General features: G+C 42.3%; 3 protein-coding genes across 10 annotated transcripts; 1 reads left to right on the forward strand and 2 right to left on the reverse strand.

Moving 5' to 3' along the window:
* Window positions 1-11,623: 11,623 nt before the first annotated feature.
* Window positions 11,624-156,699, reverse strand: nrg1 (neuregulin 1). Of its 5 annotated transcripts, XM_061262466.1 has the most exons (11): window positions 156,114-156,699; window positions 76,888-77,062; window positions 76,276-76,397; window positions 31,824-31,962; window positions 25,679-25,737; window positions 21,660-21,683; window positions 19,918-20,020; window positions 19,482-19,608; window positions 18,819-18,949; window positions 17,590-17,796; window positions 11,624-15,360 (listed from the first exon to the last, which is right to left on the reverse strand). In XM_061262466.1, exons 1-11 carry the CDS (start codon window positions 156,697-156,699, stop codon window positions 14,685-14,687), a joined length of 2,349 nt encoding a protein of 782 aa, XP_061118450.1. In that variant the 3' UTR covers window positions 11,624-14,684. The 5 variants fall into 5 exon arrangements, with proteins under 5 accessions (XP_061118450.1, XP_061118453.1, XP_061118452.1 ...); XM_061262469.1 differs by lacking the exons at window positions 21,660-21,683; window positions 156,114-156,699 and adding an exon at window positions 86,983-87,212; XM_061262468.1 differs by lacking the exons at window positions 21,660-21,683; window positions 25,679-25,737; window positions 156,114-156,699 and adding exons at window positions 26,334-26,404; window positions 86,983-87,212 and having other exon boundaries at window positions 19,918-20,017.
* A 14,142-nt stretch (window positions 156,700-170,841) lies between these two features.
* wrn (WRN RecQ like helicase) lies at window positions 170,842-207,169 on the reverse strand. Of its 4 annotated transcripts, none has more exons than XM_061263703.1 (37): window positions 207,156-207,169; window positions 205,873-205,959; window positions 204,207-204,328; window positions 203,256-203,401; window positions 202,517-202,665; window positions 201,858-202,007; window positions 200,081-200,123; window positions 199,850-199,955; window positions 199,308-199,725; window positions 197,591-197,671; window positions 196,532-196,643; window positions 195,405-195,480; window positions 194,413-194,480; window positions 193,212-193,320; window positions 192,251-192,319; window positions 191,773-191,855; window positions 191,275-191,381; window positions 190,970-191,157; window positions 190,551-190,725; window positions 190,092-190,273; window positions 189,516-189,617; window positions 189,290-189,382; window positions 189,054-189,195; window positions 188,239-188,409; window positions 187,642-187,736; window positions 186,573-186,639; window positions 186,175-186,248; window positions 185,765-185,846; window positions 184,970-185,082; window positions 184,564-184,678; window positions 183,891-184,019; window positions 183,043-183,205; window positions 179,905-180,080; window positions 177,880-177,993; window positions 177,409-177,561; window positions 177,102-177,245; window positions 170,842-171,402 (listed from the first exon to the last, which is right to left on the reverse strand). In XM_061263703.1, the coding sequence occupies exons 2-37, from the start codon at window positions 205,936-205,938 to the stop codon at window positions 171,286-171,288; spliced, it is 4,500 nt and encodes a 1,499-aa protein (XP_061119687.1). In that variant the 5' UTR covers window positions 205,939-205,959; window positions 207,156-207,169; the 3' UTR covers window positions 170,842-171,285. The 4 variants fall into 4 exon arrangements, with proteins under 4 accessions (XP_061119687.1, XP_061119688.1, XP_061119685.1 ...); XM_061263704.1 differs by lacking the exon at window positions 207,156-207,169 and adding an exon at window positions 206,832-206,968 and having other exon boundaries at window positions 199,850-199,952; XM_061263701.1 differs by lacking the exon at window positions 207,156-207,169 and adding an exon at window positions 206,832-206,968.
* Window positions 207,170-207,326: 157 nt separating this feature from the next.
* On the forward strand, window positions 207,327-208,991 carry purg (purine-rich element binding protein G). The gene has a single exon (XM_061263597.1). It carries the CDS (start codon window positions 207,602-207,604, stop codon window positions 208,613-208,615), a length of 1,014 nt encoding a protein of 337 aa, XP_061119581.1. The 5' UTR covers window positions 207,327-207,601; the 3' UTR covers window positions 208,616-208,991.
* Window positions 208,992-217,933: the final 8,942 nt, after the last annotated feature.

Consider the following 217,933-nt stretch of genomic DNA (forward strand, 5'->3'; position numbering starts at 1 on the left):
AGAGTACAGGAAAGGTAAATTTACTGGTCCAATGGTTTTATTAATTAACATTAAATACTGTATTTAGCACAATATGTTGTTGAAATATTCTGTGTGTTTCAGGCTGTGTGATTACTGTGTAATACTGTCTCTCTTAGCAATAAAATATCATGAAATAAAGATGGAAAGAATGAAATGGTTAATTGTACAGTGTGGTTGTTCCATTTAGTTTAAGTGAAGGGAGGGGGTCAGTCTATTGGACATTTGATTAAAAAAAATGATTTATTTGGTGACTCTCATGAAATGGCAGTTGAGAGAAAATCCCAGAAAACTGTCACATTGAATAAAAACAGTGAAAACACTGACAAGTGAAAGCTTATGTTGACTTAATAAATCCTGAATTTCTTGGGTGGCTTGAGGAATGGTAACTTATTTGAGGCTGCCGGTATTGTGCCTCTTATTTAAAAGTGTTGGGGGGCTTGGGGGATTGAGGGTGAGGGCGTCCTACATGGATCTGGTGAGATGGGATCAGTGCTTTTCTTATACTGCTGAATCCATTTATTTTTAATGTATTTATTTGTTTTTGTATTGTTCTCTTCACAATTGGTTTGTTGCTCTGAGTTTCAGCAGGAAACAAGGCCAAAACAAAGACTTCATTAGTGTCTCGGAAAAAGCAAGAGGTGTATACGTCTTTGTTTTCCTTCTCACTTATCTATATGATGTAATTACAGCGAACCTTTCTTGAAACAGCATACAAATAATCCTGCTCTGTTTAATTTCCCAGGAACATCAAAAAGCATCCCATGATTCCCAGGGGTGGCACACCGTGTACTATTGATATCACTGCAGTTCTAGAGCCTTCCATGATAACTCCATTGAGAGCACTATCTGCACTGATTGATGGTTATGTAATTACCAGAAACCAGGGGAAATTGTCAGAGATTGGAAAAAATATGCTGGGTGTGAATTATACATTCTAATCAATATGGCTGCGAATGAACATTTCAAATATTTCTCAGTTGGCACGGATGCTGTGATGGAATCATACATTTAGGATGATTCATTTTCCAAAATGAAATCTTTACTGCATGCAGATATTTTTCGACCCAGAAAATCTGAATTAAATTAAAGTATCTATGTATGGATGCATTAATGTGAGTAGATATTTTATTATTCTCAAAGAAAGGCATGATGTAAAAGCATGTCATTTCATGTGCCATTGGGGGTAGGAGTATGTTAATGGTGGATATTACTGGAAAAAATTGTTACTTTGTATGTTTGGAGTGAGTATAATCCTGTTTTGTGAAATCCTAATCCTAATCTGACAAAATATGTCTTTTTCTCCTGTAGCAAGTACTGTTGACTTTCTGCTTCCTCCTGCATGGCTCAGTCAGTAAAGGCACTCACTCTCGTGCATTACAGTACAAGTTATACACCATATACACTAAATTGGCTTGGCCATGCCACGTCTTATAAACTTATAACTGGGACTTTTTTAGTTTTGGTTGGGTTTTGCGTTTAGAATATGGTATTTATATGAAACATTCAATTGTTTGGATACTTAAATATTCAGGTTAAATTTTTCACATTAGTGTGCTTGTAGATGTAGTCACTGACTCAAGAGTGACTTACCAAGCCAAGGGGACAAAGTATTTTGTCAGTTCTGAATATTTTCACAATCAGCTGCGAGGCCTGTTTTCTTATTTTCTTGAAATTGTATGCATGTTATTTGCAGGTATGCCTCTGTTATACGCGTATGTGTTGGCTTCATTAAGGTGATGCATATACAAAAAAAAATGCTTTTCTCTATTCTCAAATTCTATAGTATTGACAGTCGTTAAATTGTAACATTGCAGATTTTCCGGTCACTGCACTTTTTGGGTTGTTAATATCAGATTCTCTTACTTACTGTACATCCAGCATTGTGTGTCATTATACAGAAAGTTGATATGGTGTGTATTGATTAATATTTACCAAGGAACATTTCACCATTAACTCCTGATTCAATGTTAAAATACCAGGTTTTCCCAAATTTGAAAACCTCACAGTGATAGATTTTCACAGCTTTACTTTCTGTAACAACTCCATATGCTGTGTGACCATGACACCCAAAAGAATTTTCTTCCTTTGCATTTCCTTCTGTAATTGCCACAGAGTGAACACGCTCTGAAATTGCACAAAAGGCACATTTGTCAATATAACTGCATAACAGCACAGAGACTCATAATACACACATTAGTCATCTGCTCCATTGTTGGGTAATCAAGCACAAATGTTTTATTGGCAAGCACAATTTGTCTTGTGGACAAATACAGTACCCAACTAAAGAACTTCCGAACAAGGCAAAGCAAGGTTGAGCTCCAAGTTCCTGAATGCTTGATCTACGTATATGAAGTATATCAAACACTTGGCACATGCGCACTCTTGTTTTGCATTTGTAAATGTCTTCAGTGGCTGTTTGCAGATGCTATTACCTACAGTGACATAGTGCAAGCGTGCCTGCAAAGATCCGGGGATGACGTGCAGTCGTTCCCCAGTATGGGAAAAGCATAGTCCCGACTGAGGCAGCAAATGCAAGAAATGCAGTTCTTGATCCGTAGATACTGTATTGCTGAAGTTAGTGCTACTTGAAATCCTAATCTTTACTCATCAAATCATCACATGTGATGGAGAAACAATAATTAAATAAATAATCATATTTGAAATGATCAAATTAAGAACCAAAAGGTGCAGGCGGGTCCCCCGGGTGGCATAATGTGAAGAACCCCCCTGGTTGCCTTGTGCGCAGTGTCCCCCCAACCACAACCCCATCCCTCGTCTGTTGGCCTCCAGGAAATAAGTATACCTAGGCTGACCAGGGGAGCGACATACCAAAACAATGCAGTATAAACGTATCAGATGTGGTGAACAGAGAACTCCCCCCTCTTTTCTGTCATAATGTAAAGGTGCATAACTGTTTCTTTTTGTTTTATTAGATGAAGCATGCCTCTTTATCATGCCAGGATTTGTTATATTTGGCGTGAAATAATCCATGAAAGCCAGTGTCAGTCAGGTTTACTTAATCTACTTTGTCCTGCTTGTTTATTTATGTATAGAAAAGCAGAAATGTGATGTTCTGCATTGTGATTTTCTTATTTTCAGTTAGGCCTATTTCTCTTATATTTATGTCTATGTTTGGAAGCTTTCCTTATGCCATGTTTCTCATCCTTACAGATAAGAATATTTCCCTCTACAACTGAGAATAGTTCCCATAAAGATTCCCATTTAGACAAACTATGGTTGGACTGCTATATTTCATTGAAAAAACTATTGAACACAAAATGTGGAGAATGAGTAAGCTATGCCTCATTTTGAAATATATATGTTCAAAGCTTTCATAAGAACATATTATGTTCACTGTGGTGCCCCTGCATCCCCACTTTGGGCACGGAGTGGCTGATGTTTGCATTTCCGTAATGTCCGCGCTTTCATGCGTGATGAATGCGACGCCCTGAAATCGATGTGGGCTGAGAGCGGTAATTCTGCTGAACGTCTCCATTCATCTATGAAGGCATGACAGTTGGGAATGAGAGATTCGATGGAGTGAAAAGAAAATTCCCTGTTTCCTTTTTAAAATATTCAGGAACGTGGGCAAGTTTATTTTTATTTTTTTCTGAAAGTTTGCATGCATGGCTAGACAGGACAACTAGTGGCACTAGAGTGTGGTTAATCAGGAACACATCTGATTTCCTCCTTCCACATATAAATTCTACCCTCAACCCACTCACTAACAAACACTCACTGCCATATTTACAGTAAAGTATGCTGCTGTGTGCTGACTCCTCTGTTGCAGTTAGCTTATACTTTTCCATTCGATATTTTATATTTTATATTTCTGTTCTCAACCTTTTTAAATGACAGTTATGAGAGCTGAAATTCATGAGAAAAAACAGGAATATACCAGGTTTTTTTTCTTTCTTTTGTAGGCCTTTTGTAGGCATGTACTAAATTCCTTGTTTCTTTGTGTCTTTTGTTTCAGCTAGGGTTAGAATTATGGTTAGGTTTAGAAAAAGATTTCTGGGTGAGGTTAGCTTTAGGTTAGGCATTAACCGTCTTTTCTAAGTTGCCTTGTGTGTGGGTCATTTGGGAAAGAAAAGTTTAGTCATTTAGTCTACTGCAGCCTTAATTGGAAGAATTTGGACCCTGTGGTGATCTGTTTCTCATGGGTGTCAGTTGCATATGTTCAGTTTAGGAAACTTTGTTTGTTTTCTGCTCTGTGTCTCATATTCTGGTACCTAATTTGTGTTTGTCAATATCTCTAGTGCCATGGTTCGGGAAGTGAGCAGATGGAACATGACAGACAGAATATTTCAGACAGGCAGGGATGAAGCATGCAATTCTAAAGTTTTTAGTCCAGGACGATTACACTTTTTAACCCACTATGACACTCCTGGAGACAAATAGTAGATAAATGTAAATGTAAATTAACATCACATTTTTAAAGACATACATTTACCACAACAGGGCAGTCATATCCAACACACTCACACTTTTGAATTATGGGAAGTCTTGCATTTATGAACATGTCGCTGTTTGAAAGCTTAAAACCCATTTATTCAAATAAGACACTGAAAAGGCGATTGATTGCTTGACAAAAGATTTTACCTCTAGAGATTCTCTCCAGCATGAAACAATACTCAGCTTGGCCACTCAGAAAAGGCCCAATAAAAAGGCACAGAGATTACTGGAGGCACTTAAATTTAAGGAGCTACAGACCAAGCATAATCTCTGTCTGCAGTAGTGGCCTACTTATTCATTTGGTAATTATAATAAATATTAAACTTCTGAATGATGAAAAGGCACAAAAAAAACAAGGTAATGCAGAGGAGGGGTTGAATAACATGAAATGTTTCTGGAATTATGGTGCTATTTGCACATAGCAATTGAAAAGTGAAAATGAACTCCTGTAAGGACAAAACCTGTGATTCCACAGCAGGTGTGCGTGTGGAATGGAGATCCCCTTAAGTGTGTAGAGGGTAGCAGAGGATAGCATAGAGGATAGGTTAGAGCTATTTTTAGAAGCCATGTGGCAATGTTAAGTATTTACTCAGGCTTTGAGACTTCCATACCCATGTACAGTACAGGGACCTGTTCCAGAAAGCAGGAGTACTGAGTTAGACCTGGATAACTGCACAGAGAAACACCTGGAACAGCACGTTTACTTCAGTCCATGTTCCAGATTTGGGTGGTCCGGGTTTTACTTGGGGCACTTATCCAGCTAACTAGTAATCCTGCTTTGTGGAATAGGCCCAAAGTCTGTTTTCATATTAGGGTTGTGCATATTGAAAACACACACAAACACACATACACACACAGTACACATATGCTGAAAGATAATATTACTATTCTGTGTATTCTTATAAAAATATTTTTTTATATGTTTCATCTATGAGTTTCTCAGCTCAGATATTTGGTTTCTTCCAAGAAACTCTATGAGCTCCTGAAAGGATTCTTCTCACTTTCAAGACCACTCCTTCAGGTCCAGTTACAGTAATCCAAGAGACACTGTGCTTTTCTCAACATTCCACCTGTGATGTGAAATCCAGGGCAAATAACTGTAACCAGTTATCAGCAACTATGATCAGGTCTGGAGAGGGAACATTGGCATATCTGTCACTCTTAGATAACATCCTGTCCTGTTTGGATGACCTCATTCAACACAGTATCTGTGAGGCAGTTATTCTTCAAATTACAACCATCTTACATCAGTCAGCCGTTTCCTCATCAGAATGCGCCAGAGACACGTGATACAGGGTATGTGCTGGTGCTGATTGCATCAGTGGGAAAGTATGAATATAATGTGGTTTGTCTGACTGGAGCTTAGGTTGGGGAACATGCCCGGACAGGTACCAGCGAAACTCTTTTCTGTGCCGACAAATATTTTCCAACCTTTGACCGGCAGGTGCTGCCATTCTAACTGAAAAACAGTGATACACTTTAATCAAAGAAGTCTATGCAACTTATACGTTGTGTGTGTGTATAGATATATACACACAGATACACGTGGTGTATGTATAGATATACAGTATACACACACAACATAAGCACGTGCACACATCTTCAGCAATTCAATGTATGGGGTAAGCTTTGCAGTACAAACTCTTAATATATTCCATTTGACTGTTCTGGTTATCACATCTATTTACAAAGAGGAGCATCTTATGCTGTGGATGGCCATATGGGAGCTGGATAAGAATGATTGACTGCTGTTAGGATTAAATGAAGCCAAATCTGCACAGGAGAACCGGCTTTGTAGGGAAAGCTAAAACAAAAGAAAGGCCATTTACTGCTCATGAAAATGTAAGATCTTATCTAGCATGGAAATGTTAACACATCAAATGCTGCATATCAAAATGTCAAGAGAGACTTGTTTCAATAGTTGTGGAATCTGGCAGATACATTCCACAAAATCTGAAGTGTTGACAGACTTGGGATTTCCCAACATTGTAAACATATTGCGCAAACTGTTCTTTTCAAAAGAACAATCATACATTTTGATCCAAAAATGCACCACAAATATACACCCAGTGAGCAATTTATTAGGCAGACCAGACAGAAATGTGATCTAAGTGACTTTGACCACGGAATAATTGCTGGTGCAAGACCGGGTGGTTTGAGCAGCTCAGAAACTGCTGATCCCCTGTGATTTTCATGCACAACAGTCTCTAGAGTTTGCAGAGAATGGTGCGAAAAACAAAAAGCATCCAGTGAGCATCGGTTCTGCGGGCAAAAACACGCTGTTAATGAGAGAGGTCAGAGGAGAATGGCCAGACTGGTCAAAGTTGACAGGAAGGTGACAGTAATGCACCACACATTACAACAGTGCAATGCAGAAGATCATCTCTGAACACACAACGCATCAAACCTCTAAGTGGATAGGCTACAGCAACAGAATATCAATAAGTCTAAAAAAATAAGTCTAATAAATACCTAATGAAGTGTTCACTGAGTGTACATCAAAAACAAAGATAAATAATGTGTACCCAATGACTGAAACAAATTAATTACTCACAAAGGTTAGTTGCATTAAAAATTAAAGGCATGGAATGGCACTGAAATCAAATGACCTATTCTTGTCAGGGACCAGGAGTTTTGTTTTTGTCAAATATCAAAACTGGCTACAGGGTTATGTTTTAGCCAAGTTCTCAGTTAAGTATAAACAGAGTAATGTTAGATCACTAAGTCACTTAAGATGCTGCCATTCTAACTGAAAAACAGTGATACACTTTAATCAAAGAAGTCTATGCAAGTTATACGTTGTGTGTGTGTATAGATATATACACACAGATACACGTGGTGTATGTATAGATATACAGTATACACACACAACATAAGCACGTGCACACATCTTCAGCAATTCAATGTATGGGGTAAGCTTTGCAGTACAAACTCTTAATATATTCCATTTGACTGTTCTGGTTATCACATCTATTTACAAAGAGGAGCATCTTATGCTGTGGATGGCCATATGTTTTGTTTTTGTCAAATATCAAAACTGGCTACAGGGTTATGTTTAAGCCAAGTTCTCAGTTAAGTATAGACAGAGTAATGTTAGATCACTAAGTGAAAACTATGGGTAATGAACGAAAATACCAATGGAACACTAACATAAAGTCACTTAAGATGATGTTGGGCACCACACTCTGTTTCCGCTACCTCTGGACACATGGTGCCTCCCCCCCGGTCATGACTGCTGTCTGTTCTGGTCCCATGATGGTGGAATGACCTTCCTGTGGATGTCTTTTCTACTGAAAACTCACCATTTCAGGCTGTACCTTTCCCTCCCTACCTCACTGTAATAATTAGCCATGTATGCTATGTGTATGTCATATGTAATAGTTGCACTTGCATTTAATTACTTTACTATTCAGAGTGTTCTAGCTGCACTTTATTGTACGTCGTTCTGGATAAGAGTGCCTGCTAAATTACTATAATGTAATGTAATGTTATGTCATGTCATGTAATGTAACATATAGTCTATGTTTTGGCATGGAATCTACCAACACTTATCCAAGGCAGTCAGTTAATTTACAGAAAATCTATCTCGCTCAAGCTTGAGCAGAACACAGAATAATGACACAAAAATTCTGCCAATATTGAAATGAATGAAAAATCCAAACAACATGGCCCCTTTAATGAAATGATTCACAAGAAATCATTGTGTTAAAACCAATTGGCAAGAAAAGAAGATGAGGCAATAAAAGGCTGTGTTGCCATTGATGCCATAGAGCTCAGCAGCTTGTTAGCTCTGTTTAGCAAACTGGTGTTAATGGAATTCAGCCAAATAAAAGTTAATGATACAAACAAGGAATAATGAAAGCACTTGCCACAGGATTGACTTACTGTTCTTTCTCATTTTTCAGCTCTAATGAAAAGATATTAGTGGGCGAAATGACAAAAATAATGCCAGTCCATCCATGTGTATAATGAACTACAGTATATTCCAGTACAAAAAAAGTCACAGAAGCACAGCCATAATTTATATAAGCAATTACACACACACACACACACACACACACCAAGTAAAATGGATTCAAAAGTAAATTTGGTTTTTGGTTCTGTGTGTCCAGACTAAACATTTAAACTGATTCTAAACTGCAGAGAGGAGAGGGAAAAACCAACTGAAGAATTGACAGGAGCATAAAAAAGCAACTGTAAGGGCCTGAAGGCTTATTGTAGTGTGTGAGTTCTATGGACTCTTAGGGCCTCAGATCATGGTTAAAAGCAGTTATGTCAGACTTTTCTGTGAAAACAAAAGAAAATGGGGTATAAATCTTAAAATATGGCATCATCCTTCACTGCAGCAGCAGGGCAGCAGTGTGGTATGATGAGGGAGCTGAGTGGGTTTGATTCTTACCACTGTGAGCAACATACTCAACTCAAATTGTTTTACTAAATATCCAGCTGTGTAAAAGGACCGCAAAAATGTTTAGATTAGAGTATCTCATAACATAATGCCCTGTTTCTGTTTCAGCCCCTAACTCCATACCCTGCTGGCATGACTTGCCTCAAGAAAATAAGTGGGGCTTCATTTTGCAAGACTTTCAGATTGTATGTCCCTTAACTCTGGATAAGAGAGTCTGCCAAATGCCAATAATGTAATGTAATGTAACTTATGTTCCCATTTATGAGGTCAATGTTGGTTTAGGGGGTGACTATGTTATTGGCTAATATTGTCCTTTTTTAATACTACAGTATATAACGTTACCATGTGTAACTACATAGTACATACAGTAGGATTTCCCTGATTTGACAGCTGTTATGAATAATCTAGTATATGTAAACCTTCTGAAAACAAAAACCATAAATATTTATTATTTGAAGTACTTATAAATACTTATTTGAAAAGTATTTATAATTAAAAATTAAATTGTGTGGAAAAATTTAGTTACTTTAATACTTTAATCCTTTTTTTGAGTAATGACCACACATTTTTTGGCCATTCATCTTGAATGAGTGCTGTCAAACTGAAGACCAAGTGGGTTGCAGTGTCTGTGGGTATTTTCAATCAGTAATCAATTAAGGGCCTTGACCTAATTTCATAAAGATTATGAAAGCAACCATTTTCCTGAAATAAAGGACAGTGGGACAACTCTTTAGTTAAGTCAATGGCTGAATCAGTGGTGCTGTAACCATACGTAGGCAGCCTGTAGAGTAGTGGTTAAGGTACATGACTGGCACCCGCAAGGTCAGTGGTTTGATACCTGCTGTAGCCACAATAAGATCCACATAGCCCTTGAGCAAGGCCCTTAACCCTGCATTGCTCCAGGTGAGGATTGTCTCCTGCTTAGTCTAATAAACTATGTCTACGTCGCTCTGGATAAGAGCATCTGCCAAATGCCATTAATGTAATGTAATACAACTTTATGACCTCATTTGTTTTCCAAATTTTCCCAAATTTCAATTTCAGGGACTTTGCTTCTGACATTCTGGTGATTTTTTAAGTTGGAAAATAACGAAATAATAAGCACAATACAACTGCATGTTTAAGTTAAACACCTTTCAATTTAAGAATATCCATTCAATTTGTACAATCCATGTTAATATATAATTAAAATACACATGAATAATCAGTGTTGAGGAAGCTACCTTGAAAATGTAGTCAAATGAGCTACCAATTATGGGACACTGGAAGGAGTTAATCTACCAATAAGGCAAGAGACTAGAGCAATCTTTAATAAGTAAATACTAAATTAGGTAACTTACGTCCGTGCATTGCCAGACATTGCCTAATGCTACTGTTTTTGCTTGGACTCTCTTTAAATAACATACAAATGAATAAATAATGTTAACAAAATAAGTTCATTTAGCAAAATGTTTTTTGTAAGTTGTTTTCAGGGAATAATGTACAAGATGAGTTCTCAAACTTTGTTGTTCAAACAAATTACCTAAGGTTAGCTAACCAGAAACATTACTGACACTTGTACATTCAAAATGTCATAAATCCAAAGCTAAATCAACCAGCTAAAACTTAAAATAGTCCAATCATTCCTTTGTCTAATCTGTGCTGAGAATCACACTCCCCAAATGACATAGTGCATTTATTAAAATGAAGAAAAGGTGCCTTGCATTACTTACTAACTTACTATAGCAGTCACCTACCTTCATCTCACTGATTCCCCATCCATGACATGGACAAAGAAGAGGAGAAGCACTGATGGGTTTTACCGGACCTCACTTCCCTGCCAAGTGCCCAGGGCCAGTGGTACATGCAAACTCAGGACAGTTGCATGGACCTAATCCAATGTCTATTTTGGATTGTTTTTTAAAAACCAGTCTTGCTGCCTATCTGGCACTGTCATGTAGTTGTATGATTACCAGGGAAGAATAGTCATAGGGCCTACACACTGCAGTCTGTGACAATAACAGAAAAAAAGTGATTTCTCCCTAAAATGATTTTCAATGTGCAATATGATGTACAATTCTAAGTTTGTCAGTCCGGTAAACATTGGCAATCTTTTCTGTTTTTTTACTAAGCGACTGTATGTCCAAGTATTTATATCTAAATTTGATATTTATTCACTAAATTTATTACCAGTACCCCCTCCTATTCAACTAAATGTAGAGGGGAGGACAAGCCATCCAGAACAAGTATGTGATTCATGCGTTTCTGAATTTACACTCACATTTGATGAAGGGGAAGTGGCATTTTTATAGCCCAGGAGGAAGAGTCATTAAAAATGTATTGCATATTGGACATTTGAATAAAACATCCTACGTTTTAAATTACCTAATTGCTTTCCCCATGTCTACATTAGTAATAATTAAGTCATAGCTCACAAGCTTATCTTGTCATTCCATATCAGCTTAATGGTAACCGGGTCCCTAAACCACTATGTGAAAAGATGTTTTTCCTTACTGGTTATATACAGTAAATCACTAAAAGCAGGTGTAGACTCAGATTCAAATGTTTTCATCTCATTAGATTGTCCCCACTGCCTTGACACTATACTCAGTAACTCAGTCTATAAAAAGGATAGCATTCATTCTGTGCTATGGGCTGAACTAAGTTCAGTAAGGTGAATATGAATGAGTCGAGCATGGACGAGCCTGATAAGGGCCTGTTCAGGACGTGTTTGTATTGGTGAATTAAGGGTCTGAAAAGGAAGAGGCTTTGCTTTATTTTAATTGAATAGTGAAATAGTGCCAGTTTCTGCACAATGCACTGCCAGCCATCTCAGGCAATACGGTGGTTGATATTTCACAGATTTCACACAGACCCTTGAGCATTAGATGTGGCGATGTCCTACGCAGTACAGGATATTCCACACAACAGAAGCTGGAATTAGCACATTTTAATGGGAATCCATTGCGAGATTTTTAAAATGAAATGGGGAAAATAAAAAGTAGTTCCAGAAGCCCTGTTTGTACAATTGTAGCCGTTAGTCATCACTGTGCATCATTTTGTCATCTCAAATCATGCACATTTTCCCCTTTGCGCAATGCATGCATGCATTAGGCACAGCATGGTCATGCATGTGTCGCTCGCAATAACACCTCTCATTTCTGCATTTCCCTGTAGGCTGTTATATTTGCTCTGATGTTAGTGATGTAATATATACTATTAGCAATGTTGCCAAACCCAGTACCCAATTAGAATGCATAATTACATTTCAGTGGCAAGAACAGGTACAGAACAACTGCAGCTAAAGATCCAAAAAATAAAAAATATATAACAATGTAATTGCATCAGTGCCATGTATGACAGTATTGAAGGGAGAAAGAGTCAGTTATGGAGTGAATGAGAACTGATAAACACTAGACACAGTGTTTAATATATCTATTCAGATCCAAGATGGTCAATGTTCTAATGGTGTATTTACATTAATGGACACATCGTGGGTTTAAAGTAATGCATCATGGGGTATGCCTCCTCAACTGGAGAAAAAAGATTATAGACTATACAAATTTATATATGATAAAATTGGGAAGTTTAAATCCACAGGTATGCAAATTATTTCCTATGATTCACATTTTATGCAGTTACAATCAAAAGCATTGTGTAGGTAACCCCAAAAAGTTTAAAGAAAAAAAATAGAAAATAGAAAAAATTAAATCATCTTGTGCATTTTAATTTGATTTTATTATGTACACGAACAGAAGTAAAAATGTGGACAGTGGCAAAAAAGAAAAAACAACCAAAATAACGCTTAAATCCCATTCTGTAGAAAGGGCTTTAAGGGTCATCAAAACACAAAGTAAATAAACAAACAAACAAAAAATATATATAAATCTTCAGTTTTTTCATATACCAACTTAATGTATAAAACACTTCAGGTTAAAATATAGAATCTATAATTGATTATATAAGGCCCAAAAATAAATAAATAAATAAATACATAAATAAGATAAATATAAAAGTATCTTCGGTGGGCCTTTTTTGAGAAAAGTACAGTTTATGTACTGTCTTGTAAGGTACATAATTATTTCTTTGGGTAGCATATGTTTTTGCGTATGGTTTTCGAATCAAGACCATGAGCATACAGTTCTTCTCAGAACTGTCATAGACTGAAGGGAACAAACATTATTCTTAAATCCAATACTGTTGTGTCACAGCATACACAGGTCCTGGACATGACATATTTACTGTACCTTGCGGTTTTGTTTCTCTAGGTCATGAATGTTGTTCCTTTTTAAATATGGATTTTACAAACATCAGTTTTAGGGGAAGGGGTGGGGGTGTTGCCATCCCTTAAACTGGAGGATTAATATATGTCCATGACATAGCTGTAGAATATAACAAAAATACTACATGAATAGGAACGTAAAGGGTAAATGTTTATGTTAAATACAAATCATTTTTTTACATAAACACATAAAACAAAGTGCACAGAGGGAAGAAGAAACAAAAACACTTGGGATAATGTAACATTTCACATGGGTGTAAGGACACAGAAGCGCAGGAGTAAAGCTTGTGGCAAATACTTTTAATACAGTCAAGCAAATAAAGAGGCTTTTGATGTCTACAGATTTACTACTAATAACTGGTGCTATAATACCCCCCACAATGCATTACTTAAGAACCGATGTATGTGTGGAAACACTCTGAAGTAATGAGCCATATATTCAAGAGTTCACATATACAGTAACTGACATGGATAATGCTGCTACTTCATACACCTCAGAACATGGACGACCCAGGAAAGCGCAAACACATACACACATGCACACAGGCACACCTGCACGGACACACTATGCCGAAAGAAAGAAATACTGTCAGGGCATATCACGGAAATAGCGGTGACCAGATTATTTTTTTGAAAATCACTTTGTCCCCATAACGCTGGAGATTTCATTCGAAGTTGTAATCAAAGAAGTCAGACATGAGGCATCATTCCATTCAGCAGGTGGAACTGTTGGACACGTACAGGTCCATGTGATCTCACATTATTCTTCAATCCTACATCCAAAAATACCAAATCTAACCGTACCCAATATCCAATACAAAAATATGCCTGCATATAATTACCAAATAGCAAGTATTTTTTTATATCTAGAAGCTTGGGAAAAAAGCTTATAAGCATACATACCTGGCAATTTAAAAGGCAATATCTTTAGAGCAGACCTTTTTGATTATGTAAGTGTTGCTGTATTCGTTTATTCGTCCTCTACCCAAATATATTTATCACTACGGTTTCCTACAATTTTACCTGTAAAAATAATTTTCAAAGCACAAATCTATGCATTGTACTTGCATGAATATTTGTATGGATATTAGTTAGGAATGAGTCATGGCATCATTAAATACACACTGCTGGTGGAATTTGTCTCAACTTAAAAAAGCAAGAAAGCAAATATTTGGCGACATGAAGCTCTTGAATATATGGCCCAGCATCGTAATGCATTTCTCTTCTGCTCACAAAACTGAAAATAAAGGCACCATTGATAATCTTTTCCATTGAAATACTGTGACCTATGCTACATACTAGTGTATGGCACTTCCATGACACGAACACATTTGCACACATTTAATTTATAAAAGACTTTATTCACTACTTCGCTAAAATAAAAGTTTTATTTTTTAAAATTATTTCCCTCAAATACTTAATTTATATAAAATAAAGGTTTAGTGGTGACTGTACAATTTTTTAAATTTTATTTATTCTTTTTTTTTTTCTTTTTTTTTAACTTTATGTCTGACAAGTAACGCATTGCTATCTCCCGCTCTATACAGCGATGGGATCTTGATTTGCTATGACACTGGATAACCTGGCCTGTAAATCGTCCTGCGGGGAGAGCCGGAGTCCTGGGTTAGTCCTGCTGCTGTCGGCGGACCTGAAGCTGGCTGCCGACTCCAGGCTGGCAGCCAGCGGGTTCTGTATGCTGAGGAAGGGCGTGTCCTCGCCCACGCGCTCATCTTCTGTTTCGCTCTCCGAGCTGCCACTCTCCGAGCTGCTGTCGCTGTTGGACTCGGCCGGCGCCCCCGGCCCGTTCGCCTTTGTTCTTTTGGCCCTGCGTCCGTCGGGCACTTTTCGGGGGGGCTGGGGGGCGGGGGCCTCGTACTCCTGCGTGGTCTCGTACTCGTCGTCCTCCACGATGCGGAGCGGGCTGGGCGGGGCGCTGCGGGTGTCCTGGCCGTGGTTGTAGTGGGCGGAGTTGCGCTGATATTGGCCGCTGTGGGAGTGGGCGTGGTCTGGGCGCTGCTTGTCGCGTGGGCGGGGCGGAGTGGCGAACAGCAGGGGGCGCTCCTCCTCGCCCAGCGGGCTGACGGCCACCGACGGCACGGACGTGGCCAGGCTGGAGAGGGGCGGGGACGTCTCGGTGGGAGGGGACTGGGGCGACACCGGGGACTGCAGGTCCACGGGAGACAGCCGGCTCGGGGTCGTCATGGCCGACACATACCTTCAGGAGAAAACAAACCGCATAAACCCCAAACCACAAACAACCTAACCTTATTTTATTACAAAAAATATACATTTGTACTTTCAAACAGTCAATACATATGAATTATCTTCCTAATTACTTGTTCTAATAACAACATAAGGCACATTAAAAATAAAATGTAATCTTCATATTTGGCTCTCAATGCTTCGAATGAAAAACTGTATACAGTATATAAATATCACATGCACAATATAGTCTGTGAATCTTAATTTCCACTGCACTGAGGGCGCAGGATGTGAGTGATGTGTACAGATGGGAGGATCTGTTCCTCATCCTCTCAGCCTGCGGGGGAGGGCGGGGGCTGCGATCTGCAGTCCCTGTGACAGGTGTGCTACCTGCTGGGCTGTCAGCAGCTGACATTAAACAGCTCGCCCACACCTGCACAGCCTGGCCCAGCACGGTTAAACAAGCGGATGCAGCTCTGCGTACTCCAAGGGCTATACAAACAGGTATTATTATCATTATTATGGCTGCCTCCACCTTCTCTCACTCGGTCCCATCACACTGAGACACACGCCATATTCCAGCAACCACATCCACAAAGAGAGGAGGGATAAACAGTGCTGAGCTAGACAAATGGAGAAATGCGCAGTCAAACTAAAACTTTCAGAGGTGACAGACCGTCTATTTCAACTGAACTGCGAAACACCCCAAAATAAATCAGGCTAAGATTCACACGTGGTTTGCACTTTAGCTAAATGACGAATAGAATAGTGTGCAATAAAAAATAATGAGAGCAAAATTCAAATTCAGCTTGAACTCAGAACAACACTGGAATCATCGGCTGCCACGTCTTTCTGAGAGTTTGTTTTACAGAAATGATTTGAAATAAGTGAATATTAATGACTTTTTAAAGGGAAATGACATAAGTGAGAGGCACGTCAGAAAAAAAAAGGATTAAAAATATTTCATGCACTGTGATGAAATCACAGCAGATATGTACTACCTGATGCTGCAGGCATGGCAGAGGAGCTGAAAAAAGTGCTCAGAAAAACATGGTTGCTAAACTTTGAATCGCCATGACATCCGTGAATCCCTTACCCATATTTTTTATGCGATAAACTTGGTTATCAGTGCATTTCCTTACCTCAGATCTCATTTGGAAGGTTTCAGAGATTCTGCCAGAATCTGACCATGAAAAACCCTCCAAATAAGTTCTGATGGTAAGAAACGCTCGAAAAGCCCAGTTTATTCATCCATTACAAGGTCAGTGAACAACAACATAACACTAAATGTTATGAACACAATTATCAAAAGAGTGTGACAACTGTTTGTTGTGCTTGTTGACTATTGCTCGACCCAAAAGCCATTTTGTCAATGAACACTCGGCCTATTGTAATGTAATTAATTTATTTGAAATTGGGGGGCTTAACCTCCCCAAGCCTATTACACACGGCACCTCATTTCCTGAAATAAAATGAGGAAATTAAATTCCCCTCCATATGTTAACTAATGTATGGGGGATGACAGTGAAAACCTACTCAATGAAACTCTGCATCTTTCTTTGCATTAGGTCCAAGTCAAATTAAAGCAAAAAAAATCCATTAAATTCTGTATTATTGTCCTTTAATCAATCTCTATTTCCAGCAAAAACTTGCTTTCTCCTTCAGAAATCTCATTCTTTTGTGTTAGTTAGATATTAGTTTATGTATGCAAAATGAAGAAAAATGTCTTTCAAGTGCAATTTTCAACATTTATTGGGAGTCACGAACCAGGGACTGAAATTATATGCAAAATCCAGGCTCTTTAATATAGAGATGTACAACTTGCCATAAAATTTGAGACCGTCATGGTCAAGCAGATGTGATTTAATGCAAGATATGCTTTAATGCAAATTGAGACACAGATGTTTGATAAACATGCATAATATAGCCACTCAATTTAATGTAATTTATTTTTTAATTAGCAATGAAGAGGGCACTGATTTCATATCCAATTAAACTGAAAGGAAAAAAGAAAGAAAAAACCATTTGATTACCATTTATAATCTTTTATATACCTACAAGAACAAAGAACAATGTTTTCAATGGAACAATAAATTAGGGAGAAATAAAAAAAAAAGAATATCCCTAATGGCTTCTGCACCACTTCTATTAAAATAGAATCCGACAGATTGTGTGCTATGATGTCAACAGAGCAGAGAGGGGAGGGGTTTAATTATGGAAGCCTGCAAGGGATAAACCGTACCTCTCGCTATAGGGGGAATCCTTGTAAGAGTCTGGCGTGTCTCTGGGGTCCTTCAGGAAGGCGTTGGCATTGGGCACACCCCCTGTGGCGTTGAGACGCCCCCGGCGACTGGAGGGCGTTGTGTGCTTGCTGTTCTCCACGGACGATGACATCACCAGCACCGAGCGGCTGTTGGAGAGCAGGCTCTCGCTCCGCCCATTTCCCCGGCTGGGAAAAGAGGAGCCGCACGCATTTACTCAAACAGAAGGGTCACAGAGGGGTCACAACGCAAGCGCTGCAAATCTGACCAGGGCAGTCACAGACTGCACACCTTTGCCTCTATGATTCAGCCTTCATATGGACTCATTACTGTGCCGCTCTTTGAGAGGCAGTTGATGAACAAGTAGACAGAGAGATAAGCACCTGGGGATTTGAACCTCAGGAGACCTGAAGCTTAATAGAGTACTGCTACCGTTGCCCACGGTTACTTACCTACTTACTCTCAGCTGAACTGACTATTCGTTGGAAAACTAATGTTTTGCATTTGTTTGCTTTACATTTGGGGTTCCATATTAGTAAAGCAGAATAAAGAAGGAACCCAAGTGATTCAGCGAATACTAAAATTAAGTCACTTGTTCAGTCAGTACTGAAGAATCAATTGTTCTTGTCCTCACACAGTGTGAGTAATTTTGTTTAAAAAAAAAAAGGATCCATTCAGCACCTAACCATTCATGGCATGTGCTCCTAGCAGCTGCACAAGTAAGGAATGAACTGTTTGCCTTATGAGACATTTGCAGCTGAGGTTAGCACCGTTTCTTTTGTAAGCCTAGTGGCAAATATTAGAGTGGAGACACACACCGGAACAATTATTTTCATATTAAAGACATGATATCGCCATTGTAAAACAATAAGGGAAAGCGAGCCATAAGGGAAAACAGCCTCCTGTCCTCTTGGCTCAGTAAGGGAGACTGCTTTCCTCACCCGGTATGCAAATGAACAGGACTCGCAGGGACTGACGAAAATTAGTATGAAATATATGACCTTTAAAATAACGACAAAAAAAGCATACAGCAACACCTTCTGACAGCTACCACATTCCAAAGGCGCTGAGAGAATGCACTCCATTACAGAAACTGCTCATCTGAAATGGGAGCGCTCAGCGTTTCCAATGGAGTGGGCAGCACAGTGACCCATAAAGATGCAGCGATAATAAAAAAAAATACAGATTGACCCGGCACAGTGGACTTTACCTCTGGCTGGAAGTGTGGGTGACTGTTGTAGATTGATGGGCTGACGAAGTGTATTGGCTTGCAGAGAATGACGTTTCAGTTTCCTTCTCGATTACATGTTCGGCAGGGACAGCATTTTTCGACACATATTGCTGCAATAAGCAGAACAAAAATAAACCGTCAGGAAGACATTGATAAATACAGTTGCATGAGAATGGTGTGACATGGGTCACAGCTCGCCGAGTCCGAACCCAAGAGAACGGCTCAACAATATCTGACGCATTTTTCATGGGTTTCTTTGCTGAGCATTCTCAGCAAAGATAATGGGAACTGTTTTCCAACCTTGTGGACTTTGCACATTTTATTTTGTATGTTTCTTCATTACAAATTTCAAGCTGCGAAGGAGGACTTGACTGCAATTCACTAACCCTGATATGCAAAGCGAACATTTTGAACAACTTCTCTGAATCCTACAGTGGGGACCGGTCGATTTCTACAGCTGACAGGAAGTATGAGCAAACTCATACCTCAAATCCCAAAGTAGTTACTTTTATATTTGTAAACTATGGCAAAACTCTAAGGCAAGGCAGAGAAACGCAATCAAACTTGCGCTGGCAAAAGCAACAAAGCACATCTGTGAGACGAAGGGGTGGATCGGCCACATAGCTTGGGAACGGGACTCACGTTGACGAGCTGGACGTTCTCAGAGGGGGGCTGGGGCGTCTGCGGGCCGTTGGCCATGGCCGCCATGGCATTGCGCTCACTCCTCAGGCTCTGCCTCAGTCGATCGTGAAGTTTTTTCCTCTGTTTTCTGAATGGGGCAAGGAGCCACCGTTACCACACTGAACTGCCAGTATGTGACACAAACATACAGACATCAAGCATGTAGTACAACATGAAAAACTGAATAACTCCAGCAATGATGCGCCGATTGGTTTACATGTGTATGACAAGAGCACAAACAGCCATCCCTCTGGAAGAAGCTGAGATGCTGTAGAAGAGCTTGGGCATGCTCTTCACCTCCAGAGCTTGATGAATGCAAGCTTAAAGTTATCTGTCCAAACATTAAACAAGGAAAAAAACGCAACATAAATCCCATTGACAGTCAAAGATGAATTACTTTGTTTTGCAGTAGGCGACAACACACATGATGCCAACAACCAGGAGTGCAATGCAGATTCCCGTTATGGTAAGCACACGTTTCTGATACAGCTCCTCAGCTTCTGGAAAAGAAGACAAATTATTCTTACACTTCAAAAACACAGATATCTCATTTCTACTATGAATTAGTGTCAATGGGGATAATGGGCACAGCAACAAGAATTTAATGAGGCAATTTTGTTGAAAAAGGATCAAACTTCATGTTAGTGGAATAAATTAATCTTTTTAGTGGAAATTTGCTATGAAAATTTTCAGTTCGTGTGTAAATCAATATTTATAGAAATGATGCATACCCAGGCAGAGAACACTGGATATTTACTTAATAGTAAAAATTACAACTAGATTTAAATTATAATGTCCATATGTGCTGCTATGTGTTTTCAAGTACAATCTCAACCTCTACATATTATAACGATATAGATCTGTACTTCAATCAAACTATACAATGTTCATGTAGTGAGTTCACATTTTCTAAACTATATAGCAAACTTGTTCACAGGAATTTTCATTGGAAGTAATTAGGGGAAAAACTGTCGTCCTAACGTCATTGCAGTTTAAAGGTCATTGGATCAAAGAAATTGGAAATGGTCTCAGGCATCAACCAGGTCAGGAATTGGAAATTAATGTCCAATTAACTGCACATAGATGTATTCGCCATAATGAGTCTTATGGAGCCCATGGCAGTTCTTTTCTATTTTTCTTTTTTTTTAAGCGTTAATTGAAGAGGTCTCCTGCCTTATTATGGGCCTGTACATTTCCTGTGAGCAAGCTCTGCTGTCAACACATTTCTAAAATTAAAACATCGTTAATTAATCGTTAAGAGGAAGCTGATGTCATCTTAAAGAAACACACACAGAACAACTGCCGTGAATGTGTACAGAAATGGAGGAAATGGAGAAGAAACGAAGGAACACGGACCGCCAACGACAAAACAAGGACACACTATGGGAAGAAAGTACAAAAAAGGGGGAAGGAGGGAAAAGAAAGCAAAGAGTTCATGTATAATGGATGGGGGGGGTCACCTGCACAACTGGCACAGCATGCTGCAGACTTGATGAAACAGAGCGAGAAGGAAGAGGATGAGGAAGAGGAGGAATGCATGGGCACAGGGGCGAAAGCAAAGATTGAAGGGATGGTTCCATACAGCATAACCACTACAGCCTCTCTGGTTTTAACGCAGCCCTATCCATTACGGGCGGCAGCGTCTGAACTGGGGAACGGGATGGTCGAATGCAGCCAATGCATGTGCTAAGAGACCTCACCGTTTCATGTATTTTATTTTTCTGGAGTGTTTTCCCAAAAAAAATATAAGAAAGAAGAAGAAAATTGGGGGTGGGACGAAGACTCATTTAAGGGTCCTCGTTGACGCATGCCGAGGTTTACAGGCCACTCCAGCAGTGACTGCACCGCTCGCCCCGTTAGCGTTTAACCTGTCACTAGCAGTGTGTTGTGAGAACCAGTCAAAATAAGCAGCAGCTGGGTTCCTCGGGGAGGGGGCTCCTCGTAAAAGAATTGGCATGAGGCAGAGTGAGAGAGAGAGTGAGAGAGACAGACGAGTTTGGTAGTCATCGCACATTTGTAAGATGAGTGTTATGGCTGTATGATCCCTTCATTAGCAAGGAAACTGGCTGGAAGAGGAGGACAGGCTGAAGCTTCTAAGAGTTCTACATCTGAAGACTAGGAGGAGTGAGCGATCCATACCCATAAATTCAATCCCAAGATGCTCTGCCAATGCAGAAAGTTGACGAAAAGAAAGAAAAAAGAACAGTTTGTGAAGTATTACCCAAGGTTCATGATATAATCAATACATGTACATAAATCACTGAATCAGTGTTTCCACAGATGATTTGTGCTAACATGTTCAAACAGAATTCAACTGCCTTTTATAAGTACTATAGCAATGCTGCACTTGACTACTAACAAGGCACACAACTCTCAGGGCCCGTACCGTATGCTACGTACTGTAATATAATCCTTCATTTGAAAACACTACATGCGAATAAAAAGACTTGGTACACTGTTTGTCTTGCACAGGGGCAGATAAAATTTAGACTGCCAACTGTTCTATACCGTATGCATTTACACAGCCGATCAGACATCTACTGCAAGACTTTAAATATTCAGTGCAGCAATCATGTAATATTACGGCAGAGACTGGATTCATTAAAGATGAAGTCACATTCATTGTCGAGTCAAAATCCATCGCATGCCCATGCAAACATCCCGGCATCTCATAACATCAAAATTTGAGATGAAGAATGACTGCAAACACAGCTATCGTTTATATCAGCTTTTAGTACTTATCTTCAACAGTTAGAAGCAGAATGTCATATCTGGTTATTTCGCAGTTACTCAGGTAAGCATGCTGTGAGGGTCATGCGCTACTCATTCTCGACACAGACTTCCTGTATATCGTTCATCTCATTTCTGGTTATGTGTACCACACAGCCATGCCCGTTACACACATTTGGAAACGAACAAACACAACTACGTTTAGCATGCCATTGCCTTGGTGCCATTTCCCTGCTTAGATGTCCACATTTAAGCGGCACTCGAAATAAAACGGGCTTTCAATATTCAGTAGGTGTTTGTCACAGCCTTCTGTTTTAGCTTCGGCCTCCTGCTTGTAAATAATACTGTCATTCCACAATAGCCTCCCGCCCCCCTTTCCCCGATGAAGGTCACAGACCTTTTGACAGGGCAGAACATGACAATGGGTCCCGGAGCTCTGATGTAGCTATACATGAGGGTGACCTAGACCTTGCCCAGGCTTTGCACCATGCAGAATTGACAGTTTTTCATATCTACCACCCAACTGGATTTTTGAATCAATTGTAAAACTAATGGGAGGGGGTGAGGTGGTGTCATAGCAGCTATACAATACGTGTGGTCTGGGTACTTATATGGACCACTTTACTTGAGTTTACAGCAGCATTCACATGCTGTACTTTACTATATTTATAGTGATATGGTGAACTACAGCCAGTTGGCAAAATGCTAACAGATCTACATATCTTACAACTTTAATTTCATGCCTGCCCTTGACTTTCCTTATCATTATGCCAAAGGAAATTTAAGGTAATCTGGCTGCTTAGATTGCTTCTAAAACAATCTTCTCCTCCTAAACTTTAACATCAATTTTCAGATAAGAAGCCAGAAACCTCATTGCCTTCCGTGACAGGATGAGGCTTTGATTTACTCTCTTATGACTAGGCGCTCAATTATCTCTCCCACATTATAACTGGGAGGTTGTTGGCGGCTGCAGTGTGTCTCAATAATACCTGCCACAAATCACCAACATCACACTACCGGGAATAAGTTCAGCCTACTTATAAAACAAACTACACAACATGAACGACTCTCTTTTTACTGTAACTTATTGCAACACTAGGTTTGGTTGGATTGTCATATGTGATTACAAAAAAAGATCAATTAAGAAAAGTCAAACGAAGTGCTAGTGTTGCAATAAACAAATCATACTACCTAGCCTCATGGGATATACGTGGACATTTCATTTTAAAACTGCATTTTATCTAAAACTGTGTCTGTAAGAAAGTAATTGAGGTTCTGCAAAAAGGTACATATGTGCTCAGAGTCCATGAGACTAGGCTGAAAAAATAGGTAAAAGAGGTCATTCAAGCCCTAAACATAACCTTTTTTGAGAATTTGGAAGAGCACCGAGATACCATGGAACATTTCATTTCCTCAGAAGTAACCTTTAAAAATGTCGAATCACACCAGCAGATAACCTTAAAGCGAGTCATATCATTCTAACTGCTGCCTTTCGAACCAAAACATCAGCGAGGAGTTGAAAACAAGCAAAACGCACAAAAATGAAAGAAACGCAAAAGACGGCTGAAAGCTTACGGAGAGCGGTGCCTTTTCCTGTCAGGTCCGCTCTACAGACCACTATCCATCAAGTACCTGCACCATGGGAAGCTGTGCTTTATCTGCCAAATCTGCTGAAAATGGACTTGGCTTAAATAATAAATGCCTTTGTTTCTATTACAGAAACAATTTGGAGGGCTTTAATGGCCACTTTCTCTCCTGCACACAGACAAGCAGCTACCGAAGAGATTAGGCTGAATAGCTCTGAGGAAATTACATGGTTGCCCAAAGTTTAGTGAGTAACATGGAACATTCTGGATCTGTATACAGCATATTTCCACAGAGATTACATTAGTTTTTTCCTAGTTCAGCTCAGGCTCCCATGCCTGAATATCATTGACTTGTTTGTCTTTTTGACAGACCTCATAATCCTCAGCAAACGGCCATCGAACAAACCCCTCGCTCGCTGTGAGGGAAGGCCAGGCACCACGTCCTGAGGAAATCCATCTCAGCCGCTGGCCGCGCCGATGCCAGTCAATTTCCCACGCAATGCGTCAATGAGGGGGACGTGTAATCCATCACGGCGGACAGCCGCAACATCGCAGGAGGAGTTCAATATGAGCCCTCCCCACACTAAAACCCACAGCGAGTGCGACTTGGGCAGTGGCAGGGGACCGGGGCGATTAGGGGTAATGGGTGTGATCACCTTAATCGCGGGCCTTTGATGTCTGTTTCTCCTTGACCCATGCGCGGGACGCGGGGGCACAGATGGGCTCTCTCAGCACAGCCCTGGTGCTGCTGACGCACCGCTGCGGCTGTCTTTACAGCCGTCCTCTATGACCCAGCCTGCGTCCCTGCAGCGGGGGACCTGTTGTGTCTCTGGCAGCAGGAACCCGAGGCATTAAGGTATTAATGTCCTAGCAGCCCTGCCCCCGCGGTGATGTACGGCTCCCTGATTACCAAGGACACTGCCGCTGTCCTTCCCCGCGCCCCGCCGGCTCCCGCCGCACCGCTGGCCGGGCTCCATCCCTGAGGCGCACGTGTGCGACCGAAACAGGGCGGGGCCATCCGCCAGGGCCTCTCTAACCAGCCCCTTCCAATATGGACGCCACCAGGACACAGTAGGCAAAGCAGTTTCCTGTGTTTGACGCTTATGCCGCTACGAGCACTGCTTCGCTTTCATTTCCTTAATGAAAATGGCGTCTCTGCTCGCGTGCCGATCGGCCGATAGAGAGCTGAGACAGCCAGGGCAGCACGGTTACTGTAAGCACGTCATGGAGCTGCCATTCATCTGGGCCTGGGCCACGGTCTGTGACGGTAGAGCAGGCAGCGTGGAATAGGCCTGCTCAGGTCTTCACAGCACCTCCAGTAATTTGTAACGACTCTGGCCTCTCAGATGAGTTATTGTTCTGAGTGGGAGGTGAGAGCGGGGCTGGGGAGGCAGCTGGTGCTAAAGAGACACCCACAGAAGCGTAAGTCTTTCCTGCCCTGTCAGGTGTCTCGCTCTGTACTCCGCCGTGTACCTAATCTACTTTATCACCCATCCATTTTTCAAATTACCAAATGGCCAAACCGGGAGCAGCCATGTTATTAGCATTCATAATGAGTCAAGTCTGCCCCACGCAGCCTAAAAGGATGTTAGCGATATGCGCTACAGTTTGTGTTACCTAACGCACCTAATTGAACTTCAGCATCAAGGCAAAAAACTCTGAACATGCGAGGAGCAGGTATGGAGGAACGACATACAACACAACATAATTACAACAACGCAAAACAATTAAAAACAAAAACCTCATCCGCCTAGAGTCTGAGAAGAAAATGAAGCAACAGGAAGAAGCGCCAACTGAGCATGCTCCGATTCAAGCACAGACAGGAAGAGGAAACAGACGTACTGTAAAAGCTGGCCATTACGTAGTTTTGGCAGCGATCACCAGTAAATTCATTTGGGCACCTGAGAGGAAACAAAAAAGGCAGGAGAGAAGAGAGAAGAGAGAAGAAGTGAGTTTATACCAGAGCTGTGAGGGACACACGTGCACCGCTGGTGTTGTCACACTGCTGAGGAACTGCTCTCGCAAACATCACGCTCCCCATCATCGTTAAAACATACTTACTTGAAAGAAGTCCCAATCAATGCCTTAATTGAATGCCTCTGAATATCAGCATCAGCATTTTTAATCCAAGCTCGTTTTTTTAGAGTGGCAAAACAGAAGTGATTTAGGGAGATTAAATGGGTTAGGTTCGTGCTGCATACCATGCGCCGACCTTTGAACGATCATCAATCTCTCTTGACCCTTTTTTTTTTTTTCCAACTACAGCAGCAGCACGCTAGGGTGTGTGAAGTAGGGTCATCCAATCAAAATTAAGAGCGTGTGCGCCGATTAATTCTAACAGACAGCCCCTTCTCAACACCCTCCACACACACCAGACCAGAGCAGAGTGCGGGAGGGCCAGGCCTGTCTGTCTGGGGACAGTGATTGGAACTTTCCGGAAGAGGGATTAAACACCAGAGATGACACGTGCGGGCTTGGTTTCAGCAAATGCACATACGTTTCATGTTTATGACTTTACGGCTGGGCACAAGGTCTTGGCATCGCTCCCCAAAGTAATCCTCTTTGCACCTGAGGGGCAAAAATGGAATGAGATGCAGAAGACTGACAACAAACACAGTGAGACAAGACACTCAAAAGGGCAAACTGAGGCACCGTGGTCCCGGCTGGTGCTACGCATTTGCTACACCACAGGACACAAGGGCTTAACTTTGATCACTTATAGAAGGAAAAAGAACCAGGCATGGAAAACTCAGCACACAGTAAGACCCAGGCTAAATCAGAGGCACAGTCTCCATCTGCTGAAAACAGATGAAGTTTTGTTGACATACTCTTTGACGGAAGCGCCCCCCCCTCCCCTCCACCACCCAACATAATCAGTTTTGTGGAGGTTTTCCGTGGCCCTCATTATCGCCACAGTGGCCCGCAATGCACCGCCTTGTCAGCCGGTCTGTTTGACTGGCTAATTGCAGCCTTGCCCTTTCGCTGTGCACAAAGGTAGATTGACGTTTTGGTGCGGCGACGATAAAATCCAGCGGGGTCTCTCGAATCCTCCCCGGGCTCCGTCAGCCACAAAGCAGGAATATCGACGGTCGCGCAAACACATCAAAGATCCCTATTGAGCTTTTCTGTCATTCATCTTTTTTTTTTTTTACTTTTGTTGCTGCCGTTGCTCGCCTAATCCTGTAAATGTTTGCCGCAGTGCAGACCCAACCCTTTTTCTTCTCCACTGAAGCACACCCGCCCTTTTAACAACGTCTCCCTCGTGGTGTCTGGCCAGCAAATCACTCTTCTCTCAAAGGCCTACCTGAGACCTGCAGTGCCACAGAGGGAGGCCTGCTGTGTGGTGCACAATGAGGAGACGGGCATGAGGGCTCATGGGCTTGCTTTCCCAATATAAACCCATTTGGCAGGTTCACTGCTCCCAGCTCCACAGGAGACAGACTATTGACCATCCGCATTACAATAGCCGCTCGGCCGGCCACTGCTATGGGGACTTTAACACGGATCTCAGCACCTGAAGTGGCTTCAAGATTGCACAAGACCTTTCTGTAATAAAGAACACATACAAGGACTAAGGCCCCCACACACCGCCCTATTCCAATCCTAAGCTTCAACAGGCCATATGGAGCCTGATGACAGAGGAGGGCTAAAGCCATCCTCAAGTGTGAGTGTGTGAGTGTGTGTGTGTGTGTGTGTGCCTGTGGGTGGGGTGGGGTGGGGGTGTGCTCACCAGCAGGCAAACAGGGAAGACTGAACCAGAGAGAGAAAAACAGTAAAAAAACGGATCTGAGAAGAGAGGGATGAGTGGGGGAGAGAGAAAAGAGAGGAGGGTAGAGAAGAAGAGAGGCCGAGGCAGAATGAGGGATGGGGAGAGAGAAGGTTTAAGAGATGGAAAAAGAGGAGAAGAGTGTAAGACAGCAAGAGACAGAGAAAATCCAGTGAAGCTGGACTGGGCAGTGTAGGAGCCCTGTCAATCATGCTCTTACTCCAGGTCTGATGTTAGACCGCAGTAATCCCCAGTCCCAGAGCGGCCATCACCTGAGGATAGGCTCAGAGCTATTTTTTGGGATTTTGGAAAAGAGAAGGTAGAGACGCTGGTTTTTTGACCAGACAGCTCAGGGAGACTTGTTTAATGGAATGTGTGTTTTACAGCTGATGCTGTAGTATAGACCATAGGCTAAAGTTAAAGTCTGACCAGGCCTTCTAGGCACTAAACACTACAGTACTGTGCTCCAATTATTTAAAAAAGGCATAGCGAGCATAGGCCTTTGCCATGAACTGGCAATTTATCTCACAGCCCACTCCCCCAACCAGAAAATGTTAGTTAATTGGATACAATATTATTCCAATATCTATGAGAAAGTATGTTAAGATCTGTATGTGTGTGGTAAAAACTGGTTAGTTTTCTCCATCTGTCTAGCCAGATTGGGTCTAAAAATGGAGATCTCAGCAGGGCCTGACCTCTGAAATCCTCTCCCAGATGACTTATATCCAAAGATAAAAATACAGTACATTCCTCCCAATCTATAATGGGAGGTTTTGTTTTACTGCGTTTACAGCACATACAGCAGCTCTACCCCAGGGCCTGCGCCGGTTATGAAATGGCAACAACACCCTCGGAGACAGCAGCTTTTTTCTGCTTAGTCACTGAAGAATTAGAGGAGAAACTTGATTCCTCTGCAGACAGCAAGAGTCCATCCCTCTTATGCATCGGATGGACGGAGGCCAAAGTGTATTAGAATTATCCTTGGCGATGTCAATTCCTGTGTCAAGTGCTTACGGGATCAGAGAGCGCTGCTTGGCCCTGCAGCCCAGTGGCGCATTGCCGAAAAGCCCAGGAGAGGGGGCGCGCTACAGCCCTCCCGAGTGTAGGCTTCAGACCAGCCTCCACCTCACCGCGTACGAAGAGCCCCTTTAATCCCCGCTTCGCTTCTCTGGAGACGGGGGGCAGAGGCCAGGAACACAGATAGGGGGCACGTGAATATCTACATTCTCATTTTCCATGATTGTCAAATAAGACGTTGTAGAGTTCTGTTTTTTTGTCACGGGAGTAAAAAACCGAAAGCTCTCAAAGGCGTCGCTTTTCACATATTCAACTCTATGTAAATGAATTAAAAGACAATGGACGTAATTTTAGAATTTTTTTTTGATCTAGTGTGGATAATATGAAATATGCATGACAATTCTGCCCACTGCAGCGTCTTTGCCTGATGCATTGGTGGTGACTGAAGATTAATGCTGTGGGTTTCTTTTCTCTCAGAACGGAGAGAATTGTTGCTCTGGTTGTGAAAACCCTCATTTATCACTTTATTTAAATATCACTTAAGTTCACTTAACTTCCATTTTCCTTGAACGAGTCGTTCATTCAAAAGCGGAATTTTTTCCCCCTGAGTTATGGCGCTCACTAAGAATTCTGGCAGGAGGGTTTAGCTTAGGTACTGCAGGTTTGTTCTGGGGCTTTGTCTGCAGTGGTGAGACAACTGGCTTCATCCAGCCAGGAGTAGGATGGGTCTGTGTCTAGGATTGGGTCTGTGTCCAGGGTTCCTTGGGTTACTGCTGCATTAGTTCCTGCAAAATGACCAACTGTACGCGATGTGTGACTCTCTAAACTAAGCTAGCTCTCTTGCAGTGGTCTGTAGACTGTAGCATGGATGCTAACTACGGGATTGTGGCTAATGTATCAGAGGGGTGATACATTAGCCCACCCTTGCACAAGTGCAGATTCCACAGCTGGGCGTTTAAGGGCACATTTTGCCTTATTGTATTATTAGTTTACCCTATAAATGTGTTTTGTTTACTTTCAATCAAAGCCAAGAGTAACAAAAAGGAAAAAAAAGCAAACAAGGAAAGGCACTGATGCTTGCGAGCTTTGTGCTTTTCAAACTTTAATTATGGCACGACTGTGTGCCGCATAAAACTGGCTTGTTTGCTGCTTACAGCGGCAGAACTCTGTGAGTTGGAAGGAGACACTAATTTGTTTAAGTACATGCTCAATTCCGGAAAGAGGTTCCCTGCTTCTTCAAGCCCGTGGTCTCCAGTGAGCGGAGGCAGAGGAAGCTGTCTTTCAGCAGTGGAGCAGGATGTTAACCCTGTGGAGTCCAGCACGTCATCAGCTCATTAGATTTACATTCCCCGGGTTGTGCTTCATCCTCCCCGGTGACAGTTAACCCACGCTCGCCCTCTCTCTATTCCTCTCCCTCTCCTTCCTATCAAAATGATTCATCAGCTCTGCTGCTCAACACTACGATCCCAGGCTGAAAAAAATCGAGGGGTTAATTTAGCTGGAAATAATAAGGGCATTACTTAAGACTTTGAAGTATGCGCAGTGTATTACACAGGAAGTGGCGAATGGGAGGACGGATTATGCGCTGTTTGTGCGTGCCTTGCTGGGGTTTGCAGGAGGGGATGGATGTAAGGGTTGCCTGTGTGATGGGGCGAGCATTTATTATGAGCTGCAGCAGCATGGTGGTGCAGTCACAGAGGGTGGAGAATGCGGCCATTAATAATGCATGTCCCCCACAGGACCGTGGAGAGGGGATTTCCACCTGTTCCATCTCCGTCTCCGTCTCCCTCTCCACCCACCCCCCCCTCTCTCAATGCAGAGGCATTATCAGCACACGCAAACATTCATCAGAGCCTATCCCCCGGCATTCTCTGCACATAGTCACAGTGTGGCCCTTGCGACCCATGCCATGATATGGCTTTGGCCACAGCACTCCTGGTTGTGTAACAGTCTATGCCCCAACCGGAAAAAAACGAGACAATTAGGCTGACACTTGATCACCTCGAAACCCGATCATCAATGCCATTTCTGACTTCCAGACAAAAGCAAAAGCAAACGCAAACTTTGTACCAGAGTAGGATTACATTGGAAAGTCTTGTTCACATAAAATACTTTGCATGCAGAACACAAACCATCCCATTATGACAGCTCTAAAGGTTTTAAATCAATAGAGTATCAATACTTGGGATTAATAAAGAATGCTTATACTTACAAACTATGATAATTAGCTTTGTGTCATTGTTTTCACTGGACATTTAAATTATGATATATATTATTGAAATTATATGTCAATGTTTCAGCACTGCATAACAAAGAGTAAAAGTTGTGCAATGGATCATATTCTGATTATGAGTGAAAGTGAAGCCCATAACACAAGCATTCACACTAACCAGCCAATCAGTTACTTAGCTGGCTCACCTGCATGTACTGTATACCTCCATCTTGACCGCTGTCCTTACTGGAACTAGCATGTAGCATGATTGATCCTAGACTCCCTTCAACTCAACTGATTTGATCTCAGTTGGGTATAATTCTTTCAGATTTGTTCAGGTTTTAAATATTAACATGTTATGGTTTCAAATTCAGATGCTGTCAGCCGGTCTGACTGAGATTTAAATTGTGGATATATGCAGTATGGGGAAATATATTGGGGATATATTTTCTGTGTGCAGTTTTTCTCCTTCTTTGTGGGGTGTGACACCCAGTCAGGAAACCCCTCATTTAAGTCCGATCAAAGTTCAGGACAGCTGGTCATGGATTTGAAAATAATTGTTCAGCAGGCTTCTCTGTATAACTGAATAAATGTTCAGGACTAGCGACCAATGGTAATACTGAAAAAGCAACCATTAGAAAAACAGATAAAAGAGAAAATAAAATGTTAAAATGACCTTGTTTGCGGTAAAATGCATGTGTGTGTGTTTGGTGTATGGAGTGGTGTGTGGTGTGTGTGCTCGTGCACAGGTATGGGTGGCCTGTAGCATAGTGGTTAAGGTCCATGACTGGGACCCGCAAGGTGGTTCAATCCCCGATGTAGCCACAATAAGATCCCCACAGCCGTTGGGCCCTTGAGCAAGGCCTGTAACCCTGCATTGCTCCAGGGGACGATTGTCTCCTGCTTAGTCTAACTGTATGTTGCTCTGGATAAGAGAGTCTGGCAAATGCCAGTAATTTAATGTAATGTATGTTTGCGTAACTGTGTCTTACCTGCAGAGGTTCTTGAGCTCTCCTGGTTTGATCTCCAGAGTGAAGCACTCTCCACCGTTCACACAGTACTTTTTCTCACGCTCACTGCATGGCATCACATGGCTGGAGGTCTTTACGGAGGGAGTGGTGCTGGTGGCCGCTGCAAGAGAAGACAAGGGAGGGTAAGTTTACCGTTCGCTCTCAGTGCGCTTCCAGGAAAAAGGAGCTTTCAGCATCAATGACAGAGCAGCATTGACTGACACAGCCAACCCCTGGAAACAGCTTGGATGAAAAATCACCCTCGAAGATCGGCCACAACGGCAAACACCAAGGACATTGCCCCATTTGCTGATAAAGACAATAACAACGCAATAACTCAACTGTGGCACTAGAAATAGACTCAATGGTAATAGAAAATACAACAACAAAAAAAACCTTGAGAAAAAGAAACATTTCTTGTCTTAACAGGAGGCAGTGAGTATTGATGAGGAATATTATATCCAATGCCACTAAAATATGCCTAGAATTTTTCCCTGATACGAAGATTCGGCCACAATGAATGCATGGACTGTAGTGAATATAATGCTGGCAAATGCAGTATTAAACTGGGAATACAGTACAATATGCTTTTGAAATGAAATAGACTTACTCTACGCTTTCATAACATCAAAAAACAATGACAAAAAGCACTTATTCATTGACAGTACATATTCAAGTTCTTCAATCTGAAAGTCCATGTATGAATTAAAATATAGCTGTAGTAGAAACTATATTTTCTTCAAAACAAATGTATTCAAACTTAATTTAACATGAATTGTGGAGCAATTATGGCAGTGAGAAATATTCCAATTACTGCACAAAAATGCACAAAGAAGTATGACTGGTAAAACTGACCACCAACTCAGCTACAACACAAAGTATAGACTGCAAAGTTATTCACTTTGACAAGCGCAGGACATATAGAGAGCAGCAACGTAATAAAAACCTATTAAGAGCTATTACTAAATTATACGAAACCTACTAATACCTCTTAGCAACAACCACATTTTAAAATCTTTTTTTTAAATAACTGTAATAAAGTAACAGGGTTGAAGTTTCCCCTGGTCAATGCTAAAGCCGAAGGCACATCGCCCTCTCCGGCAGCTCACCTGTGATGTTTCGAGACTGTCTGGATTTCTGCAGATGCATTTCCCCTCTCCTGCCCATCGGAACAGAGACAGATTTTCCCGAAGGATGGAGACCTCCTGCTCTTAGTACTTTGAGTGAGCCTCTAATGCCTTCCTCCTCAATACCTGCCTACCCCAGTCTGCAGTGAGGATGCTCATAAACATTTTAAATAAGCACTTTTCCTGACACCCCCCCCCCCCCCCACCCCATCCCCATCCCCACCCCCACCCCCAGACGTCACCCCTGGCATTAGAGGCTTTCCGCATCGGAAATGCAGCTGCAGGAGGGGAGACGTCACGATTCGGACGTGCCGCTGACCCTGCGGCTTCGTCATATCGGGGAAACGCAGACGGCAATCAAGCCAACCTGTCGGGGGATGATTGCGTACGTGACAAACAAGCGCGAATCCTCGATTCAAAAAACGCCCATGGCCTCGCCACGTTCCCATTAGCCCCGGGCTGATTAAGGGTTGGAAACGAGTGCGGGGAAAATGCGTGCCGACTAATCAATACAGCCACCGCAAACCCCTTGACGCAGTTCTCTCAAATAACCGCCAGAGCGGGCAGGCTGTGATTACACATACTAATTGTCTTATTAACGATGTACTTTACCAAAAGCTAATTTCGCCAGGAAGAGGCGAGCATTGCCGTCCATCTTTTCTCTGCTATTAAGACGACCCCTAAAACTCTACTCTCCCAGATCGGCACGGAGGCCTTCACCGCTCCTGCTACATTTGCAATCATAAAGCCCGAGCCGAACACGGATGAATTCAAAGACCAGGGAGAAGACATCGCTACGGCATCCTATGTGGACAGACCACGACCGTCTCCTCTGTGACAGACAATTGATTTAACTTACAGATTATTGTTTGAATTATGCAATGATTTCATAGGTCAGAGACCCCATCAGGTGGCCTCGGCGCGGTGACGCATCGAGTTTTCAGCGAAACGCAATTCCATCTCCTGCGCTTGAACCGCTGCTCTCACATACGACGGGAATCATCACAGTAATTGACAGTGTAATAGATTGCTTTTGTTTTCCAAATCTGATTATTTGCTCTCTCCCTTAATATCGGCAGAGCGAAAAAAATAACACAGAGCATACGTCAAGACCTGAGGTTTTCGAAAACCGGGCAAAAAGATGAGTGTCATTCAAGTAGAATACATTCTGTTAAGCAACAGACATTTTGTGTGTGAGTGATTTCTGCCGCACCAATATTTTAAAAAACCACCAACGGTGTTCATTCAAGGCTTGCTGTGAATGAAGGAACCATTTTAATGAGAGGATACCTAGCTGAACCCAGCAGAACCTAGCAGACCAGTTGTTGCCTACTAGGTCTTTCACTGTTCAGGCAAAGCGTTTTCCCACAAATCCCAGCTCTGGGGCTTGGGGGGTTAGAGGAGTGGAGAGGGGCATGATGGCTCAGAGAGCAGAAAGAGAAACCATTTAAAAAGTGTCCACAGCTGTTTCCAAACACCATTCACTCCTTATGCCTCAGTCATCTCACTGATACACATGCCAGACTCAAACCATTCACTCCTTAAGCCTCACTCTCCTCAATGATACACATGCCAGACTCAAACCATTCACTCCTTAAGCCTCACTCTCCTCAATGATACACATGCCAGACTCAAACCATTCACTCCTTAAGCCTCACTCTCCTCAATGATACACATGCCAGACTCAAACCATTCACTCTCCTCACTAACATACTAGATAAGGTGGGTATCATTAGACATGGGTAATTCCTGTCTGTGTGAGAGAAGACATCAGATTTCAGATCTCTGTCCAGCCCCTTTAGAATTTCACATCCTGTGGTTATTACTGCTATGAATCCATAAATGCAGCCATTGCATGGTGCCTGAATGACATCTCTCTGACATACTTAAGATAATTCAATGAGCACTTTACTAGGAAAACCTGAACACCTACTTATTCATGCGATTATCTAATCAGCCAATTGCGGGGCAGCAGTGCAATGCAGATATGAGTCAGGAGTTTCATTTAATGTTCACATCAACCATCAGAATGGAGAGAAAATCTGATCTGAGTGACTTTGACCGTGGAATGGTTGTTTGTGTCAGACACGGTGGTTTGAGTATAAGAAACTGCTGATCTCCTGGGATTTTCATGTACAACATTCTCTAGAGTTTGCAGAGAATGGTGTGAAAAACAAAAAACCTCCAGTAAGCAGCAGTTCTGCAGGACGGAACATCGTGTTATTGAGAGAGGTCTGAGGAGAATGGCCAGACTGGTCAAAGCCGACAGGAAGGTGACAGTAACGCAAATAACCACACATTACAACAGTGCAATGCAGAAGAGCATCTCTGAACACACAACGCATCAGACCTTTAAGTGGATAGGCTACAGCAGCAGAAGACTTAATACATCTAAAGAAATAATAAAAAGCTGAAAAAAATTACCAAAGTGATTATTTATTCCCAGTCAAGGCCAAAAAAGAGAGTGTAAGGTTTTCGTTTTAAGGACGTTTGGTTTTTGGTTTCAATGCAGCAGAGCCGCCCCCCACCCCCTCTCCCCGGCCATGGCTGCTGGAAGCAAGGCTTAGGGATCGATCCTGTTCCATTTCATTTTTCCTTTTTTGCTTGCGAAAAAGAAACCCAAAACCTGACTGCAGAGAGGATATAGCGCTGGTGCAGAGGCGGCGGGACCGTCTCCTCCTCTACCGTCTCTCCCCTCCCCCCGTCTCTCTCTCTTTTGCACACTCACTCTCTCGCCTGCCGTTTTTGCTGCTCTTGCACATTGTCATGTTGAGGCATGACGCCCCCTCGGCGGCATGGTCAAGGGCAAACAGAGCTCCGCTCCCTCCGGACCACACCGGGGCCACCTATGTGCCCACACCATGACAAAGCTGCTCGCTATCAGTGATGGGCGACTGCGTCAGCCATATTAGCCAGGAGGTCCTCAGTCTCTCTAGACAAGGGTGTCTGCTAAGCAAGTGAATATCATACAGTACATACCGTAACCTTCAGTTACAATGTACATTCTTTAGCTTTCACAGACGTGCCTCCAACTCCAATGGTATGGTATTACATGGTAACAGGAAGTACCTGAAAATGGTGGCATTTATGCTATTTTCATTTATTCAACATCTTGAATTAGGCAACTCCTCCAAAAAAAAAGAATATTTTGAGGTGGTGTCTTTGATGAGCTTCAACAAAAATGTTTTTCAGGGAGCACATACTGTATGTAAAAATATTCACATAAATATGCTATTTAATGTAATGGGTTTCTATTTTGTTGAATAACCTTACGTGACACTTTTTTATTTGCCTTTAAAGTATGTAGAATATATTCATAATGGTTGTGTGGACTACATTAGGAATGATATTAGCTCAGCAATACAGCAACAAAATCTTGTCAGTTTGTAATACTGCGGCAATGTCAAAATTTCAATGCAGATGTCGCCTACAGTTATCTTAAGAGCACAGAGCCAACATTGACAGAAGGGAATTACAGTTTTCTGGGAAAATGAAAAACATTCAACTAATCAGACAGAGTGACACTGTTATGCAGCAGAATCTCATGGGTCCCAACCGCAGTGCATTTTGGGATAGTAATGTGAGTTTTAGTCTTCTGTATCATTGTTGCAAGCACCTTTTTTGTCTGAAGCCAACAGCAATAAATGGCATGGATACTTCAAAATATTTCTAATCAGAGCATGACAAGGTCAATGAGCACATGATGCTCTGTAGGCCAAGCTTTTTTTCACAGCACCGCTATCGTCTCCTCTAGTGGTAATGTAGCTGGTACTGTAGTTATGGTACTGTAGCTGGTACTGTAGCTGGTACTGTAGTCATGGTACCGTAGCTGCTACTGTAGTCATGGTACTGTAGCTGGTACTGTAGTCATGGTACTGTAGCTGGTACTGTAGTCATGGTACCGTAGCTGGTACTGTAGTCATGGTACTGTAGCTGGTACTGTAGTCATGGTACTGTAGCTGGTACTGTAGTCATGGTACTGTAGCTGGTACTGTAGTCATGGTACTGTAGCTGGCAGAGGGATTATTCTGTTACTGGAGCTGGCAGAGGGATTGTTCTGTTACTGGAGCTGGCAGAGGGATTGTTCTGTTACTGTAGCTTAGCTGGCAGAGGGGTCTGATTCCTGAAGAGGAGAAGAGGAGGAACCAGGGCCACACCAGGTGTTTCTCAAAACGGTGAGAAGCTGCAAATGAGCCCTTGAGCTGGGCGCCAGCCCGGCCCTGTCATATGATTAATTTCACACCACAATGGCCAATGTCCGCAGGGGAGCCCACAACGTCTGCTCTCCCCAGTCTCGTCTGGACCCGCTCAAATTTAAGACGCGACAGGGAGACCTTTGGGCACGACTGATGCACAGATGGCCTTGATTGGCAGTTGAATTTGAGGTGTGAATTAGAAATTAAACCATTGCGAAACAATTTCAGAACTGCCCCTCCAAACACACACACTGACACACACAGACACACACATGCAAAACTAAGTCTCTAAACACTGTGATCAGATTGTGACTATATCCTGTTGCTCCGTGGAGCAGATGCCTACGTGTGCCCTATCCATAAGGTGAAGAGTTCGGTTGATTATCAAATAAGGAAACGCTTCCTGTCAGACAAGTAGCCTGGAGGCTACATTTTCCCGTTCAGTAAATCGCTGATAAGTGGCATGTTTAAACTCTGGTTTGGCCCGCATTATTCATGTAGCCTATAGCACTGAGCAGTCACTAGTGACTGTTTAGTCAGGAAAGCCCAGTGGCAATGTCTTTGTGAAGCTATGGATATAGTTTCTGGGTTAATTTACTGATATTGTGCTTTTGTGTTCCTCAGAGCATAAGAGGTCATAAATCAATAATATGGGCAAGGGGACTGGTGCCTTGTATATACCTGTATATAACAGTTCAAACAACAAGTCCACGTTTTTCCCCCAAATATCATATTAACCCTGCAACCTGGTAATGAGTTCCATTTGGGGTCAGGCTACAGAATCGTGACCTTTAAATGAGATTATTAACCCCCCCCCCTCCCCCCCCCCCCAACCCACGCACTCCACTGCCAGGAGATGGTTTTGATTTTTGTTTTTTCAAGAATGCAAAGCACTGTACTGCTTCCATGCAGAAACAGCAGTTACTTAAAAGTGGCTTGTTGAGAGGCAGACAAGGAGGAATCATTCCCCGGTCAAATTAGAAATGAATAATAGATCACTTCATAAAGAGGATACTGTCAATGACTGGTGCAGGCTGAATTACTGATATTCATTTCACAAAGCTATACCTGCAGCACGCTGCCTTCTGTGAAACGTGATTCATTATGTACAGGACTGCAGAGAATCTGCACCCACTTGGTGCAACTCTCCTGATTCTCACAACTGCAACGTTCAAAGGACATTAAGCTTAAGTACAGCATGTATACTGAAAAAAACATCAATAAAATACATGAAAAGAGAAGTGCTCTCTCCCCTCCAAGGCAACCTATTTTCAACCTGTTATTTTCTTTGTAATCCTGGTCGGAAATGTGAATTACATTTGAATAGGATACAGTGAAAATTGAATGTCTTACAGTTGAGTAGCACTATAACACTGTCACTCAGAAACAAACTAGATACAAATGCAAATATAGTTTTAAGCAGCTTGTGCTGTTACAAAACCTAGGGTACAAAACCTGGCACAACATTTGATACACATGACCTACATGGGCCCCTCTTCAATTTCCAGACTTTGAATAGAGTCTGGATTTAAAGTCAACTGGTCGAATATCTTCATATATACATATTTTATGCATATTCACGTGTAATTATCTTCAAGAATCTGGGACTGAGCACAATGTGCTTCTCAGGACTGTTGGAGGGAAGCATTCCGAGAGTTCCGTATGGCGCCTATGCAAATTGGTATTTAGCAGAAATTGCCGCCTAAAAAAATGCAGTAATTGGGTACCACAGTGACATGCTGTAGATCTTGCATGCTGAATTTGGTGAGAATCAGGCAAACATTGCAGGAGAAGATATAGTGAGTTATTGCTATTGTTACACTTAAAAACATGATTTGACATATTGTGCAGCCCTAATATCAATGTTTGTCGTGGTTAGGAATGGAGCTTATGAATGTAGGCTTATGATGGAGCAATCAAAAGGCCACAGGTTCAAATAATGGGTGGGGTAGTGCCATTCTTCCCCTGAGCCTCACACTGGGCTGAATTTATTTAGTACTGTATGTGTCCAGCTGTGTAAATGCGCAATACAGACACCGTGATGACTGTTCACAGCTCAACCGCCATTCGTTATATTTAAGCAAACAAGCAAATCATGACAGGGCAAAAAAAATTGTCATCACAGAGTTACAGTCCTGCACATTTCCTCAAATGTAAAGTCAAACACAGCATATTCCTGGGACGATGCTGGATGACAGAATAACGATTTCTTTACATTGTTGCAGGAGCTGCTTGCAGACAACGTCACAGTGCACACCATCACCCACCCTGACACGGTGTACGATTACAAAGAACTGTCCTTTTACCATTCAGGAAAAAGAAAAATAAACATGATCCTGCCTGTCATACCAAAAACGGGGTATAGCCCGACTTTAATTTACACAGTATGTATGTGTATATATGAGTGAATATGATATTTTGAAAACATTGACATATGAAGATAACACATTACCAAACTAGGAGTCTCAGTAGGAGTCATATTAGCTGTGAAAAACAACACCACTTCACCGATAACGATGTAGAGTGCCCAGAAATGCACTGTATGTTCACAGACGTGGTTATCGCTCACTCCATGAGCAGACAAACACTAATTACACGGTTATTAGTGCGCTTCAGGAGAACTGTGGAAAGGCCTACTTCCTGACAGAGGATACTCTGGGCTATAGGTTAAAACACAGGGGGTGCCAGACAGTGGAAGAACGGCATCTGTTTTAATCAAGAGCGTCATACGATCTGTTAATTACCCTCATGTTGCCTTCCATCAATTTCCAGTCATGCTGTCTGGGCAGAGATGGATACCTTCAAAGGATAGCAGCTGTTAAGGGAAATGCAGATTTTCTTCTCACTCGCACTCTCTCACTCGTTTTCTCTCTTGCTCTCGCTCCTTCGCGCTCCTTTCATTCTCTTTCTGTTGCGCTTTCTCTTTCTCAGTAGCTCTCTCTTTCTCTCTTGCTCGCTCTCTCACTCTCTCACCACGCAAACACCTGATATGTTTGTTTGTACTGAAATGGCCAATGGATGCCATTTAGCTAAAAGCTAAAGCAGGCATTATTTTGTGTAGCAGTAGTTCTGACCCAGTATCTAATCACAAACTATAGCACTTTGTACAGTTGAAGCTTAAGTACAGCTGATAGATAAAGTAAAATGTAAATATCCATTTAAATTAATTGTTGCTAAAGCTGATGAAAATACATTCTCATCCTCAGTAAAACTGTAAGCAATAATAACCACCTTAAAGGCACAAACTGTCCTGACATCCCCTTCCCAGCACCAAAAAAAAGCTCATCACAAATCCCGGCAGACACAGACCGACTCCATCTCGTTTATTAATCCTGGCGTAGGGGGAGACCTGGTGGAGAGGAACGCCATGGCAACGCTGAGGCAGGCGGAGCCGGTGCAGGGGCCCCGGGGCCGCTCTCTCCTTGCGAATCTGTCGAGTCATTAGTGGGAACGGCCAACCCGACTGCTCCCTTAACTCCCCCCAGGCCCTGCGCGGCCGGCATACGGAGGCCTCCTCCGCAGCGACAGAGAGCCTCCATCTGAGACTGCAGTGCACACGGGAGGCTGGGGGGCTGGGGGGCTGGGGGGCTGAGGACGGAGCCAGCCAGCAGCCCTGAGCTCCACCCCCCACCCCCACGCACACACACACACACACACACACACACACACAAACACGCACACACACAAACACACACACACACACACACACACAGCAGTCCCCTAACCTTTCACTGCAGGATCTATTACGCAGATAGCTGCAACACGCTCCATCAGAATCAGGTTTGTCTCCACACCTCGTCAATAGCAGACAGTTAAAAAACCATGTACAGAGCAATATTTCAATTATTAGCGTTGCCATGTACTGTAAAGGGAAAAGCAGTTATCACTGTCATACTGTATTTCAGTCTTTACATTACAGTACTTTCCTCCCAGAGGCATAGCAAACCAATCTTGATTGAGACACACAATTGGGGCATACAATTCAACCCCAGAAACACAATTTATTTGTGCTGTGGTGTATAAGTGTGATTTCATACCCTCACAGTTGTCCCACTGCCAGCCATTCTACTTACTGGACTGGGAAAACGATGTGATATGCTGCCGCCATTGCAACCGAGTGTCCTTTCTTCCCTAAAATGAACAGTGATGTATTTAAATGATGTGTTATTGAGGATCTATGACTACGATGTTGTTCATTTTACTCACAGCCTGAAGGCCATAGTGGTCTGGCGGGTCTGAGTTCATCTGAAAAGAGCACTGAATGGCACTTAATTTCTGCTCTAGACTTATTTTCCCCTTTGGCCCAATACTGTAATTACTTTCTGACGTAAATTCACAGTCAAATAGTAAAAAGGCACTTTAAATCACTTGAAACGCTACCAGAAAAAAAAGAAGAATCTCTGAAGCAAAATTTATGATAATTAGAGATCGTAATGCAGAATGCAAGCATCTGAAGCATATTGATTCTTCTTAAAAGTACTCCAGGACCCTGATTAGGTAGGCAACTTTGTTGTAGGAATAAATCAAATCTGTCTCAACAGTGAAATTGCCCACTGCAAGGAGCCTTTTAATGGCCTTTAAATGGTAATCCATACCTTCACTGCACAAACGCGTCTCAGAGGTAAAGTCAAACCTTCATAAAATACTGTTGGTGTCTGTCCCCCCGCCCGATATCTCAGCATTCGTGACTAACAGTAACTGAGCAGTCTCAAAGAGCAGGCTTTTTAAGTGCTCTGTTAGTGGGAATTATAGTCTGCCTCTGTGACACTACTGTGACCGCAGCAGGGGCTGGATGAGACAGCACAAACCGTACACTCACTTTCTTAAACTGCTTTTGTGTAAAGCACATTTCTTTGGCCACTGGCACTTTTTCTAATGGGTGTCAGATTTATTGTGCTACCAAAATACTGACTGCTAAAGGAATCAATCAGTGGATAGACCCATTGGGAAAACTACACTGCCCATTGAATGGCACCGCTGACCAACAAGCACAATTAACCCTAAACAACCGGAAAATGGAACAGCAGTTTTTTCCTAATGACCCATGAAATTCAGTGAGGAGTCGAGGTTACCAAAGCTGTTATTTGGCCTACAGCAAATCATTTGTGCAGAGTGATAGTCATTGATTTTGAGTCAATTGCTTGATTTCAAGTGTACTGCCTCACAAAGACAGCCTGGTAGGCCTGTGACCAGGTTATCATTATAATTTACTTTAATTGAAGGAGAGGCAATCCAGTGAAATGGAATAAAGATCTGAAGGCCAGTCTCAAAACTAAGCATAATGTAGTTTGCATCTTCCAGAATTAATCTGCAATACTACGCTTCTTATAACGTGGTGTCAGTGAAAAAAACAAGCACCACTTGAGCTAGTAGCTTGAGCTTCCACGTGACAGCAGATTGGGTCCCCTTTTTACGACATGCAGAACGATTTAAACACATCAAAGCCCCTCAAACAGACCGCAGAACCGCTTGCGCCGTGTCCGTTCTCCTCTGGCGCTCTGGAAACAAATCCATTCGCTTGGCCCCTCTCTGCAGCCGCTGCAAGCCCCCCAGACCCACTGGTCCTCTTTCGGGATATTATTTATTCATTTCTGGAAAGTATGTTTTCCCCCTGCTGTCCAGGGCGACCAGGACACACGCTCCACCAGACACCAGGGCAGCCTCTTCACTCTCCCCTGCCCCTGGATTAGAGATGAGATCCTGCCTGATCGATGACCGGAGCTAACCTGGATGGTTTCGCTGTGCCTCACGTAGACAGACACAACCCCTGTTACTTTCCTTTTGATTTGTTCCACAGATCAAACAAAGGCAGTATTGGGGCACAGTGCTGAGCAGGACTGCCTGTTGCGTGATTTCAGGACAGCCTGAGGCCAACTTCAAAGGTTTCGATAGACCTTTTTTACTACAGGGTTCAAAAGAATAGGAGGGCCTCCACCCTGGTTCTCAAAAATAACAGGGAATCAGGGCTACCATAAAAACACTACTTCTACAATCAACTGTTGCTGTAGTGTCTGTCTACATGTCCTTCAGGGTATGTAAATGTGGTAAACGTTTTTGGAACAAAAGAAGAGGGAGTAGAGTACCGGAACGTGACCGATTCTTACTGCACGGTTCCATCTTCCTGTTGGAGTCCCTAGATACCTCCCGCTACAAACGGAGCGAGAGGTTCTCAAGGGACGCGAACGCATTTCAAAAGAAAAAAAATTAATTTAATAATTTTCAATGCTACTGTTTTACCCTCAAAAGGTTGTTGTGACTCAGAACCAGTTATTTTAAATCAACAAACACAAGCATACAGCAGGTTCTCTTGGACAACATCACAGAAATAATCAGGGCTTCGGAGAAAGCAGCTCAGCCACTTCCAGCAGGGAGCAGTGAAACCATAAAAGCCTTGTTAATCCACAAAGTGGAGGGGTTTATTGCAGGACTCCATCTTAAAGCAGACTGATGCCATTAAACCATATTTACAGCTTAAAACTAAAACTTCAGCTGATTTCAGCTCCTGGGGTTTGTGATCAAGGGGTCCATCCTGCACAGGACCTGACAGGCAGAGTGCTGAGGGAACAATAATCTGTCACCTGCAGGTGAACACGGAGCCACATCCACACCTGTGTGGCCCAGAGCGCTTTTCCCCTTCAGACAGAACGTGAGAGGATATATCGACCCCGAAACCAACGATCTGTCCTCCTGAAATTCCCACACGACAGGCAAATTGCATTACTTTTGGTGCTACCGAGCAAGTCAATACCACCAATCAATAGCATTGAGGAGATGCCTGAGGAATGCACGATCAGCCACCAAGAGGTTAAGAATCTACCCAACACCCACAAACTGAACACGGACGACAAGGCTTACTGTTCTCTTCCTGGCAACAACATAAAAGATTAGGTGCTACATTCAATGTAAAATTTTACAGAAGCTAACACACTAAATCTTAATAAATATATTGTCTGTGAGGAAATATTTTGGCATAACTTGTCACAAACTCATTGCATATAAAAGAAAAGAAAGGTTTTGTTAATAAAGATAATACTCATCAATTACATTTTTTTGCTTTTCCTAAATTAAAAGGCTCATAACAGAATAACAAGACAGTGATACGCCTTAGCCTTGCTAAGGACAGTTAGCACCTGGGTAACAGGCAAAAAGGCAGCTAAGAACTTGTGGGGGAGGAAAGGAGGAATATTCCAGGCATATCCAAGCTGATTAGTAAGGGAACCAGGACAGGAGTGGGAGAGAAGAGAAAAGGTTTGCCCTTCTCAGTTGTCTCTGTCGATGTACAGCACGCATTTCCGAGAAGGACACAGAAGCACTAGGGGATTTCTGAAGCCCATTTTCAATGCCGAAATCCACAAGGAAGCCATGAGCTTTTTATAGTCATGTCCCTGAGTCTAATGTCATTAGTTCCTTGCGCTATTGTAAGCAGACACAGAGATTCAATAAGCGAACCATGACAATGGAAAAATGCTAATGCCCAATAATAATTGTTGCTCAGCAATAGATCAGAGGAAGTAAAGCTGGTTTCTTATCATTAGGACCATTATTAATATAATAATGCAGTTAATGATACAATACAATGCTAAGACACTGCACAATATTTTACATACTGCCATTTGAATATGGAGCTGGCTCACATATTTGCGAACCCTGTGGGGTTGTATTGCTGTATGGGAAATCCCATCATTCCATGGGAAGGCTTCATACAGAGGACAATAAGAAAGGAAAGACATATGCAGTGAGAAGCCCTCACACAGCAACCGATTACCTTTCACCTTATAAGAGTAAGTATAGATAAAATATGCAAAAATATACATTTTTTTTACAAACTTTCAAAACATGAAACTTTTTCCCAATATCTGCAGTATACCAGAGTAAACCTGGTACCTGAGAGTCATTACTGAAAGCTCAACCTACCGAAGCACAAGAAAGGAAATGGCCGATCGTTTTAATGCCCACCCATATTGATTGTGTGCCAAAATGAAAATTGTACCATTTTCAACATGAAATGTAATGCAGATTAAATACAGCATGTATTAACTATAAAGGAATGCTTCATCTTGAATCATTATGTGTTAAAAATTCGGTTTGGTTTGAATATAGGGTCCTCATCACACTTGTCCCAGTGTTCTGCACTTCGTCGTACATCGCTCTGGATAAGAGTGTCTGCTAAATGCCTGTAATGTAAATGTAATGGTTTAGAGCATATTTATGTATTAAGAGTATTGGGCTTTCTGTGAAATAAAATTAAAATCGTCCATTGCGGTCTGGTCAGAGAAAGCCAAATTGTCAATAAAAAACTACCTGCATCATCATACGTGAATATAGGGAATTAATTATTTTGTGAATTGGCTAATACAGTAACTACGACAGATTTCTTAAAGGCATCTTTTGTAAATTGGTTTTGTAGGAAAAACACCTGTTTATTCTGTATCTTACAGTATAGGTGAAAGCTGTAATTAGCATCTCTGGGTGTGTAATATGCAGGAATCGCATAGTAAGATGAAGGAGCAGCATGTGATTTAATAATGCAGAGACTGACAGGAACAGACATGGCAGATTAGGTAGCACGCATGAATAATTTTCCGCTCCAGGCAATCGTAAACAGCTTTTACCTTGAGACAAGACAGAGGACAACACCTCCAGGACTACAGTGACGGGCAAAATACAGACTTGACAGATACAAAAAATAATAATTTATTCTAGTTTATCTAAGGTAGGAAAAATTACCATAATCCTGCAAAAGTGCATCCAATCAAACTCACCGAGTGTGACTAGAAATCAGAATCTACTTCCCCGTAAGTGATCTCATTTAACAACCCGGTTCATTTTAGTGATCGCTGCTCTGGGTGTCAATGTCATCTGCCACACGGAAGGAAATGTACTCGTGTCAGTTTTCAATTATTGATGAATCGAGCACAGTACACACCCCCCTCTCTAAATTAATCAGCACCGTGGATCATCATTAAAAACATAATTAAAAACAGGGCACTGCACCCATCAGTCTAAACAGATTCCATACCCTGGCCTAAAATGAACATTGACCCAATTCACATGAGCCAATTATGCACACCGTAACAAACTGATTTTTGATGTGCAAAAACCAAGAGCAAGATCATTTTAATATAAATGAAATAGCATGTTAAATCCCATGAGGATAGGCAGATGAAGGCAATAAGGACTTGTACAATGAAAAACACGTTGAACTTGAGCATGACAACAGGAAGGATGGCACAGATACCCATCACTAAACATACATTTGGCCTTTCCATTCATTATAGTGTCAATTAACCCAAAAACAGGGCTTTTCAAATGCAAGACACTTAATTCTTAATTCCTTTACTTTGTAATTGCTTGCCAACAGAGTAACCTGGGATTTCACACACATTCACATCAACCCAAAAGTCAAATACAAGTTATGGAAATTCGTTTATAAGTTAGTCTTTGAGGCCAGCAATATGCTGAGTTGAACACCGTATAGTCAAAAAAAAGTTTCAGTCAGGTAAACAAACAAACAAATACATAATTTAGCAACATGCAATGCAAACACAGCAAAATCTGTATTTTATGTATGGTAAATCAGGTGAAAATGTGATATTTTATGCATACAGTATTCTCATAAGTGGGTACTTTTTGTGATCACAGACTGGCCTACAGATAATGTTGGGTCCCATGCTGCACCCTTCCACTCGAGAAATTTAAACATGAAACACAAACTTCAAAGAGGGAGCAAGAGGCTTTATTAATTATTAAATTCGGATTAAATGGCAGGATTTGGACAAAATTGTATTCCCTTCTACTACTGCCCCAATCTACGAGGAACACAAGATAATAAACAAGCAAGATAACGAGCGAACACCCAGTGTCTCAGATCGCTGGGGGTTACCAAGGAGACTTCTAATTCCATCTGCATTTTCACCACAGGTGTCCGGAGTGCTGAGACAGCACACACTGGGGATTCAGCACAGGCGCCAACAACGCCAAGAACCAAGACCCAGGCCCTGTTCACCGCCCTGCTCACCACACAGCACCACACTACACTGCTCACCACACTGTTCACTACACTGCTCACTACACTGCTCACCACACTGCTCACTACACTGCTCACTACACTGCTCACCACACAGCACCACACTACACCCTGTTCACCACACTGTTCACTACACAGCACCACACTACACCCTGCTCACCACACTGTTCACCACACTCCTCACCACACTGCTCACCACACTGTTCACCACACTGTTCACTACACAGCACCACACTACACCCTGCTCACCACACTGTTCACCACACTGTTCACTACACAGCACCACACTACACCCTGCTCACCACACTGTTCACCACACTGTTCACTACACAGCACCACACTACACCCTGCTCACCACACTGTTCACTACACTGCTCACCACACTGCTCACCACACTGCTCACTACACTGCACACTGCTCACCACTCTGCTCACTACACTGCTCACTACACTGCACACTGCTCACCACACTGCTCACTACACTGCTCACTACACTGCACACTGCTCACCACTCTGCTCACTACACTGCTCACTACACTGCACACTGCTCACTACACTGCACACTGCTCATCACTCTGCTCACTACACTGCTCACTACACTGCACACTGCTCACTACACTGCACACTGCTCACCACTCTGCTCACCACACTGCTCACCACACTGCACCACACTCTGCACCACACTGCTCACTACACTGCACACTGCTTACTACACTGCACACCACACTGCTCACCACTCTGCACCACACTGCACACTGCTCACCACACTGCACTCTGCTCAACACACTGTTCACCACACTGCTCACCACACTGCACCACACTGCACATTGCTCACCACACTGCGCCCTGCTCAACACACTGTTCACCACACTGCACTCTGCTCAACACACTGTTCACCACACTGCACCCTGCTCAACACACTGTTCACCACACTGCACCCTGCTCAACACACTGTTCACCACACTGCGCCCTGCACACTACACTGCACCACACGAGAAACAACGCCCAGAACCAAGACCCAGGCCCTGCTCACCACACTGCGCCACACTGCACCATACGTGAAAACAACTTGCAGAAGGAGCCTTAAGTGCCTGTCCTCCTCCTCGGTCCGTGTGTACGAATCTGCTGCCGAGTACAGAATTCACATCCCCACCCCCCCCCACTGCAGCAAGAGGCCCTTTTATACAGCACTCCAAACAAGAAAAACAAAACAACACTCAAGTGGTCTTTTAGAGGTTGCGACAATGTATTTCACGGTCTCACGTCTTCACAGGTCCTACTGAGCGCATCAAGTGATGGCTTTGCTTCCACTAAACTGGCCTGCCTATAACAAGTATGATGCTTTACATTTTTTTTGTGGTTTTAATTGAGATGGGACTGGTTGAGCCGGCCAGGAGGACTCTTCCTCCACCTATAGGTGCGGTGATGGAGGCCCTGGGAGCCGTGCTTACAGAGTTTCTGTAATTCACTCTCTGAACCTCCTGGTGGGTTTTACTGCCGCGCTATAATTACTGATAATGTTACCTCTTATGGCAGACCTGACCATGCATACTTATTGATATTTTAACATCTTTTTTTTTAACGGCGGAGCTGCCCATGCATACATATTGATATTTCAGCAGCATCCTTTTTTTTTTTTTTTTACCAGGGAGAGCTTTTTCACAACCCTGGGGGGGTTGATTGTGCAGCAGTCACCCCCACCTCTCAGTCGCTGAATGTTTTATAACTGGCCAAACACTGAGCCGCGGACGGAGCGCTCGCTGAGAAACGCGCGGCCGCCCGACGGAGAGCCCCGCCGGACGGGAACACGGCGGACACACCGGATGCGTTCTGACTTTGCTGAGAGCTGTAATGAAACTGACATGATCCATTATGCCTCTGGCCAGAGTCCCAGCACAATAAATGTGTACAGAGTGATACAGGAAGAAAATGTGCGCGCGTATCACTCCACGTCAGGACCACACCAGAGCGCGGCGCGGCGCGGCTAGGCTCGGCAGGGAAAACCCCAGAAGGCACTGCAAAAAACCACAGCCTCCGAAGGAGACTGCTTACTCAGGCACTTTCACACCCGATTCGAAAACCGGGGAGGAAGAAAGGCAGAAACGTATGCTGTGAAAAGTGGCAGATGCTAAATGCCATAGAAACCCTGTTTCTGCTTAAACCACTGCATATTTTATGCATTATTTTAGCCTTTATTTTCCCTCACATACGTCCTTTTAATAATCCACATTTATTTGCAGGACATGCACCCGGCTGATCGGCACTCATGAGAGGTCAGCATGAACTAACGTATAGATTATTCATTTCCTGGGAGGAAATGATAGTGATTAAACTGTGTGTGTGTGTGTGTGTGTGTGTGTGTGTCTGCATTGGTCCGTCTGTGTGTCCGTCTGTGTGTCTGTCTCTGTCTGCATCGTTCTGTCTGTGTGTCCATCTATGTGTATGTGTGTGTGTGTGTGTGTGTCTGTCTGTCTGTGCGTGTGTGTGTCTGCATCGCTCCGTCTGTGTGTCCATCTGTGTGTGTGTCTCTGTCTGCATCGTTCTGTCTGTGTGTCCATCTATGTGTATGTGTGTGTATGTGTGTGTGTGTGTGTGTGTGTGGGTGTTCTGTGTAACTCCTCCAGCCAATACATCTCCATTACTAAATGGTCTTAGGAATAGGTCCTAAAACCAATCCATTATCAATTTACAAGGCATGAGCAGAGGAGGTGAGCACCAGGGACTGTGTGTGCCTCATCCATCTCCACAGTAACGGTGTGAACTCTCACAGGGGCCTCCAAGCCGCATGCATCTCTATCATAATCCCCCTCTATATGGAAAAAACAGGGAAAGGCAACAAGCTCGGGGATCCTGGGAGATCATACTGTGCTATGATCGATGCCTCATACACTTGTGCCACACTGTCTCAGTCTGGTTCAGGCATGGCTGACGACCGTCTAGTACTGCACCAGCCTGTTTAATAATAAGTTAATGAGGATTTCCGGAAACATAATTTCATACCATGTGTTCATAAGACTTAAAGACTCACAAAGTCTGAGATCTTAGAATCAAGTAAAAAAAAATACTGGCAGTCCCACGTTTGCAGAATTCTTACTCTCTAATGCCAAACTGGAGTGTAATGATAAATAAAAATGTACCGTCACAAAGAGATTTGAAGAGATCTCTGAAATACAGCAGGTTTCCTGCTAAAGCAGGTGGATTTCTATAATTTATGCAGGTCCGCATCATTCACTGAGGCTAGACGCCTCCCATTACCCATGCTGCATCTCTGACAAGGTCCCCCTGAGTGCGGCCGGGAGCCCGACATCGCCGCGAGAGGAGGAGGGAAAAAAGCACTCGATTTCATAGCACCAATTTATGTGGTAACCTCAGGTTCAATGGAGAAGACTGCCGTCTGAAGGCACATCATTAGGTAATGGACTAGATCTGAGAAACAGCATGCAGGGAGGGTGCACTTTACACTGCATAAAGATGTCCTGTTAGTCCATCCATAAAACTCACCCCCCCCTCCCTTTCAATGATTGTGCCATTTTTCAATGAAAGAACACTGCTTATGAGGGACTTTCTATTGTAACCCGATCTTCTGGAAGAGCCCTTTTCTGTCAGCTTGTCTTTCCGAGACAGCACTGAGAAATGCTAAGGCATGTCAATTCTTACAAATGGACAAGATGTTCAGCACAGCAGGATAAGCAGACGTCAGAGCAAAGGCAAAGAGATGAGGCGATTCCAGATTCGCAGAGTCACGCAAGAGGGATAGAAGCACAGGCACTGGGGCACCATTACCGTAATCCACTTTCGATAGAGAAGGAAAAAAAGCCAAGGCGCAGCTTCCTTCATCAATAGCTTAACTGCCAGATGTCGCTTCGGTTTACCCTAATTAAATTAGGGAACGTCGCCTCAGCTGGCCTATAGCTATAATGATAATTAATTAATTAACCTCTTGCCCTCTATTTTTTATTTTATTTTGGGGGGGAGTGCAGTTTGTTCCTGGTGTAAGGCTAACTGCTTGTGTTGTGTATTTACACAATAGTGCGATAGTGTTTAGCACATACCCTCATAAATCACGCTCATTTGGTCAAATGGCAGTGTCAAATTTGTTTGTACAGATGATAAGCTACAGCGCTCTCTAATAGTTAATTCTAGATTATTAAAACTGAATATATTCAAACGCATAGAATAGGGATAAATGGTTAAAGTGGTACAGTATTTTGTCCAATGATATGCAGTCAACCCTGAGATCTCTGTCACCCAAACTTTGGTATTCCAGCATCTCCCCATTAAGGCAGATGTGGATTGATTTAATTTCTGACATGCCCAAATCTAAATTGAGCAGGAAATGGGATGTGATTATTCTTTGTGGTAAATGATTAGCTTTGACTCCTGTAATGCTAGAGATGGAAGAATTATATCTGCCCATTGATTTGGATGGTTAATTCATTCACAAACAGACATCTACTGACAAATTCAATTTGCCAATTCGATTGCAATTGATGGCACTCCACAGTTTCCCAAAGAAAGGAACCCTTGCTTTGGCTAATCCTGAGACTAACAGGCCGGGGTGTTTGGATGATAAATAGGATCTAACGTGCAGTGGAGGTGGGGGGGGGAGATGTGAACTAGAAGCTCTTTGATCTGATTTTTCAATATCATTACGAAGTAGAAGTCATAAAGTGATTACTTCATTCTCTTTGCCTGCCGATTTGCATAGCCTTGTGGGCCGTATGTGGAGGCGGGGGAGGTACTTGTCCGGATGCAGGGGGGAAGATTTATTTATTCTTGTTTCATGTGCAAATATATCACACCTTCCTCCCATGATGTAATGGAGGAGTGTGCAGGAAGGGGGGGTTGGGGGGGGGGGAGGTCAGGAGGGGGGGGGGGGCACTTTACCCAGACCCAGACGTCTATTCATAATGCATTCACCGCCCATCCCACAAGACAATATACGTCCTGGCTGTGACATCTAATTAGGCCTGCAGATGGGGAGCCACGGCAGTGTTGCCACCGAGCATCGGCAGAAATACTGAGCAGCGACGGCCGCAGCAGGACCACACATCCGGGCCGAATCTTTATAAGGCCGTAAAAACGACCCGAGAATCACCGTTGCCTCTTAGCCGGCGATGAGCCATCGTCAGGTTCCTCTGCCACTGGGAAGGGTCGTAAAAAATGATCTACATTCACAATTTCTCCATGCATGCCATTAAACTGCATATTCTCTCTCTCCGGCAAATAGCCAAGCCCCCAGTATCAAGCAGTGGCTTTCGATGTGCGCAGGGCCATTGTGTGTGTGAAAACAGGGTTTCGATGCGCATGTTAACGGATGTTTTCCCTTGCTACTGTGGGAGATTTATTTGAAAGCCATTACATACACACTATAGACCCTGGCTAAGATGAAACGGCAAAATGGTCTATTTGACAAATCTGAAAAACAGTATTATAGATCGCAGATGCTGTTTGTGGAACTGTAATACGACTTTCAATTTAGAACTATTTACTGCACTTAAAAATACATTTAGGATTATAGTTGCCTGTATGGGGAAAATCTTGTATCCCCACATACACTCACTGAGCACTTTATTAGGTAAACCTATACACCAGCTTGTTAATGCAAATATATAATCAGCCAATCATGTGGCAGTAACTAAAGCATGCAGACATGGTCAAGAGGTTAAGCTGTTTTTCAGACCAAATTTCAGAATGGGGAAGAAATGAGATATCAGTGACATTGACCATGGAATGATTATTAGTGCCAGACAGGGTGGTTTGAGTACTCAGAAACTGCTTATCTCCTGGGATTTTCACACACAACTCTCTAGAGTTTGCAGAGAATGGTGTGGAAAATGAAAAAAATCCAGTGAGCAGCAGTTTTGTGGACAAAAATGCATTGTTAATGAGAGACGTGAGAGGAGAATGGTCAACGCTGACAGGAAGATGACTGTACAGTGACAACAGTGGTATGCAGAAGAGTATATCTGAACACACGTGTCCATCCACAAAGTGGATAGACTTCAACAGCAGAAGACTAGAAAAGTCTATAAAATAAGTCTAATAAATATGTAAGTGTGTTTATACAAATCCAGGCTTTTAAAATAGTGAATAACACCTTATTCTGGTAGCAACTGGAAGTTCTGGAACTGGAAATTTGTAGTTTAGAATGTGTTTGGAGGAGTCATATTGCAAGGCAGAAATTTAGCCAGTGCCTCTCTTTCTCTCTCCCTCTCTGAGAGTACAGGTATAAGAGTCTGGAAATTTTGCTGGAAATGTGGGGATTATCCTATTTCATAGGAGAAAACGACTTATCTCCTCAAAGTAGATTATACTAATGAATACCAAGACTGGTGCTATAGAACACTTTCAGTTTGGGAAGACAGATACAGGAAAAGTTCTGTGACCCACATAGGCCGGTGCTATTGAACAGTCAGTCTGGAGCCTAATTATCCTGACTTTCCAAATCTCATTTTTCTGTGTATTAGCAAAAAGGAGGGCAAGGTGAAGTTAAGAGAATGAAACGCTGAAAAGAGCAGGAACTACTTCTTAGAATCATAATTAATCAAAACATGGGGAATTAGATAACAACTTCTGAAAATACTGAGAGACATTGACAATTTTATGGAACTGTTGCCTGCCATTTGATTGACACTGGCTCTGAGTGAAGGAGAGAACACCGTCATCCCTAAAAACTGCAATTATCCCAGAATGATGTGAAGCAAATAGAATTTACGCTGGTAGAAAAAGCCTGAATATTCTGCAACATGTATTTTAATGGAGAAGACTTGGACCGAGATATAAAATTAGATATAAAATGATTTTCCTTCCGGATAAAACAAAGTGTGCATCTTTTTATAAGTGATAAACACTGTGGAAGAGGATTGTCTTGGAATTTCATTCAAGTACCATTATCTTAAAGAATCATCTACCGAAAACATGCTCACACATGGATATAGAGCTGCAGTTGATGATGCATAGTTGCACCACCTGATTATCATCGGGGTCTTGAACATGTGGGTCAAAACAAAGACCAAATGAACTGATGAAGCAACAGAGCCAAGTGAAGGACAGCTCATATGAGCAAGACCACGTTGTCAGGAATGCAGTACAGCCAGGAGAAACTTGGATACACTGGATATTCTGGAATCTAGGACATGAGCACAACAGCCGTTCTGGGCCCTTAACACCATTTGGTTTGCCCTTTAAAAAAGGGCACTTGCAAAATCACAGGTATTTATTATTTTTAAAAAAGAATCCTGTTCTAATATACATTAACGTTACAAATTTTTAAACCATACAAAGGTCAGCCTACATGTTTTGCAAATATTTGAAAGAAGATAAAAACCTTTGAAAGGGATAGGTTTCCTCAAAATGTCAATTTGAACATACAAAGTTCCCTCTTCCCCCGAGAGCAGCTCTCAGACCACAGCCTGTCTGTCACAGTCCATTAGTTTAACTACACAATGAATGGGTCCATCACAACCAGAGCATTCCATCACTGAGTGTGGACAACTGGGTAAATACTCAAGATAGGCACCAGCCCGATACTGGACCGGGAAACACGGGTATGATATACATAAAAAACCGTACAGCTGGAGGCGTATGCACAGCAGAGGCGCAATACATAAATTATAACTTTCAAGGTCAAATGGAAAGCGGGAGAGACAGCCTGAGCAGCGGTGATGGAATGGGGTCAGCGACGTGCAAACGGTTCTGTCAGGACATAGGTTCACAGGAAACCTCTCCCCACAGACACAATAACATCTTACAAGCCAGCTCAAGACAGAGCCGGTGTTCCAGTGAGCATAACTCACCTCCGACTCAGAGGTGGCGTCCCCTGGATTCTCTTTCCCAATCTCAACAGGAAAACTTAGTGAAACCCAGCAGGCCTGAGGGCAGTACCTGGCGTGCAGCAGCCGGGAGTATTAAAACTGGGGACTAAAACATGAACTAAAATTCTGTTGCCTGGAACTGCGGGTGGGGAGAGAAACCCTGTAGGACACTATTGAGAAGTAAAAATGCTTTAGGGTGAAAAGCCCAGTCTCTGCAGCTTGCCCACATATAAAAACCAATACAGAAAAGGTTTCTGTTCATCTGTGGTTTCTACTGAAATGGACAGCTTCTTATGGTCAACATATTTTGCTGTGGAAGAGTCTGAATCTTTGTATATCTATTTATTGAATATTTGGCACAAAAATGCACAAAAATATCTGGATAGAGTGGGTCTGGATGCACTCAAGGATGTGGCATTTAGCTGCACTCATAATTAATCACTGCCGCTGCGGTGCTGTAGTTCTGCGGTTTCTGGATGAGTCTTTGTTGATGGCAGCGTTTCTCTGGGGGCCCCAACCTGAGCAGAAACATTTTCCACATCCCAGAAAAAGTCTTCTGCGCGCGGTATCCGTCAACATGCCCCAGAGGCAAACTGCTCTGTGAATGTGCTTCCCTAGATTAGTTTTGCTGTGACAAGGCAAAATGCAATGCACTATAACTTAATTAGATAAAAGATTTTGAATGATGAAGTTAAATATTTCATGGCCATTAGCAAGGAGATATTTTTCATTAAGAAAAAATAAAGGGGGAATTACTTGATTTTTATATGAAATAAATATATAAATAAATCTGAAACAGAAAATAAGGGATGATAATAAGAAATAAAAGTCATAAATAAATATGTGGCTAGATACACACAACTTTACCCAATTAAACAATTAACATCAATAATATATGGCTTATTCTACTCTTTACCACTTCCAGGTGTGAATTCAGCGCACATTTCACCAACAAAGGTTAGCTGTAAAATTGAAGCTGTGCGTTTTCATACAGTAAATGGAGTCTTTAGCAGTCAGCTGAAAGGACAGCAGGCCATGCAGAGCACCCCCTGGTCCTCCACACACAGGACCTGCCCCAGAGTCCACTCACTAATTCCACATAATGCTTCATTCGGCCAGTCTGGGGACAGCGCTGCTATCACTTTCACACGCGGCTTCCTGGCGAGGCAGCGGAACTGCTGGCGGGGTATTGATTTAGACTGAGATTACCACAGCAACCCATAGCGTTTCCATTTCTGGGGCTGCTCCATTGATCAGACCGTTTAAAAAAGAAGGGAGGGCTTTTAGCTTTACAGTAGGCCTTGATGCATCTAATAAATATACAGTAATACTGGCTTCCCGTAATGCACGATCACTGTAGGACTAGTACGTCAAAAATACATTGAGAACAAGCCTTTTCTCTGCATTATAGCAGAATGCGTACGGCATTGCAATGACAGGTCAGTAATCGTTAAGAAGACACTGAATATGCAGAAGAAGATAGGTTTACGGGGTCGCCCGCAGAACCCATTCATAATGGTGCTCTAAGAGGACGTGCCTTGAGAGTTGAAATTAATGTGATGTTTCCTGCCGATAACGTGAGTAGAAACTGCACAGCTGTCATTCTGGAGAAAAGTGTTATAAATTTAGCCATTAATGATCATATGATCAACTTGTGGGGACTATAAGGGTTGTGTCGCAGAAGCAGAGAAACCATTTTCTTGCTGCTTGGCCACCACACCAACCATTAACATCAAAGTCATGCCTTGAGTAGCAATGCGCATGAAACAATGCGCAAAAAAATGGTCTCACCCAGTGGTGGACACCAAACATGACCAAACAAATGTAGCTTCTTTGCAAAAAACGACAAAAACCCCAGACGGCGAAAGGCTATGGTGTAAGACACTGGCTCCAGAAAGAAAACATCGGGCTAGTGCAACGGGATTGCAGGTCAAAATGACCCGCAGTTTCACCTCTCTAAAAGCAATGCAGGTGAAAAATGTATGGGGGGGAGGGGGGTTGCAGGACCAGCATAGTGCTGGTGGACTTTGGCAGCCGTCCAGATGTAATAATTCTCCTGGCTTTCAAAGTCATGGTGGATAGCAGTTAGTGGGCAGATAGCATTACTGGGATTGTCTTTCTTTGTGGCTTAGGGATGGAGAGGGAATCAATTAGCACACAGCAGACCGACCTTGAAATGGACCCGCCTCCACCCCACCCCCCACCAGGAGGAAGTCTCAATGCACCACTGCATTTACTTTTAGGAAGTCATGCTGCATTTCATGGGGATATGACTGGAAAGATCCAGAGGTACCATGCGCTCTCCACCCTGAATAACGATTACGGTTTGTTATTAACAACCGGCAGCGCAACTACCTTTATGTTTTTATGGTTAAGGTGCCTGGCAGCCGGCGGTGACTTGCGTTTGCCTTGTTATTAAGTGGCAGTTGGCTGAGGGGGGATGGACGAAAGGGGAGGGAGTTTCTGTCACAATGGCAGAGAAACACCCAGGTAAGATAATGATGCTTTCGAGGCTTAGTCACAGGCACTTACGTTACAACTGACAAGACCCAACACGTCTGTGTTCAGACAGAGGGCTGAGCAACAGACATTTTTTCACCCTCAGTACGTCAAGAAAACCACTTCCTTTCCAAAACAACAACGGCTTTCATACGCATGTGTATTTTTACAAATGTACACATTTTTATAAATGGCTCAATGCCTTTCAAGTCCATTCCCAGTATTTGAATGAAAATATGTAATTTTGAAAAAAGGAATGCTTTGGTCCTCTAAAACAACACACGCATTCCATTCATACAGCAAGAACTGCATAAACTGCAACAGCAATAGCTGCTACGCTGACCACAGTCTTACCACAAACACCTAGTCTTAAACACTTAAAAGCAAACAGCCAAACTGTGCTTCTAGGAGAATTAAGACTACCTCCAGCAAACTGCTCGCTAAAAGGACACTACAGGGGGATACGAGAAGGTGAGCTGAGAATATCTCAATCTGCACAATAAAAGTTGCAACAGGGAGTACTTACAGTATTTGGGAATATAAATGTCATTAGATTCCAGAGTGGGCTCGGGGGGCACTGTTGAAGGCTCCTTCTTCTTAGGTTGGGGGGGGGTGGGGGTACCAGGCGGCGCTGGGGGGTCGGTGCGGAACGTCAGCGCTGAGGTGGGACTGTGCGGGGTCCCTCTCGGGGACGGGGGCTCAAAGGGGCCCGTGGTGGGGTCCCCCCCCTCCACAAACACCTCCGGCCGCTTGGTGGTGAGCGACGGAGTGTAGGGGGCGGAGGGGCGCGGGAGAAAGTCGGGGAGCCCCGGGGTGGGGTCCGCCACGATGACGGGGTCCTGGCCCATGCGCTTGGGGTCCAGGTGGGTGGGGGGCTCGTACTCGAAGATCTTGTCCACGAACACCCACTTGAGGCCGGCGGTGCAGAGCGCCAGGCTGAGCAGGCAGGCCAGGATGGGCAGGATGCAGATCTTCTCGGAGCGCAGGCAGCTGCGTACCTGCTCCCTCTCCAGACACACGCAGCAGGCCCCCGCCAGCGCCGCCAGTCCCAGAGGACACCCCCCTCCCCCGGCCTCGCCGTCGCCCGCCCCGCTCTCCTCGTCTCCGCCCGCGGTCGCCGGCTCCTCCTCGAGGGCCCGCTCGGTCCCCGCGGGCGACGCCAAGCCCGGAGGGGCGCACAGCCCCGCCGTCGAGTCCTCCACTCCCTCCGACATCCTCTCTCTCGCTCCCTCTCTCCCTCTCCGGCTGGCTGGCTCCCTCGCTCGGACGCGGGTCTCTGGACGCCTGGGCTCTAGCTGGGAGTGTTGTGCGGAGCTGGGGAGCGGGAGGGATGAAGCGCCGTTTCCATTCTCAGACCAGGCTGCTGCGAGGGGGGGGGGGGGTGTTGCGTAGAGACAGAGGATGCTCTTCGGCAGCAGGGGGGGGTGGTAACCTTATTACGCTTAGGGGAAGAGTGCCGTCGGGCTCACAGACGAGAGGAGAGTTCTTCTTTCGGGACCGGGCTCAAGGCATTCCGTCCGAGCAGGGCTCACGCACACGCCAAACAAGTCTACAAGCCGACGCATAAATTCAAACTGGACTCGCAGTAAAAGTACCTAACGGTAGAGGAGCGAGTCTTTTTTTTTTCCTCCACTTGTCTCTCCTCCACTTCTTCTTGTTCCTCCTCTCTGGTGTTGTTGTTGCGCTCCGCGCGCGGACGGGGTGATGGCGGGACGCTCACCTGAGGGCTGAGCGCGGGGAGGCTCGGTGTGCGCGGGGAGCAGCTCGCGGGAGCAGCAGCCGGACCGGGAGCAGCAGTGGAGGAGCAGTGAACGGCATGCTGTTGTGCTCACGCCGAGGCTGAAACGGGCTGAATCATCAAGGAGCAGCAGGTGCCCGTCCTCCCGGCTACGCAGGAGAGACGTCTCATTAGTGAAGAGAGAGAGAGGGAGAGAGAGAGAGAGAGAGAGGGAGGGAGGGAGGAGGAGGCTCGCAGGAAGATGGAAGGACAGAGTCTGGCTACTCCCCCTTTTCTCTTTCCCCTCCTTCTTTTGAATTGCTCACCTCCTCTTTCACTCTAGAGTGTAGCCCTCTCCGTTTCCTCTCTGAGCTCTCACTCACTCCCCTCTCGCTCCCACTATGTCTCTCTCTCTTTCACTCACTCACTCACTACCCTCTCTCTCACATATGCCTCTACTCCCTCCCCTTGCCTGAGCACAGAGCATACAGCTAAGCAAGTTCATACTTGATCTAATTAAGACAACTGGCAGCGAATCAAAGGCAAGCAGACAGCCCTGTTTTTTTATTTATTTGTTTTTGTTTTTTTTGCTTTACGCTCTCTCTTTCCCCTCTCTCTACGCTCTCTTGCTAGTCATTGATTATGCTAATGTTTTTTCCTTTTTCCTCTTTATTGCTGAAGGGTACAGCCGAACCGGTGAAACTGACACATGATGCTTCCCAAGAGAGCAGGGCTGTTGTTTTAATATTGGTGGCTCTCTCCCTCCCCGCAGAGATTTTCATTTTTTCCGAGCCGTGAAAAGAGGAACAAAGAGTGAAATGAGATGCTGATGATGAGGATGAAGCTCAAAGGGCAGCTCTGGGATGGAGCGTCTCGCGTGCATATATAAAAGCGGCCTCATTAGGTATATCACGAGGTGCACGTTTTGTTTCGTTTTTTAATATCGCTAACCCGATTTACTGCGGATAAAATTCAATTTATTTTGATTTGGCTCCATGTTGTTGCAGGCAGATAACAATTCATACTTGTAAACTTGCTCCTTGGCTTCATAATCGCATTTACAGCTACACTGCCATGCAGCGCTGACTCAGGGGATGAAAGAGACAGTCAAGAGTGTCCGGAAACGGCATCGACTGGCCATAAATATTGGATGAGGAACAGACTGCTTGAGGTGTATCAGTGTGAAAGGAAATCTCTGCAGTTGACTTGGGGAAAAAAAAAAGTAAGCACATAGCTTGATCTCTGCCTCCATGTTAGTAATGACCGTATGTGAAAGTGCTATTTTTCTGGATTGGGCTGGCAGTGATGCCAAAAGGCTGAAATGAATACCTTGCATGCTGCATATTTCAGAGAGAATTAGCTTAAACCGACAATGTGGGAGGGGAACTGTCTTTCATTAACTTCACGTAAAGGACCGTTGGCAGGTCAAAGCCTTCACTGTCTGTTACAATACTGTGTTGTAACAGATTAATATTGCAAATGATCTGAGCAGGCATGGCATGTTTCCCTAAGCGTGCAGCATGATCCTCTGCATAGTTCCCTTCAAACTAATATTAAACAATAAGTTGTGACATCTAAAGTCTGCCCGAGGAGTTTGTACTTCATCATAAAGGACGTACAGCTTGTAAAGGAAGCCGATTTCAATATGTCAGAGAACAAAACACTACAACCATCTGACGGGATGGTATTACCACACTTGAATACTTGGATCCTTAATCCTAATTGATTAGCACTAAAAACTGTGCCTTCCCATGGGGACACCTAGCCCTGTAGCCAATGGGGACTGGCTAAAATCCACTAGATGTGGCTTCTGGTTATGAGATTAGACCATTTGGTTTTAGAAACGCACCTCTCCAGACCATGAAAACCATTCACCCATTTCCTCACAAACGCATTCAATCCAACATCAAGCTCTCGTCTAGCCTGACCTCACTCAATTACAATTAAAAGGGATACATGCACAACCGTAATTATGCCCACTGTACAGTAATCTAAGCCCTGGTAACACTAAACATGAACTGTGAACCAGCATTTTACAGTGGTCAAAAGTTGAAACCAATAAAGTCCCATACAGGAGAGCAGAAGTGTTCAGGTGAGTGTGTTTGTTTTGCTGTGAGAATAGCCGAATCCTGAGCCCAGCGCATTTGCCATGGTCTCAGATCTGCATGTCACAGCGCTGGAAGGAAGAGGCCGGGATTAACGCTCACACAATCCAGCTTGCACGGCTGGGTTTAAGCGCAATCTCCTAACGATGCAGGGCTGCACAAAATCCCCCCCCTGAGCTGTTAATCTTCTCCCTCTGTGCTAATAGTCTGTGAGGCCCTTCCCCGGCACCGGCGTCTGAGTGGGGATGGCTTTAACAGAAAGAGCGCGGTTTAAAGGTCAGGTCATTGCCTCTGACCCATTTAGACTTGAACGAGCCGGCAGACTCCCAAACACCTTGTGCGGGATCGACTTTGTTTCAATCACTATCCGGATCGTTTAAGATCTCTCCTGTTCTTCTGCTAGGCTCCTCAACCTGTCCATTTTTTCCCTTTCGATAAAACTTTTATTTACTTGCCTCTCGTGAACAGAGGGAGAAGTAACCGAGAGGCAAGCATGTCAATGACTTCACATGCTCGTGTAATCAACACGCTCGATTGCCCTAAAACCCTGACTGAGGAATAAAGGCCCCGAGCTTGTGAAAAGCATGTAAAGAAGCAGAAACGCACCCCTCGAGTGCTGACTGAGCTCTCCTCCATCAGAAGAGCAGGGGGCCCAGGGTGCAGCCCTTGAATAAACATGTGCGTTTCCGTGCAGATGCAGGGCTCGCACTTGCCCCCACGTGGCATTAAAGTGGCAGCCAGGTTATCAGAGAGCGCAAGCTGAATGCATGAGGAGACACAAATAAATTACTCCTGTGCAAATCCACCTCACAGAGACCAGCCTTAAAAAAGCCTCTGGATCCCAGAGAAATGAAAAGCGACAGCCACTGTTTGTGAGAGCGCAAGCTTTTTAAAAAGCAGGGATAGAGGGAACAAAATGTTCCACGCACAGATGAGAATATTAAATGCGATAGCCCATCAACTATTCAGCACAAGCCTGCATTCCTAGTCGAGGATACGGCTAAACACTCTCTAAAGTGCTCGAAATAAACATTACAATTATAAAGCATTGGTGCTCGCCTTACCCGAAAAGTGTCTTGTCATACAGTATACAGAAAACAGGATTTCCCTGTTTTCTCTCAGCACAATACAGCCACAGAATGGAAACTTACAAAAAGAAATATACAAATAAAATTGTGTAATTAATATGTTAGACCACTGATATGCGATGTACAATCACCAATCACCAGTTGTTGTGGCGTTGCCGCAAGCCAGCACAGCCTGTGTGCAGCATTACCAAGCACGGCAGTTAATACTGCACTTATTGTGATTACTCTGGACACAGGCCCTGACAGTGACAACTGAACTGTAGCTCATCACAAACAGCCAGCCAGCCAGCCAGCCAGCCAGCCACAATGTTCTCCGTTTGGGCAAAAGTGCCATTAATGAAGTGCTCGTGATGTGCTGGGACAACCTGCAAGTACAATGAAGGCTGTACAGTTTGGCCAGCTGTGTACACACCCAGTTGTGTACAAACACTGATATTCATCCTCAGATTCATACCAACACCTACATAGCTGTTATTTTAGAACACATTTAAAATGATACTAATGCACATATTGTTGTGGAGATAGAACGTAAAGAACTGGGCATCCAGATAGGTTAAATGGACATTATTTTTGGACGACTAATTGGACAAAGCCGGTCCATTACAGTAAAACCATTCAAGGTCAGTGGTTTGATAGTCAGGAAAAAGCTGCCAGCTGTGACTCTGCCAGGAACCTGTCCCTCATCTTTCGATGGAGATATTTTGGATCAGAAGTTCAGGTATTTTTACTAGCTATTAACACAAACACACACACACACACACACACACACTGATGCACACACACGTTATTTGTATAAATTCCAAATTTTTCAATTTCAGTGCCTTAATAAAATTGTCAAATGCACTTTATTGCAATTTCATGGCTTTTGGTTAAAAGACATACTGTATCATTTTTAAATTATTAACAGAATTAATGGAGCAGGAGCAGATAAGTGGAATTTGTGGGTTGGAATCAGAATAAAGCTCTTTTATGTTTGAATCCTCAGGTTAAAGCCAAGTGAACTCACACTTCTCAAGCTTAATCAGTCTTGCATAGAACATGGCCCATTGGAGATTTGCAGCCCTCCTCAATTATCACAAGAAGCAGGGGTAAGCGCTAAAACGAAATACATTAAAACTATCCCGCAGTAATGAACAACTAGTATCACTGCTGTCGTTTAAATGAAGGAAAATATTGCTAATAGGTAAAGGGGTGTCAGAATCAAAGATGAAAAGGTAGGTCCTTGCCCATGGTAATTATTCAGCTGCTGTAGCTAAACAGGAATAAATTAATTTCCCCTTTACATGCACCCGTTTACAGTAAGTTCACTGCATTATTTATGCTGAAAGAGGGAGACAGTGGGACCTGACCTAGAAAATTCCCAGTGTGCAGCTGAAAGCAGGCAGGGACCATCTGATTATTGGCATGCTGAAGGCTGAAGGCCGTACATTAGGAGATGAGAGCAGATTCCTGCCAAAAACAGCCAAGCACAACTTTTATTAACAAATACAGGACAAGGTCTTGGAAGCAGGCTCAAATTCAATAATGCGGCCCTGTCTGCTGACGCACAGACAAAGAGCTTTTAAAGCAATAGAAGAGCCGATTCTGGCCCGCTTAAGCAGGGTTATCATAGGCAGGGCAAGGCCCGTCACATTTGGGGGTTGCAGGCCGTGTATCCCGTACACTTGACCTGTGGTGCTATCGGAGGAGTGTAAGTGTATGGACCGTTTCGGAGTCGTAGTGGAATCGAAACCCGACACCGCCACCCATCCCACAGACGAGATGGGCGCAGTCATTTGCGGGAAGACGAAATGGTGGAGGTGGGTGTGCCGCATTAGTCGCCCTCTTCCTTCCACCCCTCCTGTCCGCCAGCCTGGGGCCTGAGGGCACGGCTCCTTCATCTCCTGTCAGAGACCTCTGGGCCCACACACACACATATATACACACACACACATACACCTAACCACACGTACACACACACACACACATACACACATAACCACACACACACACACACACACACAACCACACACGCCTAACCACACATAACCACACACACACACACACACACACACACATAACCACACACACACACACACACACATAACCACACACACACACACACACACACATACACACATAACCACACACACATACACACACACATAACCACACACACACACACACACACATACACACACACACACACATAACCACACACACACACAAACAGTCACACACACAGACAGACACACACACATACACACACACACACACATAACCACACACACACACAAACAGTCACACACACAGACAGACACACACACACACACATAACCACACACACACACAAACAGTCACACACACAGACAGACACACACACACAATGCAATCTGCAATCCCAGCTGTGTGTAATGGAGCTGCGGGCAGGAAGTAAGTCATTCAATTGAAGAGGGAGAAAAAAAGAGGATGACCTCCATTAGCATTATCGCCGCTCGGCGCCCGCGATCACATTCCTCACACGGGCCCTGGAGGACTGAGAGAGGAAGAGCGGCTGGGGGTGAGGGGTCAGGAGGGGTCAGGGGGGTCGAGTGGGGCAGTCAGGGGCCGGGTTCAGCACTGCTCCAACGGACAGCTCCAGGCTGGGGTCGGATTCTCCTAACCATCTAATTAATCTGTGAGAATGAGCGCTGTCACAAGGTCTTGCTTTTTTGTTTTCCCTTTCTTAATATTGTTTTACTGCGTGATAAATGTGAGGAAACCAGGAAATGAAGCAAAAAAAAAAACACTTGACTGGGCAGCTGGCAGGTGCTATTTTAAGCAGTCAATACATTATGTTTACATGGCAGTCATTTAGCAGATGGTCTTACACAGGGCATCTGGTTACATTAAAAATAAGCGTGTTCAGTAAAAGTAAGCGTGACAATAAAAACACTTTTACGGTTCAGAACTTCCAGGGGGACGGAGCGTGGAAAACATGGTGCGGAGACCAGGGCCGGGGGCTCCCACAGAGAGACAGGAAACAGCACTGCCTTAGAGACTCTCACTTCCTGTTCACATCTCCACAGGGAAGCCACAGCAGGTCGTCCATTTCCTGACCTTCACAGCGTTGCCCCAAAAACACACAGTAATTACACGGAGAGTTCCACCTGTCCCCACAGCGCTGGGGGATCAGGAGGTAGCGTAGCCGCAGCTGGCTGTGAGCGTAAGGAGGTGCCGGCACATCGTCAATAAAGGTGCAAGTCGCTGGAATTGAACTTGCCGCCGGGACAGTCATCCCCACGCGTTGCCGCTACAAAGGCATCTGACAGCCGTACGAAAGACGGGCGCTTTACTCAGACACCTCCGTAAGCAGCGAGGCCACCAATTCACTGTGGCCGTGAACCACCGCGCTCGATAACCAGCGCAAACTCAGAGGACAACGTCACGGCACGGAGAACAAAGACTCATTTTATATTTGGTGATACATTTATTTCATGGCTTATGGCTGAAACGGGTGGAATTGGCCAGACCTCCTTGTGTCAGAGCCGGAGGAAACGTGACTGCAGCACAGACCTAAACCCCACACGATCCCCAGCCCGTCTGAATAATGCATCACCCTCGCGAAAGTCTCAAAAACAAATCCACAAATTCAACTCAGCGGGTCTACTTCCAGGGGGAAAAAAAGCTGGAAAGTTTCAAATGAAGCAGTCAAACTAAGAGAAATGTGTAGTAAAATCTAGCACAGTGCGCTAAATGAATGGGGATGCCTGTGCCAGTAGCCTGCATGTGACTTGGTGTTGATATGCTGATTTCACATCATGCATTATTGAATGGAGCGTCATTAAGCTGATGAGACCGCCTCTCTTTATTCTTAATGCTGGGGTTCATGCCAGTGTCACCTTTTCATCTTCAGACAAATTAGCCCAGCTGACAACCCCCCACAACAAGGGGGTAACTACAGAGAAATATATGACACGCAATGAAAAAAATCATAAAACCTTTCACAGTGTCATAAAAAACTCGAAGCTTTTTTTTTCCTTTGTGCATCAGAAAGATGAAGAAAAACAAATAAAAGCTGTCATGAAGACAGAGCTACTGATCTTAAAATCTGCAGTTTCCTCCGAGGTGTGGAACTTTGGGTCTGTTGGGTCCTGTTGGGTCCTGCTAAAGACACAACACGCCTCATAATGTAGAATCACAGCGTGACTGGAATAGTGTTAGGGTCTACTCAGGCCAGCAGTACCACAGGGTAGGGATCAGACCAGCGCGCTACTGGCCAGAGAGAGGGAGAGGATCAGTGGACACAGCACCAGAGCGCCTCCCCTTGTTCAAGGGGAAACCTACAGTCTGCCTGTGCTAGAATGCAGCCACTGCAGTCCTCCAGGGAGAATGACTGGTGCCATTTAAAACAATTACTGGCTAGCTATGCAAATTAGAGAATATGCGTGCCAGGCTGCACTCTCACAAATTAGTAGATGGTGTTGCAGCAATGCAATGGGCATGTGATCGGTGATTTGAACTCCAAATTGAGAGCAAAAAATAGGACCGATAAGAAATACATCTGTACCAGTGGCCTCTTTTTGATCAGTAGAACACCAATCTGAACCTTTGTTTCACACACTGAAATCTGAAAAGACTCCTTTGCCAATAAGTCTGAAAAATAAGTCTAATATATACCTAATAAAGGGCTCACTGAGTGTATAGGCACTTTTTAAAATGTGTACAGTGTATGTGGTATGTACTGCAGAAAAGCATTCCTTAATTATAAGGCATCTTAGGATCAGAGGCTCGTATAAACATGATACGCTTGTCAAATTTGGCATATGGAAGAATCCGGAAGGGCAAGTCACATAAACGGAACAGTGAACAGAAGTTTACAAAAGGAAAAAGGCATGAAAATTGCATCAGCGACATTAAAAGCGGGAGGCTCACGAGCAGCAGGCCGGCTCCATATGAAAGTGCGGCGCTGAAAGCACAGCGCTTCCTTTGAGCCAGCTCCAAACGCTTTCATTCATTATGCACTCCTGCAGGCATTACGAGCGCTCTGGCGTGGAGCGCTCTCCCAAATCGCCCTGGATCAGAGGCGTTATGGTGTGACTGAGAGAGGGCCGGTGACTGCAGCCCGGGCGGAGCAGGGCTGAGGGCTCGTGTGCGTCTCAGCCACACATCACACCTGGGGGAACAGTAAACCCCCCTCCCCCCAGTCCTCCGACAGCCACACCCAGATTCAGCCACAACAACCAAGAAAAGCCTTTTTTCAATACGTAAGGCCTTCCTGAATCGTTGCATCACGAGAAAATGATTTTCGCCTAAACAGTTCTGGGGCCAAATCGATCGTGGGTTTTTTTTCCCAGCAGTCGCTCAATTGACTGGTCCTATTGGGTGCTGATTGAGATGGAATTTAGCGTTGCATCCACGTTGTGAAATGAATAAATGACAGTGAAATGTGCTCACACAAAAAAGAAACGCAGAGCTCACAGTGTGAAGTGCTGCACCAGCACAGGCCCTGCTGTTTCAGAGGAGGCTGAGCTGACAGCAGCGAGCCCAATCCGCACCAGGAGTCGCAAAACAGCCCGTTCGAAACCTGTCTTTCTGTACCGTAGCAGAACCCTATCCGCACCAGGAGTCACAAAACAACCCGTTCAAAACCTGTCTTTCTGTTCCGCAGCAGAACCCTATCCACACCAGGAGTCATAAAACAGCCCGTTCAAAACCTGTCTTTCTGTACCGCAGCAGAACCCTATCCGCACCAGGAGTCGCAAAACAGCCCGTTCAAAACCTGTCTTTCTGTACCGCAACAGAAGCCCAATCCACACCAGGAGTCGCAAAACAGCCCGTTCAAAACCTGTCTTTCTGTTCCGCAGCAGAAGCCCAAAGGTTCTGCAAACCCAGATTGGGAAATCCCTGGTTACACACTACACTGTTTGTCATACGGCAAAAAAATGCAGAAAAAGCAAAAATAGGCCAAAAGAAAATTCTCTACATAATTGTACATATTGTACAATAATTTATACATAATTAAGGCACTGAGGCGCCGAGGATCTGTGTCAGCCTAATGATTTAGTGAAAATCTAGATAAAAGAAGAAAAATAAAACTGATCCTCCCCTGCCTTAGTGGGGCATGCACAGCAATAGATGCCAATGCATGAAAAGATAAAAATGAGAACAGGAGATAAGCCACAGAAATGTGGCGCGGATGGACAGAGCTGGAGAAACAAATGAAGAGACAATGAGATGTGCTCAGTGCCAGTTGGGGAAGCTAGGCTTCAAAGCTTTACTCATCTAGTTTATATTCAGAGCCACTGATCTAGAAAATACAGTGTAGACCGAAAACAAGTGGCTGGATGCATTATACTTGGTTGGTTCGTTTTGTAATCATGAAACTACATTCTGTTTTTTGTACCGGTTTCCTACTGCCACCAAGACTTCCTTTATTTATTAAAATCATAAGACATAACATTTTTCAGCAGTCATAACAGCATTACTAATGGCAACATTAGGCTTTGACAAGCGTACACCTGAACTTAATGCGGGCACATTACAATATCCATGTAGTCATCAATATCTGTCATAGTGCCTCCTTGTCAAAACTGTAAACCCAAGGTGAAAATGTCTCAAATTAATGTGGAGCCAAATTAAATTAGATTTAGATTAGATTAGATTTAAAACTTTTAAAATGGAAATGGTATCCAAATTCTCTTGCCAGGACAGTCTAATGTATTTCTGTTCACTTTACGACACAGCACATATATAAAAGAGGCCTACAACTACAAAATTCTGTTGGGATGCAATTAAATCTTCCAAACATTACAAAAACAACAGGATTTTCATCAAGTTAAAATGGGTTTGTAATGAAGACCAGTAATGCGAGTTCAGAAACCTATGTACTTTGGAATTTGTACCACAGCACTGTTTTCAGACTTTTCTCAAGACTTATGAATCTGACACAAATGATGCAATCCATTTTACAGATACCAGATAATAATGAACAATGTTCAAAACCTGAAGGCATTCCGAAAAAAGTTTCAAAAGTTATCTTCTCTTTGGGAATCTTCCAAAGCTATCCCCATCTGCATTCATTAATATCGCTAATGTATGCAAGTTTGCCTTCGAGGTCTTTTAACCTACCAGGTTATGGGAATTCCTGAGCTGATTAGATGTGTAGACAGTACAGTACAAGAATAAGATAACAATGTGAACACTGCAATGTCAAAAGACTTCATTCTTGGGTGGATTCATCTGTTCGACAACCTTTCCATTAAGGGCCAGTTCCTAATCCCCAATGGAAATCAATTTGAGGAACCCACAACATTCCCATCATCATTTGCCCATTTGTTATTTTTCCTTTATCTGCCAGCTGGAACACTATAAACAATGCTCTAATGACACAATGGCATGATCTATGCTTTAAGGACAGGAAATGCAAGCCATGCAATAGAGTCAGGGAAGCACCTTGGGTTGGACATACAGTACACCAGATCCTGAATACCTCCAATTCATGCACTCTGCTTTTATTAGGTTTTATTAATGCATCTGTGATTCATTTTGGAAAAGAGCCCGTTTAGATAAAAACCTTGCAAAAACAATATATCATATGGTATCTAAGTTTAGTGAGGGCACTAAAAATAGACTAATGCTAAAACGGGGTATCTGAGCAGTGACTGAAATATGGGTCGAATGAACATTTGCCTTGTGAAGTAATTCAAATGTTAAACCCATTGCCACCGCACATGATTTGAGAACTATAATGCTTTAATTCTAAATAATTTGACACTGAAGGTCTTGAAACAGATTTGTAACTACCTACATTTCTTAGTGATAGTTACCTTCAAATGTCTCTTCATACTTTGTTTCTACCATTTAAATATTAAGGAGATGCAACATTTAAAAAAAGGTTATAGTATGCATTATTGTGGATACCATGTCAATGCAGCCAATAAGTTTAGCAAGAATCACAATATTGTTGTTATTGCCCATGCAAACAAAGAGCTAATGAGCTATAATGATTTTGCTAGGAAGAGCTTGGTTGTAATGCATTTCTGTTTCCAAGAAACAAACCATCATATCATAATTAACCAATATGACGCACAAATATGAAAGCTGTCACCTCCAATTTTCACCAGTGGCAATTTCTACAGCACAAAATGTCCATTGCAGTGAACAGTGACAATGGTGAGGATGATATAGTGGATTATTACAGGCAGAACATTTATCCAGGAGAACACCTGAAGAGGAGTCGGTTGTATTCTGTGAGATAACAGCAGTGGATGGCTCTATCTGTGTGGTTGTGATTTCAATGTTCGCTTTTGAAAATGTATCTACATCTACACAGATGTACAGTGTAGGCAGAGTGGTTATCCTTATGTGACGCACTATGAGGAGAACATTCTCAACTGGTTGAAAATAGGACGATAAATGTAAAACACTTAAACTTAAAAACTGAAGAATGGGCATATTTCATACTTTCATTGTGTTTCTTCAATGCCCTCTAGCATATCAAATTGCATATGAAAACCAAGAAAGTGTGATCAAGCACCATGTTACTCCTTTGAATATTTGAGGGAATTACACCTCATTTCAAAAAAGCAAAGAGAGAATGAGGTACAATTGAGGAACTCATTCAAGCCAGCATACTTCATACAGCAGATTGCACTGTGTAATAATGCAGTCTCATTTACGTTTTACTCAAGTATCAATATGGCCTCTCCATTCCAATTTCAATTACAGGTAGATATGTGCATGCAGAAATTGCATTCTTGTTTTGACAATTCATTCACAAGAATCAATTTTACTGCTGAATGAGATGAACTTTGAACAAGATAAAATGAAGCAAGCAGTCAATCCTGCAGACAGCATAAACAAAACAATTGTTAGATTACAAAGGCTGTACTGTACATGGTTTTGTCACTTCCCTGAGCAAAGTGTGTTAAATCAGTGTACAGTACTCATGAATTTGCAATAATCTTTTTTTCCATCTATTCCCATTTTCAATTGTTCAGGCATTGTACAGCCATACATTTGAGAAAGAACAGAACAGAAATAGCAGTTTCAACTGAATAAGATTCCACCCCTTATTATTTAAATACATGATTCATAAACAGGATGGTGATTTTTATATTATTCCATGTTGTTAAACTGGAATTCTGCCATTATGGAATTCCAGTTGGGTTTCAGACATTTTATTGTTCCATCCAGACTGCCAATTCGTTTTTTGTTGTTTACTTAATATCATCTTTAATATACTGTTGACACAGATACACAAATTAAAAACATGGCATAATGCTAACATTGGCTCTGTATTAGCTTCAATGCTGCTGTATGAGATATTATACATACCATGCATATATGCTTTTGTCCATCTACCCTGTTTTTTGTTTTGCATGTGTATGTGCGTGTGCATGTGTGTTTGTGTGTGTGTGTGTGTGTGTGCGTGTGCACATGTGCATTGGCTGGAAGGCTATTTGGCCGTAAGGAATTTTTAGCAAAAATTAACTCAGCAGTGAAGTATTACCAGATAAACCTTCACCTTTCATGTTCTTGGTAGCTAGCACACTTTTGTGAATATAGTGAATAATATCAACCTAAGGAGGTGCACTGTTGCCTTCAGTAAACAAATCACACAGCAGTGAGTCAGCCTGTCAGGAAAGGCCAGGATCGTTTCTTCACATGGTCATAGAAAGAGCGGGGCATGAATAACATTAAACATTTATGCGCACAGAAATAATTAAAACATATTTACGGAATGAACATTCTGTTGCTTACAGTGGTTGTATGAAATACAATCATGAGAGAAACAGCATCATCTGATTGCTGAGATGGTAGAAAAAAACAGATTCATTCGAAGTCTTAAATATGCAAATAGTTGAAGCTAATGATCTTTCAAACTGTTTAGTTCTGCCAGCTGTATTTAAGCTTTATAAACTGGACTATCCATTTTCCTCCAACTGCAATGTCAGCTCAATCCCCATCACTCTCTTTTCTCAACCCCTCTGGCAAGATTAAAGCGCGGCTTTAAGAAAAAAAACTTGAATCAATACCCATCAATTTTGTACATGTTAGAAACGCTCAGCACTTAGACATGGTTTTTCTTAGGCTTGGTGCACTTTGGGTCACCTGCACAGTGCACCTGAAAGAAAGACAGGGAACCTGACTAAGAAATAAAATTAACTTATCATAGTGAAATGTGAGAACAAACCAAAGCACACTAATAAATACAATACGTGATCCATGCAGTGATCTAAATGATACATGTAATAATGGCTAAAAAAGTCAACATCACTATACAGTACATCAATGGCCATCTCTCCTTAAAAGGTGCAATGGTATTTTAGCCTCATTCTGGGTTCCATTTCCTCTGCATGGACATGAAAACCCTGTTTGCACTGAACAAGAAAAATTAATCTGCCATCTTAAAATGGCTTGATAAATCCTTGTCTGATACAACGGACAAACACAAGTCATGATATCTCAGCAAAGACTGAGAAATGACTTCCTTTTCTCGGAAGACAAATGAAAAGCTCAGATAAACGCACAGAATGAGGGTCTGGCCTGTCTGGGCTAATGATTGCTCAAAGTTTCAAGTTGCAAGGCAAAGATGTATACATTGGTAACCCTTGAGTATAGCCTGCTCAGAGAACAACAGCACAAATCAATAGTGGGTTGAAATGAAACCCCATTTCAACACGGCAAACAGATCCAAGATGGCTACACGTTCATTAATCCATTGGGTACAGCATAGGCGAGCAGCCAATTCAGCTGACGATATTGTGATGGTCTTTCTGGAAAGGTATGTGTCCGGCAATTGCACAACATAGGCCCCTTTTTGTACAATTTCCTTTGAGCAGGTGCAGTTTCAGAGCAAGACTCTTCTCGAAAGTTCTTTTCAAAAAACTTCAAAAAGTTCCTGAGAACTGCAGAGGGAAGTTAGAGGCCATTTATTTTAAGATAATAAGCAGTTACCTGACATGATTACAGATAAGTGTTGAACAAAACATCATATGAAAGGGGGATACACCTTATGTAAACTGTGTTTCTGCCAAGACCACATTTTCTCAACTAACCTGCTCAGAAGGCTGCTTTGTCTCAAACAAGAGGAAATGACTGGTGTTTGAAAACATACATACACACAGACACAGACACAGACACAGACACACACACACACATATAGGCCTCAGAACAAGCAAATGTACAAATAAAGTCTCTGCCACAGCAGTCCAAAGCAACATTTCAAGGTTATCCACACTCACGATCAAAGCCAGTGGGAGATTGGCCACAACCCACGGTCCCAGTAGGCAATTTCATTATTTCACCTAGCAGTATAGGAATTGCAGTCGCTTTGGTGGCCAAAAACGCCCCCCTCTGAAACAGTAGGGGTCCATGAATGATGAGAAAACTGGCTCTTGATTTACATCACACCTTCTGGTGACAACAGAGTCAAGGTGGGTTTTGGGCAACATCAACCACCACCACCAACAGCAGCAACCCACCACAACAAAGTCAGGAAAGTGCTGTCGCGAAGCTCTGTAGTTTACGAAAACCTTTCAGCCAGTCACAAAACCATTTCCACTATTTTACACAGCTATTTTCTTGGGTGCTCCTTCTATAGCCCTTTGGGCATCTGTCAAAACTTTGGGTTTTATTCCACTTATTTGTGGCCGAGTCTCGCTGGCCTCCTTTTTGAGGGACGGGGGAGTGTTCTCATTGCCGCCCCCGAGGGCTGAGCGCCGGAAGCTGACAGACATCCCGGTGTGAAAATGCGGAGCCTAGTCACGCTCCACTGCAGAGGCCCGGTCTCACGTCTGAGAAGCACACCCTGGAATCCGGGCAACGGCGGCTCTGAAGTGCCATCGAATCCGCAGTTGCGGACGCTGACGAGCAAGCCTGCAATCCCGAAACCCTGCACTGCTCCCCCTGCGCCGCCCTGAGGAGCACGCTCTCTCCCTCAGGCTGTAACTCACACACAAAACGCTCCATTAAAATGCCCACCCACTGTCACTCTGTGAGGAGCCCCAAATTTAACTCCGCGTCGGAATCACCGCACCATCGCTTTTCCCCTGCTCACCCACTTCCTCACTTTTCTAAAAGTGAGAAACACATACAAAGCAAAACAGGCTGCTCTATTCAATTAATAATAATTTCAATGAAATAATAAAGACCTTTGTGATTGCAAGGTAAATGCCTGAAAACCTTACGTGATGTGATGCAAAGACGATAACATTTCATTAAAGATACATCAAAAGAACATATAAATATATTAAATATCAGAATGAACACAAGCACTTATAACTAGAGGCATTTTCAGGCATTCAATATGAATGTGCAAATTGTTGCCTTCTACTTTTCAGCTTGAATTCAACCTCTTGCTGATGCAACACTGCACTGTGATAAGTGATCATGTTCAGTGGCTTAGAATTTACTTACTTTTTAAATTAGTTTAGAAACTAAAAAACCAATGCAAACTTTGAGCAAAAGACGAAAACCTGACCATAGAGCAAACAGTCAGCATAGCAACATATGCCTGGGGAGACAATGACAGTAGGAATAAAAAGATACATAGATCAAATGAAAATGTGCTCATTTCACCCCGAAGCGGGTGGGAAAGGACCTGACTTTGCTCTGAGCTCAAGCTGTATGATGATGTCCCACACGGTGACAGGCTGGTCCCCATTCACTGGGGAGAGGACCGTGGCTGGTCCCCATTCAGAGCAGAGGACCGTGGCTGGTCCCCATTCACTGCAGAGAGGACCGCGGCTGGTCCCCATTCACTGCAGAGAGGACCGTGGCTGGTCCCCATTCACTGCAGAGAGGACCGCGGCTGGTCCCCATTCACTGCAGAGAGGACCGTGGCTGGCATACTGTTGCTTCATTAACATTTTGGCTTGTCCTTCCTACACTAATGCTTCAGAAAAGAGAAGAATGAAACAGCGACTTTTCCCCCCACCTCCTTGGCAGCCGTTCAGATGAGTACTACTTGCTAATTGAAAAAAGTGATTAAGTGGCCAGACTAAACTGGCCCTGCATGGTAATCACTCTTTCAGTGTTTCTGAATTCCGACAGGACGATGAAGACCAGGCCGTGCAGATACAGAGCATTTACCTGTCCAGGATATTAATGGTCCCAAGGCTTTACTCTATCAGCCTTAAGTTTATCAACATCTGATTTTTCGCTGAGACGTGACCAGCAAGCAAGGAAAAGGGGGCGGGGGGGGGCGGGGGGGGACTTGCAAGATAATGAGGTGTCCAAGGGCAAAAACAACCGCTCGGACATGAGGCGCTTCACACGCAGGAGCAGAGTGGAGTAAACAGAAATGCGCTTTACATGGCATGCAGGAACCTATCGGCTAATGAAGTAATGAGCCGGCATTGCGTCACAAGTGGTTACGGAAAGAGAATGCCTGCATTTCTTTCCCTTTCACTTCTACTGTATTTTCCATCAATTCTACATCTCTCTGTCGTAGCCACGCAGTTATTTAATAATTGTGATTTTGTGATTCATCGCATTGCCCTGCCGGAGTACGAGTCCATCTGCAGCTCTGGAAAAGTACCCACAGGACTTTCATACAAAACAATACAGCAATCCTGACTAGCAGCACACCATTCATAAACAAACCGCAGGCAAACTTTCATCTGGGAAACATGACACCTTTGTCCATGAGAGCTTTGCGCTCATATTTTGCCATTCCCATCATACACTTTGCCCCTCATCACATAGGCAATGAATGAGTTCAGATGTCACCGATACAAGAAAGAGGGACCAAAATGTCTTACAGCATGAGCTACATTGAAATATCAGGAAAGGTTACAACGTTTCATGCAAAATTCCTGGTTTGAGAATTTCACGAGCTGTGGGATTTTACAATGCATTTAACCCATCTAGCATTTAGCATGAAGAGGACTTACTCTTGATGACTGTCATGTTTGCGGTGATCTGGTCTCTTCCAAGGTCATTGATGGCCTCACACGTGTACATGCCGGAATCTGACACCTTTGCTTTCCCGAATCGCAACTCTGAAGTCATCCCTCTACAGAAAGTGAGTGCATGGAGACACTGTACTTCAGATACCATTAAAATACATCGACCTTCCAAGAAACTTTAAAGTCAACACTATTTTTATAATTGAGCGTCCATCAAGTGCTGCCCATAACATTCTGTATATTATTAACAATATATTCAGACATCCATCAGACAAGGTGAAAAGAGGCAGTCTCCTTGTGTGTTCTTCTTTGGCATACAGTGGTTATTTCCATTTCAGACAGAATTCATTCAAAAACGCTGCCTGTGCAGTCTTGGAAGGTTACCGAATATTACAATACTTTACTGATTCTACTGCACGTGGTCTGATTGTGGTTACCCTCAGACCTTAGCCCCAGCATATCATTAAGTTTGCGAGGCATGTTCATCGCGGATATATACATTTCAGTGCAAAAGACTATGTGAAATATGCATTAGTTGGGAATTCAGAAGACTTCAAGTGCTGTACTCAGGTGGCACATTACACTTTGATCCCTTACCCTTTCCTTTTCTTTATTTTGACATCTTTGGGTTTGTTTTTGCCGCTGAACTCCTTCCCGTCTTTGTACCACTTGAACTTGGGCACTGGGTTGGCAGCCCTCGCCTCGCACTTGAGCGAGTTCTTCTTTCCGTCCGCCATCTCCACACTCTTCATGGGCTTCAGCTTGGGGGCGGCTGCGGGAAAGCAAAACAACACACTCAATCACGGCCACGTTACCCCATTACCGTAACCATAATCACTATCCTGATTAGGTTATTTAACCAGGGCCTGAGTATCCCTGACAACTTACAGCACATGGCGTTAACACACATACAGTATGAACACGTCTTACACAGCACACGGCATTAACACACATACAGTATGAACACGTCTTACACAGCACACGGCATTAACACACATACAGTATGAACACGTCTTACACAGCACACGGCATTAACACACATACAGTATGAATATGTCTTACACAGTACATGGCATTAACACATACTGAACAGTATATGAATATATCGTGGCACATAGCCACTGCACAATTACAAGCTACATGCAGTAACGTATTCAGAAAGGTTAATTGCTGGCTACTCAGTGTTGTCCTTTATTTCATGTTTAGTTTCCCATTAAATCACCATTGAATGACAGCATTAGGCCATGCTAGGGACACACAGTAAACATGTAAACATGGCCTTGGCACACGACCCACCGTGTGGCATCTGCTCAAGTACAAAACAGGTGCGAAAAATCACAGAACAGAACCTGTCCGCGTTGTTATTATCTTTTGGTCACACCAACAAAAGCAGATGTACAGGTGTGTGTGTGCATTGGAGTGCAGCCTTCTGGGAGTGCAGATTGAGCAGGGGTTATGCTGTGAGGCACTGCAGTGTTGCTGCGCTCATGCCCTTAAGGCTCTGTGAGACGGGCGTGCTCTGAAGAACACGCTCCCTGTCATGGGAGAGGCGCGGGCCTGCCTGCCGTCTTCACGTTCCGCTGGCAGAGGAACAGAGACCAGGAGACCGAAGTCTGTGGGCCGTGCGTTTTCTGGCAAGAAGACGAGACTACACTGGCATTCAGTCCTCGCGTTCCCTTCTTCCCCGCCTGTTGTGGAATTTGTCATGCCAGAACATCTCTTCAGCAAGCTCGCAGCATTGCACAAGCTATAGGCCCTAACACTGCCCTGCCCTGGTACAAAGAAGCCCCCTGCCACCAAAAAGACAGCGCATGCTGACATACAGGCTGTGCCTATGCACATACCATCGCCAGTTTACTTTACGACTGTACTTCATGCCTTGAAGAGAAGCCTTTCATTCAGACCCGACTCCAATCCCGCCCATCCCTGCAAACAAAAATCTCTTCACTCGCCGCTTAATTAGCTCAGGTAGTAAAATTACACATAAACAAACACATTACACAGCCCATTACTTGAGCAATGTAAGCCACAAATGCCATTTAGACAGAGCATTCAAGAGATTGCACTACAAACATCAAAACCTACTTCTAAACTTCAAAGTAGTGCTCAGAGTGGAATCTCATCGTGAGGCTAGATGAAAAAGGCCTCTTGAATGACACACTGTCTTCAAAGACTGATTTCCAGGGACATTTAGCCGTCAGTGAATCTGTAACCTGAATTTGAAATGCCAGGTTTAGTACCTCTACATCGCCCAGATGCACACAACCATAAAAATGCAGAGACCCAGACACCAGCTGAGAATTTTATCAAAAGAAATGAGGACACACATATGCTCCTTCCCATGTGATTATCTACTGACCAATGAGCTGCTTTACACAGTCACAATGCTATTCATGGCTAACTAATCTCTTACAGTCTTATCCAGCATTAACATGTACTTACAATTAATACCCTGATTTATTCTGTTTACTGCTTTTGATCAGATTTAATGGTCTTGTCTACAAAGAAAAATGTGCTGCCAGTATAAAACATTTAGGGAGATGCAACTAAATTGTCAATCACATTCCTGTGGGGAACAATAATAAGAAATAAGAAGGAATGTCTGGAAACTGCAAATATATGAATTGGTGAATTTTAGCAATGTAGACTGAAACTGTAAATTCAAGGGTAAGGCATTTGATCAGATTTCAATGGTTGATTCCCATGGTGATACAAGGAATCACATAGCCCAATTTCATTTTGTAATCTAGACACCTTTTATTGTTTTGCAATCAATTGCCTCTGATAAATCGTGCTTTCTGCCAGAGCATCGTACTGTGTAGACTCAAGCATTGTGTAATTTTTCAAAAGTTCTTTCATCGCAATTCTTTCATCCCCCATCTTTTCAAGCCTTGTAATTATAGTATGGCTTTCATTTATACATATTACATGTATATATACACACATATACACTCAGTGAGCACTTAATTAGGTATTTATTATTATTATTTAGATGTATTGGGCTTCTGCTGTCTATCCACTTATTTGGATTACTGTCACCTTCCTGTCAGCTTTGACCAGTCTGGGCCTTCTCTACTGACCTCTCTCAACAATCATTCCACGGTCAAAGTCACTTAGATCATTTTTTCCCCATTCTGATGGTTGAGGTGAACATTAACTGAAGCTCCTGACCCACATCTACATGATTGTATGCATTGCACTGCTGCCACACAATTGGCTGATTAGAAAATCGCATGAATAAGTAGGTGTAATAAGGTAAAATGTTCCTAATAAAGTGCTCGGTGAGTGTATATTTGTGCAACAAACTGTGAACCCAAGCCAGACAATGCAACACTCTCCCTATGATGACTCAAACACCATGCTATTTTTTTGGGGGGTTTTTTTTCAACTGAAACTTTTCCTTTCAGTGTTAAGCATCATGTTACATTGCTAGATTAAGACCATGAATGCCTGCTGCCTACTCAGTGAGATGAAATCAGCACCATCGACTCAAACTTTCTCCATTTGAGAGACAAATATGTCACATTATTATGTAGGCCAGTTTTGTTTCCGCAAGCTTTACCCCACATGATCCAAGGTGCTGTTTAGAAGTCACAGGAAACCACAAACAGTTTTTTTCCACAGTCCCAATACAATGAAGCTGTTCTATAGGATGAAAAATGTCAGATAAGAACTCGGGCTTTGTGAACACCATGATAAGTATAGCTACTGAACATCACTGATCTCCTCATGAAAAGCAGAAGCACACAGTCTACAGGACACTAGAGGAAAAGAGAGGCGAGGAATCGGAGGAGGAAGTGGGGGTGGGGGCTGAAGGGGCTTGACAGGGTTTCAAAAATGACACCACTAGCATGCAGATGGAGCAGCCTTTGATAGCACTGCCAAAACACTGTTCTTTCCCTGTCACACCCCCACCCACCCACCCACGATGGGCAAAACCTTAATGAGCAGGCAGCAGAAACATTCTTACAATGCTGTCCCAAAGAAAATAGCGTGAAATGGAACACCAGCACCGGGGTCTGATTCAGCGCTACTCGCAGCAGCTGTCCGTGAGAGGAGTTGCTGGGAATGAACGCCGGGGGGAAACCGATGCCACTCACGGGCCGGCCAGCCATTGGCCAACCAAACAGCAAATATCACTCTCTGACAGGGTGAACCTGCAAATGGCTAAATTAAGCAACACAATACAGCACCTGCCATACATGTATTGGGTAAAATACACCTACATTTTGTCCTGAATACAAGGAATATTCCTGAATAAAATTTCGATTTAGTGGAATGTAGAAATATTTTCTTTTTATGCTTTTGGCACAGGAACGCCGCTCTGAGCTATGATCCCGACGGCAGCTGGTTGGGCTCGTAACTGTGAGATTGCTGGTTTGAATTCCAGGTGGGGCATTGCCACTGAGCAAGTCCTTACAACCAAGCTGTATAGATAGGTAACATATGTGAGTTGCTCTGGACAAGGGTGTGAGCTAGTCCAGTGGTGTAACATAATTGATGCTAACCAACTGATGCCCATTTCCCCTGATCTGAGTGTAATACCCAAGCACTAGTGTGTATATAATGATAAGAGGTATACACGGTATTAACACTGAAATTACATAGGAACCTGCAGCACTATACATTCAGTGAGCACTTTATTAGGCATTTATTAGACTTATTTATTATCATTAACAATCCGTTTCTGCCCACAGAACTGCTGCTCACAGGCTGTTTTTTGTTTTTTGCACAATTTTCTGCAAACTCTAGAGACTGTTGTTAGTGAAAATGTCAGTTCAGCAGTTTCTGAGCTGCTCGAATCCACCCTGTCTGGTACCAACAATCATTCCACGGTCAAAGTCACTTAGTCACATTTCTTCCCCATTCTGACATTTGGTCAGCTGAACCTCTTTACCATGTCTGCATGCTTTTATGCATTTAGTTGCAGCCACATGATTGCCTCATTAAATATTTGCATTAACTGGTGTCTACCTAATAAAGTGATCACTGAGTGTATACACATGTATATATTATGATTTCTATATTATTCCTATATTTCTATATTATATTATGTCTATATCCAATTGAACATACAAGTCTCTATATCTAACATACTGCAACAAAGTAGAATTAAAGGTCTGTTCATTAATGTCCTAGTTTTTCGGACCATTATCTCAGTTAATTATCTTGAATAAATATTCCTTGTAGGACCTAAGAACAATATTTATATTTGAACAGGTGTATCTGATACGGTCAGCCAATCAACTCTGCCTGAAGAGAATGAATTCTTCACTGAAGACTGAAGTGGAAAAGACAGAAAAAAAATATTCAGGAGGATGATTCCAGAATAGGGGTCTCTGACCCCACCCCTGACAGGACATCATGTTACCTCCAACAAAATGGCAGGTTACACCCCTGCCTCTTGGTGCCTTCATCACATCTCCAAAAACAACCACAAACTGCAACTCTGGAATAACAAATGCATAGAAGACAGTCACCAGTCTTTGAGATTGAGGGAACACTGAATTTTGAATACAGCAGGACTATTCAAGTTTTTTTATCAGTGGAGGCTCCTTTAAGAGACTCCCAGAGACGTTGAAACAGGTTAAGAAACACGGGAGTTTCATTCAGAAACTTGGCTCTGCAATGCCATTGGCTGGGCCCTCCCCATTCATTCTTTTATTTCTGGGCAGGTCCGTCATTACAGGTGTTGCTCAATCGAGTCACTTACAATACCTCAACTGCCAAAGGGTATTGTAACCACAAGGGTTTCCCACCAAAGCCCAGTGCCTTTCATCTCCATTCCTCCTTTTGTTTGCAGTAGGAAAAAAAACCCTCTTAGTCACAGCTGTTACTTTCACTCACATCACTCCAGAACAGGGATTCAACACAACCCAGCCCAACCAGAACCTTTCACAAAAGAAAATATTGAATCTGATAAGATGGATCTGGGTTTATTACGCAACAAAAGAAAAGAGAAGAAAAAAGAAGCAATAAAAAAATCAGGAGAAAAATGATATGCCAAACATCTCCTATTCCGGTTTGCCAAGTTTTTTGGCTAATTTATCACCTCCCAATAGGCTTAGACAGACAGGGAAACAGTTGAACAACTTGCTGTTGTCTCCAGGAAATGGAAAACGATACTAAAACAGAACCAGGGTGAATGAGAGGAATGTAGGTCTCCAAGCAATGAGGATTCTTGTATTGTCTTTTCCAGTAATGCTCTTTTCCTCAACATAATCGTCCTAATCCTCAGCTCAGTGACAGACCTGGAACCCCTTGATGTTTGGCCAGGGGGATGGAGAACACATTTGTACACCGTGCAAGGTGTATTCACTGTCAGGGGCACAAGCTCTCCCAGAAAGCAGTCATCACTGGAATGAAAACAAGGAGTGCCTAAGCCCAGATTTAAAAGCCCTGTTCTCCAAATGTTTCTCCACTAATTCCTGCCAACCGCGATTACAATTTCCGTACTGCACACCATAAAAAAGGACAGAGGTGGCAAACTAAATAGTGTAATTATAATGTTTGGAGAAATATCAACATACTATCACCAAAAGTCTCATGTGATGGTTTAACCATTAAATCTCAGTTGCACCTTTTCATTGCTATAAAAATAATTGCTAATGTGTTCTGATGAAACTCATTAGCATTAACTCATTAGCAATGAGCAGAAGCCCATTTTTCTCTTTGAATGTTTACAAGCCATTTTAGACACAGCAGGCAAATCAATGCTAATACTAACAATGTTACAGTAGCTAAATGCCTTGGCAGTAGCTGAAGCGTATACAAGGATGTGTTCATAATTGGCTGGTAAATCTGTGACTAAATTAAGAGGAAAAACAACCAGATCATTTCTTCCAGCGTTCAGCCACAGTCTCAATTAGCTGCCGTGAACTGTGGTCAATGCACTGGAAGTCCATTTTCCACAAAGCATTCACCCGAAATCCACCGTGCAGGCCATAAAAGTGTTCCTACAGCAAAGGGGGAATAACTTCATTTGGGCCTGTTTCCTTTTGTTTGCTCAGGGCTGCCCCGTCCAGCTGTTTCTCCATGTCATGGCCGGAGCTTCTATGGGGGGGGGGGGCTCCTACGCGTTTTTCAAACCGCAGAATTTACACGGACTTGACTCCACATTCCATTTCCAGAGCGCTCCAGTGAGCAAGGGATTCCATGATCTAACACTGAGACTCAGACGTAACAGAGGGGGGGGGGGGGGGGGGGCAAATATCTTCACACTGTCACCCCTGAGACTATTGTGACTGGTCTGGTGACCAATCTCACCCTCCCAGATGAAGAAAATACATCCTTCTGTAATTATGGACCAGTTCCAGACCTTGCCAAAAAAACACCTTCTTGATTTCCTTTTTCCAATAATGAGAGGACTTCTTTGGGTTTTGACAAAGGGCCCCAGAACAAATCACCCTGTGTGTAGGACGTGGCTGCTTGCTTACATGGCTACCGTTCATCCCAAAATGTTTCTGGGTTCCTAGACTCTTCTCACCACGTCAGAGATAAATGGCTGCATGGTTTTTCAATATGAACCCCATGAGGTTGCTTCCATACTTTACCAATTCTTAACGAAAAAGACTGGAAGTTATTGTCAGTTGAATGTTAATTAACCTAAGCAGGTTGCAATCTTTTTCTGTAAAAATGTTAGACTTCTTACCTTAGGCATTTCAGTTGTGCATGTACGCAAAATAGCCATGTTTAATGCATAGTACATAATCAGCATAACATGCACCTCTTTGATAGTTCTTAACTCCCCTCATCGACACTTGTCACACTGTAGGGTGAAAGTGTGGTGAGAGTGGCTGGGGGCTACTGGCCCAAAATGAACCTGTGCTCTCCGACGCCACACAACCTGTTCTGTAACAATCCAGCGCAGAGACCCTGCAATGGTAATCTTGGCGTTTTCCATTTCAAAAATTCCATTTTGACTGCATTTTGACCGTCTTTCTTTCCGTTTTACATTCTCTCTCTCTCAACAACGTCAAACTATCTCAGATCGTAAACAAGTGCAGAGTCGAAGACTACATTTGCTTATCAGCGAACTGCAGTTAACTGCAGTCCTTGTCTCAAACTAGCTACAGTTTTCCTTGAATCTTTGTGGATGCAGGCATGCAGGCAGACAGTAGGTTAGAGGGAAAGTGCTGGGAAGAAATGGACAGCAGACTGAATGGAGAACCTTTACTTCCACGGGACACGCACAGCCTATGCCCTCTAGAGGGCAGCGTTGAGGCAAAGACACAAGTGATGCCGACTTCCAGCCAAGTATTCGTGGATAAGCCAAGCAACGCTATCTGCTCATGAGGGAATGTACATTCCCAGCATACCAGGTCTTTAAAAAGAGAAGGAAACACTACAAAGAGCAGCTTGTAATGGCAAATTTATACTCGCACACAGCAAGTTTGATAAGCCTCAGCAGGACCCCCCCCAATGAATAGATACATCAAAATCTTCAAGGCGCTAGGGTTATAATATAGTTCCAGTTACAATACAGGTGTTGAAGGTATTATAAAATGTGTTGCGTTTTGTTGCATTAGTCAGCACTGTCTAAGCATGACTGCCTAGACTTGATATTAATTGAGACTGAAACTAAGCAATTATTCTCTAATGGAACGTGTCAAAAAGCCCACTGTTAAATTCACCAGCATTTTAAGACAAGTTTCTTTATTATTATGACAGAAAATTGGCCACAGAATGTATGTCGCAAAAACACTGAATGTGGAAAAGCATATACATGCATGTCTTTTCCAAAAGCAACACATATTAGGTCTAAAATACATCTAAAATATATTGTGTGTGTGTGTGTGTGTGTGTGTGTGTGTGTGTGTGTGTGTTCTTGAATAATTGATGTGATGCAGTGGCACACAGGGAAATATTAACACACTGCCATATGCAGTATGCTCATGCACAATTACACACACCCTGCATTCCTGTCATGAACCTTAATGTAGCTTTCGTTTATGAATGCTTCAGTATGATAAACTGTCCAACTGTCAGAAACTGAAAGGAACAAGTGCCTGTGATCATTTCTTCCTTTGAGAAAATAAGAGGTAGAGTCACAAGCACAAGTGAATGAATTTTAGAGACCTGGTCAGAGACAGTCACAACAGTCACTTCCAGGTGGAAACACAGTACACACCTACATTTTTAACACATGTACCCACACAGAATTCAGGACTCATTTCCCCCCCAAAAAAGAAGGATTTAATGAACAATTATGTCACGGGGGGTGGTTCATCTTGTGTTTCATATCATCCAACTTGTCGGGGTGCCACAATGTCACAATATCAACTACCATATATCGCATTATGTGAGAAGGGAAACTATTCACAGCCAGGCAGGGTAAATGGTCTAAATACAGTGCTCCAGATTCATAATACTGTGGATATAAGTCCAGACCTGAGGTGCACCTACTATGCACACTGACACTGACAACATGTAACACTGACAACAACTACAACTGAACTTTCCAATGATTTTTTACACCAACTGCATATGCATTATTATTATTATTATTATTATTATTATTATTATTATTATTATTATTATCATCATCATGTCCCTCTGAATAGAGATCACTGTTTAATGCGAACACATTACAATACCGCCCATTGAAAAAAAAAAAAAAAAAAAACATTTCACATTTCGGCCGTCAGTGTAGAATTAAGTATTAACTTCTCAGCACTCCAGGAAACATTACTTAAACATCCCCTCAGTTTTCAGAATGAGAGGCTTGCTACTTCAGGCCATCACATGTCATATCAAAATTGTGATGTGTTCAGTGCTCGGTTTCAGGAGGTGCCACACACCCCTTCTATTGTGCGTAAATATACCAAAGGCAGTTTTTACCTCCATATGCAGATTATTCAATACACTGTGGTCCTCCGAAATAGTCGCACTGATCACTTAATCACATCAATGGCCACTAACCCAACTCTTCTAACTCAAAATGGTATCAAATCAAATTTCTACAAGAAATTAATTTTACAGTTTCCATTTAGTATAGATTACATGGAGAAGATAAGTGGTATTTATGTGCGTGGTGGTCTCTCATGGGGACGCATGCGCGTACATAACTCTAGTGTTAATAGTTTCAATCTGGCCATTTTCCCAATTTAATTCCATAATGCATGCATGCATCACGTGAGTTCTAAATTTCCCTATGATAGAGCATGATCTTGTCAAGTGCATCGTTTCAGGGAAAATGCAGACTTTTAAGCTTCAGAATAAAAATAAAACTTTCTAAACTATGGATCCCGCAGTTGCAATGGCTGTATTCTGAATGACGTTAAGGTTTTTTACAGCACCACTCCTTAGCTACCCGAGCTTGTACATACACGTAGTTGACGAAGCTTGTCTGACGCATGTTTAGCATTTTCAGTTGACTGTATTTTAAAAAGAATACCATTATCAGTATTACCAATAACTGAATAATGAACTGGAGAATGCATTTCTGTGAAGTAAATGCGGGGGCAAAGTATTTTTTTTAGTTATTGAACTTATTTAAAAAACTCGTCAATGATTACACCTGTACTGCCTTCAACCGGTATCTGGAGCATGTAGCGCAACTACTACTAAGTACTAAACCAGAGCAGGTAAAATGAAGTACGGCATGGACGCATGTGACAGATCACAGCTTAAACCAACAAGTCTTTCCACCTCTGTCTTCACAGATCAATTAGCGTACTAAAAATGACATACCTGGTGGTCCCGTGACGGAAGAAGTTGGTGTCTCAGTTTTATCTTTATTTCCTTTTTTATTTCCACCTTTCTTCCCCTCTTTGCCTCTTTTCTTATCTGACATGGTTTTTTAAAAGAGCTCCTTTCGCGAAAGGGCAGTGAATTAACTCCTCAAAGTTTGTTTTCCTGGGTTCTTGCTTCTCTGTCGCTGTTATTGATCTCAGAGTTCACAGCAGTGACGGCGTGCGATTACTCCGGTCAACTGTTGAATACCATGCATGTGTTCCTAGTCATTGTTAAAAATTCAAAATGGGCGGAGTTTCGACTAATTTGGGCAAGGAAGTACGTTATTTTTTATTTTTTTTACTTACGAAGAAAAAATATTTCCCATGTTTATTGCCTTCTAAATAATTGACAATTTCATACTTTTTGTGGTGTTATACAGTATATTTTGGAGTGCTTTCGTTCTGCCTGGAACATAGACAGATAAATTAGGGAGGGGGAAGCTACAGTATAGAGCAGATACAGGACAGTGGGGTTACAGTATACTGTACAACAGTCCTGTTTTAATAACTTTTTTGTATGTTGTCTTTCCCAAAAAAAATGTTTTTGTATGTGCGGTTAGTCTCTTCACAGGGAGTACAGTTCGATTGAGTTGGGCCATTCACTGGTGGTATGGTCGCAGATATTTTTTGCTTGTTTGTTTTTTGAAAACACTTTTAAGTTTGTGAAACATAGTATTTACACATAGCTTTCAAAAGCTCTTAATACAAATTAGCTTACTTCATTTATTGATTAATATGTGGGCTCGTAAGTCTGGGAAATATGCATTTTTGAGGCTCATGAGTGTGACATCTATAGTTGATTCTGAAAGAAGTTGCAGTTCATCCCCTGCAAAATATATAATTTACTCCCTGTAAGGAAGGAGTATTGAGTGTTATCATTAGAAAGAAATAAATTATATGCCAAAAGGTATGAAATGTACTTGCCAGACAACAAAATGTAATAGTAATAACATAAGGAACAGCCACAAGTTTATGGGTTATCACTGAGCGTATATCTTAATTGCTGCTGAAAACATAATAAACTGTACGGTTTACATATAGATTCACGCCAATTTAGATTACATTTAGTTTATATAAAATTATTAGATGAGATATCGGAGTGCAAAATTTAAATTCCTTATGAAGATGTGATGACACACATTGCTACACGGCACATCCATGTTAAGGGTATGTGTCAGTGTTCAGCGTTTATCTATTGACGTCATTTTTTTAAGCAGTTTTTTTTATTCTTTAAAAAATACGCATGGCCCTGATGACCCAGCCACCTTGTTTATACACTGCAGTCAACAAGCAGCCGAGAGCTACGTCTTTCAGCTTGCGTAGTAGAGTGGGAGAATACAGAATCCCCTAAGTTTAGAAATGTTTATACAAGCCTGCAAATCAGTACAAAGACAAATGACTGTTTAGGCATAAAGACTACAGAGCTGGATTTAGTGGGGAAATTAATATAAGTTTGATTTTATAGAGTATCCCACTGTCCAGATTTTTCAAAAAGCTATTTGAAAAAAAAAAAATGAAAAAGTCTTCTACCTCTACCTTCTCTTTAAAAAAAGAAAAATGGAAGTTGTGCAAGTTGTTGAGTCATATTTCCCCCTGGTTTCTGGTAGTGAGGTTGACGACAGCACAGCGTGTGCTGCAAGACTGGGCCTGTTCTTGTTCTGAGGCACCAGTACCAGTATAGTGGTAGATGCCTGCTGGTCCAAAGCCCCATTACATATACTGTATTCCATAACACCTACAACAGAGTCCAAACTGAGATGAAGTGATTGATAGAACGTTTCCATGGTCTGGGTCATACAGAGTCTGACTGTGCCTAAAAGACACAGTGGACAGTACTCTTAATAATGTCCCATTGGAGGGGAAACACGCACTCTGTCTCTCCCTGTATTCATTTCTGTAATCACCTTTGCGGTTTCTAATTCAGCAGCAGGTTTACTTTGGCACTCCCAAGAATGCATTTTTTTCAGTTGGGCAGATCAAGGGGATTCTACCATCATACCATGTTCAGCACCTCATTATGCTTCAATTAGCATCTGCCTCTTTGCCTGCCACAAGAAGCCACATCAAGTCCGCCATTAAGTGTCAGCATTTTGTTATTGTGTTTAAAAAAATGTACTGTATGCAGTCGGTTAAGAACACGCATTTATGCTGAGTCATGAAATGCATTTTGCACCGCCTTTTCTTAGAAATCAGAGAACTGTTTAATAGTTGTTGTACAATTGGCTCTGGCTTTGTTTTTGTTTTGTTTTTTGGGTTTAAATTTGCAAGCAAAAATTGGTTTGATCTGATTTGAACTTGGGCCCAGAGCTAGTTTGTCTTTACTGATTTTCCGATTTTTGCATTCATAGCATGCTATGAATTCATATTTTTGGATGTTTGACCTGTTTGACCGGTTTGAACAGATTATCACTGATATGGGGTAATGATGAATCATGATTTCATCTCTGTTTATGTGGATGAAGATTTTTATTTCTCTCATAAATCATATTATCTACTGAATTTGTGTTGGCTGTACCGTCTTTCCGTTCCAGCAAGTAGGGGCAGGTACCTGAATAAACAGGTATTGTTGGAGACAATGTACAGCTGGGTACCGTTTCTGGCTGAGAGTTTCACTCTGTGGGTGTTAATGAAACTACAACAGGTTCCTGTTAGATATTACCCTCCCAGTTGTCCTGCACTTTCCATGCAAAGGTATACTTTCTTTGGAAAAGTGGGAGGAGATCATATCTGCCTTTAGAAAACCCCCCAGTTTACTAAATGCCAGAAATGAGTCACCGTAACTGTCAGGCCTCACAGAACCAAGCAGAACAGCTCTCGGCCATAGCGGAGTGAACGATTTGTGGCCTACACATGTACATGGCAGTTATGCATGGAATACAGGCGGCCTGTAGCATAGTAGTCAAGGTACGTGACTGGTACACGTAAGGTCGGTGGTTTGATCCCGGTGTTGCCACAATAAGATCCGCACAGCCGTTGGGCCCTTGAGCAAGGCCCCTAACCCTTAGTCTAATCAACTGTACATTGCTCTGGATAAGAGCATCTGCCAAATGCCATTAATGTAATGTAATGAATAAAAGCTTGAATTACGCATCTCTCGAACCAGTAGAAAGAACCTAAATGCAGGATCCTCTGAAGTACAAGTCCACGCAATAGCAGTTAAGCATTCGACTATAAAGCGCAAGGATGAAGGAGAGAGAGATCACCTGAATTCACCCTGAAGTAAAAAACACCAGACATCAACAACAACATCCGTTTGACCAGGTTGACACATTAGATTAAATATGCCCAAATTTTGGGAATGTGACTTGCTTTGTTTAATAAACGAAAGGTCAGTTACTCTTGTGTAGGTGAGGTGCCAATTGCAGGCAGCCATTTATATTTTGTGGATGCAAATATCAAAAACTTTCATTCTCTTTTTAGATGCTCTTAAGATACAGCAGGTTCCAGGTTTGAATCCTTGGTGGCCATACCCCTTCAATGGAGTAGAAAATATTTAAATACATACGTATACAGCAATAATAATGTAGTCAGTGGAGTACAACAACACATTTGTGTTATTACAGATCTTATACAATCTGTGAATCTGTATCTATCAGAGGTTTGAGAAGTCATCGTTCAAAAACCAAAAGATCACGATGGCAGCAACAGTCATACAGTCCAATTTGGAATGTCTAACTGTCTGCAACTGCAGTCGCGTTCATGCTGCAAACCTCCTGTCGATGGGACAACCACAGTTCCCCTTCCAAACATGTTGGGTCACCAGCTGCTTCTCTTCACACTGCAGACTGTAGCTAATCTACGGTGGAGTGGGACATAGACCTCGCACATGTGGCTTCAGCATGCAGGCCACAGGCACCCGACAAACCCACGAGTGTTACGACCTCGTAATGAACATGGAACCATATCCGACTCAACCTTCCTGTAACTCTGAGCAACATTGGCATCCGGCAGTGAGAGCAGTTGTCTGGCAGTCGGGGGGTTGCTGGTTTGATTCCGCCCTGGGTGTGTCAAAGTGTCCCTGAGCAAGACATCTTACCCTAAAAATTTGGTTGGTGCCTTGTATGGCAGCCAATCGCCGTTGGTGTATGAGTGTATATAAATGCCAACCACTTACCCTTTACAATAACATATCGCCCTATGGAACTACTGGCCACAGGTGGCACTGGCACCCTACGGATTTGATCCAGGGTTGTGAGACCCATCCATGCAGCACAGTGTGGTGCCTAACCTAACGAGCCATCCAGCAGCTCCTGCATCCGGCATATAGATATGGCTGTGAACAGGTTACAGTCATTTGCAACATGTTGAATGTCACAGCAGAATAATGCCTATAATGACTGCATGGACCACTGGATGCTATTTAACAGCAATATTATAATTTGACATCAAAAACAAATAAGAATCTGTAGATCAATTTAAAAAATCTTTTCATAATTTTTCAAAATAAATTTTACAGTAAGGGTGAAAAAAGGCTAAAGGAATTTATAATTCCTGTAATAAAAGGAATTATGACAGATCCATTTCTTCAATCTCTAAAACAAATCTCACATCGGCTTGGCTGAATACTCAATGCTGATTGGCTGGGAGGTGTTATTTTTTCATAAAAGACAACAAAAGCTTAATTGCAGTTCTAAATCAATGCACATCAATGGTATGACTCATAAAACTTTTTTGTGAGAAACAAATAAATAGAAATGTTAAATGTTTTATGTTGCTACTAAAACAAGTTGAGGAGAACACATTTTCAAGCAATGGCCCAAATGCCACGCATTAACACTGCATACAAGATTCTAATAACCTGTATGATTTGATGTAGCAACTGCATGTGCTCCACATTTAAAGAAATGAATCAAACCTGCACATATTAAGACATGTCTATCAATCCTCCCAACTTTCCACTTTCCAAAATGATAAGAATATACATTTGACCATTAACGGCATAGGATGAAGATCAGAAAAGAGTTGCATTTCCGAGACACATCTGTGTCTGATGCACTTTTCTGTCACAGCCTCAAAAACAATGATTCAATTAGATGTGCACATGGTGGGTCTTATTCACCTACAACAGGCGGTTTCATACAAACAGTTTACAATGATGAGGTCAAAGCACTTTTATGGATTTCAAGTTTCACAAGTGTTTTTCTGAGAATCCTCTGCCTTTTTGCGTGTAATTGGTATATACGCATAACGCCCACATGCAAAAACCCCAGAAAAAAGAAATCAAAACAAACCCCCTCCCCCCTCAATAAAAATTAGCCTCTCCAACTCACAGATGGATTCTCCTGATTGGATGACAAAATATTTGGATAATAGATGGGGCTGGTTCCTCTGGTTTCTGTTGTATCCAAAAAGGGAAATTAATGTACAGATGTAACATAGCATAAAGAAATGCATAAAGAAAAAGTCCACACAGCTTTCTGCATGGAAATTCTAGTTCACAAAAACACAGAAAGCTGTTGTGTTTATCCATTTCCGTGGATTTATGGCCATGGATTAGTCTTCCACGCAGCTCTGAGCAAGAGGAAACAGACTCTCCATTTCTTCTAGACATTTTATGCATTATTAATCATTTCATGGCTATTAGGAAGTTAAAGGATGCTGAAAATCCAATTTTTGGGCCTGTATTCATGAAGTGAATCTCTGATCTAGGAACAGCTTGCACTGTACATTAAATTATTATCCATTACTAGCTAAAAACCCAAACTGATCCAGGATGAGCAATCCGACCGATGTCTTATGAATACCGAACTTACCTCCTCCTGCCAGGTTGGAGTGTCTGTTGCTGTGATATAGGGAAAACTTTTCTTGGGAGTTGCTTTAGGGGCAGATTAATTGAGGCATACTGTGTGTTTTTGTTTTTGGCTTAGTTTCTAGGAGTGGCATTTTTTTGTTTACTTTCTATTATCTGTGAAACTGAAAGCTTGTTTGAACATGAACAGAAAATAATTCTAAATAAATCTTTCCAACATTCCTATACTAACGGTGCATTGTTTTGGGGGAATCCAGGCGTTGGTTCAGTTGATACTGTATGTGTCTGGGGTGGATATAAATAAACCCCAGGGAAAGTGACTGGTTGTCCATGCCAAGCATGTCAGTAGATCTGACTTCAGGCTGTAGTATGTGTCTGGCACTAAATACTCCCTTAAATTTCCAAGAAGAAACATGATTTTATTTTTTATTTTTTTTGCTAGCTTCAGATAGACATGCTATGTAATACCTATGTCTACAGCAGGTGTTCTTGAAGCACCACAATAACAACAACAAACTAAAAGGAGATGCTCCATTTTGTGCACATGGAAGGATGCAGTACTGTACAGCTGGATGGCCTCTGTTTCTCTAAAAATATGAAAATTAATCTCAGCATGGCAGGGCTCTGTTCAGACTCACTCATAAAGTTATCAGCAACTTCAACAGGCAATTCTCTGCGAGATGCCTTTCCATTTGTCCCTCTGCAATTTGATTGGTTATCTCCATTGCAGCTCCAGAGTTCAGATGAGACCATTTCCATTTCGAAAGTTACTTTCTCTATACTTTCATCAGTTTAACATGTGCGGTAGTATTCAGACTGGAAGTCTTTTTCTACCAGCTTTGATATGTAAAGCTTATTTTTTCCTGAATTTATTTTCTCGCTGATGCAAAGTGCTGTCTCCAGTGTTTGAGAGCTCTCGCCTGTTTGGTTTGGGGAGGTTGAAAATAATTGACATGATATAACGATATACAGTAGAGTCCATTATCGCGCAATTCTCCTGCAAATGACGGGAGGGAGGTGCACTCCTCTCTCTATCACCTCGTGAATGCTGCAGCCATAAATAAAGCTTTTCAAAGACACAGAATTTTAATTAAATATTTACCACGGTTTACCAATATAATATAGCTTAGGCCCTTGCAGCTTAATGGGGAAATGAAAAAAACCTGAATTCAGTCCATCCTAAAATATTTCTGACTTCCCTTCGCTGTAGGCACAGAGGCGCTTTGAGGCTCTTTGCCTTCACAATGACTGATGTAACTAGCGTGAAATTCTCATACATTTACATGAGTATGTAGGCATATCCTCAAACATACTGTACATACACAGAATAAACACAAAATACTACTACCCTGCATTGCTTCAATTCTTAGCATAAACAGTATAACTCTGGATTCAATCAACACTTATAAATGCAAGTTGCTGTTTTTTAATATATGTGTATTTAATTGTGTCATTGACCACTGAATGCTTTCCTACAAATGAATGTAAACTACCTTTAGGGGGTGACATGGCTCAGGCAGTAAGAGCAGTCGGAGGGTTGCGGGTTCGATCCCCCGCCCGGGCTGTGTCGAAGTGTCCCTGAGCAAGACACCTAACCCCCATTTGCTCCTGACGAGCTGGTCGGTGCCTTGCATGGCAGAATGAGAAGCATCAATTGTACAGTGCTTTGGATAAAGGCGCTATATAAATGGCAACCATTTACCTTTGATTACTTTCTACCAAATAGATGATAATTTGCTTTTCAATCAGAAAATCATTTGTAAGATGCCATTTTAAGGTCACTTTAAGCGGAACCAGAGACCTGACTTCAAATTAGATAATGCTTCGGAACTTCTGATCATTTTATAAGTGCCATTTTCCTTCATTATATCACTTCGCCCACAACAGTGCTGTATTTAATGTTATTGTCATTTATAAACTCACAGAGATTAGTTTACATAAAACCAGGTGTTTTATCATTTAGAATGCAAATGCGGAGATTCAATCAGCTAAAAGAGCATGCAATTGGTGGGTCAAATGCAAATATAGGCTGGCTGTTAATTGTGCAGAACAGTTACACATACATTCAAAATAGTTATAAAATGAAAGGCCGCAGCCAGGTGCAACACAGGTTTTCCGGTGAAAGGGGTTAAACAAGCCTAAACACACATTTTTCAACTTGTTTGTGTTGCGCAGATAAGGAGGCAATATTTTCAACAGCTTTTGATTTTTTGTAAATATTTTTCAGCCATCAAAGCTGAAAGTCAACCTGTGTACTACCGAGCAAGTGGGAGTCAGAACGCTGGGACAAATGTCTCAGGTGTATATTTTATCGCCCCCTTAAAAGGCCGTTCTGTCCAAAGGAACAGCACAAAGACCGCTATTAAAGCATCTCCTTGTAAATATTATGAGTCCCCTTGAGGCCAAAGCCCTAAACAGACCGCTAATGCCTCGGTGCGTTAAAAACATTTGGGTAAATGAAAAGAGCTGGCAGCTGACTCATCAAAGCCACCTACTCCTTTTTCTGTGTTATGGCCCAGATGTCTGCATCGATGTGTGTACATCTTGTCATACAGTGTTTTCATGATGCAACATCGAAACTGAAGTTTGTTTTGGTCTGTTTAATAAACACTGTAACGTTATAACTCTCAAAAAGAACATAGGCCCCCTATCATAAAAATACTTTTAATACAGTACATATACGTACGTATAATTGCAATGCAACATTCTGAACACACTAATATTTATTTGTATTTTCTTGTTTGAGATTCTGATCCATAACAGAATGAAATCATTGTGAGTTACAATAAAGAGAACACAGGTACAGCTAACACAGGTGTAGCAAAGAACCAGCATTCGGTTTTGGCATATGCAGTGTCTACCAAATGACCAAAGAATATATATGCATGTCAGAATTATATGTAAATAGAGCTTAAAAGCAATCATATTCTGTGTCATATACCAGCACTGCTAAACTACTGATCTTCCCGGTATTTCACATTTGATTATATACTTGAATCGAAACTGAAATTGCCTTGAAGCATCACACCATATGTTAAGTAATTTCGTCAACCATGGAGGAGGGTGGTGCACACATAGCAGATGACACTGAAGGTCAACACATTCTTTCAGAAGAAAAATCCACCCAGAGACCCCTTCTCTTGCAGTTTTATGTTTTTCATTATGTTTCTGTTCCATCATGCCCTGGCCTGCACATTCACTTGACAGATCAGGACAAATAACAGATGGGCATCGAGGGGTAGCATCACTGTATCTGTCCAAGATGAAAACACCTTACCCCAACCCAGCTGTATAAGAACAGTACCTATTCCAACTGTGCTTTATGAGGTATATTATTCACCAAGAAACACAGTTCACTACTCTACTACAGTATTCTTCTACTATAGAATTCTTTTGTATAATGTGCTTGTAAAAAATAATTTTGTATAGTGTACCTTGAAATTTTTTTTAAAATCAATTAATACTGCAGGATCAAATGGAGTGAGTGAGTGAATGGGTGAGAAAGCAAGTGAGTAGATGAGTGAGTGAGTGAGTGAGTGAGTGTGTGTGAGCATGTGAGTGAGTGAGTGAGTGAGTGTGTGTGTGTGAGCATGTGAGTGAGTGAGTCAGTCAGTGAGCGAGCGAGCGAGTGAGTGAGCGGGTGAGTGTATGTGTGAGTGAGTGAGTGCGTGTGTGTTTGAGTGAGTGTGTGAGTGAGTGAGCAGGTGAGTGAGTGAGTGTGTGAGTGAGTGTGTGAGTGAGTGAGAAAGCAAGCCAGCAGGTGAGTGAGTGAGTGAAAAAAGGAGTAAATGTGTGAGTCAGTGAATGACAGAGAGTGAATGAGTGATCGTTTCTGACTGGTTTCACTCGGGACTTAATCAGCTGAAACGCCACAGTATGGATCAGTGCTGGATAAGCCTTCAGCTCAGTTTAATACAGTTTCTTAACCAATGCCTTCTCCCTTTCCTTCACAGAAGCCAGTGGATGAATACCTAAGTGAAATCCTTGTGAACTGTATTGTGCCTACTGTTGCATGATGTGTGATGTGTGTTTTGTGACGTACAGTATGTCTGATGTGTGGTGTACAGTGTGATGTGTGATGTACAGTATGATGTGTGATGTACAGAATGTGTGTGATGTACAGTATAATGTGTGATGTGTGATGTACAGTATGATGTGTGATATACAGTATGATGTGTGATGTACAGTATGTGTGTGTTGGGTGATGTACAGTGTGCTATGTGTTGTAAAAGTTAATTCACTTTCATAGCTCTGTAAAATGCTTTTAAAATGTCTGCTCAAAAAAGTTCACTATACCACATAACTAGGTTTCACCATGAATCTTCAGGCACCTCTCCTTTTTAAAGAAGACCAGACCATCTCACAGTTTTTTCTAAAAACCAACATCTATATTTAGTGTGCCTTTGGAAAGTCTTGGTCATTGAGGATAGGACCTCTCCTGTCCTTCATTTGACGTGGCTGGAATAAAAGGGACTTTTAAAAAACTGTCCCTGAATCAACAGGAAGTCCAGAGTCATCACTGATGGGAATTATACACACAATACAGTATGTCCAATGCCTCATCTGTTTATTGATGTTTAAATGTGACCTTTTCTTCTTTGATTCACTTCCTGTACTGCTGTTGGGGCGGGCATTAAGTCTAACCCCTATGGCACGTACCATTGTGTGTCACATTTTAATGCCAATTTGTACAGATATTATTCTCGCAGTTCTCCAATCAACCAGGATGGCCTAAATGATTATAGGTCAATAAGTTACATCACAATGTCTTGAAATCTCTCACTCAACTGTGACCTTGTGTATTTGTTGTTCAATCCAATGGCCCTCTCACATGATGTTCAGCCAAGCAAAAAGTATGCTAATACTTCATAGGTACTCACAGAAGCATATTTTACAGACACTGATTAATACATGCGCAGTGAGGTATAATGTTCTGAGACCTTTATTATAACAGGATTTACATGAGAGTTTGTATTGTATTTTTTGGGCATGTACCACAGATGGCTTGTGCAGTAGACGGCTTCTGTGGTACACCTTTTGTTTCTTGCCTTTCCCAAGCAAACTGCTATGCCTCTCCAAGGGGACAATCATCTTGTGTCAGCAGTTATTCGTATTTGGAAGCTTAGCATGTTGCCCAGCATGCATTGAGCTGCGTGTCGCTCCTGACTGGGCTATTCTCCTCTGAAGGTCATTGTATAGTAAACAAGTAATCACTTTCATTTCCCTGTTATTCCACATTGTTTACATGCTTTTTCCTCTTTCCTGTCTTTTTCATGGAAAATGGGATCGACTCAAAGGCAATTATATTTTATTATATTCTATTTTATCTTTTTTTTTACGTCACAAATATTGAATTGAAACAGATTTGGTTTTACTTGTGAGGCAGAGATAAGGGTGGGTTGCCTTCGGCATGAAAATGCGCCGTCAGTGAGTTTGGCACGTGGGTTAAACGCGGTAGTAGACTGCACAATACTGAGCCAGATGCATTTCTGCTCCATCAGAAAAACACACAGCAAGCATACGTGGTCTCGCCCAACACACTCACAGAATACATTATCATCCCAAAATAGGGTTATTTGCTGCCAAGTATCACATTGCCTCATATGCACTGTGGCTTCATTACCTGCATCTTTTTTCCAATGGTTTCCACCAGTTTTTCTACTTTTTATTTTACTGTCAAAATCCAGTAATGTACTAGAACTTTCCACTTTTTTTTCTAGCTATGATTGAGAAGAATTAGAATCAAGTCATTGTCACAAAATGTGAGACTGAAAAGCAATTATAAATATATAGAGAAATATACACTGGCCTGTTAATGCAAATATTCAGTCAGTGAATCGTGTGATTTTATGCACTAAATGCATAAAAGCATGCAGACATGATCAAGAGGTTCAGCTGTTTTTCAGACCAAATGTCAGAAACTGCTGATCTCCGGGGATTTTCAAGCACAACAGTCTATAAAGTTTGCAGAGATTGATGTGGAAAAACGAAAACATCCAGTGAGCAGCAGATCTGCGAGCAAAAACGTTGCGTTGTTAATGAGAGAGGTCAGAAGAGAAGGGCCAGACTGGTCAAAGCTGACAGGAAGGTGAAAGTAATGCAAATAAACACAGATTACAACAGTGGTATACAGAAGAGCATCTTGGAAAAAATACATCTAATAAATACCTAATAAAGTGCTCACTGAGCTTATATAAAAAAATATATACAACAAAATTACAACACACATCAGGTTGTCACTGAAGAAACCCGTTTAACCTTACCAAAAAAAATCCTTCATCTAGACTGTGGCAATAACAAAAATAAATGAAGCAACACAATTCAGACTGTCCTGTGCTGCTGTAAAACAGAGCACCTATAAAAAAAAAATGAGTGACAAGAATATATTTTCATCGTGCCAAAGATATAATTAATAAATAACAGACACACAGATCTCAGAATGAAAAGAGCATTCAAATCTGACAATCTGTCTGGTTATATTTCCAAGGCCCATCGTCTCCATGAAATTAGCTTTAAACCTTTTAAGGACATTTAATGCTAATCAGCGTTTTAACCATCCACAAAATATTAGCCATACCATGTGCCTTTCTCTACAGCACTGACAAAGCCCAAATCCCTTGAGCCAATATACTCCAGCAGAAACATTTGGCACGATTCAATGCATCTTTAAATTAGACCCAAATACTTTTTCTCACTGTCCATTGTGAGGCAAAATCTCCAAGCTTTTTAGCTGTTTTTCCAGAAAGCCTCTTAAGGGAACCTCAACATTACCTTCTTCTTGGAGATGATAGACATTGGAGAAGGTATGCTATTGTTCCAGTAGGAGAGCACAGCAACAAAACAAAAAACATTTATCTTGGAAGGTCTGACTTTCTTTGTTTTAACAAAGCTAAAGCTTTATTTTAGCCAAGCTAGTCAAATGTGCATCCATCCTCTTTAATATTGTATAACAAGCTTTGTTTCATTGTATTTTTAGCAGAACTCAGAATGTCAAGGGGTGAGAGTTGTGCTTCAGGCTTGGAGAGTGATAAAAAAGTATTACTGAATTAAGTATTTATATGAATAAATCATACATTATGTTAATATTTATTTCTTACAGTTCCTACACCTGTATATTGTGTTATTCTTCAGCCAATGACCTGGCTGGCTGGCATAATGTATGATTAACATAATGTATGACACTTCAATATACAGTACATAACAATGTCCAGTTTTTATCTTCTGTTATGGTCTGCTACTCTAACAATAAACACCAGTGTAGTATCTTATAAAGTTCAAATAGTTTTAATTGATTAACGTTTGCGCTTAACTACTGCCACATTACATAACCAACAAAAATCTATATAATAAAACTACAAAAGGAGACATTTTTATTCCAGTTAAACAGTACCATTATGGTGATCTGGGAATACTAATCCTGATTAACCAGTATAACCAGTATAAACTGATTATGATTAAATTCATATTAGCATGTTTAGTACTCATAGGCTGAAATCGGCCAATTTAAAGCATTTTGAGGCAGTATTGTGCAGGTTAGTGGAAGAGACCCCTCAAGGACAACATCGTAAACTGTAATTTGAGCATAAAATCAGGCCCCTTCTAAATCCTTTCTCCATTACAGTAAATGGACAAATTTGATTTGTTTCGAGATCATGAACACAAAACACCATTGTTCTTCAAAGGTTACCAGTGACCTGTGAAATGGCCTCTTGCTGAAAAGGTTGCCATCTGAATTAGGTTGGTGGCTTGTAAAACACGAGTGAAAATGTAATTAAATGCAGATCTGTGTGATTCATCACTGAATGGAAAGGTGCATTACGGAGCAGAGATTAGAGTGCAAAAGAGTGTTCTGTATCTTCATAGCTGTGAGTCCTGCTGAGAGTCACAGTGTTGGAATGAATGACCAGACATTGCCATCCACCTCTAAGGACACGCAGTGGAAACAGAGTAAATGGTAAATGGTTGGAATTTATACAGCGCCTTTATCCAAAGCGCTGTACAATTGATGTTTCTCATTCACCCATTCATACACACACTCACACACCGACGGCGATTGGCTGCCATGCAAGGCGCCGACCAGCTCATCAGGAGCATTTGGGGGTTAGGTGTCTTGCTCAGGGACACTTCGACACAGCCCGGGCGGGGGATCGAACCGGCAACTCTCCGACTGCCAGACCACTGCTCTTACTGCCTGAGTCCATTCATTAAATGGCGATAGCCAGGTCCAGAAATCCCCAATCACTGACATGGCCCAGGAGTGTGCAGAAGCTTCTGGAAATTCATGTTGACACAGGAAACTACCGTTCATGACCCAAAATCATGCTGAAATTCAAAACAGCCAGGCTAACTGCCAGATACTCCTCTTTTCATGCAGTGATATTCTATCAAATGTCAGCCCTTTTTCCTCTATGGGTGGTTTGGTTCTGTTCTCACCAATCTCAACAGTTAATTTGTAATGCTACTGTATACACCTTCATATGACTTTTGATGGAACCATATCACAATCGGCTACCTTCAACGAGACAAACATCAGTAGGCAACAGTGCAACAGCAGCAGTGTCCTAAATTGGCCTTTCCACCTGTGACTAATATTGTTGATAATCTGGAATCATTATCCCTCCTGATGTAGGAGTTAAAATGGGACATTCCTTTATACATAAACATGTTAGTGGCCATGATTGATTACAGTGCGCCACCTGTACAGTATTTTCAGGGGATCAGATGGCAAACTGCGGGCCACTGAGCAGGGAAGAGAGGCCCTGTAGTGGCCAAAAACAGGATATGACCCGGTAATAAACATGGAGCACATTACTCCTTAAACATCTTGCTGGTTATTTCCAACTGACTAAATAAACAAGAATGCAGAAATAATATCTAGATTTAGAAATGGTGAAACGTGAACTTCTCTTGGTTTCAAAGGTTTTAGTTTACTTGTGTCATCTTCAATTGACAGTGAATAAAAAAGTATTCATTTAATAAATTGTATATTAATACCTGGTTTGACTGACATTAGATAATTTTACAATTGGCTGCAGCTGATGAGAATTTTTCTAACTTTTACTGAGAAGATAAGTATGAGTACGCTACACATACAAAGCCAACCTATTCCTGTGCAAGCCAGAATTAGATGGCAAACACCACACAGACAAGCTTCATCCTCAACTACAAGGACCATTCAAGGGCTGAAATGTCAAAGGGCTCATTTTTCCCCAAGCACTACGCCCACACAGCGCATTATGTTAAAGTTCTAGGCTGCTTTGTTTGATCATAAAAATCACACAATATACCCAGATGATAATGCTTTAAGGCATAACAAAACCCATTTCTAGGCAGGTCTCCCAATCCAACAGCAAGTCTCACAAAACAACAGTGCAACATAAAAAGGCATTGTATCAACAGTTTTGATATCCCATAAAAATTCCTACCAAAATGATTTGTAAATCACCAACCGAAAATAAAATAATCCATAGGCTACGCATTTTTAACAACAGTTATCAATACAGTAAAACCATGCTATAAAACAATAAATAGGGCATCATAAAGCTAAAACTTTACTCTGATAATAAACATCTTAGTCATAACTCCATAACACATGCACAGCCATCATTTTCAAAATAAATTATCTCTTTACCGGCAGTAAACAAGTGAAACAGAAATGCCAGCCATCAGCTTGAATCCTTTAAGCCAAGCAATGATTGTGCTGCATCCAAATTTGAGTTATGGTGGGGCACGCTGTGTTATTGCGGCACTGTGGGCCTCCTCGAGGCTTATACGAAAAAGAAATGCAAACAGATGCGAGAGAGACAATAAAACAGAACCTTCAGTAAGAAACCATGCATCTCTCTCTTTTAGCTACATCAGAATCAACTATGCTACACAGGAGATAACAGGTAAATAAACAGGAGCTTCACCTTTGTCACAATTAATTGTAAATAAGAGAGCAGGTAAATGTATATAGTTAAGGGCAATATGCAATTTGTAGGGTATAGTGTTAGTTTTTGTCCCTTGTGTTATACAAGAAAGTGTGGAGCATCGTAAGATTATTTAAGCATATTCTGGTAATATGGTAACGCAAATATACAGATTTCTGCAAAGATCAGAGGCTGTAGTGGCATATAGTGAAAAGCCTTGCAGTACAGAAATGTATTTCTGCAATGTGTTGTGAAACTGAAGCTAAGAAGGGCTGGGCTTGGTTAGTACTTGAATGGGACACCTACTGGGAAAGTTGTTGCTGGAAGTGGCCATGCAATGGAAAATCAATAATACCCTAGTGCAGTGACAGGGATAGGGTGCTGTGAGACTGAGGTCCTGACCACCATGGTTATTAAAGTTCTCATTGCACTAATGGCAAATTGTAGGGGGCTCCCTAGCATCCAGGAAAACATTCCACCCTGGCCACTTAATCATCCTCAAGTTTAACTCTGACTCAATAATCCCCTCCTCTCCACCTCAGCTAATGGTGAGCATACAGGATTGGGTGCTACACATTGGTTGCAAGGAGTTTCCCCACTTCTCTGTGAAGTACTTGAAAAGTGCCATATAAATGCAATCCAGTATAGGGCACAATCCAATAATCTTTGTTTAGCCAATCAGACCTTGCTGATAGTTTTTGGTGTGAAGTGTCTGGATTATTCACCCTGTGAATACTTATAATTACTGTAAATGTGAATGAAAACTGAAAACAGTTGTTTGCGCTAACATTCACTTCATTGTGCTAGAACAGACAAGATATTTGATTTAGGATCTTTTTCAGGCCTGGGGAAGACCTAAGGGATTGAAACATGAATCTTAATTAACGGTACAATAGGTACGATCTTTGTGCTAAAATATTGTTACAAGACCATTTAAAATCATTGAAAAAGTCTCACTGACATGTTGACTCAACCTCTACCTGTGTTTATAGTCCTTAAATTCGGCTTTCAAAATATACAGTTGATGGCCCAAAATAGCCCATTTAATTCATACATTGTGCCATGGGCCTCTCTGCTCAGCTCTGCAATGAAATAGCATACGCATATCATTTATTATTATTTTTTAAATGACCATTTTAAACTGGTTTTTGAATGACGTTTTGAGTTCATTCTCAAGTTTCTGGATGCCAAACTTCAGCCTGACTTATGATCTTCACATCAGGCCAGTTTTCAGTGAGAATGACACCAGGAGGAAGAACGAATGGTGGGCAGATGCTGTTTAAAGATATACAGAGCAGTCCATAAGTATTTGGACAGTGGCACAATTTTTGTTGCTTTGGCTCTGTATTCTCTATAGACTTTTAGCTGTAATTTGGTATCAGGTAACTGTATCAGGTCATTTGTGTAGGAACTACAGTGCTTTATTTTACAAAGACAGTAAGTACAAGAATTGTGTTAGTGTTCTGATACTCATGGACGGCACTGTATAGAGTATGAGCTGTTAAATCACATCAAAACTGTGTAAATTGTCTTTTTTCATATCTTATTCTGTAATTTCAAGCCTGGTTGAGGATGGGTTTTGTTCTACTTTAACAGAATGTTTCACATTAAGAGAGCAAGAGGCAGACTGCCTGACTCACCGCAATATACTTTTCCCATTGATATTGAATTATACATGTACATGTATAAGTAAATGTCATTCAATATACAAAGTACATTAGGAAACAAAGCCTGAAATTCAATAAATGGTATGCACATATACATTTTTTATGCACAGAACATAATGAGCATGCTTGGGATAAGTAATGAGTACATACTGTACAGAAAAAAACTACGTTTTGAAAACAAATTTCAAACGGATGGGATTGACATTTGAAATAAATAAAATGGGTCAACAAATATATTTAATATTCAGTGGTGAAGCATGATCAAAACACATGTTTATTTGTTAGCTGGTGAAAAAGTGCATAAGTTGCATCTATGGGTTGTGCTGGTTAACCATGTGAGGCAGTTTTGAAGTGAAGGGGGGGGGGGGGGGGTGACTGGAGGGAGAGATGAAGCCATTACTGTAAGCTGAATTGACAGTAATATTGTATCCCATGCCAATGATTAATTGTAATGATTGTGTCATTTTTTGAATTAGTTGAGCTCAACAGAAATATTCTGGTTTTATTTACCACTTCATTTATCATAAAATCTTTGAAGAGATGAGATGGGATGAGATTTTTGCTGAGTGCTTGTTTTCTCTGCAAAAGTTTTATTTCCACCCTTAATCTTTTATTCTAGAACACATTTTTACTTTTTCTACCGCGCTACACTCAGACTCTAAACCTCCTAATGAAGGAGCCAGCAGGCTGCTCTTTTAAATATGCATAGAGAGTGCAGCGTGCCTCAGTACTCATTATCCTGAAGAGTAATCTCCCCTCTGAGTCCTGTACTATTTATGAGTAATTTGTGATTTTAAAAAGTATAAAATACATTTGAGACTCCCTATTGAAAGCACAATATCAGTAGTCAATGGTGAGAACTCCAAAGATATTACCCACAATTCTCAAAAGACTACATATCATTTTAGGGCATCAATTCAGTTTGCAGATTGTATTTTATGTCGCAATGCAAAATGAAGGCACTAGATGAGGACCAAAGCAGCCGTCTGCCCGCACACACACACACAGGCATACAGTGTACACGTACACACACACACACACACACACACACACACAAACACAAACACAAACAGGCATACAGACACACACACACACACACACAAACACAAACACAAACACAAACAGGCATACAGTACACACACACACACACATGCACACAGACACACACACACACACACACATACAAACACAAACAGAAACACACACAGGCATACAGTACACACACATACACACACACACACACACACAGGCATACAGTACATACACAGACACACACTCATACACACACATACAGGCATGCAGTACACACACACACATTCACAAAAGCTGCATCTCCAACAGGATCAAAAATTATCAACACCGTGTAAAGAAATTGGGAAGTGCAATTTTTCAATATGTCGTAGTCATGCTAGTGGCTGAGTGATTTGCATATCAATCACAGTGCTGAAGTAGGTTAATGAGCAGCCAGCTGGGATACAGCGCTACGTCTTATGAAAAGGTATGAGAAAGGACACCTGATTAAACATGCAGTCTCTCTTCAAAATCAGCATCTGATGACTATGAACAAAACTGACAGCATTAATAATTCAGTATTATCATCTGAAAATACAACAATGATACAATTATTATTCTTTAATGCTTTATTGCTATCATTATCATCTTTTTGCACTATTTGCACAAAAAATAAGGAATCTGAAAAGTAATTTGAGGGGAATCAATTAAAACGAGAAATTAGTTATATGTCTTCCCATATTACAGCATAATCAGTCCCCATCTCTGCATGGGTGGTTGCCTTGAAACAAGCAAATGTGCCAATCCCTACATTTGATCTATTTTTGGATTCCGTTGCCTTATCTATGGGGACGGGTTTGAAGAAGAGCATTGTTTACACAGGGCAGAATAGAGTGGCAGAGAGTAACTGGGTGAAACCAGCGATTAATGATATCTAGCTGTCGCTGCCCACGGCTTCCTCAGGTCTTAAAGTAGCTCAAACAAGAATGAGGTCACATGACACATGTCCTATACGCAAATTGACTGTAAACTGAGTATTGACTGATTGTAAGGTTAGTTCTTTAAAATACTTGATTGGGGAGGAGGGAGTATGAATATTAACATTCACCTAATTAACAAAAATTACTCATTTAAAAAAGTACTAATATGGATATGAACAAATAGCATAGTTTGCGGAAGTATTGTGTTATTGACCTAATTTTATTTTGTTTTCAAAGTAGCCTCAAACATGTTGCCAGACAATACATTCTTCCGTATTGAGAAATCCACGTAACCCAGAAATCCAAATTGCAGCAACAACAAGCCACATACAACTGCCGGAATAGCCGCAACCATGTTGCCAGAAACCCAATACTGTAGATAATCGGCAATGTCAGTGTTCCTGAGGCTGGGGCTGTCTTTTGCATCTATTGCATTAACACCTCATCCATTTCATTTTTGAAAATCTGTTGAGCATATGTTACGTATTTGTGCTTCATTATTATCTGTAGCTGGAGCCCATCCATCATGCTACCAGTTGAGGGGATGATAGCACTGGGGCAGAGGGAAACTGCTGCTTCAAACATCACCATCAGTGACAGGCAAGCTAAGCGCTCCTTCTCACATTCACTACCACATCTCAGAGCGGGGAACAAAAAAATGAATATTAAATGAAGGGTTTCAGGCTTAACAGATTGACATGATTAATTTCCTTGCATTTCTCGGTCAAGTCACAGTGATCGCATTTTTGAAGGGGGAGAGTTTCAAACGGATTTACAGCCATATCAGTAAATCTGGCACGATAGCCGATTTGGAATGCCTGTTCATATTCATAAGGCTGTTCTCTGAAGGACCTCATCAACATTTATAAGAACGGGACAAACTGAGGCTAGGACAGCCCCGCTGATGGAGGTTCTCCCTCCATGGGTAACGTTAGACTCGAATATACGCCATCCTGCGAGACTGGCCACATAGTCAACAGGCAAACTGCCGCCAGATCACAGCATCTCCCCAAATACTGAGAACCATTGCTATAGAGGAACATAAATAGTCATGTTTTAAAGGACCAAGGCACTGTAACACTGATTGAATCAGAACTCAAAGGGAGAGACTGAACTGGCTTGTCAGTCATTTCCGAGAATTTGGTGAAATGATATACTGCTATTTATTATTCATTTGATTTATTAAACACACACAGTAAGATAAGCTAACCTCACTCACTGACCCTGCACCTGTCTGTGAGGAATGTACTGTAAATTTAACAAGCCAAGGCCCTCCAGGAAAAGTTTCCCAAGACAATAGGATAGCTCCCTCTGCTGAAATGAAGCTGGAACTGCACACATTGAAAATGCCTTTATTGCGATCACGATCGCATCCGCAGCCAAAAATCAAAGTGCTCAAACATCAAGTTTTTAATTCATATAAAATATCATCGTATCATAACCGAATACTTAAGTGGATACCAAACCAATCATTGCTTTATGGCATAATTATCTGACATTATTTCCTTTTAGCAGATGCATTACCGTCCTCCTCCCCCATTACCAAATCAAAGTACTGTACTGTACAGCATATCCAAATGAGAGGACTGCAAGGTCAAACATGTACATGTTTCTCAAATTATCAAGAAACATGTCTGCCATATATAGATTTAATGATGCCATTAGGTTATTTTTTTCCATTTATTTTCTTGCTGGATCCCCCTGTAAAAAATAACAGAAGCATGTTTGTATATAAACTGGTCTGAAATAAGATATTCATAATACCAACCCCTTCACTAGATAGTATACACTGCGCATTGCATTTCTGAATAAATTACATATAATGAACCAGTGGAGATTCCCAGAGGCCCTTAGTTGCATTGTATCACTGTCTTTGATCAGTGAACAGAATACTATGTTCAGGCTGTGTCTTAAATGCTCTGAATGTGTGTGACAACCATCCATAAATTCCTCGGCAGAAAGCAGAGCCACAACCAATTTGCACAGTAAACCATTATTCCATAAGTCATTTCAGTAAACCCAATTTCCCCGTCTCCTGAATGATTACCAATAGCTCAGGTTTCCTAACTCCAGGCCTCGCCGGAGGTGGGTGTGGGGCTGTTTCCTCTGAACGACGGGGTGTAGCATTAGTCACTCAGCCACTGGCTGGGGCCAGGCCAAGCCGCCTGGGATCAGACAGACAGAGGGATGGTTTCTGTGCAGTGAGGGAATCATTTTAAAGACGTATCCAGGCCTGATTCTGTGCATTACTCATTATACATCATTATGCATTAAGCTCTTTCCAGCCTAAACACTCACTTAAAGTAAGTGAGTATTTAAGTGAGGGGGGGTAAGTAAACTGCCTGAGTACAACTTGTATGGTGAGTTAAGGGGTCCGAGCCAGTCAGAGATTATAAAAACAAACCCTAAAGACAGAGGAACCAATGATTTTGATGAAGCTTGGATTTATCACCATTTGAACTAGCAGACATGACCTGTGGACATGCTCCCATCGCGATTGGAGGTGCGCTCACTTTTCGCCCTGGAAGAAAATGCACATTGCTGCCTGACAAGCATCCCTTATTAGTTGCTATCCATCACCTTGAGAAGGAGGACAATCTGCGCAGTGACATGGATTTATAAGCTGCGTCCTGTCTGTGCGGCGGGGCGTGATTCACGGTGACTTGACGGACATGAGGAACAAGGAGGGCTGTGGGATTCTCCCCGTACTGAACCCTCCAAACCCTTTCACTGTGGTTTCATACTGCAGGAACAAACAGACACATTATTGCGAAGCTGCATTGACCTTTGGCTAAGACTGAAATACACATGAACAAAAGTAATGTGTGTGCGTGTGCGAGTGTGCGATGTGTATGTGTGAGAGGGAGAAAGCGAGTGTGTGCGCGTGTTTGTGTTTTATTCATTGTTACTTTTAGTTAAAAGTCAAGCGTATTACTGGTCCCGCGCGTGTCTGCGAGGGTGAGCAGCACTCTGACACAGCTGCAGGAGCTTTGATTTAATGAACACAGAGTGTACCAGAAACTGCTATTCAAACAGGAGTGTCACCTCTCTCCTACACAGTATGACCTTTCAACAGCTGGTACATGCCGTGTTCTGAGGAACGGGGAGGGAATCCGATGAAAAAAAAAGAGTTTTTTCCACTGGAGTAGACATGCCAAGTTAACCCTTCGCTCACAGGAAGTTGTCCATCGCGGGTCAGCCCAAGCTTATCGCGGAAGTGAGGCATCACCCAACGCCCCCGCTGCGTAATCACAGATGCCACACACAGAGCGGGGGCCCGGCTCACGCACATGGAACCTTTCCAACAAGTCCGAGGACAGCAGCTCCTGCCTGGACACGCTTTGGTAAAATGTGCCTGCGAAATTAATTCTTCCATTAATTATTTCATCTTTGCTCAAGTTGTAATAGTAGGGCGTGAATACGATTTCATGGTCCAAACAGAAATTCAACATAAATAGCCTTTTTAGAAAATGAAACATAAATATTTCCAACAACAATGGCTAGACTGTTTACTAATTTTTCTCTTGCCAAAGGGATGAGGGCTAATTGTAGTGTTCAGCAAAGATGGATTATAAGGGGAATTGTTTGCAATGTGATTTCAAGTTAGTAACTTCTTTATTTAATAGTGCAATAAATATACGGGCAGCCAGCCCAGATCGTCTCTGCATGGAGTTTGCATGTTATCCCCATGTTTGTGCGAGTTTCTTCCGGATGCTTCCACAGTCGAAATACATGCAGGTTAGGAGAATTTGAGAATTGAAATTAGCTGCAGGCTGCAGTGTATCAGCGTGTGTGTGCATGTTCACCTTGCAAGGGACTGGTGCCCTGTCCAGAGGTCATTATCTCCCCCTGAGCAACACTACACTGGGACAAGTGGGTATAGATAATGAATGGATGAACAACATCACACTACTGAACAATATTCAACTATTATTTTAAGCACTCAAAGGTCTAACAGTTTACAATTATGTTCCGAGAGTGTGAGGAACTGTAATATTCAATCATCCATTTGTGGCTTGCTCCTCATGCTGTGGTTTTCAGGCTCTGTGTCTGGACATCAACCAGTCTTTGTACAGCTTCAGTCTATGCTAGCCAAGATAAAGTATTTGGCAATCAGGGATTTTCAGAATTGAATTTGGCCGACCTATGCAAGAATGCACACAATATGCCAAAACCAGTAACACAGCCTGGTACAGGTCACAGGATAGTATATTTCTTGTGCCTCCAAGATTCCCTTGCTCCAACTCAGATACCGTAAACAACAGAATACTGCTGTTGCTTTATTGTTCTTTATTCTTGTTCATCCTAATACATTTTCTACTGCACTGTATATCCTGTAGGTATAAAAATATACTGAATTGCATTTGCATCAGTAAACATCTTGCTATACTGTTAAAAAGGAAACCGTTTGCAAATATTTCTGATGCTGAAAATCTATAATAAAACTGTTATGTTATGTTTATGTATATGTTTCTACTTTCTAGCTTCACAATATGTCAATATCCTGTAACAAAAAATAAAAAATAAAAAATCTGGTTCTCTTGGACTTGTTCCCTGGCATGCATATGTTGGTGGTTTTACTGTAGTTTATCTGGCAATCTGCTTTTTAGAAACACAGTGATGAACAGTACTTCTCTCCGACTCTGGCCAGTTAAACAATATGGTTGCAGCATACATGTTGATGCACCCTTCTGCACGGAAGAATATCCAGATAACCCTCAGGATCTTGAAACCTTGTAGGGCACTTTGCTTAGCCTAGGGGCTGAGCCGGCCCTGATGGCCTTGCCAACCTCCTGGGTCTCCTTCCAATTGGGCTCCTGGCTGTTGATGTCGGTGGAGGGTCTGGGTGGTTCAATCAGGACTCTACACTCCCCCAGCTCTCTCGCTGCATCACCATAGATCTCCTCTTCTGGCCAAGCAGCTGACGAACCCAACGGGGTTAGTGATGAAGGCAGACTATTTCCTGGCCCGCTCTCCCCCCCCCTCCTTCTATGCCATTCTGCTCTACAGAGAGTGATGAGCTTCCTCCTGAGGATGCTGCGGAGTTGTAAACTGTCAGGGTACGTAGCTCCGACCTTAGCTGGCTGATCTTTTCTGCCCTACAGTTCTTAACGTAAGGGGGTTTCATGTCCTATTCCTCCACCTTTTCAAACCTCTCGACAGCAAGGCTGATGATGATGGTTATCATTGCCTGGAGCTTCCTATCAGCATCCCCCTTCACAGTTACTTCAAGGATGTTGTCCATGACATCATCACACCAGAGCCACTCACTTCCCTGACTGACTGGAGGCCGCATGACCCATCGCTCTTCTTCTACTCTGCCCAGGGCCGGAGCTGCCGGCACTTAGAGGTTCCGGGCACTGTGGGTAAACTGTGTCCGGGCCTGGCTCCTCCTGGGCCTCACCGGGGGTGTGAGCTGTGCATTGTACCACTCTCTCCCTCATCTAACACTTCATCTTGGCCTGGTGGATTCTCAGGCCATGCGGGTTGTTACAGACCTTGCCGCACAGACATTTCGTAATCACTGTCATTGATCCAATGGCATTGGTCGTTACCTATGGCACCGTCCTATTGGGGTGCTCATTCTCCCCCCCTCTCGGGCTCCCCTGGGGGTATGTCACTCTGGGACTTTCTGTAGCTTTGTTGGATTCTTCTTCTCGGAAGATGTAGGTTTGGTGTCTAACCCTCCCTACCCTAGCTGCTGTCTTTCCAAGCTGCCCACTCTCTCTCCAGCTGTCACCACTCTATTTATGGTAGTCATCCAGTCTCTTCCTGAATGTCACTGGCTGAGCCAGATTACAATGGTTGTAGCATACATCTGTTGATGCACTTGGACACATCATCAGTGATGTAACCTCGGGTCATTGGGTGTTCCAGGTCTTTCAATCATATTGAATATTTATGAGAGTCATTTCTTTCCCTTTCCAATAAAAGATGATCTATCTGTCCTGGCAATGTCAGGTAAACTAGCAACATACTGGAGATTAAACTGCGAAACATTCTAGCAATATTAAAACAGCATTCTTGACTGAAGCAAGGAATTTAATCAAGTGTTGCTTTTTGTTTTACTTCTGACACATCATTTGGGATCTGTTGGTTGAAAAACAAGTAAAAAATCAGTGAAAAGCTAATTCCTTCAATTCGTCTTCTAATCCAAAGAAAAAATTCATTCAATTAGCTTGACTCCGGGCTAAATCTTTCCACAAATCTTTCTGCAAAAGCAGAGGATATTTTGATTATTATTGTAATCAACACTTGTCATTACAAATTAAAACAAAATGTTATTGTATTCATTGTTAAGAAATGCATTGTGGTCATCCAGCATTAAGTCAAATTTATAATGAATTTGGAGATTAAAAAAAAAAAAGAAATCCACAGGATGACTAGAAATGGCAGGCGTGTGTGTGTGTGTGTGCTGTAAGCCCCAACAGGAAACATCTTATCCAGCTGAGAACGTCTGTTGGAAATCCAGCATAATATGGATGTAATGAGCTCACTGTTTATTTGGGGGCAGAGGGCTGGTGTTCAGTGTTCATGCATTGGTTGTTGAGTTATGGCCGTCTCCCTGTGCAAAGTTCAGCTGTGACACCACAATAGTGCTGATTGGCACTCAGGGTGAAGTTGGGCATAAAAGCAAACTGTATATCAAATACAACTCATACAGTATGGTACATACTTTCAGAGACAACTTTTTATTCTGAACATTGGCTGAAAAAACGTACAAGTGAAGTGCAGTGTTGAAAAGACTTACTCATGCCACTTAATATTAAAAACAAGTGTTCCACTCATTAATAACCTCTGATCTATGAAGGATATAGTCCATTCAACTGTCCAACTCAAACCTGAAGCCTTCTGTACACACACAGTTTGAGTACTGAGTATAAAACCTGCTCTCACGCAAACTGCAAACACGCACAAGAAATAGAAGGAGAGACAGCTGACCAATCTTGCTAGGGCTTATTATTGTGTATTATTTAGCATTTCATATTGACACAACAAACATAACATTTAATTAAAGCTATTAAAGTTTTCACATTCTTAAAAAAAGCTTTTGGGTATTGCTTAATCTGAAAGCAAACAAGAGCCGTAGTCATCATGGTGTGTGATCTCTGTTGAAACAAGTTCACTGCTCCCTGTTGGCCAGCAAAGAAAATTATGAAAATGCTGCTGCACATGGAATCCCACTTGTTGGAACTTCATTACTTGATCAATCAAGCGTGCTACATGCAAACGCACGCCGACGGAAGAGAGTTGAGATCGGTTTTCTTGTAATCTGTATGCATGACATACAAACGGGGGGGGGGCAGGAATGTGTCGTGGCCTGTAGAGTGGTGATGTGGTTTTGCGGACTGATGATTAACAGCGGCGCGGCACGGGCCTGCCTGTGGCACTGTTAGATTACATTAAGGCCTTCGGTGCCCTTTTCACAGCCAACTAGGAATTAGTCTTGACATTTTCTGTTCCAACGCCAAAAGAAAGTCATTTGAGCAGGGCTATTCACCTTAATACAAGGTGAAAGTAGTGAAGTTTTTTGTCTTTTGGACAAGCTGGAACATTCTGTCACTTATGATGAGGCAACTTGGTGCCAATCGGGCCAATATTCAAGCATTATATATATATATATACAGTACTGTGCAAAAGGCAGGTAATGCTGTAAAATAAGAATGCTTTCAAAAATAGAAATGTTAATAGTTTATTTTTATCAATTAACAAAATGCATGAACAGAAGAAGTGAATGAACAGAAGAAAAATCTAAACCAAATCAATGTTTGGTGTGACCACCCTTTGTCTTCAAAACAGCATCAATTCTTCTAGGTATACTTGCACACAGTTTTTGAAGGAACTTGGCAGGTAGGTTGTTCCAAACATCTTGGAGAGATGCCACAGTTCTTCTGTGGATTTAGGCAGCCTCAAATGCTTCTGTCTCTTCACGTAATCCCAGACAGACTCAATGATGTTGAGATCTGGACTCTGTGCCATACCATCACTTTCAGGACTCCTTGTTCTTCTTTACACTTTACACTTCTTTACACTAGTTCTTAATGACATTGGGTGTATGTTTGGGGTCGTTGTCCTACTGCAGAATAAATTTGGGGCCAATCAGATGCCCTGATGGTATTGCATGATGGATAAGTATCTGCCTGTACTTCTCAGCATTGAGGAGACCATAAATTCTGACCAAATCCCCAACTTTTGCAGAAATGCAGCCCCAAACTTGCAACGAACCTCCACCATGCTTCACTGTTGCCTGCAGACACTCATTCTTGTACCGCTCTCTAGCCCTTCAGTGAACAAACTGCCTTCTGCTACAGCCAAATATTTCAATATTTTGACTCATCAGACCATTTTTCTGCACCCCAGTTCCTGTGTTTTCATGCATGAGTCACTTGGCATCGTTTCCACGTCAGAGGTATGACTTTTTGGCCACAATTCTTCCATGAAGACTGAGCTGATGGCACTGCTGGACATCTTCCAATTGTGAAGGGAAGTATGCATGATGTGTCTTTCATCTGCTGTTTCCTTGGCCGACCACTGCATCTACGGTCCTCAACATTGCTTGTTTCTTTGTGCTTCTTCAACAGAGCTTGGACAGCACATCTGGAAACCTGTGTCTGCCTTTGAATTTCTGCCTGGGAGAGACCTTGCTGATGCAGTATAACTACTTTGTGTTTTGTTGCTGTACTCAGTCTTGCCATGGTGTATGACTTCTGACATGAAACTGTCTTCAGCAACCTCATCTTGAAAGCAGAGTTTGGCTGTTCCTCCAGACTTAACCCTTCTACACAACTGTTTCTGTTTCAGTTAATGTTTATGTTTCAACCTACATATTAAATTGATGATCATTGGCTCCTGTTTGGTATAATTGGTTAATCACACACCTGACTATATGCCTACAAAATCCCTGACCGTACCTAACAGAATTGATGCTGGTCTGAAGACAAAGGGTGGTCACATCGAATATTGATTTGATTTAGATTTTTCTTCCGTTCACTCATTTTGCATTTTGTTAATTGATAAAAATAAACTATTAACATTTCTATTTTTGAAAGCATTCTTATTTTACAGAATTTTTTCACACCTGCCTAAAACTTTTGCACAGTACTATATATATATATATATATATATATATATATATATATATATATATATATATATATATATACACACACACACACACACACACACACATATATATATACATATACATATATATATACATATACTGTATATAAACATCTACCACTCTCACCTTATTTTTGACTTTACTTTTATTTTTTTTTAACAGATGATGTAGCGATCCAGCAGTGGCATCATACTGTTACATCTCGGTGACTCTCAATGGGGCCCATGCGAGGAGCCGTTTCCTTTCCCAAACTCACATTTACAAAAAAACATATTAAACACAAAACGGACACCCTGAGTGTTTTGCAGTGGGAAGCCAGCTCTCCCACCTTCCTGCAGGGAGCACCTTGAACCCCAGTGGCCTCCCAGGGCAGGGCAGCAGACAAGCTGTGCCCCTCATTACCGCAGGCACATCTGCGTGGGGGTCCAGCTGAGAACAGGTGCCCTCTCATCTCTGCCCTGTAATCAGGCCGTGCCCGCATGAGCTCCAGCTCACACACATCCTCCCATTGTCCGTAATCTCTCAGATACACGTATCTGTAACCTGCGTTTGTTTTTAAAGACAAAAATGCCTCTGCCGTTTTCTCTTTTAACACCCACGCTCCCTACACAGATTATAAAGCAAAGGCCGGGGGCACATTATTTGGGGAAAAAAAGGTTTTTCCAAACTATTGTGTTTACGACGTTTATTAGCGCATGTAAATGAGCAGAGATCAGCTAGTAGTGGTTATCTACAGTATGATGGTCAACAAGTTACATTGTTATACTGCTTTAGCCTAGCTGTTGGACATGTTAAATACCGTTTAGAAAAACAACACTGCCATCTGCAGGTTATATACTTTAAATAAACTGAACGCAGTAAAAGCTAGAAAAAGAAATCTCAAAAAAATGCTGGGCTCCAACTTTATCTGGTGATATCATTTGAACATAATCCATATTTCGTCACATGACCCTCTACTGCTAAGAATTCAGGAGCAGATTTGAACAGAGCTGGTTCCCAGCCTAATTGCCAAAACACTAAACACTAAACAATCATGGCAGCATTGTATACATCAAGCCGTTCAAGTTCATCTACAAGTTAGCAGTTCTCATTCTGTTTGTGTCATTGTTTCGTCAACATTCCATCTTTGCTTGACAAAGAGCATCATGGGAAAGGAAAATGCCCTCACCTCCTGACAGTGTACAGAAATCTTAGCTGTTCGACCACAGACTTCAGTGACTTGCAACTAATACAGTTAGTGTGTATATGTCCGCTGTGTGTATGTGTATGGGTTGGTGTGCATGTGCGTGGGTTGGTGTGTGTGCGTGTATATGTGTGTGTGTGTGTGTGTGTTTACCGGCTTTAGGAGATCAGACAGGAGCCTGACAGCGGCTCTGGCAGGCCAGGCTGTGCGGGAGAGGGAGAGGGGAATGCACTGGCAGAGGCACGGCCCCAGAGACAATGGAGCCCTCTGTCCCAGGGAAACACAGGGACTCACCAGCTGCTACTATCAATTCAGCTTAAGAGCCTCATCTCTCCTTCCAGCCCCCCTTCTCCTCTCCCGCGCTCTCTCTACATCCTTTACCCCCTCCCCCCCTCCCAGCACTGTGACTCACCTTGCCTAACCCTAAACCCCGCAGAGGAGTCCACCAAACACTCCCCAGTCCATCTGTGCCTGTTCTGCCAGTCAAACGGAGCAGTGAATTCCTTCGCTGTCTCCTAGTCACCCTGCACCCTGACTACCTGTACGGGCAGACATGCAAGTATCATGTTGCGCTTCCAATACGGTCTGAAACAAGCAGAGAAGTCCTGCGCCTCCGTATTCCTGCTATTGCTCAGTTACAGCGGGGCTTATTGAACCAGCTCATTTTCTTCCTGAAGACACCCAGCTGAAGCACTTTAGCTCCAGCTGAGTTCTTTAGTTCCTCTGGGCCTGTGGTCACGGCCACCTCCTCCCCCAGAGCAGCCAGCAGCCCTGAGTGTGCCCGGCCCAGGCTGTTCTTTGATTGGCCACAACATGTGCAGGCCTGCAGCTGTGGAGATCAAACTGCACACAGGCTCTGGCACAAGTGCCACCCTCAGCCCTTCCCAGGGAATTCATCAGACCACCAATCCCTGTGGCACCCCCCTGTCCGGAGGTCACCCGGCCTCATCCATCACATTTTATACATCTAATCCTCAAAGAGGTCTTCACACGGCAGACAAAAACAAAATCTATTAAAAGTTTTTACGTTTTTAGGCACTGAGCAGACGATCCTATCCAAGGTGACCGACACTATTTACGTTATTTTACAGGCAATTAATTTATACTGCTGGGTACTTAAGGAAGCAGTTCAGGTTAAGGACCTCACTCAAGGGTATGATGGCATTCCCACCTGGGGATCATCACAATCCCACCTGGGAGCCAAACCAAGAACACTGGAAATGCAAGCCGAGTTCCTTCACCTTTATGATACCCTGCTAGCCCCTTCCAAAAGCTGCGGTATATCAGATGCAAGCTGAGAGGAATAGCAGGGAAGTAAAAACGAAAGATTCTGTGGCAACAGAAAACATCAAGAGTAATAGCAGTAGGTGTCTCGGTGGCGCAGCCTGTAGAGCACTGACCGCATGCTCATTGCGAGCCCGACGTCGGCGGTTCGAATCCGACCTTCCGACATTTGTCGCATGTCTTCCCCTCTCTCTCGCTCCCATTCTTCCTGTCTCTCTATACTATTTACTGTCCAATAAAGCTGAAAAAGGCCTAAAAAATATCTTAAAAAAAAAAAAAAAAAGAGTGATAGCAGTAGAAGCACTGAGATCAAACTACTGTATGACTAACCCAATGAACCTCTTAGATATAAACAGCAAAGTGCAGTATCAGTCCCAGTAGATATATATTACAGCAACCCTGTACTGAGCAATTTATTTTAGTTGTAAGTCAAAGTTAAGGACAAACTGATTGAATCTAGGTCAAAAACCTATGAGGATTTTCAGGAAGCTGCATCTTCAATGCAAAATCCACCACTACACTGAGTGCTTTTATATATCAACTGCCAGTGTTTGACTAAATACCTCTGGAAAATCTTATGGGAAATGTTGAAGGGGCCCCCATATTTCCCTACTTTCACCTCTTATTAAGGTGAATAGCCCTCCCCAAAATGTCTTACTGAACTGAATGTTTTTTTGAAACAATTCATTGAAACCAAGGTCCAGTACCAAAATTTGTGACTGTGAATTTGTGAATCAAGATTTTGTGTTTTAAAAATTACATAACAAATTCCAGAGCCAGAAATTTACGTCCCAAAAGCAGTTCTCTAAAATATACAGATTTTGCTATGTGTGATTAAGCCTTACTACTCCCTAACCTCTTTAGAGTCTATTTGATTATGTGGATGCCTGTTTGGAGTATAATTAGGAGGTAGCAACCATCAACCACCCAAGGTGTGTTCTGTACAGTAGTTCCATTATTTTACCTTGCATGTTTGTGAAAGCTTCAAAACAGTATTTTATTCAGCCTGCAGTATATATAGAGCCATTGGATAATTATTTCCAAAAGAAAAACAAACATTTATTTCTAGTAAGATAATTACTGCATAGTTTCTTAGGATAGTAATTCCCATTAGAGAAATAGATATTTCTACAAGAACTTTCCATTCAGTAAATTAAATTAGCCATTCTGCCAAAGGAGCCCTTAAAATCTAGGAATGCGATCAGTTCAACTTTTGGCACAACATACCTCATTTATATTAGCTTGATAAAAAAAATCAATAAAGCCAATAATTTTGCAAATAACTTTGTCACACACACACACACACACACACACACACACACACACACACAACATGGCTTTGACTGTTTATGTGATACTGTTTAAATGCTGTATACAGATAGAATACTTCAGGGGACACAACCCATCTCTAAAACAGAACTAGCATACAGTACAACTGTAAGCAGCCAATGACAAAATCCTCATCAGATAGGGCCAGCAGAAATTTGGTGCGAAAAAACAAAACGGCAACACAGCCGAGCAACGAGTGAAAAACTTTTGCCGTGCTCGGCAGCTCAATATGAATTCCAATTAAACTACTGCACAAACGTGGATGTTTGGAACTGTTTTCAAAGCGATACCACTTTCTCATCATCTTAGAAGGAATGCTGTAATTACAATTTTATTCCCTGACATTTATGTAAGACATATTATCGATTTGTGCCTTGTACACAGAAAGTCTAACATTTCTTTAAACATGTTAATCAAGGCACACATTGTGTAGCTACTTCACTAGAACATTAGTTGAAGCAAGTAACATCATAAAGTCCATTGTGTGCATGCCTAAAACATGAATCGATTAATCTGAACAGCCTGTGATTCAAACCCTGATCAATAAAAGTCACTTAAATGAAAATTAAAACTGGCCATATTTGTAAGCAAAAGGTCAGTGTGTGTGGAGGAGTTTAATGTCAAACCCGCCCTTTAACAATAACAGGAAGCTCAGTCTGGCCCCAGAGGTCATCAATATGCCTCACATTCGCCTTCTTCTCACAGGCCGTACACTCAGAAGGACGTAAGGTGGAAGACATGCTTACACAGAATGACAAGAGCCCTACACAAGGGAAGAAGCAAGGTTGACTACCAGTGAGAACAAAGTCTGTCTTATAGAAGCAATAAAGCATGGTGATGAATTAGAACATAGTCACCTCTGCAGTGCTCTCTGAGGACACACAAGTCGTAAATAAAGGGCGAGCTGAGTTTATACATTAAAGCTTGCCCGGAGGGGCTGTGTGTGAGCCAAAAGGAAGGGGACACTGCACAATAGATGAATGTACCATATTAAGTTAGCTTGTTTCATCTGTTAATCTTTTAAGAAATAGTTATCATTAACACAGTGAGATAAGAGTTTGTTCGTAGGTTTTTGACTTTCTGTGATGGAGACGTGAGCAACCGCAGGGTAGCCAGCGTGATCCCTCTGAAATCGGCACAGGCTGCCTTCCAGCGGCAACACCTCAAAAATAATTCACCTGGAAGGACAGAGTCCAGCCTGCTCCGCAACTCTGAGAGGAAATGAAGCGTGGCTGAGGTTAATGCTCAAAAACATGAGCCAGGTGATGCCACATATGGCCCTGCAATGTGTGTGTGTGTGCCTATACAGCGATATTTAAAGTACAAAACACTCCTGTCAAAGTGCGACATTAATAACTCAATATCTAAGGACGGAATTTCCATGGTTAGGGAACACATCGTCTTCGCTGAGAGAGAAGACAGCAGGTCATGTCAGTGAAACACTACCCTTCACAGCTCCTTGCGCATTGCAGCATTATCGACAGGCTTGCTCTTGGCTGCCTCTTAGGAATTTTGGCCTCAAAACTGCTTGTTAATCGAAAAAGACAAAAACAAGTCTTGTCAAGACATAGTGGATAGGGGAACATAAAAATAAAAATCCAGAGAGAGACGTCATTATAATATCATCTCTAAGGGCTGCCCTGGAAGACCCTAGGCTATGTACTGTGACTCACATTACTGTCTACAGTATTTCCACGACAGCAGTGACATTGTTCAACATGTAGGCGTGGTTCTCATTTCATTCAAGGCAGATTCCAACCCCAAATTTATGGGATCAACACTGTATACGCAACAATGTTGTCATAGCAAGAATAAACATGTCAAGGTGCCATTCACTCGGCGAGAACGTCCAAAGAAACACGTCACTGCGCCAAACCTTGTGCCTTTCACTTCGACTGAATCACGTATCCCCCTTCATAAGCCTCAAGTAATCAAGCACACCTCTTTACACAGAGCCGGCCTGCTACAACATGCAGCGAATGCTGTGACTCTTTCTATGAAAGTGTGTAAGCGTTATGAACAGCAGGTCATACGCCATCTATAGTATGTGAGAGGTTTGTTTGACAGATGCAGAATTAAGCTCAGCGGCAAAAAAAGATCAAACATAGCCTCTATGCACTGAATCATAGTTTGAGTTTTTAGCCCTGGGTTGGTCACATCCTGTACCGTCTTTGTTTCAGTCATGCTGTGCGGCAAACTAATCTTTAGCACACTTAAAAGTATGTTCATGACAGCACTCTGAGTGTATATTTAACTTCCACCCATGTTCTTGTGCTGTGACCTTGGACTTCTGACAAAAACAGTCCACTTTGGATTTTAAAGTTTAAAAACCCCACTTAATCTCATTTTTGTGAGCTTGAAGAGATTATATCTGCAACCAAGTTAGTTGCACTTTTTTTGTACTTTTCCAAATGTACATGTATACCTTCTTTATATGGTAGTGTTGAACTCATGCAACAGAAATTGGTCTGCAGCTTGTGTTGAATAACAGCCCTCAGTGGCTGCAGTGCCAGCAATAAGCTTATACATAAAATGTCAACATCTGAATAGAAGAGGTGGGATACTCACTTAATGTTCCATTAGATTATTCACATGTAGTGATGGTTGGGTGTATGCAAACATCATCTCAATTCAAAATGGACTCATGGAAGTCTCTCATAATCTGAGCAGCCTCTGCATTCAAGTTCTGGTTTCCTCCCAGCTAGAGGAGAGGATTAGCAGAACTCTTATCATATTTCATGACAAGCACACATTTATTAATAATGCCACAAACAAACAAAAAATGTGGGGCTGCAAGAAATCACCACTGAAAGAGAGCAATCTGGTCTTTATAGGTAGGAGGCCCACTGTATAAAATCCCATTACCCACGCTCTGTTAACAGTATCTATGTATAGAAGGAGAGAACGGACAGGTTTGAGGTTCAGCTGGACGGCTACGGGGGCGGGCTGTTTGAGCCGATAGGCGCAGGAGTACTGGAGACGCTTTTCCTTTCCGCCTCATTAAACCGGATTTGGCACTCATCCAAGCGCCGTACTGCAGGAGGGACTCCCCGGCGTAGATGAGCCTGCCTTTCATTTCTCCCCGAATTACTCCATTACCGTCTGGGCGGCAGGGCGCTTCAACGTCACGAGCCGCAGCCGACTCCCGCGGCCGCCGAGCAGTGAGCGATTGCCGCTGTCATTACGAGCGGATCCCCACAGGGACAGCCTTAGAGTAGGGGAGCTTTTCTGCTAATCCGTCTATCAAGAAATCACTTTAACTCGCGACGCCCCGACTTCCCACCAATTACCATGCTAAAGAAATGACCGTTTAAATCCGGCACAGACTCTTCATCATTCGAGTGACACACACATGTGTTAAAGAACCAGTGCTGTTCTTTCAGTCGTCTTAAATACAACATAAATGTATCCAGATTAAGTAGATGGTAGATGTGAAAATGATCTGTTGCATATTACAGAACAATGTATTGAGCTCCTGGTGTTTGGGGAAATACTGGTCATTGGAGCATCCTACCCACTGCATTATGACTGATGACTTTAGACAGTATGCACTGCCTATGCTGTTCTATCCTGTGACAAATGGATTGAAGTGAGTACTGTGTTTGTGTGTAACAATACTGACAGGCCATTAGAGTCCCATGACAGGACATTCAGCTGAAGGAGCAGCAAAACACATTCATCCTTGTACTTGGTTTGGGTCAAATTTACCCATTAAGCTTTTAGAAAAGAGAAATAGTTGCTTTAAAATCCCAGGATTGGCCACAGTCTATTTGGCCCAGACTAACAGTTTAACAGATGCTAATAGGTAAACAGAATACAAGGGTTAAACTACTTGGCTATTTCACCTTCAAAAGATCTGTAAAACTGGGAAATATAATTTCACACCGGATGTTTTCAGATGATACATGACTTTAATGAAAATTTAAAAAACAGAAAAGAAAGATCATCTAATATGGGAAAAATTATTACAATGCAATCATAAAGAAGATTGCTTGCACAGCTATACCTTAAATCACGAAACTCTCAGACCCAATATGCAAACAAACAGGTGAGAAATAGACATTAAGGCACAGTGGCTGTTTCACTCATTCAAATCTGTCAGGGTAGAATGCCACATGCTGCATTTATAGGATAACGTGTCCTTGACATTTCAGTTGCAGATTATTGTAATATTAATCCCAAAGTGTTCTAGTACAACAACTGGAGCAATTATTAGGCAACTGGAAACAAGAGAGTGGGTTATTTGTTTGGAACAGGGGGTTTTGATTTGTAAAAAACGGATGCATTGTACAATTATTTACATTTTGAGGCAAACTGCATTCTACGGGAATGAAAAGCACGATTCTGGTAACGGTAAATGCACTGCATTTGCACTTAGTTGTTCTTTGGCGGTGTGTGTTCTTGCGCTCATGGGAAATGCAATAAGTTTACTGTGCACCATATATCTCAGATCAGTGCCAATGTTCCACTGTGCCTCTGAATGCTCCATTAAACTACTAAAAAGTCAATTAGTCAGCAGTGCAGAACACATTGCAGGTTTGATCCCCACTGTGGTTATCCCGGTGCTAGGTACTTAACCCTTTGACTCCAATGTAAAAGACAATTTGTTTCCCTGTTTTCAGTGCTCTTAAATAAAGCCTTAGAACTGTGGCAACACACACCAGAGACTTGATGATGGCAGTATTTACATAAACATAAGAAACATAAAAAAGGTTTGACAACCATTCAGCTCATCATTTGAAATTTTATGAATTTATTTTATTTATTGATAAAAATAAAAATAATTTGAGGGGCACAAGTGTACCATCAAGACAAAGTATCAAAACCTATTAGATACGAGGAATAATTCATGGTACACACAGAATGTACTTAAAAATGGAGCAAAAAATAAAAAGCATTAATACTTGTATTTCTCCAAATACACATCAGGCAGTGGCAAAATTATGGGTTCCAGATAATCTCAAACATGTTACACACCACTGGAAATATTTAAAATTCAATTTGGGTTTATAATGAAAAACTATACTTTTCACATTTAAATGTTACTTTTTCAAGCTAATATGCTGCATTTTTCTCCAAGTCCAAACCCAGTGGGCCCATACCGCTTGTGGGCCGGGGGAACCTGCATTTCTTCAGCTAGTGTCAAGCCACGTAAATGAATGATATATTTTTGTTGTCCTGGATAAGGCTTGTAAAGGCTTTAGCACTGGTCAAAGACTCTCCCCTGCTCATATGGTGTACTTTTTTAATTAGGCCATGGCTGCACTCAAACAAATCAACTGGACTCAACAACAAACAAGCCAGGTTTGGCATGGTACAGGTCTGTGCAGTACAACAGGACAGTTTGTTTTCACTATATATTCAACATAAACATATAGAGCTCTGTTGTAATGCACTAAGCCTTTCCTATTGATGAAACTATAACTAAACCCTCTCCAGTCAACTGCAGTGTCAGCCTCTGGCCTAATATTGCCTCCCTGGCTGATATATGGACCCCCTTTCTCAGAACAGTATGGATTTCAAATCCTTTATCTTCACAAAGGTTCAGATGTCTGCCTGAGCGTACGTATACCCAGTTACGATCGGGTCCTGGCCTTTTCAATAGCCGTAAATACTGAAGGTTGTTTCCGCTAGCTCGCCCTATTTAACTTCCCAACAGGAAACACAAACACAGAGATTTAGTGCCTGTGCGCAAAATCTTGCTATTGTATACCCAATGAATATTTAATGGTGGTCATTTATAAGTATTTACGTCAGCTCGTTTTTTTGTCAGAGGTGAACGTGAATAGCTTTGGCTCCCCCTTTCTATATTAATCAATGGAAGGCTTTCTTTTTTCTTTTTTTTTTACTGCACAAGCACACATAACATTTCTACATCTAAAACGATGTACTTTTTCTGTGATAGCATTGCTTTACCAGTGGTGGCACATAACCATTTTTGGCTTTGTCACATGGTTATAAAGTCTGGAATAATAGAAGAGTCTGAAAAAATAATACAGCCTTAGGGTTTCCTCTTCAAGCCCCATTGCTCATAAAGTAGCTCACTCAATTGAGTATTGGTGTCACAATTGCGAAGACATTTGCTTTGGGTACCATATGGCCTACCGTGGGATATCCAAAGCCAACCATATAAAACCACACAAATATATAGAAACAGCCTATGGTAGGAGCAGACAGCTATATAAAAAAGTGTTTTAATAATCAGCAAAGCCAACATAACATTGCACAGTACATAGCATGTTCCCAAAATAAATAAATAAATAAATAAATAAAAACAAAAATTGATGTATGCTGATTTCAATGGCATTATTCCCATAGTGCTATGGTAGTTACAGCAGTGTAACAGCCAGCCTTAGTCTCTGTACATGTGGGCACACCCCATGCATATTGCAAGTCTCACTCACACATTATTGGTTGGAGAATGACCACTGCAGTGGTACATTGCACAATACACAGTATAAAACCAAACATGAGGCGCAGTGCAAACCTAATCTGCAAATGCAGCCAATGCTACCATAAATATGGAGATATCTGTGCCTAATTTACAGTAAATCCTCAAATTGTGTCCGGGATTCTATTTGAAGCCGGGCCTCGGATAATAGCCGGGGGCGTGGTCGATTCGGACAAATAAAGGCCGGCCCCCAAATATAAGCCGGGGTAATATTGCCTACCAGTAGGGCTATCAGTCCATGAGCACTAGAAGACATTGTTTTGATTTAACTCAATGAAATAAAAGAGCTCTTCTTAATATTTTATATTGTTGGTTGGTTTAATACTGTTGCCAATGAAAAGTCGTTGTCCTACACCATGGGTATCCAACACGTTGTTCTCAAGCTACCAGTCGCTTGCCACCCCCTTTTGACTAGCTTGCCAAAGGCTGAAGCAGTATACATTTAAACACAACTGTTGCCGCGAGGCATTCCAGCCTACGAATTTAATAAATAGTAAATCAGGCAAAATGAAAAATTAACTCATTTAGGCTGCTTGTCTACGCAATAAGGTTTCCCTGTATTTACAGCACAGCCCACGTTCAATGAATGAATGAAAGCGGCTGCCTTGACTCGCAATAAACAGACGGGTGGAAATCCCGTCACTCTTTCAACTACATCAAACTTAACAGTGAACCATCAAATACCACCCAGATTTCAGTGCCCATCAGTCCCAACATTTAGCAATAGAATCAAACAGTCCAAACGTAAATTAAATCCCAAACCAAAGCGAAAATCTTTTGATAGCCTACCGGTATGCTGCTCCAAACTAAACGCATGTCGCACAATAAAACGCACTTTAGGAAAAAAAGATCCTTAACTTGCTGTTATCTACGCTAATTTGTTATTGTTCATGAAGGTGTGTCTGGCAAGTTGTTATTTTATGATGTTTTGGCTTTCATTAATGGTTTAGCTACTCAAGTTGCGTTTCTGAACGGTTACAGGAAGTGTTGAACAGTGTTGGCCCACTTTAAGTGTAGCCTTTTACTTTATATCTAAGAATAAAATTCTACAGAAGCCTAATAAGAAATAAAGGCCTGACTCAAATACAAGCCTGCCCCAAATAAAGGCCTGTGCTTTGTGCAGCCTAAGTAAATAAAAGACCCCAGACACAATTTGAGGATTTACGGTAAGCAAAGATGAAAAAAAAAAGAAGATACAAGTACAGCACTGCCCAGCCAAGAGTGAATCACAAAGTAAGCGGAACCATGTAAAACAGGAGCTTACAGCCTGGCCAAGTACACTCTGTCCTCTGTCCATGTTAGGGCAGAGTCGAGGGATACGTTTTGACCACTGATAACCTAATGGCAGATATGCCTTAACCTATGGAGCCCCCAGCGGAAGTGAGCTCATCAATTCAACGGTTTATCTGTCAGACCAAAAGGCCACACGGTAGGAAAGAAATAGGAAATCAAACAGCAGGAGAGTCCAACCCCTGAGCTTTTTCGAGGGCATGGAGACAGAAAGTATGTAATTCATTTATGTTACATTATTATGTTGTGTGATAGTGCGCGCTATTGCAGTCATTGTGTTTTTAAAACATTCCTGCCCACAGTTTGTACAAAGCAAAGGACCTCAGGCTATATTGCGCCTAAGCTCTACATGACTTCTGCTCTGCACTGAATGGGCACAGAACACCAAGATGGTTAAATGTGCATTTTTTTTTAAACTTGAAATTTAAGGTGACACTGAGATGCGGTTTCCTCCGGGTACTCCGGTTTCCTCCCACAGTCCAAAGACATGCAGGTTAGGCTGATTGGAGAGTCTAAATTGCCCGTAGGTGTGAGTGTGTGAGTGAATGGTGTGTGTGCCCTGCGATGGACTGGCGACCTGTCCAGGGTGTATTCCTGCCTTTCGCCCAATGTGCGCTGGGATAGGCTCCAGCCCCCTGGGACCCTGTTCAGGATAAGCGGGTTAGGATAATGAATGAATGAATGAATGAATTAATGAATGAATGAGATACGCAGCTATCACTAGATGCACTGGCTTAAACTGACAGAATCAATGTTCATTTGGACATACTGTACAGTAGCAATGAATTCTTTTTGAAAAACAGTTGAAAAAACTCCAAGGTATCCACACAGAAAATATAAAATGTATATTTGCTTATCAGATAAGTGCAAGGGCAGTTTAACAGCACATAATGTAGGGTCTCAGAACCTCCTCAATGTCTTTTCTTCAAATCCCTGACCATAGCCATGCCAATTCTCAATTCAATTCACACACACACACACACACACACACAGGGGTACACAGTTACATGTGCGCACACACACACACTTGTTTCCTGCTTTTGAGAGCAAAGTGTATTTAGAACCATCCAATTCAGTCATCAGTTTTCAGTCACCGGACATACCCTGAGAGATGTTTGGCATAACACTGAGACCTGCCACTAATCACATCACATTACAGTGCAATCCCGTGGCAAATTATCTTATTCAGATCGACAAAGCAGTGGAGAACAGTGTTACTTTCAGGAAAACAAAAATGCAGTATCATCAAGAAGGCACATTCATAAATGTATTCAATAAATATAAAATCTACTAAATGTTGCATTAACCAAACAAACAAGCAATTTTTAACAAAAGAAAATATCAAAAGCATCCCTTTTTGTAAGAATTCTCATTTTTGGAAAGAACCAAAAAGCCATGTGTTAAGCCGTTAACTGGTATAAATAAACTGCAGGCATAATACCATATTATGAAGATATCATAATAGTATTTTCAAAATGTATTTTGATACATTTTTCGATGAATTCCATTTCTACTGGCATAATGCAATTTGCAAACTTCAGACTTCAAGGTCACAAAATAAGTTTACCAAAATGGTATTTGAAATGATTTGAATGAAATCATTTAAATCATAACAAAATGGGACAGGGGAGCAATTAGACAGCGATTGAACTACTAGTTGTGAATCTACTCTTTGTGTATCTTTGTTCAAATCCCTAGGTCCTCTGTATAGAGTGGTAAAATCACATCATGGGTAAAATCACATCTAGCGAAATAAGATTACTGATAGAAGATTACAGTATGAATCAGTGAATGAGGCAACACTCCACTGAATCAGGGAAAGGACAGGGACGGTTTGATTTTACAAAACCCACAGAGGGAATATACAGTCATTCGCAGTAAGTTCATCACAGACTTTCTGACCCTCGCCCAAGCATAGACCAAAATCAAGAAACAATTATGCTTCAATCAATTACCTCTAAAGATGGAATACATTCCTCCAGACTAAAGCCTATATGTTGCATTTCCACTCATTGGCTTGACTTGATGAACTTGAACAAGGAAATGGCATGATCTATGTAAATACCACACATTCAACTGTGACTGGAGTAAATCTGTGGAAAATTTCAAACCCACTCGGTGCATACAGTGCTGTAATATTAATCCCCCACACCTGTCCAATTCCTACTGTTCTATTCAATACAGTATATCACCAGCATTTAGCTCTTATCACAACTTTTGACATCATATATTCATACAGCAGGATATATACTGAAGAAATTGAGGTTAAGCACCTTGCTCAGGGTAGTGTCCTACCGGGGACCGAACAAACCCAATTCCATCCCCTGCCATCCCAATAAAATGCCACAGTGCCAATTAAACAGTGTTAATCTTGACCTTTGCTCAAACTTTCACTTTAATTGTGCTTTTTATGCTAAGCCTCAAGAAATTAATGTATATACCTCGCTTGTTGGAGAAGAGTGTAAATCAAGAAGAATGGTTTCACTTACCTGCCAGGAGATAAGAGCAGGACACGGAAGATGCAGGTTGAGGAACATAGAAAAGAAAAAGAAAATCATAATTTAGATAAGAACAATAATAATAATAATAATAATAATAATAATAACATTAGCACAACTGCCCATGGTTTAGTTTTATTCAAATTGTGCGTTACAACACGCATACATACAGTACATGTATGTGCACGCAAGCGCGCATATGCGCACACACACTGTTTAGAGTAATATATCCACAGTATGTAAGGTTTCTATCATGAACAGTCTATGAGGTGTCCACTAGAGGGTGGCCTTCTCATGCTCACAATGAATGCAGTTCCTATTGTTCCTGTCATTTTGGGTTTATTAGAGGCAGAGGACCACGTGCAATGCAAGGTGATCTTGAATGTTCTGCATTAGAGAGAAAAAGTTTGGAAATAAAGCAAGGAAGAAAAGATCATTCTAATGATTGTATAATTACTTCTAGATCTACAGTGTTATACCACTGTAACTAAATCCTTATTTTTTCAAATATCGCCATATTGAGTATGAGCTACAGAAGTAATGCTATAAGCAAAAGGTAGAGAGAAACTGTTATGTGCACATGCATGCCAAATTTCTGTTGTAATATGCTTATGCTTGAGGTACCCTTTTGACAATGGCACATATACAGTTGAGAATAAATAATCCTTGTAAATGTGATCATGGTTGGGGCCATTTATGAGATATGCAGTTCACTGCCAGCAACAAGGATTCAGTGGGTTTAATATTTCTGGATTTCCCAGTGTAAGGAACGGCCAGGCAGCTGTGGCCAAAATGTGAGTCAAATTCTTTTGGCCAACAGCACTAGTTTGTTCCAGTTCAAAAGAGGAAAAGCCTCTTTTCAGAGTCTGAGCTATTTTAAAAATGCCCTTTCTCGCCTGAATGTGAACTAGATCAAATTCAACAACCAATTACTGTAACAGTGTGAAAACAATGGTTAAAATAAAACCAATGTAAATATACTGTATGCATTTTAATGAAATACCTGGTATTGTGCTACAGCTTTTTCACACATTGACATAATGTTTTCCCTTCTGTCCACTCTGTTTGATTGACCAGCTCATTTTTTTTAAATCCAAAAATAAGCAAAGGCGGAAAAAAAAAACCTGATCAGTTGCATTTATAAGCTTATATTTCTGATACTGCCCAATTATATGCAAGCAAAGCTGTACTCATGTGCTAACCCCACTGCTGATTCAGTAGAGTGTAGGCGCCCCTCCAAAACACAATCTGCTTCTTTTTACAGCTAAGCTCACACAGAGTGGAGTCAGAGGAAGACCTTCGGTGCCCGATTGTCTAGCAGGGTCGCTAGCGAATGATGAAACCTAGACCCCTTACCAATTGAACCTTCCCAAACCTTAGCTTTGAGCTTTGGGCCACAGTCAGCATTGGCACAGTCTGGATTTGATCCAAGAGCGTGGGGCTCATCCATGCACCACAGTGTGGTGCCTTCACCAAAAGAGCGTCCCAATGAGCTTCTCTTTCATCAGAGCACCTTATCAGCATGAAAGGGCAGACGTGTTCAGAGGGCAGGCAGCATGAACGGGCAGACGTGTTCAGAGGGCAGGCAGCATGAACGGGCAGACGTGTTCAGAGGGCAGGCAGCATGAACGGGCAGACGTGTTCAGAGGGCAGGCAGCATGAACGGGCAGACGTGTTCAGAGGGCAGGCAGCATGAACGGGCAGACGTGTTCAGAGGGCAGGGGTCACACAAGCGGCAGATCAGGCTCGTTGGGCGGCAGATAATGAACTCATCTGATCTGAGTAACATAAAGGGAGCGGCATTCAACCATGAATCATTATTTATCACAGTTATAAATTTACATTGAACTGGAGCAATGAAACTGAGTGCAAGATTTTCTGCTATCCCATATCTCACTCCGGTTGTCATCTGATGGTCATGATTGAATTAATTTGAGATAAATAATGGATTCATATTCCTTTTTGAGAGAAAGAAACAAATATAATTATTATACACAATGCCCATAGCCTTGAAAATATAAAAGGCACTTTTGTTAGTCATTTGTACTTTTGTAAGTCAATTTGGCAAAAGGAAATTGAAGATGCTCCTGGGGAATTTACTACTGATCCCAAGTTAGACTGCTTCACTAGCTTGTTGTCTTGGTAAACTAATCAATTGGCAACCAGAGGAACCAATGCAGTGGTAACCATCGAAAACCTGGCTTACTTAAATCCTCCCTCTGCCGTCATAAAGCCAATGTTGCCCAGCCAGCAAATTACATACAGTAGCTGACATAGCTGCAAGGCCCAGTCTGTGGTGTATGCATTAAAAAAAAAAAAATTTTGGCACCCAACGTGGAGATGTACTTATCCAATTCAAACCATAATTCAAATTGTAAAATTATCTGCAACCGTAGTCACGTTCATGCGCAAACCAGAACGCTGATTCAGGAGAGTGTAAACATCTGCCTACTCATCTGAAACACATGGAGCCCCTAGCTGCCTCACAGTTGGAGTTGGAGGAAGACCATTCATATGTGGCTTTAGCATGCAGTCCATGGCCACCCAATCAACTAGTGGGGGATCCCTAAGGAGCGATAAAAGTGGACCCCTAACCAGTAGAACTCCCCCATACCCTAGGAGGGTATTGCCAATTGTGTATCACCCTATGGAGCTACCAGACATGGTCACTACCAACAAAGCCTCTCAGGACTCTTTGTGCCCTTGTCTAAGGCCCAGATCTTGGGGCTTTACTCAGAGAGGGAGTGGGCTCTTCATGGCCTTCTCAAGATGGCTTCCACCCTCTAGGCGAAGAGTCATCTGCCTTTAGCAGAAGAGCTATGGGTGCATGAGAAGAGCTTCTTTCACTCAGTTGCTTCCAGATGATGGTCAATGAACTGGAAATGTGCCCAAGGGGTGTTAAACTCCCAGATACGGTATCCACCCCTGCCAGTGCAACTGTTGGAAGGCGCTCTGATCCCATTGCCAAATGAACTGTGATTGTAGTTCAAATTACAGCCAGCCAGGCGAAGCTTCCTGTTCACATGCGCAGATTTGTGCCGCATATGGTCCAGAAAAACAGGGCATCCGTTTCTACCCGATTAGTCTTGGCGGAAAGTGTTGCGCCGCCCTGACCTCATTGTCATTGTCAGGGAAGCGGTATATGCTTTCTATGTTTTTCCCGTAAACAACCCAATTTGGTGTATACATAGTATGATTAGAAGTATGAAGTATAACACGTCCTAATGGCAACCTCCACCCTAGAACAGTGCCTTGAGAAGATGAGCCCCTGGCTGTTTGGAATGGTGGGTCTCACCATGAGCTACAGTTTGAGCTCTCTGAGCAGCACAGCATCCAGTGTGCAAGGAGACCATTAATGCCCTCATCAATATAAACATTCATGCATCCATTTTGGCTCTGGCTCAGACATCTTACGGAGCTCACTTCACAAAGTAAGGTTGTAAACATCCAGCAGGGAGACCATGGATTTCCACAGTCACCGAGCAAGGTTCTCAAACTCTTGTACATAGGCAGGTCATGGAGACGTGTGTCTGTATTTTCAACCAGTTGATTCATGTAATTAGTTTAATCAGAGATACACAACTCACAAAACAAAATTGTTTGAAATGCTGATTCCAGAACCTGCCAAGTAAATGACCTCAGTGAGCTGTTGCCTTTGTTACCTTCACACCACAGCCATGGGGCAGGACACCCATGCACTAGCAGGGAAAACAGCCAGTACCCAGGATGCAAGGACCTACCGGACTGCTGTTGGGAACAGCTGTTGGCAGGCCAGCGGTTTGCAAATCAGTGCCACAGTGGCCCACTAGCAATACGACCATTCCTCAGCCACTGAGCTTTATCCACTGCTGCCGTGCCGATTCGCCAAGCAGATTGACAGATGGGCTGCTAGCGGGCAACTGCATGCTTGCTACCTGAGTAGCAGCAAAAATAATGTATTTAATCCATGAAAAATGTTATAATAAAGCGCAGAATTGCAGGACAAACTTCTGGAGTCACACAACCCTCATTAGTGTTACAAACGACCTTGCATGGCAAGCTTCCTGCCAGTGCTACATGCACCCGTGATGGAGGAATGCGTATAAAAGACACAAAGTGAGGCACAGACTGCTGATGTTGACCTTTTTGTGTTTTGTAGGACACAAACCAAGTTCATTTCGCAGCTACTTCTTTTTCTGAATGCCTATTCCGCGAGCCTTCCCTTGAAGAATAAGTAGGTAGGTGATGAATGTTATTATGTGGCATATGGATGAATGAACATTTGAACATATTTCACCTTCAAAAACAGAGCAAGCAAACACAACTTTAAGAGGCAACAGTAGAGAAAAATTAAGAGAGACCCAAAGACAGCGGCCTGCAGTGTAAATGCTTAAAATGTGCTGGCCGTGAAACATTTACACTAATGGTGTCAGGGTTAACAAGCCAGTCAGTCCTGTAAGGACGGCAACACCTCCCGCAAGCCCAGACAATGCAGAAGTGTTCAGATGATGGATGGGCATGTCAGAGGAGAGAAGGGAGGTGAGATCATGTGACGGGTGAGTGACGGTTAGCGTGACAGAGTGACATCAAGCGGCACTGCTCCGCTAGAGGAGAACTGCTGCGGAGAAGGACGTCATTGAGAGAAACCAACAGCACCATGGCTGTCAAGCAGATGGTCAATCGAAAATCAATCATGTCAGCACAAAATCAGAGCATACGATTGATGAAAAGGTGACAGGAAGTCGGATCAAAGATCACATTAAGTGAATTAAGCCTCTGTTGATGGGAGACATGCCGCCCTTGTTAAAATGAAAAGCTGCCTAGTGAAATGAAAAGAAAGGATCAACTGAGGTCACTGACATGGCCTAGCCTCTCTCCCTTTCACCAGTCAACAGTGATTCTAATATTAGTAGGTTGACTTAACATATAGTTTATTTTTCATCATACTGTTTATACCATTTATATAACTTATTTTGTATTTTGTGTTTTTGATGGTGGCCTTTTGATATATTACAATGATCTTTCTTTAAGAAAAAAAAAAAAAATCCACAATGCCTTACTTAACCAGACCACTATGTACAGTCATATTCTTTTTTATAAGATGCAGTCAGTCTTAATAGTGAATACACAGCTTCCCGGTTCTCTATGGATCCTTGTGTATGCTCCTAAGCACACATGCATACAAATTTACACATGGCACATTTGTATATGCATACTATCCTTCAAACATATACACGTGCATGCATGTACGCACGCATGCTTGCACACACATACAAAAACACGCACATGCACACGCACACATACAAACGCACACACACACACGTGCGCGCACAGAGACACAAACACACACAGACACACATGCGCACACACACATGCACACACACAGAGACTGCAGTGTGTGGCTCTCTGCAGAACAGCAGGAGATTGCAGTGCACTCATTAGTTATGCATGCTGACTCGGCACAGGAGCAGGATTTCCCCTCAGCTCCAGCCTTGCTGCAGCCCCTGTGCCGGGGTTCCCTCCATGCTGCAGTGGCTCTGCCGGGGTTCCCTTCATGTAGCAGGCCCTGTGCTGGGGTTCCCTTCATGTAGCAGCCCCTGTGCTGGGGTTCCCTCCATGTAGCAGCCCCTGTGCTGGGGTTCCCTTCATGTAGCAGCCCCTGTACTGGGGTTCCCTCTATTTCCCCTCAGCTCTAGCCCTGCAGCAGCCCCCGCATTGAGGTTCTCTCCACGCTGCAGCCCATGTGTTGGGGTTCCCTCCACGCTGCAGCCCATGTGTTGGGGTTCCCTCCACGCTGCAGTGGCTGTGGAGCAGAGAGGGGGACTGTGCCAGGGGCTGCCAGGAAGGCCCCCGCACAGAGCACGTCATGCCAGTTTCAGGCAAAGCAACAAAGCCATGCCAGTTTCAAGCAGGCAGATGTGGATAACCTTAATGAATGGCCTTTTAAATGCTGAATTGGTGAACACCATATATAAAATACATGACTTCCATGTATTCCTCTGCTTTTCACCATTAATCCTCTATTTGTCACAAAAATGCAACCCTTTTCATTGTCAAACTAGTGCAGTTTCAGTTCAGTTTTTCCCCAATATAGAAATACACACTTGTGTATTTATCCTTCACAAAAACATAATAATAAATAAATAAAATCTGGCAGTATTTGGAAATATTAGTGCAAAAACAGTATTTCATGTGTGGAAAATGTGAAAGCCTAAGAGAGTGTAGTAGTGGCTGACACTTAAGCCTTTCACTGAAATTTCTATCACAAGCTGCTGCTTACACCAACCACAGTTTCTGTTTCCACAAAGGGCACACAAGGTGAAGCCTAGGATAGAATATTCCCTGTGCATCTCACTGCAAAAATATGTAATACTAAAAAATAGTGTTACTACAAATTACAAAGTACACATCTCTACCTCAGAGAAATTAGAGTTTGAGAAATTATTCAAACAAACATCAATGAGAATGAATATGCACAAAGAGAGGTGGAACCTTCACAGTTTCGATGGCTAAAGACCAGGAAGAGAAACTGCTTTTAGACCTAGCACACAGAACATTACCTCTGTTCACATATTCAGAGACAATCCAGAATGAAGTTCATATCATTCACTGACTTCTGCTCTCATTCGCACATGACCCTTAAACCATAAAGTTCCAGAACATTTATGCATGTGTGAGAAAATGGAGAAAGAGGGCTTATAGTATTCACACACAACATAAAAAAAATAAATAATAAAAAGGGCGATGAAAGATCGGCCACTTTGGCAGGAATTCAACTTGGATTCGAAACTTTAGAGCACTAACACATGCAGGGCAATGCACAATTCACATCGCCTGGGCCCGGAGACAGCAGGGCTTCAGTCAGCACTACGCTAGCACCTCATTGCGCACCAGAGACCCATTGGTTGATCAGGCACCTACAAGTCTGCCTGTTGCTGCAAATGGAGTGTATTTCTCTGACTAATGCTCCTTGTGTCTGTATGAGCGGACTTGTGAACTGCGGTGTGATAGAAAGCTGCAGCTGGGATGGTGTGCTGGGTAGGAGCTCTCCCGCATCGAAAGCGATGGCTGCGGCAATGAGCACTACTGAAGACACAAATGGGAATTCCAAATTGGGAGAAATTAAAGAGGTGTACAGTATTTTTAAAAACCTGACCTTGGAGGGAGGTTCCCAGGTGCAGCCTTTGTACCCATTGTACCCTTGAGCAAGGTACTTAACCTGAATGGCCTAAGTAAATATCTAGCTGCATCAGTGGACTGTATTTAAAGAATAGGAGTTGAGTTACTCTGGATGAGCAGATGTAAAAAATAAATCACTAAATAAGTGACAATGGAATTAGTGCCCCATGTGTTTCAGATTAGTACCGTATAATAAGGTGTCTATGGATTTATAATAATCAATACCCGGAGCTGAGAAAAATGTTTCTGTCTACTTTCGTTTGCCTTTTAAAACTATCCTCTTGCTTCCATGTGCCTGTGAAGCAATATGCACATACCTGACATTCATAAGCATTTTGCACGCACCAGGATCTCTGCCTGTCACAATTCATCAGCGCAAATGTCCCAACTCCAAATCCATAAAAATGCAAATAAAAGCAAAACATCTGCAGTATGCTCGGCAGGGCTGTGCCTCGCGTGGCAGCTGCCGCGCGTGTGTCTCCCGTCCCACTTCATGTTTTATCTCCCGCGCCGTGCCGTCAGCGCGCCCAGCCGGCACAAAAACGCGCGCCCAGCCAGCACAAAGGCCGTCCCTTTTCCGCGCGCGGAGCAGCTGCCCAGGGAAAGCAGTGGCGCTTTCGCGAATTCCGCAGGGAGGAGGGGTGAACGGGGTTCACGAGCGGGATTATCCGTGTCCGCCCCTGATCGCCGCGCTGCCGAGCGGGGCACGCAACGCCTACTACCGTCCGATCTCGTGTCCAGGAGGAATCTCATTTGTAATCATAGAAGACTACACGTAACGGGGTTATAGGGGACAACTGCGTTTCCTAAGAGGCCCCGCTGCTACAGAGAAATCCAAGAAAATGTATCCATTGTAAGAAAATAGCCCATGCTTCCGAAAAATGCAGTGGAGCGGAACCTTAAAAGGGACTCTTAGTGTCTTAAGATGCTTGGCAGTTGAATGTCAGTAGGAATTCCATGCAATACTAGGCCAGCCATCATTCCTGCAAGCCTCCACAACCTTTATAAAGCATAGTAAGTGCAGTAGAGGGGGATTCATAAAAAGAGACAAATTTAATGGCATATGTATTATTGAATAAAATATGACTTATATAATATAAACTGGTGGCACGGATGGTGCAGTGGGTAGCACTACTGCCTCAGAGCAAGGAGGTCCTGGGTTCGAATCCCCGTCGGCCGGGGCCTCTCTGTGCGGAGTTTGCATGTTCTCCCCGTGCTTGCGTGGGTTTCCTCCGGGTACTCCGGTTTCCTCCCACAGTCCAAAGACATGCACGTTAGGCTGATTGGAGAGTCTAAATTGCCCGTAGGTATGAGTGTGTGAGTGAATGGTGTGTGTGCCCTGCGATGGACTGGCGACCTGTCCAGGGTGTATTCCTGCCTTTCGCCCAATGTATGCTGGGATAGGCTCCAGCCCCCCTGCGACCCTGTTCAGGATAAGCGGGTTAAGAGAATGGATGGATGGATGGATAATATAAACTTGTAATACCCCAAAAGTTATGAAAACATGCAACCAAAGTCTGTAATTATAGGCTGATCACAGGAACACAAGAGTTGAGAGTCTGAACATAACCATCCACAAGCTTGAGATGTCACTACCAAAATGGAGGAGTCACATTACAGCCCTTAAGGTGAGCCACATCTGTGAAAGCAGACTGGCTTTAACACAGGGATGACTCCAATGAGACCACAGAGTATCTCCAAGCATCAGTGGTTACTTCCAGCATCTGAAAAGATGCACTTGAAGCTAGTACATCCAAATAAAGGAAAGAAAACCACAGCAAGGGCCCATTGCTTGTTATTGAACAGCACAGTACTTTCTACCATGATCTCTATTTAAGACAGGACAGTGGCTCTTTTTCTTGGCTAATAGGGAATGTTGAACTGATGTTTAAAACATTCTCATAAAATAATTGTTCATAACAATTGACACAGAACACAAAGAAAGTCCAGAAAAGCATGTTATAGCTACTGTAAAATCATAACACGGAGTCACATACTTAATAACCCTTTCCTCAGAATTTACATTAATGAAAAGTTGCCACAATCTTTTTTTTAAAACAATTGACATTGTATGAGAAGCCTGATGATTATAGTGTTGGCGATCCGGCGTACTCTACCGTACTGCACAAGATTTCTACACAGCCCCTTCCCTCTAGTCTCAGCTGAGCTCACCCTACAGCACCTCCGTGTGAAAAAGGCATTTGCAGCTCCGCAGGAGAGAGGAGCCGTGCCGGAGGGGGCAGAATATTAACTGCCTGTTGCAGAGGGGCTCGTACAGACACCCCGTCCTCTGCAGTGACACAGGGATTTACACGGTTTAATCTTCTCTTACCGCACGGGGAATACCGGGAAGCACCACTGCCCAGTCATTCCTCTTCAAGGAGAAAAAAATGATGAGCTTTGCCCAGAAGAAAGATGGCTCGCCCCACAAACATGCGACAAACACAGTTATTAGTTTTTCACCTTTTTGTTTGCCAAGCAATATCGTTATTGTAAGACCTGAAACCCGTCTCGCCAATCTAGTGAAATTCGGACATGCCTGCGAGACATTAATCAGTCAGAAGCCAGGCGATATCAGAGCAATATATACGCTACCGTTCTAAAGTTTGGGGTCGCCTTTGTCTTTTTCTGCATTTAATTTTAAAACTGCAGCAAAGTGTACCTGTGAGAACGTAATTGTGTTTCTGCAAAAGAGAGCTCAGAGGTAGCCTGTGTACTCCATGAGACTCGGCTGCATTAAAAATAGAACAAATGAAAGAGTCAAAAACAGTTGTGTGTAATTAAGAGACGTGTTGGTGTCAACCGCTAAGGTATGTATTATGTATGATATTAAATGGCAGCACACAAAATCAACTCAAGAGTCTGTATTCATAAACCTCTATGAATAGGGCCCCAACTCCGCAAAATAGTTATTTACTCACAGCAAGAGATATTCATTTTGTGCCACTGCGTACTATTGCCTCACTAGGAAACAGCCGTGAGCAGCGGCGGGAGCCACAGATAAAAACTAGCGATGGAAACTTGACCGCAGGAAATACAAGAATCAGCGATAGTGACGCAGGAAATCAGGGCAGATTTACAACTCCATGAAGGCCACTATAAATCCCTCTCACAAGCAATTGACTTTACAGAGCTGTCAGTCTACCCTGAACCAAATATTTCATTACAGAATAAAACAACATCCAAGCAGTTTAACTTAAGATACCCTAGAGTGGGATCTGTGTTAATGGAAAACAGGTGAGAAATGCATGCACCAGCATTTTATTAAACAGTTTGGCTTCTAATCAATTTCACCATAATGCACCGTTTCCTTTTTTTTCAGTAAATAATTTACAGGCCTTTCTTCCTAGGAACAGCATTGTTCATTAGTATCTACTATGTGAAGAGGCCTTATGCTGAATAAACTGAGAAGATACAGTATATATTCCATTAGTGATCTCTGGACAGCAAATATGGAGGCAAACAGTGTATGTGATCCTCAATGATCACAGTTGTAATGCATATCACTACATTGCATTGCATTCCATTAATTACCCAGAATGACAATGCGAAAGAACATAAATCCACACATGCAAGTCATATGAGAAACAGTATCAGACCTGGCGGACAAGAAAAGTCCAGTCCAGAAAAGTGAGTTCCCAAGCAATATCATTAAAGCCACAAATGCAATTTAACTATGTTGACCTAGAATCAAAATACAAATAATACATCCATACAGACAGCATAATAAGCTTTAGGAAACCACAGAGGCATAAAAATACAAAAATGAGCAGAATTAATTACACAGAGAAAGGTTGTAGGCTCAAGCATTTAGCAGAGGCTTTTGTGCAGAGAGACTATCTTTATTCCACACTCATTTCATAGATTTGGGGTAAGAACACATTTCACCAGGATAGCATTTTTGTCATACAGTATCGAACAATATAATATAGATTACAACTGTACGATGAAAGAAGAATGACTTATTATGAAACAATTTCAGACTACAGATGCCTTGACAGTTGGGTGCAGTTTGGTAACAGAAAAACAAAAAGTATCTAATGTACAATATAAATGTGACCATGTGGGTGTAATGAAAAGCTGCACTAGCCCAGCCCTGGTCTTGGACATACAGGTACACATCTGTCACAGTACAGGGTAGACTGGAGCAACTTTGACAGGGAGCTGCCAAGTCATCATGTGAATCCTCTTCTTCCCTTTCCTTTTCAGTTCAAAAGTACTATGACTTTGGCTAAAAGTGTTTTCCAAATGTCTAAATTGTACACAATCAAACCTCAACTTTTTCCTATTTTGCTCCGTTTCATATTGTTGTTACCAACAATTCCAAGCCATTCCAATCGTACAAAAATACACTGAAATGGAAGCCATTTTCTATACATGCTGTGATGAACACATGTTGAAATGTTTCCCTAAAGGCTATGAATTCTGATTTCACAATGTAATGCTCAATGAAAGGAACTGCATGGAATTTAACCATGCACTGCTGGGAACTAAACATGATATCAACATACAGAAATCACCCACATTTCTGTGGTTATCACAGACCCAGATATTTGTTTTAGTAGCAATGCAGCCACAATTTATTCTTTACTGTTTTCCAAGGACCACATATTTCAACAACTGAACAGCTGTGTATTAGGACGGCCAGGGTGGAACCCCCTGGTGCTAGACCTGGTGCAGTCTTTTCAGTGCAGGTATGGGGACACAGCTGTGTAAGTAGCAATGCTTCAAATGAGATACTCAACCAAATTAATCCCTCAGGTAATTAAATACCTAATTGCACTCCACACAAATGGGTCCGATTTAATCCAGCAACCCATTCAACCCTAACTTGGGACTGAATAAATACATCATTGGCCACCCCCATATAATGTCCTCTGCGGTGTGGCCCACAGTGTCATCTTCCAGGTGGGTCTCACTGTACCTGTCAGTAAAGGACAACACCAAGCTCAAATAAAACACTGTCTGAAATGCACTTCATAATTATTATCACACATAACACTAAGTCTGTGCTCTGCAACATCACCCACATACACTCACCATGATAATTTTCACACCTTTGATACCTTAGTTACCTGACCTTTAATTATGATAGTCTGCTCATTAAAGAAAATATGTAAAGCATATTTCCCATTTAAATCTTAGCTAAAGATCAATAGGAAAGCATTCAGTATGAAAGAAATAAAAAAAAGAGCTGATAATCTGATAAAGCTGATAATCATTGGAGCTCAAAATGTTTTACAGCTAACACTAGCTACGAGTCCATGTGTTTTTCATTATTTAACCATCATTTTATGTGGTGATTTTATTTAAGGAATACAAGTGTGGAGATTCAAAAGTTCTGTTATTTGTGCAATGGAAAGTTAAATCATTAAATGTATGTGACATAATGCAGCATTGAGGATAATGAGTTTGTGCCAGCCTGAGATGGACCAGTATCACCTCAGCTTGAAATTAAATGATGCTCAGTACACAAGTAAACTAGGAGCATTACTGTCAATGATGTACATATTGAGCTATTGATTAAGCAGCAAAAGAGATGCTATTGCTGACTAAGCCAAATGCCTATTTTTTTATTAGATTTCAGATACTCTCTAGATACTCACTTACTTGTTACAAACCCACAAGAGGCCCAGTAGGTTAGTATTAATATTCATTACTGTTATTCAGAGCTGCATTTCCACAAAATCTCCCTTCACATGTCAAGGCTGATGCAAGTTAAATGCTGTAATTTGAAAGGTAAATGGTGTTAATGATTAATGTGGGGAAGTCATAGTATTGGCAACAAAATGCAAAAGTTAAAAATATGATCAGGATTGTCTTACCTACCTCACATGCTCACAAATACATGTTCAATGTTAAAGAGTTAAGAGGCTCTATGAGTCCAAAGAGGATACAATGCACACTATCAGTGTAAAAAAAACAGTTTGTTTAGCAATGAATACTGCTGTGCTGGCTTTACCCAAACCAGCCCAATAAGCAAGGGAAAGTAGGCTAAAGAAACAGCTGACACCAGCTTGTGTCCTAGTGCAAATTGAGGAGGGGGAAGGGGATTCAACAACAGCCAAGCAATGTACTGCAAAACAGCCAAAAGACGCAAGGGAATGTGTTGTGTTGGCCCAAGAAAATGATTCTGTATCCCGTTTGGCTTCAGCCAGGAGCAAAACCCTTTTTGTCTGAACTGCATATTAACCGAAATGGCCAACGTCTTTACCGGTTAACGTTACTCACGTTTTTCTTTTTAAATGTTATTAAACTATACATTACGTGGTAGCTATAATAATTATTAGAATTTTTAAACGTTTATTAAAAGACATTTTTAAGACTGTTCTGTATTTTGATTGGAGTTGTGGGTAGCCTACAGCAGTGGGGTCTTAGAAAGTCAAATTAATATTACTGCAGCACCAGCGACTCAAGAACACAGTAGGCTATGGCAAGCACGATCTGTAAAAACTTCAATATTGCATCAAACTTAGGTTGAACAACTAAATGGTAAATGGTGGGCATTTATATGGGGCCTTTATCCAAAGTGCTGTACAATTGATGCTTCTCATTCACCCATTCATACATACACTCACACACCAACGGTGATTGGCTGCCATGCAAGGCACCGACCAGCTCGTCAGGAGCATTTAGGTGTTAGGTGTCTTGCTCAGGGACACTTCGACACACCCAGGGTGGGATCAAACCGGCAACCCTCCGACTGCCAGACGACTGCTCTTACTGCCTGAGCCATGTCGCCCCAAACTTGCATCAAACTTAGGTTGAACAACTATTAGTTATCACCCCAACATTTTTGAAGTGTCATATACAGTAACCCCTTTATTTTTTAATATTTGCAATATCCCCAGTGGGGCTATAGATTATAGCCTTTAACCCAGCTATCCTGAAAGTCTTTGATCAACGTATTGATCAGGAGCAGCCATTACTGCATTAGCTATGGGGAGACTGGGCTGCAGCGTAAACACACAAAGACATGCAGGACTTCAAACTCAATTGACAAAGACCCAAGGGTATCACACAAGTATCAGTGTGCGTCATATGAGGTCATGTTTCTGGAGAGTCATGAAGGGACAGAATTTCTACCTTGGACCTAAGGAACCATTAAAGCCAAGAACAATTTAGCAGGGTTGACAAATCTGTGATTTTTATTTTTTTCACCTTGTTGACATTTGGTACTGTACTGAAGGGGACAATGTTACTGTGGTACACAAACAACATTTTTACACTGGCCTAAGAATAAAAACCTATATATGTGTACTGAACACACACTCATATACAGGTACACGATGCAGGTGTTTTTGTGTGTGCGTGTGTAGGTGTTTCTGAGTAGGAGTGGGCGTCTGCACAGAGATCTATTTTTATCCACTCTACAGGATCACCTGCCATTCAATATAAACTGAGTGGAACAGTACTGCAAAGACTGCAAACCGCCTGACTGCACTGTAACTCACACAGTGAATTTTCACTGTTTTTACCCCAAGCTAAAATAAAGCGAGCTGCTGTTTTAGAAAAGCATGTCTCAGTATGCAGTCAGGCATATAGCAGGGGCTCTTCCAGAACTCTGAAGTGTCCGAAAGACTAAAATAATACGGGGGTAATAACCGTGATACTGTAGTATTAAAGGAGGGAAACCCTGACAAACAGTAATAGAGTAAACCCTGGGGATCAACTGGGGGTATTTTTTTGTTTGATATCTCTCAAACTGGTGTGAAAAAAGTACCTCAGCCTATTCCTGTGTCAGTTTAGTCCCCACTCTACCATCCTGGCCATTACATAAGTGTCATATGCTGCTATTTAGCTTGAGAGGCAGCTGTGGTGCCCTGGAGATTTCACTGAATTACCACAAGCTCTCAGAACCTAAACTACTGTCACATTGAGTAGCCATTTACTGGAAAGGGCCTGAATAAGGCATCAATGATTAGGTACACTCAAATTAATATTCCATGTCATGGACTAAATATTTGCCTTACTTTATTGCTGACATTTCCATTTTGGCTGGCAGGCAGTGTCAGTGACTATACAGCGTACTGACCAATGGGACAGTGAGATACATTATCCAAGAGATTGTAAAAGCATTAGATAATGAAAGAATGGGCAAGGCACACAGAATGTTTCTGGCTCAATGCTGCTTTAAATAAATTCCAATCTATGACAGGAAATAACACATATTGTTTTGTTGCATCCCAAATACAGTGCATTACTACGAATAAAGGTACGGGCACCTGATTTTTACAATGCATGGCAGGTGAATGAAGCACAAAAGCTCTCAGTAACTGCTGTTGGAAAAGCTTTTCACCAAAATTGTAATCCAGATCATTTAAATGCCGTATGACCCACAAAGAAACAAAAAATACACTGCACTAATCAATATATTAACAGCAAGGTCAAGGTGTTTTTGTTATACACTGAAGACAATTCAGTGTCAAAAGATGTACATGAGATAACATCTGAATTTCATCTTTTATTTCCTGGTATTTTTATCCAGATTTGTTAAACAACTTAGAACATATCACCTTTTGTATCAGACAACCCCATTTCTAGGTGAGCAAAAGTATTGGACCATGTGACTGACAGGTGTTTGTTGTTGCCCAGATGTGTCCCGTTAGATTGATTGGTACAATAGGTAATTTTGGACTCTTTCATTTCATTTTCTCATCGAACAGTCAAGAGAGAAATGGCAGCAACAAACACGCTCAAACCACAACACTGTTTATCCAACCCGTTCTCTGTGATTACGCTGACATTGAAACGCCATTGGCTGTGGCAATTTTCCACCAATTAGCTTGAATTGTACAGCTATACGATGTTTTGGTACAGAGTGCCGGCCTGTCAGCTGCATATTTTGAAACTCAAATTTAAGACACAGGTAGAGCCTGAGTCAACATGTCAGTGAGCCTTTTTCAATGATAGGAAGAGATTTACAATGGTCTTGTAACAATGTTTTAACCCAATAAATAGTTCTGAATGTCTATTCCTGGTTTCAGCCTTGGGTTTTGGCCAAGGTCACACTTTACATGAGGCAAATATTTCTAAAGCCACCATGATTATACGGTTTATTCAGCCCCTTAATTACCACAGCACATGGGTAGAAATATTGAAGAGATGGCCCTTAAGGCATGCCATCCGGTGTTAGGCCACATTTAAAGGTAAGAGTTTTTATATTGCAGTTTTGATGTTGTGCCATCCGTCATAAAGCATCATGTTCATCAGGGAATGCATTTCTGTCTGTATGTGATTAATGAAGGCTGGAGGAAAATAAGATGGAGATTGATGAATTGGGATACATGACTTAGCAGAATAAGTATATGACTTAGCCAAGAAAGGAAGAATGGTATAACTGATACCAAGAAGGACCAGCTTGTGCCTACCCATAACCGCCTGCTGTTGGCATTCAGAGCATTACCCACCACTCTCTCCCTTCAGGCCACATGCAGCTGTCCTGCACGTTGTTGAAAGGACCCCTGTCTCCCGTGTCTGCTGAAGGCTCCTGTGATACTATGCCTTCGCCTTCTCGGCTTACGCCAAAGGAGGACAAGTGGCTGGCCGCACCACAGGAGGGAATCCCCCCGCGACCCCCTGCCTGCTGGACCCTGCACCTCCTGCCTCAGTCAGCCCCCTGCGACCCCCTGCACCTCCTGCCTCAGTCAGCCCCCCTGCCTGCTGGACCCTGCACCTCCTACCTCAGTCAGCCCCCTGCAACCCCCTGCACCTCCTGCCTCAGTCAGCCCCCCTGCCTGCTGGACCCTGCACCTCCTGCCTCAGTCATCCCCCCTGCCTGCCGGACCCTGCGCCTCCTGCCTCAGTCAGCCCCCTCACTTGCACTGCAGAGCTGCAGATGTCCTTCAGTCAACCCCATTGGCAGATGGCCCAAGGACCCAACCGCAGATATGTCCCCAGGTCCCACAGCACAAACACACCATCCCCACCAACAGTCAAACAAAAAAGATAACAAGGTCAAACTCGGAAATCATTCCAACTGAAATTAATACAAGTGTTGACGTCTATGGTTATTTAAAAAACTCACTGTAACAATTGATATCTTTCAGATTACTGTCACAGCAGTTTTTATAAACTAACGAGTGCTGGCAGGAAGTTCTTGTTTACTGACAGGTGTGTATAGTGATATAGGTGATGGATGTAGACACTAGTGAGTGGTGTATATATAGTGTGCTGTTGTGAGCACAGGCCCCTGTGGAGATGTTGAATGAGTCTGCTGCTCCAGAGGGCTGGCAGGACCCTGTCAGCATGAGGGGGTTTCCCAGGAGCTCAGGTTGGCCGAGGGGCCATTAAGGTGAAAACAATCAGCCCTTCCCCCTGTCCTCATGGGGCTTTTGCTCACAGATGACCGAGCACTGCCATCATCTCTCCCTAAATCAGTTAGCAGCAAAGGTGATTTAATCTGATGCGGGCCACTTAAAAAGTAACCACTTAAATTAAAGGAGGGAACCGTAAAGGGAATACATTCTGTATGCACTTATAAATACTAAAAACATTTTGGTCGTGCACCCACGTGCATCACCAAGTATGAAGGCACTTCACTGTTGAACATTAGTCTACCAGGGGCACAACTTGACCTACCTCAGACCAGAAAATCCAACACAATCAACATGAGGTAGCTGTCGTTTCCAGCTTCTTCTTAAAAGCCCATTTAATAAGGATTGGAGGAGGACAAATGTGGGACATGTTGTCTAGTGAACAATGCTCTATAGGCCTAAATGTGGAATTACTGAGTAAGCTGCTAGAGAACAGGGGATTATAAAATCTCTGAGGTCGGTCTATGATATCTCTCGCCCCAAGTTGATTATTTCAAATGCATTTTACTTCTGTGATCTTAAGCAGTGTCAGCACGGCATGAATGAGGCCTTCTGTCCAAGTGGAGTATCTGTTTGTGGTATTGCATGATCTTTTGAACACGAAAAAGTGAATGCCTTTATTTAAATGTAAATGAACATTTATTATCATATACTGTACATGGTTTCTATTCCACTTCCTTGCTGCGTATATATCAAAGAAACGCAGACGAAAAGAAGACGCTTCTACCACTGTCTTTTACTGACAATATACAAAACGGCAGTGCTGCAAAATATGGGTAATTATTATATAGGGATATTCTTTTTAGAATTATTCCTGTTATTAATATTATTATAAGATTTGGCGTATATATTCTTATTTTTTAAACACGCTTAACTTGAATATTTATTCCCATCATGGGAATTATTCTCCCATCACAATTAAGTCATTAAAAATAAGCTGACAGCTGACAGACATTCCATTCATTTCTACTTTGTAATGTTTTCAATAAACTGCTTTTTAAACATATATACAGTCAAACCAGGTTGCCTCACAAATAAATCAATAGTCCCCACTTAGTCAAATGGACTGAAACAGAGAGCTGACGTGGAAATCAAAACCTGCAGTTCCCCAAGGAAGCACAAGACATTGAAATCAATCAGTGCCATTATTTTAAACAATAGTTAAAGTGTACTGTAAGTGGAAAAGTTACAGGTTTAGTACTAGTGCATTTAAAAAGGATCTACCTACTGCCACATTTTTTAAGTCTAAGAAAATGCAAAGACTTTTGGTTGACATATTATAAAAAAGTAGTTATAGACAGATTCTGTTTTCTAGCCAAAACGTTGACCTATGTTACAATGCTTTAAATTAGACTGACTTCAAATATTATTTATAATTTCCAAATATCAACATTCCATTACACATGTACTTTTTGGAATCCAATGCCCTTTCTGCTCTCTGCTGTGGGTCATTTAGCTGGGATTCTGAGCTGATTTCATAACCTTTCTTTCAGCTCTGCTGAATATGTCTGTACACACAAATGGCACATTCTATGACCATCGCTTCCATCTCCATGGCACCAGACATTGTCATCTTGTGGCTCCTGCAGTTTGCGGCTTTAACAGAAAGGTCATCTGTTACACTAATGAGGGTCTAAACTAATGATCCAAAGCCCTGCTCAAGGAGAGATCCCTCAGTTTATGAGTGTGACTTTGAGTATTTCAAGTCCTTTATTGTAAATTACGGATATGAATTGAATTGACACATATACCTTTTAACAGAAAAGGTATATGTATATGTACAACACATATATTTCAACTAAAAGATGATTGAAGGCAACTTACATAGTTTATTCTTACACCCTGCATTTCTAGAGGCAGAGTTGCCTTGCCCAACACAACAGTGACAAGGGAAACTCCACCCTCCGGGTAATAAGCCCAGATTCTTAAGTACCCCACACTGACACTACCATCTCTTAGGCACCCGGCTCACTAATGTTGTCACTTTTAAAGTAGTTCATTAGTAGTTAGCCTAGCAGAGGCCGGTAAATAAAAACAAATTTGTTGGTTCACTCTGAAGGTCCAGTGCACCCACTTCCAAAGTTTCTCTGAGGAGGTTAGTGTCGGAGTTTGCACCATCATTTCTTTGGGTGTGTTACAAATCGATATACTGCTGCAAGGGAACAGAACATTCATATCCATATTCATATCAGCATATTATGTAGAATAACAAAAAAAAAGAAGAAAAAAAAGATGACTAAATGCAAAAAGCATACATATTGATCATATTCATAGCCAGGAGCTGTCAGATTCCAGCCACACATTGGCATTGCATCAACTACATACAGATGATACTTCTAGAACAGGATCAGTTCAGGGCGGAAAGGTAGAGATCAATATTAGACTTCATCAGGGAGCAAAGAATTGACTTGGAAGGGAGTCCTTTGGAGGATAATCACAGAACACACTGAATTATGGAGGTTAATATTGTTTGAGCCCCAGTGATAGGGTAGCAACTTTGATTCAAATGGAAAGTTAGAATGGAGAAATGATGCGTCAACAGTCTGTTTAGTCATTTCCATGAGACCCAGGAGAGAAATGTTTAAGTATTTAATATATTTTTGACATAATACAAGTGTCTTGTATGACAAAACCATGTTGCAGTGAAAATGTATTTAATTTAATTTTAATTGTCCCTTATATTAACAGAAGTACTGAATAGAGCTCAGGGAAGCCGAAATCTCATGTCCTCGTCTCAGGAGGTAAAAAACATTTTTGTCATTTTACCATAAGGCCTGTATGAGGCTTTTTTAAAGTGCCCCTCCTGCCAAAAAAACACCAGAATGACATTGAATACAACTGGAATTGATTTAAGAATATCATTACCAGCAAAGTTACATCAGCTTAATTCATTTGCACAGTATCCATATTCTCAAATACAGACACTGTGTAAAGCCTGTCACAAGGTCCTTATAATGCTTCACTGAAGACCACGAGGCCTCTTAATGGTGTGGAATGCCTGCCCATGTCTAGATTGCTGTTGATAAATTATTGTACATCCAACCAAGTCTCATTCCTTCCATTCGCTATGGTCAGATTTCTCTATTAGTCTATTTTCTAGGTGGCTAAATACACCCAGGAAGCAAATTAAATACAGAGTATACCACCGTGAAAACAAAATGGCAGAGGTTTTCAGTGTCTAAAGTGTAGAAAATTGGTAGCCCGGCAGCACCAGTGAGGAGATCACCGTAACATTTTCTGCCTTTTCCGGACTTGCATCATCTACCACGCTCAGAATGACAGCCTGCATTCTCCCTGGTGCTTTCCGCTGTAGAGCCGCTATTGGCACTGCAGATGCACTGTCCCGCAGGAAGCTTCAAACGAGACTCCTTCACTCCGTCAAGTGGAGAGGAGCGGCGAAGACAAATCGGGTGGTGCTCCAGAACAACACTCCGGCCCACGTCAGACCTCATTGTTCGGTCCCATCTGGCCCTTTCGGTCGGCCGCAGTCAGCTGCGCCTCTGCCAGACGGCGGGCGGGGCGCGGGCGTGGCGTGGGCGAACGCGAACACACGGACTGCGCTGCCACAAATCAGCCCGACACGAGCCTGAAGTACCTGCGCCATTTCACAGAGTCACGAGCACCCAACATGCAAACGTGAACGTTCTCCATCTCCACATCTACACATCTACACATCTCCACATCTACACATCTCCACATCTCCACATCTACACATCTACACATCTCCACATCTACACATCTACACATCTACACATCTCCACATCTCCACATCTCCACATCTCCACATATCCACATATCCACATATCCACATCTACACATCTACACATCTCCACATCTACACATCTACACATCTCCACATCTCCACATCTACACATCTCCACATCTCCACATCTCCACATCTCCACATCTCCACATCTACACATCTACACATCTCCACATCTACACATCTCCACATCTCCACATCTACACATCTACACATCTACACATCTACACATCTCCACATCTCCACATCTACACATCTACACATCTATACATCTCCACATCTACACATCTCCACATCTACACATCTACACATCTACACATCTACACATCTCCACATCTCCACATCTCCACATCTACACATCTCCACATCTACACATCTACACATCTACACATCTATACATCTACACATTCCAACATGTCTCAGCCAGTACAGCTGGCAAGCAGATACATACAAAACTTGAATGAATAATCAAACTTTATTTTCATTATATAGCTATGTTGTCATTCCAGAATTCTGGAAGATTCAACTGCATTGAATTCTGGATTAACCCACCACGCCCCCCCAGTAGCACCAGTAACCATTTCTGTTGCTATTACAAAATACTCATGAAGTGAATGACCAAAGCCAGACTGCTTAATTAATATAATGCCATGGGGCATTTATATTATGAGCTTTTGTACTGGTTCTAGGTGAAAGGAACAAACGTTCTGCTCATGAGGACCCAAAAGCTCCTTACAGCATTGCTTGAGTGCCCATGCTCCATGTGTAGGAGTATGGACTTACTTGGAAAATCAAGGATTTGGCAAATCAAGCCAAAATATTTTAGGAGATCAAAAATAATTCTACAATCTCACTGCTTCTCTCTCTCTACATTCCTGCATAAGACCAGGTTCATTTGTAGTTTTTACATTGTTGGTAATGCTGGTATTAATATATGGTTATGTCGATATTAATATATAAATATCAATGTTATCAGAAGAGAAGGGGTGGAAAAAAAAGTTTTTCCCTAAAGATCTGCACGTGATTTACCGTATGACCTGTAGCATAAGGTATAACTGTATGGAGTGGGCGATTGTGATGTTTTTGATAACTTGTCTGATGTCAGCTCTAGCAGGGCAACATGCTGTATGTTGTTTATTATAACAACTATAAAATACATTACAAGATGCTGTTCAGCAGTTGCACCGTCACCAGCCAATATCAGCCTCAAATTTCCGGGCATAAAAGTGAAATATGAAGTTCATTTTGTTGTTAACATTGTCGTTCTGGGTAGAGATCGGTCCCATTTCCCCAGTCTGATACAACAGCTTCGCAGCTGAAAATTGCAGAGGTGCAGAGTGCTGGTTGGAATGTGGAGGAGTATTAATTTCCCACCACAAGCACCTTGTTGCTGCTGCACATTACAAGTTATTATACAGCACGTACTGTATAATAGCAGGATACGCTCAGTCAGCATACTGTAGGTCAGTTGTGCCATTTCAGTCCCACACTTACACTACAGTACCAACACATTCACATTCACATTCACATTCACATTCAATTGAATCTGTACAGAAATCACTTTTGTCACATTTGTCACATGTTTTTTTCCGGGGGGAATGTCCACTGTGAAGCTCATGTGACTGGCAGATTGTAAATTATGTCAAACTGTCCAAAACGTAGATCTAATGGTTGATTTGATGTGCGACCATCTGGAATTTACATGAAATTAATTCACTGCCCCCCCCCCCCCCCCCACATTACCGTAATGAGTTACAGACACTATGTAGTGGATAAATGAAGAATTCCAATAGCAACTCCCATTGCATGATTTATTGAAAATCACAGCCTATGTGTTCTGAAGCACCCCTTTTTCTTCTTTCAGCAAGATAAAACATTGGACGTGAGTTTCCTGCACTAGCACCTCTGATTCACTATATAGTATAGTGGAGTTAATCAACTGCATGTCATCAAAGAGTGTGACAATCTCATTCCACTCCTGGTCCACTGTTTGAACCATTTTCTTGAACACATATTCAGAGTCATTTCACACCAATGGAAGAGAACGGTTTCTAAAGCACGTTTTCAAATAATTACAGAAGGTTATGTGACTGAACACTTTGCGCCTCCATCATTACAAATTAGAAACTGAATCTGTTGAGAAATTCCTCATGGCTATCGTTAAGGATGAACTCTGAACAATATTGGTCTATGTAAATGTATGCATTGCTACACTGCAACATGCAATTTCATTGGATAAAGAGAAAACTGCATGCAATAATTGTTGAGTGTGGCACTCGTACTAGCATTGAGTGCTTAAAATAAACATTTTTGTTTTTTTAACTGAGATTAGTTCTGTTTTATCACATACAGGTCCGAAGTTTATAATAGACAGTTTTTGAACTACAGGCTAAACATTAAAAGCAAAATTGTACAAACTTCTGGAGCGAGAAGACTTGGCAAGGCAGGCTTGTCTAACTGAACTTTGTGCATATTCAGCATTATCTAGCACAGCCTCAAATCACCTCTAAGAGGCAATCTAAATGATATAACTATGAACCCACTGGATTCGAAACAAAAGCGCCAAAGTATTTTGGGAAATGCTTTCATCTTTTTTCATTTTTTAATCTATTTTACTATGGTACACCAATTCCTGACACTAGTGTAACAGAATTCAGAAGGCATACTGTATATAATGTTTTCATTTAAGAAAACTGCAGCATGGTGTGAAAGGTTAGTCATTCGTCAGAAATGTCCTGTACAGACATATTACAGGATTAGTATGGCAGATTAATAACTGATTACGATAAAGGACTTAAGGGTATTTTGCTAAAAAGCTGAATCAAAAATAGAGAAAACTTAACCCACTCCATAATCACCAGCCATGAATGGACTGTGATCTGAATGGAATGAATTCCTGTACTTAGACAACTTGTGAATTTTATGAAAATATGGGTGCAATGGCAAATTGCACTATAAAATGTGCCTTGCATGTGTACTATCCAACTAAAGATATTTGTTTCAACTATAGCACAAACAGCATCATTCGAAGGTGAAATACAAAGTTAAGTCCTGCTAGTGTTTAAAAATATTCACAAATTTACCAGCCCAGCATCTCCGGCATGTACAGTCGATCTGAGTTAGCAGCAAGTCAAAGAGATGTTTTTACAGTTCATCAGCACGCCTGTGATGAAGGAATAAGGATGTTCTCCCCCGATTCTTAACAGCCACTTCCCCCTTAAAGTACAATGAAATAATGTTTCAGAGACGATATTCATAGTAATGCCTACAAGGTCTCCTTAAAGAACTTGACTAACTATAACTGAAAGGAATGCCATTACTAACTGAACCCTGCAGGGTAATGAGATCGCATTCATGAGGAAAGCAACAGTTTTTTTTTTTTATTGTGTTCTACCCATCTTGTGTCAGTACTGTATGGTAGTACCAGTATGGTTTCCTTGGGAGTGGGGGTGCAGCCACTGTAAACTGATGTAAAATGAGGATATCATGGCTCCCTCAATGTGCTGACAGTGCCCTTTTTTACCACTAGGTGGCAAAAGCGCTAATATCAGGATCCACCTGTGTGTGTATGTTTTGTGCACTAAAAACATTGTGAATGCACACGCTTACAATTTAGCAATGGCTTGAAGTAATATTGAACTTCACCAAGTCACTAGTCACTCAGTCATTCTTTAAATTAATGATTCTGTTATCCCTATGAAGAATGTACTTAGGTACAACTAGGCCATATGAAAGTTTTGCGTGAGGGTTGTTTGTGTTGTGTACTGATCTGAATAGCACAGTAGTTGATTACACCAGCTCCTACTGTATGGGTTGCTCTCAAAATAGGACTAATAGCTAATAATAACTAATAGCAATATGTCCCCATCTACACAGGCTACGTTGACAAATGGGAAGCCTTTGGATCTAAATATAACACTCATTTTATAACCTTGAACACTCTTGCATTGATGCTGAATTAGAGTTTCTGTTCTATTAGTGACAACTTGTTTTAACAGCAGGCTCTTGGATGCGAGTGCGACAATAGGGATTAGCTCACATGTGGGCGTGATACAGTCGCCGTGCTTTTACTTATGGTATTATTACGAGTGCAATGTAACGTAAGCTCCATTAAGGTGTGTGGCGGAGATATATCGTATATCATTTTGAAAAGCCTCATGTACTTTGTCTCACTAATCTGTTTCATGTGAGAAAAAAAACATGAAATAAAATGAGTATTTTATTCAGATATTACACATTTAATTGTTCAATGCATATTCAAATACGATGGGCTACAGTAGGAAATATGTTTATTTACGCCTAATAGGAAGGAAGGTAGTTTACCGACTACATAAAGGAAATACCTTGTAAAACACGGTCATTGAACTCCCCGTGTCCTTGAAAAAACTAAACTCGTGAGGCGGGAATTCCCTGTCAATCAAATTCAGCACCACAGAATGTGGAGAGCTCCCGCGGCGATCACGACGCAAAGTAGGATGCAGACGAGCTGACAGTCCCGTACTCTCCGTCTATACCGGCCATTCACCGTGCCTTCACGTGCTTTTGTTCTATGTGCATTTAAGACACTTTTTTTCCAGAAAGAAAATGTTTTTAATGGGGTTTTTATACACACTTCTTTTTTTTCTTAAGTTGATATTACTATTGGTCCCTGCATCGCTGTTGTTGACGAATGGTAGCTTATTTCATTTTGTATTGCATTCAAGGTATTATGGAGGATGCATAAGTCGGAGGTAGAGGTAGAATTCATCATTTTTCGGTTTGGTAATGCAATATATCATACACACAGAAAAGCGGGTCATTTAGATACAATAGCCTAGAAACAAGAAATAGAACACAAGAAATACAAATCTATATAGCGATCCCAAATTAATTCAGAAATCAGATGCCTGTCTGATTAATTCTATAGCAAGCCAGTAGGCCAACTCAGCATACTGCCTCTGACGTGGTGACAGAACAATTAACCAATTGAACTTCAATAATGTCAACAAATCTAGACCAATGCAACCAACTGAATTGTACGCTACCCATCTTGAACAGAACTCCATTGGGCTACAACTCTTAGCTAGAATTAAAAGTTTTCGTCAAGGTTTAGGAATATCGAGAAGTATTTTTAGGGCACACATACAGTATGAACTGTTGTTCTTACTGCAAAAGTAGTATAATACAATGGAACCTATAGAGAACTTTACAAAAAGTATTCAAAGCTGGGGAATTTGTATACTGTAGTTTGGCGATGGATGAAGCCTGTTGTTTGTAGATTGAAGATGTTTGGAAAAGTGCAAATCGTTCGTTAACTAAATGTTTTACAAGACTCGCGTGCACCACGGTGCAATTTGAAGTTGTTACTTTTAAATACAACAAACCAGCACTTACCGCAACCTTGACAGAGTACTTTGCTGACATCTTTTCTCACGCTGCGTCTGGTCTCGACAGGTGGGTAAACGACATTGAACACAGAGGTGTCATTTGTAGGCTCCAAAAAGAACATATACTTCCTGTCTGTCTTCAGTGCGGAACAGTTTTCTTCTAGGTTCCAAACTAGGGAAACGACAGTATCCTTTTCAAGACCCCCTGCTTTAACTTCCCACACTTGGTGCACCTTCACTCTGACCTGGTAGGTTTCCGAGGTCCTGTTCGGCAGTGATTCCCCGGAGGCTTTGGCTGGTTCATCCATTTTCTGCGCCTCGCTGTCGTTCAGTGTCGCACGAGCTCGTTCCTGGAGGAGAATTTCTCTCTCCTCTTGGTTCATGTCGTTTGCCTGTCCCTCCGGCTGCAATTTCCCTTCAACCACAACACCCGACCGGTGCACCAACTCCTGCACGGAAGCAACGGGAGGAGTGTGGTAACAAGTGAGATTACTGGCGGGAGCCCCGTGCAGAGAGATGGAAACGGTCACAAAAATCCCACAAAAAACAGGGACGGTAAATGAACTCTGCGATGTGGTAAGGTGGCTCCGCATCCTGCATAAAGTGAGTAGGTGAAGGTGCGGGATGAAAGCAGGTGAAAATGGGGAAAAGCGGATATTCCGACGCGCTGAAGCTGTGATGGTCAAAATAAGTGTGAGACCTTCGAAGCCGCAATTGCTGCCAGTGTGGAGCGGGGGCGGAGTTGCTTAATGGGAAAGACTTTCAAAGCCATGTGTGTGAAAGGATTTCCCCCTGTAGCCTGTACAAGATTTATGTATTCCCAGGGCTGAATGATACTAAGATAGCGACTGTCTATGCAGCGTGTTAGTTTTATGAAATATAGGTACGAGGCACAATTTCAAATGGTAGGTTACTGCATTACGTGCCATGCATAAGGCATTCGCGAGGTTAAAATGCACATATGCTGAAATGAAACTGTTAAAGAGAAACCAATATGTAACAATAAATGAGTCAGTAATTACGTTAGGCCTGCAATATAATACACAGAAACGTATTCAAATGTTCAAATTCAGGCCATGCTGATCGCTGAGGAATGGGTGTCGTCATGGTCAATTCCGTTCGAAATCAAACTATTGGCATTTCTGTATAATCAAGGCAAATACAATTCTGTTCGTCCCAAGAACAGCGTCCAAGCTGAGACTTATAATTATTCCCTTTTGTTCTTTTTTTTCTTTTGTTTTCTGAGGAATTTTCCTGGGTACGATGGAAAAATAATTCTCCTTTTTTAATTTAACTGCTGCTGGTAATTGAAATTGTTTGACTGGTGTGTTGTGTTGGAGACTGAGAGGTACTGATCATAATGAAAGCACATATAATGATCAAGGCTTGTGAACCTGACATTTTAGATTTTCCAGGTGAGCTGTCACTGTTCTTGGGTATTTAGGCCAGGTGTTTAAAGTTATTCTCAAGAAATCGTGAATTGTGAATACTGATAGACTCAGTATTGTCAGATATCAGGAATGGGTTTTTATGACTGGCAACCCCAGGAGTCCACAGATGTGACGCGACAATATGTGCATGTCTTCTATTGCTAAAGGTAAATATATTTCCTGTGTGTTGTGAGAAAACTGAAAATTATAAATCTGGGAAAGTTCCCTGCATCATGCATATTAACATGGTGTGTAAATGCTTAGTGTCACGACGTGTGCCGGGATGTAGACTTGCATACAGTGTTAATAAACAATGTAGTTGGCGATAAAAGCAGCACTCCACTGCGACCAACTACATTGTTTATTGACACTGTATGCAAGTCTACATCCCGGCACACAACCCATTCTAATAATTCAGAATTCTGAGCCATTGTGTTTGCAGCATGACCTCCTAACCCCCATGATGAATAATTTTCTGTACTCAGAATGTACCTGTATGACTGGAAACAAATTAGCCTTCGGCTTTCCACAGTGGCAAGCCATGCGCTTTATAGAACAATTTGCCTTCTTTTAAGGATATCTAAAATTGAAATAGCTTACAGTACGCCAGGGTGAATCTGTACAGTGACCTGCATACTGAGGAGTATGTGCCTTGGGCATTGTACAATGTAAAATTAGCCTCCTGTCCCTGAAGACAGTATTTAACTTAGATAAGGACTTTCCATTTTTAGCAAGGTCAGAGAAATCTGCCAACTGCCAATGTCAACCTTTCCATGAGTATCACCATACCCCCTTCACCAACTCACTCCACCCCCTAAGGTCTCCTTCCCAAAAAGAGAGCCAATAAAAAGTAGTAAGGAGGAGTGAGGATACGGAACTAAATAGCCGTGCTTAATGCATTGGACATGGATTCATCCCCATCCAAAGACTATAATCAGTGAGGGAGAGTGCCAACAGCTTGACTGGACTCGGGGGCTATACATAGTAATGAAGGCGATACTGAAGGAGGAGAGTAACAAGATGCGCCAAATCAACAGGAAGTCCGCTCTGGCATACGGCAGACTGTTAGATCTCCCGCATCACTGCATGCACACAGGAAACTGGGGACATGGCTGATTTGCAACACGATACTGCTGTCATTGGGAATGGCGAAAGTCAATTAGTGTCCAGTGACCTCAGCTGGAGCATTCATGATGGGACTCGTGACGAACGCAGGACACTTTAACAGGCTTCAAAGGCAATTAAAATCAGCAGCAGATAATGAGTAATAATATGCATGGTTAATAACCCATTAGTGTTTATTCATTGAGAGAGTAAATAGCAATGGCAGTATTGTGATTGCCTGGTTATGTGGAAATGTCATATGAATGGCAGTGTAATGTTCCATGTGCATGTGCGTGTGTGTGTGTGTGTGTGTGTGTGTGTGTGTGTGTGTGTGCGTGTGCGTGTGCGTGTGCGTGTGCGTGTGCGTGTGCGTGTGCATGTGCATGTGCGTGTGTGTAGGAGTGCACATGGAGATGTGTGCTTGCGGGTCGGATTAGGAGATTTGTGGTAAATGAACTTTAATGGGGCAGTTCCCCCCAAAGTGTAAAAGTATGCTGGGACACACCAACTGTGTGAAGCATATATATCTGCCAACGCACACCAATATTAGTGATCATGTCTTCTTTGTGGTCTGACATTGCAAGCTAAAAGGACTATATTGTCCTGGTACAATTTCCCCAACTAACATTCAGCTGGCCAATGTACACTTTGATATTTTGATATGCAAGCCAAGCACAGCAAACAGCTGGCTAAAACATCGATCAGAACTATCTATACTTCGCCCCAGAATACCATGTAATTTCATATCTATTTGACATCTATTTTCAATGTTAGAGGATAGGACACCATGTTTGTTACTCAGACACTCCTTTCGCCTTCTGGTTACAGCAGTGATGGAAAGAAGAGAAACATCTTGGTCCTGCCTCAAAGCACACATTACCCATGATGCTCTGAGCTATGCTGCATCTCACAGCCCTACTGAAGAGGCACTCACACAGTGGGAGGGAGGGGTTCAGTGTGATGTGATGACTGGCAGTCTGCATAGCAAACCAAAGCATATGGAAAAAAGGAGTAATGTCTGAAGGGGTAAACCTCTCGCAAAGAGATGTACAAAAAAATGCATGCACCCTTAAACTGAGCTGTCATATGCATAAACAGGCATTTACTGGCAGTGAATGGTAGGATCATAGGATGGTAACAGTAGGTTACCATCTTACGAAAGTAATGTTAGCAGAGGTGGGGTGGATGGACCTTTAAAATACCCACCACGAAAGTGAAACGCTTGAGATCTTTACGAAACCGAAGGCAGAGCTTAGATAGACAAATATAAGCTATTTTTTCTTGATGCCTTTGGTCTCCAGAGTTTATTCATATGAATAGTGACTGTGAAAAACAGTGAGTAAATGAAGGCTGATTATTGCTCATTTAGCAAATATAATTGGAACTTGAAACAAAATTTAATTGCTTCAAAAATCTATAAATATTTGAATTAAATGGGAAAGTTAAACCCACTCCCTTTCAACCAAATCCCTTGAATCGCACAGGCTCATTTTCCAGCCTGTTTAAAGGTGGTTTCACTACACGAGGGCTGATCTGAGATCAGTATTCTGCTGAGGGGATTATGAAACAGTGCTACTATGGAATATTGTCTAAGAAGAGACTATAATATCCAATGCTGACTGTTGTTCCATTCTACAAAACAGTACACATTTCATTGTGTATGCAATATAGAATTTATGAATAAACAAGTGAACTACTGGTAATAATGTTGATGATGGTAATGATTCATACTGAATTTTAAGAATTGATTTAATGATGTCTTGACAAAGTATTTATTAAATGCTGAATCCAACTCCCAGGAATATCACTGATAAATGTCAGAACCACTTACACTCCTTTCTAAAGAGACAGATTGAGAGATTCCTCTTCATTGATTGTGCAACCTTACACGTCATTCTCATGAGAAATGGCCGCAGGCCTATCAGCCACCTATGCCCTGATCAGATGCTTGCCTTTCTGATGCCTGCAGAAGGGTCTTTCATACACTGGACACATCTTCAGGAGTCTTAATGGAGATATAGACACAGCCCAGATTGAAGACCCTAAGAAGTAGGTCCTTTAATTGGAAATCAATTCTCTCCAAGGAGAGAGTGTTTTTCAAGCTTTAAATGTTTAGACTGTAAAATAAAAAAAAGAATTTGCTCTACTCAATACATACAAACAAATAAACACATTGAAACAATGCATTATTGCACTGGAAAGTCAAAGAGAGATACATGGCAATGTGGAAAATAGGAAAACAAATAAAATGGCTTTAATGGTAAATGGTTGGAATTTATATAGCGCCTTTATCCAAAGCGCTGTACAATTGATGCTTCCCATTCACCCATTCTTACACACACACTCACACTGATGGCGATTGGCTGCCATGCAAGGTGCTGACCAGCTCGTCAGGAGCATTTGGGGGTTAGGTGTCTTGCTCAGGGACACTTCAACACAGCCCGGCGGGGAATCGAACCGGCAACCCTCCGACTGCCAGACGACTGCTCTTACTGCCTGAGCCATGTCGCCTTTACCTACCACAGTAGAGTTGTAAGTATTCATTCAATATGACAGTGTGCGCACATGCATAATACATTGGCAGATTTAATTTGGCATAAAGGTAAAACTATTTTTGCATCATTTAATTCATTATCATAGAAAAGATTAAGCTTAACATTTAGTTATATATTTTTTATTTTTTGCTAGACCTCCACACCTTATATTTCTCTCACAAACATAATTGTTTTAATGAAGTCAAGGTCTGTTGAAATAAAATAATGTTACCTTTCCTTTAATGCATTAACCACTCAGTGAGAACATTATTAGGTCATTATTAGACATATTTTTAGACTTATTGGTCTTCTGCTGCTGTAGCTTATCCACTTAGAGGTTTTACACATTGTGTGTTCAGAGATGTTCTTTTGCATACTACTGTTGTAATGTGTGGTTATTTGCATTACTGTCACCTTCCTGTCAGCTTTTTCCAGTCTGGCCCTTCTCCTTTGACTCTCATGAACAATGCCGTTTTGCCCACAGAACTGGATGTTTTCTTTTTCACACCATTCTCTGAGATACTCACAGCACCCTGTCAGGCACCAACAATTATTTCACGGTCAAAATCCCTTAGATCAAATGTATTCCACATTATGAAATTTGCAGCCACATGATTGGCTGATTAAATATTTGCATTAACAAGCTGGTGTACAGGTCTACCTAATAAATTGCTCACTGAGTGTATACAAGAATCGTAATCTGTTCCTTGTAGCTTTATATCGCTGATTATAATTCCAGAACCTAGTCTATAAAAAAGAGCTTAATATTTACATGTTAATGAGCTACAATACAGTCCGTAAGTATTTTGACAGTTGTGAGATTTTGGCTCTGTACTCCTGTACATTGGATTTGAAATGAGACAATGAATATTATAATTCTGAAAATCTGTCAAACTGTAATTTCCTCACAGAGATTCTATGGAAACTAAACAATTGCAAAATGTTTTTCGCCTCAACTATACTACAGTGTATACAACACCATCCATTAATAGACACACCCCACAGCACAAAGCCACTCCCGTCTCTCTGGAGACCAGTCTGAAAACATTGCAGAAGGAAGTTGTGGAGCCACAGGATAGTTCCTCTAACTGAACTGAAACACACCTCTTCTAATCTGCACACAGGTAAGAGGTACAATCTATTATTTTAGTTTTTAAACTTGACTGGCGATTTGATGAAAGCAATGTCATGTAGATGATGAACATATATAGGCAATGATAGTAAAGTATAATAAATATAACAATGAGCTACATTAAATACTTATGAATGAGTAAATTAATGAATTCATGAATATATTAAATGAATCTAGATGAGATGCATTAATAATCAGTTTTCAGAGGAAAGTCTGCCAGATGACTGCTCTTAGCTCCTGAGTCAATGTCGCTCAGCATGTTTGCATATTATCCATTTATACTGCAGACAGCAGCACTGCCTCTAGGCTAAACTGTGTGTGGAGTTCTCAAACTGCCATGCAATACGATTGCTTAAGCATCATCATTTATTCATGGTTTACACTATTGCACTGAAAAGAATCAGAACCACATAATTCCACAGCCACAACAAAGTATGTCTGGAAGTAAGAAATATCACCACACACACGAAGGAATTAACAATACAACTGGGTGCCCATCTTTAGATAAACTCAATGCTTCATCATCCCTGCCAAACAAACATCCCGATGCAGGAAGCCATATTTTCATCAATAGCGATTTATGTTCAATGAGCAGTGAAATCATTTGAATTAGATAAAAATAATAGATTTAAAGGAATCATCCTTAAAGGAACAGTGAAGCAACTGCAGTGCGTGTTTTGTGAGCAGAATCTTTTTAAAACGCATGCAACTTCTAGGCGGTTAGATCACTTTCCTGTTTCTCTCTTTCTGTGCAGTGCATCCAACCCATGGGTGTAACAGCTAGCTCCTTTTCCAAGAGCGGAGATCATAGAGTCTCTGAATTTACTGACCCGTCTCAGACCAACTGGATAACCGCCCACTCAGAAGCATGCATCAGTAAGATGTCCTGACAGATAAACATTTTTGCACAACATGGCTATAGTGTACTGTGATATAAGCAGGAACCAAAAATCTTGATCTTACCCTGCTTTGAAGTGATGTCAAGTCATTAGTTTTCTCCGAGTTGGGAATAGGCTGCATCTGACTAGTTTGCGTCGGATGTTTATGGTCGGACAGTTGAAAGAAAGATTGTATGTAGCGGTTAGTACCTGTCCGTCGGTTTACCTTTTTGGGTAGCAATCGACTAGCTAGTTATTATAGCAAGCAATCTTCGGCTATTTCAATGGCTTAAAATGCAAACATCACAGGGAATTGGATGCTGTAGTAGGCCTACTACTATAGTGATCATATAATGTCTGTGTGCTGTAGTTCTCTTATGGCTATATTGTATGAACATTCTTATAGTTCACGCATAATTCTGTCTTTATTGTGTTGCATCCAATGTCTCGATTTCTCCGACTTGATTATCCGACATAATAAGATGTTCTTGTGGCCCTTTCCGGTGGGAAACGCGTACAGACCGTACAGTAAAACTGACGCCACTTGAAAGCAGCGTTACGGCTAAACTGAAGCTGGAAAGTAAAAATCCTTCATCCTTCTTATAGTTCACACGCATTAATTAAGAGGCCAACCTAAATCACCTGTGGAAGAGGGGAGTGTCCAGCTGCCGGACGTCAGAGCTGCAAGTGCCAGTAAAAATTAATAAAAGAAAAAGGAATGTATGTTTGTATATATGCATAGCTGCCAACTCTCACGCTTTCGGCGTGAGACACACGCATTTGCATGTGCGTGTGGGGCCTTACATATATCATAGCTGCCAACTCTCACGCTTTCGGCGTGAGAGTTGGCAGCTATGATATATGTAAGGCCCCAAATTATAACACTAGAAGTATCCCATTGGTAATTTGGCACCAAACACAAAATTCAAAAGCAACTCTGCACCTCTGGTTTAAAGTAAAAAAGGAACTGGGGTAAAGGTAGGCATAAACTTAGTTTGAAAAAACTGTTTAGTGATTGAATTCAGTTCACCAATCTTTTCATGCAGAAAATTATAATGATTAGTGGATCATAGTGTATCACTGAATGTGATTAACTAGATTAAGGTCATTCGTCCCACAATGTCACAAGCAATCTATTTGTATTTTTCCCCCTGCTCCACGCAACCCCCATATATCACATGCATGCCCTGATGTCAAGGGTTTCAAACTCTTTTCAACTTAAAGTGTGGTGGAAACAGACAGGAATGCACTGAAAACTAGCGGCTACTACTGCCCTGCAGGATTAGAGTTTACAATCCCTGCTTTAGGTAGTTAGAAACTACTGGAGCAACTCCTGTAACTATACTCCATATATTTCAATTCCATCACATTCACAGCGTAGACAGACTGGATACACACTATGAATATATTCATTTATTGTACTTATTTTTGTCTTACGACACATAGCACCGTTAAGAGGAAATGGTGGCGTTGTCATGTGAGGGTCATGGCCTGGCTGTGAGCAGAAAGCTGCAGGCCTGTGGGCTAATGGCCGCTCACTGTGTCCTCCTGCCAGTGACTGCTCCAGAGGTGCAGTGGTGCTGGCAGCGGTTTGTGGCACTGGGCGCAGATAAAAACGGAAACGTCCCACAGCGAAGCCTGATGACCGGCGATCCCTTCAGCACGCAGGTATGGGGTGAGCCGGGGACTGACTCTGAAATAACTGCCTTACAACTACAGCAGGGCCCTGGGGTAGGAACACCGGACTCTTGTTCAAAGGGTTGCGAGTTCAAATCTTTTGTGGAACACAGGTTGCAGCTAAAAAATAAAGAGCAACAGAACGAGACTAGCAACGGGGGCTTAAGCAGCTCAAGTTCAGTGAGTGTAAGCTCAGCACAAACACCAGTAGTGTCTGAGTAGTGTAGTCTGGGCTGGGCCATTAACCCACTTTAATGGGGGGTCAGCCACAGCACAGACCATCAGCACCCCCCTCGTTACTCCCTGTAACCCACAGGGTACCAGCAGCTGACCGTGAGAGACGTATCCTGCGGAAAGTGCTAGTTCTCCTTTAGTGTGCTGCAGTGCTTTGTTTCAAAATAATTCACTATTATTCACTATCACTACAGCCCACTATGGAAATGTGTGGATGGAGATTTGAGAAGGCAGATGGGCTCTTCCAAATTATGAGAAGCACAGTAACAGTATTAAAATGTTAGCAATCTAATTTTATGATGTAGGTCCTGTAACCTACAGTTGAAAGGCCTCCTGAACATGAGTGTCTCTGTGCATTGACAAACTGTAAAACACCCAATGTCATACGGTAGCAGCTGGATTTCACCCAGCTGAAGTAACATTGGCAGAAAACTAGCATTCTATTGGATGTGCTTCCTTCTCTTGTATTCAAAGGATCTTTGTGCTTTTCATTATTTGATCCAGCACATATGTCATATGTGTGTGTGTGTGTGTGTGTGTGTGTGTGTGTGTCTGTAAACGCAGCTGGTGCAGCAGTTGCCTGTATCCGGGAATGATCTGGTGTCTTTCCAGACCTACTGCAGTGCTGTCAACTGGTTGGCCAAGTCCACGCTAAATGATAAACTCAGAGGTAAAATGCTTCATAAACCACTCACAACACAAACCATTCATAACATCCCATAACTGCCTGTGAGGAATCACAGAGGATGGTAATGGACTAAATGACATGTGAAATATATACCTCATCAGAAAACAGAATTATACATCACCCACAGCTGGAATTATCTTTTCACTTGCACAGAAATATTTTCCAGAAATATATAATCGTATAAATCATGGCTAATGGGGAATAGTGGAATGTGTTGGATGGCCTATCTTTTAACCACTGGAAAAAACAACCAATCTAGTAAATGGCAATCGATCTTTTTCCTGTCTATCCATCTTACAGGACATTTCAGCGTTGTGTGAGTATGCAATGCAGTATGGGTATGTTGGTGTACGCCATAATAGTACGCTGAGCACCCTCTCAACATTGAGAGGGTGGCATGATTTTATTTTATTTTATTTTTTTATTTTGTTTTGGGCAGGGCTTCTTGCCTTTTCTACTCTGAATGCACCCTTTTTGTAAAAGAAAGTGGAAGCCTACCTCGGGCCACCATGTTTTTCCACATTTCTCCTTGAGAGCAGGAAGGCCCTCGGCCGTGGCGATTAACGTGTCCAGCATTATGAGGAATCAGCTTAGGGCTCTGCCTGTCAGACAAGCAGGGAGACGTGTTTGACTCGTTTACAGCCGAGAGGATCATCTCACGCTGCGTGACCCGCGCTGGGTTGCCGAGCGGCCAGCCGGCTCCGGGCTCACACCCACGACTGTGCGCTTCATTAAAGGCCTGTACCAAACGCTGTCCCGACCACCCCTGGACCAGGAGGCCCTGCAGAGCGTACTTTCCACTCTGTACACCCAGGACCCCCTGGAGCACATCGCTCGCCTGGCCAGCTTCATCATGAGGGAGATCGATGTGAAGGAACAAGGTATGGAGACACTTAGACATGGCCGGGTAACAATTGATGGAAGGGCTGTTCTGACTGCCAGGAAACAAGAGAGAAGGCTAACCACAACTGCCATACTCATGCTAAGAGTCAGGGAGACATGATGTTTCAAAGTTACATATTGAGCCAGGTTGGAAAAATTAGTCAATTAAGACAATTTGAGTTGAGTGGAACACGTCATGCGGGGAAGAGGGAAGCCAGATTTCTCAAACAGTAAATGAAGACGGGAAAACATGTCCCCTGTCCTGGTCATACAGAAGCTTCATCCAGTTCAGTGATGGTAACAGGGTGGTGGAAAATCTCCCCTGCGGAACGCAAAGGCAGAGCCTCCCCGATACGGTGGTCTGGAGCTCGAGGATTTATTCAGATCTCATTTGAGGCCCCCAGAGCCGCAGAAAGACGTAATTTAACGGCCCTGTTTCCCGAGCCGCGCCACGAGACCTACCCTTTTGATTGAGCCATAAAACTCCCCGCCTCTATAAAGCACACGTTCTTTTATTGACTGCGCTTTTACTCCTTAGGGTTTATTGACGAGACCCAGTTTATCTGGTGGATGCACAGGCTGCCCACGGAGACCCTGAAATCACTGCTGCGCTTCTCCGCACTGCCTGATGGGACGGAGGAGGGGCCGCCTCCCGGGGGAGACGTAGGTCACCGCGGAGCAGGAGCTGCTGACTCAGCCGCGTGGATACAAAGCGAAGCGGAAGTCCACGGGGTGACCTCGCGGTTTCCTCTGCCCGTACCGCTCAGAGGAAACCTGCAGGCTGCACCCCCTCAGACATGGCCGACTTTGTTATTTCAAGAAAGCCGTTTATTTTACATTTGATCTACCCTGCCATTGAAGCGGAGGGCTGATTTCCTGTACCTAACAGATGAGTCACACATCGACTGCAGGCCTTCCATGTATGGTTTCACAGGCACATGGCATGATGTAATGTTTTAATGCTGCCAACGGTTTGTGAATGTATAGCAATAATAGAACGTCTACTATTTAAAAAATTCATTTCGATATGAAGGCGAGATTATAAACCAATGTATGATGTGCATTTTCCTGATGGTTGACAATGCTACAAGGTGGCTGAAGTCCATAATTCCATAATTAAGATAGTATGTGATTAGAATGTTAAGGGAACATTCTAATGCTGATAATAATCCCTACTGATAATTGAGAGCTATGAGCTAGAGTTATAGAAAACCAAATTTTGGGGAAAAATCTGAGAAACATTCCTGCAAGGAGTTATTTAAATTGAATTTACCCAGCAAAACAAATAACACATTTTTCATTACAGCTTCCTGTGGAGGTTGCTTCAGAAGAAGCAACGGATTCTCAGCTTCAGTTGATCGCCATAGAGATGGGCAAACGGAAGAGGGACTGGAGGCTCCTGGCCAACTGCCTTGGTTTCCTGGAGAGCGAATGCAGGATCTTCGAGAGAGAGCACAATGGGCCAGAGAAGCAGGTGGGAACGAGCATCACACATCACATTCTTTTCATGTCACTTCTTCCTAAAGTGCTGTAATCCAGAGAGTGGCACCGTAAGATTTTCATTTTGTAAAGGCAAATAGAGTTCACAGCTGTTGAGTTTTAAATGGCCTCTTCTTCGGTTGGTGGATGTGGCAGTTTAGCAATTGCAAAAAACAATCTTTCATGTTTATCTCATGAGGTAAGTCACACCGTTTACCTCTGTCCACAAGTTACTGGAGAATGCATTTTTACAACCAAAAATGGATGGAGCCATCGAAAATCAGACTTGCCGATTCTGAACCAATTATATTGCTATGCCGCTGAGAGCAAAGTCTTTGTATGGGTTGAAAGTGAGTGGTTGGCAGCTCAGTGCAGTTCCACCCATAGTACAGTTCCTGAAAGTGGCCTCCCTCTCTCCTGGCTGCACACCCAGGTCCTGGCGTTCCTCCGTCAGTGGAGACACGGGGCAAAGAACCGCAGCATGGCCGAGAAGCTCCAGGCTGCGCTGAGAGACAGCGGCAACACCGACATCAAAAATGTGGTCTTCAGGCTTGCTTTCTGATTGGTCCATTGTGTACGTTACGTACTCTGTATTTTTCAGTTTGGCAGACCACCAAACGTAAACCTTTGACATGTACTGCACTGCCAGGGATACTCAATCACCTGATTCTACTAATCAGCCATTAGAGTCTTTGATAAGGACCTTGACCGTTACTTATTGGTTAGAACAAAAGCCTGCACCCACACCAGCCCTTTCTGGGTAAGATTGAGTGTCCCTGCACGAGGCCTTGGTGCAATGACACATCCACCATGGGATCTGGAGGGTGTCTGGGAGTCCCGTGGAGTGGTATAGTCCCACCTTGATGCACAAGAATGGCCCCTCTGGACTGGACCAGCTTTGCAGGAAGAGTGGTCCTCCAGCCAAGAGACTGTCGGCTGGATGCAGAGTGCGGTTACAATTTCATACAATCACAATTGTACATTATAAACTAGGCGAAAACATAAAAGCAGGAGCTACCCTAAGCACAGTCAATAAAAAAAGTGTGGCAAGTCCCCAAAACCATCTCCCAAAAAATATGCTAAGAATGTATTCAGAACATGCACGTGGGTAATTTAATTCCTATTTAATTTGGGTAATAGGACAGTAATAAAGAGTAATGACAGGAAAATCCAGGAAATTAGTCTGTACTCCACCTTCATTTTTAGAAAAGTACTGAGCCATTCTTATCAGTAAAAAAGAGCCTAATTTACAACTTGCATCCGAAATGATGGGAAAAGTCCCACTGGTCTCTCCCATGTAATAGATTAAATTATTGAGTTGGGGGTTAAATAGGGTTTGACTAGACATTTGTTAATAAATATTTACAAGCATTCAGCCCAAAACATTAAGATTAGACATTACATTTCATTATTTCATATATGTATATAGCCAGAATGAGCTTGTTTTAACTATAACTTTGTGTAATGAAAAGGCTTTCAAACGAATAACAGCAATCCTCTTGCATCCAGTCTGCGTCCACACCACCAACCAGTGCAGTAGGTGGGCAGCAGCAGCTGATCCATACGGGCACCAAGGGCAAGAGACTTTGTGTGCAGGGTCCTCCAGATAAACCCCCAGAGTTCCTCTGTAGAAACGGAGGTGGTGGTCTGTAATCCAGCCAGACTAGGCCACTTCACATGGAGGTCAACTGTCACACTCCATCAAACACTGAGCTCTTCTGCCAATGAAGATCCAGCAGTTTAAACGAGCTCAAACCACCCTGTCTGCCACCAACAATCATTCCATGGTCAAATCTTTTCCCCATTTTGAAGCTCCTGACACATATCTGCATGAATGTATGCATTGCACTGCTGCCACACAATTGGCTGATTGGATAATAGCATGAATAAGTAGGTGCAATAAAGTAAAAATGTCCCTAATAAAGTGCTCGGTGAGTATACTGAAGAAAATGCATGAAAGGTGCTGCACAAATTAAGTTATATTATGTAGAATTGTCTTCACAAAAAACTGAAAAGCAAATGGAGAAAAGCATCCACATTTCCATGATCGAGAAAGTTTTTTTTTTTTTTTTTTAATCAAAAGGGTATTATTTACTCAAGCAATCACTATGGTTACTGTAAAAGGTGTACTAGTGTGCGAATCCTTGCTTTCAATTCCCACCCGGATAAGACACTATCTGTGACAAATAATCTAAAGATGCAGACTTAATCTTTTAGGAAATGAGTGTCTGTGAAGAGGGATTACAGTATTTACGGCGGGATTAAATCTACACATCGCGGGGGAAAAGCCATAATTTCCTGATCTGTTTAATTAAAATGTCATTCCCTGCAATATTGGAGCTTATGTGCTTTAAAGGGCAGCAGCCCAGACACTGATATGAAGATCTCCACATCGATAAGGGACCATCATGCATGCAAGAAAGAACCAAGTTTAAACAGTGGTCCAATCGACAGAGCACCTGCAGAAACCCAAGACTCCAGCAATTTGTCTTCATTTAAATCAAATTAGGCTGTTGCGTTAAATAATAACAATCACTTCTAACAATTGCTTTGGTTTCTATCAGCATACATTATTGACCCATGAATAAACTAATTTCTGTTTGTATAGCATTATGTACCAACAAAAAAATGTACAAACAAAATGAAAAGGCATTACAATAACCATGCATAATCAAATATTTATTTATTTTCATTAAATTACAAAATTATGTTATATTTACACATATAAAAAACCTGCATAATATTATGTTTTTAAAAAGAGCAGCATTATTTGTTAAGTACCAAGGCATGTTAAACTATGTGCATCGGGCGGCCTGTAGCGTACTGGTTAAGGTATATGACAATAATATCCGCAAAGCCGTTGGGCCCTTGAGCAAGGCCCTTAACCCTGCATTGGTCCAGGGGAGGATTGTCTCCTGCTTAGTCTAATCAACTTGTACGTCGCTCTGGATAAGGGCGTCTGCTAAATGCCAATAATGTAATCTTGTTGAGTCAAGACAAGAGTGGATCAAAGGCTTTATGAAAACAATGAAAATATGGCATTAAGTCATTCCGCCATGTGCAGCATAACATCCAGGAGAAAAAGTGTCTAATTTTCATTTTTTAATTTTAACATTCACAGAAGAATCATTTCTCAGGGGGTTAAAAGAAAATGCCTTTTTTCTTCTTGGCTTTTTTGTTGCCAGCAGAGGTGGAGCCTGAGCCTCTCTGTAGCTCCGCCCATTCTGGTAATTTCCTCTTCACCGGTTGGTTGACACTCTATATAAGGAGACAAACAATACATTTTACAATTAAAATTTCTGTGTGCTCTCATGCCACGAAACCACCTTAAAAACAGACCTCCCACGTAAATTATGACATTTAAGCTTGAGATACTTTTATGGCTTCATTAACAGTGTACAGGGTGGGTAGGTGGCACAAAAAGTTCTGTTTTATGCCATTTCATAAAATAAAAAATGTTCAATATTTCAATTGTACTATAAATGCACATGGAGCACATACTATAATCATCATCAAAAATGTGTATAGTTTCTAAGACACTGCCGTAAGACGATGTACAAATTCCTCCACAACTAAAAAAGGATTGTAAGCCCTGGGCAGGATTATAGGAAGGGGCTCTCCATGAGATAAGCAGTCTGACCTTCCTGACCTATTGATAGAGCACTGGCATGTAAACAGAGTGGCAGCATTATTACTGAAAAGCTTAGAGCTTATCAATGACATCAACGCCGGAGTGCTCTCCCGCAGACACGCAACCTTCTGTTAAATGACCCCTTCTCTTCCCAGCCATGGCAGGGAACCATTCAGGATCCAAACAAGAGCCAAAGCAGCACTGTATGCCGACTGTCCTTGTAAGGTCACATACGTAAGCCATTAGAAAAAAACATTAGTGGGAGGGGGAACAAAACTTTAGCTGAAACCATGCCGACTGCCTGTTAAACACTGTAAACAGAAGATGTTGTAACTGATCTGATCCACGCTGGGTGACTTTGTGCTTTAATGTTGGAAGGTTACGGTGGACTGCTACTAAATCCTAGTTGATCAGGTAAAACTTATGTAATTCCATCACACGCTGAATGCCGTTTGGTCAGCCGACAGCATCCTGAATGGGGTTTAAACCTAAACCTGCAGCTGTGTCTCGCGCTAGCAGGAGGAGCGCGAAGGAGAGAATATCCTCAGATACCCCACGAGCAGCACCGCACGAAGGAGGGAATATCCTCAGATACCCCGCGAGCAGCCCTGCAGCGCTGTCAGCGTGGCTAGCCCGCCAGCCTGGCCTCCGGGTCAGGGTGTCCAGACCCCGTCTAAGCCTGTCGCACAAATAGACAGACTCCAGCGTCGATACAGGAAGCCAGGGCCGTCTCCATCGGATTACCATCCGTCACTACTCCAACCTAAGCCTTTTATCTGTTCCTCCAAATTTCATTTCCTCAGGATGAGCGATTCTTTCCCCCGTTCCCTCTCCCACTTTCCCTTTCTCCCATCCCCAATCTATTGGCTGCTAAATCTTTCGTGACCTCCCGTTATACCCAAGGGAGTGGAAAGGGATCTCTATTTTTATCTATTTAGCAGGGGCACTAATGCAAACACATTGATCGACGCGGCTTTCTGTGAATAGGAAGCCGGAGTACTAAAAATACATTAAATATCACATGACAGGTCTAATAGACACGAGCCCTCATACATACTGTTAAGCAATATAAGCAAATATCATAGGATAATCACAGGGCTAATTAAATCACAATAAGAATGACTGAATATAAAACAGTAATATCTGCTAAATTATGAGATGCTATACACTCAGTAAGTACTTTATTAGGCATTTACTTTTTTTTTTAATTTTTTTTTTTTTTACTTCTACTGCTGTAGCCTATCCACTAAAAGATTTGACACATTGTATGGTCAGAGATACAATTCTGCATACCACTGTTGTAATACGTGGTTATTTGCATTACTGTCACCTTCCTGTCAGATGTTTGATGTTTTTGCACCATTCTCTGCAAACTCTAGACAGTTGTGCATGCAATTCCCAGGAGATCAGTTGTTTCTGAGATACTCAAACCACCCTGTCGGGCACCAACAATCATTCCATGGTCAAAGTCACTTCGAATACTCACACGTCACTCCCCTGCTTACTTCCCTCCACTGGCTGCCTGTCATGGCTCGCATCAAATTCAAAACATTGGTGCTAGCCTTCCAAGCAGTTAAGGGGTCTTCCCCCAGCTTACCTACAAAAAATCATCAGACCCTACACCCCTGCCAGACCTCTTCGTTCAGCCTCCACATGCCGCTTGGCAGCTCCCCCTCTCCGAACCTCCACCTCACGCTCACGACTACTGTCTGTTCTGGCTCCACGGTGGTGGAACGAACTCCCCGTTGAGGTCAAAACTGTAGAATCTCTCCCCACCTTCAAGCGCAAACTGAAGACACACCTATTCAAGCAGCACCTCTCCCTGTCCCTCCCTACCTCCCTGTGAACCTTAATTGTTGTCTTGATTTACTTTGTGTATTAAAAAAAGGCCCTGGTCCTTATCTTTGTTGTACAGCTAGCAGTTGAAATTGTACTTCCCTCTAAGGTCTTTCAGCGCACTTATCCCTGGTTATGGGTATGCACTTTGTACGTCGCTCTGGATAAGAGCGTCTGCCAAATGCCATTCATGTAATGTAAAAAATCACATTACTTCCCTATTCTGAAATTTGGTCTGAATAACAGCTGAGCCTCTTGACCACGTCTGCATGCTTTTATGCATTTAGTTGCTGCCACATTGTTGGCTGATACAAATACAGCTCTAGAGAGCAGGTAGGCTCTAGGTAGGCTGGTAGGCCAAGGAAGACCTCTACAGTTGATGACCAAATAATTACTCCCATAATGAGCAAAAACAGCCGTCAGACAAGATCTGAAACAGGCAGGCATCAATGTGTCAGTGACTACTTTACACACAAGACTGGGGCCTGCGGACAGATGAGACCACGATTGACTTGTAGCAGAGTGATGGAAAGAGCAAAGTATGGAGGCTAAAAGGAACTGCCCAATAACCAAAGCACCTCCCTCACCTCTGAAACATGGTGGTGGGGGTTTTATAGTTTGGGCATATGCTGTTTGGCTGCCACAGATGCCGACTCACTTCCCTGCATTGTTAATCTAACTGCTTATAGCAGCAGCAGAATGCATTCTGAAGTGTACAGAAGCATCTTATCTGCTCAAGCTCAATCAAATGCCTCCAAACTCATTGGCCGGTGCTTCATCCCACAGCAAGGCAATAATCCCAAACATACACCAGCATTTGTTTCGCTACTGCTTGACCTATGTCTCTGACTGTTTCTTTCTTATTTCTCAGCCTCATTATGGCTTCCTTGATTGTCTGATTCTGGTCCTCAACAAACGCCAACAGACTACAAAGGCAATCAAAAGCCTAGATAGATACCAAAAGCTTATACCTGCACTGAGGAAAAGATTGAATACACCTGGACTAATCAGAAACAACGGTGAAGCCAACTGTCCGATTACTTTTGGTCCCCTAAAATAGGGGGGACTATGTACAAAAAAGGTTGCAATTCCTATGCAGATCACGCAATATGGATGTAAAAGCCCTAAAATTAAAGGTGATAGTCTGTACTTTATCCTCATAGTTATCGTTTAATTTCCAATCCGAAGTGCTGGAGCACAGAGCCAAAACAACACAAAATGTGTCGCAAATACTTATGGACAGCACTGTATGTATATATACTCTACATTGCTGAATAAAAAAGAAAACCTTTGTAGCTACGGAATGGGTCCATGTTGTTTTAAGAAGGGATGAGGTTCTGGGACGTCCTTGGACAATAGACGGAAACCTGCAGCTTGTGAAATGGCACCTCGTGACGGGGGGAAGAGCACAGGCCGGCCGAGCTCCTCGCGATGAATCGTTAAAGTGTCACAAAGAGCCCTGTTTCTTTGTGGCGGTCTTTGTGTGCCATGACCTTTGGCTCCTCGTAATCCTTTCTGGGGATCGATCCCCGGGGCTGCTGCCGCCCTCTCTAACGAGATGAGTGCGCTGGCTTAGTCAGGGGCACTGACATCCATCTGACCCCCGCTCCGTCTGGCATGCATGACCCCCCCCCCCCCCCAAACAAAAAAGGCAAGCCCCTATGGAGCTCCTACACCTATACCTGCCATGCATCCGCGTTTCAGTACCGCAACAGCTCATAAGGAGTAATGACACAAAACACAAAATGAAAAACACGACAGCTTCATGTTTGAATTTCAGCAATGAATACACTACCATAAACTAAAACGAAATGCAAAGCAACATTAATTTAAGATATTTTGCTCACCAATGTTTAAACATCTTCAGAAATGGTATGTGGCAATTTCAACAGATTCGCCAGAGTGCTAGAGAGATATTTTTATGTTTCAGGTCAAAATACTCTTCAACCTCAGCACATCTAACACGGTAATATAAGAGACTAATTATATAAATTTGCATATGTTTCGCATGTTTGCTGTGATCAGTATCTAGCGGTGTCCTTAAGTGCAACGCAGGTAATTCATTTAACAGTAAGCCATCATGCATAGTGCTATTCATTCATTTAAAAAATCTATATTAGCCCATTTCTAATTCATAGTAGCCAGTGGCATTTCATTTATTTTTCTTTCCTGAAACACTCTAAATTTACTGAATCATCTTTCCTGAGAGGAACAGAAGAACAACATTTAGCCTGGTAGCCTGATCCTGCCATCTGATTCTGGGCTGCAGTGTACCTGCTAAAACCAGCTCGGAGGATTCGCTAGAAGGTGCAATTTATGGCATTGTGCCTCAATGAGCCTAGTCCAGTCACACTGGCGTGTCTTGGGTTAGCACATACAGTATGTAGCATGTATGGCAATTCCCAGGTTCAATCAGGAAACCAAGACCAAATATATTCTCAGACAAAATGTTGTGGTCTGGCAAAAGCCTGGAGTGACATTTACTTATTATTAAACTATAAAATTTAAAGAGCTAGTTTTATTACGGTACTGTACATTCTGTATTGTACTTAGACGTACACCAGTTAGGCCCATACTTGACATTGGAGAGCCATACTTGTGGGGGTTCTTGACAACACAAATGCACCATCAGCTGATTGACTGAAATTTACACTCAGGCTAGCACTTAATCAATGGCTCTAATTGAGTCAATCAGACCCGAGATGGAACAGGGCCCATAAAGAGAGGAAATGCAAAGATACACAACACAAAACTGGCTGTGTAGCGAGCAGGAAATAAATCCACTCGGGTTCAGGATGCGGCAGTGACATCATTTGGGTTGTTTTCGCTCCCCTGCTCTGATTGGGCGAGCTATAAAAATGAAACTTTTCCCACAATTGTGAATTTAGACTAGCAGCCGTCATTAAAAAAAGCTAATAATTCTCTCATCAATGTCCCTTTAGAAGTGTCCTGTATCGTTTTCTTAATTCCTTGTCTAAGCGCTCTTGACTCAGCGCTTCACTAATGTCGGAGAAAATGTCTGCCCCCAGGCTCGGGAAACACGATTCAGCAGCAGGATGAAGGAGCTGAGGGAGGAGGGCTGTTAATCGCCCGTCAGGCACTCTGCAGGTTTCCCAGGCTCTCCAAAAGCCTGAGCTAGTACTTTTCTCCCTTTCTGAAAGTTAAGAGACTGATCTATTCTGGGGGTTTATTGAGAGCTATACTCCTGGGATCAGTTATTAATTGGGTCGGAAAGATGCTGATCAGGATCACAAAAAAAGAAGCAGGGTCAACCTTGAAATGGCATGCATATTTAGAGGGATTAGCGCACTAGGCTTGTGTATTCTCACTTCTCCTGCATCTATTATGCCATTCATATGGACGTACGGATATTTGTCAAAAATCTGATAATATTTGTTTAAATATGAGTGAGTCTGGGAAAGTCTGTGGAGGTGGATGTGATGTCCTCCACTAGTCTAACAACATAAGACTCTGAGTTCTCAATAAATACCTGTGGAGGCGAATCGCTGAAGAGATTTTGTGTGTCTTTATCAAACTCGTCGTTGTTCCACGAGGCCAGCTCTATGGCACAAGGCTTTGCAGCAGGAATCACCTCAGAACAGCAGGGGGCAGCATTGGCTTTGATGCCAGCATCCTGACAGAGGGGGGGGGGTCAGTTAAATTATATTGCATTACTCTCAAAAGGACATGGCAGTGGCCTTCAGTTCATGAATTTTGAGCGATATTCCAACAGACAATCAGAGCTTATCTCATGCCCTGCTCCTTAACCGCACATCCAGTGTAATGTACGCAAGTACCTGTGAAGGGGAATCGCTCCACTGACCACGTGCGTCTGTAACCGGTTCCTTGTTCCTTGAGACGAGTTCTACGGCAGTAGTGTGGGATGTGGATTTTGTGCCAATAACAGCCTCTGAACTGCAGGGGGCAGTGCTGGCATTCACTACAAACCCCTTAGATGAAGAAAAAATAAAGAGCAAAGAATGAACACATTCATACTGAAATACATTTACACAAGAGAATAAAAACTGCTAAAAAATAATTAAATACAGACAATGTCCAGCTATTTTTCCCCCATTTGTAACTTCAATCTATATTACAGACATGAAGTCAAATAATTTCATTTTTCTGAATGCAGTTTTGCGAGGGAAGCACTTCTTAACTTTCGCCAGGATAGAAAGGACCCCATAATCCGCAAAGTGATTGGCCTGAGGGATGGGAGTTTGTCTGAGAGGGAGGTAATCGCAGTGGATCGTGGGATTGAGGATTACCTTGGGCAGGGGAGTGGGAGAGAAAAGCTCCATCATTTCAATCCTGTCTGAGTCCGGACTCGTCTGCTTCTGTGAGGAAAGGGTCGGCCGCGCGTCCCTCCTCAGGGGCTTGTCCTAAAAGGAAAGCCCACATTTCCCTCAATCCTCTCTTCACAGGGGCGGGGGACGCAGAGGAAGAACCACGGCTAACATTACCTGAACCAAAGTGCGTTACCCACAAGGTCACACAGGGAGTCAAGCCACACTTTAAAGGAACACACCAACATTTTGGGAAATATTCCTTTTTTCAGACTCACCCAGACTTAGACAAGATGTTCAATTTCATTCACTAGCTCAGTTTCCATGTTAGCATAATGTGTTAGCTTAGCATAAAGGCTTGAAGCCTTAAAAGTGAAGAAATACACCTTACAGCAACTCTGAACCTGTCTTATTTATACAAGGTATCATGTGCATTTGAAATACACGTGCGGGGAAAAACAATTGTAGAAACAAGAGACGTTTTCTGAGTTTGACGGTTGGAACTATATCCGCTGAACACACGTATCCTTCCGTCTTCTGCTGGTTGAGCGCAGTGATCCGCACACCTTCTGAAGGTAAGGTAAGGTAAGGACAGAAGGATATATTTGTGTTCAGCAGTTATAGTTCCAACTGTCTAACTTCACCGAAGTGAATGCGCAAAAATGAAAATCAAATCGAACATCTTGTCTAAGTCTGGGTAAGTCTGGGTAAGGTAAATGTTGGAGTATTCCTTTAAACCGAGAGCGAGAGAGCTCCAGTCAAGTGGACTTTACACAAGGAAAGCAGACTGCGTTCTAGAGAAACCGGGTTTAAAGAGGCCTTTGGGGAAAAAGGAAACAATTCCCTTTAGATACAGTGCAGCACATTTGTAGCAGTCTTGAGGAAAATAGGTCTACGGTAATCTGTAAAAGACAATGCACCAGATGTCTGCTGCCGATGCCTGTTCACTGGAAATACAGGCTCTCTGAGCTGACCAGCAGAGTTAAAATGCTCTATTCATAATTTCACAAAAGCCTCTAATATAAGCAAAGGATAGGTACTAAAAATACTCATAAAACAGGCTACAAAGACAAGATGTGTTTTTCGTGGGTTTTTTGTGAAACAGAAACTAAATGGAAATGAACTGGAGAAAACCATAACTGCATATAAATACCATGGCAAATGTATGATCTACCCCATACCACAGTGAGCAAAGTAGTAATTATGCAGCACTAAACAATACTGAGCAATACTCTCTTTACGGCTGGCTCATACCAACCCAACACCCAATGAGGGGACAATTATGCACAAAAGACCCACTGTGCGACCGAAGTGGTAAAAGCAGGGTCAAAGCTGTAATGCTCCAATAGGAGAGAAGCAAATGATTGATAAGACATCAGTGATTAATGAGGCCTTGCAGGCTGGAGTTGTCAGGCCTGATAAACTATCAGACATTGGGCTGTGACAGCAGATCTTTTCACAATGTTGACCGTTGTACTTTAAAGATAGAACTCATCAGCGAGCATTTTATGAAAAAACCATTAAAAAATCACTGCACTCATTTTAACCTAATGGAGTTATGCTGCCCTCTGTTGGCGACTGACATACATTGACTTCAGTATGAGAAATGTATTTTTACTTTTGAGCTTTGGACATGTAGTTATCGAACCAAAATGCCTGGAGGCATTTATTCCAGCTTCAGCCGTACAGAATGAGATGTGCGGATACCTGGTTATACAGGTATACAGCACATAGTTGGGAGAACACAAGCTCAGTCGTCCAAATGTCAATAGCACACTGCAACAGCAGAGTACTCCAACAGGCATCTAAATATCCATCTCATGACTGCAAAGGAGATGGACTCCCGCAAATGTGACTGCTGTCAATCAATAAATGTTCAGAGCACATTTACAATTGCAACTGCCTCCAAATGAAAGAAAATGGATGTTGGACAGAGCCTGTGATTTGTCAGAGACAGACAGGGGAAGGTGATTCCCTGACCCTGGGAAGCGCAGAGCTGTGACTGACCTCGGGTTCGATCCAGGTGAACGGCGCCGGCTCGCTCGCTGTGGGCTGGGAGTGCTGAGACCGGGGCGTGCTGCTGGGAACCCCCTCCCTCTGGAACTCGCTCACAGCCAGCTGGATCAGGAAGGTGCTGATGTGTTCTGGGACCAGGGCACGGACCGCCTTTATACTGCTGTGGTCTGGGACAGGATGGGGGGGGGGGGGGGGGGGGGATATGTTTATGATTGAGCTCAATGTGAAAATGCTACCTTAATGCCTGAAGAGTTGCGTGTCACACTGAAAAACTGAACGGACTGCAAGGTACACAGGGTTATGCTCTGCCACATCTTTCTTCTATCACCTTTGCCTGAACTGCACTATCGCAATAGCGTTGTGCTAGGATAACACTGTGCTTCTTTCTGAAAGCAGCCATTTTGACAGTAACACTCGGCGCATCCCAGCCTTCCAGAGCAGCTCTGCGGGTGGACGAGTGGACCCTGAGCCTCGGGGTAGCACTGGGCGTGCTCTCCTCCAACACGCTCACAGGGTGGACGAGTGGACCCTGAGCCTCGGGGGAGCACTGGGCGTGCTCTCCTCCAACACGCTCACAGGGTGGACGAGTGGACCCTGAGCCTCGGGGTAGCACTGGGCATGCTCTCCTCCAACACGCTCACAGGGTGGACGAGTGGACCCTGAGCCTCGGGGGAGCACTGCGCGTGCTCTCCTCCAACACGCTCACAGGGTGGACGAGTGGACCCTGAGCCTCGGGGGAGCACTGTGCATGCTCTCCTCCAACACGCTCACAGGGTGGACGAGTGGACCCTGAGCCTCGGGGGAGCACTGTGCGTGCTCTCCTCCAACACGCTCACAGGGTGGACGAGTGGACCCTGAGCCTCGGGGGAGCACTGTGCGTGCTCTCCTCCAACACGCTCACAGGGTGGACGAGTGGACCCTGAGCCTCGGGGGAGCACTGTGCGTGCTCTCCTCCAACACGCTCACAGGGGCTGTCGTACACAGCGCTCTGCGGGTTTAAAGCACAGCTCCTCCAGCGAGGTTTTGTGCTGATGCCCTTGCATTTCTGCAGGGGAAACGAACGCGTGCGGGCGCTGACCGTGGCTCGGGCTCTGGCTGGGAGATTCAGGACAGGATTACAGGGAGCAGAACGCCCTACTCTGAGCATTCCCACAGCGTGAATCACAGCCAGCAAACGCACCAGGCACACACGCACAATACCGCACACAAAACAAACGTCAACTACATCTCATCTGCGCCTTTCATCACCGATCAGTATTAAAGACAGGAGTGTGTTCACGCGCCATAAGGCATTGTAAAAAGACCAAAGCATTGACCAGAGAATAAAAAAAAAACACAGAAGGCGCCCAACCAGGGGCAACCCACATCCAAATGTCCGTTCTTCCTATCCCCACTGAGCACCAACGCTGTGCCGTGCTCGATAAAACCGCGCGGCGGGCATTTGGAGCGCTCCTGCCTGCTTGTAATATGCCAGTCCTGGCTGGGAGTCTACTTGGGAAACCACATTTTTACGTGCTGAAATTAAGCTATTTGAAATAAAACTGAATTACAGTATACTTCGGAATTGTCAACCGAATCTTGACACTTTAATCCTTTGAAAAAAATGAATCAACATCATAGCCCCCAGCCCTCACCACCAACTGAGAATAAAAAAAACACATCTAGTCTAATTAATGAAGAACTGCTGAAATGTGTTAAATTAGCAGCAGCACGAAAATTAAACATTCGGTCGAGTACATTTCTTTCGTTTGTACAAATGCATTCCTGCTTAGTTAATTATCCACGGAAATGGACATTTTAATTCCCTTAACTTTGTTTACACTTTTTCATTTCATTTCATTTCTTTACACGGCTAAATGGAGAATAATGGCTTATAATAATATTCAAACAGGAAGGCAGTTCAAATGGTGAAGCAGGGAACAGCTGAACATTAATGCACAGCGGCAGGAAAAATCCCCACATGAAACCTGTCAGTTATGCCCTAATCAGCGCCCCGCTGTTTACTCAACACACTAGATGGCAGTGCCTGCTGGCAAAGCACAATTAAAACCAGAGCAATAAATTAATCTCATCAGTGTAATCATAGGCAATAATTTGGGTAAGTCTGATTAAGCACTTTAATCTGTACCAGTCGACCCATTGAGAAAATTAAGTGCAATTGCTGACTGTCTCTTTTAGAAATGATTTGAGCTGCCTGTCCCAGCCTAACCCCTGAGCACAGAATGAGGATCTATGCACAGGAGACTGATAAACGGCTTCCAGAGGGGCTCCATCAATTTCTCTGACAAGCTCATTCGATCAGGTGTCGCCGTTCTTTCTGTTAACCCTGTTTCAAAGTGTCTTCTCCGGTTTTGAATCGGCAGGACTAACAGCGAGGCCCTGGTGGAGAGACCCTCTGCCCAGCGGTGGTTAGCGTGGGCGCTCCGCCCTGAAGGGTGTGCAGTTAGGCACTTCTCCCTCCTACTCTGCAGCAGCACTGCCAATCTGCTGAAGCACAGCTTCCTATTCAGCTACTCACACACAACTGCAGGCATCTGACTGACCAGAGAAGGCAGGGACTACCCTGCTGACTGAAACTCTCTCTGTTCACTAACACCGCAGACTGAGACCCTAACACTGCAGACTGAGACCCTAACACTGCTGAGAGCCTAACACTGCAGACTGAGACCCTAACACTGCTGAGACCCCTAACACTGCAGACTGAGACTCTAATACTGCTGAGACCCTAACACTGCAGACTCAGACTCTAACACTGCAGACTGAGACCCTAACACTGCAGGCTGAGACCCTAACACTGCAGGCTGAGACCCTAACACTGCAGGCTGAGACCCTAACACTGCAGGCTGAGACCCTAACACTGCAGGCTGAGACCCTAACACTGCAGGCTGAGACCCTAACACTGCTGACTGAGACCCTAACACTGCAGGCTGAGACCCTAACACTGCAGGCTGAGACCCTAACACTGCTGACTGAGACCCTAACACTGCAGACTGAGACTCTTCACTCTCTGGAACAGCTGGTGCAGTAAGCACCGGTGTGATTGGTTGCAGACTGTAGGACCCTTCGCAGTAATAAGAGGCAGTTCATACACACCCGGCGGTGTGTATATAAGCTGAAACACGCGTGTACCAGAGCTGACGGGATGTCCTGTGATGGCGCTGGCGATGGTGGTGCGGATGGTGGGGGTCAGCCCGGCGCGCTCTGCGTCCAGTGGGAGGTTGGCCCGCCAAGCCTGGAGCAGGTGGGACTCCACCACGGCAAGGGGCAGACTGCGGCTGTCAGACACCAGTTTCTGAAATGCAAACAGATGCACACAGACGCATACATTTTCTTAAAAGAGGTTAATCTACATGTCCATGTTCATCAGCAGTCCAGGAGGAGGCAGGAAGTCTGGGTTTAGGATAGACTTCATTTGTACACGGTTTGAACAGTCGGCCAATTTTCTCCAGCACCCAGTAGTCTCACCAGCTCTAAAAATACACCTGCATCCCCACGAGCTATTCCTGACAGGCGCTGAGAGCCGGAGAGCCCTCAAAGCCTCCCAGCCACTCACAGCATCAGAAGGTTCAACAGAAATGGTAGCATTGCTTCCGTTAAAAAGCACGGTGGTGGCATGAGGCATGGGAATTTTGTTTGGTGCAGTTGTACACCGAGGAGCGGGGTTCGCGCCCCGGTCCTGCCAGATCTGAGTTTGATAATTGGGCCGCCGCTCCGAGGGTAGGGGGAGGGACTTGGGGGGAGGTTTTCTGCATACAGATGTATGAGGGGCCCCCTGATTGCCTTGGTCTGGGGCTCGAGGGGCAGGGTAGTAGCAGTGTTTCATGTATACATGGGCCATTGAAATAAATACGGTACAATTGGCCACAAGATTGGGAGGAAAATGGGTAAAAATCTGAAATATATATGTTTTAAATATACAGATATGTAAAAAGAGAGAGCTGAAGAGCAGGAGAGAGTGTGTGCTAACGCAGTCTTACCAGGCTTTTACCCTCCTCCTGGAAGAGTCGGTAGGTGATGGCGGCGCTGCCCAACAAGGGGGCGAGTGTGACCCCCGTCACCCCCGGCCCAGACGGGCGGGGCTCTACAGCTTTAGGGGATGCGTCGGCCTGAGGGCGAGAGAGGGGAAACGGGTTGGGCATTGAAAACAGCGAGTCCTGAGTATCCACACGCGCAGAGGATTTTCCCTTTATCTTTATTTTGCCTTTATCTGGTTATATAAAGCGAAAAACAAGTGTCTTTACACCCACACCTGCCCTTCAGAGCATTACGCAACGGTGTATGTATATTTAAAATTACACACCACTTGTCTTTATCAGGGGAAATTAATGAATACATGGCTGTTGACACTTAACCACCCATCTAAGTTTTCCCACATCACTGGAGGCTGCATTTCATTGAAGCTCTGCTGCAACGGTGTCCAATATCCTAGTTTACCGGAAGCAACAGCCAAGCAAACTACAAACAATTAACATGCACAAACCTGAAGATACAGGAAGGGTTCACTTGAATGAATTCACAAGATGGATTTATGGGTTGAGGTCAGATCAGGTCAAGAACATGGTCTGAACGAGGTGACAGGGTATAGCCCAGTTTAGTGGGGAGTTCATGAGTTGGAGTGCGTCTGGAATCTTCTGGCCCATCGTGCCTTACCTGGAGCCCGTGGCTGTGACAGAACTCACTGATGATACGGAGCAGTGGTTCTAGCATTTTGGACTTTGCTTCAGAAACCCCGTCCACCAGCTTCAGGCTGTCCTGCGTGCACGGTCTGCAGGAAGTGAGCACAGCGTTAGACCAGACCTAGCGCCAAATCACACTCAAATGGGTGGATATGTTCTGTCTACGCTCTCATCACCAAACCCCCAATGAGTTAATATCTTAATGGTAATTACCAACCCATTAGCGAAGGAACATATGGCATACTGTATAGTCTGGCAATAGCAGTTACTATGGCAACTTTTAAACTGCTGTACAGAGTAACAGAAAAGTGTTTTGGTGTGGTTATAGCCTTAAATGTACATTAAAGGACTATTAAAGAACAAAACAAAAGCAAGCATACCTAATCTTCGCCATGTCAAGTAGGATCTTATTTGTGGCCAGTATGGCTGGCGGAATATCCTTCTCACTGGCCAGTTTCTGTCGCCCAGCAACAAGCTTCCCATAAAGCTCCACCTTCAAAGGAAGAAAGGTTTATAACCAAGATGAAGAAGGACACCTGGTTCCAAACTTAATAATGGTGCCTCTCAGATGTTTATTTCTTTCACCAATGTACTCGACAGTGTAGGTAAGCTAATGCACTGACCAGGGAAGCAGGTAATATAATACCTTACTGCTCCTTATCTATTTGTAGTCAGCACTATGACACATTATGGAAATGCAGGAATCAAAGTAGATCTGTGCTCAAACACCTGAGAGGAAGAACTGCTGTAAAAGTACAATAAGAAAAAGCTTAAAAGGAAGAATAAATGCTTCTTAGTGATGAGAAGTGAACATGGGAACAGAGGCACTTCCTTTGACCCTGCACTCTGTGAATGAAGGAACAGGAGACCCACACCCTGGGGTAGGGCACAGGAGGCCCTGGGGTAGGGCACAGGAGGCCCTGGGGTAGGGCGGGGTAGGGCACAGGAGACCCTGGGGTAGGGCACAGGAGACCCTGGGGTAGGGCACAGGAGACCCTGGGGTAGGGCACAGGAGGCCCTGGGGTAGGGCACAGGAGGCCCTGGGGTAGGGCACAGGAGGCCCTGGGGTAGGGCACAGGAGGCCCTGGGGTAGGGCACAGGAGACCCTGGGGTAGGGCACAGGAGTTGTGTGAAGGCGCACGGAGGCGCAGGCCCAGAGGGAGGCGCTGCTGTACCTGCAGCTCCAGCTCTCTGGGGGAGACGGCCGGGGGAGGAGGTTTCAATGCAGGGGGCTTCATGGAGGACCCAGGCTGCGGCCTGCAGGGGAGACCAGGCCAGACATGACTATAGCCCTACAAATCCTTCAACTTTTACAATAAATGAAAGCCCTGGTAGGCAGGTATTGTGTGTGCAAAGCTTATGTATTGATACACACGCTTGTTCAATAAATTTGACGATTCGTCATTTTAAACAATTCACTGCTCTGGGAGCTCACTGCATGACAGGAATTCAAACATGGCCGACAGACTCGAGGGAACAGCAAACTTAACCAGCGCACAGAAAATGATCAATGGCTTCTGAGGGAGGAGCCTGAGCAATCCATCAAACCCTTCAGGTTTACCACCCAACTGCACACATTCAGTACCTTGCAGATGATGCATCAGCAGACCTGACAAGTTTACTGGTCTCTGCTCTGGCATATTTATCCAGCTGTGACCTCTAGAGTGAAAGAAGGAAAGAGAATTTGAGAATGTACAAGATAACATGCACAGGATTACCTTTCTAAAAGGTTACACTGCTACAGCTTTAGTGGTCATGGATGAAATACAGGTTCCTCAGAGGAGACAAGACACACAGAGCACTAAGATCCATATAAGCAGCCCACTCAGGAAAAGAATGAACAATTGGTCGAAATAAGCCACTACCGTATCTGTTGTGAAGTGTGCAGCTCAGAAATGAATGGCAGAAAGAAACAGATATCACAAAAGTGACACCAGGAACATCATTCACAGAAGGTATCTACATAAAGCTCTACACACTCACCTGAATTGGGGTCCCCGAGTGGCTAACGGGAAAACCAGATGCAGGAGACGAGGGGACGTCGCTTCTTCTACCATCAAAACATCGGATTGGTTGATTAACATTTGAACATTAGAGAGCATATTACAGCGCATCCGGAATGCTGAGTATAATTTCAGAGAAAAACGTGCGGCCTGTTCTAAAAATAAACGTATTTCACAGCATAGCAGCCACGATGTCAGCACTCTCTGTCATTTGTTTTTAGACGGAGGGTGAAACTAAAGCACAAGATGTTTTGGGACAGCGTGAAGACAATATTACATGGATGCACAGTTTATTTCCCCACTACTGACAGAAAAGGAAGACGGTTTAGTCAGAACGCTGTGGAAAAGGACCCAAAGCCCAGGGGATTTATGACAGGATGGCTGAGCACAAGGAGAAAGATATCACCCCATCATCTGATAGGCGCCAGCCTTGAAATGCTGCAGATTTACACAATTTCACACTCCCCGGAAAGACCAGCTGCTTAAATGTGAGCCCATCTCCCCCGAGGACATCTCTGAAGGGGGCGAGGAGGGACACGCACTCTCCCTGCACCTTCCAGCTCTCCAACCGTAACCACCGTTTCCCTTGTGTGGAAAGCAGTGAGCCAGCGATACTCGCATTTAGAGGAGCATTGCAAGCGGCAGCCCAACAAGCTCTGAGTTTCAGGAACAATTGCACAGGGCCAAGGGACTCTTGAGTCACATGTCATTGTGACTGCACTGCTAAGTTGTGAGCCAGCTGTAGAAGCCCCTGCCGTGGGCTCAAAGTGAACCTGACCTTGTAATCGGACAGGGCTCTTCAGATGTGGTCAGAGCCCGCGGCTCTGTTTGATGTTACATGTGCCGCAGCAGCTGGTCCGGCTGGTTCAGACCCCCCCTCCCCCAAACGGCGCCTAATCAAATTCTTCCCCACGGAAAAAGGCAGAGACGAGGGCCCAGGACACAGAGAAGCTGTGGTCTTTTGGGGGATGGGATCATCGTGAGCACGGCTTTGACCCAGAGCAGTGTTTCCTCTCCATGCAGGCACTACCAGGCGGAGGGAGGCTTACGCTGGCACAGAGACACTGGCACACAGGTCCGGGCTGGGCTGCAGGAAGAGGGTGCGCTGGGACTGGTCTTCTGCTGAACAGAGCCACTTCCTCCCCTTCACAAAACAACCAGAGCGAAACTCACCATCTGTCGCCTGACAAATCTACTAATGTTGCTTACAGTCAGCAAATACAGTTTTATCCTTTTACACTTGGGCGAAACGAAAACAAATATCTCCAAATTATCTTATTTGCAAACAAATAATTGTATAATATATTTTACCAAAAAGTGAGCAAAACTGTATACACAAATCGGTTTACAGAGGGACTTGGAACTGGAAAATGCTGATGTCAGTAAATGCTCAAATCTGAGGAAAGCTTTTGTAATAGCATATGAATAGGTTATGTAGAAAGTTCAGTCATGCAAGCTACACTAAGCAATTTAAAATCAAGCCTCCTCCTCCTTCAGCCTTCAGTCACTCAGCAAAATGTAACTGGAATTTTCCACACTCTAAGCCAGGTTTTGGAGGATTCCTGGGAGCCCTGCGTTATAAACGGAAGCGCTGAGAAAGCCTGATCTCGGGACAGTCCCACACGGGCAGGGGGTGAGTGCGGTACCTTGGGGGTGAGCTTGCACAGCGTGGAGAACTTGTTGCGGCCTGTAGTCTCCTTCAGGAGGTCCTCCATGAGCAGCATCTGGCCCAGGGCCTTCCACCAGCCCTCCGAAACGCTCTGCCCCGCCCCAAACAGCCGGTGCCTGCGGTACCTATCTGGCACTCTCCGCGAGCTCTGTGGGAGGGAGAGAAAGCATATGATGCAGGGACGAAAGGAGATGGAGTGGCAGATTGAGGGACAGAGAGAACAACAGGGTGTGAGAGGACCAGCCAAAGATTAAAAGGAGTCAACAGAAAGAGGGAGGGACATTAAAAACCAGCCAAATTCCCAACATTGCACCAGACACATGGACAGCACTAGTTACAGTATGCATGCGGTCGCTTCAAGATGTGAACCTTTGTCAGACCTCGTTTCAATAAGGGCTGGGTCACATGAAATGTATTCACTCATTAAACAGGTCCTGGGCACATTTGGGAAGCATCACATTACACTGCATTCATTTACAAGCAAGATCCTAACTGAAGCCATTAAGGTTAAGTATCTTGCTCATAGGTACAGAGGCAGTGCCCTACCTGGGAATCAACCAGTTAGTTACTCATTGTACTACACCACAGCCCCAGTATAGAATAAGCAGTGTTAATGCTCAGGTGTGTGAGAGGTTAAGAAAGCAGTGTTAAGGCTCAGGTGTGTGAGATGTTTGGAAAGCAGTGTTAATGCTCAGGTGCGTGAGAGGTTAAGAAAGCCGTGTTAAGGGCCAGGTGTGTGACATGATTCAGTTTGAGGCAAGGCGTACAGCAGGTGAGGAGAGTCAGACTCACAGAGCCCCGCAGGAAGAGAACGGGCACCACCGACCCAAACCTCTCATCCAGGGCGGAGATGGCGCTCATCAGCTGGTAGGCCTCGCTGCCGAAATTCTGCAGCCTGGTCTCCGGTTCGTCCACACTGAGGCTCTGTACCATGCTGACAGCACAGAGAAGCACAGGACAGCAGTGAGGAAAAGCACTGATACAGACCAGAGCACAGACCAGGGTGGGCCTGCCCCATGAGAACTAACCTGTATCTGCAGTTGTCACAGCACTCCTTGGTCCCGATAATACCAGATGTCACTTTGCGCAGTTGTTTATCTTCAAAGTGGGAAAGGATTAATCTGTGTACAAGAGTGCCAAACATCACTTTGACTTTACGAGGAGATATACTGCATTTATCGTGTATGTATTTATTAAGTATACAGTTTTATAATAATGTGTTTGGCTTCCCGCACCAACTGAAGGCAAACTCACTTCCTCCTGCACTTGGTGGACTTGAGGTACTGCTCCATTTTGGCCAGCATTTTCATCTTGTAGCCTCGGAATCGGTCGTTACTCCCCTGGTTTAGGAGGAACCTGCAGAGCATTTCAGATGTAACAGCGCTTTAGCGTTTTAGACCCCCACTTCGTCAAGAGTTGGAGAAAGGTTTAAGACTGAGCGTTGATGTTGATTTAATTATTCAGACTGGAATGACTTAGAACAGTGCCTTTGCATCCTGAATTTGAACAAGCTGAACACAAGAAAGGGGTCCATAAAGTATAATTTTGCTGAGGAGAAAAACAGTTAGTTCAGAGCAGCAGACCTTGAACTACCGGATCATTATTATTCAGGCCTCTAACATTTAAAAGATAATCAAAGAGGCCTGAAATAGGTTCCTTTGAGGAAATAACTAGCTGAGTTGGTGGACAGCTCAGACGGGAGTGAAGACTGCACACACACAGTACCCCTCAAACCCTACAGAACTTATTCAGAATGACAACGTGCCCAAAACAGATACAAATTCCCAAAATGAGCCCTATGAGTGACTGCTGTAAGAGAGGGCTGTGTACTTGTTTAAGGACATGTCCCCGCCGGTCCACAGAACATGACACGTGCTGGGCAGCCCGTCCCTCCCGGCACGCCCGATTTCCTGGTAGTATGACTCCATCTCCTTAGGGGCCCCGTAGTGGATGACTTTGCGGATGTCCGCCTTGTTGATCCCCATGCCAAAGGCCACCGTGGCTGCAATGCACTGCGGACAACGACGAAGACAGTAGATTCCTGAACCCCTGATTCTCCCCGACTGGAGGGCACACATCTCGGTTCACAAGTCGAGTACAGCAGAAAAGTGCAAGGAGAGCAGCTGCACTCTGTTTCATTTGTCCGGTTTTGTTTTAATATGCTGTACAATAGACAGGATGATTTACGTTACACACACACACACACACACACAGAACATGGTGTTAAAGGGGCAAAACTAAAGCAGGTGTTAAAAAAGCAGAACTGAAGCAGAATGAAGAGGTGAAGACCTGGATCTCGTCTCTCATGAAGGCGTACTGAGTCTCTCTCCTCCTCTTGGTCGCCAGGCCAGCGTGGTACACGCCACACAGGACGCCCAGCCTGCACAGCGCTGAGGAGACCCGCTCCGCCTCCTTCCTCGAGGGGCAGTACACGATGGCCGGGCCCTCAAACTCATACTCGCCCCTCGGAAAACCAATCAGACACTACAATATCAGCAAGAGCTTTACACGTGGTGATCTGAAGCATGACAGAAACGCTTTTAGAGTGAGGAATTTATAGCGGTTTCGAAAGAACGGTGAACGGTGAGTCCATGAGTGTGTACGAGTGTGTATGAGAGTGCACAAGTGTACATGACAATGTATGAGTGTGTACGAGAGTACATGATAATATATGAGAGTGCATGTATATGAGGGTGGTGGGCACCTACTTGCTCTTTTCAACCAGGAACTGCTTGAGGTCCTGCGTCATGTCACCGGACTTGCGCTGCACACCCAGGTAGAGGTTGGGCCGGTCGAAGGTGGTGCACGTGACCACGGGCTGGACAAGCTTCAGACTCTGCACTATGTCATCCCGGATGGAGGGGCTGGCCGTGGCCGTCAGAGCCACAATGGGAACCTGAACACGATAATATCCCACGAAAGAACGGAGGAAAGATGAAGGGCTCTAGTGAGTGCACGTCCAGTCTCCTCAGCAGGCCTGAGGCAGCACGGCAGGTTCTGCTTCCTCACTCACCTCCGGCAGTCTGGCCTTCAGCAGCCCCAGGTTTCTGTACGCTCCCCGGAAATCATGCCCCCACTCGGAGATACAGTGGGCCTCATCTATGGCTATGAGCGTGAGACCTAGAACATATGTATATTTAAAATGACGACCCTCTGTCAATGACTTAACTCAACGTTTAACCAGAAATAGAAACCAAAAAGACCGTCCATTCTGATTCTACAACCGCCTCTTGATTCTGGGACAAAATGGAAATGTTTCTGCAGTCAGGACTCGTTGAATCATTCGATGATCAAACACTGTACATGCATTTCTTTTTTGCCTTTCAAATGAAAAATTATGAAACACTTTCGGCAGTGTTTCAGCATTTTTAATTAAGCAAAAAATAAAATACAGAAAGCAAAACACACTGCCTAAAGCATACTTTTAAATAACTAGCTCTCACACTCAGACATTTTGAGGTTTTGTTAGGACGCTTCTGAACCCAAGCTGTCGCAAGAAGCCTCCACTTACCAATGCTCGCGTTAAGCTGCTCCAGAAGCGCGATCCTTCCCGAACAGAACTCTGGAGTCATGTACGCCACTCGAAAGAGGCCTCTGTGGACGACGCAAACGGTTAGTAACTCCCAACTGCAGAGCAGCAGAAACGGTATTCTGGGTCAAGCGACGCAGGGCGGCCGGTCACACAAATGCCAATCAGCAAGACCATTTACATCTTACTGAGACACTTGAGCACCACTCCACGGTCTGAAAGTGTTGATGACTGCAGCAAAGTGCTAAGTACATGCCAGACTGCAGTCCTTCAGGTCCGTGATCAGAGTAAACACTACCTCACATGAACCTAATTTTATGCAGATTAACAGAGGGCAGTTTCGTGATCATTCGGTCAAATGTAAGCCAGGTAATATGCCGTAAAAAGAAGAAGGAGAGCAAGGAGAGCATAAAGTAGTGGTGATACTGTATGTGGAAGTAAAGCTTCCATGTAAACATACTTCTTCAGGTCAGGGATGATGTCATTCGTCTGAGCAGATCCAAGAAAACACGCTGGAATGTTTGACATTCTGCAACAGAGAAAAAACGGTGTTACTATAAGAAAAGATTTCAGGAAATTTCATTTAAAAATAAAAAAATAAATAAAAATAATAATATGCAGGACAATATGCCAAATACAAACTATTCAATGTAAATATTCTCCTTTCTGCACAAAATAATCTCAACCCTGCCAGAGCTGACTGTGACTGGTATCCCCCACAGCGACAAATAATTGGTGGGAGAATCACTCCGGGTTCAGGGGGGTTCAGCCTGGGTCTCTCCCCCCCAGCAGCGACCCCTGCTGGCTGATCAGGCTCCTGTTAGACTGTCTGTGAAGCTGCACATAAAATGTCTTCCTTTCACTGGTCTCTGGTGTCTGTGTGAGCCCAGCATGCTCCTGTGTGATAAGTGGCTCTTAGCACTGAGCATGTGCTTTTCTGCTGCAAGCTTTTCCCGAAACAGTAGAGGAGGTTCTAATGTAAACACAAATGGCCAAAAGGAGGAAAGTCATTTATGCAAGTTTTTTTATATAAAACAAATATATATTGCCCCTTGGGATTCTTTCAAAGGCCCTGGGAAGTCTCCTGGCCCGTTTAGCATTCTCTGTGCTAAATAAAGGGTCTCAGTGCTGGTGAGATGCTGTTTGGCATTCTCTGTGCTAAATAAAGGGTCGTCAGTGCTGGTGAGATGCTGTTTGGCATTCTCTGTGCTAAATAAAGGGGCGTCAGTGCTGGTTAGATGCTGTTTGGCATTCTCTGTGCTAAATAAAGGGTGTCAGTGCTGGTGAGATGCTGTTTGGCATTCTCTGTGCTAAATAAAGGGGTGTCAGTGCTGGTGTGATGCTGTTTGGCATTCTCTGTGCTAAATAAAGGGGTGCAGTGTCAGTGCTGGTGAGATGCGTGGCCCGGAGGATTAACCCACGTCATCTGCAGCACCTGGTCTTCCATGAGGGAGATGAGAGGGGAGACAACCACACTGAGGCCCCCGCAGTACACCGGGGGGAACTGGAAGCACAGACTCTTTCCGTAGCCTGGAGAAGAGGAAGCACAAGCACTCACTAAATACTGCTCAACAGCCAGCAATTTACAGCCATCTTTCCCAACCTGCTTAAAACAAAAACCGTTTACCACTCACTGTCGTATCTGTGAAACACTGGGAAATCCTCTTTAAAGGCATGCCAGGGCCGTTCTATGTTTTAGAGAAGGCTGGGTATTTGCATGACGAGACAATCTGGAGCCAATGGGCTTAAACACGGCTTCGTAAAATGTAAACTTCACGGCATGGCAGCTCAGAACGAAAGGGGAAGATTTAAAAGCACAGGCCAAACAGCAGTGACACATACTACATAAAAATCTGTTACAAAAGCATTTTTAAAACTCATTATGTCCAGCGAAATGAATCTCTCCTTACACACATATTTCTTGAAAAATCTTAAACAGAAAACAAGCACATTTTTATTATTCATCATAAACTTCCACCAGGGGGCATTCAATGTTGAAAGTTGGGGAGAGAACAAAAAGTTTATTTTTTGTTTTTTTTATAAGCAGCAGTTAGAAGATTCTGCATCACTGGTCTGGATTTACTCAGAATTTACGCATAAACTTGATTTTGAAAATTAATGCGTTAACTGAATTTGGACAGACAAACCTTTCTACAGTACATTCTTCCTGGCTCATTAATTCAGCTTCACATTCAAGCTGAGGTCTTGGTCAGAAGTCATGGGCAGAAATATGGTTCAAAATTAATCACGTACTTCTTAAAAGAGGCCAAACAAACTTTCTGAAGTATTTTTGCTCTAAAATGGGCACTCAAAATGGAAAACCAAATATTTACCCTATTAGGAGGTACAACACAACCTCGCAGGCAGGGGGGTGGGATATATCAAAGCCTGCACTGATGCAGGAAATGGCGTAAACATTACAAAATGACATGCAGATAAGAGGAAAAAACACTTCTTGCCTCGATAAAACATACTGGACAGACTACGATGCATCCTGAGAGCAAAAACACATTACATTTCCTTGTCATAATACAAGCTTCGCTTCTTTCCCCTGCCTTGGCACTTTGCAGTAATCATCATAAACATTTTTGTCAATCATTATCAACCTAAAGGAGAACTCACCCGTCGCCATGACAACAAGGTTATCTCTCCTCTCCTTCAGAACGGAGTAAATCACTTTCCATTGTACTCTGAAAAAAAAAGAAAAGAAGGGATGTTTGTGTTGCTGATGTACCAGATAGGAAGGATTTCATTTTCGGTTCAAATCCAATTTCTTTCTCCCTCCAATCATCTGCTTTGGACTTCCAAATCAATTATAGAGCTGAAAGGAGGAGACGGGGGGAAAGATGCAAGCTGCTGATTGTCTTTTTCCCGCGGCAGACGTGATGAGTTTCTCAGGGGGCAATGAGAGAGGGAGCCCTGTCACAGAGAGAGAACGCACCTCCCTGTCAAACGGGCTGTTTCTACAGCTGCAGAAGCACCTAGCCTCTGACCACAGCATAGCCTTCAGCCACATTCACATTGGAAATAGAGAATGCATGTATTCTGTCTCTATAAATTCCATAAGTTACTTTAAGTTATGCTGCGATGAAGAATGTCTCCCATACCAAGGCCAAGCAATGCTTCTTAAACAGGAAAGAGCGGGTCGGGATGGGGACACATTCTCATGCAGTCAAGGAAACATCACTTCTCAAAGCCTTCACACATCACAGACCGGCGAATTCCTTAAACAACCAGTTTCAGAGTTAACGTTATCGGGCGACTACACAGGAATGCTAATTATACAAGTTCATGGTGTTCTAGAATTGTACAAGAATTCAAGAGAATTAGAAGCAATCAGGTATTGTATTTTAGCTCATTTTTCTGCATAAAGAGCGTGACCACTGAGTAACAGCGTAGCACTTTGATATATCTGACGCTGATACAGAACATTTTGACAATGTGAATCCATAGCTGGAATGAAAAAAGCTTTTAAATATACTTTGGTCCAGAACCAGGAGGTATTTAAATATTTAAATATTCATCACTTTGAAGAAACTTGCCAGTTTGAGATTGTATTAGATTAAAACAAAAGTTTTAATGCGATAGAGGAAAAATGCTATTGGTCTACTCACGGCTTGAAGCGGAAATGGCCGAAATATGTTTTCAGACAATTAATTTGCTCGGGGTTTGGTTCTGGGAGAGAAGGATCTGGATGTGGAGAAAAAAAAGAGAAAGCAAGATATTGAGAGAGAAGGATAGTGTATGTGGAAGTGATTCAACCACTTGTGACAAAATAACATTCACAGCTGTCTCAACAAATTGAGTGTGGAACTTAATCCCAAACTGTTGTTCCTAAACTAGCACATTGGCAAGCAGCCTAGATCTCCAAATTAAATTTATAAAGCAATCTAAACAGAAGTTTGGGAAACATATTTGAAGCACTCTCCTGTAATCCATGTGTTATAGAACAATATTGTTACGTTACAAAAATATGCAATGACATGGCTGCAGTGACACAAGCCAAACCCATACATGCTGTAGAAATACCTGTAGAGGTATTTCATGACAAAAAGACAGTCTAAACCAGTCTCTACCCTCCCCCCCCACCTTGACCTTTAATACTACAGGGCACAGACAGTGGAGCTCAAACAAGAATTATCCATCTCAGCTCCACACACATTAAAAATATATGCACTGTGTGTGTTTAGATTATTAATGATGCAAGACATTTTATTTTTGCACCAGAACCCACATTTATGCCTTGTGATTGAGATATGGGATTTATACTTTACATCCATTTATACTGGATGGGCAGTTTCAGAGAGGGTACCTGGGAATATGAATACAACACAAGAAGGCTAGCATCACCACCATTCCTCTGCTATCCCTGTACTGGCCAGGTTTACAGTAGCTGGGGATTACACAGGGTGATGAACTGGGTTACAACTGACTGGGAATTAACTCAGTGGTTTAACTAATTACAGAGCTACATACACAAGCACAAAACATTCCTTGCAGACAGCTATTATGAATTCAAAGGCCAGAGGTAGAAAATCCAGTGTGAGAAAGTAAACATCCTCCCCAGCATTTAGTTCCAATCACCAGGATTTGCCAATTAGCACAATTCTTCAGCCAGGAGGTAGAAATAATTAGTGAAATCAGCAGGCTCTTCATTGGAGGAAGAATTTATACTCTCCTGACCTTTTTACTCTTTTACTGACCCCTGGATTTTCCACATCAGCCACCGGCATGTCATTACCAAACTCTTCCTCCTCCTCTTCCTCAATGCCCTCATCTTCATCGTCCTCTTCGTCATCTATGATGGTCTGATGCGTTTCACTCTGGCTCATCCTCTCCACTTCCTCCACACACTTTCAGAGAGAAAGAGAGTGTCACGGCCAGAGGCCTGTCATGTAATGGAGGCTGAGTCACAGCACTAGCAACAGGAGGGAGCAGGATAACTGAGTCTCATGGCGCTACTGAAAAGATTAATTACAATGAATCCCAGCAACAGTAAAATAACATTAATGGGGCCCCTAGAAATACTTTACTGGAGTAGCGAAACACAAAGAATATACAAATGGGCAAATCCGTTGTGACTGATGTGACAAACATATTTCATCACCAGCACAAATAGTTAACCTGGGGTTTGTTTGCAATGGATAATTTACTCATAATCTCTAGTAAAATTATATGGGAAGGCTATGCAAAAAAATAAATTTGGGGCCATGAACTGGAAAAATTCATTTTAAGTTTCCCCTGATAGATGTAATTATGGTAAAGTAATCAATTTATTGTAATCACAAAGAAAACTGTCATACTGAAGCCCAGTTTGTGTGTGGCTAAGGACCTTTCAAATATAGGGGCAATTCCATTGTTTGTGATGATGTTTAAGCTTCACTTATTTGTGGGAGCTAGATGAAAAACATGAGGCCTCCTGGATCAAATATATAATTTCCACTAACTTTTAGGTCTTATAATGTTAGTACACCAGTTAAATATTTTCTACAATCCACCTTCTGATGGATTTGCCCAAATGTCCTAAAAGTGAACATTGTTATTTCTGTCAATCCACCCTAATGGGTGGGATTTAAACATCCAAATTTCCACAGCTTTGTAGGTGCAAACTTCATTCCACATCTCATTCAGAGCACCTCCTTGGGGTTAACATTGTAAGCAGCTTTAAGTATTAAGCGTAAGTAGCAAGATTTAAGTTGAGGTGTCTCTTAAAACACATATTTCAATGTCAGAATGTCAAAGGGATTGTTTAAAAATATCTATAAAAAAAAAGAAGAAAAAAAGGCTTGAGCAGGATCACCTGCAGCATTTCATTCTCCAGTTCTTCATCACTTTCAACTACAAACGAGAGGTCAGAGGAGTCATTCAAGGTCCTCTGGTCCTAAAACAAGAATGGAAACGAGTGGCTTAGTCATCTCTTTTACCGTATGCGATTTGATAATGGATTTGCCTCGACTATGTGATAAGGACAAGAGCAAGCCACGTATGCAGCTTAACATAATATAACACAACATAACATAAGGTAATGGCGGGAACAGGCCATTCAGCCCAGCAATGCTCGCCTTTTCCTACCCATAAGTGTACCTACTACCTAAATTGCTTAAAAGCTAAATAATAATAAATAATAATAAAATCTAACACCGTATCAGTCTAATCAACTGTACGTTGCTCTGGATAAGAGCGTCTGCCAAAATGCCAATGCCAATAATGTATCAAGCCTGGTCTTGAAAACCCCCAGTGTTTCTGCCTCCACTACATGCACTGGCAAGCTATTCCACACACTCACCACTCGCTGTGTGAAAAAATACTTCCGAATATCTGTACGGAATTTCTCCTTAGCCAATTTCCATTTGTGTCCTCTGGTTCTGCTATCCGAACTCAACATGAAGAATCCCCTATACTTCACTTTGTTAATCCCTTTAATGAATTTAAAAGCCTCAATCAAATTCCCCCTTTGTCTCCTTTTACTAAGCTTAAAGAGATTAAGCATCCTGGAATCAATCTGGTTGCCCTTCTCTGAACCTTTTCTAGTGTCTCTATGTGCTTCTTCTAGTCCCCAGAACTGCACACAGTCTTGACTAAGCTTTCCACAGACAAATCAAGAGATCACATTCACATATAGGATTATGTACAGAATATAAGCAGCATTGGTAAGCACATTTTCTGTGCCAATTTCTCAGACTCCACTTAACCCAAGATTTGATCTAGAACAGATCTAAGACGTATGCACATTTTTACATTGACACCACGAATGGAAACAGTGGTGGAAAGCAGATGGTGGAAACCGGAAGCAGCATGCCTACTCATCCTATGCTGCCAACACAAGAAAAATAATAATGGACGATAGCCTGTGTTTGTGTATCATTTTTTTATCATTCCTGTGCAACACCAGAAAGTTTGAACTTTAGTGAGCATGTTAAGGTGAAATATTTCTCATTTAAAACGGCACAGTTTAAGATTGCAATTTTGAAGGCCAGTAACAATAACAGAGGTGGGCAAAGAGGGCCATATCCATTTCTGGATTTCATACCAACTTCTGGCCTTAATTACATAATTAACCTTTTAGGCCATCTGACTTTTAGATTTTAGCTGCAGTACATTTCTTAATGAATGACAGTCGAAGACTGCTTGTGTCCCCGGTTTTACTGTGATCTAATCTTTGAGTGAACCAGTGTTGGTGCATGCTGCCAATTAATTCATTTAGCCAGGGCAATTGTTTCCAATTGGTGGAAACAAAAACCTGCATACATACCGGCCCTCCAGGACCAGAAATGCCCACCCGAGCAATAAGGTGCATTTCTTGCCACTTTTCTACCCACATTTCTAGTTTTCAGAAAAGGGAATTCATTCATTCGTTATTAAACTGACTTGATTTTGTCATCTTTCAGCCCCGGAACATGTACAGAAGTCATCAAAAACTTAAATGTTCATCACAACTGCATTCCACCATTTAACTATAAAAATCAACAACCTTTTACATCTGTAAATCTTCACAACCTGCGCAAAGATATGGATACCTGGAATTGAAGCGTTGATTGTTCCTCAAGTTCCTCTTGCTTGGCTTGCATCTCGAGCATCTGAAGCTCATACTCGGAGATATCCAGGGACATCCAGGCGCCGTCTTCATGGGCAGAGCTGCAAACTTCAGGACCCCTGACCCGTCCCACCGGGTCATAACTGTTTTCAGGGACGTCGTAGAGATCCTTGCTAGAACAATTCAGGTCTTCAGCCTCCAGTTTGACAGCCACCTTTTCCTGGCAGGGAGAAAGCATCACCTCCTCGCCCCAAGGGTCTCCTGCTTTTCCATTTTCCTGCGATGGTCCCTGGTCAGAAAGGCCTGCTGCCTCTGTGGTGAGTGCCTCGACATTTTCCCCCAACAGCACAGATCTCAGTGTCTCCAGGGTTACGGTCATGTCCTCTACTAGTTCTGCAACACTGCAATCAAGAGAGCTGGGTTAGCCTTCAAGCACCAGCCCCTCCAGTCCACTTTACTGAATGTCACAAACTTTTTCCACCCCTCAAGCAGAGTGCACCGTGTGAATAAGCACGCAGTTCAGACCTGCTAATGTTGTGGACTCCCTCAGGAACGTGCTCAGCCAGCTCCTTCATTTCACTTGCTATTTGGAGCAGTTTCTCCTTCACAGCAGAGTGCAGAGTGGTCCCTGCTATGAATAATCAAAAGGAAAATAAAACCCTTTTCTAGAGTAGTTTTGACTGTTTCCTGCAAATTGTAATGTAGACAAATTAGTGATGACAGGAGCACTATGTTGTACTTTAAATAGTGACTCACCAGAAACCATTTCTTGCAGCTTCTTATGGATTATCAGTCCAGCCTAACAAACAGATCAAACATGTTTATGTATGTATGAGTTTAGTGTGCTGTGTGTGTGTGCTCATGTGTGTATGTATACTTTTATAACCAACACCTTATACATACACGCATTACAAAACACGAAATAACATAAATAATGAGAACGGGCCATTCACCCCAACAAGGCTCACCTTTTCCCCTTTTTTCTTTACCACTAAACAGTAGCTAAAAGCTAGATTGTATCGAGCATTGCATCAAGCCTGGTCTTGAAATCCCCCAGCGTTTCTGCCACTATTACATGCCCAAGCTAGTCCACACAGTGACCACCCTCAGAGTGAAAAAATACTTCCTAATGTCTGTGGAATTAATCCTGAAGTTGACTTTATTCATCCTTTTAATGACTTTAAAAGCCTCAAATCTACCCTAAGTATCCTTTTACTAAGCTTTCCTCATAACTTTTATATTTTATACCAACCTGGTTGCCCTTCTGTGAACCTTTTACAGCACCTCATTTCTGGTAGTAGTCCCCAGAGCTGCACACAATACCCTAAGTGTAGTCTGACAAAGGTATTGTATATCGCGAGCATAACTTCATCAGATTTATACTTGGCTAAGTACCCCAGCATCCTGTTGGCCTTTATTTTTATACACATCATCTGAATTTTACTGTTTGTTCTCTTATCTATTCAGGGATATGGATTACACTCACGACAAACACATACAAGAAGACACATACTGTATAGAATTTTCATATACACTCAGTGATCACTTTATTAGGTAGATCTGAACACCTATTTAATCAGCCAATCATGTGGCAGCAACTAAACGCTTAAAAGCATGCAGACGTGGTCAAGAGGTTCAGCTCTTTTTCAGACCAAATGTCAGAATGTGGAAGAAATGTGATCTAAATGACTGTGGGATGATTGTGATGGGGTGGTTTGAATATCTCAGAAATTGCTGATCTCCTCGGATTTTCATGCACAACAATCCCTAAAGCTTGCAGAGAATGGGGCGAACTACTAAAAACATCTAGTGGGGGGCCGCAGTGGCGCAAAGCTAAAGTAATGTGATGCAGGCATCAGTTCGTTAGTTGCACACCGAGGACTGGGGTTCGATTCCCGGTCCTGCCAAAAGCTGAGTTTGGCCCGCTCTCATGGAGCGGCATAATTGGCCCGCTGCTCCAAGGGAGGGACTCAGCAGGGACTGGTCGGGATCAGCGCGTGCATGCCTGGTGCGCCTCGGAATTACGGTCGCAGGCTGTGAGACGAGACGGCTTGAAGGAGGCGTGCTGTTCTCCCTCTGGGCCGCTGAAGGGACGGGGTCATAAGCGGAGTATCCCCAGCTAACACTAATTACATTAGATCGGGTACAATTGGCTACCAAATTGGGAGGAAAAAGGGAAAGGATTTTTAAAAAATGATTCAATAAAATGCCTTGAGAGGTCAGAGGAGAAGGGTCAGACTGGTCAAAGCTAGCAGGAAGGTGACAGTGACGCAAAAATAACCACACGTTACTACAGTGTTATGCAGAGGAGCATCTCTTAACACACACGCGTCAAACCTCTAAGCAGCAGAAGACCAATAAGTCTAAAACATAAGCAAAATGAATAGCTAATGAAGTGCTCACTGAGTGGATATCAAATTAACGATTAGAAATTAACATCCAAAACCAAGGCAAGGGCGTTCTATGGCAAAATGTGATGTTTTTCCTTTATAACTTATGTCCCATTTTGCATGTTGTAAATAGAGGGACTCACGTAAGCGTCGGTTGCGGCATATCTCTTTTGGTCCTCTGTGAGCTCAAAGTCGTCCCACTGGCCGCAGCGCACATCCTTGTCTTTCATGAGCCGCCTCTCCAGCAGGTGCTTGACCAGTCCATCCAGGCTCCACTTCTCTGAGCACCGGAGCTGAACAGCACCGGAAACACAGGTCAGGGTACAGAACAGACGATGAGAGCCAACTCTGCCGAGGCATCGCAAAACCAATCGCCCCAATTTTCTGTCCTCATTTTTCTTTCGTCCCCAAATCCAGAATGCATCCATTCTGTTCGTTGTCACTTGGAACCCCCTGCATTCCTGGAATCAGCAAGGTTAGCATTCCATTCCAAATCATTAGGCACATCACCGTACTGTGAAGCTTTGCTCGAGGTGGATATGCCACCACAGAGAAACCAGATGTTCAATTTGTTAAGTTAGCTACAAGACTCTCCTGAATTGCCTCTCCAGCTTTACAACACCAGCATATGCTTTTGTAGTCAGTTTTATTTGTTGTTTTCATTGGCTCTCAGAGTAAAAGGATATAAACTTTGGTAGACTGCAAATTAAAATCAGACAAATGTACAGGAACAAAATAACTATGCTAGTTCCAAAGTTCTTAACTGTGATCATGATGGTGTGAATTTCCACACCACACTTACAGTTTCATTTGCCAGATCTGACAGTTCCACAAAGTTCTTCAGTTTGATATCAAAGTCACTTAGTAGTTTCCACATGTCTCCTTGAATGCCCACCCCGACCTTTTTGATGGCCTCATCCTGTAATAACACCTTCAGACCAGGAGGAAACCCTGTAACAAGAAGACAAGAAGTTTCTGACCTACACCTACAGTGTTTTACATGACACTTCACAAGTTCATTAAGTCGTGTTAAATGACCAAATAGACACAGACAAAATACCGTACTTTGATAAATAATTTTTTTGCACAGTGCCTTTTACAGCTGACCAAGTAAGAAAGTAGTGCAAGTGAGGCAAGGGGAATATTCGACTTTCATGAAGCACTGCACACGTTCAAATGGAAGAAGGTTCTGGAGTGTTAACATAAACTCTGAAGAATCCAGAAATAATGTAGAAAACTTTGAGCGGACCAATTACAATGCATCTTTTGAAACATATATTCTACTGTATGTATTATTTAGTAGTTTGAAATTGGGCATTCTATTCTCCCTCATCTGGGTTCTATCTTTTGGTCTGCTTTGGGTGAGTCTATTTAACCTACATGGTCTGTAGTAATAAAGAGCTCTTAATTTTCATGTAATGATGTCTCTGTGATGATTTCCAAAGTGCCTGGTAGAAAAGAGTCATGGCCAAGGGCACTGAGCAGAACTAAATTTCATTGACTGTTGGCTCCTTTCCCTTTTTATCAGTGTGTGAACAAACCTGACATGGAGGATAGATGGAAGAGGTAGCACTTGTCCTCAGATGCACACAACTGCAGCATGGCCACTTTCTTTGTCTTGCCCTTGACAAAGGAAGGCGGCCACTCCACATCAAACCCCACTGCGGCTCCAGGTTCAAGGCTGGATCTAGGGGATATAACACGTCTTAATGATTAAACTCTCCCTGACAAGGCAATGCTATTACCCACTGCTCATCACCCTGTGGTGCTCCCAGTCACCTGCGGCTCCAGCACAGTCAGATTCCCCGCCACAGTTTACACTGGCTAAGTCCAAATCCAACTGAGGCTGAGGACACACCCATGCACTCTACACCAGCACCTCGTCCAACTGCATTACCTGGGCGCTCCTGGGGCCATTGCCATGCATGAAGAATCAAGTCATTGCTACCCACACAATTAAAGTGCCTGGTAGAACACTATCCTTTTTTGAAAGTTAAATTAGTCCACTCATTGAATAAATACATGTATTCTTCTGTATTAACCCTGCAATTACAAGAAATTTGAGACTAAACTATTTAAGTGGCATATCACCGATCACTGGATCACAGATCAAAGAAACTATTTAAAAAATAATACATGAAAAAAAAAATATATATAATAATAAAAAGTAATATATGTTCAATATATAGACAATCATAAATATACAACATATACACATTTAAACTATGCCTATTAAAACTGGATAGTTAACATTCACAAAAGTGTTAATGTGATAAATAATCTTACATTTGTAATCATCAAAAAAATAAAACAAAATAGCTGGGGAGCAAATACCAAATTAGAGCCAAATACAAAAATAAAATGATTTATAGCTTAAGAAATAATTTCTCAATTGGTGCTGGACCAGCACAAAGCCCATGGTTTCAGCAAAGGCTTTCCCAGGGACGGCAGTGCATACGATACAGTCTGCTTTTCAGTAGTGTAGAAATTACCTGAAATCCTCAGAGAGAAATGAGCAATCATTCTTCTCACGGCTGTATATAACAGCACCAGAAAACTCCAGAAATGGTAGGTTGTCTTCTAATATGTTTTTTTTTAAGAATCCTTGCGGACCCTGTTGAAGTCAAAGAACAAAAAAAACACTGGTCCTGTAGTGTTGCTGGTTTCATGTTTGATGAGAAATGTTGTTCACAGGTCACTTCATAAAATAACTTTACTTTTGTAAATAAGCTTGTTAAAGCTAATTGTTTTCTCAAATAGAGAATGTGCATCATCATAATTAAGCTGTAAAGAGTTAGTTGGTTGAAATAATTAAAATAAAATAAAAATGGTTTCCTTTGAGACCAGCATTTTTTAAATATGGGATGACTAATTAAAATTAGTATCAGTCAAAGCAAAACAAACATTTTCTGAATTCATGTTTTATCAGTGTATCTCTGATGGCCATAATACCCAAATATGATTTTATGCATAGGCAATTCATTGTCAAGACCAAATTAGTTCCATTAATTCTGAATATTATTACCATGGAGGGATTACTTAATTAAAGTGTTCATCAGCAAAATTTCAATAGATTTCATGGATCATGAATGCACTGTTTGAGTGCCAGTCTGTCAATTGTGACTGCCTGGGAAAACTCATCATCTTATTTTAACCATTTAAAAAAGCTGACAGTTGCCTGGGAAATCTGGGAAAAGCACAAGTGCAAATATAAATATAAACATAAACAAATTGGTCAACTTTATGGGCCTGTTGCTTTTAAGGATGCCTTAAATTAGAACAGATACTTTCTTGAACCTCCGGGGACTAATTTGTTACCTTAGCCACTATGCTAGTCTATGGCTCCAATTCCAATACAAAACAGCAGGACGAAAACTGCACTCCTGCGGTTTCAAAACTGAGCTTCACACAGACCAATACCAACACCAGGGGGTGCACAGCAAGGGCCCATCCACTTCAGGATTTTGTGCCAACATCTGCTCTTAATTATTTAATTTTCTAAATAATGTCTTGATCATGAATTTTGTATATGCACCAGCTACAGCTGCAGACTGCAAGCGTATCCTAAAGATTGTACTGAGCTAAAGTACAGGAGCGAACCAACATCATTTCAAGAGCCGTCATGAAAAAGAAAATAAATTTACGTAATTGGTCGGAACAAAAACCAGCTCGAAGACCAGCCCTCTAGGACCTGAGATGTGCACCCCTGGCCTCAACATATCTCATCATTTAAGGCTGTGAATTTGCAGTTATGGTTCTTGCAAATATTAAGCCTATTTCTGATAGCCTAGGCCAAGCCTATATACTTTTAATAAAAAATTATTGTATCCTCAACTGAGATTTTCTCTGACAATGAATAGGCTAAATAGAACTTAAAGGAAAAGGCTGATGTAATTTTATGTTTTCCTTATGACGAGTTTTGTCCATCTCGCCAAAGCCCAATGTAGCCCATATCCCGGTCGTCCAACGTTGTCGAAAATGTCAACAATGGACAATGGAAAAGTCATATAGCTATATATTGTTGCTTTCGTCTGCATAATTCATAATTGCGATGAAAGTTGCCTGTTATTTTTTACTGAATCAACTTTAAGATGGTGATCATTCTAAGGTGTAACCTTCCCTTGACAACACATGTGACTGCAATGGCTTCAACGTTACTTTTTTCGCTCTGGTTTCATTGTTGCAGTCGATTGACATCCATCCTGGCAGTGTCCTGTCCGTCATGGTTTTAACCACAGACAATAGCTGTCAACGAAAGAGGTTTGAAGTTAGCATGTTACTCATTATACAGACGTGTAAATAAATTGCATTCATGCGTGTAAGTTGCACATTATTGGAGTATGATCTCGAGAAAAAAACAGCTCAAGCTAGTTTTTGAATCTAGCTCCATACTCAACATGATTTGACCAGCTCAAGCTATGTTATGAGACAGCTGGTAGCTTGCATTTCAAGCTGGTCATAGGTCCTTCTTTTTTTACACCAGGGATGGAATTAATTTGGACAAACCAAGATGGAATTTGCAGACTAGTTGAATGGTTACCCATCTCTCCCGACAGCTGGTCCGTGTATTCTCTATAAGTAGCTAGTAACCGTTATGTTGTATAGCTATATTGATAGCAGTCCGTCTGCGAAAGTATTAACGGTAATGGCCAACTTCTGGATACATTGTACAACCCGCGACTACTAGCTAACTTAGTTGTAATGTGTCTGATACATAGACGGTCTGTCTATCCAGCTAGTGACTCTGGGTTAACGAAGATGAATGGTGTAATACTCTAATCAAAACTAAAAGGGGAGCTGCTAACGTTATTCAAACTTGACAAAATTACTCGAGAAATGTCCTTGCCAAACAGTTACAGTTAGCATGCTAGGCCGTGACACGTAGATGCATGCCTGCAACTTATCTAACAGAGCTAACTGTGAGTGACCTCCCCTCAGCTGCATCTTGAAATTAGAATAAATCTTGTCAATTAAACAGGAATTGAGCAGGAATCTGAGCCAATTATAGTTGTATGCAGGTCGACTATTGCTTGTTGTCGTTAACAATATTAATTTTAAAGGCAGCAACTGAGAAGAGTTTAAATATCATTAACGTTAGGTAAATATAAGCTAGCCACCTTCTCCCGCCATCTGTAGGAAGTTTTGGAATCCTCTGTTGAAAAGATTCTTTAGAGTGACGAGATGTCGTACTATTCACCCCATCCCACGATAATTTCTACCTCTCGGACTAAACTGTCTCGGGTGTAACCGGAACTTCTTACAGTTCTTTTTTCAACCAAAAATAAATGTGAGAATTCGATTTGTCGCGGACAAATTACGTCATGTGTCTCGTTCTCAGTCTGAGCCACAGCAACTGAGAATATAATCGTAAATATAATATTTCAAGTAATGTATCTGCATTGTTAATGCATTTTGATAGTATTTCGGCATGGAGTTGTTACCAAAGCGTTTGGGAGAATCGTGGGGATTTTTCTTTTCATGTAAGTCGCATTACTGAAGCAGCGCCCTCTAAGGAGACCCTGGATTGGATGATTTCTCATCGTATTTTGCTGGGCTAGCACTGAGGCTAGCGTGCTAACGAGCTGACGGAGAGAAGTGTCAGTGAAAGGGAAAGGAACAGAAAGGTAACGTTAGCTAAAGGTTAGCGGTCGTCTTTGACAGAACATTGCGCTTGACCTTTACCAGGACAAAGATAAAACCACAAAGCTGTTCACTTAGTTGTTGTTGTTTTTTTCCAGGTCAAACATATTTAAAAAATATATATATATTAATTTGATCATAGATTGCTCGCTCAACAAATAAACTAGCTAGCTAAATTGCTAGATTGCTAGTAATGGAGAGGCAAATGCTTGTGCTGCTGCTAAACTGTGGGGGAATTTGAATAGCTATGGCCGATGCAAGTACCAGAGTGATGGAAAAGGGCAGAGGAAGGATTACATCAGATTCCGCTCTGAGAGGCGTCTATCCTCAGCAGTATCTTAATCCGGCTACTCAATGCATAGAGATTCAGGAGCTCGCCTCCAAGCGCGTCGACATCCAGAAAAAGAGGTTTTATCTAGATGTGAAACAGAGCGCACGGGGCCGATTTCTCAAAATTGCTGAGGTGTGGATTGGAAGAGGCAGACATGATAATATCAGAAAGAGCAAACTGACGCTCTCAATGTCGATGGCTCCTGATCTGAGGTACTGCCTGGGAGACTTCATCGATTATTACGCTCACATAGGGTTGCGGGGAGCTCAGGTGCCACGGCCAGAAGAGCAAAGCAACGGCCAAGGCCGGCCTCATGATTCCCGTAGGAGACCGCAAGAACATCAAGCAGCACCAAACTCTCCTACTGGCTCTGCCGCGTCGGAAGAGCACACCCATCGGGTTCTGAAGAGTGAATTCATCGAGAGAGATAACAGAAAGTACTATTTAGACTTGAAAGAAAACCAGCGCGGCAGGTTCCTCCGCATTAGGCAGACGGTCAGCCGAGGACACGGTACCATGGGATATTACGGTCAGGGCATTGAGCAGACCATCGTGTTGCCAGCGCAGGGGCTAATTGAGTTCAGAGATGCGCTGTCGCAATTAATTGAAGACTACGGAGACGAAGAAATTGACGAGAGAACCAGGAGCAGCAGGAGCCAAGACGAATCACCGGAGCTTCCCGAGGCGGTATCTTTCCGAGTAGACAACAAGAGGTTTTATTTCGACGCAGGTTCCAACAGGTACGGTGTGTTCTTAAAGATAAGCGAGGTACGGCAGCCATACAGAAACACAATCACTGTGCCCCTCAAGGCCTGGGCTAGATTTGGGGATAACTTCATCAGGTACGAAGAGGAGATGCGGCGCATCTTTACCTGTCACAAGGAGAAGAGGACGCAGGCACGGGCGGACAGTGAGGATCAAGAGGATTGACAACGGTTTACATTTTTGGCAGAAGGTTTGCTTACATGATTGTGAGATCCAAACAGAAATAACAAATATAAATGTGACAATAGCATAGTTTGTTTAAAAATGTTTTGTTTTCTAATAATGTACCTCTAAAATAATGTACTGTATGACTCTAGTCAACTAGCACTTTCAAATTAATAACTGTTGTTCCTGTTTCATTCATTAGTTTTTACGCCATAAATCGCGAATTCGTACTGAATGACGATGATGGGAATATAAGTAGATCATTTTTTGCACAATGAAAATTATATTTGAAATGTGGTGATTTTATTGTGTATTTCATTTTGGCGTAACCATTGCATTGGGATTTGAATATCCATGAAATCGTAGATGTTCTGAAGCTGGAAGAGCTACGTTTTGTGAGTGGTTCCTTTGGATATAGCCAGAGATCAGCACGATCAAAGAAATGCAGATGTGTATAGTATATCAGATAAATAATATTAATATATTTAATTACTATATGAATACATATATGATATATGTGGATATTTATAGTGCAGACATGTATATGTTTGTATATATAATCTAAGATTGATGGTGTAGGTGATGTATTTTACAAGTATGGAAAGAGGTTGTTTATTCTAGCCACCCCATAAGGCTTTGGGCAATGTTGGTGTGGTTGTAATTGGTTAACAAAATTGTGCACTTTATGGAGTATTCCTTTGGTGAAGTTGCCCATTATGAATCCATTTATAAGCTGGTGTGGTTAAAGTGCTTTTTTGGGGCTGTTGTGCATCCTGTAGAGACGGTTTCCATAGTCACTAAAAAAAAAAAGGTCATTACTTCCTTGTTGACTTGTCATAGTGTGTGCACACTGTGCACCAAAGGTCATCTAATGCCAAGAGAAAGCAAAAAAAAAAAGCCAAGCAGATGTCAATCAAAGGGTTAAAAAAGTCACTCAGTGGTGTCAATTCTGAGTATTTTTTTTTTAATCTCTGTTTTATAGAAAAAATGATTACACCAATGAATGTGTCATTATGTTATAACTTCTTACATTTGACACACTGCAGGGAGACTACCGCCCCTCAGATTCACGCCACTGATGAGCACACTAATTGTTTTATTTTGCCTTAAAGCCATTCCTGATGGTCAGAGTCCTACTTGAAATCAATATCTTAAGTTAAGAATTATGAAGCCTTTGAAAATATGAAAAATGCACTTGAAGTATCCAAACCAATCCCTGTGGTTATGAAAATGTTTTAAAGAGTGTAACTTGGGAGTCTGTGACTAGGACTTGTGTAGGTTTGACCCTCCACAGGTCACATGTACAGTCACTTGACATTGAACTGACATATTAGTCTACTTGGAAATTATTGAACAATCCTACTTGTTATACATATACACTGGCCCTATTTATACTGCCACTTCAAATCTGGTTGGGTGTCTGACTGCTGTGCAATTCAGTCAGAGGTCGGTCAGACTACCCACTTTTCAAAATCAAACTATTTTTGTAAGAGGTCACAACAATTTATACAATAATATATTTTGACTGTAGCATGGTTGTATACAGACATGAAACCAATAAGTATAGCTGTTAATGTTTCTTGGGACTGCAGTGCTAAAACACTGGATAGTATAAACGGGCCATTGTTAGTGCACTGTATGCAGTATGTTGTGGCACTGCACACTGTGTAGCTCTTCTCAGAGAACATCAGCTCTTTGCTCTCCTTCTGTGTTTCATGGAGCCAATGTGAGAAGCTTGCAATGAGCCTGCACCCAAGCTCCTCCCACTCTGCCAGTGTCCTTTCTATTTAGAATTGCAGCTCATACGCCAGGGGAGAAATGGTACAGATAGGAGTTACAGGAGGACACCACCAAAAAATGTATGAATTAAAAATATTGTCCCGGAAGCTTGGAATTCATTTTAGTTCTCCATTTTATAATTATCACACTCTTCTCTCAAGTCATAGAGCTCCAGAGTGTCTATATCACAGCACACTGTGTTAATAGACATGGAGTCTGTGGTTATTCTCATATCTTAAGGATACTACTGCTTTGTGCAGGCTCTGGTGCCTAAACAGTCTAGTAAGCTTTCATAGTTACCAGTAATGAAGCAATGTGTGTACAGTTTGCCCATGGAGATATTTTTGTTATTTGAAGGATGTGCAAGGGGCATTTGCTTGTGTTCTCCACTGCAGGTAACATAGGTTGCTTTCACATGCTCCCTAGTGCTACCCGTACCCGCTCTCCAGAAACTGTGTGTAGGTATTCATAACGTGTCCTCAAGATCAGTGTGGTTTCTGTGCATCCTGCATGTCTGATGGTGCTCCCCAAATCACTGTGCTGAATGTGGGATGCTTTTTTATTTTCGGTAATTGCATGTTTCAATTCCACAAATGCATTATGCATTAAAAAAAAGTACTCCACAGTACTCTTTTAAACATGCCAAATTTGCTGCAATCCACAACATACCGTTTATGAATTACTTATCTAGCAAAACAACAATCTGCGACAAGCTCTGGAGCGTTCCGGAAGGGGTATGTGTGAAAGCAACTATGGCTGTACAGCAAGCCACATATAAGCTATGTCTGCATTCAGAAGTTAATCTGGCATCAAAGCGGCAACAAATCATTTCGGTTCTCCTAATTCCAGAAACCATCTAGTCTAATTCTTCAGACAGAGTGCTATAGAGGACTACTGTAGGCACTTTGTCAATAGTTGTAGGATTGGAATTCCCAAAACTGCTTTGGTACATGAAAGGACGTGAGCCAAACGTGTTAATGTTAAGGAATAATGTATGAGATGTCCCAGTGGAGTACTGCTTAGATGTTTTTTGCTTGTCATTAGTCTTCTAATGATGTGCGAAAGTAGTGTGTGTATATTTCTGAAATGACACTGACACAAAGAATACCCTACACAGCACACTGTCCTTGCAAACGGTGCTTTTTAAACTAGCCTATATTTGACAAAGGTCTACCAAAATACCAAACTTGCTAAGTGTCATATGCCGACTCATTTTTATGAGTCTTGTTCAATTTCACACAACAAACAAAATAAGCTACAACTATGGGAAAAAGCATATGAACACTTCAGTCCCATTATGCACACTATCTACAGTTGAGTTTGTACATCAAAAAATTATTAAATGCTCTCTCAGCCTTCATTGAGATGAGTGCTTTGCAGTGTCTTCCAAGGCACAACATTTCAATACCATCATATAATTGCAGAAAATATTAATACCATTGATATTTCATTTCTGAAGCTTCACCAAAATTGTAAACCGTGAAACAATACTGATACTGAAACAATTATATATGTTGGTTTATGTTGGTCCTTTGCGGAATGAAACTGTAACATTAAGCTTGGCAAATCACAACCGAACATTAATATGGCATTTCTTACTTGTTTATGTCATGTTGAGATCTATACCTAAACTGAACCAGGTAAACAATGTTTTTTCATCAGTTATGATGCAGATTACTCAAAATAGTCTTCTCCAAGTGGTTGTAATTACATTTTTGCCCTCATCCAAGAACAGGGCAGTACAAAAAACACATCTTAATTACAAGTTAATACTAAACAGCATTAAAGAAATCATAATGTGTTCAATTATTCACAGAGACTAACTTATTTACAAATACCTGGCCTACTAGTGTTCAGTGAAGAAAAACCTGACGATTATTCTGCAGTGCTTTAAAGGGCTTTCATGCATTATTTGGTGATGATTTTATGTGTAGAGCTTCATATCTTAATTGTATTCTGAACTTTCTTACCAGAATATTTCTGTAGACAAAAAATATATATATAATGTCTTGAGTGCAATCTTTCTCTTACATTTGATGACTGCAATGCTATGTGATGCTACGCATTTATATTCCTATGTTTATGGCACTCTTTATTGAAGTCCTTCCAGCTTTTTCTTTCTTTATCGTTCTTTTCAACCAACTGTAAAAAGGCACATTCCTTGCGGTGTAAATATATATCTTTTTTTTGTCCCAAAGGCTTGCAATGGCTATTATTGGACAGTAGACCTAACGAGGCCCGAGAATGCATGTATGAAGAATGCATTTTCTGTTGTAGGACTGAATACAGTCTGTATTGTTTCCTTCCTTCACTGGAGACTTAAGGTGTGTGTGTGTGCGCACGTGTGTTTTTGTGTGTGTGTGTTGCCCAAATTTTTAATTTTTAATTTTAAATTAAAGCAAGGCTTTTCTCAGATAGCATTTCTTGTATTTAGAGCTAGAGCAGACCTGCCACATTCTCCCAATGAGGCAGTCTGCATGTTCAGGTGATTATGTAGTGCTACAGCAAGATGCAAAGCACAATAGTGTTCATCAAAGTTTTTATTTGTGTCTGAAATAAAACTGTTCATTGTATACAATTATTTAATTAGTATAATGATGTAAATTAAATGTCAACATTCTCAAATGTTTGAAAGGGGCAACTATAGTCATCAAATATAATTGTTAAAAAAACTTAGAGGCCTAGAAATGCAAGAATTGTTTTGTGCTTGTCACTTATGTATTAATTTGAATTTGAAACAGGCTTTAATCTACTTTTTAAACAGTTGACGTATCTTTCCGGAAAACAAAAACAATGTTTGTGTTTTCCTTTGGGGGGGGTGGGGGGGGTGGGGGGGGGGGTTGAATTGTTGCACCTGGTAACAGGCATCCTATAGGCTACCAACAGTGCAACAGAAGCATGTGGCACATTCCGTGAAGTAGCACTTTAAAACAAAGCACTTTTCTTAGCTGCTTTACACAACTCACTAGGAAGGGCACCAAGACCCAATGTGTTGGTTTCCTTCACCTGTGGGATCAAGGAGACAATCTTGCCCTTAATGGCCTGTTAGCGCATCCAGTGTTTACCATGTTGGTCCGATCTTGCTAGAAAGACGAGGTCACCCCGTGTCCTGATCTTGGGTGGTTTTATAGTTTGATCACTCTGCCTTTGGCTTTCAGTATCGTTGTGAAACTGAGCCAATCCGCACTGCTTCTGAGATGGTGCAGGTAGCGGCCATTAAACCCAGCAGGAGCAGAATTTAGGACCCCTCTTTTGTGAGATGGCCATGCTGTGCTTGCTTTTTTGTAGGTGGAATGGGAAGGAGAATGTCGCTCTCCGTGTCATTGTGAAAACACACGGCTGTGTATTTTTCGAATCACCACATGATTCATTCATTTTTCACATCTATTTATCGATTTACTTTTACATTCCTGGTTGTGTCATTTAATCCAGGGCGTACATAATTAATAATCACAGAACAAGAAAGTAAGTACTCCTGTAGCATTTTAATCCATGCTCTCATTGGCCGGTAGTTTTCATAGACAATTAATTTAGAGTAAACTGCGTTGAATATTGGAATTTGAGATACTTCTACATGGTTCCATTGCTATCATGCGTCAGCGTAAATCTAAAAACAAGCACTTTAAATTACATGGGTTATTTTTTGTTCCTCCTTTTCTCATCAGACCTAAAAACCATAAAATGTAAAATAATATAACAAAATATTTACACTAACTCAAACTATTGACTGAATTACAGTTGCATTTAGCTTAATTTATAGTATTACATTTGTGTATTTTGTGAAATGTATGTCTCTGATGTTTGTTATTTTTCCTATTTAGAGTTCTGTCTGTTTTTGTGGAGGGTGGATTTATATACACATGTAATATACATTTGCTTTTTTTTTATTTAGTAGTGGCTTTTATAGTGGGACCCAAGAGAATGTCCAAGACAAACTCCAAAACAATTTTACAAGAGGAATCTATTGTTAAAATTGTAGTCCACACATTTGGTGCATTTTTAAAAATATATTTCGAAAAGTTTATTACGTTTTTAATTTAAATTTTAAATATTCTTCACGCACTTTCATTTCATTTGTTTGCTCATCAGCCAGCAGTACTAAAAAGCACTATATCTTGGCCTGAAATCTGAAGAACAGTAAAAATCCAACTGAGATTACTCATGCCAGTTTTTATGCTGTTTTTGGCTTCTAGGGTTGTGTGCAATACTTATCAATATTCTTTTCTTTCTCTCTCATTTACTAAGGTCATGGTACAAAAAAACCACACAATTTAAGTAAAAAAAAAAAGATGTACCACATTGTTTAATGCTTTCAATGCTTGAATGCTTTCGATTTTGGGACTGTTATACTAAAAAATGTCTCAAAGGTTCCAACCATAAGCCTTAACAACATGTTTCAATTTGATTGTAATGTTTTTAATTTTGGATGAAGACTGTAGAATTTATGTTTTACTGTGTAACTGGAAAAAGCACAGTAAGATTATTGGTGAGAAATATGAGCAACAGACCTTCACTGTACAAAACACAATCAAAAGGTTTGAACGAAAAGTGTTTTTTGTCATAAAATGGTACCAAATCCACAAGGAGCTTATGACAACCAGACGAGATGAAAATTGACGGGGCTTCACATGACGATGAAGGCCTATTTGGTGTTACTGAGCTGATAGTCATGTAGGTAGTGTGTTGTGCAAGTATGAATATTGAAAAAGCTTTTAGTTTTTTGTTTGTTTGGTTGTTTGTTTCTTTTTGTTTTTTTGCTTTGTGTTTATCATGATATTTTTGCTGAAGTTGGAATTTAGAATCATAAGTGTTTGATCTTTTTTTTTTTAATGGTGGAACAAAAATGTTTTTTGTGTAATCTTGGGGTAAATGATTGTGTACAACATTAGCTTGTCCTCTTATAGTCCTATAGAATAATATAAGACTTAAAACAAGAAAGCAATTGTTCTGTATTCTAGCACTTTCTTTAACGTGTGTACTGTATTAGTTCATGTTCTACACGTATGGTACTGTATGATTATTCATTAATTGCCTTGTAGTGTTTGTAAAAGGTTGCAAAATGTAGGATACTTATGTGAGAAATTCCACGTTTATGAATTTTTGCATGCCAACAGTTGGGTCCAAACAAAAGAAAAAATATATACATTAAAAAATGGTGCTATATTCAGAAACATAAAGGTGCTGATGTGGACCCCAACTGCATGCATGCTGACAGGAAATAAATTGTAAAAAAAAAAAAAAAAAAATGAGAAAAAAAAGACTTGAAAATGGACATTTTGCTCAAGTGCAGAACTAAAACATTCATGAGACTATGTCCTTTCCTGAGCGCACAAAGTTCAGTGTAACTGTAAAATCCATACACGCCGTTGATAGAAACTACCACTCTCCTGCACTTCCTGACCAGTCTAAAATGGCAGCGGTCGACAGTGAGCATTTCATAATTGCACATTAGGAGGCTTGCAAATATTGTGCTTCAACAAAGTTTGTAGTCCAATATGGTGCCGGGGTGCTCCCTTTTGTAGCATTTGCAGAACCAAAATCATTGCACTTGCGATGAAGCTCAAAAAAAGCGCCTCTTCTGCCAGACTTGCATTCCTGTAAGCTCTGTGAGCTGAAACACAGAGTAGCAGCCTACAGTAAGTGCAGGTGTCGGATGCTGCAGCCAGTGGTATTTTTCCAGTCGACAAAACTAACCTATGTGTCCCGGTCAAGAAATTTATTACAGCCAACCAGATCGGTGATGCTTATTTACAGTTACCCTGCCTCTGTGTGTATTTCCCAAAAGATCCATAGACAATCTTATGAACAAAAAATGTTTTGTATGTTATGATTAAATCATTTGATTCTTCTATAAGCAGCTTTTACATGTAGCAGGGTTTGGTTTTGGGGAATGGGAAGGGGGGAGGGGGTGATATATATTTAAAAAAACAGAGCTGATAGTAATGGCAACAGATGTTGTATTGGTTGTGAAAAAAGGAAAATGTGGATATGTTACATTAGTATTTGCCATCACTATTTTATTGTTCAATAAAAGTTATCCATGATTAATCAAATCTTAAGAGGGTGTGTTTTTTCTATGTAATAAGTCAGAATGATAAGTACAAGGAATACATTAAATAAATACATGAATTTGTTCAAAACTTAGCTGTTGAATAAGATGCATAATTGCATAATTGGCAGTTCTTTGGCTTTTCCCATGTTGATGGTTGACAGGGATTTTGCATGCTTGTTACCTCATTTTTTATATTGATGGAATGGCAGAATATAGTTCAATTAGACTGAGATTAACTAAATTAAAAATTCCACTGTTTCATTTTATCTACAATAACTGTTAGGGGTGCCAATAATTCTGGCACCTGTGGTTTTCATTAAAAAATAGATTACTCAATAAAAAACATTGAAACATGAGAGTAAATGTTTTGAAATGAGTATATCATTTTGCCGTTTGTTTGAACATAAAATATACACTCAGTGAGCACTTTTAGGTAGAACTATACGCCAGTTTGTTAATGCAAATATTTAATCAGCTAATCATGTGGCAGAACCTACACTCACAGAGCACTTTATTAGGAACATTTTTACTTTATTACACCTTCTCATTCATGCGATTATCTAATCGGCCAATTGTGTGGCAGCAGTGCAATGCCTACAATCATGTAGATACGAGTCAGGAGCTTCAGTTAATCTTCACATCAACCATCAGAATGGGGAAAAATGTGATCAAAGTGACTTTGACTGTGGAATGATTGTTGGTACCAGACATGGTGGTTTGAGTATCTCAGAAACTACTGATCTCCTGGGATTTTCAAACACAACAGTCTCTAGAATTTACAGAGAATGGTGCGAAAAACAAAAAACATCCAGTGAGCAGCAGCTCTGCAGGCAAAAACACCTTGTCCATGAGTGAGGTTAGAGGAGAAATGGCCAGACTGGTCAAAGCTGACAGGAAGGTGACAATAACACAAAATAACCACACATTACAACAGTGGTATGCAGAAGTGCATCGCTGAACACAAAATGTGTCAAACCTCTAAGTAGATAGGCTACAGCGGCTGAAGTAAAAAAAAATAAGTAATAAATGCCTAATAAATGTCATATGTAATACTGTTTGCCTGGTTTGTACCTCACTTGCCACTTGCAAAGCAGTCTACACCATGTTCATTGAGTTGTACAGATCCTGCATAAACACAAACACACATATGGTTAGGAATTATTGAGGGGAGAAAGGTTAAGTTTCTGGAAAAAGAAAACTGCACCAAAACTAGAGGAAGAACTCGATGCAAATAGAGAAAAAACGGTTTCCCTGACTGCAGTGAAACAGCAACTACAATGAAGAAAACAAGAAGAAAATACTGCAGTGGGCCAAGCATCATCAACACTGGACCAAGAAAGAGCTGGGTCTGTTAAAATTACAAAAATTACAATGCCACTTTCCATGCTGTAAAGACCACCTTCAGGTCGCAATGCATTGTGTGCTAGTTCCCTATACATCAATGAGATTAATCTTGGCAACAGAACACAGCAGGTATCGTTCCTTGC

The sequence above is a fragment of the Conger conger genome, chromosome 12 (assembly GCF_963514075.1).
Source record: "Conger conger chromosome 12, fConCon1.1, whole genome shotgun sequence".
NCBI lineage: Eukaryota > Metazoa > Chordata > Actinopteri > Anguilliformes > Congridae > Conger > Conger conger.

Excerpts from the sequence above, each read along its gene's own strand:
- nrg1 (XM_061262466.1), bottom strand. The coding sequence starts at position 156,699 with ATGCGGAGCCACCTTACCACATCGCAGAGTTCATTTACCGTCCCTGTT. Across the intron at positions 31,963-76,275 it reads AAACATGACAGTCATCAAGA|CGGCCACCAGCACCACTCCC; the intron begins GTAAGTCCTCTT and ends CTTCTCTTGCAG. Across the intron at positions 20,021-21,659 it reads TCTTGGGATTGAATTTATGG|AAGCTGAGGAGCTGTATCAG; the intron begins GTATGGATCGCT and ends CTTCTTTTCCAG.
- wrn (XM_061263703.1), bottom strand. The coding sequence starts at position 205,938 with ATGACGGACAGGACACTGCCAGGATGGATGTCAATCGACTGCAACAAT. Across the intron at positions 186,640-187,641 it reads GCCAGTGTCTCTGTGCCAGC|AAGAAGCGACGTCCCCTCGT; the intron begins GTAAGCCTCCCT and ends TTTTGATGGTAG. Across the intron at positions 183,206-183,890 it reads AGGAGGAGGGTAAAAGCCTG|AAACTGGTGTCTGACAGCCG; the intron begins GTAAGACTGCGT and ends TTTGCATTTCAG.
- purg (XM_061263597.1), top strand. The coding sequence starts at position 207,602 with ATGGCCGATGCAAGTACCAGAGTGATGGAAAAGGGCAGAGGAAGGATT.